Source organism: Cryptomeria japonica, chromosome 3 (assembly GCF_030272615.1).
Source record: "Cryptomeria japonica chromosome 3, Sugi_1.0, whole genome shotgun sequence".
Taxonomy (NCBI): Eukaryota; Viridiplantae; Streptophyta; class Pinopsida; order Cupressales; family Cupressaceae; genus Cryptomeria; species Cryptomeria japonica.
In genome coordinates, this window is record NC_081407.1 from 64706418 (window position 1) to 64994775 (window position 288358).

Here is a 288358-nt window from a genome sequence, read left to right on the forward strand (position 1 = left end):
TTTAATTGTGGTTGTCTACAAAAAGATGATAATTGAAGTGAGTTGTTGACTTGCACATGAACTACAAAGTATATACCTTAAGCTTCATGCAAAAGATTGAAGCTACAACAAATTGAGATGTTTTTTTTTAAAGAAATCAAAATTTTTGTCCTTTTTTTAAATTCATACCAAAAAATCTTATTTATAATTAAAATAGAAACTATTGTAAAAATTCATATTAAAACATTTAAAAAATTAAAAAATAATTATATCTTATTATTTCACTTATGACAAGTTTTTAAATATATAACAAATCTTCTTAAAATATTTTAAGAAATGAATTAACTAGATTTCTAAATTCATATAAAAAAATAGATTTTATTCTAAAAAATTTATATTAAAATATTATAAAATTAAAAATATTTATATTTTTCTTTCAAAATATTTTAAATAAATTTATATTTTTTTATAATAAACACTGTAAAATATTATGTACTGATAATATTATATAATATATATTAGCTACTCTAATTTTTTACACTTTATTAATAGTTTTTAATGATTTGAATAATTTATTAAACATATATGGTCTAAAATGAAAAAACGGTCTATAGTCAAATTCCAGGCCGGCCTCCACCAAAACAAAACGTCTACTCAAAAAAGAGGCCTTTCACCACCAATAAAAGCATTCCCCAACAAACAAAACATCGCTCCCATGGAGAAAACAACAAATATCGCACGCATGCCACAAAACAAGTAAATCTCGCTATTTGAAGCAACCTCCATGAAATATATCTTTCCTTTTCATTGGACACAATGCTGAGCAAAACCGCAATCACTGATTTCCTATGTGCTTCCATACTCTTATGCAGGTCCCTACCATGATCACGACTTTCTAGCAAAGTTGAGATGGACTCACCTTTTTTACATGACCATTATCTCAAATCGTCATTCCCATCGATAAATTTGACGAACTCACCACGGTCTCTCATTCACAAACCCATAATTTGTTTTCGTTTTCTATCTGGGAATAGGCCTAGCAATGTCAACCTCTTTGAGTTATACACTGGCCTTGGTTATAGCCTTATATTGTTTTCAGTATACACTACTAGTAGCAGCAGCTGAAAGTTCTGTCATAGCCGAAGATGACAATGTTATTGTTTTTCTAACAAGAGCAGAAGACGTAATTGGGGATGAATATGAAAGGCCTGTGATTGGTATAGTTTCCCATCCTGGAGATGGTGCAAGTGGGAGGCTTAGTAATGCTACCAATGTTTCTTACATTGCAGCCTCTTATGTTAAATTTGTGGAATCTGGAGGTGCTCGTGTTATTCCCCTAATATTCAATGAGCCAGAAGATATCCTGGAACAGGTATGCCCTTTTCTTTTGGTTAGTTTTCTTCACAAATTGAGATGTATTTGGTTCTGAATTGTAATTCTAGGGTACAGAAAAAATTAATATGATTTTGGCTCCACGTTAAAATTCATCAAGTTCACGTCATCACAAAAAAAACATATCCAATTGTTCTTGATTTTGAGTCGTCATCATATAGGAAGAAAGAACAGATACACAGATAGAAACTAATTATATTAATCAAACTAAACTATTACAACATTATCATTTGAGCTTCTGCTTAGACAAAGACAAACAAAGCTACAACTTACAATTTACAGCTATGTGGAGCTGTGTAATGTCCCATTCTCAGTGACGTGCATTCAGTGGTCCATTGGCCTATTACGGAAACCCGTAGGCTATTTGGAAAGGAGAATTAGGGTTTCCAACTTTTGTAGAGTTCTGCACGAGCTTTCTAGGGTTTGTCAGAGGGAATTCTTTAGTTCTGCTTATGATTTCCTTCTGGGTTTTCCATGAACCCCAGGGTGGCATAACATCCATTTGATTCTTTGGTGAAATAAGAACTTACTATTTTTAGTAAGTTGGGGTTTGGCTGTTTGGACGATGCAGTTCTATTGAGCTTTCCAAGCTTTTTCTTTGGGTGCGAAGATCATGTTTTTCGGAGCAGTATTTCTTGACTTACTATTTTTGGTAAGTCTGTGTTGAACATTTCTATTTTTAGGAGTCTCGGACAAGGTCCTGATTCACACAGTTCAGTGGTCTTCATCGCACAGCTTCATCCTTGATTTTTGATGATAATCAGGAATGGATTTATAAGTTATTGAATTAAATATTATTTCCTTATCCTAAGGTTTAATGTTTAATTATTTTATTACTGATTAATTGTATTGTGGGCGACTTAGGGAAAAATATCTATTTGCCATCAATATTGTTATTTTTCTAAGTCAGTGGTGTTGAAGATGATAGGACATTTCATGTTTATATTATTTTTTGTTGCAAGTTATCACCTAGGAAAAAGTTCGAACTTTGCCTAGGGAGTTGAAGAAATTGGACACCATGTCTAGTGGAGGTTATGACATGAAATGAAATTGAATTTCAATGTATTGTGGGCGCCATTTGAATTTGAATTTGGAAAAGGAGAGTGTTATAAATAAGAGCCTTGGGCTCTCATTTTGGTATCTTATGAAATTGCATCGTTATGTTGCCGGTTTGGCTACTAAAATCTGAGCTTTGAAGTGTGGCTTCCTAGCTAAGTCTCAGTTTTGTACTTGGGAGATAGTACCTAGTTGTGTTTCTTGTATTTCCAATGCTACTGGAGAGTGTTTTGCTGAGTGTGGAGTGTTTGGTGTGGATTTTGAAGTGTTTCCTTGCTGCTGGTCGCGGAGTTGCTGAAACCTTATTTTGTTCGTACCTCTTGACCAAGTGATTCCTTCATTCTGGGTTTGGCTCTATCAAAACGTGGCATGGAGGCGATATAGTCTGCAGTTTTATAGCCGCTGATTTAGAGAATTGGATTTTGTGGCAAATCGTACCTTTCAGCTGGGTCGTACCATTCCAGGGGTGCATTGGGATGCATGCTGCTGTTTTGCGGCGATTGGACTGCAGGTTTTGTGTTCATGTTTCATTGTCCAGGTTATATCTTTCATTCGCATTTGATTTGGTGTGTTTCCGACTTCATTTGAGTGAGTTATGATCATTTTGGTGTTGCCGGTTGAGACTATTCATGCCTGTTTGACTTCAGATTTTTTGGTACAGCAGTAGTAGCATGATTTAAGTTAATTTGTTAGTTATTTCTTGCTATAATCTGCATTGGATATCGTCTCTAATCTTCTCTTTCTAAATTGTAAGGTTAAGTAGTAGTACTACTAACCATTTCTGGAGTATTGCTTGCTCACTGCATAAGTGGAAGAGGCTGGCTTAGCCGCCTTCTTGTTCTGTAATTCAATTATGAAGTTCAGTCCTCCCACTGAGTAAGTGGTCGAGTGATTTTATGTTTGTAATGGTCCTCTTGCTGAATAAGCGACCGAGTTGAGCTTGATGTGATTCAGTCCTCCTGCTGAAACATTGCGGTTGAGTGATGTGTGTCTTGGTGTGTTGTTCTCTTGGCTGGTTTACCGCCAAGTTTCTTGTTTACCTGCTAGATAAGCGGAAGGGGTTGGCTTGCCGCCCATTATTGTATTTTAGCTTTCAGTTGGTTTATGGTGCTAACGATCCCCGGAACACCGTATGCTCTCACCCTCCCAGATTGGGCTCTCAGTGAACAAAGGCGGAAGGGTTCCTTCCAGTTATTTTGGATTAATTCTCTAACCTGGGTTACTGTGTTTGTTCTATTAATCTTATTGTTAAAAACAAAAATAAATTTATCGGGGATACTACAAGTTGGACTCATTAAGGAGTGCAGTTCAATTACAAACTCACTCATTATATAGAAAACTGAGTGACATAGTAGGGAGAGAGAATATTTATTGTCCTCCAGATAAGATAATGGCCAAGCCAAAAGAGTAGGTGCAAAATCAATTCAAATCTTTTGATGAGATCTCCTTTTAATGCTTCTCTTAAATGATTGTGTAAATGCTGTTGACTGGAGGATAAAGAGATGACAAGATCAGCTGTCACAATTCATATAGTGGTTGTGATTACTATCTCCATCACTCCCCTTTGATCACAACTATGCATTCTGATTGTTTTTCATAGTTTCATTCACTCATGCTTCAGCATCTAGAATCTTCAAATACTAGTGATCGAACCTAGGAAATCCAATGCTGCTGTTGGGATGCTCTTACCATACACTCTGGCCCTTTTGGTTACCAGTCCATGACTCCATTGTCAGTTCAGGTGCGAGACACATATATTTCCTCTACCCCTCCTGTAGAGTCACACTACGGGTGCTCGGGGATCCTAGCGTTAGTGGGCTCTATTGGCCTCATACATTGCTTTCATACAGAAACAAAATGCTGCGACACTCAATCATTTTTTTAATCAATTGATAGCTTCATATCCTCATTTCATCTTCTGATCTACAAACTTTATGTATGGCCTCTAACTCTAAAGAGGCTTCTCTTCTGCACCTTTTTTACTCTCTTCTAGACAATTACTCATACAACTTCCTAAAACTTCTTAGTTCTTATGATAGGTTAACTACAATAAAGGGCCTTTTTGTCACCCAAAATAAATTTCATTTTCAAACAAAGAACCCTCTAAACTTCAAGTTCTACAACTCACATGACAGCAGACATTAAAACACAGACCTTTCTTCACAAATGTAATCTTCCCTTTAACTGCGATCTCCTTTTCCTTGGCAATGACTCCACCTCTTTCAAGCCTCTAAACCTACAGATGGCAGTTTTGACTGCAACAAACATATGCGACGAACTCAAAGCTCTAACTACTAGCTTCTTCAACAGCAGCGTCAGCTTCTTTTCAGAGGTTTTATCCTGCCAAAAGCAGCTTCCTTCTTCTAGCAGCATAAGCTTTGACTGGTAGCTGCGGTTCTCTGCATACTCTAAAGCTCTTAACAGAAGCCTTAGCTGCGTACTACATCTCTTAATGGTTCTTTGATTTGGTGCGGCAGATTCAAAATAGCTCCTTAAAGCGTTGATTCCTTGCAGACTGGTGGCTTCTCTATTTGGCATTTTCTTCAACAACTTCTACATACTTTCTGCGATTTTCTTCTATCTCTGACTGGCTGCTTCTTCAACAATTCTGAACAGCTTTGAATGATTCCATTCAGCAGCGGTTTCCACAATGGACAGTGGCGCCTTTAGTACAATATACGCCAATCTTTTATTCTTGGTAGCAATTTAAGGATCGGCTTCCTTCTGCACCAAACAGCTTCAGAAGTGGTCAACTTCTCCTTTCTATTGTGGAAACAATATTGGGTGAACTGCTAACAACAATTTCTTCTTCTTGTCTTCTCACAGCTGCAAACACGTGTGGAATGGCTTCAGCCTTAGATCTCCAAACCTTTTGGCAAACTGAGAAACCTTTTGGCTCTCCAAGATCTCTCGGAGCATCAACCATCGGCTCTGATACCAATTGTAGGAAGAAAGAACAGATATACAGATATAAATTATTTATTATTAATCAAACTAAACTATTACAACATTATCATCAGACAAAGACAAATAAAGCTACAACTTACAATTTACAGCTCTGTGGAGCTGGACTTACAAACTCACTCATTATATAGAAAACTGAGTGACATGGTATGGAGAGAGAACATTTATTGTCTTGCAGATAAGATAATAGCCAGGTCAAAAGATTAGGAGCAAAATCAATTCAAATCTTTTGATGAGATCTCCTTTTAATTCTTCTCTTAAATGATTGTGTAAATGCTGCTGACTAGAGGATAAAGAGATGACAAGATCAGCTGTCACAATTAATGTAGTGGTTGTGATTACCATCTCCAACACTCCCCTTTAATCACAACTATGCATTTTGATTGTTTTTCATAGTTTCATTCACTGATGCTTCGGCATTTAGAATCCTCAAATACTGGTGATCAATCCTAGGAAATCCCATGCTGCTGTTGGGATGCTCTTACCACGAGCTCTGGCCCTTTTGGTTACCAGTCCATTGTCAGTTCAGGTGCAAGACACATGTATTTCCTCTACACCTCCCGTTAGTGGGCTCTAGTGGCCTCATACATTGCTTTCATACAGTAACAGAATGCTGCGGCATTCAATCATTTTTTTTGATCAATTGACATTTTTATATCCTCGTTTCATCTTCTGATCTACAAACTTTATGTATGGCCTCTAAAGAGGCTTCTCTTATGCACCTTTTTTAACTCTCTCCTAGACAATTACTCATACAACTTCCTAAAACTTCTTATGATAGATTAACTACAGTCAAGGGCCTTTTTGTCACCCAAAATAAATTTCATTCTCAAACAAAGAACCCTCTAAACTTCAAGTTCTACAACTCACATGACAGTAGACATTAAAACACAGATCTTTCTTCACAAATGTAATCTCCCTTTAATCGCGATCTCCTTTTCTTTGGCAATGACTCCACTTCTTTCAAGCCTCTAAACCTGCAGATGGCAGCTTTGACTGCAACAAACATATATGATGAACTCAAAGCTCTAACAACTAGCTTCTTCAACATCGACATCAACTTCTTTTCAGTGGTTTCCAAAATGGATAGTGGCACCTTTAATACAATATATGCCAATCTTTTATTCTTGTTAGCAATCTAAGGGTCGGCTTCCTTCTATGCCAAACAGCTTCAAGAGCGGTCAACTTCTCCTTTCTATGGTGGCAACAATATTGGGCGAACTGCTAACATCGATTTCTTCTTCTTGTCTTCTCACAGTTGTAAACTCGTGTGGAATGGCTTCAGCCTTAGATCTCCAAACCTTTTGGCAAACTTAGAAACCTTTTCGCAAACTTAGAAACCTTTTCGCTCTCCAAGATCTCTCGAAGCATCAACCATCGGCTCTGATACCAATTGTATTAATCAATTTAAACTATTACAACATTATCATTTGAGCTTCTGCTCAGACAAAGACAAACAAAGGTACAACTTACAATTTACAGCTCTGTGGAGCTGGACTCGTTAAGGAGTGCAGATCAATTACAAACTCACTTATTAAATAGAAAACTGAGTGACATGGTAGGGAGAGGGAACATTTATTGTCCTGCAGATAAGATAATGGCCAGGTCAAAAGAGTAGGTACAAAATCAATTCAAATCTTTTGATGAGATCTCCTTTTAATGCTCTCTTAAATGATTGTCTAAATGCTGTTGACTGGAGGATAAAGAGATGACAAGATCAGCTGTCACAATTAATGCAGTGGTTTTGATTACTATCTCCAACACATATCAATTCGAGATCAATCTACTAGACAATGGCTTCGCCTTACCACTAGACCATGTTTGGTTAGATTGTCGATATTGGGGGTTTACAAATTGAGACAAATTTAGTATAAGGGCCACACAATGGCTTGGTTGGCTTATCCCTAGATGTCATTACAAGCCTACATACTTTTTCTTGATTGAAACTTTTGTGCAAAGCGATGATTTTTGGATTTCTTGATGTCTAACATCTCTTGACGAATCTCATAGGCCTTAGACTCTGGCCTTAGAATTGCAGATAAAACCATTTATACCACTTGATAATCGACTAAAAGTTAAGTTCCTTTATCATTGTTGGTAGTGTTTGTTGAGACATGGACCAGCTAGGACTCGAACCTAGGACCTTCCATACACTGCTGGAGTGCTCCACCATTGAGCTATTGGCCCCTCTTGGACCAGTCCATCATCGGTCTGGGTGTGGTTTATTTCCAACACCAACACCCCCCCTCAAGCCACACCTCTCGTGTGCTTGGGGCTCCTAGCCTGGACCTGTCTTTGATACCATGTTGAGACATGGACCAGCTAGGACTCGAACCTCCCAACTCCCAAATCCTATTTACCCGCTCTACCAATGGACCACAGAAGGAGCATTTTCACATTGCGACCATGTTTTTGGGGTGTCCCAATGTTTAACACCTCTTGGTGTTTCTCACAAACCTTCGAGTTTGGCCTTCTAGGGATGTTTAAGGATTTGGCATATGATTGCCACCTATCCACAAACTTAATATCACTTTGTAAGATAATAATTTATGTTGCAAACATTGCAAATATGCTTAGTTAGAAATGCACGAGCCTTTAAGTCCCACCTTACTATTGCTGCATAATTTTTACTTTTGGTGAAGCTTTGTAAATTGTATATGTTTTACCAGTATTCAGATTTCCATCGCTTGTTAGCAAGTTAACACTGAGGTTCTTTGGGCTTTTTAGCATCAAAGGTTCTTTGAAAATTGCCCGAATCAACGATCTTCATAGTCTTCCAATGTTGAGGTTCTTTCTGGTTTCATACACAATTCTACTTTTAATTTTGAGGTTTATCTACGCAGAAGTATTTTATGTTTTCCAATATTGTGTCTATTGTATCAGATAGCTCTGGGTCCAAGTCTCTCTCAATTGTAAGACTACGAGGAGTTCTCAGATGTGTTGACTTTAAGTTTTGATGAAGGATTTTGTCAAGTTGTGCAGCTGCTTTTTGTAAGGTTTATTTATATATTACTAGGAAGGACTGCTGGTTAGGACTGAGTAGGTCAGAGTCCCAGTTACCTAGTCCAATCCCCACGAGAACAATTGTTAATGTCAAGAGTAACACAATCTCTAATAGATTTATTAGTGGTTATATTATGCATTGTTTCTGGTGGATTTGATAGAAACTTCTCATGCACGGATTTAACTTATGTCTAGCTATCAATGTTGAAATCCATAATTATCTTAATTAATTTTTCACATATTTATATTACAATGCTGAGTGCAGGTTAGAGATGGAATAATTTGCAACAAATTCCAACCTAAACAACTTACATAGAGTTCACCCCTTACACACTGTTTGACCCACCCCCTCCTCTCATTAACTAAAATAAACATACGCCATTTTGGCTTTAAAGTGGTTTTGACAGTTTTCTATTAATAAGAATCGTTACAGACTACATAGATATTGTTACAACTTCTAGTCAAATATGTTGGGTTCAATGCACTAGATTGGTTGTATAGATGTTGATAGATTTTGATAAAAAATGTACCCTTGTTTTTCCATGTCTTTAACTAATACATTTAAAATGCCTTTTTATCTTCAGAAATTCAAACTTATTAATGGTCTTCTTTTTACGGGAGGATGGTGTAAAACTGGTCTATATTATCAAATTGTTGAAAAGCTCTTCAAGGTAAGTTGTGTGATTTGTGCTTAATTTTGTCATCCACTTCATCATCAGTAAGAGACTTTGAAGTTTTCTCAAATTATATAAGGAATTGTACAAAATCTACCTTAGCCAATCGATATTGACATGTAAGATTGCTTTCTTTTGAATTTATGTGAAATTATAATTGTTAATAAAATTGAATAGCACAATTGATATGATTGGTCATTTAAATTTACAATTTTTTTTAATGGAAAGATCATATATTAAAATAAATGTATTAAATTATACATTCAAATCCTAAAAAATGGGTGGCATGGGATCATGTTCCCAAGTTCAATGGTCAGTTGTGGAATAAAATAAACAGTCACATTGAAATCATGGAAATCAATGGATAAAGAAATGATGGAAATCAAAAACTACTTGGCGGTATAACCAACCAATTACAAATCCCAAAAGACTGAAATTAAACAAGACAATCACTCAACCACTTATTCAGTGGGAGGACTGGAAATATACAGCTATCGCTTATCCCACTTATTTAATAGGAGGACTAGAAATAATAAACTATCACTCAACCACTTATTCAGCGGGAGGACAGGAGTACAAAATAGAATAGAGAGAGGCGGCAAGCCAGCCTCTTCCACTTGTGCACTGGGCGATACAAGAAGTATAGTGCAGCAATAAAATGGACTATTTCAATACTACTGAATACAACCTTACAATGGCAACTCTACAAAATACTTGTTAGTACATCAATCTCCAATCTCTAAGAAATACAAGAAAATATTCCAAGAAGCTACAAACATAAATACTGAAGAATACAAGCCAAAAAGGTCACTTTACCAAATCTGAAAATAACACACTGACAACACCAAAACCTGACCAACAACACTGAGAAGTCGGTATCTCCTTCAAAACACCTCTAGAAAGCTCCAAATCAGAGGCAAATGAGAGCTAGGAAGGGGATGCCCAAGTCACAATCAACAAACTAATCCAAACGCATCCCAAGGTCACTTCTAGCATGGTATGGCCTGCCTAGAGAGGGGCAATCTGCCTTAAAAATCCAACTCTTCGCAATAACTCATGAAACTTAGCAAAAAGGGACACCTAGCAGAGAGGATTCCAATGAGCCAATACCCAGAATGATCAGACAATCAAGCAAGGAGATATGATCGAACAATTGCTTCAGCCATGTACCAACCAACAACATATAAAAACACACTAACACTCAGAAAACTGAAAATATCATAGTAAATCAATCTCAATGAAGCTCTTCTATTCCTTTGGATGAGAAATAGGCTCTTCAATAGCTAGGTGCTATCTCTCAAGCACGAAACTGACACAAGCTAGGAAGCTCTCAACTTTGAAGCACAAGACTGGCACCAATTCGGTAGCACTTCATTGCAAATACCCCCGGATACCAAAAACAAGAGCCCAACACCCTTATTTATAGACTTTGTGTCTCCAAATTCAAATTCACATTCCCTCCAGATGGACGCCAAACCCAAATGCACATTTACTTCACATTATTTTGAAATTACATTTCATTTCTCCTTTCTCCATGTCTACCTTCTCATACAAGCAAATATACTTTATAAAAATGACAATAAAATCATAATGTGGCATCCAAGGTAGATAATTGAAATATATTATAAAAATAACTTATTTCTCCATAAGGCGTCCATCTTGCCTTATTAATATTTCACTTTATAAAGTATTTTTCCTCAGCAATAAATCGCCCAAACCTTATGACATAAAATAATACTTTATTACCTCAAGTCGTCCCCTTAAGTCATAATCGAAAATATATAAGTCATATGCCTAGGCCAAGGGGCATTAAAAAAATATAAAAAATACTTTTCCCATGCGTTGAACCTGAAATATACCCCTTAATTTTTTTTGATTTTTTACACAAGAAGATTCACCTGTTAAGGTTAGGATAATCAAACTTGCGTAGAAACGAAATTCTGAAAGTAACCCTTTCACTTTCTGATCACCGAGAGCCCTGTAAGGGAGGGTGAGAGCATACGGTGTCAAGGGGATTGTTAGCTCAATAATTGTTGGAAATGAAATCTCAAATACAATACTGGGCGGCAAGCCAACCCCTTCCACTTATCCAGCGGGTGTAAGAACTTCTATTGCAGTATGGCGGTGCAACCAGCCAATTAGAAGATTACAAAAACTGAAGGTAACAACAATCACATCTAGTGGGAGGACTAAAAATGAAATTACAATCAACTCAACCGCTTATTCATTGGGAGGATAGTGTTACAATAGATAAGAAGGCGGCAAGCCAACCTCTTCCACTTATGTAGTGGGACTAAGAGCAACAATCCAAAATAGATAGCTGTTAGTACTACTAATCAGCTTTACAATGCACAATATGGATTTCAGAATTACTAGAATCAATGTCCAAAACTAGGTGGCAAAGCCAGCCTCTTCCACTTATGTAGTGGGACTAAGAGAGATCAAGAGACATTGCTGTTAGTACCACTAACCAGCATTACAGAGTATATAAAAATGATAATCCAATGCTAATAACAAACCCAACAACTGCAACAATAATAGATATCCACTCTCAAACCAGCAAAGACCAGTCACATTAAGAATGCACTCCACACTAATCACTTTGAATTCTGAAGATGCTAAACACACACTGGGAACACGCAGACCAGCAAGCTAAGAACTCACTAATTCACTCATAACTCTTTCCACACTCGACAAAATCACCCCCAGACAGATGCAAATGAGAGATACAATGAAGGCGATAAGGATAGAAATGCTAAACCTCAACTAACAATGCCCAAACCCGTGGCACGCAACCCAAAGCACTCCTAGCATAAGGCGTTTACAGCAGAAAAATTTGACTTGCATAATAAAATTCAATACTCCAAGAAAACCAACGAAAACTTACAAGATGAATCGCCCATGACATAGGAAATGAATAAGCAAATATCCAGAATGAGCTAGCGCACACACAAGGAGCTACAAACAAAAACACGCTTCAGCCACACCAAGCCAGCAACCTGGAGATACACACTACAACACTCCAAAATCAGAACACCACAAAAATCTTCATCTTCAATGAGCTCCAATTTGCTCCTTTGGATGAGAAACAGTCACAGATTCAACTAGGCACTATCTCTCAAGCACGAAACTGAAAGCACTAGGAGGTAGGCATCCCTTGAATGGATGATCCAAATGAGAGCCCAAGGCCTCTATTTGTAACTTTTTGCCAACAAAATTCAAATTCAAATAACACTCAAATGGCGCCCAAATTCCTTTACATTTCATTTCACCCCTTGGGCATTGCATTTCATAATATCCCCTTAGCATATGGCGTCAAAATATGACCCCCCCTCAAGTTGAATTTTTAGTGATAACTTAAAGTGCATAAAATAATAATAATGCATCGTACTTTGGCATCCAACAAGGGGGTAAAATAATTCACCCAAGTAGACTTAGGATAAAATTATTATTTTCTTCCTTCCTAAGTCATCCATCCATAAAATAATCAAATATTAAAACCTTATGCCTAAGGTATTAATATCTAAAAAAATACTTTCTCAAATACTGATTTTTGCCACTTTGAGCCGGAGACTGAAGTACTGAAAATCACCAAAACTAAACTGGGTTGAAGCACTGAGCTGGACTGCTAAAAATAGTACTGTCGGAAATAGTACTTACTAAAAATGGTAAGTCTTGAAAACATCACCAAAAAGATTGCTCTTCGAACTTTGTGGCTGAACTCAAAAAACCCAGAAATCTTGACGGCTGCCACCAACTTACTAAAAATAGTAAGTTCGGAGAACTTCTCTGAATTGAATGCATGTCACACCCCTGCGAAGCTCTTGGAAAACTCAGAAAGAATCCACAATCTGAATTGTAGAACTCCAACTCGTCAATCATCAAACAACTCCTGCAAACCTCCTCAAAAATTGGAAACCCTAATTTTTGCTTCCAATTAGCCTATAGGTCTCCGAAATAGGCTAATGGCCAATTGAACTTCTCACCATTGAGAAGGGGACATTACAGTCCGCCCTCTCCAAGATTGCTTGTCCTCAAGCAACCGCAAGTCTGAATGCTGCAGAATCTCCTCACTCTCCCAAGTGGCATCCTCCACTTGCAAATTCTTCCACTTCACCAAATACTCTTTGATTGTCATTCTCCTCAAAGAGCATTCTCGTGAATCAATGATTTCCTCTGGAATCAATACCAATTGTCCTTCCTCATCCAAGGGAGGTAAATCTAAAGAGACCACAACATTGTGTCCAAGCACCTTCTTGAGGCGTGACATGTGGAAGACATTGTGCACCTTGCTACTCGCTGGTAGCTCCAACTCGTAAGCCACTGCACCAACTCTCTTGATGACTCTGAATGGCCCATAGAAACGTAGCTTGAGCTTCTCTGCTCCACTCTTCTTGAGTGTAGACTGTCTGAAAGGCTGAAGTCTAAGATAGACCATGTCTCCAACCTCGAATGAATGCTCTACATGTTGCTGATCAGCGCACCACTTCTGCTGATTCTGCGCAATCTGGAGGTTGTTTTTCAAAGCCTTCAAAATATCTTGACACTATTGCACCATGTCCCTAGCTTGAGGGGCCTTGTTATCACCAAACATCAAATCAACAAAGCTGAGAGCCTCGTAACCATACAGTGCCATGAAAGGAGACATCCCGATGGACATGTGATAAGAGGAGTTGTAGAAATATTCCCCCAAATGTAGCCGTCTCACCCATGCTTTCTGCTGCCTTGAGACAGTTTCTGAGATAGCCTTTCAATCATTTACTCACAATCTTCGTTTGCCCATCAGTCTGTGGGTGATAACTTGTACTTGGAGTAAGCACTATGCCACACAATCTGAAAACTTATTGCCGAAAAGTGCTTAGGAACTTTCTGTCCCTATCACTTACAATGTTTTTGGGCAGCCCATGCAATCTAAACACCTCATGAAAGAAAACATCAGCAACTTTAGCTGCTGTAAATGAGTTGGTAATGGTGAAATGAGCAAACTTAGTCAATTTGTACACCAGCACATAGATACAATCCTTGCCATTAGCTCTCGGCAACCCGTGATGAAATCCATCGAGATACTTTCCCATTTTTTAGTGGGAATAGGTAGAGGTTGCAACAAACCAACTGGGTGAGTGTGCTCATTTTTTTTTCATCTGGCAAGTGTGACACTCCTTGATGTAGTTCACCACTTCAAGTTTCAAATCCTTCTAGGAGAACCTCTCACGAATTTGCTTATAGGTTTTGAAATATCCTTGATGACCAGCAAAAGGAATGTCATGGAAAGTCTGTAGAATCTTCTTTTTGAGTTGAGATTCAAATAACAAAAAGATTCTACCCTTGTAAATTATCAACCCATCAACCACCTTGTACCTTTCATCATGAAAAGTACCCTCAATAATGCTGGTTGCAAACTGATTTTTGGCATAACCAGCAAGCAACAAGTCCCTGCAATCAGTGGTAAGCTTGCACAGTGAACTCAAATGGGGTCTCCTTGATAGTGCATCAGCTACTATATTGTTCTTTCCTTTGACATACTCAATGTCAAAGTCGTAAGCCTGTAGCTTACTTACCCATTTTTGTTGTCTTTCATTTAGGTCCTTCTGATGCATAAAGTGTTTGAGTCTGTTATGATCCGTCTTGACAACAAATTTGCTCCCCACAAATTATTGCCTGAACTTGGCCAATGCATGCATGATTGCAAGCATTTCTTTGTCATAGATGGAGTATGTCTTCTCAACTTCTCTCAATTTTCTGCTCTCAAATACAATCGGATGCTTGTCTTGCATCAATTTAGCACCAACTCCTCCCGATGCATCACATGGAAGCTCAAAAGACCTGGAGAAATCAGGTAGAGCCAAAACAGGGCACGTGCTCATGATTTCTTTGAACTTGTCAAAAACTCCTTGTGCCTTTTCTGACCATAGAAAAGTTCCTTTCTTAGTGAGGTCCGTGAGGGGGGCAGCCAACTGAGAATAACCTTTCACAAACCTTTTGTAAAAACCACATAGACCCAAGAACCCCTTCAAATGTGTCAAGTTCTCAGGTGGAGGCCAATCAACAATTGCCTTGATCTTCTCAGGATCAACTTTAACTCCTGCACTTATGATGTGGCCAAGGTAAAGCAACTCCTTCATCCCAAAATTGCACTTAGACTCCTTAGCAAACAATGACTCAGACTCTAGAATACTGAGTACTTCATCCAAGTGCTGCAAATACTCCTTCCAGAACTTACTAAAAATGAGGATGTCATCAAAGAAGATTAACACAAACTTCCTCAACTGCTTCTGAAAGATCCTGTTCATGCAGGATTGGAAGGTAGTAGGTGCATTAGTCAAGCCAAAGGGCATGACTAAAAACTCAAAATGCCCAAAGTGGCATCTGAAGGCTATCTTCTCAATGTCAGATTCCCTCATCCTAATCTGGTGATAGTTGGATCTAAGATCAATCTTTGAAAAGTAGATAGCACCATGTAGCTCATCAATGAGTTCATCAATCCTAGGAATAGGATACTGATTCTTGATTGTCTTCTGATTGAGAGCTCGGTAATCCACGCACATGCGCATGGTCCCATCCTTCTTCTTTACTAACACCATTGCTGAAGCAAAGGGGCTCTTACTCGGCCTAATGTATCCCATATCCAGAAGCTCCTTTATTGCTTTCTCTATCTCATCCTTCTGCTTCTTTGGGTATCGGTATGGAGTAGTGATGACCGACTTAGCTCCTTCTTCTAACTCAATGATATGCTCGGTCCCTCTCTCAGGAGGTCTCCCAGGGGGCGGATTTTCAAAGACCTTGCTCCTTTTGGTGATCAATGCTTGAATGTCAGCATGATAGTTTCTCTTTTCATCAAGTGGATTGGATGGCATGATCAAGCATTCTGCTGCCCACTCCACTTGGTCATGACGAATCAGCCGCTCCATCCTCTTCAATGATACAATTCGAGGGCCTCCATTAGACATCCCTCTTAACACCACTCTCTTCCCTTCGGACATAAACTTCAGCTCCATTGTTTGCAGATTGAGAGTGATCTTACCAAGAGATCACAACCATTGAATGTCAAGAATTGCATCATCAGTACCTTTGATATATTATGTAAACACATAATTGGTAAAAAATGATTGTTGTATTTACGAATGATCATGAAGATCATTATAAAGAATTACAAAGAATCTCAAAATAGAAAGATTCTAATAAGAAACTAAAATTACAATATCTTACAATATATTACATTATTGAGCATTAATAACTTAGGAAAATATAATATTAATACCCTCCTTAAGGCTTAATCTATCAACTACACCAATAGACCCCCTGAATTTTACAAACTTATTTGGACTGAGGGGCTTGGTGAAAATATCGGCTTGCTGCTCCGCTGTAGGAACATACAGCAACTGGAAGGATCCGTCTTCAACTAACTGTCGAATGTAATGACAATGAAGCTCTACATGTTTGGTTCTTTCATGGAAGACTAGATTCTTGGCAAGTTTGAGAACTCCTTGATTGTCAGAGAACAAGGGAGTCGGACCTGCTTGAGATATTTGCATATCCGCAAGCATCCGACGAAGCCAAACTGCCTCACAAGCTGCCTTAACTGCTCCCTGATATTCTGCTTCTGTCGAGGAGAAAGCCACTGCTTGCTGCTTCTTACTAGTCCAAGTGACGACACCGGATCCCAAATCGAACACATATCCAGAGGTTGATTTCCTGTCATCAACTGAGCCTGCCCAATCTGAATCTGTGAACCCACTGAGTCTAGGATCATGACTCCTAGTGTAAAGAAGTCCATAATCAGAGGTGCCTTTCACATAACATAGCACACGCTTCGCTGCTACCCAATGATCAGCTTTGGGGGCTGTCATGAAGCATGAAATGTAGCTCATTGCAAAACTGAGATCAGGTCTAGTAGCAGTAAGATAGATGAGACTGCCCACTAGTTGCCTGAATTGTGTTTCATCTACAGGAGGAGAATCAGACTTGGCTGACAACTTCAAGCCAGTCTCCATAGGTGTGGAAGCAGGTTTGCAATCCTGCATTCGAAACCTGTCAAGCAAGTTCCTGGCATACTTAGACTGAGAAATAAAAAAGCTACCATTAGTATGCCAAACCTCAACACCTACACAATAATGGAGAAGCCCCAAATCTATCATATCAAAATCCTTGCACAGATCCTATTTGATTTCTGCAATCAAATGTACTGAACTGCCAGTAATGATTAAGTCATCCACATAGACAACAAGAAAGAGAATATCATCACTAGAGTGTTTGATATACAGATTACTGTCTGAAGGGCAATGCTGAAAACCATGACCAACCAAGTACTGATCAATATTAATGTACCACGCTCGAGGTGCCTGTTTAAGTCCATAGAGTGCTTTAACGAGTCTACATACTTGATGTTCTTTGCCGGCAACCTTGAAACCGGGAGGTTGCGTCATGTAGACTTCTTCCTGCAATTCACCGTTGAGGAAGACACTCTTAACATCCATCTGATGGACTTTCCATCGAAACTGAGCTGCAATAACGAGAAGAAGACGAATGGTACTCATCTTGGTAGTAGGAGCAAATGTCTCCTCATAATCAATGCCCTCCCGCTGTGTGAATCCTCGAGCAACTAATCTGGCCTTGTATTTATCTAAGGTACCATTTGCATGATACTTGACCTTATAGACCCATTTGCAGGTAATGGGTTTCTCTCCTGGAGGAAGATCAGAGAGAACCAAGGTGTTGTTCTTCAGAAGGCTTTGGTATTCAACATCCATTGCCTGTTCCCACTCTAGAATCCCTTTTGCTCTAGTATAAGTCTGAGGCTCATAAATACTATGAATGTTGGCCATGAGAGAAAGTTAACTGTATTTTGCTACTTGCCCTTATTTTTGGAAGATCTACCCTCAATGAGCTCATCAAGACGAAGATCATTGATTGTCTTAGCCCACCACTTAGACCGGAGAGTAGATGTGCCAACATCTGATGGAGGAGGAATAACTGGAACTAGAGGTGGAAGAGGATCTGCAACTGGTGGAAGATTAGCATCATCCGGAGGAAATTTAGGTAGTGCATCATCAAATACAGAATCTGCATCATCCCTCCCATCAGGTGAACCGAATGGAAGACGGACACCTAAATCAAAAGCCTTCAAAGGCTGATCCTTAGAAGTCTGCTCAGACGAGGAAAGCTGAAATGGTCCTCGATCTTCTTCAAAGACAACATCGCGACTGAAGATGAGACGATCAGTGTCTATATCAATCAGTCGGCAGGCCTTATGGTTGTCACTGTAACCTGTAAACACGAGCTTCTGACTCTTGGAATCCAACTTAGAGCGCTTGGCATCTGGAATCCAAACATATGCAAGAGAGCCAAAAACTTTCAAATGGCTGATCCTGGGTTTGCGACCAGTCCGGGCTTCCTCAGGAGTCTTCCCTTTAACAACATGAGTGGGAGACCTATTAAGGAGATAGACTGTAGTAAACATTGCTTCTGCCCAATACTTCTTAGGAACATTTTTGTGTTCCAACATAGACCTAGCCATTTCTGTAATGGTGCGGTTACGACGTTCTGTTGAGGGCTGTATGGTGTGGTTAACTGACGTTTTATGCCATGTGTATCACAAAAAGTGGATAAAGCAGTAGAACAAAACTCCCCCCCATTATCAGACCTAAGAGTAATAATAGAACAACCAGACTCTTTTTCTACCAAGGCCTTAAATTTCTGAAATACAGGAAACACATCTGATTTCTGTCTAAGAAAGTACATCCACATCTTACGACTGTAATCTGTAATTTTTGTGCCCTAGATCAGTAATCAGATTTATGTCCTTTAATTATGCCCTAGTTTGTTAATCAGATTTGTAACATTTTAGTAAATCATAATTCTGTAAACTCAGAAATGAAGGAAGTAAACAAGAGACAAACACAAATACCCTGGGAAAACCTCCAAGGAGGAAAAACCCAGCATTAAAGACCCACAGGTGAGATTATATATTCTCCCTTAATATCACAAATACAATACTTAGCTTCCTTTTCAGATCTGATCCCTTTTGTATGACAGATCTGCACTTCTAAGCTCTTCAAGTCTGCACCAAAACGACCTATGTCCTCTTGGACAAGTTCACACAAGCCTAGACAAGTTCGCACCCTCCTTGTGTAAATTCCCACCTTTTACATGCAGAGCTGATTCGTTGAATGCTTGAATGAGTGAATTGTATTTGCAAAGATGTCTTTATTTGTATATGTCTTTAGCCTTTATTAATTCAAGTCGGCCTCCTCCTTTTTGGCGCCAATATATTTATTGTGGCGTGGAGTATTTAGGGTGGCGTGCAAGTATAGGGCTGGGCTCAATCTTGGGGGCACATTACCCTTTAGGATAGGGCCCAGTCCTAAATGGGTTCGGATGTTGCCTTAAGGCAATCCGAACCCATATTGACCTAGTTACAAACAACACTCCCTCTTAACTAGGGAAGAAGAGAATACATAATCTGAACCTTTAGAGTTCCATCTAGCACACAAGCATAGAATTACATCTTCCACCTAGCACACAAACATAGGATGGTTCTAGCACACAAGCATAGAAAGTGTAATACACAAGTGGGTCTTTACATAATTGCAATTATCCATCTAGCACACAAGCATAGATTGGACACAATTCATTCTTGCACACAAGCAAAGAATGATCAAAGTGCCGCAGATAGAGTCACTGAGATTGGAGCTCCCTCTCAATCAGGGTTCCGTTTTCCACAATACCAAGTCTGTCTCTGAAGTATTCAAACTTCACTCTGGATAAGGGTTTGGTAAGGATGTTCGCAACCTGTTCATCCGTGCTAATGTACTTTAGTTGAATGGCGCCTCTTTGCACCATATCCCGAATGAAGTGATAGCGAGTTTCCACATGTTTGGACCGGTCATGGAATACAGGATTTACTGACATCTTTATACAACTTTGATTATCACAATGAATGGTGGTAGGACCACTAGTTTGACCAAATAATCCAACGAGGAGTTTGCGAAGCCACACTGCTTCTTTGGATGCAACAGAAGCTGCAATGTACTCAGCTTCTACAGTGCTCAATGCTACGGAAGATTGCTTTCTACATGCCCAAGAGATCACTGCAGAACCCAAGTTGAAGCAGATACCCGAAGTACTTTTCCTGTCCTTGACACTTCCTACCCAATCTGAATCTGAATAGCCTTCCAAGAAGATTGAAGTGTTAAGCGAATACTTCAGCCCATAACCAATAGTACCACGCAGGTATCTTAGGATGTGCTTGGCAGCCACTAGGTGAACAAGTTTAGGCAAGCTCATGAACTGACTGAGGGCATTCACAGCATAACAGATATCTGGCCTTGTATTGACTAGATACATTAATGATCCAATCAGCTGCTTGTACTCAGATGGATCTGCAAAATCAGAGTTAGCTGCTGAAACACTTAACTTCTTTAAGTTAGATTCCATAGGAGTATGCATGGGTTTACAATCTATCATTCTAAATCTTTACAGAATATCAATAGTATATTTTCCTTGACTTAGAAAAATTTCATTGGATTTTTGCCATACTTCTAACCCTAGGAAGTAATGCATTAGACCTAAATCCTTCATTTCAAATTCTGAGGCTAATTCTTTCTTACATCTTATGATTAATTTATTTTCACCAGTGAGAAATAAATCATCCACATACAAAACCAAAATAAGCATATCATCATTATAAACCTTTAGGTAAATGTTAGCATCAGCATCATTCTTACGAAACCCTAAGCTTAGTAAGTACTTATCAATTCTTTCATACCAAGCCCAAGGAGCCTGTTTGAGCCCATATAAGGCTTTCTTCAACCTGCAAACGTGATGATCTCTTTTATGGATTACATAACCTTCTGGTTGCTCAATATAGACTTCCTCCTCAATAACACCATTGAGGAAGGCTGTCTTAACGTCCATTTGATGCAGTTCCCAACCTTTGGCTGCAACAATAGCTATTATAGATCTAATAGAAGTATATCTAGCAACAGGAGCAAAAGTTTCTTAATAATCTATTCCTTCCTTTTGAGAAAAACCATGAGCTACAAACCTAGCTTTGTATTTTTCAATACTACCATCAGCATTATGCTTAATTTTAAACAACCATTTAGAGGAAACAATAGACTTACCTTTGGGTCTAGGTACAATGTCCCAGACATGATTCTTGATGATAGACCCATACTCTTCATCCATGGCTGATTTCCAAGCATGATGGGAAATAGCTTCTTCGACATTGTGAGGTTCAAACTCAATGATATTACACATCACAGAAATGTAGTTGGCGTGATTTTGGAATCTCTTGCTATCTCTAAAGGTTCCTCTGGGAGCAGCAAATCCTTCAGCATCTTGAATCGTGTTTCTAACCCAAAGTGGTCTCTTCTTGCAGACCACAATATCTTGAGGTATATCGGTAGAGTGCATGGGTTCTGTTGGGTCATTCTGAACTTCCTGATCCGGAAGGTCAGTAGACTCCTCCTGTATCTCAAGGTTAGCATCAACTATTGAATCTTGATTTTCAATCACCATATCATTATTGTTAGATATTCTTTAGGCACATGAACATACACCGGGCTCTCGAATATTTTTAGATGGCCGATGTCAGGTTTGATTCCTGTAAAGGCTTCTTTAGGAGTCACATCCTTTAGGGCACGATGAGGACATCTATTCTGAATATAAACTGCTATTTTGGATGCTTCCGCCCATAGAAAAGGTTGCAGGTCTTGACCATGGATCATGGCTCTTGCAGCTTCAACAATGGTCCTATTCTTTCTTTCAACAACTCTATTTTGCTGAGGATTGTAGGGAACACATAACTCCCTCTTAATTTCTGCTTTAACACAAAAGTCATAGAAACTACCTAAGGTGTATTCACCTCCATTGTTAGACCTTAAACATTTAATTCGATTTCCTGTAGTGTTTTCAACTAAGGCTTTTAATTCTTTAAATCTGTTTAGGACTTCTTCAAACTCTTTAGATTTAAGAAAGTAGATCCATGTTTTCCTAGAGAAATCATCTATGAAGATACATAATACAAGAAACCGCTAGGAGATGCTACAGACATAGTACCACATAAATCTGAATGAATAAGTTCTAACTTTTCTTTAGCCCTACTATTGCTTTTATGAAAATGATTCTTTACATTCTTACCCATTGCACAACCTTTACAAGCATCATCATGAGATAAACTAAGTTTAGGCATACCTTTAACCATTTTACTGAGAGTGAGAAGAGCTTGAAAGTGTAGATGTCCAAGTCTTCTATGCCATAGCTCGCATGATTCAGGGGCCTCATGAATGAGAGCTTGAATTGGATTAGCTGCAAGCTTATATAAACTATCACATCTATATCCAATAACACGAGCAATTTTGAAATTAGATTTCTTAGACCAAGCGAGTACTTTCCCTTCAGAAAATGCTATTTGCAAACCCTTATCTTCTAAGGTAGAAATGGAAATAAGATTTCTTTTAATACCAAGTACAAAGAGAATATCATAGAGTTGTAAGGAAATACCAGAATCTAGTTTTAAAGAGGTAGTACCAGAACCTTTTACCGAGTATCGAGCATCATCACCGATTACCACATGAAGGTTGGTGTCCTTTTTAATCAGATCATATTACTGTCCGTAGGAACATTGCTGGATAGAGCAGAGATAAGAAGATAATCCTCACTTTGTTTGGCAACTTCATTTAAATTGATTTCCCTTTCCTTTGGATCATTCTGACAATCTCTGGCATAGTGACCATACTTATCACATTTGAAGCAACGAATGTGAGAGGAATCTCTTGACTTCTTCCTTGGATCATAGGAGGAGGATCTAAAATCTTTGCTTCTCTTTTCTTTCTTCCAATGTCCACCTTTCCTAGATTTAGCTAAGAGAACATGATTATCTTTGTGAGAGTTCTTGAGTTTTCCTCTTACCTCAATTCGAGATTCCTCTTCGATGCAATCAGATTGAAGACGCTCAAAGTTGGGACGATCGGCTCTTCCACCAATGCTACAAATGAATGGTTCCCATTCATTAGGTAGACCATTTAATGCAATCATAACAAGATCTTTATCCGAGATTTGGCAATCAAGAGTACTTAGCTTGTCCTTTAGTTCATTGATCTTCATGAAGTAGGCTATGATTGAGTCTTCTTTCATTTTCATGTGAAGAAGCCGCTGTCTTAGAGCAAGAGCCCTACTGAGGTTGTTGACTTCATACATCCCTTCCAAGTGTTTGATCATTTCCCTTGCAGACGCAAACTTTGATATGACAGTGACAAGATGATTCTTGATGGATTCAATTATGATCTTCCCAGCCTTGAGGGAGTCTTTCTTGAACTGTTTCAGCTCTTCAGCATCTTCTGGAGGGGACAACCTTTCTTCTTCTACGAATTTCAGCAGATCATTCTCTTCAAGGATCAATAGAATACGGACTTTCCAAGCAGCAAAATCAAGGGCTCCATCAAGTCTATCTTCAGCCCTCAAACCTGACATTTTAATCTGAAAACAAACAACAGCTATATGCAACAAATGATTTACTAAAATCTGAAGTTAGGGACACCTTAGCTCTGATACCATGTAATTTTTGTGCCCTAGATCAGTAATCAGATTTATGTCCTTTAATTATGCCCTAGTTTGTTAATCAGATTTGTAACATTTTAGTAAACCATAATTCAGTAAACTCAGAAATGAAGGAAGTAAACAAGAGACAAACACAAATACCCTGGGAAAACCTCCAAGGAGGAAAAACCCAGCATTAAAGACCCACAGGTGAGATTATATATTCTCCCTTAATATCACAAATACAATACTTAGCTTCCTTTTCAGATTTGATCCCTTTTGTATGACAGATCTGCACTTCTAAGCTCTTCAAGTCTGCACCAAAACGGCCTATGTCCTCTTGGACAAGTTCACACAAGCCTAGACAAGTTCGCACCCTCCTTGTGTAAATTCGCACCTTTTACATGCAGAGCTGATTCACTGAATGCTCGAATGAGTGAATTGTATTTGCAAAGATGTCTTTATTTATATGTGTCTTTAGCCTTTATTAATTCAAGTCGGCCTCCTTCTTTTTGGCGCTGTACCTTAGATGCTCGCCATGAGTCACCATCCTTCAACGGTGTCCTGTGCTGCTTCCCAGCCTAACAAGCATCACAAACTCGTTGATTCTGAGTTTGAATTTTTAGGTAGGCCATGTACTAAATCTTTCCGAACAAGCTGAGCAAGATAATGAATGTTCAGGTGCACGTATCGCTGATGCCATAGACGGGAGATAGAGGAGGATTTTGCTGCGAAGGCATGCTCAAGAGAATCACCTGTATCCACAAGTCTAGAAAGACCATGATCCTCAATACCAACAACAACTGTAGTGCGGGTCGCATGATCAACAATAGAACACTTATGTGCATTGAAGATGACATCAAGCTGAGGAGAATTCTGCATAATCTGACTCACAGAGAGAAGGTTCAGTTCCATGCCAGGAACGTAGTACACATTGAGGAATATGAGAATCCTTCCACCAGACTGTATCTTAATGTTGCCCTTGCCGACAACTGTATACTCCTGTAATACCTCGGATAATTTTCTTTTTGCTTTTAAGAGCAATATGAATTACCGACCAACACATAACCCGTTAAGGTTAGAAAACATAAACTCAAAGCTTGCTGAAAATATAACCCTTCCATTTTCTGATCACCAAGTGCCCAATGTAATAGAATATTAAAATAATGTTAATTTTAGTATTAATGCTCAATAGTGTATATTCTATTTTAGTTAGATCGTCTTCGATCTTCTTAGCAGTTTCTTATTAGAAACTTGCTATTCTTGTAAATATCCTTGTATTATTTATGAGCGTCTTGCTCATTCTGATAATCGAATCAATTCTTTGAAATCCATTGCGTGTCTCGCATTGTTTTATGGTATCAGAGCTACAGGAGAAATTTTTTCGAAATTTTTTTTAATCCTAATTTCCAATTAGTGGAAATTTTCGAAATTATTTTCTGAAAAAAATTCATCGAAATTTTTTGCCTAGCTTCTAGGGTTGGATCGTCGCGGTTCTTTCCCGCGACCTGTGTTCGCGCGACCTGCAGGGTAGTCGCGGTTTTTCTCGCGACCTGTGTTCTCGATCTGCAGGGCCGTCGCGTTTTGTCGCGACTTGTGTTCGCGCGACCTGCAGTGTCGTCGCCTCCCGTCGTTTCGACCTGCACCCTTCCCTCGGCGCCTGCAACCTCCTGCACTGTTCCGCGACCTGCACTCTTCCCTCGGCGTCGCGACTTCAACCCTCGGCGTCTCTGTCTCCGGTGGTGACCGTGGCTCGTTTTTTGTGTTCCGCGTGAGGCCATCTTTACTGGTGGCGCGATTGTGTCTTCCTCCCCGAGCCACGTCTTCTTCGGCCTGCAGACTTTTTGTGAAATCCATGGCTCCCACGAACTTCAAAATTTTTTTCGATTAAGGTGTTTACCTTCTGTTTTTCATCGAAAATAATTTTTTCTTGCAGAATCTTGCTGGTTTTTTCGAAACCTAATCTGGGTAGTTGTCCGTTTTTTCTGGGTTCCTCGATTTTCGTGCCTCGATTTTCGAGCCCGCGGATTCAGATTCTGATAGCAGATTCCTTCTGGGTATTTCGCACAAATTTGTGGGTTGTCTTTGGATTTTTCTGGGTCAGCCGGAATTTTTTTTTAGGAAACGTGCAAATGGCTTCTCTCACCAATCTGATGTTAGAAGGCAGTCAACGCTTTAATGGTCACAATTACAACATCTGGAAACAGTGTATGTTGACCATTTTTGAATATAGGCGTCTTGACCAGCTTGTGTTGGGAAAAGAGCTCAGTCCTGGTACACCTGGTGCAGATCAAGATAAGTTTGATGAACGCAATCGAGAGGCAGTTATGCTTCTCAAACTCTCAGTGACTGATGATCAGTTACCGCAGATTCCTTCCGGCAAGACAGCTTCCGACATCTGGAAGCATCTGAAGGAATTGCATGAGACATCCGACAAGTGCCGAGCATTCTTTCTAAAGAATCAACTGTTCTCCATTATGATGGACGAACATATGTCCTTACAGGAACACCTCACGAGGATTAAGGACATTCGAGATCAGCTCGAAGCTATTGGTCGGACTATGGAGGAAGAAGACATGGTAGTAATCACTCTGAAAAGTCTTCCGAAATCGTATGAACACTTCATTGAGACCCTCAATATTACTTCCACTAATGTTGATCTGAAGTTTTCAGAATTGTGCACCAAACTTCTACAGCAGGATCGCTGGAAACAACAGTTTGGTAGCGGTACTACATCAGCCTCCTCGGAAAATGCCTTCATAGCTCAATCCTTTCAGAAGGATAAAGGCAAATTTCAGTCCTCTCAGTCTTCTCAGCAGAAAGGCTCTTCTCAGACACAGGATGGAGCTAAGAAGAAGAATGTGCAGTGCAATTACTGTCACAAGTACGGCCATATGAAGAAAGATTGCCGTTAGAGGCTCGCTTCTGAACAAAAGAAGCAGGGAGGGTCACACCAGAAGGCGCATGTTGCTGAACATTCCGAGCAGAAGGAGTCTGCCTTTTATGCCTTTATGGCTAAGAGGTCTTCAGATCATGCCAGGTGTTCTGCTTGGTACATCGACTCTGGTGCATCACGTCACTTTTCTCATCGGCGTGACTGGTTTACAGACTTCTCCCCTTTCAGTGATTCCGTTGTATTTGGCGGAGATGAGGAGTATACAGTTGTTGGCAGAGGCACTGTTTAGATACAGTCTGGTGGCAGGACTCTCCTTTTTCTGAATGTGTATTATGTTCCTGGAATGGAACTTAATCTGCTCTCTGTCAGCCAGATTATGAGGAATTCTCCTCAACTAGATGTGGTGTTCAGTGCTCACAAGTGCTCCATCATTGATCGGGAGACTCGTCTTACTGTTGCTGTTGGTCTAGAGGATCATGGCCTATATAGGCTTCTTGACACTGGTGATTCTCGTGAAGTGGCTCTGGCAGCTCGTGTTTCTCCTCTTAGCACTTTGTGGCATCAGAGATATGGACATCTCAACATTCAGTATCTCTCTTAGCTATCTCGGGAGGGACTTGTTTCAGGGTTACCTGATATTCAGACTCAGCATCTTGGAGTATGTGGCGCCTGTCAAGCTGGCAAACAGCATCGGACTTCATTCACCCATGGAAAGTCTTGGTGCGCATCTAAGGTACTTCAATTACTTCATGCTGATATTTGTGGTCCTATGAATACATCTTCTGTTACTGGTTGCAAATACTTTTTGCTTATTGTAGATGATTTTAGTAGAAAGATGTGGGTGTACTTTCTTAAACATAAATCAGATGTATTTAGTATCTTTCAGAAGTTTAAGTCCTTTGTTGAAAAAGAATCTGGACATAGTATCATTACTCTTAGGACAGATAACGGGGGGGAATTTTGTTCTTCTGCATTCTCCAACTTCTGTGATACCCATGGCATCAAACGCCAGTTGACTACACCCTACACTCCTCAGCAAAACAGTGTTGTAGAGCGTCGCAATCGTACGGTTGTTGAGATGGCTCGCTCTATGTTACAACACAGGAGTGTTCCGAATAAGTATTGGGCTGAAGCAGTATTTACTGCTGTCTACCTTCTTAACCGCTCTCCTACTCAGGCTGTTAAGGGGAAGACTCCAGAAGAGGTTTGGTTTGGTCGGAAGCCTCAGATCAGCCACCTGAAGGTTTTTGGCTCTGTTGCCTATGTTTGGATTCCAGATGCTAAGCGCTCCAAGTTGGATTCCAAAAGTCAGAAACTCATGATGACAGGATACAGTGATCACCATAAGGCCTACAGACTGATAGATATAGACACTGAACGTCTTATCTTCAGTCGTGATGTTGTATTTGATGAAGACAGAGGATTCTTTCAGTCCTCTTCTTCTGAGCAGAGTTCTGAGGATCAGCCTCACAGTGTTCTTATTCCATTAGGTTCGCCTAATGGGAGGGATGATGCAGAATCTATTTTCGATGATGCATTACCTGAGTTCCCTCCAGAAAATAATCCTCCCCTTGCTGCTCCTGTTCCTGTTCCTGATCCTGAGCCTCTTCTAGCTCCTCCAGATGTTCGCACTTCTACTCTCTGGCCTAAATGGTGGGCCAAGACCATTGGTGATCTTAGGGATACTGAGCTCATTGAGGGTAGAACCTCCCGTAATAAGAGCAAACAGCAGCATACAGTCAATTTTGCTCTCATGGCTAACATACACAGTGTTTTTGAGCCTCAGACATACTCAGAGGCTAAAGGTATACCTGAGTGGGAATAGGCTATGGAAGCCGAGTTCCAGAGTCTTCAGAAGAATCACACTTGGGCCCTTTCTGATCTTCCTTCAGGGAAGAAGCCCATTAGCGGCAAATGGGTGTACAAAGTAAAATACAAAGCTAATGGAACCCTAGACAAGTATAAGGCTCGTCTTGTTGCTCGTGGGTTCTCACAGAAAGAAGGCATTGACTACGAGGAGACTTTTGCTCCTACAGCCAAAATAAGTACCATACGGCTCGTTCTTGCCTTGGCAGCCCAGTTCAGTTGGAAAGTCCATCAGATGGACGTCAAGAGTGCTTTTTTGAATGGTGACTTACAGGAAGAAGTCTACATGACGCAACCCCCAGGCTTCAAGGTTGCTGGTCAAGAACAGAAGGTTTGTAGACTAGTCAAAGCACTCTATGGTCTGAAACAAGCTCCTTGGGCTTGGTACATGAAAATTGATAAGTACCTGACAGATCATGGTTTTCAGCGGAGTCCATCTGATGCAAACTTGTATATCAAGCATTCTAGTAATGATATTCTGTTTGTAGTTGTCTATGTGGATGACTTAATCATTACTGGCAGTTCAACACATTTGATCACTGGGATCAAACAGGATTTGTGCCGCACCTTTGATATGACAGATTTGGGACTTCTACATTACTGCTTAGGAGTTGAAGTCTGGCAGACTGAGCACAGTATCTTTCTCTCTCAGTCCAAGTATGCTAGAAGTCTTGTGGACAGGTTCAGAATGTAGGATTGCAAACCTGCCTCTACTCCTATGGAACCCGGGCTCAAACTTTCAGCTCAGTCATCCTCACCAGTTGTGGATGAATCTCTGTTCAGGCAACTAGTGGGCAGCCTCATCTATCTTACTGCCACTAGACCTGACATCAGTTTTGCAGTGAGCTACATTTCACGCTTCATGACAGCTCCCAAGGCTGATCATTGGATAGCAGCGAAGCGTGTGCTGCGTTATGTGAGTGGCACTTTTGATTATGGACTTCTGTACACTCGGAGTTCTGATCCTATACTCAGTGGTTACACAGATTCTGACTGGGCATGTTCGGTTGATGACCGTAAGTCTACAGCAGGGTATGTGTTTAGTTTGGGATCTGGTGCTGTCACATGGACTAGTAAGAAGCAGCAGGCAGTGGCTCTCTCCTCGACAGAAGCAGAGTATCGGGGAGCAGTTAAGGCATCTTGTGAGGCGGTTTGGCTTCGACGAATGCTTGCGGATATGCATGTCTCCCAGGCAGGTCCTACTCCCTTGTTCTGTGATAATCAGGGAGTGCTCAAACTCGCCAAGAATCCAGTCTTCCATGAAAGAACCAAGCATGTGGAAACACATTGTCACTATATTCGACAGCTGGTTGAAGACGGATCCATCCAGTTGCTGTATGTTCCTACCTCAGAGCAGCCAACAGACATCTTCACCAAGCCCCTTGGTCCTGATAAATTTGTAAAATTCAGGGGGTCTATAGGTGTAGTTAATAGATTGAGCATTAAGGGAGGGTAATAGAATATTAAAATAATGTTAATTTTAGTATTAATGCTCAATAGTGTATATTCTATTTTAGTCAGATCGTCTTTGATCTTCTTAGCAGTTTCTTATTAGAAACTTGCTATTCTTGTAAATATCCTTGTATTATTTATGAGCATCTTGCTCATTCTGATAATCGAATCAATTCTTTGAAATCCATTGCGTGTCTCGCATTGTTTTACAATGTGGGAAGGTGAGAACATACGATGATAAGGGGTTCGTTAGCTCACAAATCTACTGGAAATGATAAAGCAAATACAATACTAGGCGGCAAGCCAACCCCTTCCGCTTATCCAGCGGGAAAGCAAGAAACTTGGTGGTGAAGCAGCCAAGGGAACAATACTGCAGACACAAATCACTCTACCGCAATATTTCAGCAGGAGGACTGAATTACAAATTACTCAACTCAACCGCTTATGCAGCAGCAGGACCTGTTACCTATTTTTCGCTTCTAGCTGAAAAATAGGTTAAGTTGTGCTTGTTTTTACAAACTGGAAACAAAGTACATATTACTTCTGCTATATTGCATTCCAACTACACTAAGGAAGAATGAACTAAAGATTACATTTCAATACTTCTAGTTCGTAACAACAAAAAGAGAGAGACATCTCATCTAAAAAAGGAAGTATTTTTATTGATATTTAAGCATGTGTCCCACACAAAGAGCCGTGAGACTAGCTACATGTATCAGGTGCAAGAAGGAAATACATAGGCATGTATGCATGAGTACAAAATAAAAGAGAGCATGTTGAGAGTGGAACTAGTCATTGCCTGAATGACTGGTACAGTTGGAGTAGCCTTGATGTTGCCTTTGTCTTGCTGCTTCGTCTTTGTCTGCATCTGCCTTCCTTTTGGTCTCTACAAAAGAGTTAAATATGCAATGAGTTAGAACATTTTGTTCTAAGCAATGGCTGATTACATTCCTAACATGTATACTAATGCATGCATGTATATATAGTCCCTACATGCATCAGGTGCATATAGTCAGCATCGTGGAAGATCTCAGGAAAAACAAATATCAGATTGAAAGAAAATCACCATACATATGCATATTATTGCTAACATGTTTGCTTCATGAGCAGGATTAGGAAAAGGACAACTTGCTGGTCATAAACTTCACAAATGAGTGGGGGTAAATGAGGCTCCCATGAGGGTTGAGCCCAACTCATATAAATTCAACAAAGGCACGCAGTCATATCTCAGAAAATGATGCAAACAAGAATCAAAATAGGTATGAGCAGCAATATGAGTGGTTTTGTATTTAAAGACTAGAAGCATTATGGCAGTTGACAGCAGTAAGGGGAGTTTCACGATTGTAATAACTCCTACATATGACGGGCTCTTCAAACATCAAGACAAATGGATGCCTTTGTTAAGAGATTAAGGCAATCATAAAAAATGCAGTGTCCACATAGAGGACAAAGTAGCAGTTAATATAGTTGCCAACACAATTAAAAGAAAGGTGGGAAAATAACAATGATACATGCAGTTCAGTCCATGCAATTGTTGGCCTCTAAGCCAAGGTAAAAGAGCAAATAGTGTGCACCATTGTCATGAGCAGCAATGACGTCCAATTCCAATGTCTAGACCTAACCCCAATCGGGTTCAACATTCACAAGCAAAAGCAACAAGATAGCTTAGCCCAAGTATGATGAATAGAGTATTTATAGTATAGAAGTGCAGTACCACGTCCAATACACAGTTATGAAGCCACTGTGAGCAGCCTGGACAGTCATATGCACAGGGAGATAAAGATGTGCAGCATATAGTGTCTAATGATCTATGGTGGTTAATGGTAGTAGTTGCAATCATCTCTTTCTTAGCTTGGAGCAACAGTAGGAACTTCTGTTACCATGTGTCTTTTGATACCAATCAGCAATCACCAAGGTTAAGAAACAAAGCTACTCAACGGTCATAGTGTTGCATCATTAAAAAAGCAATTTTCCAGCTCTTCAATGTCAGATTTAGAGGGATAGTATAAGACACTATACAGTCATGAACCAAGCCACCATTGACATTCGCCAAGCATTTATCAAATAGAGCAGTGAGTTTCAAAATCAAGAGGGTTCATTAACAATCTCAACATCGAAAGGCACAAACTTTACAATGAAGATACAGTCATAGTTGCGGCATGGTGACTGCATACATATCAGCTGAGGGTTTTTGAATTTTGAGAGCTGCAATCATCTTTATCATAGTATTATTGGGAAAAGTTCAAAGTCTTAGGAGTGGTATTTGTAATTTTCAGAATTACTTTTAAGTGAAGGATTAGGTTTACATTTTTCAGAGTAAGTAATAAGGCAGCCCTAATCAGTATTTTTGTTATGATAAGAGCATGTAAAGAAGCAGCTACAGGAGACAAAAAGACAGTTCATTGCAATCATAAGTTAGTACACTCAGAATCAACCAAAAAAGAATGCAGCAGTGAAGTTAGCAGACTTCAACGCAAGTTTCAGAATAGTAAATTTGCAACAACATTCAAATCAAGATATGCAATTTTACGCAGTCCAAGCCATTAAAGAGCAGATTTAATGGCGAAATGGAGGAAAATCAACTTTTTATGGAAAACCCTTTCAAAAGATCAATTTTTTAAAGGAGCTATGCCCAGAAAATTGTCTTTTTTTTTTATAGAGCTAAAGGAAGAGAATCGACTTTCAGAATTAAGGGGAAATATGCACCTGGAAATCTGTAAATTGTTTCCAGAATTTCGAAAAGCCTCAGAATGTGGCATAACTCTCATGGTGGCACCCAACACAACAGCAAAATGGCGCCCAGTTTTCACTAAGTGCAAAGAATGTGCAGAAAATCAGACATGGCAGCGCCCAGCAGAGCAAAGTCAAAGGAAGAAATCACATCCAACACACAGAAAAATATCAGCAAATCTGCTCTTCAAAGATGTCAACGTCTGCATTTTTTCCCAAAAACAAGGTGCTCAAACCGAAGAATGCTCTCATGGCGGCACCTGTGCAGCCTCTACAATCAAAATTTGCCTTGCATTTTCTGCGTTTTCTTCCAGAAATGGCTCAAATTCGTCCAAACCCTAGCATGGCGGCAACAAGAAGAGAAAAAATATCGAATGATGAAGAATGAGATGGAATAGAGTTTCATCTTTCCTAAAGTATGCACCGATAGTCTAAGACTTTGTTATCTTTGATTTTTATTTGTTCTCCTCAATCTTCAAAAGCCCCGTGAATATTTGCTAAGGAGGTCTTTTTATCCCTCAAATATCTATGCATATACTTATTAAGTGATTTGCAAAAATATCACTTAATAATGTGTCATGTATTAATATTTATTAAGTGATATTTTACAAATCACTTAATAAGTATAGGTTAGCATTTTTATTTTTAATATATTAAATAATTAAAATATTTAATAAAGAAGATATTCGATTAATCGTTTTATTAAATATTTTATTTATTATTGATATATTATGTGGCCTTATTTTAATAAATCAAATAATTAAAATATTTATTAAAGTGGTTAATCGAATATCATCTTTATTAAATATTTTAACTATTTACATTTATTAAAAATTATTGACTTAAAATGTAAAAGATGAAAATAATGTAAAAGCTTATTAAAGTGATGTTTTATAAATCACTTTATGAGATTTTTTATTTTTATTTGCATTTTTAGAGGTCAAAGAGATATTTTTGCATTAATGAAGGCTTGCAGGCCTGTCAGGCGATATTTTAGGATCATTTATGGTGCTTTTTAAGGGCTTTTATGGTTGCAATATGGAGGGGCTTGACTTTTGGCCCAAGTGAGTTCCCTTTCAGACCCATTTCAGGTCTTTTAAAGTGGGTTTTTTGGTTTTGCTCCCCCAAGAGGAGGTGGATTATTTTATTCATTATCTGCTTTTTGGAAAGCATATATACTGCAGGACTTCATTATTTCAAGGGTTCTCACCTTTTGCTTCTGGCAGATTGTAATTTTTTGAGTTCTCTCTGCAGAAAGGAAGGACTTTGTAACTAGTTTTCAGAATAGTTTTGATAAGCTTTGTAACACCTTTTGATAGTAATACATATTTTGCCTTCTCAGATTTCTTGTTTTTTGTGTGCTTAGTCCTAATGCAGATTCAAGTGATATCTTTTATCCTTGTGATTGTGTTGCTGTTAGCACCTTTACGCAGGAGTTTTTCTAATCAGTTGCAGGTCATAGGTTGTGCCAGTTGTAAGGGTAACCTTAGTTTGTGAGAAAACATCTTTTCTCCTGCTGAGATTATAATTTTTACAGCCTTCTTATGAAGTGTTGATGCAGAGGTTATGAACTTTCTGATTTGTGCAGGGTTTCCTTTTATAACTGGTTATTTCGTGTGTTAAATAGTAGTTTCATTTTTATATTTTCCTTCTCTTTTCTCAGCAAAATCGTTAGGTTTAGGTGAATGCCAGTTAGAAAGAACCAGCTTGCTCTGGAGTTCCACTTCAGTTTTAGGTTACCCACAACCTAGGAGTGTTCCCATGTTTCAATAGGCAGCTGAAGTTCACAACTTTAGCAAGGGTGCAGGCTTCATTGATAACAGGACCATTACAACCAACATCACTCGACCGCTTATGCAGCGGGAGGACTGAATGATAATTTATTAGATGTGGGCGGCAAGCCAGCCTCTTCCACTTTTCAACGAGATAAGAGATTGCAATCCAGAATGGGTTGGTAGTACTACTACTTAACCTTACAATAAACAAGAAAGTGAGAGTAGAAGAATAATGCTGAACATAACAGATAATTATCATGAAACTCCTCCAACATCCAAAACAGCAGGCTGGAAATGCATAACCAACAACCTATAAACCCACTAAATTATTCATATCTCGCTCAATACTCACTCATTTCACCCCAAATCATTTCCAAACCGACACTAGACCAGCAACGACTAAGAGAAACCAGAAGTAAGCTACCAAAACACCCCAAATTACTTGGCACACATCCCAATGCACCCTCTAAAACCCACGCCTAGCTAGGTATTTTCGATTTGCATTATTAAATTCAATACTCAATGAAAAGTGCCACAAACTTAATCGCCAGCAGCAAGAAGGATGATTGAACCAGTACCCAAAACGACCAAACTCTCAGGCAGAGAGGTGTGATAAAAAATGTGCTTCAGCCACAGGGAAACTAGCAACTCCAGAAATCACTCCAAACTCCAAAACACTGAAATATGCAATGAAAGTATCATAGATTACAGCACGCAGCTAGGTACTATATCTCAAGTACGAAACTGGAAAGCACTAGGAAGCCGCAATCCGAAGCTTCAAAGTTCTGATGCCAATCCGGCAACATAACAATGTAAATTTTCAAGATAACCAAAATGAGAGCCCAAGGCTCATATTTATAACTCCACGCCTTCCCAAATGCAAATGACGCCAAACTCCATTCAAATTCACTTTCATTTCGCCCTATGTCTCCCCACCAACATGGCGCCTACTTACCTTTCCTAGGTAAGTTCAAACTTTCCTTATGGTGGCATCATTTTGCAATATTAAACATTAAACCAAAGATGTTTAATCCTCCTAAATGGCCACCAACAAATTCGCCCTTTGACTTAGGAAATAATCATATGAATATTAATTAATTATTTTTCCCTAAGTCATCCTCAACAAATAATCAGTAACTGCAAATATTTAAATATTAAACCTTTGACAAGGAAATAATATTTAATTAAATTACTTATGACTCCCATACTGATCATTAACATAAACCAGGATGAAGCGGAGTAAAGAAGACCAAAGAATTGCTGTAAGACCAGGAACCTGTCCACTGCCAAAAATAGAAATACTCCATACTGCCACTTACTAAAAATAGTAAGTCATGACTGCTCCGAAAAGCATGATCTTCGCACCCAGTGACAGAGCATGGAAAGCTCATTAGGACAACATCATCCAAACAACCAACCCCTAACTTACTAAAAATAGTAAGTTCTCGCCTCACCAACATTTGAAACCCTAATTCTTCATTCCACATAGCCTACGGGTCTCAGGAATAGGCCAATGGACCACTGAAAGCACATCATCGAGAAGGGGACATTATAGTCCGCCCTCCCCAAAATTGCTTGTCCTCAAGCAACTGTAAGGCTGGAGGCAGTAAAATCTCCTCATTTTCCCATGAAGCATCCTCTGCTGGCAAATTTTTCCATTTGATCAAGTATTCCTTGATCACCCTTCTCCTCAAGGAACGTTCCCTGAAATCAAGGATAGCTTTAGGAACCAAAACTAGCTCTCCCTCCTCATCAAGTGGGGGTAACTCAGCTGAAGCAACAACATTGTGTCCCAGAGCCTTCTTGAGGCGAGATACATGAAATACATTATGAATCCTACTGCTTGTCGGTAATTCCAGCTCATACACCACTTCTTCAATTCTCTTGTTGATTCTGAAAGGCCCATAGAATCGTGGCTTCAATTTCTTAACTCCACTCTTCTTGAGAGTAGACTATTTGTAGGGTTGGAGCCTCAAGTAAACCATGTCGCCCACCTCAAAGGTGCGCTCTATTCCCTGCTGATCAACATACAACTTCTGCTGATTTTGTGCATACTGGAGATTGTCTCTCAGAATCCTCAGAATATCTTGACTCTGTTGCATCATATCCTTCGCCTGAGGGGTTCTGCTATCTCCAAATACTAAGTCAGCGAAGCTAGGAGCTTCATAACCATATAGTGCCATGAATGGTGACATCCAGATGGACATGTGATAGGAGGAATTGTAGCAATACTCTCTTAGGTGAAGCCATCTCACCCATGCATTCTGCTGCTCCGAGACATAGTTTCTAAGATATCCTTCCAACCACTTATTCACTTTCGGTTTGCCCATCAGTTTGTGGGTGATAACTTGTGCTTGGAGTGAGCACAATACCACATAATCTGAAAATCTCCTGCCAAAAAGCACTTAGGAACTTGCTTTCCCTATCACTCACAATGTTCTTTGTTAACCCATGTAATCTGAACACCTCCTGAAAGAACACTTCAGCAACTTGAGCTGCTGTAAAAGAGCTGGTGATGGCGAAAAAATGAGCAAACTTAGTTAGTATGTCCACCACCACATAAATACTATCCTTCCCTTGAGCCCGTGGCAACCCAATCATGAAGTCCATGGATATACTTTTCCATTTTTGACCGGGAATAGGCAAGTGTTGTAACAAACCAGCTAGCAGAGTGTGTTCATCTTTGTTTCTCTGGCATGTGTGACACTCCTTGATGTACTTCAAGACATCATTTTTAAGTCCCTTCCAAGAAAATCTCTCTCGGATCTGCTTGTATGTTTTGAAATAACCTTGGTGACCAGCAAGGGGAATATCATGGAAAGTCTTCAAAATCTTCTCCTTTAGCTTAGATTCAGCCACAATGAAGATCCTCCCTTTGTATAGAATCAACCCCTCAACCAATTTGTACCTTTCATCATGAAAAGTACTTTCTATAATGTTGGTTATGAACTGATTTTTGGCATAATCAGCAAGCAACAACTCCCTCCAATCAGTAGTAAGCTCTCACAGTGAGCTTAAATGGGGCCTTCTGGACAAGGCATCGGTCACAATATTTTTCTTTCCCTTAACATACTCAATATCGAAGTTGTAAGCCTGTAGCTTACTCACCCACTTCTGTTGCCTTTCATTCAAATCCTTCTGATGCATGAAGTGTTTAAGACTATTATGATCAGTCTTAACAATGAACTTACTCCCCACAAGGTACTGCCCAAACTTTGTAAGGGCATGCATTATGCCAAGCATTTCCTTGTCATATATCGAATATAGCCTTTCAGGCCTGTTGTGACGTATTCACACATCGCCCCATTGCAAATGGGGACCCCTGCTTTTTGCTTTCTAGGGTTTGTTTTCTAGGTCTTTTAGGGTTTTGTCTGTTAGCCTTTTAGCTTTCGAGTGTCGCCAAGGGGATCCCCTGGATATCAGGTTCTGCTTAAGTTAGGTCAAGTTGGTGAGTGATGAAGTCTGGAATGTCCTGATCCTGAAATTTGGCTAAGTCTGGAATGTCCTGATCCTGAAATTTGACTAAGTCTGGAAAACTGAAAATCCTCCAAAAACTAGATTTTGCAATATAACTCCTGGAGGTCTGAAACCACTCTCAAACATCCTGAAAGTATATATGGAATATAACTTAAAGTATAAGTCACTTATACTTAAATGTTATATTCCATAAAATGATCCTGACGGAGAGTTCAAAAAGTCAAATTTCGCTCCTAACCCTTCCAGAGGGTCCAAAGCGAATTTTGCTCCTGCCCCTTCCAGAGGGTCCAGAGCGAAAATCGACCTAGGACTCATTTCTTGCCTTATTTGACCAAATTTTGACTTGCAAGGCATTTTGAAGGGAAAATTGGAGATGTTTGAAAACCTTGAAAAAATGATGGATTCTAGCCTAGAAGAGGAATTTCGCTCCTGATCCTTCCAGAGGGTCCAGAGCGAAATTCCTCATAACCACATTTTTGGCCTTCCTTGGACATGAGACTTTATTCCTAGCATGATGAAAGATGAAAACCTACCTTGCAAAGAAGTTTCAAGTTGGAAAAATGATGATTTTTGGTCAAGAATGAAAATTTCGCTCCTGACCCTTCCAAAGGGTCCAGAGTGAATTTTCTCAAAATCACTCTTTGCTATCAAGTTTTGCTAAGGCAAGTATGGGACAAAGTGAAAATAGAAGGAATTGAGCCCAAATGAGAAAATTCGCTCCTGACCCTTCCAGAGGGTCCAGGGCGAAAATTCTTCAAACACCTATTTGCTCTTGCGAAATCAAGTGAATCTTGGGTTGAACGTGAAAAGAGAAGTGTTTTTTAGCCTTGAAGGTGAATTGAAGTTGAAAGGATGGAGGAGCATGCTCAAAACTTGAAAGTCGCTCCTGACCCTTCCAGAGGGTCCAGGGCGAAAATTCTAAAACCCACCTTTTCCTCCAAAGTTTGAGCAAAGCTAAGCCTAGGCACGAGTTTAAAATGACATTTGGATTGCCTTGGAGTTTGGTTGGATTGCTAAAGATGCAAGTTTTGATGCCAAGAGGAAAAAATCGCTCCTGACCCTTCCAGAGGGTCTAGGGCGAAATTTCCAAATCCTCCTATTTTCCTTGCATTTCAAGATGAGATTTTGGTTTTTATGACTAGAAGGGGAGTAAGGCAAGATGTTTTATACCATGGAAGTGATTTGAAGATGAAAGGATTGGAAAATTGGCCTAAAACCTAAAAATCGCTCCTGACCCTTCCAGAGGGTCCAGGGCGAAAATTTGAAAATCCCCTATTTTGCCTTACAAAAACAAATCAAACTTGGATTGGGTGAATGAAGAAGACCATTTCCTAGCTTTGTAAAGTGGATTGAAGTTGAGATGATGAAAGATTAAGCCTAAGGAGGAAAAGTCGCTCCTGACCCTTCCAGAGGGTCCAGGGCGAAAAAACCTAAATCCACCTTTTTCCTCCTAGGTTGAATGAAGCTAAGTCTGGAACGCAATGAAAAAGCCTATTTGGGATGCCTTGAAGGGGTTGTGAACTTTAGAAAATGAAAATTTTGAGCCCAATTATGAATTTCGCTCCTGACCCTTCTAGAGGGTCCAGAGCGAAATTCCCAAAAATGCAATGTTTTCTTCAAAGTTTTGATGAGCTAGCCCAGTGATGGAGGTGAATGAACCCTGGAGATCGCCTTGAAGGAGTTCAATGATCAAGCTAAGGTGAATTTTGGCCTAAATTGAAAAAATCGCTCCTGACCCTTCCAGAGGGTCTAGGGCGAAATCATGAAGAAGCTTCATTAAGCCTCAATCAAACATTGATATTTCCCAATTTGCGCTAAATTCCCTAAATTAAAACATTTGGAAAGATTGGATTAAATGCGCATTAATTAAGGTATTTTTAATTTAATAAATTAATTTTTAGGCCTTGAAATAATTAAAATTTTTTTACCTTGGAGGCACTAAAATTAATTTTTAAAATTAAAAAAATACAAATGAGCACTTAGAAAACATTATTTTGCCTTTATAGACAAGTCGGCCACCTTTTCAAGGAAATTTTATTTATTTTACCCCTTATTTGCCAAGTCGGCCTTGAAGGGAGTAGGGTGAGCGCTCTATATAATGGGGGATTATTGCTTCAAGTTTCAAATCATTCATTCATCCTTTCTAAGTGCGAAATTGAGGAGCAATTTGAGGAGCGAAATCCAGCAGATTGGAGGCGAAATTTTGCTAAGTGTTGGAGGCTGAAGAAGGAGAAGCTCTTTTGGAGGCTAATGGAGGCATAATTCATCCAAAGGAAGACCACAATTCAACCCTTGTCCAGCAAAATCTGGTCTTCTTTCATCATTTTCCAAGGTTTTATAGTTAGGCTTTCAAAGGAGAAGGTATGAAGAATCATTTTGAAATTCTTATTCAAGATTTATTTTGATTTCATTGCCATTAATTTGAAAAATTAGAATTCTGGATTTATCATGTCATTTTCAAATTAATGTTTTGAACTATTCCCTTTGAAAGGTCTTGAATTCTATGCTTTAAGGTTTGATGCTCAAAGACTAACTTTAATCTTTTGTGTAGGCATCAAATGGCGACCTTGGAGAGAGAAAATCAAGACAAGGACGACCTCCTCCCGTCTAGATCGACAAGGACGGCCTTCTTCGGTCAAGCATCATTAGGAATAACCTCTTCCAATCCAGCGTTCCAAGGCGAGGTACATCGTCATCCTACACATCAAAGACAAAATAAGTCAGAGCAAGGGTTCGTTGAAGAAGTAGATAGTTTCAGATGAATTAATTAAAGCTAGCTTCTCAGCATCATTGAATTGGATATCTACCAAGTTGCAAGTATCATTAAAGGTGGCATCCTAGTCATCACTCCTCCAGTCGGGTTGGTCCACCTCAGCGTGTCCAGATTCAATGTACCTGACTCATTAAAGGTGGCACAAACTTCGATGTACCTACCCCAGCTATCCATTGGTCGAATATTCCAGAGAAGACATGTGTCCAATTAATACAATTATTTCATTGGTCAGCATTGAGTTTGTTGTAACAAACCCTAATTAGGGTTTTCATTGTAGAATCTTGGCCATTGATCTCAAATTGATCTTAGCCATTGAATTGTATTAAGGGCACTATATAAGCCCCGACTCTTCATTTGTAAAGGCTAATAGAGAATAGTTAGTGAATAGTGAGTCAATAGTTGATAGTAGGTGAATAGTCATTTGATAGAATAGCAATTAGAGTAGAATAGAGAGAGAAGGCAAAGATTGTTGCCAAGATGTTGTTGTAAAAGACTTGTAAAACTTCATTGAAGAAATGGTGAAATTTATGGGTCGATTCCACAATTTGCATGGTCTCTATACTTCTCATATTTGATTTCATGTTATTAGATGAGTGGAAGAAATGTGTTTGATTGATGGTGAAATTCGTATATCCACACTACTAGCAGTTTGTTGATTGCAGACTTGCCTTGTGTAGTCAACTGGAATCATTCAGCTTAAGCTCAACTTCAATTGTCGCTTCTTCATTGATATGCATCAGCCCGATGGTGTCTATGCTTGTAGCGATGATCTGAACATCATAAAGCTTTCCTCCGAAGATCGCACTAACCTTGTGGAGATGGTCCTGGGATGTCAAAACAAGACTTACTTAGAATTTCATCGAAAATCATTCATTGCTCCTACATTCTTAGTGTCAGAATTAGATCCTTTCCTCGCCCTCATCCTTTTTTCTTTTTTTTCAAAAAGTCTAGGCTAGTGAAATCCTATGTTCCAGCAATATTCAAAGCGAATCAGACGTTTAGGTCGTCAAGTGTAAGTCCCCTTGTGATTCCAGCAAAATCACATCATACCATAGAGAGCTTATCCACACGTAGAGATCCTACAGAAAAGAACCTTGAAGTCATCCCGATTGATCCTTTTCGCGACATCTTCAACATTCGGAGACTTTATTCAAGAGAGGATAAGGTACCCTTTAGGTATTTTATTCTGTGTTTGGTCGTGTACAAAATACACATCAACAAGGCCCTATTAGCTTTCTACTCTCGAAAACTATAGGATGCTTATCCTGCATGAGGACTGCACCAACACCTTCTCCAGATGCATCATACTGCAGTTCAAAAGGTTTGGTGAAATCAGGTAAAGCCAAAACGGGGCAGGAACTCATGATCCCCTTAAACTGATCAAAAACTGTCTGTGCCCTTTCAGACCATTCAAAATCTCCTTTCCTTGTAAGATCTGTGAGGGGGGCAGCCAACTGAAAGTATCCCTTCACAAACCTCCGATAAAAGCCACACAGACCCAAGAATCCCTTCAAGTGTGTTATGTTTTTCAGGAGGAGGCAAATCAATGATGGCTCTAATCTCTTCAGGGTCTACCTTCACACCACTTGCACTGATAATGTGACCAAGGTAGAGCAATTCTTCCATTCCAAATTCACATTTGGCCTCCTTGGCAAACAGGGATTCAGATTCCAATATGCTTAGCACTTCATCCAAGTGTTGTAAATGCTCCTGCCAAGATTTGTTGAATATGAGTATGTCATCAAATAATATCAGTACGAACTTCCTCAACTGTTTTTGGAAGATTTTTTTCATGCATGACTGAAATGTGGTAGGTGCATTCGTTAAGCCAAAGGGCATGACTAGGAACTTAAAATGCCCAAAGTGGCATCTGAAAGCGATCTTCTCCACATTTGAAGCTCTCATCCTAATCTGATGATTCCCTGACTTGAGGTCAATCTTAGAGAAGAACACTGCACCATGTAGCTCATCAATTCTTGGGATAGGATACCGATTCTTAATAGTTTTCTAATTCAGGGCCTTGTAATCCACGCACATGTGCATGGTCCCATCCTTCTTTCTCACCAAAACAATAGCCGAAGCAAAAGGGCTTTTGCTTGGCCGTATGTAACCCATGTCAAGCAATTCCTGGATTGCTCTCAATCTCATCCTTCTGCTTCTTAGGATACCGATAAGGAGTAGTCATAACCGACTTAGCTCCTTCTTCAAGCTCAATGATGTGTTCTGCACCTCTCTCAGAGGGTCTACCAGGAGGTGGGTTCTCAAACACCTTACTCCTCTTGGTTAACAAGGCCTGAATATCTTCAAGATAGCTCCGATTCCTTTTTAGTGGTTCTGAGGGCATAACCATGATCTTACTTCTGTCTGTGATCAATGCTTGAATGTCTGTGGAATAGCTGCCCTTGTCTACCAATGGATTTGATGGCATTATCAAACACTCTGCTGCCCACTCCACCTGGTTATGGCGGATCAGCCTCTCCATCATTTTCAAAGATACAACTCTAAGTCCACCATGCAACATTCCTCTCAATACTACATTCTTCCTTTCAGACATGAATTTCAGCTCCATGGTTTGCAAGTTTAATGTAATCTCACCAAGAGATCTCAGCCATTGAATCCCGAGGACTGCATCATCAGTCCCACTAATGCTAACCACAAATAAATCATCTCTGATTTCATGATTTCCCAACTTCAGAGACATGTTGGAAATTATCCGGTTGCAGGATATAGTGGAGCCATCTGCTACCATGACTTTGAAGCCCTCTACTTCCTCTGCCACTAGCCCCCTCTTTGCAACAATCCTCTCATCAATGAAATTATGAGTCACTCCCGTGTCAATGAGAGCAATGACACGATGCTCTCCAATCACACCCCGAACTCTAAAGGACTCATTCTTGTGAATGTTCGAGAGTTGAGCAACCACTCCTTTGTCTTCTGACCCAATTTCAGGCCCTTCAGGAGCCTCTTCATACTCGCTGTCCGCAACTTCAGTTTGCTGTTCTGAAATTTCAGAATCTGACCCATCCGCAGAGTAGCACTCCATATGATGCAAATTGCCCTTTCTATGACACTTATGTCCTGGGGCCCAAGGTTCTTTGCAAGAGTAACAAAGATTCTTCCTTCGAAGCTCTTGACGAAGCTCATCCTCCATTCGCGAAGAAAACCTCTTGGTCTGATTTGTAAATTTCTTCTTATCCTTTCGGAAAGGAAAAGGCTTGGATTGAATTTTGTACCTTGGGGCAGCCAACTCCATGCTTCGAGATTTCTTAATAGCTTCTGCCAAGGTGGGCGGATCGAATGCTTTAACCCAACCTCTCAAAGGTTCCTCAAGTCCTTTAGTGAAAAGGACAACTAACCGCTTCTCAGAGATGCTGCTTACAATAACTAATAGATTTTGGAATTCAGTTACGTAAGTGTCCAACGAACCTTGCTGTTTGAGTTGAGCAAGTTCTCTAAATTTCACCTCTGGATCCTTGGTGTCAAATCTCTCAATCAACTTGTTGGTGAAATCAGCATAGGTGGTGATCAAGTTATGACCAAGGGTGACCAACCCATGGTACCACCATTCGTGGGCCACTCCATCCAAGTGCAAGGTAGCGAACTTGATGGCGTCTTCTTCCGGCATAGGCCTCAAGGACAAGTAATTGTCCAACTTCTGCACCCATTCTCTAGCTGTGCTCCTAGTGCTCCCATCAAAATGTGCCAAAGTCACTCTTCCAAGAGCTTGTTGATAATCTCTTGGGGCAGCAAATCTGTTGTCATTCCTCCTTCCTCGCTTCATTTTCTGATTCATAAATTGATCCAAAGTGAGGATATCTCGGATCTCTCTAGGGAGAGAAGCATACTCCATATAGCTGTTCCTTATTTCATCAGCTGTAGGTATCTTCATTTCAGCTTGCTATGCTTCTCTTGGCAGGAATACAAGTGTAGCGTCCTAAAATTGCGACACTTGCAATTTCGACTGCATTTGGGTCTTCACGATGGCGATGCAACACGGACCCTGAATGGAGACCCCGAAACTTGTTCATGACACCAAAAACTGCATTTTTCCAGCACCCTGGCCTGATCCTCCTTGCACCCTGCTGTCCCGAGAGGTGGGACCAGAGCGCCCAGCGCCCTGGTCCCCCAGGACCATGGCACTGGCGCCCTGGTCCTTGGCCCTATTTTGGGCCCGGTCTCCTATGGGACTTCGGGCCTTTTTGTTTGCAAATTGGAAAATAACATTTCCTGGTCGGCCTAAGGTCGGGAAAATCAGTCTTTTAACCCTAATTGGCAAGTATATAAATTACTTTTTCCTCTCTCAAAGAGGGAGGAAGGAGATATGTGTACAAGGTGTGGAAACGATATTCAAACATTCAAGCATTCAAGCATTCCTTCAAGCAATTGATCATTCTAAGTCTCCATTCAAGGCTAGGTGTTGCATTCAAGACAAGGATTCAACCATTGAAGAGGAGATCACATGCTACAACATACAACATACAACAAACAACAACATCTATACCTTCGCATATAAGGATACAAACATCCTTACAACAAGGTATTAGTACTTGTTTTACATTACATTTACAACATTTCTCATTTCTTGGTTAATTCCAAAACCGGGGTTTGACCTAAGGGCAAACCCCTAATCCCTAACCCCCCAATCGTCTTCGCTTTTCTGTTTGTAGGTTGCAGGTACGCGACTGAAATTGAAGATCTGGAATCCTTGTGCAGAGACGAACAGATCCCCCTTCATTTCGCGGATTTTTCGGAGGACCGTGTGCACGCCGGGTGCCATCGTCCCGTCAACTTTTGCTCAAATTTGCAGGACAGCGCCGTCTCGACATTTTACTGCTAATTCCAGGTCCGCAGCTTCATATCATATCCCTATCTCTATTTATAAGTGAATCTTTCTTGCTTCTACATGCATTCCTAGTTCAATCTTTCTATCTACATTCTTTACAAAAGAGGGTATCCTTGCTATCACAACCCTTGAAACTCATATAGAATCCAATCTTGCATTGCGTGGGATTGGATCTTGTGGGTTTCAACCCCTCTTTTGAATGTAAAGTCCCTCCTAAGTGAAAACCATCAACCCTAGTGACTCTCCCTTCTCTCTCCTTGGAATTGGGGAGGGGAGAACGACTAGGGTTCGATTTTTCCGCTTTATATTTTGGTGAACCCGACGTGAACATCCTTTCTGATTATTCATAGTTAGATCTGAAAATTGGATTCCTTGATTACATTTCCATGTTTGATCTTTTGCAAATTTTAGAGGCTAATTGCATAAAAACCCTAAAATTTTCTTTTTAAGTAATTAAACTTGTGAAATGTTTAATTGTTAATGCTTGTTTCAGATCTGCCCTTCTATTGCAAATTATCAATTCATATTTGTGCTTTAATTCTGAAAATTAAGTGGTTAAGTGTCAAAACCCTAATTTTTGAAACCCTCTTGATTCAACCTTTGTCCGACAATTTCACTGATCAAAACATTTCCAAATCGGCTGTAACTTTGGATTCCGCAATAAAATCACAATATCTTTCATCCCTGAAAATTTGGAAAAAGTTGCGAGGACCGTGTGCACCCCGAGCGCCATCGTCCCCGACATTTTTTCCGAAATTTTGGGAGCTAGATCTTACTGTGTTTTTCTGCTAAAATCCAGAATTTTGGCTGATTTTATCAATATTAACACCTTCAAAATTACAGTCAAAGTTGGTCTAGCGATTGCTTGGATTGAGGCTTCTAATCATTCAAAAATTGTTGAAATTGAAATTTGTGTCAAAATTGTGTTTCTTACAGTCCTAAATCTGAAAAGTGTGTTATCATTCATTCGAAATTTCAGTGATTTATTCAAATTTTTGCAATTTGTGACTTTTGAAATTAAGTGCTTAATTACAACAACTTTGATTTCCGCTTTCAAAATTGAATTTTGCGTGAAATTGAGTCAACTTTCAAATTTCAAAACTTGCATTTCTTTTGGTATTCCCTCTAAAATCATAAAATTCAAAATTTCAGTTTCCCTCTCTTTTTCAAAATTCAAATTTTGCATTTTTCGACAATCTTGGTAGGGTTCAATTTTGAGATTGCAACTTTAATTTGGCCTATCTACAGATCGTAAAATCACTCAATTTTTTCAGGTTAGCTGTAAAATCATCATAACTTTCATCCCTGCAAATTTCGAAAAAAGTTGCGAGGACCGTGTGCACCCCGAGCGCCACGGTCCCGGACATTTTTTCCGAAATTTCGGGAGATTGTCCTGATTGTATTTAACAGCTTAAATCTAGAAGATTGGCTGGTTTTACTGAAATTTGCTACCTCTAAAATTCAAAATCTTCTCTCTCTCCTTAGTGCATGAGTTTTACAACAATAAGCCCTACTTACACTATTCCCGTTAGACGAAGCCTTAGAATTAAGTCCTTCCAAGGTTTAATTACTGAGGAGATGGAACCTAATTTGAATGGTTTTTTTAACGAGGACATGGGTAATTCCTCTAATCCTCTTAATGATGAAGAAGCTCTCCATGAGGTTTCTGTAGAACAACTTTCGAAATTGGATAACCAATTTGACGATTTTCGACAGTGGATGTCTCAAGAATACCCTGATAGTCAAGCTCTTCCTTTAATTGAGGGTCTAAAACGTATGCTTCAAAGTGATAAGAATGGAATTGATATTTTGCGTGGTATTGCACACATTGTGGATTCAAATGTGATGCCTATGAAGAGTTGTGCTGAAACTTTGGGTTATACACAACCTCCTACTCAAGACAATCATTCTATTCCTTTGATGACTTCTATTGCTAGTATACCTATTTTTACATCAAACATAATGACTACTTCAATACAAGACATTCCTCCTATGATCACTAATCATGGGGGCAACCCTTCTTCTTCAATCAACCCTCTTCCTTCATTCAATCCAACTTCTTCATTCATTCCTTTAGTGAGTGTTCCTCTTATATCTCCACAAATGAACATGACACAAGGGGGCAATTCGTTTTCCATTCCTCCTTGTAGTGTTCCTCCTGTCCAATCATCTCCTATGACTAACTATCATAGTGTCCCACCACCTTACTCTCTACCTTCTTTCAATAACATAACACCTCCATCACAATCTAACACGTCTAATATGAACTCTTCGACTGAAGCGACCATTAACAATCTTGCACAAACTGTCTCTTCTTTACAGCAACAAATTGCCTCTATGAATCAATCTAAGTTTAGTGTGCCCACATTTGATGTTGCGAGCCCACTTTCTCTTGATATTGTTCGAGCTATTCCCCCTAAACATGTTGAAATTCCGCATTTGGAGCTTTATAATGGTAAGGGTGATCCTCTAACACATGTTAAGACCTTTCAAACAATATGTACTGATTTTGCTTATGACCAAAGGTTGCTTGCAAAATTGTTTACTAGAACATTAAGAGACAAAGCCCTACAATGGTATTGCTCGTTGCCTTCCTATTCTATTACTTCTTTCGAACAACTTGCAAATGCTTTCATTCAACAATTTCAAAACAATATAAGTCCTAAAGTTACTTTGATTGATTTAATGCATTGTAAACAAGGTCTTAAAGAAAAAGTGACTGATTTCATTGGTAGATATAAGCATTTGTATGCTCAAATTTCTTTTCCAGTGCCTGACAATGATATTCAAAGAATCTTTATTTCTAATTTACAAAAAGACATTAGAGAAAAACTCCTGTTTTCTGAGTTTACTTCTTTCCAACAGTTGTGCGCAACTCTTCACAATTATCAACTGACTGTGAGTCAAATGGAACAATCACATCCTATGGCTCCGAGTGATAAGGGTGATAGTAGTCAACAACCATTTGGGAAGTTTAAACCGAACAGAGAGTCCATTAAATTCAATGAAAACATCATCAACAACAATGTGAATGCAGCATCAGGTGCGCCTCCTATTTCTAAGTTTTTCAAGAAAGAAAGAAAGTTTACTCCTTTGAATGAATCATTGCATAGTATTATGAATAAGTTATTGGAACAAAATGTGCTTACTCTTCCTCCTATAAGGCAAATAGATCCTGCAAAGATTAATTCACCCTATTTTGATAACAAATCTTTTTGTCAATTTCATCGTCATCCTGGGCATGATACTGAAAAATGTTTTGCTTTAAAGGGTAAAATTCAAGATTTGATTGATAATAATACTATCTCTGTTTCTGGTGTGAATGATAAAGGCAACACATCTGTAGCTCCTCCTAACCAAAATCTTCAGATTTTTACTGATCCATTACCTTCTCATACCTCTAATGCGATTGATACTACTGATTCCTCTGTCTCACCTGATGATCTTGTGTCTATGACTCCGAATGTGATTAACTTTGTAGAGCAGCAGAAAATCCCTAAAGAACTTTCCATCACATTTGATTCTAGTGAAACTATCAGGGCACCTGATGGTCCTTTATACATAGTTGCAAAAGTCAAGAACACATCTTGCCGTGGAGTGCTTATTGATCCTTCGTGCATGGTTAATGTTATTACTGAAGAATTTCTTTTTACTTTGCAATTGAATCAAGTGATCTATGACAAAACAGATGTGGTTGTGAAATTATTTGATGCATTTTCTTCTCCTGCAATTGGTTCTATTACATTACCTATTGAAGTCCATAACAAATCCCTTGATGTGGACTTTGCTATTATTCCATCATCCGAACAATTTCGTGTGAAGCTAGGCTATCCTTGGCTATCTTCCATGAAAGCTATTGCTTCTCCTATTCACAAGTGTTTGAAATTTCCCCATAATGGTGAAGTTGTTACTGTCAATCATAGTCTCTCTAAACTAGCTGAAAGAACTTCTAGTGTTCCTATTGATTATTTTTGGCCTAAACAATTCCAATCTCTTCCTCCGCGAAGTGATCATCTTTTCAAATCTTATCAAAAGTGGAAAAAAGACATGATCCTATCTCTAAGCGAACCTAGAACACCCAAACTTGACATTCCTATCATTCTTGAGAAGGAAGTTCTTCCTTTGAAAGATAAAACTAATGTCTTTCCTCAAGAAGATTCCCAACCCATTCCTATGGATGTGACTATGCCTATATCTAATAAACTTCATAAAAGTAGACCTATACCTCCTCGTCATGATGGACTTGGTCTCCTTCCTAAACCAAATATTCCTCCCTTATATGGAGCAGTTCCTCCTCCTTCCTCTTATGGAGAGAAGAGACTTTCCTCTTCTCCTATTGTTCAACCTAAGAGACCACAACCTAAACACCCAAGTGATAAGGATGAGAACATTCCTCCTCCTCAATCTTCGCAACTTCCTACTAAGACTAGACGAAATCGTTCTGCACGTGAACGCCGACGAAAGCGTCATCTTAGAGCTCAGGTAGCTGCTTCTCAAACTTTGCAATCCCCAAAAACACCTTCAGCTAGTATTATTCCATTTTCTCCTCAGCCGACGATTGAGCCGAAATCTCCTAAACATAAGATGTATGATGGTCTTGATCCTGTGCAAGTTAAAGATCCTATTTTCATAAATCTTGATGATGATATAGATGAAAATGTTATTCATGATGAAAATGTTACTCCTGTTCATTCTGATAGTGAATATGAATATGTTGATGTTGATAACCATTTATCTAACGCATTTTCTAAAGCACTTATCCTAGCTCCTAGACAAGAACACCGCGGCTTGGGATATGAACATAGCCCTTGTTTGGATCTTGTGATAGCTCCATCTGCTGTGTTGGATGTTCCTCCTCTAGCGTGTTCCCTACCTTCCCGAAACATTGATCAGCAAGATCGGGGGGTAGATGACGTGCTAGACTAGTTTCATTAGCATAGCAGATTCTCTCCTCTATTTCTTTTGTTACTTCTTCTATATGTTATTCTCATTCTTCTATTTGTTGTCCTTAGTGTTGTCTACTTGAGGACGATGCAAAACATTGAGATCTCTTTTGGTCTCTCTCATGTTGATTCAAAAGACACATGTGTTCCCTTCTTCTAGGTGACCTTCCTTGATTGGGGAATGAAGAACAATTATGCATACATACATATGATATACATGAATTATCATACAGCATACTGACCCCGAGGAAAGCGAAGTTACCTTGTGCTTTGTGTTTTGTGTTTATTATCCTTGGGCTTATCTCACACTTGGGGGCTAAATCCTTGTGATAACGTGCTCCTTTCCTTTCTCATTCTTATATGTATCACTACCTTAAAGCAATCACCCCCGGTGAGGCGTGTGCGATCGCTTTAACGTAGGGGGGCATACATCCCGTCCATATCTTTTCAAGATACTTGAAAATTTCTTGACAAATTTAGCTTTGCCTTGAAAGTTTTTGATATCTTTCTTGCATGACTCATAGTGAGGGAACCTTACTACTGACAGTCATGGTTCTCCCTCGTGATCTTCCCTTTTACTTTGTCAATCGAAGTCGTAAGATCCTTAGTCCACTGGGGGCTTGGTGTATCTTGCCTCCTTGACGTGGTGAAAGTTTTTCAATGTTGTTTCCTTGTACTTTACCGGAAGTATTGGCGTATGCTTATACTCCCGCTAAAGTGGGGGCTAAATGTAGCGTCCTAAAATTGCGACACTTGCAATTTCGACTGCATTTGGGTCTTCACGATGGCGATGCAACACGGAACCTGAATGGAGACCCCGAAACTTGTTCATGACACCAAAAACTGCATTTTTCCAGCACCCTGGCCTGATCCTCCTTGCACCCTGCTGTCCCGAGAGGTGGGACCAGAGCGCCCAGCGCCTTGGTCCCTGGCCCTATTTTGGGTCCGGTCTCCTATGGGACTTCGGGCCTTTTTGTTTGCAAATTGGAAAATAACATTTCCTGGTCGGCCTAAGGTCGGGAAAATTAGTCTTTTAACCCTAATTGGCAAGTATATAAATTACTTTTTCCTCTCTCAAAGAGGGAGGAAGGAGATATGTGTACAAGGCGTGGAAACGATATTCAAACATTCAAGCATTCAAGCATTCAAGCATTCCTTCAAGCAATTGATCATTCTAAGTCTCCATTTAAGGCTAGGTGTTGCATTCAAGACAAGGATTCAACCATTGAAGAGGAGATCACATGCTACAACATACAACATACAACAAACAACAACATCTATACCTTCGCATATAAGGATACAAACATCCTTACAACAAGGTATTAGTACTTGTTTTACATTACATTTACAACATTTCTCATTTCTTGGTTAATTCCAAAACCGGGGTTTGACCTAAGGGCAAACCCCTAATCCCTAACCCCCCAATTGTCTTCGCTTTTCTGTGTGTAGGTTGCAGGTACGCGGCTGAAATTGAAGATCTGGAATCCTTGTGCAGAGACGAACAGATCCCCCTTCGTTTCGCGGATTTTTCGGAGGACCGTGTGCACGCCGGGCGCCATCGTCCCGTCAACTTTTGCTCAAATTTGCAGGACAGCGCCGTCTCGACATTTTACTGCTAATTCTAGGTCCGCAGCTTCATATCATATCCCTATCTCTATTTATAAGTGAATCTTTCTTGCTTCTACATGCATTCCTAGTTCAATCTTTCTATCTACATTCTTTACAAAAGAGGGTATCCTTGCTATCACAACCCTTGAAACTCATATAGAATCCAATCTTGCATTGCATGGGATTGGATCTTGTGGGTTTCAACCCCTCTTTTGAATGTAAAGTCCCTCCTAAGTGAAAACCATCAACCCTAGTGACTCTCCCTTCTCTCTCCTCGGAGTTGGGGAGGGGAGAACGACTAGGGTTCGATTTTTCCGCTTTACAAAGGCAAATCTGGAAATCACCATTAAAACTCAAAGAGAACCTTCAAAATGCAGGAGAGACGGGTAGCGAGAGAGGGCAGAAAATAGCCAGAAAACCGTAGTAGTTGCAGCCAAAACGAACTGCCAAAGTAGCAATTTCGAATAAACAAAGAAATTTTTCAAAAAAAACTGTTAAAAATTCATGACGAATTTTTAATTGAAAAATTATTTCGAAAATAACCAAGGCTCTGATACCATAATACAGATGCAAAAGCATATGGATTTCAAAGAATCGATGTTGTTCAATTAATCAAGGAGACAAAGCTCCTTTAAATAGAGTTACAAAGACGATGTTTCTAAAAGAAACAATCGTTAACTAGAGGCGAAATTAGAAACAACTTAAATGACCATTAATAACACAAAGAGAAAGATATTATTCTAATAGTTACTCCCATTTCCATTTCCTACAGGAGCATTAGAAGTGCTGGCTTCCGGTCCATTGTTGGGCTGGTTAGGGGTCCCAACAACATTCTAGTTAAGTTTGGCCAGCAATAGAGACATCATGTCCATCATGGCATTGAATTGTCTCTCAGCCTTCTTATCAGGTGCCTCATTCTGTTCTGTAGCCTTGTCTGCCATTGAATCCACTGAATCTGTAGAATCCAAATCCTTCCCTTTGTTTCTCAATACCTCTGAAAATGTATCCTCTTCTGGCACTACCAGAATCTGAAACTGCTGTCTCTTCTGTTCTTTGTTGTAGTATCGGACGTCTCTGTCACTCATGGAGAAATCTGACTTCTCTGAAACTCATAGGCTGACAGGTAAACCAGCTCCGATACCACTGTAATATCCCGGATAATTTTTTTTTTGTTTTTAAGAGCAATATGAATTACCAACCAACACATAACCTGTTAAGGTTAGAAAACATAAACTCAAAGCTTGCTGAAAATGCAACCCTTCCACTTTCTGATCACCAATTGCCCAATGTGGGAAGGTGAGAGCGTACGGTGACAAGGGGTTCGTTAGCTCACAAATCTGCTGGAAATGATAAAGCAAGTACAATACTAGGCAGCAAGCCAACCCCTTCCGCTTATCCAGCGGGAAAACAAGAAACTTGGCGGTGAACCGGCAAAGGGAACAATTCTGCAGACACAAATCACTCTACCGCAATATTTCAGCGGGAGAACTGAATTACAAATTACTCAACTCAACCGCTTATGCAGCGGGAGGACCATTACAACCAACATCACTCGACCGCTTATGCAGCGGGAGGACTGAATGACAATTTATCAGATGTAGGCGGAAAGCCAACCTCTTCCACTTTTCAGCGGGATAAGAGATTACAATCCAGAATGGGTTAGTAGTACTACTACTTAACCTTGCAATAAATAGGAAAGTGAGAGTAGAAGAATAATGCTGAACATAAAAGATAATTATCATGAAACTCCTCCAACATCCAAACCAGCAGGCTGGAAATGCATAACCAACAACCTATAAACCCACTAAATTATTCATATCTCTCTCAATACTCACTCATTTCACCCCAAATCACTCCCAAACCGACACTAGACCAGCAACGACTAAGACAAACTAGAAGTAATCTACCAAAACACCCCAAATTACTCGGCACACATCCCAATGCACCCTTTAAAACCCACGCCTAGCTAGGTATTTTCGATTTGCATTATTAAATTCAATACTCAATGAAAAGTGCCACAAACTTAAAATATGAATCGCCAACAGCAAGAAGGATGATTGAACTAGTACCCAAAACGACCAGACTCTCAAGCAGAGAGGTGTGATAAAAAACGTGCTTCAGCCACAAGGTAACCAGCAACTCCAGAAATCACCCCAAACTCCAAAAACACTTAAATATGCAATGAAAGTATCATAGATTACAGCACACAGCTAGGTACTATATCTCAAGTACGAAACTGGAAAGCACTAGGGAGCTGCACTTCGAAGCTTCAAAGTTCTAACGCCAATCCGATAGCATAACAATGCAAATTTTCAAGATAACCAAAACGAGAGTCGAAGGCTCATATTTATAACTCCATGCCTTCCCAAATGCAAACGTTATGACTACCATATCCTCTTCCTCCATTTTTCGACCAATAGCATCGAGTTGATCTCGAACTTCCTTAATCTTCGTGAGATGCTCCTGTTAGGACATGCGTTCATCCATCATGATGGAGAACAACGGGTTCTTCAAGAAGAACGCTCGGCTTTTTCAGATGTCTTATGCAACTCCTTCAGATGCTTCCAAATTTCTGAGGCTGATTGACCAGAATGAATCTGAGGTAGTTGGTAATCTGTGATAGAGAGCTTGAGAAGCATGACAGCTTCCCTATTGAGGTCATCAAATTTGTCTTGATCGGCTCCGACTGCAAAAGGACGAGATTCTTTTCCCAAGACAAGATCATCTAGACGACGATATTCGAAGATTGTCAGCATGCGTTGCTTCCAGGGGTTATATTTTTTGTCGTTAATCGCTGACTGCCTTCCAACATCAAGTTGGTCAATGATGCCATCTTGCACGTTTCCCAATGCACGAAAAACGAAAATCAAAGAAGAGGCGATAGCACAGAATACAAATCTCAATGCAGAAAACAGATGAAGTACAGCTGACACGGACTCCGAAAAAATTTCCGGCTGACCAAAAAAAAATCCGAAGAGAACCCAAAAATCCTTGCAAAAAACCCAAAAAGAATCTGAAATCTGAATGTAGATCCGATGGTTGAAAAATTGAGGCACGAAAAACAATGCACCCAGAAAAAACGAACAATAACCCAGTAAATTTCTTGAAAAACCCAGAAGGAATCTGTGATTAAAAAACTAATTTCGGTAAGAATTTGAGGGTTGGTTGCAAAAACCCTAGCCGAAATACACAATCCCTAGTTTGCACAAAAAAATTCTTGTTGCAAAATAATTTGGAGAGACGCACTTAGGGAAGAAATCCTTCTGAAAAAAAAACTTCGCGGAAAAAATCACCAAATCCGTTGCTCCAAAGGCACGATTTTTAGAAGACCCAAGCAAAAATCCATCGCGCGATACAGAATAAGCCAGAGGTGCAAAAAATCGTGCTAATTTGCATTGCACACAAGCCGAAGAGAGCAGAAAAGAGGCGAAAAATCGTGTCGGATCTAGAAAAAACGTGAAAAAATAATCGCACAGGCGCGCAAAAAAGAAGTCACACGGATTTAGCAGAGGCTTAGGGCTCCACCACGGCAAAAATGCAGAAACGGGAGGTTGCAGACGACGCGGAAGGAGCAAGGGTTTATCTCGGGTTAGCTACTGAAAAACGACTCCCTGAAAACTTTAAAGAAAACTTAAAATTTTCAAAAAAACAGAGAAATTTTCCTTCGAATTTTTTTTTGAAAAGTTTTCCTCGAATTTTTTTTTTTAATTGATCCCAAGCTCTGATACCATATTATGTAAACACATAATTGGTAAAAAATGATTTTTGTATTTACGAATGATCATGAAGATCATTATAAAGGATTAAAAAGAATCTCAAAATAGAAAGATTCTAATAAGAAACTAAAATTACAATATATTACATTATTGAGCATTAATAACTTAGGAAAATATAATATTAATATGATACTCACCACAAAGAAGTCATCCTTGACTTCATAGTTTCCCAACTTTAGAGACATGTTCGAAACCATTTGGTTGCAAGAGATAGTTGAACCATTAGCTACCATAACTTTGAATCCATCAACCTCCTCAGTTATCAAGCCTCTCTTTGCAACAATCTTTTCATCAATAAAATTGTGAGTTGCTCCAGTATCAATAAGAGCAATAACTCGGTGCTCTCCAAGTACTCCCCGAACTCTGAATGACTCATTTTTATGAATGCTAGATAGTTGAGCAACTACACCCCTATCTTCTTGATCACTTTCAGGCCCTTCTGGAACCTCTTCAAACTCACTTTCCTCCATGTCAGTCTGCTGTTCTGAATTTTCATAATTTGATCCATCAATAGAATAAGCAACCATATGACGTACATTGCCCTTTCCATGACACCTATGACCCAGGGCCCAAGGTTCCCTGCAAGAGTAACATAAATTCTTCCTTTGGAGCTCTTGGCGAAGCTCATCATCCATTCGAGAAGGGAACTTCTTGGTCTGATTTGTAAATTTCTTTTTATCCTTTTGATAGGAGAAAGGCTTGGACTGAAACTTAGACTTAGGGGCAGCCAACTCCATACACCTTGACTTTTTGACAACTTCATTAAGCGTGGGAGGATCAAATTCTTTCACCCACCCCTTCAATGGCTCTTCCAATCCTTCAGTAAAGAGGACCACAAGTCTCTTCTCTGTAATGTTTGGCACCAGCACAACTAATCTCTCGAAATCAGCAATGTAGGTGTCTATTCACCCTTGTTGTTTCAGCTGTGCAAGCTCACGGAACTTCACCTCTGGGTCCCTAGTATCGAACCTTTCAATGATCTTATTGGTGAACTCATTGTAGGTGACAATCGAGCTATGGCCAAGGGTGACCAACCCATGATACCACCACTCGTGAGCAGCTCCATCTAAGTGCAAGGTAGCGAACTTGATGGCATCTTCCTCTAGCATCGGTCTCATTGACAAGTAATTATCCACCTTCTGCATTCAAGCTCTAGAGGAACACTTATCACTTCCATCAAAATGAGCTAGAGTCACCTTCCCAAGAGCTTGTTGATAGTCTCTTGGAGCTTGAGGACGGTTGTCATATCTTCTACCTCTCTTCATGTTTTGATTCATAAATTGGTCAAGAGTAAGGATATTACGGATCTCAGCTGGAAGGGAAGCATACTCCATGTAATTATGTAATGTCCCTTTTTGGGATTTACCTAATTTGGTCTTGGGATAACAATTCTAACTTAATGTGAGAGTTATAAATATCAATAAATATAATTTTATCAAAACTGAGTGCTATTCATTATAATATTAAACTTAAGATTCTAAGACTAGTTTGGAAGACAGAACCTATCTTGATAACTTCCCTTGATTTTAATTCTTGACATACATGTCTCAATGTTATAATTCTCACTACATATGATCTTCTTATAGGTTAGTCTTCAGTCTGGTGTATAGATTATATATATATATATATTATCTGATTTATTCCACTGTCTTCATATAATTCTCTTTCTTATATCATATTCAGTTCTATTATATAAATTATTAAAACCTTATTGCCTAAAGGTATAAATTATTTTTAATGGTTGTAAGGGCAGACTGATCTGACATGCATCAGATCTGGTCTGCCACTACATATGATATTAGGAATGACTGTCATACATATTGCAGTCTATAGTAATATTAAATTCTGCATAAAAAATATTATCAGACTTCGTATATTAAGCATAGACATTAAGCCATCATCAAGAGCAAGGTTTTTTACTGCCTGTCCTAACTGTTCTTCGTTCGAATGCCTGGAACACTATCCTTTATGATGAACATGATGGCCTAAGCTGGAACGTACTATTTTAACTTCCAATATTTTCCTTAGTGTCTATGTGATTATTATATTTGCTATTCTAATCGAATCTTTATACTCAGGCTATATGGTTATTTAATCAAAGTGGACCCTGTTTCCTTAGGTCTACAAAGTATATATAAGCGATCTGACTCTTGTCTTTTGGACAAAGCTCTACTATGATTATCCAATAGAGATCAGAATGAAGGAAAATAAAACTACCCCCTCTATATCCCTTCATTGAATAGTTTTCAACTCCTTATGTACCTTGCAATATCGAAGGGATTGCACCCCTTGAATATTGAAGAGACATATCTCTTACAGATCGGGTCTCTTTTAAGCATAGTGAATCGGTATTGTTGTAGAAATGATAATAATTAGTCTACTTGTATAAACGCTAGCATCAATCTTCATCATTGTTACCAATAGGTTGCTGTCTTATTAATAGTTATGACTAATTATTTAATTCGTTGACTTGTACCTCAAGTCAATTTTTTTTGCTGAGTAGCGATACTTTGATAGTAATTAGATATGTTCCTTTAACGATGGCCTAATTCTCATATATAAATTGTGTTTACAAATATGAAAATTATATTTATAATATATAAAAATTATGTTTATCATATAACATTAATTTATTTCTTTATTTGAATCTTTCAACTTTCAAGAATATTAGTAATAAATATTTATTAAACAATATTTAATTCAAATCATCATTTGTTGTTAATTATTAATTAATAATAATTGTTTCATATATATATATATATATATATATATATATATAACGATCAAGGAGGGGACATGACAAATTATTCCTTATCTCATCAGCCGTTGGAATCTCAAGTTCAGCTTGTGGCACTTCCCTAGGTAGGAAGATGGGTTGTAAGGGTCTTGAAACTAAACCCCCATTATTGCTCCCATTGTTACTCCCGTTTCCATTTCCTCCAGGGTTGTTGGAAGTGCTAGCTTCATGGCCGTTAGTGGGTTGATTAGGAGTTCCCACAATATTTTGGTTAAGCTTAGCCAAGAGTTGTGACATGGCATTAAACTGTCTTTCCGCTCTGACATCAGGAGCCTCATTATATTCCGCTGTCCTCTTTGCCATAGTATTAAATGAATCAACTCTTTCTCTCTGTTTCTCAAAACCTCTGAAAAAGTCCCTTCAACTGGGACAAACGAAATTTGATATTGTTGTCTTCTTTGCTCTTTGTTGTAATAACGGATGTCTATGTCACTCATGGAGAACTTTGATCAACTGAACTCATAGGCTAGTAGGAAAACCAGCTCTGATACCACTAAAATATACCCCTTAATTTTTTTGATATTAAACACAACAATATTCCCCTGTTAAGGTTAGGATAATCAAACTTGCACAGAAAGGAAATTCCGAAAGTAACCCTTACACTTTCTGATCACCGAGAGCTTAGTATGGGAGGGTGAGAGCATACTGTTGTTGGGTAATTAAGCATTAAGGTAAATTGTGTTAGCTCTCAACGTCCATCGCCCTATTATAGGCGTCGTCATATGACGTCGGGGGTACAATTTTCATCTTCTTCCGTAGGGAGGATTTCAACCCTTCAACGAACCATCGTTTCTTCAACCCATATGTGGGTTGGCTTTCCATTTTACCCAGCAATTCTTTCAGCCTCCGGCTGTATGCCCATACTGTCTCCTTGGGACCTTGTTTGGTACTGTATATCTCAGCTACGATTTCATTGTCATCACGGAGCAACCGAAACTCAATAACTGCTGGAAATGAAATCTCAAATACAATACTGGGCGGCAAGCTAGCCCCTTTCGCTTATCCAGTGGGTGTAAGAATGAAAGATCCCCAATCCAATTTTCACCCAATTTAATCCAAATTAGGAGGTTTGGTGCAATGTTTGTTTGCTGATAAGTCTTTGGCCAGCATATGTTTGGATGGGGTTTGACTGGTTTTTGTTTTCATTTTGATTGGTTTTGACGTTTAAGCAAGATTCTTGAATATTACATAAAAGAGATTGTTGATTTAACATAACAAAATGCATAACACAGAAGGAAGATAATCAAGAACTTTCATTTTTGCTTAAAAGTACAATGAACATACCATTCACATGTGCTCATAGGTCTGATGTAAAATTCCAGCCCTTAAAATTATAGAAATCAGCTCCCAATTATGGTAAAACCCTAAATATACTCTAGGGTTTGAAACCATTCATCTCAAAATGTAGTGGCTGACTAAAATCTCTGGAAATAGATAGTAATGACCTCTAGATGGTCTGCCCTGTAACCGATTGTAGAAAATTTGCCCTCAAACTGATAGATCTGCTCATAAATCCTCAAAGAAGGCTGCACACTGAAGTTGTATTCTGATGGAAAATGATACCCAGAGAGAGGGGTTTTCGTCCAAATCCCCCAAATCTTCTAGAAGTTGGCGTTCCTGGAAGCCCTAAGATGCTGAAACCCTCATGCAAGCTGCTGATCTGAAAATGGAGAGGTAAGAATGAGCCCAATTACTTTTTATAACTCTCCAAGAAGTTCGATCCATGAGAGGGGTTCTTTTTGGCCTTAAAAACTTAAAATTGAGCTTGAGGGTCTATTTTCTCATTGACAAAATGGCCCCCTTTTAAAAACAACTTGAGTTACTAACTTTGATTCACTCTTTTGAAATTATCTCGTCTTGATCACTTGCATTTTGGAGCTTCTATCTGGCCATACTGACAATGATTCTTGGATTTCCGAAGGAAATTCAAGATTGTGAAAATTTCCATCTTGAGTGCTTGACGTTGACGCTTAGCTTTTGATGTTGTATTTGATATAGACCTTGTCTTGCCTATGCTTGATTCTCATCGTGCCTTGAAGTGCATTGATCCTACTTGATGAGAGCTTGCCTTGCTCCAGCCATCTTTCACCTATAAGAAATGCTTAAGTTGGTTTCATTAAATGACATTTACTTGCAACATTGAATTGATCAATTAGGCTAGGAATCCTAAAAGGCTTGGAACCCTAAGTTGCATCTCTAATCCTTAATCAAACATGATCATCCTCACTTAATGATAACTGCTTACAAAAGCTTCTAAGATGATCAAAATATAACAAAGAAAGCTTTTACAATCAAAATCTCATAAAACAGATTGGAGAATAAGCTGGATCAGTTTCAAACATAATCTGATTTTATAAGATATCACCAAATAAGCTTCACCTTCTACTCTGCGATTTGTCTTACTACAAAGTACAAACTGAAACTCAAATTTGATGATTCCCTTGATCCAATATAATATCCCTTGAATGAATATATCACTGATTAATCACTGAATTCCGTCTCCATAAGGTAATTCGCTGTGAAGGTGTATGACAATCGCTTCGATTCACTAATGTCAAATTCACAAACTTATCATCGAAAGCCGCCTTAGTCTCTTTGTCAATTTCGTTGCATGTGGAGATGAATTCAATGGGCAAATTCGATAATCAAAATGATCCTTGCTTGAAACAAATCGCCACCTTATAGGATAATTCGCTGATCTCAGAGATTCATTTGCTGTCAGAAAGCTTGAATTTGCCACCTTTGAAAGATGAATATACTGGCTGTGCTAGAGGTATTCGCTGGTAATAAAGTGATTCACCTGATGAAATATAGGCAGATTTGATGACAATAACCAGGTTCGGTGCCCTCAAGGTGACCTCCAATCGCTCTCAAATGTGAATCGCTCTGTCCAGGATCAGATCACTGTGTATGGAGATGAACTCGCTGCAAAGTATTGATGCCAAAATCGCTAGACACTGAGGAAACATCATAATCGCTGCTTTGGTGATTGCTACGCCTTAATAAGCAATTCGTTGATGTTAATGATCAAATTTGAAACCTTAGAAGTCTTTTCTAAAAATCGCCTTCAATCAGACTTAAATTCGTTGCAGATGTAGAGAATCCATGCCCTGTAAATGAACACTTATTGAAGTCACCACCCTGAGTGGTGAATTCGCTGCACTTGGGAATCGATTTGTTGCTGAATAATGATCATAAATCACTGCGCCTCAACTCAGAATCACCTTCTCTTAATCAAAATCGCACAGATCCCATATTACATGAATCACACTTACTAATCACATTTGATGGAGTTGAATTGCTGATAGTAATTGAATTGCAGACACAAAGGCAATATCGATCTTAAATTGATCAAATGAAATGATCAATTTCAGACTTATAGGCATTTCAAGGAGATCAATACCTCATCATGACTATTTGGCAATTTCATTTAATGCTTTGATATGGATTGCAAATGATAATTGCAAATTGTGGCGCATAGGGGATTCAAACTCATCGATTCTCCAAAGGCAAGACATCATTCATTAAATGTTTTTCATTATCAAAGCTTCGAAATTTGCCCTCTAGAATCTCAATCGACTTGCAATCAATTCATAAAGGTGGATGCCTTCTATTAAATGTGATATAATGATGCATATGCAAGGCTTCAAGTTTTGCAACTCAAGCCACTTTAGTGCAATTAACCTTGCATCATTGAATGCTTGTGCTTTGCATGGATCTTTGTTCTTTGTTCATCGCATTTACCAAATGACTTGCTTCATGTGGAGTTTAAGGCATTGGTACCCTTCATTCTATATCAAACTTGACTTACTCAAATCTTTGTTTTCCTTCGTACTCCATTGCAATGATTGACAAAGGGGGTGCCGATGAAATTGGAAGGGGGTGCTGATGAAACTGGAAGTGGGGTGCCCTTGCAACTGGAAGGAGGGTGCGAGAATAATGGAAGGGGGCTGCGAAAGCAATGGAAGGGGGGTGCAAAAGCACTGGAAGCCTAGACCTTTTTAATGCCTTGGCCAATTTTTTTATTTTCAACTTTGCACTTCCTCCAAATAAAAGCTAATAGCTACATGACTCTAAAACTATCGTAGAAAGCAAAAAATAGTGGGGGTCCCATTTGAATGGAGCGATGTGTGAAAACATGACAACAAGCCCCAAGTGACTTATTTGGTGTTTCAAATTATGATTTACTAGATTCTATTAACCATTATACATTTTTTTGAGAAGGATCCAACTTAATCAGCCTTAGGACATAGAGCTCCCCCTAGCTTATTCATCAAATAGTTTCAGTGAAAGAGCATAGTGGATTCTGAAAAGGAAACAAACATATCAGATTTTAAATTTATACTAGAACTATGGTAGGTAATATGTAGTTCTTCCCCACCTACATAGCTTTTACATAAAACAACCAATTCTCTGTAAAGTTATTTCAATTTCAATTAAAGAACAAGTTATGAACTATGTATGCTATAAATGTATATGAGGAATTATGTTGATGTCTAATAATTCTGATTTTATCTGCAGGTCTGAAAGAGAGAGATCATTTTATGTTTTCTATGTCATCTCCAAATGAATTCAATTGATATATATATCATTTAGGCAACCGGTCAATTGGTGTATTGACCGGTCATGCCTTTTAGGCATGACCGATCAATGCACCCATTGATCGGTGCCTTTGTAATTATACCATTAACACAAGGCTGTTTATCGGTTCAAAACCTTGATAGCATATTGTAATATAATATAATGATTGATCAAGATAATGAATCGGTTCATGTAAACACCGATGATTCAAAATGCACGATGTATGTAATCCAACCGGTGCAGTTGTTAACCACTGTTAATTCCAAATGAAGCGGTGTATGTATTAAGCCCGATAACAAATATGCCCGATGATTAAGCCCGATAACAGATGTGGATCGGTGCCAATAGTTATGCACCCGATAGCAAGTATGTATCGGCTAATAACCCGATAACTTATAGCATTTAATATGCTAAGCAATGTTTGTAAAATCCAATAATCATATGCAATATAAGTTTAGACATGAAGCATGTAAATAACAGAACAAGGAAGGTTAGAAATATCTTATCTTGCATAAGCTACCATGCATTAACATTCTCATGTATCAGTCCTATGATTATGTAGTATCTTCTTATGCTATAGTCTATAATGTTTAACATGTGGGATTAAGAATTTTTTTATGGAATTCTTATTTGTCTATTTGTTGGTTGTTAGATGCAGCCCTGAAAGAGCATGTTGGTGTTTCCCCTAATATACTGTATATTGGCATCACTATTATGTGTAGTTGTTGCTACTATTAAGAATTCTAACTTGCTTGAAATTTCAAATTGCAGTTTACTTTTGATTTTTTGTTAAATAACTGTCAACCATTTTTCAATGTTTCAGCTAGCACTAGAGGAGAATGACAATGGAGATTACTTTCCTGTATTTGGAGTTTGTTTGGGCTTTGAGCTTATTAGCATGATCCTTAGCAAGGTAAAAGTCTTCTGTCTAGCTTGTATTTGCAAAATGATTTGCATGTTTTTTCTAGCAAAGGAAATATGATATATGAAATTTCAACATGGAGTATTTCACACCATATTTCAAGTATGCCAATACTAGGAGACTGTAGTGAGACTATATTTCACTATATGATATATGTTTTTTGACTCGAACTTGGCTAGTTGAAAAACTATGAAATATCATTTTTTTAAAGGACTTAGAGCTTTTACTATGTAACTTTTTTAACATTTTCAAACTTAATACCATAAGCATATCAGTTGCACAATATCAATAACATAGAATGCAACAATTACGCAACACAAAAATCCACACACATAAGAGGTAGAGAAATTTATTTGGAAACCCTTACAGAAGAAAACCACGGCAAAATATTGCTTGTACAAAATCTTCTTACAAATTTCGTAGGCACCAATCCAAAAGAGACACCAATCCCCTCTTGATGATTTGTAGGCACCAACCCAATGGAGACACCAATCTACTTGAATTTGAGAGGCACTAACCTCTCATAACAGAATCCTAGATATCTTGAAATAAATCTCCCCAAAACTGCCTTAAAACCTTTTTGTATCTGCTGTAAATCTGTCCTTTCAGATCTGCTCTTAATTCTGTATATAGGTCTGCTATAATTCATCTTTTAGATCTGCTCATATATCTTCTCAAAATCTGTTCATATATCTTCTTAAGATCTGCTTATTCACTTCCTTAAAGTTTGCTTATAAAATCTGGTTTTAATAACTTCAGATTTGTTTATAAGTCTGCTAATGAATGGAAAGATATTGCATTAAACACTTGCCTTTCATATCTTACTTTAACCTTGTTTTATACCCAACCATACCCCTTTGCCCAAAGGACGTGACTCTTCACAAGGGGTCGGCCACACTTGGAATAAAACAATTTAGTTTATTTTAATTCTTCAAGGAGGGTCAGCACAAACAAAATACTATTTATTTTAATTTTATCTCACCAAATACGGTGCTTAAACATGAGGTCAACCCTTAGCAAAGATGTATCTTATTTAATTTTGTTCTATATGCAATTCCACCAGCATAGATTTATATATGCCCCGTGCGTCAATGTAAATGGAGGCTGGCTAGCATTTTGAGCAGCAAACAGCAAGGAATCAATGACTTCAATCAGTTCAATTAACAAGGATCTGATTTCTTTATCAACAATATATTCTTCTCTCTCAATGACATCAATGACAACAATATAAAGACAGCGGCAAAATATTTTGACATCAATGACAATATTGCCAACACGTAAAGGATGGTTGATGTTATGCTAAATCGATGTTATATTAAACAACAATAGAGACGAAAGCTTTATATAAAGAATTTATAAGAGACGATTGTTTCTTTTTAGAAACAATCGTTAACAGAATGTAGAAAAGGAAACTTTCCTAAACTAACTAAGACAACTAGATGACCATTAAAGAAATAACATTATGCTAACACCCTCCCTTAATGGTCATCGTTCTAACTAGCAAGAGAAAAATAGAGAAGGCTGCCCCCTTCTTCTTAGAACACTCTGTGACAAGAGCCTGCCATTGAGCCTCCTAGAATTTGCAAAATTTCTGGATATCACCACAAATCATCACAAACCATCCCAACCTAATGTTGGGTAACAAAGCTGTCCCTCCCTGTAGCCAGAGACATCGAGAACAGCCGCATAAACCAAAACCATGATTTTGAGGAAAAATAGGCAAACCCTCGATTGCTTTAGAAAAACAGCCACAAACTTTTGCAGATGAGCATGATGCCCCAAAACAAACTGCAAGAAGCGACGACTTTTGAGGAAAAAATCGCCAAACTCAGAAATTGAAGATTATATAGCATCGTTTTTTCGGAAAAAAATGGTAAAAACCCTAAGACAGGAACACTTGTACCCATGATTTTTGAGGATAAAATCAGGCAAAACCCAGAATCCCACGTGAACATCGCAAATTACAGATGACCAGACATGATTTGAGGAGAAAAAATCGATCAAAACTCGGCACGATTTTTGAGGTGAAAAATCAATCAAAACCCAAGACACAAAATCCGAGACATAGATCAAAATACAAAACTTCGTTTTTGAGGAAAAACAGTAAAACCCTTTTACAAAATGATTTTTAAGGCAAAAAATCGCACAAAACCCACAATAATTTTTTTGGACAAAAATTATAAAACCCTCCCAAAAAAAATTTAAGGAAAAAATGATTAAAACCCATCCAAAAATTTTTAAGGAGAAAAAATTATTAAAAATCCATGAATAATTTTGGTGGAAAAAATTATTAAAACACATCAAATAATTTTTGAGGTGAAATTATTAAACCCACCAAATAATAATTTTTTTTATGGGAAAAAATTTAAAAACCCTTTCCAACTTGAACTGCATCCACAAACCCTAGCTGTCAAACCGTCGCTTATACAAGTTGCACGGGCTACAGAAATCACGAAAAAGCAAAAGATGAGCCAAAACAACAAACGAACAGAAACAACGGTCACAGAAGCAAATATAGAGATCGCAACACAGAGAAAACTGACCTCTAGAAATCGTGGGAAAAAAAAACACACGGGATACAACCACACCATGGAAAGAGTAATTGCTGTCCAAAACCGTTGCATGTAGGAGATTGCTCAAAAAATCATGGACCAAATGCAGCCAAAAACGGTTGCCGCGCAGGACACAGACGCGCGAAAAAGTTGCGTAGTTGCAGAAGCTCGACACACAAAAACGCAGCCAAAAGACAAACAAAAATCACAACGAAGAGAAGAAAAACGATGCTTCAAAAATCAAACGCCAAAGGAGGAAAAGCCCTTGTGTACGCCCTAAATTCAAAATCCGTCGCAACAAAAGAAGTCCCTTGTGGGATCTTGCAAAGGCAGAAAACCCTTTGCAAAATGCAGAAGAAAACGCAGGTCACAAAAAAACACGACAAAAAACAGCCCCTCAAAAAAACTTTCAATCAGAGGCCGTCTTCACACATGGCCTTCACAGAAAACTCATGAAAACAAACCTAGAACCACCACACAAACAAAAACCTTGGAAAGTTCTGCCGGATTTTTTTTCGTAAAAAAAACCCTCTTAAAAGAAAATTTGGAAATTATTTCCAGGTAGAGGCTTATGAATTTTTATTAAAAAATTTGTCAAATCCTAGAAAACCCCATCAACCCGCTTTGATACCATGTTATGGTAAATCAATGTTATATTAAACAACAATAGAGACGAAGGCTCTATATAAAGAAGCTACAAGAGACGATGTTTCTAAAAGAAACAATCGTTAACAGATTGCAGAAAAGGAAACTTTCCTAAACTAAGTAAGACAACTAGACGACCATTAAAGAAACAATACATTATGCTAACACTTGAGGGGTCATTTTGCCAATTTTCTTTACACTTAGTTTCATTACCTCGATGACTTTTCCACTTGAGTTGATGACTTCTTTTCTTCACGTTCAACTTAACAAAACAATCAATTGCATTCTTAGGATGATGGACTTCACTTATGGCATGCAAAAGTGACGAAGGTATGGTTTGCAGTGTCTAGGTTATCTAATTAGAAAACCCTAACGAGATTTGCCTATTATCCATCTCCGTAGGCAAATCCAATGGATATGAGATGTTACTCCAGGCAGGGAAGGACTTACACTCTACTTTTTGACAGTTGGTTGTCTTCATCCTTGAGCAAATAATGTTATTTATGGCTAAGTCACCCTTTTACTAAAAATAGAAAGCCATCCATGGGTAAAACAGGTAATTTTATATTATGGTAGCTATTTACAGAAATAATTAAAAGCCACAATAAAGTAACTTTATAATTTTATATTATAAAGTTAAAATAAAATATTAATGAGAGACCCTATGGCATGCCTCCCTAGGTGTTATAACATTTTAAAAGGTGGGATTTTTATTAATGGTGAATAAGACCCTCAAGGTGGCTGTACCACTTAAGGGAGAAATATTTTATAAAATACACTTATTAAAATGAAGAAGAAACCCAAAAGAGGTCGATTAGGGTTTGGGGTTAATAAAGAATATTTTGGGGTCTCATTTGTGCATTCAATTGTTTATTTTTAGATCAGCATTTGGAGAATTGAAGTTTGAGGATGAATTTCAACAGCCTTTCAAACTTCTGGGAATGAAGACTCCTTGGAGATTTGTGAGTTGGATGGAAACCCAAATCGCAGTTGTGGGAAATCAACACAGGAATTCCATTCATGCTTAATTGGAGTGTTTTATAGGCAGATTTACAGGTTAATTTCCAGCAAATAAGCATGAAGGGTTTGATGCAATCAGATCAGCAAAATTCAATAAAACCAATTGTTGCCAAGAGAATTATTTTACTCAGTGAAATTGCTTGAAAGAATAATAATAAAATTGTTTGCAGCAGAAATAAGGAGGAAACGTGGCAGATTTGTAGGAATTTGTGGTTCCTCAGGCCAGTTGTACATTCTTCTAAGTTGGCTGTACCATTCCATTGCTGGCCGTACCATTTAGCAAGCTCCATGTTGCAAGTATTGGCCATACCAACTCAGATAAAGGTTGAAACTTGTATGATCTTCATTGTTGGCATCTTCTTACAGAGAATTGATGATTTCAGCAGGCTTCAAGGGGTGATTTTAATCCAGATTTTTGTTTTTGTCAGTAAATTTAATAATCCTGCCTGGGAGCTAGGCGTGGAACTTAGTAGATTTCCAATATTTGTTTTTGGTATTTATGGTAGGAGCAAATAAAACTATTTAGGGCCACCTTCAGCAGTTGGGAGCTCATAGATTGTGTTCTTTTCATATTATTCAATAAAAACCCCTTCTTGGCTAGGCGTTGGACTCCTGGTATGCAAGCTGTGGCCTTGGTGAATTAGATTTCTTAAATCTGAAAATTATTTTATTGTTCTTCCAAAATCAGAATTCTGAAACTAATTATCAGTCAATTTTATTTCTGCATTCTAAGTTCAAATGTTGTGGTTCATTGGCACTGTTTATGATTAAACCCTATACAATCCATTGGCTTCAAGATCTCAAGCACAAAACTCAATAAACAACCTTAAAACCTTCAATCAGCAGCTTAAAAATCAGAAAAATTTCAGTACAACTTGGCTGGGGATCTTTTAGGGTATTTAAATATTGTAATGTTTCTTTAATGGTCATCTTAGTTAATTTAGGAAGTTTCCTTGTTTGTCTTCAGTTCACGATTGTTTCATTTAGAAACATCATCTTTGTAAATCTATTTAAGGAGCCTTCGCCTCCTTTGTTTAATACATCGATTTACCATAACATTTACCACTTCTCCAACACTTAACACCAATTTCATTCTCTTGGACAAATCTTCATTGTTAGACAACATCTTGTATGATGACTTATTTTACTTGTTTTCAAACGATGACTTAAATAGATAGAGCAGTACAAGCTTAAGAATGACACCTTTCCACAAGGCAGGGACAAACATCAAGGGTATAGTCATTGCATAGCGCTTAACTGCTTCAAATTGACAGATGAACACAATGAAACGTCCAAGAAAGATTTCAACTTAAATGTTTTGCAGCAACTCAACAAAAAAATTGTGCACTAGGATATATTCACCATAATGATTTTTTTTAGTTTGGTTTTTCTTGATTCCTCTAGAGTTATGCTAGTTGGAAAAGAGAAGTGTTATGTAACATTTTTTTTTGTTTGTGTTGCTGACAAGACAATCCAAATGCAGGATCAAAATATTCTTGAAAGGTTTAATGCAACAAAGATGCCATCAACTGTACAATTTGTTGGGAATCCAACAAAGGAAAGCGATATGTTCAAGCGGTATATTTATTGAACTTGTAGTAATCGTATCTTCATATTTCAGTTATGTGTACAATGAATTGTTCCTAAACAATGTTGTTAATAATCAATAATAAGAATCATTGCATATAGACGAGATTTTTTTTAGATAAAGGTATCTAGTTAGGTTTAATGTTTTGTTATTATTCTTATAATGGCAAATAAAGTTGATCTATTCATCCCATAGCCATTGTTATTTTATATTTTTTAAAAACCTAAATCCCATAAAAAGAGACTTAAACTTTGGACTAACACCATTTTCTATATCACTTAGACTAGGAGATATAGAAAAATACTGTTTTTCATTTCAACTATATTATCTTTCACACATTTGTTTGACGTGAATAAAATCTCTGTTCAATAAGAGCAATCACTAAGGGCTTATGGGCTACTTTGTTTGCTGACCCAAATCCTGGTATAAACATCATAAGCTCCTTTTGTTTAAACTTGATTTTTCTATATGCTAGAGCATCAGATAAGCTTTAGATTACTTTAATAGTTTTAGATAACTAAAAGCGATCACTATGTGTCATAGTTCCAGGACTCGCCAAGACTCTCCAAGTCCTAGCGAGTCCCGAGCCGAGTCTCAGGGATTCAGGACTCTCCAGGAACTCGCTCTAGGCAAGACTCAGTAGAAACTGTTTTTTTGCCGAGTCTTGCCGAGTCCAGCAGAAACCTGCCGAGTCCCGATTTGGGTCAACCTTGCCAAGTCTGAGTCTCGTTTCTATGCTATGTGTATATCAACACAATAATGTTGAACTCAATTTTACCCTCAATGAGTCACTGAATTCATCTGAAAATATGTCACGATGAATTGATCTTAACAAATTGGAAAGTGTTACCTTCCATTAAACTCTACCCAATTCAAATTAAATTTAATTAGCTCTACATGTATATGTTACAAAAACAGTTATCTCATTTGAGGCACGAAAACGTAAACCATGATTCTTATTATGTTAGCAACCAAAAAATGGGTCAGCTTATTTGAAATTCAACCAAAGACTATAGTCTTCTTCTTTTCAACAATCAATGATGAAGATAAACGGCAAGAATACAAGCTTGAAGAGCTCTATGCACTCCATTTGAGTAAGTTGGTACCAAAGGCCAAAAGTACTAAACATTTGGGAGTTAGAAAAGTGGCATGTTTCCACTTGAGGTCAGGAAGAATATTTCGTAGTGAAAGGATACTTCAAAATTTTGGAGGAAGCTGTCTCTTGACTGGACACTTGAGTTGCTTAATTATGCCACAAACCACAAGACTGCTAATGTTATTTACAAACTAATAGGTCAGTCTCTATTGGCAGAGCAGATCCACATTTGTTGTTATTATAGTGATGATGAGATTAAAAGACATTTTTGCTGCAGATAGGGTTGAGTGAATTGTTTAGCCTCATTGTATCAACTGTTTTTGAATGTTACTTATTTATCTTGATAAGCAATTTGATGTACTATATAATGTTGCTCTCATGGTACTTTAAAAAAGAGACTTTCAAAGATCCTTCTACACAGTAATATGAATCAGAACCTATTTCATAAGGTCAATTCAAGTTCCCTTGAAATCCTAGCAAATTGTCTAGGTCCTACATGATCAATTTTTTGTTTAGCCTCCACTCATCCTTGCACTCACCTTTATTGATTTTGCCTTTTACAAAAATATTTAGTGTATTTGCAATTTATTTAATCTTCTTTTCTATTTTCTCTATCTGCTATAGAGGAAATTTTCTTGCTACAATGACGATTGACCCAAGATGACATTAGACCTTAGAGATTTTATTTTGTTTATGTAATGTCCCAATTTTTAATAAAGTGATTTGTGTACAATTAGCCTAGTTTCCAAGCTCTTCTAAAGGCTAATTGGTGTGTTGTGGGAACTCCAAAGTTCTTGGAGGACACAGGTTCGGTATTATAGGTTTTCTATTTATAGCAATGACACTTTCAAAAGTGTTTTCGGGCATCTGATGTGCTTCCAAACTTCTTACAGCAGCTGTCAATTTTTAGTAAGTCACCCGGTTGGCTCCAATCATCATCCCAAGTCTTTAGAGTTACATTGGTATGATCAAAGTTTGATTCCAATACAGTTTCAGTACTTTCCACAACTTGGGTGAGTTATTGAGTTATTAATTAATATTTCACTGATGTTGTCTAATATTGGGAAATATTAAAGACAACTTAATGTAATAGCTCGTTGAAAAGGTGATTAAGTGTTTTAGAAATTGGATTCTTAGATTAATGGGCTTTTGCACATTAAATATTGTTATTATTTGAAAAGGTATTTGGTAGGGAAATAAAGGGAATTATTATATTTTTAAATTGCAAAGTTCCTTCAAAAAACTATAAAAGGACGTGTTGGGGCTCATTGTTGGATATGATGTTGAATGATATTGTTATGTTGTTGGAATGAACTTGGGTTATTCCACAATCTTTTGAGGAGAGAAACCCTCTTAAGCTTTCTAGTTTTGGATTTGAAAATTAATCCATAGCTAGATTGCTGTGGTTTCATTCAAAGGCTACCACTGTATTTCAAATCGGAGTTGTAGTTTTAGGTGTTGCAGAGATGAGAAACTTAAATGTATTTTGATGAAGTTTGATTTGTGAATCTATTTGGTGGGCTTCTTCTAATATTTCAGTGAAGTATTGCAGATTTGTGAGCAGGTGATACTACTCTATAGGCAGGTTGTACTACTCACATTCCTGGCTGTATATTGGAACTACAGATTATGAAGAGTTTTGAAATAATTTTATGCCCTTAATTTGGTCGTATAAGTCTGATTGCAGTGTGTACAATTGAAATTTATGACTTTTTCTAAACAAAGGGCCATACTTCTCCCTTATAGGTCGTACCATGGCATTGAGGATGGCATGAGGGTATGCTAGGCAAAATGCTAAGTTATTGGGGCTATTTACTTTTTATGCAGAGGTGTTAAAGCCACTCCAAAGCTTTGGGAACTATACTTTGGTGTTTTAAGGAAGATATTATGATGTTTTTAAGGGTCGTACCTGCTGTATCAGCACCCAGATCAGACCTGCATAAGAGTAAAACTTGTTATTTGTTTTCATAATCATCTACAACAAGCTATGATGGAGATTGAGGATGTTCCTAGGAAATTGTTTCAGATCTAGTTCATTATGGGTGTGTTGGACAAGCATTGGTAAAGGTTTTCAGAGTGTTGCTTGCTGCTCTAGACTTGTAGCAGTGTTCTTTCAATACTTTTCAGACCTGTACTTGTTTGAATGTGGCTATTAGACTGATGTCTTCTTGTTTCTGAGTGAACGGGTGGAGTTTGAGTGCGGTTGAGTTCATGTTATTGATGTAAGTTCGTTGTTGGCTTGTTGGGTGAGAGTTGATTAGAATTTCTAGGGAGTTTTCCTTGTTGGGTTGACTGCTGTAGCATGTTATCAGAATTTTCTAGACCTGTACCAGTGAAATATCCATCAGTCATTAAGGTATATTGTTGTTGTTTTCAAGATGGATTGTTTATTCATGATTTGGGGTAACTTTGGGAGTGTTTCAGCAGTTTTACTTTATCAGTATTTTATGACAGTAGATGTATCGTTTGTTTGGCTTGTTTATGTTTGAGTTAACATTGTAACATTCAATGGTAGTACCGCTAGTGATTTGCTCTAGTTGTTTGTGTAAAAACCCTTGCTAAGTTTTCTCAAAAATATTGTCTTGCTTTGCCAAACAGTTAAGGTTCTACTGTGTGACTTGCAGGTAATGTCTTTCACATTTGTAGGGTTTCTCACATTTTAAAATGTATAGCATATGCGATAAATCATAAAGAAATACTCACTGAATCATAATAGTGTCTACTAGCAGAAGATAGCATTAATCATCAAGTGTCATACAATATTCAAAAATTCAGAGATGGTGGAAGTTATTTTCTAACCTGTAACGCTGATATTGATTTCCTACATATTGTTGCTCAGCTAAGTTACTGGTTCAGGTTCGGATTTGGGTACGGATTCGCGGATTCGGCAAATTTTTTTTTTTGGGGTACGGGTACGGGTTCGTCCATACATATATATATATATATATGTTTTTTAGTTTTTTTAATATATATATATGTTCAAACTTCAAACATCAAAATTATATATGTTCACAGTTCAAACATACAAATATGAAACATACAATGTAACTTTCCCATACAATGATACATAAATGATAACAGATAAATCATAAATCATAAATCCATAATTGCCAATGCCAATAAATATTCTGATATTGATATATCGTAAATCATAAATGTAATATCATATTCATAATTTGCAAAAAAGATAATATTCAAGTTTCAAGTTTCAACTGATTCAAGTTTCAAAATGTTAAAATAAGATTAAAAATTTTGTTTTTAATTGTTTTTCTTTGTTTTCTAACCCGTGAGCCCCGTTTTTGGGAACCCACGGGCTTGGGTTCACCCGGGTCCCCCTTGGTTCGACATGGGTCCCACCCGGGTCCTTCCCAGGCGGTTGGGAAGGACCCGGGTGGGACCCAGGTCGAACCAGGCTCGAACCAGGACCGGGCATGAACCAGGACCACGACCCGGCCATTTTTGGCAAGAACCGGTAATTGAGTTGCTCAGTTGTACACAGGATCGGCACTAAAGTTTGATTCTAGCTATTACAGATTTTCAAAAATATATTTGTGTGATACAGTGACCAACAAATATAATAAGGATGCCCTTATTCTCCTCAATCATTGACCAAGGTATAGTAACTAGCTTCCTGTTCCTAGCATCCAGAAGACAAGGTGTTGCTGTGCGTATGTACTGTTGATGTGTGTTTTATGCACATAACATTTCAAAATAAAATACCAAGGTAATTTATCCTCTCTTGAACAAAATCACCTCAGATGCTAAGGATAAGATCAACTAAAATGATTCCAAGGTTTCTAAATGTCAGGTCTTGATGAGTGGGTAACTCAATGGTCGATGTGAATTGCTGTGTTCACTTGGGGACTTACGCAAATGTTAGGATTATCTTCTTCGATCATGAAAATGTGGAATAGGTGTGCTGACAACTTAGGATTTAACAATGAAGCTCCGGACTTAATTCTTACTAAAAAAATGGGCAAAAGGAATAGGGTTCAGGAAATCTATTATAGGCCTAAAAATGTACGAAATGATGAACAAATCTAGTGGAATCAAACTAGGCAAGGTCTCACAAATAGGTATTGACACAAGCTTAGTGCAATCGTCTAAGGTATACTTAAGGATTTTTAGACTATTACCATCACACATTGACACCATCCAAGTTGATGCTTGTCAAAGGTTGCATAATAATTGAAGTTAAGCTTACTCAAATTTCCAGCGGCAATAGGCTAGTGGTATGGATTAAGGATTCCTCACAAATATATTCAACAAATCTTTCACTCAATCTAACATACATGAAAATAAATTCTAATCTAACTTGGAGGAATTGAGAACCATGAATGCAAAGACAACATTTGAAGAGCAAAATCACCAACAATTGAACAATTATTATGATTCAAATAACTGCAGCATATACCAACAATTCTACAAAAACTCTCCCTTACAAATGAGAGACAAGGAGGTATATATAGAGTCTCTTACAAAATGGATGGCCAAGATTGATACAAGATCAACGACCAAGATCATGCCAACAAAACCCTAGAATTGCCCTAATTATGGTTTACATAAAAAATGGTGCCACCAACATATGGCCCAGTAAAAAGATACCTAGTCATCAAATAGGGAATCTTCTAGAAGATTCCTCCCTGCATCCCTCTCTCTCCTAGCATACTCCAAGAATCTAGCCAATACAGAATCTAACTCCTCCATGGAAATGCTAGGCAAGGTATCTTGTTGCAAATCAATCACGTCTAGTAAATCCGAGCAAGCGTCCAAAGTATTCTCCCAATCTGGCATGGGCTTCTGCGAACTATGAACATGAATCAACAAAGAGACCAAGTTATCTATCTGACTCTTCTTCAAAGAGTCCAACTGACAAAAATACATAAATTTCATCTTGTCTCTTAATTCGGCTAAGTGTAAACCACTAGCATCACTAACATCAACACCCAATAATTCCTCAATTGAGGCAAGGATCTTTATCTGAATGTCCTGAATCAATCCTTCCATCTCCATACAACTCAATTGGGCATTCTCATAAGTTCACGGCCAATGAACAATACCAGCCATGGAAATCGTATCTGTCTCCACTGTGCACAATGTTCTCGTTGACCAAGGTGGAATTAGGAATCTTCTTCAAAGCCTTGAGGCGTGGAATAGTCTTCTCCCGAATAGGCCAGAATTCTTCCCAAACTCCCTCCAAATACTCGATTCTAAACACGAGCCTTGTTGTCCTATCATATGCCTGGACAAACTAAGTAAGGAAATCATCCGCCTGTTTTCTTGCACTCTCAATCCACTTTTCCATCTCTGAGAGTGTATCTCTCGCTGCCTCATAGTGTGAATGTAGTCCATGATCAAATGCAATAGGGGAAATAAGGGTGGGATTCTCACGCCTTATCCCCGCAATATACTCTCTAAGTCTGATATTCTCTTCTCTATACTTCTTCTCTTCAATTTCTCTGTCTAACTTGGCGTTGATCGCCTTGAGATTATCACCAACTTCCTGAAACTCTTTCTCTCTTGATGTACGACCAAGGGCAATTGAAGTAATCTGGAAATCCATAGGAGTAGCAATGTCTGTTGTCACGCTTGCAATAGGAACAACAACCTGCGCGATCCGCATTTCTGTCTCATCTCTAACTATGTGCGACAAAATCTCAACTCTCTTGGGTTCCTTCTCCTTAGCACTCCTAGCTAGGTAATCATCAATGTTATCAATAGGCTGTACCTCTACCATTTTCTTACTTTTCTCCATACTTCTCATCAGCCAATCAGGAATAGCAGCCATCTCCATACCATCATCGAGATAGATCTCTCGATCAAGCCCCCTTAATGCCGAGATAACATCATCATCATCATCAAGATTATTCCTGGTCAAATCGTATACCTCATTTCCCAAACTAATTTCCAAAAGGACAGTAGGGGATCTCGACTGATCATCATTCTCATTTGGTGGAGCAGATGTCGCTGTGGCATGTAACTCCTGGATATTTTTTGGCAGTATCATTGTGTTAGAACATTGCTGGGTTTCCTTATTCTGCTCTGTTATTTCAATTACCTTAATTGATGAGACACTGAGAGGTGGTGAAGGAATGATAGTCTTTTGTTTCTTCTTCTTCACCTCCTCAATCTTCTTCCCTCTGGCCTTGACTCCTCCTGGCGTGTTTTTCCTTCTCTTGGGAGCTTGACTTTCTTCGTCTGCATTAATCTTGACATCACTGATAGTCCTCTGATCATCTTCAGAAGTAGACTGTTCCGGCTTCATCTTTTCATAAGTGAAGGGAACACCCATATCAACTAACTTATTCATCTGAATATCTACCTATGCATGGGAGAAACTCAAGACCTCTCTCATCAATACATTCAGATCATTCTCCTCTGATTCTAACCAACTAGGCAATAGGATTGCCTTCTTCATTTCAATCTCATATTGTGGATGCGTATGATCCCTGCCATCTAATACTTGATTAGGAATGAGGAAAAGTCCACACTTCCTCATGAAATCCACAGACATTCTGGACCACATTCGTCTCTTCATTGCTTGCTTGTCCATTAGGTCAGTCCAATAATATTCTATGTCTACTTTATGGATGAACTTCTCTCCCCTGATCCTTCCAACTTTCTTATCGGGATCAAATCTTTCTCTTTTCTTGAAGGTTGCAAATCGATAGAATGCAAACTCCTCCCTCACAGTGCTGGCGGCTAAGGCAGATTGGCAAACCTCCGATGTCTTCCCAACTGAAATAAGGAATGTCATGCATGTCCTATGCCTCTCTCTTTGAATGGAATCAAACTCTAGAAGCTGTTTAACCACTTCCAACAAGATCATTCTGTCGGATAGATACCTAGGAAGCCTGTAGGGTTCGGATTGAAACCCATGAATCCTAAGGTACGTGAAAGTGGGAAACTGAATATGCCACGATCCATATTTCTCTATTAGCTTTGTTGCCTCCTTGGACAATCTTCTGTGGATTTCGCCTTGCAGCATCCGCATGATGTACATGGTGAATACATCATTCACTCTCTTATAATCTTCAATTCTATACATGTTCAGCTGGGGATAGCACTCATGACTCCTAAATTGTCCTTGCCCATTCCCGACTTCACCTCTACATATCAATCCTTTGTATGAAACGAACCGTGCAAGCAGGTATACCAAGTAGAAAGTCATGGCGAATGACTTGGACCGCTCTACATTCCTCTGTTGAAAGTCCAGATTGTCACTTATGATTCTAGACCAATTTACCAATGTCCCTCTAAGACAATCCTGGATGAAATAGAACATCCATCCATCGAATATTACACCTTGCGGCAATACTAAGTCACCATATTCCTCTTTAAAGTCTGTGTACATGAATGTCTTGGGAGCCTTGGAATGATGAAGCCTAGGCTCAATCATTCACTCTTTGTTTATCATACTCTTACATGCATCCATCTTCTTCGTGTACCGCTCTTTATATTCATCCTTAGTTGCATCCTTCATATTTGTTCCACGTGGAATTCCGAACACCTCAGCAATCGCATCCTCAGCAAGGTAGGCAATAACAACGCCCTTAGGAGTTTTGATCATTCGCGAGCGAGGATCGTAACATCATGCACACTCCAGGATAAGCTCACTGCATTGTATGGACTATGGAAATCCAACAGCATGAAAAATACCACTCTTCATAATGTTTACATATGCTGGGGAAGGAATTTGATTTCCGACTCTGAACATCCGTTGTCGCATTAGGTTCAGGTTCAGGAAATGCATGTTTGTATCCGCAATCTCCTTCCATCTGGATGACATCTTGGATTTTGGATAGAATCCAGTCTCCAGTATCTTCTGTTGTTCTTTTCTTTCCTTAAATCCAGACTTCGACGTTGCACTTGTACGAAGCTTGAAGTTAGAACTTACGAAAAATACAATATTCTTAATAGAATTCCCGACTTCCTAATGATTTTAGGCTAAAGTAAAGCATGAAGTCAAGAAAATAGTCCACACTCTTGGTAGATCTTAAGAATTAGATTCGAAATGTGACAACGTTAGGGTATGAAACCCTAATGAAATTCATTAACACCTCCTTATGCTTTGAAATTGTGTAAACTAAAGTGCAAAGGAGTATACCGGATCAACGGTGACTAAGGAAAGGTGTGAAAGGTTTTGTTTTCACACAAAGTATGTCTGAGGACACCTTCCGCAGTCAACAATGGAGGTCAACAAAATCTGAAGACAACCTGAAATTAAATCTTTAAAACATGATGCAATCACCTTGATATGCACAAATTTGATGGGAATCAACCTTCCAAGGCAAACACAAGAAAATTTGAGCATGTATGTAGAGCTGGAAATGAAAACTTAGTGTGAAGACAAATGTGGAAATGAAGTTTTCAGACTTACCAGCACCCTTGGGAATGATAAAATACTCAGAAATAAACTCCGGAATGAAGCAAGAATTCTTCCCAAGTGAAATCGCAAGGTAGGTAGGTGGCTGGAAAAATTTGTTTTCTGAGGACAACCCCCTACAATGGACTTTTAGACCTGCAACAATGGAAGATAACTCTGAAAATTGATTGAGAATGCCTCCAATCAGCCCTTCGGATAAAATCGCCCTAGGCACAAATTAGCTGGGAACAAAATATAAGTCTGAAAATTGATTTTCCAGCCAGCTATGGAGGTCGAACCAGCTGCAACAATGGAGGATAAGCTCAGATCTGCAACACATCAGCAAGTAGGGAATGATGGAGGAGACCAAATATGCATAGAATCCACCCAAACAATGGCATAAACACTTGCTAAATCAAAATCGTATTTTCCAGCTATGGCGCCATCTTTGGAAAATCTGAAAATGTCTTCAATCAAACTCCAATCTGCATACAATCTGCAATTAAGGTCTGGGAACAACAAGCAATAATGGTGGAGACAAGGAAAATCGCCAAAGTTCTTCAATCACCAAAAATCGCCAAACTCAAAAATAGCACCAAACTTGGAAAATCATGGCACTAAGCCATTAATGGCAGCCACCAAAAGGTTGCTAAGCTGGAAAAAATGGAGAAAAGAATCCTCAATCAATTGCTTTGCCAAAACACTTCGCCAAAATTCACCAATAAGAGAGAAAAATCGCCTTGCATGGAGACACCTAGCAAATTTAACAATAAAATAATGCTGGAGACTCCTCTCTTATACTTGCTTTTGCCTCACTTTTACCACACAAGCAATGTGGGATAAAAAACTTATTCTTATACTTTCTTGGCAAAACTAACTTGCTTCTAGAAGGGTAAAAACATTAAATGCTCATTGCAAATTACTTAATTTTGTTTTCAAATTTTAAAAAATCGTCAATCATCATTTAAAAATAATTAAAATAGGGCTCATTTATTAAAATATTTCAATTCAAGTAAAAAATTGAGCCATAAGAGAAAATCGATTCAAGTAGGGATTAAAAAATCCCATTAAAATCATTTAAAATCTCAAAATCTTCCCCACAAGGGAAGATCGATTCAAGTAGGGATTAAAAAATCCCATTAAAATCATTTAAAATGTCAAAATCTTCCCCACAAGGGAAAATCGATTTCAGTGTGGACAAAAAATCCTCATCAAAATTCACATAAAATGGACCAAGGGAAAATCGACTTGGGTATGGATAAAGAATCCAGACTCAAAATTCACTTCATTCACAAAAAAAACTCCTTGGTGGAAAAACGACCTCAGTCTGGATGAAAATCCGGACTCAAAATTATGAAATGCACTCTCAGTGGAAAATTGCTATGAGTCTGGATAAAAATCCGAACAAAATCCTCAAAAAACTTGTCACAAATTCTTGGTGGAAAATCGACCCAGGTGTGGAATGAATGCAAACATCATCAGCAACCTATCCATACCTCCCTGGTGGAAAAACGTGGGTAGTCAAGATAAATCCTGACACCTAGTCAAATTTTAATGCTTCCAGGGGAAAAACGACCCTAGTATGAATTATCAGTGGTGGAAAAATGAGGCTAGTATGGATTTCAGGGGAAATCCATGTCTAGTCTGGATTTTGAGTGGGGAAAACCATGGGTAGCTAGGAATATGAGGGGAAAAGCACCTCTAGCATGGATTTTTGACCTTTGAACCCTTAGAATATGGATTTTACTCCGGAAAATGATGATTTTTCCACTCAGAATCACTCAGGAACTTTGAAACTTAATAAAACTCAACTGGACTTAGGCAAATTCATCAAAAAATGGAGCATAACGCAAGGAAAACTATCGGGATAAAGTGTGAAATCAACTTGAATAATTCTCTAGGAGTGAGAAAACAACTCCAAAAGGGGTCTACACTTAGACAAAACTAGGGTCATTTAGAAATCTCAATTTTTGTACGCTTTATCCTATAACCTCAAAAACCCTAAACGACACTAGGCATGATCAAAACTCCGAGACTCGGGCACGAGAAACACAAAATTGCCCACTAAGCAACCAAAATTCTAACCTAACAACGCAAAAACCCAGAAAAGAGGGGGGTCCCTGTTAGCAATGGGGTGATGTGTGAAAAGGTCACAATACGTACCCAATCTTGGCACGAAATGAGCCTTATATGAGATGCTATGTTTATTTCCAATCCCAAACACCCTGCAAACCTTTAGTTTTTGCTCTGTGTATAAGCTCTAATATCATTCCAAATGCCCAACACTCACTCTGTGTTCCATGTTTTTGTTGGAGAAATCTGCCACGGCTAGCATAGATGGTTGTCATATGTCCAGAAACTCACGCCTGAGGAAATGTCAACAACTTCACTTATGAGGGCTTTCACAATGCATTCCCGTTGCTAATGATATTATAACTCCAATGACCAACATTGCTATAAATGCCTATCCAAGGGCCTCCAAAGTTATTAAATCATAGCCTTTTCATTCAAATAAGAAATTCGATTTCCATTTGTGGTGTTCAATTCTCCAACCAAACTTCCAACATATAGCTCTAAAATTTGTCTCTACAAGGGACTTCACAAATTTTAAAAACTTCAATCGTTTGATTCACTGTGATAAATCTAGAGGAAATCTCCAACAACTGGCTCAAAATCCAATCAGAAAAAGTGAGCTCTAATTACGTTCTTCTATAACAACCCTTGGAAGCCCTAGAAGAACTTTTTGAATTCCTGCTCTTTTAATATTTCATTAAATCCGGGAAATAAAGTGACTTTATTAATCTCCCTTAAATATTTCACTTAAGTCACTTTATAATACTTTATAAAATTAATTAAATAATATTACCCATAAAATGTACTTTTTAAATTAATATTAAATAATTAAATTAAATTATTCCCTTTTATCTGACTTTAGCCTACAGAAATTAATTAGGCTAATTAGTTGCTCTGGACTATTCCTCGAAAGGGGACATTACAATCCTCCCCTCCCAAAATTGCTTGCCATCAAGGAATTGCAGATTAGGATGCCGAAGAATTTGTTCTCTCCCAAGTGGAATCCTTCATGGGCAAGTCTCTCCATCTGATAAGATACTCCTTGATTATTCTGCTCCTCAATTTCCTCTCTCTGACATCCAGAATCTCATTTGAAACCAAAACTAATCTGCCCTCCTCAACTAAAGGTGGACGCTTTGGTGAAGATGTAATATGCTACCCAAGTGCCTTTTTGGGGCACAACACATGAAACACATTATGGATTCCTCTATTCTCTAGCAGTTCAAGCTCATATGCTAATTCTCCCACTCTTCGAACAATCTTGTAAGGGCCATAAAAGCAAGGTTTTAACTTTTCTGCACCATTTTTCTTCAAGGAAGATTGCCTGTAGCCTGTAGGGCTATAGGTGCAAGAAAACCAAGTCTCCCTCCTCAAAGATTTTCTCTACTTTGTGCTTGTCTGCATATGTTTTTTGCTAATTCTGGGCACTGTGAATCCCATTCTTATCTCTGACTCAATTTTCAATTCTGCAACATAGGGAGTTAGAGATGTAATTATAATACCTCTCTTTTCCCAAACGTTAGTTTATCAAAGCAAGTTTAGTATATGAATCTGGTTGTTTATGAAGTATCTGTTGTATTTGAATGTTAGGCTTGGGTGTCATATCTCTCAGTCTCTGTCCAAACATTCAAATTCTATTACAAAATCAATGCAAACATGAATCCTTAAACAGCAGAATAGAGAGCTTACCCATGATCAGAAATAAATAGTACGTGTTAAACTGAGTTCAAACAGCAGGACAGAGAATTAGATTTAAGAGCAGCAAGTTGGAAAAATTTGAAAATTTATAAGGGGAATAATACATTTACATCAAATTGATGATTCTGCCCTCGTCTCTGACACTTTTTCTTTAGTATTTGCATTGAGATCTTGGTGAAGTGAAGATGCAAAATGATAGTCAAATAAGGCATCTTGTTGACCTATAAATAGGGCTAAATGCATATAAAACAAGGTGATAACAATTCAAGCTGAATGGCAGGCAAATCAACTATTCAATTTGTGGAATACAGGTTGAAATTGTAAATGAGGCTGGTGTTTTAGTCCATCCGCTTCTTCATTAATTTTCTTTAAAGCTGTGAAGAGTCCACAACATCTTGGGGATGGTTTTATACATTTGGCAGTTGGTAGTGAGATGCTTGTTTTTACTCTTAGAAACATTTTATCTCTATTTCAAATCATTGCCGCGTTTTGGCTCCATCCATTCCTCTACATTTTTTATTGCCTATGCATCTCATGCAACATTTTGTTTATTGAGTGCCATGTTCCCTTTTCCTTTATACCCTAACAAAACAACTTAATCCATCCTACTTGGATGTCTCAATAGAACATTTTTCACTCTTCAAATCCTAAAAACATCTCTTGATCTTTTTCTTCAAAATCTTTACCAGATGCCATTTTCCTCTGTGCATTGACATCCTAACAAATTGTCTACAGCCTCTAGTTAATGCTCCTACTCTGTCATAGCTAGATTCAACAAAATGACAAGTGGATTATTTGTAAGTTTTCACTATACAAATTTCAGAAATATACTAGAGGTTGAACAATGATGACTTGTGTGGTTAGAAGATAAAAAAAACCTAAAGTATGATCAATTTACTTGACATTTACCGAGAAAATGTTTGACTTCCATTCAAACATGGTTGGAATTTTAGTGAACATTATCAGCTATATTGAATGCCAAGGTATCACAAAGATCTATTTTAGGCCATTGGCTCAAAAAAAAAGAACAAAATTTGCTTTGATTATACGTTTCTATGCCAAAAGTCTCGGCTTTTTCAATGCCTTGAACATTCATATATTAAATCAACACTTCGGAAAAAATGACAAGTATATTTTATATATGTTAAGGTGAGGAAATGAAAGAAGCAACTTATTTCTTTGCTTTGTATCTATTACTTGGTTAGTGGTAAGTTTTATGTAACTCTACTGGTTTAACTTCATGGAAAATTTTCATGGTGTCTGCAGGTTTTCTCCAAAATTGCTTAACAAGCTAACAACAAAAAGGCTTATTATGCAAAATCACATGGTAAGAAAGGGCAATTATAATATGGTAACTGGTGTCTACATACAAATAAACCAGCAGCGTCACTAACTATAGGGTATTTGTATTTTTATCATTCTGATTTTGTAACATCAGTCTTATGGAACATTTAAAGCTTAACAATCAAGCATAGAGAACAGAAGCAATTTTAGTGAACAAAAAATTGCATGAACAAATATAATAGTTTATTATTTGTTCTGTAAATGAAAATAATAATTTATATTATATTAGCATTGGTTAAAGTTAGCAATAAAAACTACAGAAATATAATTGTTCAATCTTGGGAATGTACCTCATAATTACACCCCTGATAAAATAAAATAAAGTGGGAAATCTACATTGATAGCACCATAAGCAAGTGGTCATTCGCAAGCAGGTTTTATAGGGCAGATGTTTCCCATTCAGCAACCAAGAAGATGATTTGTTTACCATCAACCCCATTAGTTGTCCAGAAACTTATAGGAACAATGCATGCAAAATATGTCCCATCAACATAAATATATTTAAACTATGTTTGCATAACACAATATAGCGATCTGTTAGAAGAAGAAGAGTGTCAATTATTATCAGTAATTACTATCTTAAGAGCAGGGATGGAATTAATAGTTAATACTGGTAAATTAGGACAGCAATGATTATAAACAGATGCAAATATTAACATGTCTTAATATTTTGAAATATGATTCAGATTAAAGAGTGACCAACGTGGTGAAGCACCAAAGAGAATTACTAAGTGATCAGAGTAGAAACAGAAATAAACAATACAAATGTCCTACAGCAAATCAGAAAAAGACAAAAGCAAATAAGACAAAAAAACAGAAAAAGACAAAAGAAAAAAGTGCACCTATTGCATTTGGATAAGAAGCAATGACTAAGATAAATTGATTGCATTTGGATAAGAAGCAATGACAAGATAAAAAAAAGGACAGCAAATGTTTTTGAAAACTGTAAAATTCCTTACTAAGCTGGCTTCATATAAAAGTTTTTATCCAGATTATGCAGAAGAATATTTATAATTTGACCAATTGAACATTACATAGCCTATGAATTCCATTAATGTAATTCGTGCAGTTCCAAGTTAATTTTCATAACATTGATTATGCAGTCTACATACACATTCTTTATGATTGGATTAAATTTTTCATAGTGCACCTGAAACTTGCAGTGTTGTCAGCGTCACTGTTGCTGTTGCAACCCTCCGGAATCATCCTCGCATGTACTCGGGTTGATGGCGTGAAGAGCCTAAGCCATGTCTCAATCCTACGGTTTCCTCTTGATCCTGAACTCTGCGGGTTGACTATTCAATACCGGCCTGCATCCCGACGCTGTTATTATGTACTATTTGTGAGACTTTCCGCGATATACACTGCCTGCGGGGACTTCCGTTGATCATCCCCAGACCTTCTGTGAGTGTTTATCGTCCGGTATGAGATACCATGAATATGTCAATCCTTGTGTCATGGCATAAGTGTGTAAAGTGCGTTTGAAGACTTCTCCATTTCTGCTACGTTTGTTACTTACATCAATGCAGCACCTTTCCGTCTGCACCAACCCGACTCCTCTCTATACTTTGCGCAACCTCTACCACGACTCGCAAGGAACGGCAGCATACAAATGATCGTGTGTACTGCAAATAGGTTCCTGCAAATACCCAATCTTCTGCTTTTATATTACTTCCCGATCCTTAATGTCAATTCCAGTAGGCCAGTAATCGCTGGCGAAAGGAATGCTTCATCACAAGTTGATATCACGTGGATATCCAAACTCTACTTCCAAGTCTTCCCTTTATTCAAACTCGTCCCCCCTTCTTTATGTGCCAGGCATTATTTAAAGAACCAAGGTGGTAGAATTACTGTAGGGAAATCCGTAGGAAAACCAACTCCCGCAATAGCTAAACAAAGCAACTAATATTTAATGCTTAATTAAGCTTTATTGAAATAAGCAAATAACTATTATTATAATATATTAGTCAATTTCAGAACTAATATAAGATAAGAAAAGTTAATTTTATTCATAATTAATACCAAATAGTATTAATTTAACGGGAACATCACAGTCTCCCCTGCCTCGTGTTGCTTGCCCTCAAGCAACTCTAGAACTCTTTCATTCTCCCAGGTGGCATCATCCTGAGGTAGATTTTTCCATTTGATGAGATATTCCCGAATAGTTATGTTCCGTAGTTGCCTGTCCTGTGTGTCCAGAATAACTTCTTGAATCATTTCAAGCTTTCCTTCATCATTTAAAGGAGGTAAATCTTCGGATACGGATACCTGCTGCCCCAAAGCTTTCTTGAGACAAGATACATGAAAGACATTATGTATCTTGCTATCCACTGGTAAGTCAAGTTCATAGGCTACTGCACCAACCTTCCGAACTACCTGATAAGTGTTAATTTTAGCACTTTCAGATTAATCTAAACTCAGAAAATCAGAATTTAATTACTAACTAAAATGATTAAATGAAGGGTTTGTAGTTTTCCAGATTTAAACATAACAAAGAAAGGAACAAAATAAGAACAAGACATGGTTACCCTGGGAAAACCTCCTAGGAGGAAAAACCCAGCCAGAAAAGATCCTTAGATCTGATTATGAATTATGTTCATATGACGGTTACAACACTTATCTCAAGTACTTGGAGGTGATTGTACTTAGGACTAATAATGTCTTCCACAAGACTGCACTTTCACAAGCATCAAGTAGTCACATATGCACCTTTAACCCTTCCAACAGCAATCAGATCCAAACCCTAGGTCTGTAATGTATGAAGTCTTCTCTTTGATGAACTGCAACTTCAATTTGCTCTCCTCCAACCTCAGTTCGCTCTTCTCATGAATGCATTTCACATTTTTACTGGCAGAAGTAGTTCGCTGATATAACTGAGGTATTTCGCTGTAATGGCAGATATAATCTTCCTCCTTTAACTCGCAATGGCAGACACATATATATTTCGCATGGAATAAAATGAAGGATCAAAATGTGTTTGATTGAGGTGAGAAGTATCTTTATTTATATGGTGCATTGTCCATATATGTCGGCTTATACTTGTGTCGGCTTATCCTTTAATTTACATTATTTTCTCTTTAATCCGAAATGCATTGTTTATAGGGTTGAACCTTTGCATGTGGCGTGGTGTAGCGTGGGGGTTCTTAAAGATGTGTCGTGAGGTATAGGGCCCAAGCTACATGCTAGAAGAGGGACCAGACCCTTAGGCGGATTCTAATGTTGCCTAAGGCAATTGGAATCCACCATCCCTAATTACAAACAACACTCCCTCTTAATTAGGGAGGAGAATCATAATCATAATCTTCCATCTTGCACACAAGCAAAGAATGGAACTACATAATATAATCTTTCAGCTCGCACACAAGCATAGACTGGATCCACCTTACATTGTCCGCAGAGGGTGGAGAGGATCTTTTCTACCATCTTACATTGCCCGCAGAGGATGGTTAACAATTACACTTCTCCTTGAGAAGATTACAATACCATCTGATATTGCCCGCAGAGGAAGGTTAACAATTACACTTCTCCCTGAGAAGATTACAATACCATCTTACATTCCCTGTAGAGGATGGTTAACAATTACACTTCTCCCCGAGAAGATTACAATACCACTTTACATTGCCCGCAGAGGGTGGTTTGATACAACACAATGTATCACTGAGGTTGAGACTCCCTCTCAATCAAGGTTTCATTTTCCACAACACCGAGTCTGTCCCTGAAGTACACAAACTTCACTTTGGACAGAGGCTTGGTAAGAATATCTGCAACCTGCTCATCAGTGTTGACATATTTTAGCTGAATGGCGCCTCTTTGCACCATATCCCGAATGAAATGATAATGAGTTTCCACATGTTTTATCATGAAACACTGGATTGATAGACATTTTGATACAACTCTGATTATCACAATGAATAATTGTAGGATCCCAAGGCTAACCAAACAGCCAAGCAAGAAGCTTACGAAGCCATACTGCTTCCCTAGAAGCTACACTTGTTGCAATATACTCAGCTTCAGCAGTACTTAGTGCCACTGAGGATTGTTTTTTGCAAGCCCAAGAGATCACTGCGGATCCTAAGCTAAAGCAAATGTTGGAAGTGCTTTTCCTGTCTTTGACGCTTCCAGCCCAATCTGCATCTGAATAACCTTCCAAGGTTATTGAAGTGTTAAGTGGATACTTAAGCCCATAACCAACTGTACCTTGCAAGTATCTTAGGATATGCTTGGCTGCAATAAGATGAACATGTTTGGGCATGCTCATGAACTGGCTGAGAGCATTCACTGCAAAGCATATGTCTGGTCTAGTGTTAACTAGATACATTAGCGATCCAATCAACTGCCTGTACTCTGATGGATCTGCAAAATCCGAGTTAGCTGCAAAAACACTTAACTTCTTTAAGTTAGATTCCATAGGAGTAGACATAGGTTTACAATCCATCATTCTAAATTTCGTTAGATCTTTGCCATACTTCTAGACCTAGAAAATAATGCATTAGTCTTTCATTTCAAATTCTGAGGCTAGTTCTTTCTTACATCTAATGATAAGTTCATCTTTACCAGTAAGAAATAAATCATCCACATATAGAACTAGAATTAGCATTTCATTATTGGATAACTTAAAGTAGATGTTATAGTCAGGATCATTTTTACAAAAACCTAAACTCAACAAGTATTTATCAATTATTTCATACCAAGCACGAGGAGATTGTTTGAGGCCATACAGAGCTTTCTTCAACCTACACACATGAGTTATTCTATCCCGAATCTCATAACCCTCAGGTTGTTCAATATAGACCTCTTCCTCAATGACACCATTAAGGAAGACAGTCTTAACATCCATCTGATGTAGCTTCCAACCTCTAGTAGCAACAATAGCTATTATAGTTCTAATAGAAGTATATCTAGCAACAGGAGCAAATGTTTCTTCATAGTCTATGCCTTCCTTTTGAGAAAAACCACGAGCTACAAATCTAGCCTTATATTTTTCAATACTACCATCAACATTATGTTTAATTTTAAATAACCATTTAGAGGAAACAACAAATTTACCTTTGGGTCCGGGCACAATATCCCAAACATCATTCTTGATGATTGACTGATACTCTTCATCCATAGCAAGCTTCCAGGCATGATGGTTCAAGGCTTCTTCAACATTGCAAGGTTCAGATTCAATGAGATTGCACATCAATGCAACGTAGTTGGAGAATACTTGAGGTCTCTCGGTTTCACGGGAGGTGCCACTGGGAGCAGCAAATCTTTCGGCTTCTTGAATGGTGTTTCTTACCCAAAGTGGCCTCTTTTTGGTAACAACAATGTCACTAGGAATGTCAGTGGGATTCATGGGCTCTGGTGGATCATTATGTTCTTCTTGAGGTGGAGGTTCAACAGGCTTCCTCTGAATCTCAGGGTTAGTATCCACATTCATATCTTGATTGTCATTAGCTTCATTAATAACAGAAGAACCTTTTGATTTCTTAAAAGCAATATCTTCTTCAAAAGTAACATCCCTACTTACCTCAACATACCTTTGACCAGGGATATAGATCCTGAAGGCCTTGGAGGATTCACTGTATCCAACTAGCATGCCTTTCTTCCCGGAAGGTTCCAACTTGGTTCGCTTTTCCTTGGGCACATGAACATAAATAGGACTTTCAAAAATTTTGAGGTGACTGATGTCTAGTTTGGATCCTGTGAAGGCTTCTTCAGGGGTCATGTTCTTTAGAACATGATGTGGACATCTATTCTGGATATATACGGCTGTTCTAGAAGCTTCAGCCCATAGAAAGGTCTGCAAATCTTGATCATGAATCATAGCCTTTGCAGCCTCAACAATAGTCCTAATCTTTCTTTCAGCAACTCCATTTTGCTGAGGATTGTATGGAACACAAAACTCCCTCTTAATTCCTGACTCAACACAAAAATCATAAAAGCTACCGGAGGTGTACTCACCTCCATTGTCAAATCTTAAACATTTAATTCTTTTACCAGAGGAGTTTTCAGTTAATGCCTTAAACTCTTTAAATTTACTTAAGACTTCATCAGATTCTTTAGATTTCAAGAAGTAGATCCAAGTTTTCCTAGAGAAGTCATCTATGAAGATTACGTAATAAAGAAACCCACTAGGAGATGCTATAGACATAGGACCACATAAATCAGAGTGAATAAGTTCTAATTTATCTTTAGCTCTATTTTCACTTTTATGAAAAGGACTTTTAACATTTTTACCTATAGCACAACCTTTGCAAGTATTATCATGAATTTGACTGAGTTTAGGCATACCTTTGACTAACTTTTCAAGAGAGGGAAGATCTTGATGGTGTAAATGTCCAAGTCTTCTATGCCATAGCTCACAGGATTCAGGAGCCTCATTAATGAGGGCTTGAACAGGGTTAGTAGAGAGCTTATAAAGACTATCATATCTATTACCGATTACACGAGCAGATTTAAAACTAGATTTCTTAGGCTAAGCAAGAACTTTTCCCTCAGAAAATGCAATTTGATAACCTTTATCTTCTAGAGCAGAAATGGAAATTAAGTTTCTTTTAATTTCAGGAACAAACAAGATGTCACTAAGGTGCAGTGAAATACCAGAGTCTAAATTTAAAGTAGTGCCAGATCCTCTTACCAAATATCGAACATCATCACCAATTACCACGTGGAAGTTGGAATCCTTTTCTACTCAGTCTGAAAGGTGATCACGGTAGCCTGTGATGTGTTTGGAAGCACCACTGTCAATCAACCACGTATTACAGTCTGTAGGTATGCTGCTTGACAAGGCAGAGATGAATAAGAACTCATCATTTTGTTCTGAGACTTCATTTAGGTTGGCTTCTCTTTGAGTAGGATCATTTCGACATTCTTTAGCATAGTGACCAAATTTGTCACATCTGAAACATCGAACATGAGATATATCTCTTGGTTTCTTCCAAGGGTGCTGAAAGCTAGATGGTCTGAATTCCCTATTTCTCTTTGGATAATGCTTCTTCCAATTTCCTCCTTTCTTGCATTGGGCAGCAAGCATGTGTTGGTCATCTACATGAGGACTTTTGGTTTGCTCTCTTGTGATCAGGCGAGACTCTTCTTGAATGCAATCATTCTTAAGGCGATCAAGGGTAGGTAGCTCAGTTCTACCACTTATGGTTTGAATAAAGGACTCCCATGAGTGAGGTAAACCATTTAGAGCAATCATGACAAGGTCTTTGTCTTCCATGTTATGTCCAATTAAACCTAGCTGATTCTTTAGTTCTGAAATTCTCATAAAGTAGGAAATAACAAAATCTTCTTTTGCCATTTTGATATTAAGTAGTTGCCGTCTTAAGGTAATTGCCCTACTGAGATTGTTAATTTTATATGTACCTTGAAGATGGCTGAACATTTCCCTTGCAGTAGTGAATGAGGCAATAGAGGTGACTAGGTGGTCTTTAACTGAATCAATGAGAATCTTTCTGGCCTTGACAGCATCCTTTTTGAATTGTTTTAGCTCAGCTGCATCTGTAGGTTCAGTTAGCTCTTTCGCTTCTATGAATTGAAGAAGATCTTCTTCCTCTAGAGCCAACCTGATTCAAACCTTCCATGCAGTAAAATTGAGATTCCCATCAAGCCTATCTTCAACTTTCAGCCCCATTGACCTGACTTGTGAATAGACAACAATCTGAAAATAAAAGAGTACTAAATTCTGAAAACAAAAATTAGATCTAGTCTATAGCTCTGATACCATGTTAATTTTAGCACTTTCAGATTAATCTAAACTCAGAAAATCAGAATTTAATTACTAACTAAATTGATTAAATGAAGGGTTTGTAGTTTTCCAGATTTAAACATAACAAAGAAAGGAACAAAATAAGAACAAGACACGGTTACCATGGGAAAACCTCCTAGGAGGAAAAACCCAGCCAGAAAAGACCCTCATATCTGATTATGAATTATGTTCATATGAAGGTTACAACACTTATCTCAAGTACTTGGAGGTGATTGTACTTAGGACTGATAATGTCTTCCACAAGACTGCACTTTCACAAGCATCAAGTAGTCACATCTGCACCTTTAACCCTTCCAACAACAATCAGGTCCAAACCCTAGGCCTGTAATGTATGAAGTCTGCTCTTTGATGGACTGCAACTTCAATTTGCTCTCCTCCAACCTCAGTTCGCTCTTCTCATGAATGAATTTCACACTTTTATTGGCAGAAGTTGTTCGCTGATATAACTGAGGTATTTCGCTGTAATGGCAGATATAATCTTCCTCCTTTAACTCGCAATGGCAGACACATATATATTTCGCATGGAATAAAATGAAGGATCAAAATGTGTTTGATTGAGGTGAGAAGTATCTTTATTTATATGGTGCATTGTCCATATATGTCGGCTTATACTTGTGTCGGCTTATCCTTTAATTTACATTATTTTCTCTTTAATCCGAAATGCATTGTTTATAGGGTTGGACCTTTGCATGTGGCGTGGTGTAGCATGGGGGTTCTTAAAGATGTGCCGTGAGGTATAGGGCCCAGCCCTACATGCTAGAAGAGGGACCAAACCCTTAGGCGGATTCCAATGTTGTCTAAGGCAATTGGAATCCGCTATCCCTAATTACAAACAACAATAAGGGCCATAAAATCGAGGTTTTAACTTTTCCGATCCACTACGGTTGAGAGAAGATTGCCGATAAGGTTGTAATCTGAGAAATACCAAATCTCCCACTTCGAAATGGTGTTCAACTCGCTTTTTATCTGCATAGATTTTCTGTTGATTCTGAGCACATTGCAAATTCTCCTTAAGAGCTGACAAAATGTCTTGACTTTCTTGAAGCCAATCACAAGTTCTAGGTACATTGCTCTGTTCAAAAGCAAGGTCAAGAAAGGAGAGTACATCATAGCCATATAATGCTTTGAAAGGAGACATACCAATTGACATATGAAAGGTAGTATTATAACAATATTCACCCAAATATAACCAACGAACCCAAGCCTTCGGATGACCGACTACATAGTTACGAAGATAACCTTCAATCCACTTGTTCACTATTTCCGTTTGCCCATCGGTTTGCAGATGATAACTGGTGCTATGATTCAACTCTGTACCTGTCAATCTGAAAAGCTCCCCCCAAAATATGCTCAACAATCTGCTATCTCTATCACTGATTAGAGTCTTTGGTAAACCATGTAATCAGAAAACCTCTCTGAAGAATAACTCTGCAATCTGAACTACTGTAAATTCTGTAGTGATAGAAAAGAAGTGTGCAAATTTAGTTAATCTATCAACCACAACAAATATACAATCTTTACCTTGGGATTTCGGTAAACCTGTGATGAAATCCATGGATATACTTTCCGATTTCTGATCTGGTATTGGTAGTGGCTGTAATAAACCGGCAGGATACGTTTGTTCTGCTTTATTTTGCTGGCAGGTGGTGCATTCCTTGACATAGCGTAGGACATCGTTTCTTAAGCCTTTCCAAGTAAACCTTTCTCTTACCTGACGATACGTTTTGAAGTATCCAGGATGCCCTTCTAGAGGAATATCATGCATAGATTGGAGAATATTTTCTTTTAACTTTGATCCTGGAGTTAAATAAATCCTGTCCTTGTAATAAATAACATCATTAACAACTTTATATTTATCATCCTGTATATTACCATCTAGCAAATCACATGCAAAAGAATCCTTTGAATACTTGACCAGCAATAAAGATTTCCAATCAGCTATTACGACAGAGAACGCATTGATTTCAGGCCTTCTAGATAAAACATCAACAACAACATTATTTTTACCTTTTACATATTCAATCTCAAAGTCATAAGCTTGAATTTTACTGATCCACTTTTGTTGCCTGTCATTTAAATCTTTTTGTCCCAAGAAATATCTCAGACTGTTATGGTCAGTTTTCACCACAAATCTGCTACCAACCAAATACTGTCTAAATTTTGTCAATGCATGCATGATTGCCAACATTTCTTTATCATAGATAGAATATCATTTCTCAAGTTTATTTAGTTTCCTGCTTTCATAAACTATAGGATGTTTGTTTTGCATTAAAACTGCCCCTACTCCATCACCAGAAGCATCACATTCCAACACAAAAGGCTGATTAAAATCTGGAAGAGCAAGTACTGGACAAGAACTCATTACCTCTTTAAGTTTCTCAAATACCTGTTGAACTTCCTCAGTCCATTTGAATGCCCCCTTTTTGGTAAGAGCTGTCAAGGGTGCCCCAAGCTATGAAAAACCTTTGACAAACCTCCTATAATAACTGCATAAACCAAAGAATCCCCTTAATTTTGTAAGGTTCCATGGTGGTGGCCAATCCAAAATGGCTCTTATCTTTTCTTGATGAACCTGTACCCCTGTTGCACTGATCATATGCCCTAAATACAAAATTTCAGACATTCTGAATTCACATTTAGATGCCTTTGCATACAGTGATTGTGATTCCATAATACCAAGAACTATATCAATATGTTTCAAATGCTCTTCCCAAGTTTTGCTATAAATCAATATATCATCAAAGAATACTAGCAAAAATTTCCTTAACTCTTTGTTAAAAATATGATTCATACAGGACTGAAATGTTGCCGGAGCATTTGTTAGACCAAATGGCATAACCAAGAATTCATAATGACCATAATGACAGCGGAAAGCAGTTTTATGAATATCTTCTCTTAATTTAATTTGATGATACCTTGATCTCAAATCAATTTTAGAAAAATAAACAGCACCATGCAATTCATCTAACAGTTCATCAATTCGAGGAATTGGATACCTGTTTTGATTGTTTTCTTGTTAAGAGCTCTGTAATCAATACACATACGAAGAGTTCCATCCTTCTTTTTGACCAACACTATAGATGAAGCAAAAGGACTAGAACTAGGTCTGATGTGCCCCATATCCAATAGTTCCTTAATTGCTTTTTCTATTTCATCCCGGAATGTTTTAGGGTGTCTATAAGGAGTAGTGATAACTAGTTTAGCACCCTCTTCTAATTCAATAGTATGTTCAAATCCTCTATCAGGTGGGACTCTTGGAGGGATATCACTAAAAACCACATGATGTGAATTTAATACTGTTAACAAGTCATTTTGATAAGATTTAGATTCAAAGCCTGATACCTTGTTGGAGATTAAACATTGTGCTGACCATGCCACATCTCCATGTCTGAAAATAGCTTCCATTCTTTTAGCACTGATGATCCTGGGGCCACTGTTTGACATACCACGAAGGACTACCTTCTTATCATCAATTTTAAAGGAGAATTCCATTCTTTTAAAACTGTGTGTATATTCATCTAATGTCTCCATCCACTGTATGCCCAAGACAACATTAGTGTCAGCCAAATGAATCACATAAAAATCATCAGTAACAGTGTAATTGCCAAGAGTAATATTCAATTTAGGAACTTTATGAGTGCTAGATAAATTAGTTCCTCCTACTACTCTAACATCAAATCCATCATGTTTTTCAGTTTGCAAGCCACGTCTTTCGACAAGTGCTGCATCTATAAAATTATGTGTTGAGCCACTATCCAACATAACAATCACATGCTGTCCATTCAAAACTCCTCTAACTCTGAAAATATTATAGTGGGGAGTACCTGTCATGGACGCTATTACTCCTCCTTGTTTGGTTCCTGTTTCTGACTCTGTGTTCTGTGGTGCTCGTTCTATGTTAGGATCTATATTCTCTTCATCCTCATTGTCAGACATAACCTCAATATAATGAATCTTTCCCTTCCCTAAACATCTCTGTCCAGGCTGCCATGCTTCCCTACAACTGAAGCATAGTTTTTTCCTTCTGAGCTCTTCCCTTTCCTCCTTATCTAACCTGTTTTTAGGGAAATTACCTTTGTTGGAAGGTTGTTTGTCTTTTTCTGGTTTAGGAGGTGGTCCTTTATTAAAAAAAATTCCTTTTGAAGATGGTTCTAACTCTCTTGCTCTTTTGACAGCGGTTTGTAAGGTCAGAGGGTTTAAGGACTTAACCCACCCTTTGAGGGAATCAAACAATCCATCTATAAATATTACAATCTTGTGTCTTTCTGAAATTTCAGTAACTAAGACAACCAATTTTTCAAATTTAGAAATATACTGTTCAACAGTTCCAGTTTGCTTAAGCTGAGTCAAATCTTTAAGATGTAATTCAGGATCTTTATAATCAAACCTATCAATAAGTTTCTCAGTGAACTCAACATAAGTGCCTATCAAATTATGACCCAAATTTATTTGCCCATGATGTCACCACTCATGTGCTACACCGTCAAGATGTAATGCAACATATTTAATTGCCTCCTCTTCCAACATAGGGTTTAGTTGGAAGTATGTGTCTAATTTTTGCACCCATGCCCGAGCAGTTGTTTTACCTGAACCATCAAAATAAGGAATGGACATTTTTCCAATTTTCCTTTGCAATTCACTATTGTTTCCTCGCTGTCCTCTTGGCCTATGTTTCATTCTGACATCTAAATATTCCCTAAATGCCATTGTTGACCTGAATTCTTCTCCTAAACCTAACCAATCCTGATGTATTTCTTCCTGTATTTCTCTTATTGTGGGTTCATGTTCAAGTGGCTGATTTCTAACAGTAAATGTGGGCATAAATGGTCTGGCTGTTCTTGTTCTTTCTGGCTGATTGTTGACTGACTGTTCATCTCTACCCCCATTGTTTCCCCCATTATTTTGATGTTGATTATTCTGTCTTCCATTATTTTGGTGCTGATTTATATTATTAGCCATAAACTGGGTCATCAAGTTGGTCAGTCTATTAACATTATCTTGCATATCTTGCTGACTTATGATCAATGCAGCCAACAGGTCCCTATTGTTATCTGGGTCTCCCATGTTGGTTTCAAAAATAAATTCCTCGTCAGTTTCTATGTGGCTATCCTCGATTTCAAACGGAATAGATGAACTACTCTGTGCTAAAGGAGAGTTTGGAAATCTGTTTTGACGGGCCCTAGTACTTCGGAAATTATAGTTTCCCTGGTGCATACTCAACTGTGCATTAAGTTTTCATAAGGTTTCAATACCCTACAGGCTGGCAAGATTCAGAGCTCTGATACCACTGTAAAATTCCTTACTAAGCTGGCTTCATATAAAAGTTTTTATCCAGATTATGCAGAAGAATATTTATAATTTGACCAATTGAACATTACATAGCCTATGAATTCCATTAATGTAACTTGTGCAGTTCCAAGTAAATTTTCATAACATTGATTATGCAGTCTACATACACATTCTTTATGATTGGATTAAATGTTTCATAGTGCACCTGAAACTTGCAATGTTGTCAGCGTCACTGTTGCTGTCGCAACCCTCCGGAATCATCCTCGCATGTACTCGGGTTGATGGTGTGAAGAGCCCAAGCCATGTCTCAATCCTACGGTTTCCTCTTGATCCTGAACTCTGCGGGTTGACTATTCAATACTGGCCTGCATCCCGACGCTGTTATTATGTATTGTTTGTGAGACTTTCCGCAATATACACTGCCTGCGGGGATTTCCGTTGATCATCCACAGACCTTCCGTGAGTGTTTATCGTCCGGTATGAGATACCGTGAATATGTCAATCCCTGTGTCACGGCATAAGTGTGTAAAGTGTGTTTGAAGACTTCTCCGTTTCTGCTACGTTTGTTACTTACGTCAATGCAACACCTTTCCGTTTGCACCAACCCGACTCCTCTCTATACTTTGCGCAGCCTCTACCACGACTCGCAAGGGACGGCAGCATACAAATGATCGTGTGTACTGCAAACAGGTTCTTGCAAATCCCCATTCTTCTGCTTTTATATTACTTCCCGATCCTTCATGTCAATTCCAGTAGGCCAGTAATTGCTGGCAAAAGGAACGCTTCATCACAAGTTGATATCACGTGGATATCCAAACTCTACTTCCAGGTCTTCCCTTTATTCAAACTCGTCCCCCCTTCTTTATGTGTCAGGCATTATTTAAAGAACCAAGGTGGTAGAATTCCCATAGGGAAATCCGTAGGAAAACCAATTCCCGCAATAGCTAAACAAAGCAACTAATATTTAACGCTTAATTAAGCTTTATTGAAATAAGCAAATAACTATAATTATAATATATTAGTCAATTTCAGAACTAATATAAGATAAGAAAAGTTAATTTTATTCATAATTAATACCAAATAGTATTAATTTGACGGGGACATCACAAAAAGCCATATAAAACAAAAATAGACGTGGCATGAAGTGAACAGTCAGTAAATGACAAAAACAATACTTAAATGGCAACGTTTACACAATGAAAAGTCAGCGATTAATACTTGCTAAAAGGAATTATTGTTGAAATGGTGCGATGCAATTTATTTGGTGCATTCACTTAATAATAACATAATACAAGTAGTGACTGCATTTTTGGAGAGGTGCGATTAAGAAATTAAGGGTGCAAACATAAATTGAAGATTAATTCAAAGAAACAGCAATAAAAGAAAAGGTACGAGTCAAAAGTTAAAGTCAACATATGGTTTATCATTAATTCATGAGAAGGTGCGATTTCTATAAGAAAAGAGATGCATTCGATCTAATTAATGTTTATGAAAAGGTTAATATAAAAGTTGTGACTATATATGAAGAAACTTGTCTTTCGTGAAAGATATGAATGGAGACTTAAATGTGGTGTGTGATGCGTGTGGAGATGGATGTGAATAAGTGAACCAAAGAAGAATATCATTGTACACCAGTATCAATTTGGTGCAGATTTGATGAATAATATATGAAAAGAGAAAAGTAATGATTGTGATAGAGAGTTGTATGTTGCAAAGATAATATCTCAGATTTGTGAAGAGCAATTATTGGAGGAGACCTATGAAGCATATTGGAGAAATCTTCTGAGGGGTTTATGAGCAGATTCAAAAGAGAGTAAGAGAAGATAAATGGCATATTTTTTAACAAGATTTGATAGCAAGAATACATGAAGATTTGTGAAAGATCATAGAATATTTATGCAGCATATTGAAGAAATAATAAAGATATTGTGATCAGCTTTTGGTGGCAGATTTATGACCAAGTTATAGCAGATTTGAGGGGGAGATTATGACAGTTTGAAGAAGTGATCTATAGCAAACTTGTGAAAAATAGGATCATCCATCATCCATTAAAAGGTGGAATTTGAATGAGGGGTTGGTGCCTCTAGTGGGAAAGTCTCACAAACAAAATGAGGGGTTGATACCTATGAATTTGTAAAAGAAGTTTTCTATATATAAGGAAGCTAATTTACTATGGTTTTCTCCTGTAAGGGTTTCCACGTATATATCTTGTGTTCTATTTGTGTTACATGGTAGTTAAATTTCATGCGAATGTTTGTATGAAATGAATAGGCTTTGGGATTAAGTTATGTTCTTTTGTTATTAAGTTGAAAAAGAAAGACTTTGACGTTATACTGATTCACCCCCTCCATCCCCTCAAGATAACCATGTTCTCAAAAAGTCTTTTTTTTAACTTCACTATTTTCTTTGTTTTCCTATGTTGGAGTCTCCTTTAGGATTTAGAGGTTGATAATCTTCATGATGAACATCTTGCATACTTTTTTTAGTGAATACCTAAAGACTTGACTATTTGATAGGAAAGATACATGGTTGACATTGATGTGATAAGAATGACTTGACATTTGGTTGCATGTATGATTGATCTTGAAGATTTTAAGAGTAAGTAATTTCAGGTAACAACAGAACTTTTACTTAATGTTATATATTTTTTAAAAAATTTGTTCATAGATTTGTGGTGGGAGATTTATGGTGTTGGCACACCAAATCTTCAAATGTTGGGTTTATGTGTTTTTTTCTAGCCTTGTAGTGCTTATAGGTGTGAATGCAATTGGAGCCAATTTTTTTAGCATTCACACCAAGAAGAGAAACATGTTGATGTATAAGTGAAAGAGACCATATCCCCATATGCCAAGAGATACTTTATCAATTTGCAAAGAGCATTCGAAACAGTTCCCAGAACAAGTCTGTGAATTAAACCAGAACATGTATTGACAATAAAGTGAAAACTGAAATCTCCTTCACATACAGAAAACCACATTCATAGTTCTGGGCATTGCAGACAGAATAATATCCTCTGATTATATTGACAGGAAGAATAGGAGACTTTGAATTACAAAACAAATTGAATGAGGTACCCGTTAGTTTTTGCACCTTAGAGACAGCATTCCTTATTCGGTTGCTTATTGGTGGGTGTCGATAGACACACTGGCAATAAGAGTAATTGTTTTAATACCCGTCTGAATGCAGTAAGACACCTGTTGGGTAGTCCTAGTCATGGAAAAAGGACTCCTTTTGTAATGTTGTATGGAACATACGCCTCAACTCCGCCTAGACCTTTGTGAGTGTGCTCCAGACCACTGGAAAGTCACAAATTTGAAACAATGGGCACCTTGGCAGTGGCGCTATTGGCAGCTCGTCCCTTTCCCAAGCTCTTCACAGTCACCACAAACTTATACCTCTTCAATTCGCCAGCTCATGAATCTGTTATGCTGCTGAGTTCCTCCTCACGCTAATGATACCTTCGCTCCAAGGTCAATATGAAATATTCATCAATAGTCGGCACTTAGGCATTCTCAATAATAGGATACTTGCTCTTATTCGCTTATGCAAACTCTCAAAGAAAACAAATGATGTATCGGGTCCCACAAACAAATATTAATTGGCAGCCTTAGTGTTCCTCCGCCCACTTCATCAAGCCACGATTTTAGGTAATAATATTCAAACATTAATCTGCCAGGCCTTTATGAATTCGACTTGCCCATTCTCCTTAATATAGCTCCACTCCAATATCAAATTTCTTACTCATGCCACCGCTAATATCAAAATCAGTTAATCAAACTCACAAGAAATGCAAATATTGAATGCGGCAGATAATATTAATGAAACGACAGATCAATAATGAATTTATAATATATAAAAGTGTCCAATACATCACCAAACATTATTGATCATTAGTATTTGTAAATATTTCTATTTTTAAATAAACACTGTGTAAATGTTATTGCAATTTCCAATTTAATAAACAAGTTATATGTCTGACGGTGTATTTCAATTTTGGTATTATGACTATGACAATAATATTTTTCTTTTGTTTGCTGCAGGTATAGAGGATGAACATGTATCGATTTCAATGTCATCTCCTTTCTTTTGAATGATGTATATATAGTAAGGTTGTCACGATCAAGTGGCACCTTGATCGGACATGTCTTTTAGACATGTCCGACCAAGATGTCACTTGGTCGTGACTCTTACCAATATCAACCAATCCATTCAATGATAACTAATTGGTGCTAGTGTAAATGATAACAAATCTGTAAACATACCCGATAATGAATCGGTATCATTGCAAATAATAACAGTTCGATAATCACACCCGATAGTGAATCGGTGTCATTGTAAATGATAACAGATTGGTAAACACACCCGATAGTAAATCGGTGTCATTGTAGATGATAACAGATTGGTAAACACACCCGATAGTAAATCGGTGTCAAAGTAAATAAGTCTGATAACTAATTGCATTTCATATGCTATCGGATTAATACCCCGATAGTATATTAATGCCGATTCATAAATGAATCAACATTAATATGCTATCGGGTTACTAGTCCGATAGCATTTAGATCGACGCTTAACTATGTTAAGCAAGTCGTCGATCTAATCTATCTTTATCCAATTGTCAATATCATAATTATGATCAATGTTATATAAAGCATGAATCAGATAATCTAATAGCATAGATGAATAAGCCAATAACAGAATAGAGGAGATTAATGAGTTAGGAGAGTCTTATCTTGCAGAAGCTACTAATGCATTAACACTCCCTCTTAGCTTTGGAAGATAGATAAAGTAACCTGCATCACATTTCTTTTCCATAATGTCAGTCTCCAAGAATATATATCATCTATACATATGATATGAAGTACCATCAGGACATAAGATACAAATATAAAACATCACTCTAAGTATGTGACATTGAGTATCACCTAACCATGTGATATAAAAGATTCATCATTTTATTATGACAAGATATCACCTGAACACGTGATATCAGTATTGCCTAAACATGCAATACTAAGGATAAACATATGAGGATGGTTGAATCCTCATCTTATCTAGGTTGTGATATGTGCACAAACATTTTATTCAAATGTTTTATCACAACACCATCATGGCACATCCATGACATACCAGAGATCCAACATGATAACTGGTTTGAGAATCATAAGATCGTCACCTTATGATGTCTGCATACAAGTGTTCATAATCTGAGAGATCGTCACCTATTAGATATGAACACAGGGGGTAAAACCCAGAATGTCTCAACATGACAAAAGAAGTTTACACATTAAACATCTTAAAGCAGATTACCTTTCTATCATACTGTTGATGTGTTTTTTATGCACATAACAATACAGAATAAATTACCAAAGTAATTTACCCTCTCTTGAACAAAATCACCTCAGATGCTAAGGATGAGATCAACTAATGTGATTCCAAGGTTTCTACATGTCAGGTCTTGATGAGTGGGTAAGTTCAGTGGTTGATGTGAATAGCTGTGTTTCACTTTGGGGACTTACGCAAATGTTTGGATTATCATGAATGATGCAGAATAGGTGTGTTGACAACTTAAGATTTATCAATAAGGCTCTGGATTTACTTCTTACTAAAAAAGGGGGAAAAGAATAGGGTTCAGGAAATCTATTCTAATCCTAGGAATGTAGGAAATGGTGAATGGATTTAGTGGAATCAAACCAAGCAAGGTCTCACAATCAGGTATTGACACAAGCTTAGTGCAATCATCTAAGGTATACTTAATGATTTTCAAACTATTACCATCAAACGAAGACACCATCCAAGTTGATGCTTGTCAACGGACGCGTAATAGTTGAAGTTATGCTTACTCAAACTCCAGTTGACCACACAAGGCGCACTTACCAGCGGAAAGAGGCTAGTGGTATGGATTAAGGATTCCACACAAATATACTCAACAAATCTTCCATTCAATCTAACATACATGAAAATAAATTCTAATCTAAATTCTAATCTAACTTGGAGGAATTGAGAACCATGAATGCAAATACAACACTTGAAGAGCAAAATCACCAACAATTGAACAATGATTAGGATTCAAATAGCTGTAGCATATACCAACAATTCTACAAAAACTCTCTCTTACAAATGAGAGACAAAGGGGCATATATAGAGTCTCTTACAAAATGGATGGCCCAGATTGATCTAAGATCAACGGCCGAGATCATGCCAACAAAACCCTAGAATTGCCCTAATTAGGGTTACATCAAAAATGGTGCCACCAACATATGGCCCAATAGAAAGATACCTAGCCATCATATAGAGAATCTTCTAGAAGATTCCTCCCTGCATCTCTCTCTCTCTTAGCATACTCCAAGAATCTAGCCAAAACTGAATCTAACTCCATGGAAATGCTAGGCAAGGTATCCTGCTGTAAATCAATCACATCCAATGAATCCGAGCAAGCATTCAAAGTGTTCTCCCATTCAGGTATGAGCTTCTGCGAATTATGAACATGAATCAACAAAGAGACCAAGTCATCTATCTGACTCTTCTGCAAAGGGTCCAACTGGCAAAAATACATAAATTTTATCTTGTCTCTTAATTCGGCTAAGTGTAAACCACTAGCATCACTAACATCAACACCCAATAATTCCTCAATCGAGGCAAGGATTTTCATCTGAATGTCCTGAATTAATCCTTCCATCTCCATACAACTCGATTGGGCGTTCTCATAAGCTGATTTCTTCAAAGCTAGTGCACAATACCAGCCATGGAAATTATATATGTCTCCACTGTGCACAATGTTCTCGCTGACCAAAATGGAATTAGGAACCTTCTTCAATGCCAGGAGGCGTGGAATAGTCTTCTCTTGGATAGGCCGGAATTCTTCCCAAACTCCCTCCAAATACTGGATTCTGAATACAAGCATTGTTGTCTTATCATATGCTTGGACAAACTGAGTAAGGAAATCATCTGCCTGCCTTCTTGTGCTTTCAATCCACTTTTCCACCTCGGAGTGTGTACCTCTCGTTACCTCGTAGTGTGAATGTATTCCATGGTCAACTGCAATAGGGGAAATAAGGGTGGGATCCCCACGCCTTGTCCCTGCAATATACTCTCTGAGTCTAATATTTTCTTCTTTGTACCTTTCATTCTCCGCAATCGCTGTGTCTAACTTGGCATTGATTGCTTGGAGGTTGTCACCAATCTCCTGAAATTCCTGCCCTGCAGATGGACGACCAAGGGCAACTGAAGTGATCTGGAAATCCATGGGAGTAGCAGTGTCCACTGTCACGCCTGCTCTAGGAACAGCAATCTGCGCAATCCGCATTCCGGTCTCATCTCTAGCTATGTGCGACAAAATCTCCGCTCTCTTGGGCTCTTTCTTCTTAGCACTCCTAGCTAGGTAGTCATCAATATCCTCAATAGGCTGTACTTCTATCATTTGTTTACTTTTTTCCATACTCTTCCTCAACCATTCAGGAATAGCGGTCATCTCCATACCATCATCAAGACATATTTCTTGATCAAGGTCCTTCAGTGCCGAGATAACTTCATCATTATCATCAGGATTATTCCTAGTCCAATCATATACATCATTTCCCAAACTAACTTCCAAAAGGATAGTAGGGGATCCCGGCTGGTCATCATTCTCATCAGGAGGTGCAGATGTTGCTGTGGCATGAAATTCCTGAGTATTCTCTGGTAGTATCACTGTGTTGGAACACTACTGAGTCTCCTTATCCTGTTCTGTTACTTCAATCACTTCGATTGATGAGACACTAGGAGGGGGTGAAGGAATGATAGTCTTCTGTTTCTTCTTCATATCCTCAATCTTCTTCTCTCTAGCCTTGACTTCTCCATGCATGTTCTTCCTTCTTTTGGGAGCTTGACTCTCTTCGTCTGCATGAATCCTGACATCACTGACAGTCCTCTGATTATCCTCGGAAGTAGACTCTTCTGTCTTCATCCTCTCATAAGTGAAGGGGACACCCATGTCAACTAATCTGTTCATCTGCATATCTACCCATGTGCGGGAGAAATTCAAGACTTCTCTCATCAATATATTCAGATCAGTCTCCTCTGACTCTGACCAATTTGGCAATAGGATTGCCTTCTTCATTTCATTCTCATAATGTGGGTGTGTATGATCTCTATCATCTAATACCTGATCAAGGATGAGGAAAAGTCCACACTTCCTCATGAAATCCACTGACATTCTGGACCGCATTCTTCTCTTTACTGCTTGTTCATCCATTAAGTTAGCCCAATAATCCTCTATGTCAACCTTGTGAGTGAACTTCTCTCCTCTGATCCTTCCGACCTTCTTGTCTGGATCAAATCTTTCTCTTTTCTTGTAGGTAGCAAATCTGTAGAATGCAATCTCCTCACCTGCAGTGCTGGCAGCTATGGCGGATTGGCAGACCTCTGACGTCTTCCCAACTGAAATAGGGAATGTCATTCTTGTCCTGTGCTTCTCTCTCTGGATAACATCGAACTCTAGAAGCTATCTTACCACTTCCAACAATATCATTCTGTCAGTAGGATACCTAGGAAGCCTGTAGGGTTCAGATTGAAACCCATGAATCCTGAGGTATGTGAAAGTGGGAAACTATATATACCATGATCCATATTTCTCTATTAACTCTGTTGCCTCCTTGGACAATCTTCTGTGGATTCCGCCCTACAGCATCCGTGTGATGTACATAGTGAATGCATCATTCACTCTTTTATAGTCTTCAATTCTGTGCATACTCAACTGGGGGTAGCATTCATAACTCTTAAACTGTCCTTGCCCATTCCCGACTTCACCTTTGCATATTAATCCTTTGTATGAAACAAACCGTGCAAGCAGGTACACCAGGTAAGAAGTCATGGCGAATGACTTGGACCTCTCTACATTCCTCAACTGAAAATCCAGATTGTCGCTTATGATCTTAGACCAATTCACTAGTGTCCCTTTAAGACAATCCTGGATGAAGTAGAACATCCATCCATGAAATATTGCTCCCTGCGGCATTCCCATCACTCTGTTGAGTAGGAATATCAAATCACTATATTCCTCCTTAAAATCTACGCACATAAGTGTCTTGGGAGCCTTGGAATGATGATTTCTAGGTTCAATCATCCATTCTTTATTAATTAAACTCTTGCATACACCCATCTTCTTCGTGTATCTGTCTGCATAATCTTCCTTGGTCACATCCTTCATGTCTGTACTGCGTGGAATTCCGAATACCTCAGCAATGGCATCCTCAGCAAGGTAGGCGATGACAACACCCTTCGGACTCTTGATCATTCTTGTGAGCGGATCGTAACATCGTGCACACTCTAGGATCAACTCACTGCATTGTATGGATTATGGAAACCCAGCGGCATGGAAAATGCCACTCTTCATAATATTCGCATATGCTGGAGAAGGAACTTGATCTCTGGATCCGAACATCCAACGCTGCATCTGGTCGAAGTCCAGGAAATGCATGTTGGTATCAGTGATCTCCCTCCATCTGGATGAAATCTTGAACTCTGGATAAAATCCAATCTCCAACGTCTTCAGCAGCTCTTTCCTTTCCTTGTATCCTGACTTCGACATCGCACCGGATTGATGATGACTTAGGAAAGGTGTGAAAGGTTGTGTTTTCACACAATGAATGTCTGAAGACACCTTCCGCAGTCAACAATGGAGGTCAAAATTTTGAAGACAACCAGCACCTTGCAAAGTGGTTTAAATCTCTGAAAATGATGAAAAATGGCTTAGGAAACAGCCCCAAGCAAATTCGCCAAAATTGGTTAGGTGGCTGGAAATGAAATTTCTGAGGACAACCGCCTAACAATGGAGTTTCAGACCTGCAACAGCGATAAAATGGTCTAAAAAGTGCACAGAAAACTCCACAAAATGTCTCCAAATGCTAAATATTTAAGTTAGAATTGGCTGGGCAATAAAAACTTAAATCTGAAAATTAATGGCAGCCATTAATGGAGGTCAAAATCTGAAGCAAACCTCAGATCTGAAGCGAATCAGCAGGCTGGAAATGATGACAGCCAACAAACATGCATGAAAAATCCACCAAAATGTGGCCTCCAAGCAAAATCGAAATTTTCCCAAGTCTAGCGCTAAAATGGAAATCTGAAAATTGATGCCAATGGCAGCAATCTGCAGAAATGAAGGTCTGAACAGCAAGCAACAATGGTGGAGGAAAAATCGCCCAAGGTCTCCAAACACAAATTCGCAAAACTTTCACCAAAAATTGCTAAATTTGGAAAAAATCACCAAACTTAGCAAAATCGAAAATCTGAAACTGGTCTTTAATGGCAGCCAAGAGGAATAAATCAGCAAGCTGGAAAAAAATGGAGGAAAATAAATCCTCAATCCCACACTTCACAAAAATGCCTTGCTAAAAAAAATTCACCCAAAAAAAATCGCTCTCATGGAGACACCTGGCAGAAATAATAATAAAATAATGCTGAAGTTCCTCTCATATACTTGCTTTCAGCTCCAACTTTCACCACACAAGCAATGTGGGATAAAAAAACACTTGTATAAATACTTGCTTGGTGAAACCCTAACTTGCTTCTAGAAGATTCAAACATTTAATAATTATTAGATCTATCATGGAACACTGGATTCATTGAAAGTTTTATGTAGCTTTGATTGTCGCAATGGATGATAGTAGGTTTCATAGGTTCACCAAACAATCCCACAAGTAACTTTCTAAGCCACATTGCTTCTCGGGCAGCCATGGAGGCTGCAATGTATTCGGCCTCGGTGGAACTTTGCGCTACAGAAGACTGCTTTCTGCTGATCCAGGATATCATGGTTGATCCCAAACTGAAGCAGCACCCGAAGGTGCTTTTCTGGTCAGTTACACTTCCAGCCCAATCTGAATCTGTGAATCCGTATAGATTAAGATTAACTTTCTCATACTTGAGACCAAGATTTAAGGTGCCTTGTAAATATCTCATAATGTGTTTTACTGTAACCAGGTGTATCTCCTTTGGCTCACACATAAACTGACTCAAAGCATTTACTGCATAGCAGATATTTGGCCTTGTATTTACCAGATACATAAGAGACCCAATCATTTGCCTGTATAGAGTGGGGTTAGTAGAACGTGATTCTGCTGCTACTTCGTTAAGTTTATGAAGATTGGTTTCCATTGGAGCGGTCAGGGTCTGCAGTTCAGCATTCCAAATCTCTTCAGGATGTCCAAGGTATACTTGCCTTGGTTTAGAACAATGTTATCAGAATTCTACCATACTTCCAACCCTAGGAAATAGTGAAGGAATCTCAAGTCCTTCATATCAAATTCTTTGGATAGCTCTTTCTTGCATTGATCTATAAGGTGATCTTCTCCTGTGATTAATAAGTCATCAACATATAAAATCAATATTAGCATATCACCTTTATTCTGTTTGTAGTAGAGATTAGGATCTGCATCATTTTTAGAGAAGCCTAGTTTTGATAGATATGTGTCAATTCTTTCATACCAGGCCCTGGGAGCCTGTTTAAGCCCATATAGAGCTTTCTTGAGTCTACACACATGAGACTCTGCATGATGAATCTCAAACCCTTCAGGTTGCTCTAGGTATACTTCTTCAGATATCTCTCCATTGAGAAAAGTTGTCTTTACATCCATTTGATGTACCTTCTATCCCTTTGTTCTTGCTATGGCTAGCATAGTCCTTACTGAGGTATATCTGGATACAGGAGAAAATGTTTCTTCATAGTCTATTCCTTCCTTTTGAGAGAACCCTCTGGCTACAAATCTTGCCTTATGTTTTTCAATACTGCCATCTGCTGCATGTTTGATCTTAAAAAGCCATTTACAAGAAACAACAGATTTCTTAGTTGGCCTAGGAACAATCTCCCATACATCATTTTTCATTATGGATTGATACTCTTCAGACATAGCATCCTTCCATACTTGATGTTTAAGGGCATCTGTTACATTGTCAGGTTCGTTTTTAGATAGATCATTCATAAGAGCAACATAGCTAGTAAATTTATTAGGCCTTTTGCTTTCTCTGAAGGTCCCTGAAGGAGCAGCAAACCCCTGAGCTTCTTCTACTGTTTTGGTGGCCCATAGTGGTCTTTTCTTGAGATTTCTAGGTGAGTGTTCATTTTCATTTTCAGTTTCATCTAGGTTCTCCCTCTGAAACTCAGGAGCAGGATTTTCATCTAAGTTAGAGGTAGGGATTTCAGGTTCTATGAAGCTCTGAGCTCTTTTGAAGGCTAGGTCCTCCTCAAAGATTACATCCCTACTTAGTTCAATATTTCTTTGACCAGGTACATAGATTCTGTAGGCTTTGGAGGTTTCACTATATCCTACAAGCAATCCTCTTTTTCCAGAAGGCTCTAGTTTTAGTCTTTTTTCTTTAGGTACATGGATATAGACAAGACATCCAAATATCCTAAGGTGGCTAATATCTGGCTTAATTTTAGTGAATACTTCCTCAGGAGTTTTGTCTTCAAGATGGGAGTGAGGGCATCTGTTCTGTATATATACAGCGGTGCTGGATGCTTCTGCCCAAAGATTTGTGTTAAGGTTTTGATCTAGAATCATGGCCTTGGCAGCTTCAACTATAGTCCTATTTTTCCTTTCAGCTACCCCATTTTGTTGGGGGTTATAAGGTATAGTGAGCTCCCTCTTAATCCCATTATCTCTACAAAATTCTTTAAACGAATCTAATGTGTATTCTCCCCCATTGTTGGTTCTTAGGGTTTTAACTTTGTTTCCTGAGTGGTTTTCAGTTAGTGATTTAAATTCTTTAAACCTAGAGAGGATCTCTTCTGATTCTTTATTTTTCAAAAAGTAGATCCAAGTCTTCCTAGAGTAGTCATCAACAAATATTACATAATACAAGAATCCCCCTAGAGAGGATACAAACATAGGTCCGCATACATCAGAATGAACTAACTCTAGAATTTTACTAGTTTTCCTAGTACTATTTTGGAATGTACCTTTGGTATTTTTACCTAGGGCACATCCTTTGCATGCCCCTGAATGATCTTGCTTTAACTTGGGTAGACCTGTGACAAGGTTTCCCATTGAAGATAAAGCCCTAAAATTCAGATGGCCTAATCTTCTATGCCAAACTTCATTTGCATTAGTGGCTTCATGGATTAGGGCTAGGTTGGGTTCTGTGCACAGCTCATACAAATAGCCTCGTCTCTATCTAATGGTCTTTGCCTTCTTGATTGAAGAGTTCTTTGGCCAAGCCAATACTCTGTTGTCCATGAATGTCACTCTGTATCCGTTATCTTCCAGTGCTGATATGGAGACTAGATTTCTTTTGATGCCAGGGACATATAGTACTCCTTCGAGCCGCAAGGATATGCCTATCTTCAATTTGATGGTGTAGGTTCCTATTCCTCTGACTAGATGTGTGGAGTCATCTCCAATGGTTACGTCCTCATCACTCTCCTCTGTCATGGAGTCAAGTACTTCTCTGAACCCTGTGATGTGCCTGGATGAATCACTGTCAATCACCCATGGGTTGATCTTGTTAGAAGCTTGGCTTGTGAGTGCTGAGTAGAATACATATTTTCCGGAGCCATCTTCCCCTTTAGTCTTTCCTATTTTGGCAAATGTAGCATGTTTCTTGGTTCTTTCCGGGCACTTTGCAACATAGTGTTCGAACTGATCACATCTGTAACATTGAATGTGAAATAAGTCCTTCTTTGAAGTATTCTTGCCTTGACGACCTTTTCTCTTTCTAAACTGCCTTTTCTTGTTTTGCTTGGTGGAGTTAGTGTTTAGGACTTGTAGGTCTTCATCTATATTCTTATGTTTCATTCCCATCTTGTTCAATCTTGATTCTTAAATTTGTTTCACGAAATTGAATAGCCTCAAGTTTGATCAACTTGGCTCTGATACCATGTAAATGTTATTGCAATTTCCAATTTAATAAACAAGTTATATGTTTGACGGTGTATTTCAATTTTGGTATTATGACTATGTGTTGATGTGTATTTTGTACACGACCAAACACAGAATAAAATACCCAAAGGTACCTTATCCTCTCTTGATTAAAGTCTCCGAATGCTGAAGATGTCGCGAAAAGGATCAATCGGGATGACTTCAAGGTTCTTTTTTTGTAGGATCTCTACGTGTGGATAAGCACCAGTGGTCGTTGTGTATGCTGTTTCTTCAAGGGGCCTTACGTACTTTCAGAGAAAGCTTGTCCGTGTTACTCTCTTTCCAAACGAAGGAACATGATTTTTCTAACACTAACAGATTTTCAAAAAAAGTCAAAAGATAAGGGTTTCGGGGAATAGAGACTTAAACTGGTCCTAAGAATGACTAAAAATGTAGGAGCAATGAATGACCTTTGATGAAATTCTAACTAAGTCTTGTTTTGACATCCTAGGACCATCTCCACAAGGTTAGTGCGATCTTCAAAGGAAAGCTTTATGATGTTCAGACCATCGCTACAGGCATAGACACCATCAGGCTGATGCATGTCAATGAAGAAGCGACAATTGAAGTTAAGCTTAAGCTGAATGATTCCAGTTGACTACACAAGGCAAGTTTGCAATCAACAAACTGCTAGTAGTATGGATATACGAATTTCACCATCAATCAAACACATTTCTTCCACTCATCTAATAACATGAAATCAAATATGAGAAGTATAGAGACCATGCAAATTGTTGAATTGACCCATAGATTTCACCATTTCTTCAATTAAGTTTTACAAGTCTTTTACAACAACATCTTGGCAACAATCTTTGCCTTCTCTTTCTATTCTACTCTAATTGCTATTCTATTTGTTATCAATCATTAGCTATTCTAACCTCTATCAACTAATTATTCACCTTCTAACCCCTGACTAACCATTATTTATTCTCTGACTACTAACCTTTACAAATGAAGAGCCAGGGCTTTATATAGAGAGCCCTTTACATTTCAATGGCTTAGATTGATTTAGGATGAATGGCTAGGATTACAAGATGAAAACCCTAATTAGGGTTTGTTACAACAAAAACTTTTAGCCAATGAGAAAATTACATTCAATGCATTAGAACCAATAGGAAACAGGGGTAGGTGCCTCGAAGTTTGTGTTATCACTAATGAGTCAGGTACATTGAATCTGGACATGCTGATGTGGACCTATCTGACTGGAGGAAAAGTGACTAGGATGCCACCTTGTCTGGTACTTCCTCTGTGATAACTTTTATCGATCCTCCATCGTCCTTGATATACTTGATGAACGATGTACCCTTCCTTGGCTCTCTTGTGTTTGCCTATGAGATCCTCTTGAAGAGGTCTTCCTTTGACCTTGATGTTGAAATATTCTTCTTGAGATCCTCGTTCCGATCTTCCTCCAACCTGGTCTTTCTGATTTCTTTCTTTTCCTGCTGCAAAACAAACAAATGAACATTAAACACATGATATATAGCTTATACAATCTCTGATTTTATGTGATTTGCAGGTCTGATAGGTGATGGTTTAGGGGAGATTGTCCTTTTCTTGAGCAAATTTTCTCTTGCTGTGATGAATTCAGTCCTTCCTTTATTGAATTTTGCTGTAGTTAGGATGTACTCTGCGCCTTAAAGTGACTGATCTCTATAAGACCTGAAATTTGCCTCCTCAATCACCAATCTGTCTAATGAAATCTGCTTTTGAAATTTGCCTTGATGAATTCAGTTGCTCCTCAAATTCTCTCTTGTCGAATTCGGCTTGTGAAGATTGTTGACAAATCTGGAATTTGCTTCTTAACTGCTGAAGGATTTCGCTCTTTGAAGAAGAATGTTTGAAATGAATGATGAATAATTTAAGAATCAACCTCCCTTATATAGGCTCTTTTATGGGAGAATGCACTTCTTTGATGAAAGCCGACTTTGTTTGGATGAATAAATCAATTGTATTTCCCTTTAGCTGGCCGACTTCTCTTTAAAAAATTCGAATTTGCTTTTGCCGCCAAAGTGAGATTGGTTTATTAATGCATCAAATGTTTCTAGGTTGACTTGCACTTAGTCTTCTCTTGATCTTTTCGGTTTTTTACCATAATGCAATTGCCTTTAATAGAATTTCGCCTTGGTACCTTAGAGAGGGGCATGAGCGAGCTAGGATATAAGTCAAATTTTCATCAATATTTGATGAAGGCAAGCTTAGTTCTCACGATCTGCATGAAGTTTAGGATGCTTGAACACTTGAAACCACCATGAAGAAGACTTACAACACACCATCATTAGCATATTACTCATCCTCAATGCATTTCGCTCCTGTACCTTTGGAAGTTACCTGAGCGAACTAAGGGCTGATCTTAGTTTTCTCACTCACATACTCAATTTTCATTATCATTAGAAGGCTCATGCTGCAACAAAGGCTTAAATTACCTTCAAGAAGGCTTGTCTTGATATCTTGATTAACTAAACATTCTTCTTCAAGAGATTTCGCTCCTGTACCTTTGGAAGGTACATGAGCGAATTTCTTCCTCTTGACTCAATTCACACTTCATTCCTATCACTTTGCCTTAGACTTGATTTTTTGAAATTCTCTTCTCATCGTGCTCAAGTCAATCTGCTCCCAACTTTGCTTAAAACAAGATCTTCTTAGTGTTTTAGGTGAGATAGGAGGTCCTTCCAAGAGATTTCGCTCTGGACCCTTAGAGAGGGACATGAGCGAAATTCTTCTTTTGATTCAATTCCTTCACCATTCCTCAATACTTCACCTTGAACTTAGCTTTTGAATCCTTCTTCCATCATGATCAAGTTGGTTTGTTCCCTAATAAGATCCGTTCAATTGCTTGAGTGAGAAATTAGGACCTTCACCTTGAACTTAGCTTTTGAATCCTTCTTCCATCATGATCAAGTTGGTTTGTTCCCTAATAAGATCCGTTCAATTGCTTGAGTGAGAAATTAGGACCTTTGGAAGGGTCAGGAGCGAAATATGCTTCTTGGCTCAGATTCCTCATGTTTTGCTATTCAAACTTGTTTCAATTCAATTTCAAGGCATGCATATATCATTTCCTCTTCAATCACGCCATAGGAGCAAGGATTTTGGTCCAACTTAGAAGCAATGGAGGGCTCTAAGAAAAATTCGCTCCTGTACCTTTGGAAGGGTCAGGAGCGAAATTGACAATATTGTTCAAATTCTCCAGACTTCATCATTCAACTTGGTTTGAATTCACTCTTAAAGGCACACATAACTCAAGCTTCTTTCAATCAAGCCTCGAAGGCATGAGTTTGGATCCAAGTAAGGAGCAAGAAGGTGTTTTTAAGAAAATTTGCTCCTGTACCTTTGGAAGGGTCGGGAGCGAATTTTATGCTTGTGCTCAAATTCTTAGCTGCTTCTCCAAATTTCTAAGTTCAAGCTTGTTTAAATTCGTCCCCAGAGGTAAGTTCAATTTGATTCCTCTCCAATCAACACTCTAAAGTGAGATTTCCATCCAAATTAGAAGCACAAAGAGAGCCTAAGAAGAATTCGCTCCTGTACCTTTGGAAGGTACATGAGCAAAATTTGATAATCTAGCCCAGGGTCTCCAATTTTCTCCAATTTTACACGCTCAAGTCTCAGGAAAACCGGTGATTTTGTCCTCATTTGCCCAAGCAGTTGTGCTTAATGAAATTGTCCTAGATTGTGTTGAATTCACTTCTTCCTTGTAAAATTCAGGTTTCCTTTTCCCATAAATCTGTCACTTTCAGATTGATGAAATTCAACCTGAATCTAATATGGACCAGGTCTGTAGAAATACCCCCAATCTGCTCTTCGTTATTCAAATTAAGATCCTTCTGCCTCAACCTTGAATTAAGCACAGAACTAGGCTTCAAACAAGTTGCTTTTGCTTCATCTCGAGCAGAAATTGACCTCAAATCAGGTCTGATTGTAAATTTAGTGATGGCTTGCATCTAATTAGGTCTGCTCCTTTTGAATCCTGCTTCCTGAATTGATTTAGGTCTGGTCTGCTCTGATTTTCCTGAGTTTTTTATTTTTTCACCTGAAAGTAAAAAAAAAAGAAGACAATTTCAATTAAGAAGAATCAAACAAAACTTAACAACATTATTAGCTTTATCAATCTGGAAATGAATTATCTCTCGGTACTACTGTCTTGAAATCTAATATTCTTCACCTTCCACCAGATTGGACCCTGAAAGATGACACTTGGTGAAATTCGCATCAACATGATTGAGATTACCTTCAAAATAAGTCTGATTCACCTTTCCCCCATGCAGGAAGTTAACTACCTTTATCTCTGCCTTGTTCAAATTGAGAGTTTTATGCTCTTCTGCTGTAGATCATATTCGAGCCTGCCCTGGTCTTCTTATGATTTGATTTTGAATTTAAATCCCCCCCAATGTTTTGTTTATGTGACACATTTCCACTTCAAAGGCCAGCTTGTTTATTTCCTAAGTGCCACACCTTACATTGTGTTTCATCGTGGCATGTGTTGGGAATATTAGGAGCCAAATAAAATGATGAGGTGGCTGCTTTCCTTTTAAACAAATAAAAAATAAAAAATGTCTCAAAAACTTTTTCCTTTACCTTAGAGTTTGGTGGGGCCCAATCAAGGCTACGGTGGTAAAGGAAGTCAAAGAAAATACTATGCCTTAAAACAAGCTTTTAAAATCTCCATTTAAGATTTGTGGGGCCCAAGCAATATGTGGCATGGTAATTAAAAACACTTAAAATCCCCAGGCTAAAGCTCGGTGGGTCCCAACAAGAATTTTTAATAAAAAGTTAATTCAATTCTCCATTTTGAGTTTAAAGTGGGGCCCAAAAAGGTGATGAGAGGAATGTGAGGGAAGTGGTAAGGGAAGCTGCTACGTGGAGAAAGAGGGGAAATGGGATGTTGGAGGAAAGGGGGACATAAGGGATATAAATGATGGAAGTAGGAGAGGCGTCGGTTTAGGAGGTATAAGAGGTAGTGGATGGAGTTAGGGAAGGTTAGGGAGTAAAATGTAATGGGAGGTATGAGGGGGTAATGAAAGGGTAGAGGGGTTTAGGTTATAATGGGATGAGGTTTAGACTAGGGGAAGGAAAGGTGGGATAGATGGGTAAGAAGGTTAGGGGTAGGGGTAGAGGTAGAGGTAAGCTTAGGGAAATAAAGGAAGTGAGACTTATGGGATGTGGGTTAGAATAGGTGATTTTAGGGGAATAAAGGGGGAAAGGAAGTTAGTGTGGATGGTAGGCTAAAGGGAGTGTGAGATAGAAGGTATGAGGGGAAGAGAGATGTTAGGATAGAATAGGGATAGGGGTAAGGTGGAAAGGAAGTTAGTGAAGGGAGGTGAGGGTGTAAGATGGAAGGGTAGGTTTAAGTTAAGTGAAGGGAGGTGAGGGTGTAGTGGTAGGACTAAATGTAGGTGAAGGGTAGTAGATGAGTATGTTAGGTGAAGGTGATAAAAGATAAAGAGAGGTAGAAGGTAAGGGATATGGAAGTGGAAAGGGTAGGGTGAAATGGTGATGGTAGGAAAGGGGAAGTGGAAAGCCATTAAGATGGAGGGTTATGGAATGAAGAGAAAGACGAAAGGATGAAAGCGTGGAATGGTGATGGCGAAGGCGAGGAATGGAAATGAGAGTGATCGGGCCTGGGCACCCACGGGCAGTGTTGGGAGAAGTGGAAGTGATAAAATCTTGGCTAGGTAAAGGAAGTGTCGAACCTCGGTTCATCTTAAAGAGACAAACTTGATCAACCTCTGACCTCTTGACCCACTATACCTCTTCAATGCAAAGGTTCATAGCGAAAGACTCAACACTAACCTAGAACTAAGCTAAGAGGACTAATCCTAGAAAGCGAAAAGCAGGGGTCCCCATTCGCAATGGGGCGATGTGTGAATACGTCACAACACTATGACAATAATATTTTTCTTTTGTTTGCTGCAGGTATGGAGGATGAACATGTATCGATTTCAATGTCATCTCCTTTCTTTTGAATGATGTATATATAGTACGGTTGTCACGATCAAGTGGCACCTTGATCGGACATGTCTTTTAGACATGTCCGACCAAGATGTCACTTGGTCGTGACTCTTACCAATATCAACCGATCCATTCAATGATAACTAATCGGTGCTAGTGTAAATGATAACAAATCTGTAAACATACCCGATAATGAATCGGTATCATTGCAAATAATAACAGTTCGATAATCACACCCGATAGTGAATCGGTGTCATTGTAAATGATAACAGATTGGTAAACACACCCGATAGTAAATCGGTGTCATTGTAGATGATAACAGACTGGTAAACACACCCGATAGTAAATCGGTGTCAAAGTAAATAAGTCTGATAACTAATTGCATTTCATATGCTATCGGATTAATACCCCGATAGTATATTAATGTCGATTCATAAATGAATCGACATTAATATGCTATCGGGTTACTAGTCCGATAGCATTTAGATCGACGCTTAACTATGTTAAGCAAGTCGTCGATCTAATCTATCTTTATCCAATTGTCAATATCATAATTATGATCAATGTTATATAAAGCATGAATCAGATAATCTAATAGCATAGATGAATAAGCCAATAACAGAATAGAGGAGATTAATGAGTTAGGAGAGTCTTATCTTGCAGAAGCTACTAATGCATTAACACACTGAACCTTACAAATTTGTTTCTAATGGAGACTTCACAAATTTGGTTCAGTTGTGAACTCCATCGTGAATCCATCCCTTTGAAGAACCAGGTTTATGTCTAGCTCCTATCAACTCCTGAAGGTTTTTGTCTTCAGAAATCATAAACTGTTCATCAAATTCAAGCATACTTTACTTCTCCCAGCCAGCATCCTTACAAATACCTTGGGAACTTTCTACAAGATAAGGCCAACTTGAAACTTTATTTAATAAAGTGATATTATAATATTTTATTATTTAAGTAAATCAATTAATATTGAATATTTTATTTATTTTTTGATAACTTAATAAAAATCAATTTAATTAATTGTCACTGAAGACATTACAATGAGTGCCTCGAGGACCTTGTTCTTGTCTAGTACAATTGTTGCCTTTGAACCAAAAAGGTGAGGGTCATTCTAATGATGTCATCGACCTGGATGACATCAATCCATTTGTTAATCAAGCTGCCAAAGAAGTGGATATCTTGTTCGCAAATGAAGAACTTATTGAATTGGATAGTGAAGCAACAACATGAGAGGCATTGGAGGCATTGGAGGAAGACATATTTGAGGAATCTTTCACTCCCAATGATGATTCTGATTTACCTTATAGTTTGACACTCAAAATTAATAGTAGGTGGGGAAGGAGATGATGTAGATTGTATTTGGTTGTTTATGACACATTAACAATTAACAAAATATTATTAATAATTTCAATGCTGATGACTTTGAAATTTCAAATTTCGAACATTTGAGATTCATAAGACATGTAATCTTTGAATTATGAAAAATTTATACTCAAAATAGACTTATTTATTCTCTAAATGCATTAGTTTCTACTCAACGAGCACCTTTGGTTGCTAGAGTAGTTGCCTAGAAGAATGAAGAAACGAGTGAGTATGTTTGATGATTGATCCCTGAATGTGGGTCATCCCAAAATCAAAATAAAAAACATTTGAATCCCAATTCAAAGTTGTAATGGTTTAGTGATCATTCTTGGTGGAGAATAGCCTATTCAGGAGGCTCGGAGGCTATTTTTGGCAAAACTAGGGTTTCCATCTTCCGAGAGGATTTTGAGTGGGAAGCAATTGGAATCTGGAGTTTCTGATTGTGGAGTTTTTCTGGGTTTTCAGAGAGCTTCGCAGTGATGATACATGCATCGCATTCAGTTGAGGTTCGCATACTTACTATTTTAGTAAGTTAGGGTCTAGCTGATTGGATGGTACAGTTTTACCGAGCTTTCCAAGCTCTTTCTCTGGGTGTGAAGATCATGCTTTTCAGAGCAGTATTTCATGACTTACTATTTTTAGTAAGTAGCAGTTTGAGCATTGCTATTTTTGGCAGTCTTGGACAGGGTCTTGATCCAATTCAGTTCAGTGGTTTTCATTGCTTAGCTTCATCCTTTATTTTGATGATAATCAGTATTGGAGTTATAAGTTATTTAATTAAATATTATTTCCTTATCCTAAGGTTTAATATTTAATTATTTTATTACTGATTAATTTTATTGAGAATTGTGCATAACTTTGTTTTCCTAAGTCTGTAGGGCGAAATATTTATGTTATGAAGGGGGACGCAAAAGAGTGAATGTGGAGACATTATTTTATTTAACAAAGTGTATTTACATGCCAAAAAATCATGGTCTTTTCCCTCTAGGTGTAATTATGACTTGAGTGGGACGCCATACTTGGGTTCACCTTGGGGAAATGAAATGCAAATTGAGGGGGGCAAATTTGGCGATAATTTGGATTTGAATTTCAGACTGGGAAATCTATAAATACAGGTGCTTGGCCTCTCATTTGGTCATCTAGAGAACTTACACTGTTATGCTGTCGAAATGATTCCAGACTTCTTCAAGGGTGAAAACCTCCCAAAGTATCCTTTGCAGTTTCGAGTGTGAGACATTACTCCTAGCTGTGGTTCGATTTTGTTGGATTGCTTGGTTGTTTCCTATGGATTGCGTTATGTGTGGATTTGGAGAGTTTTGTTTGCTGCTGTAATTTTTGGTGTTGTTGGATGTGGTGGCTAAAGTATTACTTCGTTCATATCTCCCTGCCTGATGATCATCACATTCTGGGTATTGGCTCTATCCAACCATACTCCCTGGGCGATATAAATCACCAATTTGCAGATGGGGACGTGGTGATTCTGATTTTTAGCTGCAAATCGAAATCTACAGTAGGCCTGTACCATTTGGGAGGTGCCCAGGTTGCATGCATCACTCCTGAAGCTTCCACGTTGCTGGTTTGAGGTTTGGGAATTGGTCGCCTATGTTATTTCTCTCATTTGTTTCAGATTTGGTGTGATTTAGTGTAGAATTGAGTGAGTTGTGAGTTTTTGGTGTTGCCTAGTGTGGCTGGTTTTGCATGTCATTGCTTTTCAGTTTCAGAACAGCAAGTAGTGTTTATGCTGTGTGATTTTGGATAGCTTGAGATCTGCACTTAACTTCTTATATATGCTCATATCTCTATTTGTAAGATGTTTCAGTAGTACTGATCAATCATTCTTATTGCTTCTTATTTGCAATTCCTGTTGTGCAAGTGGAAGAGGATGGCATAGCCGCCTTCTTGTTTGTAATTCAGTTTGTAACTTTGTCCTCCCACTGAGTAAGTGGTTGAGTGATATTGTCCTCCCGCTGAAATATGCGATGGAGTGATAGTTTCTATGTATTGTCCTCCCGCAGAAATATGTGGTGATTGTGTTGAAAATCCTTGTTGATTTCTTTGGTTGGTTCACCGCCAAGTAGTTTAGTTTCTATCCTGCTAGATAAGCAAAAGGAGCTAGCTTGCCGCCCGTGCATTGTAATAGCAGTTTAGTTTATGGTGCTAATGATCCCTGGAACGCCATATGCTCTCACCCTCCCAGCTTGGGCTCTCGGTGAACAAAAGGCGGAAGGGTTCCCTTTCGGTTGTTTTGGCTTATTTCTCTAACCTTAACGGGTTATTGTGTTTGTTTTGTAATCTTATTGAGAAAATAAAAAAGAAAATTAAGGGGAATATTTCATAGTGTGAAATGACATTAAATGTTCATGGGTATGAAGGTTGTCACAACTCAACTAATTTACTCGCTATAAATTTGATGGTTGTAGGTTTGTGTGTTTTGCGATTCATATGAAATGCCATACTGATGAAGAGATCTTGTTAGTTACATTTGAATTCAACTGTTAATTGCTTGCTACATTCCTCCTTTGCTTAATCTCAAAATATAGTAATACTCTACATGAACTTTAAACAACATGAAGCTATAAGTTGCATTTGGCCTTCATTAGATAATATATATTTTTATAACTTTGTATATAGTAGAAGAGTGCATCCCCACCTTTGCACTCAGTATCCCCATCCCCCTACCATCCTTGGGAAAGCGAGGTGGTATAGGATATCTCTTCGCAGTCCTTAGTCAATAGGGAAATTGGGGACACATCCTTGAAATGATGTCTAAGATATCCCCCCATCATCTTGGAGACATTTCAGACATCCCTCGATCATCTAAAAGAGGTTTCAGCATCGTTGGATGGATAAGGATGTTTGAGATACCTCCTAGCATCCTTAGGATGGTTAGATGTCTCCCACTTTTTAGTCAAAAAGTTACTAGCTCGGATAGGAACTTCTGCACAGGTTTAGTGTGAATGTGTAGAAGTGATGTGAGTTATTCAATTTTGCGTTTCACTTTTAGTAAAAAGTGAGTCTTTTATTTAGCTAATTAAGTCTAATAAAATGTAGATATACATTAATGATCTAGGCTTATCTTTGAACTCATCTCTTACAAGAGATAAGGAGATTTTTTCTAAATAGCATAAAGATAGGTGCAAGATAGAAGTAGAGCATACAGTGATAAATTTTGTGCAGCTGTTTAATAACATTTTGTAGAGGTTTCCTTGTAAGTTTTTTCTGAAGGAATGATAAGCTGATTTGAAGGTGTAGTTATGTGTATTTGTTTTATGTTTTCATAATTGAAGTTTCAGTTGTTGTGTGATTGATGCAATGTTAAAACTTAAAATATAGTTTTCAGTTATAGAACAATACGACTTTAGTTGCCTTGTTTGAAAATCTTCACCACAAGCTCTCCCAATTGTTATGAAACTCTAATCATCCCTAGACGTAGTCCATTGCCCACTAGCATTTGCCTTACCACAAACTTTTTTGAATCAAAAGCATTAAAATTATGAAAATTGGCATGCACCATGAAGATCCACTTGGCCTTGCAAGGCCTTGGTTTGGGCTTGGTGATGAGGTTTTTACTCCTTGGTGATAGGGGCACTACCTCTCAACTCTCTAGGGGCTACAGTTCGAAAGTGAAAAAATAAAAATAAATGTCTTGGGCTGTGCTGGATGGAGAAACAGCATTTCTGTCCTGCCTTTTTCCCAAATAAATCCCTTAGTAATTGAAATCTATTTATACTTCAATTTTCTAAGCCAACCCCGATCCAAGTAATGCTACTATGTCATGAACCATTTTGGCTTTATCTTTAACATTTATAATTCAACAATTGACATTGCATTGTCAACTATTTTCTCAACTTTGTATTCAGTTTTGTACATTTTGATTCTTAACAATAGGGATTGGTGGGGTCTCATTGGATGAGTCACAACCTAATATTAATAGACAGTTTCTCGGAGTCAAAGGCCAATTTGATATTGATATCCCAAATGAAGCATGATTGTACTTAATAATATATTTGTTATTTATTCTTTCTCTAGTCTTACTACTATGCCTATTGTTGGGCATTCTATCATTGTGACTTTTGTCATATGAAACTAATGAATTTTCTAGTTTTTATTGGTGCTATAATTGAACCAATAAACATCGAATATCAAATTTAATACATTATATGAATGTTTAAAGTTGAGTTTCTATCTATTTATACATATAGCGAAAGAGCAAGAGAGAGATCCCATATATACTACCATCCCCCAAAATTGGCCCCTTGGACCGCCATCCCCAAAACACATCCCATTGTTCCCTGTCATTCCCATCCTTGGAATGTTATGGCACATAGCAAGCTTTTCTCGATATGTATTTGAGAATCAGATACTTGTAAAATATTTAGTTTGTAACTAAATCTTGACATGTATTGGAATATCAGATATTTTTTTTGTAATTGTAATAATGATGGTTAGTAGAATTATTAGATCACAGTTATTGTCTGACATGGTGATTATTTGACAGTTTGGATTGTCACCCGAGCGAATTCAAGGAAACACTGAACTAGCAAGGTTCTTCAAAATACTTACAACCAGCACAGATGAAAGTGGCAAGGTGCAAACCATGAAAAAAATGTTTTCATCATTTTTTTTGGTTTTAAGAACTTGATATTTAAATTTGAATCATTGTTAGGAAAGTTGTGATTGAAAGAAAAGAATACTAACAGTAATGCTTTTGGATGTTTAAGTATGTAGGAAATGTAATTGCTTAGCTTCGAAATAGTTTGGTGATATTTATGAATTGAATAATCTCGCAGACCTATGTCTCAACAGTGCAAGGCTACAACTATCCTGTTACAGGATTCCAATGGCACCCAGAGGTATGCAATTCTAGATGCATGGTAAGATTATATGCAGAATCAACTCGTTTGTTTTCCCATACTCCATATAATTTTATTTTGTAAGATAGCCTAAAGCAAGTAAATTTTTAGATGTAATATTTAATAAAAAACCTAAGTACAAGTACAGAAAAATAAACAAGTGAACTATTACGACTCGTGGCCCTCTCTAATGGCACCCAGAGGTACACAATTGTAGTCATATGCTAAGCTTATATGCACTTTCAATTCATTTGTTTATACTTCTATATTTGTTCTTGTAGAAGAATATCTAAAGATTTTTTATTTTTTTTAAATATATTGTTTTATAAAATAGAACATATAAGCATGATTATAAAAAAATAAGATGGGTACCCATTATGATTTGTGTTCATTTACTTAAGGATAGGATAGAGAAACTGAATTATTAAAACGTTGTGCTCCTATTTAACCCCATGAAGAGAATATTGGGAAACCATTAACTATTAAGACTTGTTGTTCCATTTTCTTACGACAAGGTTTGTGGCTCCCTTAAAACTTGCTTTTTACAGAACACTTGCAACCCAATTGTTGAAATGTTTCAAGATAGGAAGGCTGTTGTAGAGTTAGTCGGAGATATTAATTAGCAAGCTTGATTTCCAACTAGATGACACTAATGAATGTGAAATGACATCTATCATGGATGGTCCATGATAGTTTTGGTGACTGCCATACTCCAATTCTTGCCCTAAGGTTTTCGTAGGTTACTTATTCATTGTTTCTTAATGGTGCTTGAGTAAGATGGCACTACATGCTAAGAATATAAATAATACACTATTGTTTCTATGTATATATGTAGGTACAATGAACATAATTTCTATTACAAAAATACTATCAAATGATGCTTTTATTCTAAAGAAAGAGCGTGTAATGTCCCCTTTTCTAGGTGACATGAGATGAGCAGGGGTTGACCTACCATTTGAGTTCCCGTAGGTCAATGACATGGTTAGGGGACTCATTTTGAGGGTCATGGAGCTTTGCAGGGGCTCTGTGAGCCATTTTGGACCGTCAGACGACAGTTCCTATTTTTTAGGGAGAACTGGTAGTTGACTGAATGACCACCTGGGGGACCAAGGAGTAGAGCAGGATCCTTTTGAACAGTTACAAGTGTTTGGAGAGAGGTTCCTACTTTTTAGGGCAATTCCCTACTTTTTAGGAGGTTGTGGCAGTTTCCATATTTGAGGTTCCACAAGACCATACCATGGTTTCAGTTTCAAAAGATTTGGGTATGTTTCCTAGTTTCTAGGAGCATCCCTAGATTTTAGGGATAAGACTGCCAGTGGATCCATGATTTCCGACTTCAGTCACAGACAGATAGGTGGCAGGTTCCGTTTCAGGCTTTTGGAGTCATTTGAGCCTTCTGCAGCTATTTGGGTTATATTTTTAATATATTTAAATATAACCTAAGTTAGCGTTTAATTAATTAAATAAGGCTATGTTTATAGCCATTTTGGAGTAATAAGGGGTTTTTGGCTTCATCTGGATGCATATGCCCATGTGTTATAGCTCGTTGGAAAGGTCTTGAACTTTTCTAAATGTTTCCCATTTGTCAGGGACCCTTTTGATGAACGGAATTCTTTTATATTAAAAAAGTGGCATTTTCTCTATACTTGGAGACTAAAAAATGAGAAATAAGACTTTATAAGCCTAAGCGCACTTTTCATACACTTTTAGGGTTCGAGCTAGAGGGAAGGAGTTATAAGGAGATGGTAACCTAATTATCAAGCATCTTTTACACATTTTCATCTTTGATTTGGAGAATTTGCTCTGGAGAGCGATTCAGCATCTGGGACGAAAACCCCAGGGTCTTGCCTGTCTGGGATGTAGCCCCCAGCACAGTGGTTATTTGGTTCTTGCATTCAGTTTTCAGTGCCTTAGAGTTGGTACGACATCTTTTCTGGAGGATTCAGTGGACAGAGTTAGGGTTCAGCGTGGAGATTGGGGTTTCCAGCTTGGCATCACCTTACAGCCGTACGGCTATACTTTGCAGCCATTTCTCTTCCCACGTGGAGCTATGTAAGAGCTTTGGACGTTTGCGGCAGCCTCCTTCTTTATTACAGTATTCACTCTTCATCCAGGTTGGACTCATTGCTTATTGTAATCTTCCTGGAATTGTTTGGAATCACTATCTGGATAATTATTTGATTTAAATAATCAGAAATCTGCTTGGTACGATTCTGATTTGGCTGTGTATGAACAATTATTTCCAGTACTCTTTTCATGTACTTGTTCTTCAATTATTACTTGCTGAAAAACTATCAAAACATAAAAAGAATTCAACCTTCTGCAACTTCTGTCTATTTCTGGAAGATTATAGTAATAAACAGGAAATTCAGTTAAAAATAATTAAAAGACTTACAGCAGATCAGCGAAGGGATCCATCAGGGATCTTTCAGAGCGTCAACCCCTTTAGTATTGAGCTATATTGTCACTATAGTAGAAATACAAATGGGATACTTGGGAGGTAGGCATGCCAGTGGATACATAGAATCTTTGAGTTGAGCAGGAAGAATAATTTTGAATTCAGCATGAATATTCTTGTGATTCCCTCCATAAAACAAAACACTTGACCAAAGCTAAAGGGTTTTGCAACCAAAACAAGACAACTGAAAAGAAAAACCTTTACACCTCCCTCAAATAATATAGTTCAACATCTTTTTAAAGTTTGTAAAAACTTGACTCGCCCAGCTCTGGATTCCTTTACAATGACTTCAGTCCTTATGTGTAGTCCTATTTTCATATCAGATTGCACTGCAAATCATGCCTAGCACAATTACCCACGATATATTCCACATTTCCAGCAATAATTCTTATAGTCATGAATGGTTATTTTTTGTCATTTACAGTCTGGGAAACACCCCAAATATGAACAATATGGCTTGCCTGAAGATTGTCACACCTAACTGGAGCAAAATCATGCCGTTTAATGCACAGTATGAAGTCTGAGCTAGCCAACCTAAGTGATGACGGCTTCAAAGTTGAGATATATTATTTCTTCAATCGCCAATCACAAGAATACACGGGTTCTGCCTTAACCAGCAATTTAAGACATGCAACTGGCATTTGTTTTTGCTTCCCACAACCCCTTTTATCTGATATACATTATATTTCTCCCATGACTTAGAGTAGAAAATCCATAACCAGCATATAGCTCCCCAAGACCACATCTTCCCTATCTTGGTATCACCTAGGATAAAGATTCAGATTTAAACCCCCATTACACCCAACAAACAAGAAGATAAAATCGTGCAAAATGATCATATCATCTACTCCTTCAAGGTGTCTAGACCGTGCCTGAATTTTCCAAAATACATCTACAGAATTTTGTCTTCATGGAAGACTTCACAAAAAAAATTTCAATTAACAACCTGCAGAAAGTATTCTTTGAAGATCCAAACCTTTCAAAATTGATCAAATAAGCCTAATTGTGAATTCTAAGGTGAATCCATCCAATGGATGCAATTGAGTTTCCATCCAATCCACCTAGAACCCAAGGATTTTCGTCTTCGGCCCTGCTGAACCTGCAAATACAATCTCTGCAAAAAACTCTCAAAACATAACAAGTCAAGAATGGATGCCAAATGACTTGTCAACATCTCTTTTTAAAGGCCCAGCTGAATCTTCTAGAATAATCTAATTCAACTTTCTGAAAGCTTCTAAAAGATGCAGAAAGGCTATAGTTTGATATTGTATTCTTATTCTTCCTTGGCAGTCTTTTCTTGGACTGTTATTTATTTTCCTTGTAATCATTTTGCTTTGATCAATTCAAAAAAAAAAAAGCTACATTATACTTAATAAAGTGATTTTATAATTTTATTTTATTTTATCTGAATTACTTTAATTAAACTGATTAAAAATAAAGTTATCCTTAAGATTTATTTCAATGGGACAACTTTCTAAATAATTAATTTTATTTTATTCCCTTATAAGTAATAATCTATCATCATAACCTATGGGAATAAAAATAGGCTAGATAATGGTGCTGGATGATCGCTCAGAAAAAGGGGACATTGCATGTTACTTATATTATTGCTGATTATTTATTTAAATTTATGTTATTATTAATTTGGTAAATAATTTTTGTTGTTTGAAAAATATTAATTTGGTAAATGATTTTTTATAGGGTTTATTTATGATCGTTTTGGTAGCCATAAAGTACTGGCTTTATTTTCAATTCTTATTATCAGAAAATGCAAAGAAATAAAAAATTCCAATAATCAAAATAAAGGACATTACAAAAACCCACTTTAAATGTGGGAAGCTATAATAATTCCTACTAAAAAAAAATAGCAGTATGAAATGTGACAGAGTACACATGCAGACTAAGCATAAAACTCTAACAGAGCTTCCAACACACCCTCCCTCCCTTTTTTTTAAAACACATATTTTGTTGTATGTTTTAATTTTTTTTATGTTCCACTGTATTTTTTCCATATTTGAAATCATTCGTATCGAACTCATTGCGAAAGTTGCTGCATTCATAATAATTTATCTAGGTTAGATACTTTATCTGGATGCAATGCTGTACTTGACATTCCTGCCAGTAGCATTGATATGGTCTCAACTACCTCTCTTTCAACCACCAAATTTGAGTACCACTTTCCTCCATCCAACATGTTTGGCAGTACTGATCAGCCTCAATTCTGTGGGCTGCACAGAAAGGACAAAAGACACAAGAAGCCTTTGAATAGTCATCTCTCTAGGACAGACCAGAATTTTAATATGACTGATAGCCATATGGCAGGGGACGCTTGTCATCAAGAAAATCTGAAAATCAAATGACGTCTAACATTATTCTAATAGTTATCAGCAAACTGGAGAACAGCATCCTTCATTTGACTGGAAAGTTCGGAAATCATGAGAACCAGATTCCTCTGTTGGGGAAATGCATTAAGTTATTAACCTATTGACCACTTGTATCAAAAAAATATAGAGTAGTGCTCTCTGCAGGTGATAAAAAACAACTATCAACAACTGCACCTTCAAAATCTTGAGAAGATTTTGCTAAATGATCTCATAAAGTACTCGATTCTTGTTAAGCAGAAACGATTGTTTGTGCAAGTTAGTTTTAGTAATTAGTCTCTGTGTAGTCTTTTGTCTGGTTGATACCCAAAAGGGTATTTGGAGGTGTTGGTTGGAGTACAGTGTGTAGTGTCAGTTTGTTGTAGCTTGATTTCTACAGTGCAGCTGCAAATTCTTCAGAAGCAGCAGATATAGCTAGTTCTAGTTTGAACCGGGTCAAATTGGCTGATTGGAATCTACAAATTCATTGACTGGTCCCTCAGATGTCAAGTGGCCCCACGGAATCAGATGAACGTGATCCTTAACAGAAGGACCAATCTCTCATTAGCATTGTTTGACAAACTACTCAGCTACTCTCATTTTTTGTAAATTAGCTGTCACATCTCGTTGTGGATGTTAAATTTTGTTCAATGTTGACACAAAGCCTTTGATCTTTTTCAAAACAATTATAACCTCTCTCTAAACATGCTCGACACTTTGTATAAGTGATGGATAATTTTGCTATTCCTGAAGGTTAGTTGTAGTCTTTTCCTCTATAACCACACTTCAACACCGGATGGCATTATTATGTCATTTGATGCTCAACGTAAATACCTTCTACAGCCCATGTCCTCGAGTCAATTGTAGCCTCTCAACATGTTTGGATTTCCATATTAACATCCAACCGATCCTTCAGAACTTGAAATACTAAAATGTCAAAATAGGTACTTTGGTTATAAATGATAGGTTTTTTAATGGTCCGTTTCACTTTTGTTAATGTCATTTCATTTCATGGTTTTGAGATATAGCTTCCCATACGTTTTCTTTCCTTCTCAACACCCAGTGGAACTTTCTCATGCAATTTTGCTTTGATGTTTTGATGTACTGTCATAATTGCAGAAGAATGCGTTTGAGTGGGGAATGGCGACAATCCCACACTCTGAAGATGCTGTTCGAGTAACTCAAAATGTCGCAAGCTTTTTTATCAGGTGTCTTGTAAAATCTTGATACAGTGGATCTTAGCCATTTATCATAACTGGCATTCCTTGTACGACATTTTATTTGAAATTTTTATACTTTTCTGCAGTGAGGCTCGAAAGTCAAGCCGAAGGCGAAGCGAAAAAGAAGTACTAGCTGAACTTATTTACAATTATAGCCCCACCTATTGTGGATATGCAGGGTGAGATACTCTCCTGTTTTGTTTATCTTCTTGGTTAATTCTCGAAGTGGGAAATATAAAAATGCTTTTGGTTTTGTTAAAATTCTTATTGCAGGAAGGGATATGATGAAGTCTACCTCTTCTTGGAACCTTCAGGTTTACCTTAATAAAGTCATCTTAGTAACTTGTTTATTGTTGTTATAAACTAACTAGTTATCTTCTTATAAGATAACAATTCAGGAATTTATATTTTAAAGACTATAAAAGTGATAATGTAATACATTTTTGAACGAACTCAATAATATAACTAGCACTTGCACCAAATAAAGGTGCAATGGTTATGCGGATAGAAAGGTATAGTTTGGTTGATATATCGGAACAAGAGAAGTTTGAATGAAAATGGAAAGCCAAAATGGAACCTTTGGAGTAATTATATATGATAAAAGTCAATTGATCTTGAAATGTGAAAAGAATGAAATCTAAACACATGCAACTTTAAGAAGATTAACTTAAAAGATCAATTACATACAATACATTTGCTGTTAATATAAATAGTTATGAGCATATACAACTTAATATACATTTTTTTATAACACAAAAATGATTATTACATACAATACATTTTTTTTTGTTGGTTGTTCAAATATTTTCTATACAATCTGGTAAATTTATTTTAAAATGTAAAATTTTGTGTGCTTCAGGTGGAGATCATGTGTACCTATTTATTATTCGTAACATGTGTACAATAGGAGACCACATTTGTGTAATAGTGTGACCTAAAAAGTAGATTAATTTTATATTAATTCCTGTGTGTTGTCTTTGACTGTTTCATCACACCAATATGTCTATGTATCAATTCCAATTTTAAGTATGTTGGCTAGCAAGCTACGTTGTTTGATCACCTCGTGACATGATATGTTAGAGTTTAGGAACGTTGGTACATCTTGATTTTGGACACTTGTGATTACTATCTTAATTGTTGATTTCAGCAAGATTCATTTTTTTCCATAATTCATATAATGTTAAAATAGTAAAACAATAAATTTAAAATATTTTCTAGAATAATTTATGCTACACATTTATATGAAAATGAGTTACATTTAATTAAAAAAATTCACAACCAAATTTTTTATTCACTTCATGAGATTCAAGAAACCATATCTTCAACAACTAACTAATTAAATGCCTTAAAGTATATATATATATATATGATTAAAAAAACTAAATATGAATAGATGGAACTTATAATTTGAATAGGCAAGATATGCATTTACATTGAGTAGATTTTTTGCTAGTAGTAATTGAAACCTAATCTTAACACCATCTCTAATTGTAGTTTAAATCTTAGGAACACCAACTCCAATCTTACTTGTACCCTAATGCTAACCCTAAACCTAATTTAATTGTAACCCTAACCCAAGCTTTATCATAGAATGAGAGTCCATGTACTTGAATCCTAAAATTAACTCTAACCCTAATACTAACCCTAACCTAAGCTTTATCTTACAATGAATAACTAACCCTTAACCTTAACTACAATTAAAAGATGGTGCATATTATTTAACTTTGTTATATATTTACTAATTTACATTAGATTGGGGAATGGAAACCTTAATTTAATCCAACCCTAACCTTCAAATGTGTAATTTTGGTATATATATTATTTAAGATTAACATTAGGTTGACATAATTCAATTTATAGAAGATAGTAATCTAGATATTGTAAAAATAAATTTATACATTTTCTAATCAATTTTTATTTTAAATATAATTTTTAAAACAGTAAAGTTTTTAATATTTTTTAAGATTGTTTATATATATATATATATATATATATATATATATATATATATATATATATATATATATATATATATATATATATATATATATATATATTTGTGTGTGTGTGTGTGTGAATATTTTAATTGAATTAAACTTAAATAACTCTAACTCTAATTCTAGTTGATCTCTAAAACTAACCCTAACCCTAACTTAAATAAATAAGGTAGCAAAAAAAAATAAAGGAGAGAAAGATAGAGAAAGGTTGGAATATAAATTAAAATAAAATAACAAATTTTAATTTTTTTGTAGAAATAATTTTTTTAATAAAATAAAATAATTATTAATTTTATCAGTTTTGTAGCTTTTAATTTTTTGGACTTTCATATAAACATATTAAAATAGTTGTCATATACAAAGTTTTAAATTAACATTTTAAATCGTATTTCAAGACATAAAAATATTGACTTAGGATGAACACACAATTAAGTGACTCTTACTTATATATATATGTGTGTGTGTGTGTGTGTGTGTGTTTTCATTTATTTAATTAAGTTAAAAAAATAATCTGTTCAATATTTATATGAAAACTTTAAATTTATTAGAGATTTAACTTTATTAGAAATTTAAAAAATAATTTATTAGAGATATACGAGAGAAAAGGTCACCTAATTGTAATAATATACATTGAAAATTAAATTACAGCAATATGGAAAGATCAAAAACTTCAGAAAAAGTCGGTGGCAGTCACTAAGATACAAAAGCACCGGATAAATAAATTGGAAATCTCGTCTTCTACTAGTACAACTTCTAGACACTTGTGATGACCGAAAACAATAAGCAGGCCTAGAGAAACCGAATGCGTGGGCGAGAGAATGAAATACGATGAATTCATGAATCTGTAGAATTCAGAATATAAATCTTGAAAGACCTCGCTTTGTTTGACTGATTTGATTTTCGCATCGCTTCCCAAGGCTCAAATGTCTCATCGACCACAGATAAACTTATAGCTCACACATTCGCCTCGAAACAAACATTTCGATTTCTGGGAAATTGATATGACATCATTTATTATACACAAATGGTGAGATAAGACCACAAAATATCTAAAGGAGCGTCGGCCAAATTTATATGACACCAATAATAAGGCGAATTCCGATGGGGTTCTCCCACAAATAAACCTATCGCCTGATAAGGCAATTTCATTAATGCGACAAACAAACCAAATTGCTTTTGGAAATTTTTTTGGCAATGCTTTTTTTGCCGACGTCTGATAGTAGACAAATCCGATGGCTTTGCCACCATATATAGCCTATCGTCTAATTATTATTATTTTGAGTGTTTTCCTCTACAAATATAAATGTGATGCTCTGCAAAATGGAAGGATTAGTTAGGATAACCAAACACAAACAACAAAACAAGAAACCAATTGTTAGTGTTAGAAATCACAAGCAAAACACTTTCCTAAAGCATATCAAGCAAGACACTACAAAATAGATAGAAAGCTTAATAAATCTAAGAAATGCTACTAAACACCTCCAAATGCTCTCTACCATGTTGGTAGTTTCTCCTTCCTTGTTCCTCTCCTCTCCAAGTTCCAAATAAGTGTAGCTCTCAGCAACTTTTTGCACTATGGATGTCTTATGGAGGTTCAAGATTGAATATGAGTAATCTATGCTATGCAAATGTTAACAAAAGCTAAAATGAGATGTTATTTAATTAGCTAGTATTGATTTTAAGCCAAAAGAGTGAATGTAAATGATTTATGCTAAATGCTCTCTATCTAAAAATGACTATACGGTAAATGCATACAAGTTTTCAAGATTTGGATTATGAAGAAATGAACTCTATTTATAAGAAAAATGGAGCAATGGATGGTTGAGATTGAGTAATCTCAACAAGGATCAGTATTGAATGGTTTATGATCCATGTGAAGACTTTCAACCCAATCCCAGTATGACAAGTGTCAACATGAGATGGTTTGAGAGGAGAGGGAAGAAGCATTAAATGCTTGACATGACCTGAGGGTTAACTTGGGAGATAAGGTTAAGGTTGAGTTGAGTGAATAAATTCATTATCCAAAGAATAATGCTTTTATCCAATGGATAAACTCTTGTGCAAGAGTTAGTGAGGATAACCATGGTCAAAGCAATAAATGATTGAGGAGACACATGGGTTACATGAAGGTTGAGTTAGGGGTCAAAGCCTCTAACCATGTGGGTGAGTTGAGTTAACCATTAATGGTCATGTAAGAGCCATAAGTGGTTTGAAAGACTTTAGAGGTTAGCTTGTTGGACACATAAAACATTAAATGTTTTTCAAAGACTTTAGAGTCTTTGAGAAGTGACTCCAAGTTGCTTAGGAATGTGAGAATATTTAGGGTTTGGTGGGTGAGGAAAAATAGGATTTTTATTAAAATAAAATTCATTTATTTCAACAAATAGGTGCAACTGGCATTTTTAGGAGAATGCAAGTAGGGGGGATTTAGTGATTTAAATAAATGTTTTTTTAAATTTATTTAAAAGAGGAAAGGGGGTTAAATGAAATAAATAGGATTTATTCATTTAATTGATTGTGAATTTAGTTTAATGAATGAATTAAAATAAATTGAATAATTTATTTAATTAATAGGAGAATGTTTGAAGATAAATTAATTAAATGTTAATTTAATTAATTGATGGCTAGTGGATTTTTAATCAAATAAATAGCAAATATTCATTTAATTAAAATGGACAGATTTATGTGACTACATTTGCCCCTCTTTGAGACGGTGCGGTTTATCGCGTCGTTTCAAAGAAAGAAAAATAGGTGTGAAGAAATATGCCCCATAAAATGTTAATTTAATGGGTGGTATGCTCCCTCGAGAGTTGGGCCGAAAATTTTGAAAAATCGGGCGATCTCTTGAAAAAGAATGAAAATTGGCCGAGAGATAGAAGAGAAGAATTTAGCAATACTGGTGAAAGAATGGAAGAAATCAGAGATAAAACAGAGAAATGGGAGGCGCTGGAAGTTTACAGGGATCACAGCGGTGAGCGGGGTAAAATTAGGGTTAGGGCGAAGGGGTACAAACAGGGTCATTTGCGGGGTACAAACAGGGTCATTTGCATTCATCTCCATAGTGATTTCAGAGCTCTGATAGGGACCTTTTTGAAAGAGTGAGCAACAGTCAGGATGTCGGTACTGATAGCAGATCATCGGCTAGAGCGAGTTCGTCGATTCCAGCAGCCAGATGACTACGGACCAGCGGTATGTAAATTTGAAATTTTGTTTTTCATGCATTTTTTATGCCTCTTTTGCCTTGTCCAAGTTGAGTCAAAACAATAGCGCTAAAACTATGTTTTGGCGCTGTTGTCAATTAAACCAGCGCTATTGTGTCGCTATAGCGCCATTGCATAGTGGTTTTAGTGCATTTGCATAGTTGTTTTAGCGCTAATGAAGTTTGAGTGCTATTGTGTCCTTCTTGTAGCGCTATTGGTTTGAAATGGCGCTATTGTTTGGTTGGTCTAGTGCTATTGTTTGTTTAACGCTAATGTGTAGTTGTTCTAACGTGACTGTCAACATAGTAGCGCTATTGTTTAGCAGAGTAGCACTTTTGTTAGGAAAAATAGATGCCTCAGTGTTTAGAAAAAAGAATCTCCTGATGCCAATGATGGATGGATGGAGAGGTTAGTTGTTTTGAACCATAGCAGCCCTGTTGAGACTTAGGTCATTAGGATAAATTTCTGTTGTAGTCTAGGTGTGTCATGATTGCTTACCTGTTGAGACCCGAAGATACTTGATCAAAGTATCTATTGATAGTCTAGGTTTAAAATTAAGAAAGTTTGAAACAAAACAACTGATGATGATGGTTGATGTGCGTGTGTAGGAGGAGCTTCACGTCTTACAGATGCGAGAGAGGCATCCAGCCACACAGGTGTTGCGAGATCGATTGACAGAGGTCGAGGTTGATTGCATTGCAATGACAGGTATGTACGATGTGATGTATATGCCCGTGATTCAGACGAATCGCGGTTTGATGACAACATTGGCAGAGCGGTGGCACAATGAGATGTGTATGTTTCACCTAGCACAAAGGGGGATGACTGTGACACTAGAGAATGTGTGGCATATCTTGCACATTCCTATTCGAGGAGAGCTGGTGACATATGACCGAGCTTGGGGGACAACAACAATGCAACGATTTTTCGATGAGGATGTGTTTATTCATGATGGATCGATAGCATGGGAGGATATAGCCACCTTATATGAGCCACTACCTGTTTTTTTATCGAGTATTGTTGGGGGCATGCTATGCCCAGATCGACGATCTCATGGACTGGCCGCGGGTTGGGGCTAGGTGATAGAGAAGATGATGACTGAGGGGACCCACTTTGCATGGAGACCGTGCATTCTGTCACACTTATATCGGGAGCTGCATGAGGTAGTATACCGAGAGGTGAGCTCACTGGGAGTGGGGATCACTCTGCTACATATCTAGGCGTGGGAGCACCTACCTATGACCCGACTGGTGAGTCTGAGATTTTAGGGCAGTGGATCAGCGCTATGTATATATGTATGGCTGTATGAAGAGTCAGCCCCACCTGGGGAAGTTAGAGTGGTGGCGGCAGGCGCTCGACGATTTGGATACAGTGATCTGGAGGCCATATATTGAGTGCGAACCCTGGGAGGATGATGTAGAGGCCTTGTCGTACGTATTTATGACATGGTATTTGATTGGTAGGACAACCTACAATGTGGAGAGACAGGTACCTGGTAGAGTGTTGAGACAGTTTGGACGGAGGCAGGGGTTGTCGAGTGGGTCTGGAGAGTATGCACGGGTGGTACAAGAGAGGTTCCTGTGGGGGCCAGTATTACCCTATGATCAGGCTTTGGCAGAGTTTCAGACTCTACATGCGAGACCATGGCAGATGAGGTCGGGGGTAGTAGATGCACGTGTTACTGATGAGTATACGCAATATATTGCGACACATCCAATTCCTCGCATATCAAATCTAGCAGAGCCAATTCCATCCTTTTAGGAGGAGAGGAGACAAAGACAGAGGAGGAGAGGAGGTCGCAAAGTGGTAGTAGAAGGACGAGGAGGAGGGGATGGAGGAGGAGGTGATGGATGGAGGAGGAGGAGGTGGGGGTGGTGGTTTTGGAGGGGGTGGTGGATTTGGAGGTGGAGGTGGTGGAGGTGGACAATTACAGTGGAGAGGGAGAGGCGGGCAGCCATTGCGACTGTCACAGGGGCCTTTTATGCAGGGAGGAGTGAGATTAGGTGGCAGGGATATGGGGGAGGGAGAGGCACCTATGGATACGGGAGAGGGAGCTATAGGTGGAGAGGGAGCTACAGGTGGAGGAGATCTGTGGGATCATATGATATTAGTTTTGTAGAGTCGGTCGGAGGATATGGAGGCGGAGGTTGCAGTGAGAGATGTTCAGCTATTTGAACGAGAGTCAGAGTTGACTGTGGTGCTACAGGAGAGATATGATGCAGTGGAGAGATTGACGGAGCTGCAAGAGAGTACGGGTTGGGGTAAGAGCACAAGGTCCTACTAGGGAGGTGATGAGGGAGATTCGGCAAGTGTAGGTGAAGATAGAGTATTGGCGAGGTTTATATGAGTGGGTGGTGCCATCCAGTCAGTGAGTACTGAGCTATTCACAGATGCGTCGGGCGAGATCAGAGCGGTCTCAGAGGATGCAGAGCAGTGGTGGTGTGATGGGTCCTCCACATCAAGGTAGTGCAAGTGGTGCAGGGGGTAGTGGGGGAGCAGGTGGTGATGGTGGTGATGGTGGTGAAACATCTGGCCAGAGTGGCATTTGAGAGAGCATTTATGTATGTTATTTACATTGTCATTTTGGACTGTCTTGGATGGCTCTTGGTAGCCGATTTTTTGGATATCATTATACTCTGATATATGTATGTTTTTGCGAGATGATATGATGTGATATATGAAGAGATCCCATATTTTGTGATGATATGCATGTTGATGATATGTATGGATTTATGCAGGATGATGATCTATGATTTATGCTTAGATGGATATTTGTACTTTCTATATGTAGGTGTTGATGAGATGATTCCTATATGCATGTTATGTTTGATTTATATGATGTCTATATGCATGTTTATGAATGTGATACTAACATGTGGATGCAGGTTTATATGTGCATGATGTGTTGGTGTAATGCTTTATGTATGTATGAAATACCATGATGATGATGATGTATGCATAATGAAATGATACTAACGATGATATAGATAGTACTTGTGTTTTATGTTTGATGAGATGATGATATGCAGCGATGTTTGATATGTTGAAATGCAATGAATGAAATGATTTATGTAAATGCATCTAGATGGTTAAAATGAATACAAAATGGATAAACAAATGCAAAGTACAAATGTTTATGTGATGATATTTTTAAATGAATGTGTGTGTAAAATGTATAAACCAATGTTTGAGACAAATGGTTTTTGTTATGATCTAAATGTTGATAAAATATGATTAAGTGAAATGATAATGTAATGATAATGCAACTCATGGGTAATGAACAACTGCACCTTAAAGCAATTTAAAAGGATAATGAATGCATTTTAATGAATCCTAAATGAAATCTTTGTAAGATGAAATGAATAAGAATATACTAGATGGATATATGAATGTACTTAACTAATGGATAGATAAATAAATGTATGCAACTAAGGAAATCTAAACAAATGCATGATAATCAAATGTAAATGATGGTGAATGATAATGTTAAATGAATGTACAGTAATGGCTAATAAATGGTAGTAAATGCAATGATGAGAAATTTATACCAATGAATCTAAATGTCATGATTTTAGAATGATGAAATGATACTAATGCAAGTAAATGATAATGAGCTATATGTATTCAAATGAAACTAAATGATATTAAATGCCCTGTAATGAACATCTAAAAATGAAGTTAATAAACCTATATGCACGTACATGATAATGAACTTAGGTTTATTTAAATGCAACTAAATGTAATGAAATGATGATGTGTTCATGATAGATGAATGCAAGGTTGTTTAGACTTTTCATGATGCACTGATGATGTATCAGAGAACTCTGTCGTGATTGTATCCAAAATAATGTCTCATTTTAAAAACTTGTTCACACTTGCATATAAAACCATACATATGAATAATGGATGATTAAATGGATGGGTGATATGCAACAGAATGCAATATAAACAGATGAGATGAAATGACGATCCATAGTGCTTTATTTTCATCATTGAGCAAGGGTAGTATCAATCTTGGACGAGGCAGTAGGAACCAAGGATGGAGCATTGTACCTGCAAACAAGCAGCATAAATAAAGAATAAAGAATATGGACCCTCCATAATGGTTCATGCTCATATAGTCGAGGTATACGCTGGTCAACAAGCCATAGTGATTCATGACTGTATTTTGCATAAGATCAAGTAGCTTAGTGAACTTCCCACGTAGACACCATTAGTACATGCCCTAGAACTTCATTGAAATAATTCACAGAAAATACACAAACAATGCTTAGGAACCATCCCGGCCACTCTAATCACTTATGGATATCCCGAAGTAACGTAGGAACCTGATATAAATAAATAATCTACAAATTAACCAAGTATTTGATAGCTTAAACAGACTTTTCTTGTCAAAGAAAATGTCATCATGTCTTTGTTTTGGTAAAGAAGGGTGCATCCTTGTTAAGACAGTTGTGTCCTTGTTGATTGTTTGGTCGATGTGATAAGTGATCATTGTTTTGAGTATTTTCAGAATGTTTGCTTGGTATCTACTTGGATGCGTATGTACAAAAGCGTTGCCATGTTTTTGATTGATTTTTGATGTTTTCCGATGTTTTTGGATTTTGTGAGTGTTTTTTAATGTTTTTGGTATTTTGTGAGATATATTTTGAATGTTTTTGGTATTTTTGCAAGACAGTTTTGAATGAAGAACTCAATGAATCACAAGTAATGCAAAATCCACTTCCATCAAATAGGTTAAGGGCATTGCCCCCAGTTTAGACATGACTATGAAAAAGCGGGATGCAGGACGCATGAAGTATTATCCTTGATTGCAGATCAATAAGAAAACCATGGTTTGACTGATGGATGAATGGATGCAATGAATGTGATCGCAACAAGCCTGAAAAAAAATGGAGCCATAGCCTTTACGAGTGGTGCCTGTTTGCCAGTTTTTCACTATTGCACTTACCCAAGGTGCCACCAGAGTGGTTGTTCACCGTTTGGATGCATGATTTTTCTTTACTATTTTGATTTTTTTGTATTTTCTTCAGGACATTTATCTGAATGTTTTTGGTGTTTTTCTGATATGTATGGGAGCCTGATGCTCTATACAACTTATGTATTAAATCGTTTGAGGTGCATGTTGTTGATCGGATCTGCTAGTGGTTCTCCTTCTGAAGTATCCAACTGATATATCCCAGACCCAAATCCAGCAGTGATAACATATGGACCCAGCCAGTTTAATTCAAACTTTCCCTGATGTTCTCTGTTTGGTTGGTTACGAGGATTCTCTCGAAGAACAAGATCACCTACCTCAAATGTATGAGGTCTAACTCAATGATTATAGCTTCTTCTCATGCGCTGTTGATAGGCCTTGAGGTGGTTGTATGTAGCTTGTCGCCTTTCATCAAGTAGTTCCAAGTCTTGGAGACGGGAGACTTGGTATGCTTCATCATCTATCATATTATGCAAAGAAACCCGTAGAGATGGTATCTCGACCTCAATAGGAAGGATGGCTTCTGCATCATAGACCAGTGAGTAGGGAGTTCCGCCTATAGGGGTTCGAATGCTAGTTTGATATGCCCATAGTGCTGGATTTAATTGAACGTGCCAATCACGACCGACATCATTGACTGTCTTCTTTAGAATTCTCAATATGTTTTTATTTGATGCTTCGGCCTAACCATTTCCTCGTGGGTAATAGGGAGTGGAAAAGCGGTGTTGGATGTGAAACTTCTCATAGAGCTCATGGACATCCTAATTTTTGAAAGGAAGCCTGTTATCTATGATGACGGACATGGGTACACCATACCGGCAGATGATGTAATTAAGGATGACTGAGGCGATCTGCTTGTCGGTGACTTGGGTAAGTGGAATAGCTTCGATCCACTTTGTGAAATATTCAGTAGCGGTAATGATGATTTTATGGTCGTTGGATGAAGATGGATGGATCTTACCTACAAGGCCAAGTCCCCATTAACAAAAAGGCCATGGTGTTGTGATTGGCTGCAATTATTATGTAGGTGCATGTATCAGGTCTCCATGAACTTGGCATTTCTTGCATTTTCTGACAAAATAGTAGGAGTCTTTTTTCATAGACGGCCAATAGTATCCAACTCGTATGATCTTCTTTGCTAAGGGCGAACTGCTTGCGTGAGTCCCACAACTTCCTTCATGTACCTCTTCCAAGGCTTTTGTTATCTCATCCTATTCCAAACATCGAAGGAGAGTACCATCAAGACTGTGTCGATATAGGGTTTCAATAATAATGGTATATCGAGCAGTTTGGCGAATGAAGGTTTTGCGTTGGTTATTTGATTGGTTAGGAGGAAGTGTATGATCGCGTAGGTAGGTGTATAGCTCATCGTACCATAGGGATTCAGAACCAACAAGGCGACATATCATCTCGGATTCGGGGATATCATATGCGGGAATCCAAAGTTGTTCTACCAAGAACTCATAACGTGTTGAATTATGTGGAAGATCTAGGAGAGTTGCAATTGTAGCCATGGCGTCAATAGCTTGATTCTAATCTCTGGGTATCTGCTCAAAGGTGATAGTCATAAATGATGCTTTTAAACTGTCCACCATTTGCTTGTATGGCATGAGTTTATCATCCTTGGTCTGATATTCATCTGTGACTTGTCGGATGACCAGTTGGGAGTCACCATTTATCTGTAGCTCTTTCAGTTTCCATTGTATGGCTAGTCTTAGTCCTGTGATCAAGGCCTTATATTCTTCTATGTTATTTGTACATGGAAAAGTTAGCCTGTAAGACTTTGGGATGTTGTCACCTTGAGGTGTGATAAATAGAATGCCTACCCCCGAGCCATGCGTAGTATATGAACTGTCAAAGTATAGTTTCCATGGTTGTGCTGCTGTGATCATAAATATCTCTTCATCTGAAAAATTGGAAATGAGAGGATGATCGCTTATGAGGGGTGCATCGGCCAACTGATCTACAATAACTTGGCCCTTGATAGCCTTACGGTCCACATACTCGATGTCAATCACCCATTTAGCCAAGCGACCTGTCAATGCTTCTTTGTTGAGTAAGTACTTTAGTGGATCGATCTTGGCAATGAGTTGTACTTTATGTGTTAACAGGTAGTGCCTCAGTTTAGTGGTTGCCAAGATCAATCTTGCTCAATAGGGGTGTAATTGAGTTCATAGACAACCAGTGTGCGAGAAATGTAGTATACAACACACTCTTTCCCTTCTGCATTATGTTGTGCCAGTAGTACACCCAATGTTGTATTTGTTACTAAAATATAGAGCAATAGAGGTCTACTTGGATCTGGTGGGATCAACAATGGTGTTTTCATGAGATAATCTTTAAGCATCTGGAATGCTTGTTGGCATCTCGCATCCCATTGAAAGCGGATGTTTTTGTGTAACAGGTGTGTAAAAGGGCGACACTTATCTGCCAATTGTGCAATGAATCTTCGGATGGATTGTAGCTCCCTTGGAGTGTCCTTAACTGACTGAAATTCTTTAGAGGTGGCATGTCCATGATTGCTTTGACCTTTGCAGGATCGACCTCAATACCTTTGCTTGAGACAATGTATCCTAGAAGTTTCCCTAATGTTACTCCAAAGACACATTTCTTTAGGTTGAGTCAAACATGATATTGTTATAGTCTATCAAAGATTTTATCTAATATTTCTAGATGACCTTCTCGAGTTAAGGATTTTGCCAATAAGTCATCGACATAATCATCCATTATGGTATGCATCATATCATGAAAGATGGTGGTCATTGCTCTTTGATAGGTTACCCCTGCATTCTTTAGACCAAAAGGCATTACATTCCAACAGTATGTTCCCCATGGACATGTGAAGGTCATCTTATGTTGATCCTCTGGTGCAATCTTTATCTGGTTGTACCCTGAAAAGCCATCCATGAGAGAAAGCATGGCATGCCCTACTGTTAGGTCTATGATTATGTCGATGTTTGGTAGGGGAAAGTCATCTTTAGGACATGCCTTGTTTAGATCTCTGAAGTCAGTACAAATACGGATGCCCCCATTCGGTTTGCCAACAGACACAATGTTGGATATCCAATCTGCATAATCAATTGGTCTAATAAAACCAACATCCAGGAGTTTCTTAAGTTCTGCTTTGACTAGTACTGCAATCTAGGGGTGCATCTTGCGAAGCTTCTGCTTGACAAGTTTGGCTCCTTCTGCTACGGTGAGGTGTTGTGTGACTAAATCAGGATCAAGACTAGGCATGTCTACATATGACCATGCAAAATTGATCTGACGCTTTTGGAATAATTTGACAAACTTAGGTTGTTCCTCTGGAGTTAAAAGAGATGCCAGATGTATGTGGTGAGGAGTTTCAGGAGTCCCCACGTTGTATTATTTTGTCTCTTCAATAAGGATTGTTGATTGTTCCTATTGTGTAGTAGAGGGGAGAATGTCAAACCTTTCATCCTCAGGTGCCTCAGAGAGGTTTTCACCGTTGGATACACTCTTTCTTTTTACTTTTGTGGGATCAAACAGTGCCACGGTGTGGTTTTCACTGGAAAATCCATGTTTTATTGCTATATTTTTGCAGCTGAAAGGTTTGGCATCTTCCCCAAAGTATGTTGTGCTATTAAGTTCAATGGTGAATCCAGCTTTGTGATCCCCGCTTGGTATGTTATCCCGTAGTTCCAAAAAGTCAATGATTGCCTCATCATTTTGGAAGTGGTCAAGGCATGGGGGATTAGATTGGTTCCAATCAATGAGTTCGGGATGGATAATGGGCATTACCTCATCGATTAAGTTAAGTTCATAAGATGTATCAGTGAGGGTTAAGACGTTGTGGTGAAAGTCATTGATGGTACTCTCCATGTCAGAATCAGGCGTAGGATGTGACGTAGGGTCTATGGAAGATGTTTCCAGTTTAGGAACCCAAGAGGTTTTAATCTGCGCTTCTCCATAAACAGGGATTTCTTTGTGAGGTGGAGGGGGTGATGCATCTTCCTCATCTAAAGTATTGAGATGTACTAAATCAAATTCCCACTCATGTGAGTCAGTCTCCGAGTCGCTTTCCAGTATCCGATTACTATACCATACTGGGATATCCTTTGAGTTAAATATTGTAGGTGTGATCGATTGATGTACCATTGTAGAGAAAATGATTGGTACTGCGGGAAGGATTATGGGGATCAGTGAATCCGATACAGGTAGCATCGGCGTTGTTGAATCTATTGCTTCTGATGGAATTGTCAGTGTTGTCGATACTGTTGTGGGTTCTAATACTACTAATGGTGCTATTGATGCAGTTGTTGTTGTTGATGGAGTTGTTGGTTTGATTGGTGGGATGATTGGTGTTGTGGATGTTATTGCTGGTATTTTCAACTGTATTGGGGCAATTGGTGTGGTTGTTGGTGCTGCTGATATAATCAAGGGTGACCTCTTTAGAGTATTAGGCTGATATAGAGGTTTGTTGGGTTTCCCTTTGAATTTGAGCTTAGGAAGAATCTCCTTTTGAAAGCCTAATCCAGTGTTATCTTTCGGCTTTAATTCCAGCTGCAGTGGTTCATGTTGGTCTTGCTTGCAAGGTCCCAAAGCACTCTAACCATCATAGCCCATTCTTTGCATAATGAGAAGGCCCTTTCCATATTGGTCAGTGGGAAGCTTAGCTTGTGGGATTTCTGTGGTGATAGGATCTTTATAGATCCATTCTGCTAAGTCCTCAGCTCTGGTCTCTTCTTCTTGACTCTTTCCAAGGATAAAAGGTGCCAAAGTGCATGTTGGCTTGACCAGTGGTGCTTGAAGTAACCGTTGAGGTTTACCATCAGTCCTAGGAGAATTTGGTAGTTGCCCAACACAAAAGAGTTGGCTAAGATTGTACTCCCCAGGACCTTCCTCTAGCATTTTCATTTTTAGCTTCTCTTGCTTGGGTATAGTGGTGTTTGAACTAGAAAGAGAGGCTAGACTAACATATGATGTGGATGAGATAGCTTCTTTGTTGTTGGGAATGGTAATCTCTGGTTGATGGTTGATATTGTGACAATAGGCAAATGGATTTGCATCACCCGGGATTGTAATTTCTACACCGTTATGAGGAAACTTGATACACTGGTGGTAGGTGGATGGAACGGCTTGCATGGCGTGTATCCAAGGTCTTCCTAACAATAAATTATATGGCAAAGGAAGGTCCAGAACTTGACATATGATGTGCTTCACCACTGGGCCCACTCAGGTTGGTAACACAACTGCTCCTTTGGATGAATGCTCTGCATCATCATAGGCTTTTATAGTTATCTTTTTGCGGGGATCCACTGATTCAACTGCATATCCCAATGTTGTGACCAACTGTAATGTACAGATATTTAGGCCCGCTCCATTGTCGATCAAGACTCACTTGATTCTGTGTTGGTTGATAAATCCTTCAATGTGGAGTGAGGCGTTATGAGGTTGCTAGAAGGATGTATTGTCACTTTCCAAGAAAGTGAGACATGGTGATGACCTCATATTTCCAACCATAGCTTGGAATTGATCTGTAGTTAGATTTGCAGGGACTGACGCCTCTTGGAGAGCTTGATCCAAGATTGTTTTATGAGATGGGGATAGGCGCAAAAGCTCTAAGAAGGAGATAAGTGCGGGCATCTTATCTAATTGTTCCACAAGGTTGTACTGCTTTGGGATGGAATTTGTGCCTTGTGGAGCTTCTTTAATGGTGATCTTGCTGCGAAGCGTAACAACATTGTAAATAGAGCTTGGATTTTTTATGGTAATGGTTGCAATTTGTTCATTAGCATCATATAGGTGATTCACAGTGTAATTATAGGCGGCTCGCGTATAATCGGTTGTATCGGTGTTTCGCTCTAAAGTGGAATAACCCCTTTGATCTTGTGATGGAAGTGGATTCTTATAAATAAGATGATCATTATTTGTAGTTTTTGGGTCGCGTCCTTCAATTTCAATCTCGCCTCGGTCAATAAGATCCTGAACAAGATCTTTCAATCTGTGACAATTGCTTGTTTTATGCCCTTTCCCTTGATGGAATTCGCAGTGTTCATTATCCCTCCACCATGAAGGTTTGACCTGAGGTTCGTAATTGGACGTCTTTGGTAAAGTCACCAAATTTGAAGAGACCAACTGACGTAACACTGTTTCAATAGGTTCCCCTAAGGGAGTGTATGTACGTTTAGGTTTATAATTTTGCTGGCGTTGTCTTGGTTCTTCTTGCAGTATATTGCATCCTTGATTTGTGGGAGAAACCGTGTTATTTTTGGGTGGGGGGCTTTGTCCTGCAAATCGGACCACAAATTGTGCACTCTTGATAGTCCTTGCATCTACAACCCCGTCATTAATGACGTTTTTGTTTTTATTCCGGAAGTTAGGTTTATCACTATTGAAGCACTGGCGAGGGGCATCTTTTGGTTCATTGTATATTTTGATAAGCCCCTTTTTTATGAGGGCCTGTTCGCATTTTAAACCCTGGGTGACCATGTCATTAAAGGACTCTGTTCTTTTCATGTCTAAATGAAATTCCATTTCTTCATTCAAGTTGGAAATAAATATTTCCACTAGCTCTCTTTCAGGTAGCTAGAGGGAACATCTGCTAGACATTTATCACCTTCGTTGCAAGAAAGCTGAAAATAGCTCCCCTAGTTTTTGCTTGGTGTTACACAGGTATGCCATGGTGACATCACGCTCTATGTTATGGGAATAATGTGTAATGAATTTCTAGACCAATTCTTCGAATGTCCTAGTGCCGCCTGCTAGTTGAGAAAACCAGGTTGTGGTTGTCCCTCTCAAACTTTGAGGAAAGAGTTGCATTAGGTATGTGTCTTCATATGCCACTTCTAGGAAAGTTGAATGAAATTCTCTAACATGATCTCGAGGGTCTCCTTTTCCTTGATACTTTTTGAACTTAGGTGTTTCAAACCCTCGTGGAAAAGGTGGCATATGTAGGTTCCTATCAAAGGGATAGGGACAAATATCATTAAGTGAAAACCGGTTTGTTTTCACACCACTGTGGAGTGGTTGGTCTAAATTCTCGATTTGTTGCCTCAACATGTCAATGTCATTTGGAGGAGGAGGAGGTGGTGGATGTCCTTGAGGAATGTTGTATCTGATGTGATCTCAACCTCTTCCATCCTCATTACGACTCTGGTGTTCTGATGCTTGCCTTAGTTGTGCAGTATCAAAATCAGAGGGTAGTTTGGCTCCCTCTTGGGCAAGTCTTACAAAGTGAGCATCAGCGTTGTTCCTGAGGATTTCGTCAAAAAGTTGATTGAAGAGAGGGTTGTGTTGCGCCCTTTCTATTGTTGCAGGAGTAGGAGTACTTGGATTTTCATCATTTTTGTTTCCTCTAAGGGCTTCTTGGAATTCATTGAGATTTTCCTCCTCTTCCTCTTCAATTTCTAGCTGTCTAGACCTTGATCTGGTTTGAGCCATTTTGTTTACAAGTTTTTGTTGAAGTTTGGTGAAAATGATGATGAGTTGGTGATGGAATGAGAGATATATGTTTGGTGAAGTGTTTTGCATATGGATCTCTAACACTAAAGGTAGATGTTACCAAAGTTCTTCTATGAATTGCTTGTTGTATTTGTTGACAATGTTTGATATGATAAGGTTTAGAGAGGCCTGAGATGTGTTACAGACCCAACTACCTAGTAATGAGAGGATGCACTCATAGACTAGTTTTAACCTGCGTAGAAATGTCTCTTAGGATGATTTTACCCTAGATGTAGAGACACTCTAAAAAGTGATGTGTTGTATTTGATTCAAGCAATATCGAAAAAAAGGAACTTAGGACAAGACCTCTTTATGTTTTGAGAGTTGGAACGGATTGATGATGTGTGTGAATGTGAAAATGGATGGAATGTTAACTTCAATAGAAACTCTATGTCACAAATGGGACAAATTCTTCCTCTTCTCTTTCAGGGGTTGGTGGTTCTTCCCTAGTTGAGTTATATGTGATGCAAATGTCTGGAAAGAAGGCAGGATTGATTTTGCCTTATGATAACTCAAAGCTCTATATTGAGTAAAAGTTCTGCGGTTTAAAGACTCTTGATCAAACTCGTTGGATTTTCCTTGAACATATAGACGCATGTGACGTAAGAAGGTTCTATGTGAGACAAAGATGTGTCTATTAAGATAGAAGAATTTCCTTCTTTTGATGAAAGCCTTTGAGCTCAATGGTCTTTTATTCAAGTTGATATGTTGATGAAGATTCTTCCTTCTCAAAATGTGAAGAATGGTCATATAATTTGATACTTTATTTTTTTTACACTTTGTTTTTTATCTTTGGCAAATGTTGGTGTTCTAAAAATTCTGTGTTGGATGAATACTTGTTTTGGAATTTGGTTTTTTTGTTTTATTTTTGACAAGAAAACAAAGCAAGCACACAAACACAAGAATGTGGCCTCAAAAGGCACAAATAAGTGTGGGTCTAAATCAACCCAATCTTTGCACTTTTTATGACCCTTTCTTTCCAAATGTTTTTGAGTATGTTTTTGCAAAAAAGCCTGAAGTCGGCTTAGTTTATCACTTGTCTTGACACAAAATGAAGATACTTCAAACACACTTTATCCCTAAGGTCAAATGGCCAGTTGCGATAATTTCAGCCCACATCTTGATATTTCTTCAACTTTGCTACTACATACCTTATGAATCCTGTCATGGTAGGTAAGGATGTGATAGACTAAGTCTTGCACGAGCATAACAAATAGATGATCCCTATGATGGGGGAGTCACCACCTTTATCAAGCTACAAGTAGCCTTTCAAAAAGCTATGTTTCTACTCAAGGAAATATGTATGGTGAGTATCTTGGGAGAAAAACCATCTATTCTCTTGCACTCAACTTCTCACAAATATCCTCAATCAATAGAACGGGTGGGCTACTACATAAAAGTGTTTAGTAATTTTGGATGTCTTTGGACATAAGTTCATTCTGCAGTGACTCACTTAAGAGCCTTGTAACTTGTGGTGGGGCTCATTTGTCCTTTCAGCAAGTTACACTGTAGGAACAACTATTCCCAAGGCTACAGCTTTTGTTCACCCCTGATTTCTATAGAGGCTCGAAGGATTTACCGCGTGAGGTCATTCCCAAGAGTGATGTGTCTCCTGGCAGGCCTCTCTTAAAAAGATAAACTTTGAGTGTTACTAACACTTTTCTCTTGCACCTAGGACCATGAAAGCCAAGGAAGAGGATAGTGTATGTTAGAAGTAGGACCACTCGACAACCTATTTACACAAGTGTGCCAATCACAAAAATCACTTATTCTTTTTAACCTTTTTTCATCGCAATGTGATCTAACTATTTAGAGATGTTGCTCCAACAATCATGGTGTTCTTTTTAACTTTCAAAGGCAAAATGTTGAGTAAACTAAGAAATTGAAATCCTGGTCAACTGAATTTAAAACACATATGCTTGAAGTAAATCACTTTGAAACATGAAAACCTTTGACAAGTTTATTGTTCTTTTTACTTGCACAAAAATTGAAGTGTTGATTGTGAATTGCCTTAAGTTTGATGCAAGAAATGAAGTTTGTTTGTTGATTTTAAGCACCAAAATAAGTGAATCCTAACTTGGAATGAAAGCAAATTTGTTGGATTTTGAGTTTGTTGTTCTTTTTAACTTGGACAAATGAAGTTTGTTTTAAGCCCAAATAAAAGTGGTGTTTCTTTTTAAGAACCCAAAATGAAGTGTGAGTTTAATCTTTAAGCCGAAAAGAAAATGAATTCATTTTATCCAACTTTGAAAAACAACAAAGTTTAAAGAAATAAATTCAAATGCTTTCTACTCTAAACTCCTTCACCCTGCACAAACAATCAAACAGTAAAAAAAAAAGATGAAATGAAGTATAGGTGGGCTTCCACAAGCCTAAGTTTTGATTTTTGGTTACAAGGTATAAAATTTACAACTCTCTGTTACAATAGCGTCACTCTGTGTAAACACAGAAGCGCCATTTAACACGAAAGCGCTAAATAACTTACAGATGTGCTAAACTAATTACAGACATGCTAAACTAAGGTTAATAGCGCTAAACTTATTACAAATGAGCTAAAAGATTTTGTCGGACAGAAATAAATTTTGTCAAACAGGGAATGCAAACACGCTAAACTAAGAACAAAGGCACTACTCTATAAGCAAAAGTGCAAAACTATGGGCAATAGCGCTATTCTGGTGAACAAAAGCACTAAAGCACAAACTTTCGTAATCGCTAAAGCGTGTTCAAAAGCGCCAAAGCGCAACCTGTGTGGCAATTAAAATCAGAAAAATGTTAGTAGTTTTTAAAACTTTTGGTGTTGGATTCACGTCGGGTTCACCAAATGATGCTCTACAAAATGGAAGGATTAGTTAGAATAACCAAACACAAACAATAAAACAAGAAACCAATTGTTAGTGTTAGAAATCACAAGCAAAACACTTTCCTAAGTAAGCATATCAAGAAAGACACTACAAAATAGATAGAAAGTTTAATAAATCTAAGAAATGCTACTAAACACCTCCAAATGCTCTCTACCATGTTAGTAGCTTCTCCTTCCTTGTTCCTCTCCTCTCCAAGTTCCAAATAAGTGTAGCTCTCAGCATCTTTTTGCACTATGGATGTCTTATGGAGGTTCAAGATTGAATGTGATTAATCTATGCTATGCAAATGTTAACAAAAGCTAAAATGAGATGTTATTTAATTAGCTAGTGTTGATTTTAAGCCAAAAGAGTGAATGTAAATGATTTATGCTAAATGCTCTCTATCTAAAAATGACTATAAGGTAAATGCATACAAGTTTTCAGGATCTGGATTATGAAGAAATGAGTTCTATTTATAGGGAAAATGGAGCAATGGATGGTTGAGATTGAGTAATCTCAACAAGGGTCAGGATTGAATGGTTTACGGTCCATGTGAAGACTTTCAACCCAATCCCAGGATGACAAGTGTCAACATGAGATGGGTTGAGAGGAGAGGGAAGAAGCATTAAATGCTTGACATGACCTGAGGGTTAACTTGGGAGGTAAGGTTAAGGTTGAGTTGAGTGAATAAATTCATTATCCAAAAAATAATTCTTTTATCCAATGGATAAACTCTTGTGCAAGAGTTAGTGAGGATACCCATGGTCAAAGCAATAAATGCTTGAGGAGACACATGGGTTACATGAGGGTTGAGTTAGGGTTCAAAGTCTCTAACCATGTGGGTGAGTTGAGTTAACCATTAATGGTCATGTAAGAGCCATAAGTGGTTTGAAAGACTTTAGAAGTTAGCTTGTTGGACACATAAAGCATTAAATGATTTTCAAAGACTTTGGAGTCTTTGAGAAGTGACTCCAAGTTGTTTAGGAATGTGACAATATTTAGGGGATGGATTAGGCTAATTAGGAAGGGGTTAGAAGAATCTAGAAGGGGGTTTAGGTTTGCAAGTGGGTTTGGTGGGTGAGGAAAAATAGGATTTTTATTAAAATAAAATTCATTTATTTCAACAAATAGGTGCAACTTGCATTTTTAGGAGAATGCAAGTGGGGGGGATTTAGTGATTTAAATAAATGTTTTATTTAATTTATTTTAAAAGAGGAAAGGGGGTTAAATGAAATAAATAGGATTTATTCATTCAATTGATTGTGAATTTAGTTTAATGAATTAATTAAAATAAATTGAATAATTTATTTAATTAATAGGAGAATGTTTGAAGATGAATTAATTAGATTTTAATTTAATTAACTGATGGCTGGTGGATTTTTAAATAGCAAATATTCATTTAATTAAAATAGATAGATTTATGTGACTACAAAATGTTCGTCCATTTTTCAATATGATATCAGAGCATGATTGTTTTCGTTCTTATGAAACTCCATGAAAGCAAAGAGAGCCATGAGAATTGAGAGGAGAGTCACTCCATTTGCTGCAAAGGAGAAAATTCTTCGCAAAGATTGAACACAAAAGAAAGAGTTATTTATGTGTTGTTGTATGAATAAAAGGCATTGTATCCAAATTAGGTATTCAACAAACTCTGTAGGGGAAACGTGGAGGGCATAAAGTGATGTGATCTCTGCAGCATAATTGCTTGTAGTTCAAATAAGGAATTTTTTGCAAATGTTTTTGGAGAAGTACTGCATGTTCCAAATTGCTTTCAATCCAAATATTCCCCATTTGAGTGCTTGAAGTGGCTGCGATAAGGATAAGTTACTGAAATAAAACATGGAGGAAGTAATCAGAGGTATAGGTAGATAGGGTATATTGGTGAACTTCCACGTTGTAGATTGTTCAGATGATTTTCTCGTGCTGCAACTACTAAAAGTTATTTTGTTTTGGGAAAAGTAGTAATTGGATGGAATAGATACGAGGAATTCGCTCTACAACTCCGACTAGACCTAGGGTTTGGACTCTGGGTTGCTGGCTCATAGGCTATGACGTGGGGATGTGCACGGGCCTTCCACGTAGGTAAGCATTTAACTTGATTTGTGTGCAGGCTTCTCTCCCAGCGTCCTCTTCGCCGTCGCTTTACCTTGCCTTCCCTTGTGCGAGTGTTTAATGCCATTTAATGGAGGGCTCTTTTGGAGGCTCCAGAAAACTCAACAATGATGCTCCATTTAAAGCTAAGACATTCAAGGATGCGGTTACCTTTTTTTCTCCCTCTGTCGACGAAGGTGCGAGGTTTGTTACAAACTCTAATGGTAGCCCCTGTGGAGAAGGTAAGGACCCTCACTCTGCCCGGGAATCTATCTCCATTTCTCCTAATGACTTAATGTGTAAAGAAATTGATATGGAAAAAATAGACTTAGAGATACTGCAAATTTTTTTGCTACTGTAGATGTGGATAAGTGTCCTGCACATAAATTCATTGATGATTGGATTAGGAATGTATGGAACATTAAATTAGGTTATTTGGATTCATTCTGTAGACTCATTCAAAAATGATTGTTTGTTATCTTCTTTAAAGATCATAAAATGCAAAAAGAAGTTCTTAGTAAACAATATTGGTCTGTCAGAAAATGCACATTTCGTGCCCTAGAATGGTCGCTAGAAGCGGTCAATGAGGAAATACTTGCACTCTCGTACCCTAGATGGGTTTTAATTCGAGAAGTGCCTCCACTGTTGTGGAGATTCATACCCCAAATCGTGGAACCGATAGGAAAGGCTATTCGGGTGGATAATTCACCCTCACTTATTCCGCATCTGGATGCTAGGGTTTTGATCTCAATTAACTCTGGTTGTGATTTCCCCAAAATGGTTAATATTAACCTTGAATCCGAAGTCGTTATATGCCATGTTGAAATCCTTCGCGGGGTGAATGTGTGCTTTCTCTGCATGAAAGAGGGGCATATTCGCAAGAATTGCCCAATTATAAATAAATTTAAGGGCTTGGATAAACCTTGTAATCAATCCAATAACCCGCCACCTGTTCATGCAAAACACATCCCGAACATGGAAAACCTTAATACCATTAGTAAAAAAAACAACAATCTCCTAAATGGAGAAAACTCTAAACCCCAGGAACCTGAAAAAATTTTCAATTCAGGTAGCTCTGGAGTTGCCCCCACCCCTCACTCTATGATCTCAAATGCTCTCAAGCAGATAAATGAGAATTCGCAGGATGAGTTTCAGATTGTGGGGAAAAACCCTAAGAAAAGGAGGAAAAATGCTCAACAATTAGCCTTGGATAAAATTAGGGAAACTGGTCCTAATAATTCAACATATGCATCTAATAAGATAAATATGGATAGCAATTTAATATTGCCTATGGAGGATGATGTTCATGAGATCCCCCCAAAGATGAAATTCTCTAGCCTAGCTTCTAGTGATAATAACCCTGGAGCTCGGAACCCTAAGGATAGAGATGGTGTGAGTAGTGAGCTGAGTTTCGGAGGGAGCCGGTCTGGGGTGATGAATAAAGCTTCCCACAGAAATTCGACAGACATGGATGTGTCATTTGAGATGGATTCATCAAAAGATTCTACATATATCACCGAGGCTGGGGATTTTGAGGTCTCAGTACAAGGGTCAAATGTCTTCAAGTCTATCTGGAAGGCCTCGATTAGTATTAAGCCCTTCATCAGCAATAATAGAGTCAGCAACAATGAGTTTATCCATGGAGGTAGATCCATTTGGTGGAATCTCTTGCACTCCTCCAAACCATTGGCTCTTACGCAGGGGTGCTCTGCCAAAGCATGGGTGGAAAAAGGCATCTGCTTCTTTAAAGATATTATTAAGGATTATAGGTTGCTGGACTGGGATACCCTTAGAGAGAGATTTAACCTTCAAAGCTCCCAAAAATGAACCTATAATATGTTAGAAAAAACTTGCGAAAAACTTTACTTGCCCAAAAATGCAAGAATGATATAGACTATTGTAAGGAACTTTCGTGGAATAATACCATCTTTGTTTTTAATATTAAAGCTAGCATTATATATAAGCCTTTAACATATGATGAAGCAATAATTTCCCATGTTAATAAACTGTGGTTTGCAGATTTTTCAGTTAAACAATGGCAGAAGGTTTTTACAGGGCTTTGGAGTAGCCCTGTCGCTCCCAAAGAGAAATGTTTTAAATGGCTTATGATTATTAACAGGATGCCACTCAGAAAAGATCATAACAGCTGTGACATTTGTAATATTTGCAGGGTTCCTGAATCAGTTAAACATTTTTTTTTAATGTAGCATTGCTAAAGAAATTTGGTTATTGTTTGGTATTGCTATTCCTAATCAATTTATTGTACTTGATGTTATAATCGGGTATATTAAGGGTCTTAAAAAAGACACTAACCTCTTTTGGTATTTTCTTACTTCTGAGATTTTATGGTATATTTGGAAAATAAGAAATGAAGATAAGTTTCAAGGCTTAGGTAGGGCCCTTACTGATTCTTTTCGTGGACTCACCCTTCACCGAATTCTCTTGCAGGTATCAGTGAAGATGATTGTAGAAAAGAACAAATTCTTTAGGTTCATAAAAGATAGAAACACGAGGATGTTCCTTCACGAGTTGGAAAACGGATACAAATGGAGGAAGGCAATCAGAGGAAAGCAAGATGTAGACCTGGCTCTGGAGACCCTAGGAGCAGAGGGTGCCAGAGCGCGAGACCATGTTAAAGACTAGATACAGATGCTCACAGAACTTCTAGACGGAAAACAAGCCGCCTGGATGAAGGGCCCCAGGGGATGGACTACGTGGATAGATGCACCGAAAGAACAAATTCTCCAAGGATAATCGCCTGGCAACTTTGATGATACTGGTTTTGTTTTGTTTTGTATAAAATATTATAGTCTATTGATCTAGAAGAAATTACTCCTCCATGTATATATCGCAGTAGTTAATCTAATAGACACTCCAGACAATCTTTTTGTAACAGCGTTATTCTCATATATGCAATATAAAAAAAAAAGTTATTTTATTTTGGGGAAAATGGTTAATGAAAGAAGATATCATATAATTAATTGTTATCAATTTTCTTTGTAGCGATAAGGTTGGTATTAGTCTGGTTTTTTTTAAATGGAGATCTTATTAGTTCCTGCCACAGCAGGATTTTTTTTTTTTTAGCTGACCAATCAGATTTAAGAATTTTAAACAAGTTTATAGTTCATATTTAGTTTATATTATATATAATTATAAAAATATCATTTTTCTTCATTCTCATCAGATCATATTGAAAATAGTAGGTAGAAAAAATATTGTTTCTTCAAAATAATAGAAAAAAAATCTACTTTATTAATTACTCTAACAGATTATTATTATTACAAATAAAATACCATTTATTACTCTTGTACCTCACTTATACATCCTCATTGTTCATAAAGACAGATAACACATTTCACTGTGCATTTTCTGCTGATGTCATCATCCGTATCCGACTAGTATTTTGAAGGCTAACATTTTACTCTTATACTATACTTCTTTTCTAATTAATTAACTATCTTCTCCATTTTTATCTCCCTTAAATCTTGTTGATTTAAATCTATGGTGGTCGTCTATTAAACTTGGTCAATATCAATACGATTTCAAATATAATTTGAATAATATGATAAAAAACGAATTACTGCTCACATTAATATAGTTGCATATTTCCAGAGACATGCCTAATTTGCATTGGCTCTCATCGCGTGTTTTTCCTGCATATTAATTAATGATACTATGTTAAGGGTTTGTTTTGGAAACCGTTTTATCATATTACTCTTAAAGACTTTTTTTAATCTTTTCAGTTTCTTCTACAGTTTAATGTATTACTAATGCCAGTTTTCTTTTTTGGGGTTGATTATCAATTTCTTAAGTTTTAAAATCTGGTTATATATAGAATTATTAAATAAAATTTATTCATAATTTTTTATAAAAGAAAAATATTAATTAAAAAATAAATATATTATTATATAAAAAAAATTAAAATTTGCAGTTTATGGTATTACTAATGCTAGTTCCCTTTTTTGGGGTTAATTATCAATTTCTTAAGTTTTTAAATCTGTTTATATATAGAATTATTAAATAAAATTTATTTTTAACTTTTTATAAAAGAAAAATATTAATTAAAAATTAAATAAATGATTATATAAAAAATTAGAAAAAAATTAAATAAATTAAAGATATAATAATCAATTTCTTATGCTCATAGTAACCCTAACCCTTATTCTAACCCTCACCTTAAGTTAGTTTTAGAATTAGACTAATGTATAAAGTTAGAGTTACAAATAATGTTAATATGTGATTTAGAATATATATCTTTATTTTTTATTTTATTTTTATTTTATTTTAACAGTCAATTGTATTAGATTGTATTGAAGATATATTATGATAGAATATAAAATGAATTAATAACAAGTGCCACATAGTGGCGAGTACTTGCCTCTTGATTTGTAGTTGAAATAGTAATTTTTGCTATAGTTATTAAATTTTTTTATTAATTATATAACTAATATAGTGTTGGACTATGATAAATTACAATTTTTTTGGTAGATAACCTTCTTGCTATGCGAGGATCAAATATTTGGTTGTTCGATGTCATTTTGTTAGGGAGTAGGTATATATTAGTGATTATTTTACAAATCGTAGAAGTCCTATAGCGTTTATATGGTGCAAACATCCAATAGTTTTACTATTAGATACATGAGTTGTATTTTTTATGTCTATTATAAACTCTATCATAGTACATGCAAAGTTTGGGTCACTTTAGATCATTGTTGTGTGACATGAGGGCTTCTCTTAGTGCAACATTAATGTGGCTATAATTATAAAATATTTGGTGAATAGCACATTAACAACTATATTTGAATTGTGCTATGTGGAGGTTGTACACTATAGTGTATAGATGAAGACTTTATGATCTTTGGTGTCCAAATGTCGTATACTAATTAACATTTCAGCAAATGCAACAACAAAGTGACTTATATTTGTTTATATAAATTTATATATATATATATATATATATATATATATATATATATATATATATATGTATGTATATATATATGTATACATATGTATGTATATATATATGTATACATATGTATGTATATATATATGTATACATATGTATGTATATATATATGTATACATATGTATGTATATATATATATGTATACATATGTATGTATATATATATGTATACATATGTATGTATATATATATGTATACATATGTATGTATATATATATGTATACATATGTATGTATACATATGTATAGATATATAGATATGTATATGTATACATATGTATACATATATATATATGTATACATATATATATATATACATTTATATATATATATACATATATATATATACATATATATATATATATATATATATATATATATATATATACACATATAGGTATTTCTAAAGCCAGGAAGTTGAGTTACTATCTGGTCACCTGTCATATGTGGAAACGGTCCATTGCCAAATCCGGTGGATTCTGAATATATCGAAACAACCCCCGTAGAAAACGGATACAATTCGGAACGTTTTAAGCATTTGTGGTTTTTGTGCAAGAATTGTGAGACCCTTATATATAAGAAATCTTTACTAGAACAAAAAGGTGTTTGTGCAGAATGTGGAGCAACTCTGCAAATGACTAGTTTAGAGCGAATTGAACTATTAATTGATAATGGCACTTGGCGTTCTATAAACACGAAGTTATCTAGTATAGATGTTTTAGAGAAAAAACATACGACGTTTGACATCAAAATGGTTCGAAAGGTCTCAATTTTATTGTACAAAGTAATTTCTGGCAAATATTTTTACAAACAATTTTTTTAAAATAAATATTACAATAAAGCATTGAGAATATTAGTAGCATACAACAATACTCTTGTTAATATCCTTAAGGTTGCACTAGGATCGAAATTCATAAAATATTTGAATTTAGATTCAAAAGAAACTATTAAGATACTACAAGATATTATTGATACAGGGTTAAAAACAGCTCAATTTGCACTATTTGAAATACGTCAAAAAATAAAAAATGAATTATATAGGTTTGCGCTTTTAAATAAAGCATTTGAAAATAAGCAAATTTCTAGCTTGCTTGCTCAAAATTTGGAAGATAGGAGGGATGACGAGTTTGAAATCATTTCTATAGAATTTGATAGAATGGCATTTAGACTTCAAAAATTCCTCATTTTAGAATCACTATTGAAATTAAATACACAATTAGCCGATGTGATAGAACAATTACTATCACAAGATAAGTTCTTGATAGTAGTGGCGACAAGCTTAGTGAAAAAAGAACTTTATTTTCCGGAAGACAAAAGAAAAACAAGGAAAATAAAAAAAATATTTCCTTTTTATCCAGGAACTGACCCAGAGACATATTACTTTTTATCGTTGCGAACACATATGGCAATCTCTTTGATGGAAAGATATCTGGTCTTGAAACAATTTAAATATTGGTTTAGAAATCGTTATTGTGGTTTACTGGAAGAAGAAGAATTTCCTCGTTTTGGTTCTGATATTCTAATAGAATACGTTAAAAAACAAGATCGCTATGAATGTTATAATATGATAGATCATATCATGCAAGATGATCTACACACTAGTACAAATAGTGTTGAGTTATTTCAACAAATAAATCTCTTGTTCCATCACAAGAACAATGAAAAAGATTGTGACAATAATTTTTTGTCGTATACTGAAAATACTAAGGGAATTTATTTCTATTTACTAGAGATAATGAAACAGTTTTCTACATTAACACTAGATTCCAAAGATAAATTTCCTAAGAAAAAAGGAAGAGATACTAAAGATACTGAAGATATTGAAGATATTGATGAGGAGGATATTGAAGAAGAATATCCTTTAACTTATGACTCTTTAACTAAAGAAGAAAAAGAATATGTCGACGCTAACATAGAACTAATTAAGAGTACATTTAATCTAGGAAAGGAAGAATTTATAGAAACAGAAGAACAGTCTTATCAAGATTATAACACTTCCTATAAAAAAGAAACATGTTTACCCGACGCTATTCAAACAGGCGTAGGTGAAATAAATGGTATTTCTGTTTATATATATATATATATATATATATATATATATATATATATAGAGAGAGAGAGAGAGAGAGAGAGAGAGAGAGAGAGAGACACACACACACACACACACACACACACACACACACTAAATGTCATATTTGACTATTAATAATTTAATTCCTACATGAATCTCACTTAAACTAATTCCTCATAAGTCTGCTGCAGAGATACGATACCAAGTAATGGTAGGAGGGACAATCAAACTAAAGCATTTGATCCTCGTCCTCTTAGACAAATTATGAAGTAAGGGAACCTTGATTATAGGATCATTGGTTTAATGGGTGAAAAGCCTTGAATGGGAGCACAAAATACCCTATTTCATTTGTTGTTTAGGTCTACAGTAAAAATACTCTTACGAGCTTGGTCAAGAGAAAAGAGGAAGTTAAAGATCAAGTTAAAATTCTATGGTAAGTTCATTCTCAATTTATGAGGATTATGTTACATCTAACCCTTGGTTTCTACAGTGTACCGGGTTAATCCTTAGAAAATTGAAAGTTAGATATAATGAAAAGATTGAGAACATTCATGTGATCAATATAACATGGGTATGAAAAATAACTACTTACTTATCATTGAAAAAATAAGACAAGCTAATTATAATGTAAATAGAAAGTGGATGAGAAAAGGATCCACTAATCTATTTTGGATTTTATTATCATAGATAGTAGACAAATAGTTATAACACTTGATATATTTGAAGGGAAAAGTGTTTACAAAGATAATACTAGTATGAAGATATTAATCAAAAGGAAGTATAGATGGGTTGGGATGAAGGAGAAATTAAATGTTTTAATGAGGCAATGTTGTGGGCTGTTTAGAAAGTTTGTTTAATATCATATTAAATTTGATAAATTATTGTGTTTAAATTAAATAAGAAATACAAATTAAAAATAATTATTTTTTATGTAATTAAATAATGAAAAGCTATAGATAAAAAAATATTAATACTATTAAATTTGTTTTAAAATATTAATTTTTAAAAAAATTAATTGTTAGAAAAGTCCATAATATTTATCCTTCTTCTATTTGTTTACTTTCATATTAAATTTAATAAATTATTATGTTTAAATTAAATAAAAGATTAAATTAATATGGATATTTATCTTTTTTGCCAAAAAAATATTATTGAAATTTAGTTTATTTTTATTATAAATTAAAGAACATTTTAAATATAATACATATTTTTAAAATATATATATTTTTAAAATATATATATTTTTTAATCGTGTTCATAGGTTAACTTAAAAGAACTACCTATTACAACAAATAATGAAGTTAAAATTTAAGCACTTATTTTAGAAACTCAAATTAAAGAAGGTAAATAATTTTAAAACGCGTGGTGATTCCGAGAAACCCGCCTATAAGAGGCAAAATGATATTAGCCAATCGTTTGCAACAAAAATAATTTTTGTAAATTATAATGTTAACAAATGTGCATCTATACTATAAAATAAATTAAAAAAATTTAAAGAAAGAAAAATAATTACTTTTGATTGGTCTAAATAATTTTTTTTAATAACTATATAAGCACAACAAATGAATTTTCATAAGAATTTGCAAGAACATGGGTGTGGAGCGACAAGGAGCGGGAATCCCAAATTTCAAATCTAGGAATGGCGGACTTCCTGGGGAAGGCAATTTTTCTGGGGTCAGAACTGGCAATCAGGCAAGAGGACAGACGTCTCAAGCTACAGAAGAGGACAAGGAAACAGTCAAATCGATGGAGGATAAAGATTCCAAAATTGGGGACCCACATGATAGAGGTAAAGGTAAAAAATGGTCTTCGCTCTTTGGAGTGAAGCTGCTAGCTAAATCAGGGCTCCCGGAAGTTACAAATATCTCTAATTTAGTTTCAGGGTTGGTTGTTATTTATGTTCCAGATAAACTGGTAGATTTGACTGTCGTTGGTTTAACCATGACTTTAGTTGGACGATTTATTGGCTTTAGGCCTAACATTGATGTTGTCAGGAATTTCAAAAGGAGGAAATGGGTTTTAAAAGGTCAAGTGGATGTGGCAGCACTGCCTAGGGGTTTTTTTCTTTTTCTTTTAACTCTGAAGAAGATATGAATAAGGCTCTATGTGAAGGTCCATGGATGTTCAGCAAGTCAACTTTGGCTCTTCAGAAATGGGTCCCGAACCTCTCCCTTGATGAATCCTTCTTTGTATCGGTGCCAATCTGGACACACCTCCCGGGTCTCTCGCTAGAATTCCGGAATGAGGAAGTCTTTAAGGGTATTGTGAATTCTTTTGGAGAACTTCTTTCGATTGATCCAATGACGGCGGCTAAATCAAGGTTAGTCTTTTCTCGCATCTGTGTAAAGGTTAATCAAATGACGGATATGCCCCAATCTATAGAGATTATTTCTAAACTAGGGAAATGGACCCAAGCTATTGAATATGAATCACTCTCGTTTTCCTGTTTCCATTGCAAGAAATCGGGGCATTGGGCAAAATCATGTCCGCTTAAGAAGAGTAAGGAAAGCAAGACTGATAGCAATGTTAAGTATAAAAAGATTTGGCAAACGATTGATAAAAAAGGAGACTCATCAACTGAGTGTGATCAAAATAAGGAAGTAATGGAACTAGTAAATGAGGTTAAGAAGGGTGAGAACAATAATAATGAAAAATAGGATTGTGTCTGCTCTAATAACCAAACAGAGAGTACTAAAGAGGGGGAGAAAGGTAGAGAGTTGAACAACAAAAATAACCCAGAGGACTAGGAGGTTGGATCTGTCAGTTAGGAGAAGGAAGAGGTAAGTCCCAATGAAGTTGTGCATGTTTCTTCTTTCTCAAAATCAATTGAGGAAAACTTTAATGAAGCTCAAGAGTTTAACCCTTCTGATATTGAGCCCTTATTGCTTTTAACTAATGGAAGCTCAAAGCCTCCTAAATGTAAAACCCCATCACAATGTGTGGTAATGGATATCCTAGAAGGAAATCTCATGATTCTTGGTTCGAAAGAGGGAAAATTGAATAAGAAGGAACTCAATGGAGGTATCTCAACTAGAAGCAGGAATAAGAAAAAGGCAGATGTTGGAAGCCAGAACAAAAAGCAGGGGAGGCCATCTCTAAAACATCAAAGGGAATAGGAAAGTTGGAAGAACTGTGTTGATGGAACACAGTGTTCCATCGAGTCGGCCCTATCTCTGGTTAAAGTATGAAGATAATCTCCTGGAATATCATAGGGTTGAATGCCCCTCATAAGCATGATGTTTTATGAAACATCATAAGAGATTATAAACCAGATGTGGTCCTTGTTCAAGAAACCAAGATGTCTAAGGATAAAGTGGAAAAGATTAGAATTTTTAAAAATAATGGTGTCATGGGATCTAGCTTGGAGGGAGCTTCTGGAGGAACTGCGATTTTTTGGAACCAAAAAACCATTAAAGGTAAGGAAATCATCTATGCTTTTAATAGGAACTCTGTGCAGCTTGAGCATATCAAGGATAACTTTGTATGGGTGTTAACTAATGTCTATGCGCCTAATACCAAAACTAGGAGAGTTAAATATTGGAGAAGCCTTGCTGATGACAGACTTAAGTTTGCTGATCAAAGCTGGATAATAATGGGAGATTTAAATACTCCGCTAAAAGAGGAAGAGAAGATGGGAGCTCTCCCCTTGCAGCTTGATGGGAAACAAGACCTTATGGAGTTCATTAATGATCAAGCTCTTATGGATGTGGATCTTCAAGGGATTAACTATACCTGGACTAATAGAAGAACCAGAGCTGACTTGATTCAAGTGAAGTTAGATAGAACTTTAATTTCTCCTGAGTGGTTAGCCAAGTATAGTTGTTCTCTTGCTTCTGTTATCAAGATTGGGTCAGACCATTATCCTATCTCTTTTACTGCCAACTCTTTTTCGGCTAAGAGAAACTTCCCTTTTAGATTTGAAAAAGTGTGGTTATCCCATCCTTCCTTGGAAGCTTATGTTGTTGATTGGTGGAATTCTAAGGTTGAGGGTACAGCTCTCTTTAGAATAGCTAAAAAGCTCAATATTATAAAGGCTAAAATTAAAATCTGGAATAAAGAGATTTTTGGGGACATCTTCAAGAGTAAAATTCAAATTAAAACTAAAATAAAAGAAGTTTAGGATAGAATCCAAGAGAATGGGTTGTCTGATGAACTGAGGGTGGTGGAAAATGTTCTTTTATCTAAATACCACATCATTATTTCTAATGAAGAGACGTTCTGGAGACAAAGATCTAGAGCCTTGTTCTTGAAGGAAGGTGATAAAAATACTCAGTTTTTTTACTTAACCGCTCTTAAGCATAGGGTGGCTAACAGGATATCCAGATTATCTTGTAATAAAGGGATTTTAACGAAGCATAATGATATTAGAAAGGAAGCTCTAGAGTATTTTGGCACCCTGTTGGGAGAAGTGGATAACCTGGATATCAGTAATCAAAACATCCTGTTGCAAGCTATTGGAAGACAATAACTATTTATACTGTATTCCCTCTAATCAAGAAATCAAAAAGGCAGTGTTTTCATTTCAGGGAGATAAATCTCCTGGCCCAGATGGTTTTCCAATGTTTTTCTTCCAATATTTTTGGCATATTGTGGAGACTGACATCTGCAAAGGTGTTAAAGAATTCTTTGGCTCTAGAAGGCTTCTAAAACAATTGAATGCTACCTTCATTGTCCTAATTCCAAAGATCCCAGAAGTTGATTCTCTCAATAAGTTTAGACCCATTAGTCTATGTAACTCTGTTTACAAGATTTTATCCAAGGTTCTGACTTCCAGGCTACTGGAAATTCTTCCAAGAATTATCTCTGTCCAGCAGAATGGTTTTGTCCGTAGTAGACAGATTCTGGACTCCATTATATTTGTTCATGAAAATATCCATTCCCTGAAAGTGGCTAATAATCAGGGTTTCTTTCTGAAGTTAGATACCGCTAAAGCTTATGATAGAGTGAACTGACAGTTTCTCCAAAGGATTTTGAGAGCATTTGGTTTTGGTGAAAAATTTATTCAGCTTTGCTCTCAACTTATGGAAACTTCCTCTTATGTTGTTATTGTCAATGGATCCCCGTCAAGTTTCTTCAAAAGTTCTAGAGGTCTTAGACAGGGGGACCCCATATCCCCTATCTTGTTTACTATTTTAACTGAAAGTCTGGGTAGATTTATTTTTAAAAATGTGGAAGAAGGCAATCTTAGAGGACTGAAACCATCTTCATCCAATTTCACTTGTACTCATGAACAATTTGTTGATGATTCTATCACTATGGGGGAAGCTACCATTACGGAAGCTAAAAATATGAAGAATGTGTTGAATATTTATGAATCTGCCTCTGGTCAAAAAATTAATTGGGATAAGAATTCTTTGTTCTTCATCAATACCCCTGTTCAAAGGCAATTAAGGATTGAAAGAATTCTTGGTTGTAAAATAACTGAGCTTCCCTCTTCTTATCTGGGGCTTCCTCTGTGTATTAAGCCTGAGGATATTTTTTGGAATAAGTTGGTGGATAGATTTAATTCAAAACTGGCTGGTTGGAAAGGGGCGGTCCTAAGTCAAGCGGGCAAAGTTACTCTACTCAAAGCCACTATCCAAAACTTGTCTGTTTATGCTCTCAGTTTGTTCAAAATCCCCAGAAAGTTTGTGAAAGCAATTGAAAGAATCAAAAAAAAAGTTTCTTTGGTCGGGGGTGGAAGTCAAAAATAGAATTCCCCTTATTGTCTGGAATAAAATATGTTCTCCTAAGGCCTCAGGGGGTTGGGTTTAAGGAATATTAGTTCTATGAATAAGGCTTTATTAGCTAAACAAATTTGGAGAATGGAAGGGGAGGAAAGAGAATGGAATTTAATCTGGAAAAACAAATATCTTTATATGCAACCTTGTGAGGAAGAATTTTTAGATGAATATTTTATTATTGAAGGTTCTACTATATGGAATGTAGTCCAATCGGCTAAAAGTTGGGTTGTTGCTGGTCGAATTTGGAATCTTGGGGATGGTAGGAGAATAAGATTTTGGGAAGATAGGTGGATATTGGATAAACCTCCAGAGGAAGTTCCAATCCTTAATGAATGGAAAGACTGGTTCAAAAGAAGGTTTGGGGAGCTGGTCAGAGACTACTGGAGAAATAGGAAATGGGTTGATTTTAGCCAGTAGTGTCTGGGGCTTAAGTTCCTTCAGATTGCTCTCTACTAAAGTTCCTAGAGACAACAAAGATGACAGATTGATATGGAGGGAAACCCCGGATGGTAAATATTCTGTGTCCTCAGTTGTGGCTATCCATAATGAATCCGTGGAAGAAATTCCTATTTGGGCTAAAGTTTGGAACAAGAAGTTAGTTCCCAAGGTTAATATCTTTTTTTGGATATTCATCCAAAACAAGGTTTTAACTCTGTACAGCCTTCAAAAGAGAGGTTTTATTTTTCCTAATAGGTGTTCTCTTTGTTTCAAGGAAGAAGAGACTGTTTGCCATATTCTTAATCAGTGTACTTTTAGTCAGGAAATCTAGAAAATCATCTTAAGCAGGTGGAATCTGAGTTGGGTTTTTCCGAACTCCCTAGGGGAATCTTGGCAGCAATGGCACTGCCCTAATTCTAATCCAAAGATTGTGGAGACTTGGAAACTTACTCTCCCGAATGTTATCTGGAATATATGGAAAGAGAGCAATAATAGGATTTTTAGGGATAAAAGTGCCATTCCTGAAGTGGTGGTGGATAAAATTTACAGGAGCATAGTTGAATGTATCTATGGTACTGATAATGGACCAGCTGCTAAAGAAGACTTGAATGACAGGTGGAACCTCTCTACTACTACAACTAGTAAGGAGAAGGGAAGAGAAGGTCTAGTTTGGTGCTTTCCTCCTCAGGGGTGGATTAAGGCTAACTTTGATGGGGCCTCTAAGGGGAATCCGGGTAAAGATGGATATGGGGGCATTGTCAGGAATTTTGCTGGAAGTTGCTTAGTGGCAGTGGCTGGTCCTTTGGGGAGTCAAACTAGTCATTTTGTCGAAGCCTCAGCTGCCCTGAATACCCTAATTATAGCTAAGAATCTTAATCATGATAAATTATGGCTCGAGGGAGATTCACTTAATATTATTAAGTGTTTGAAGGGGGAGTCAGAGCCATCATGGTCAATTGAAAACATTATCCTTAAAGCTAGGGAAATCATCGCTAGTTTTAAAAAAATAATTATTCAACATGCCTTTATAGAGAAAAATATGGTGGCGGACTGTCTGGCGAACCTAGGAGTTAATTCTGATTCTCAAATGATTTGGCATGGGGAAGATATTAATATGAACATTAAAGAGCTCCTTAGAAAGGACCGATTTATGGGGAGGGAAGGACCGCATAATCATGATAGGGTATATGAATAATTTATGCTCTGATGGAAAGGTAATGATTACTTGGCAAAGCGGTAGAACCCCAACCATTTTTAATATTACGTCGCACACTTTGTGGGTCATCCTTTTCAAAATCCCGAGTAACTACGAGAAAGAAGTGTTCAGTTTGCAGAGGAACAGAGCTGAAAATCCGAATTCAAATATGGGAGGAGATTTAAGGAGGGAGGAACCAGACAATACGTCAAGATGGAAGGCGATGTCAAAAGTGTGGGCGAAGCTAGAAAAAGGGTCCCACACAAGCTTTATGGAGAAGCTGGTGGATTATGACAAAGGTAGGGTAAATCTCACTGTTTCCAAAATTTTTGAAAATTGGTGTAATGGGTCCTTTAAAATCTATGGGGTTAAGTTCAAATTGGACGTGGGACTCATAGCTACTATGACTGGTATGCCCCATTTAGGGCTTAATTTTTTTAGAGACCTTAAAGTCTCCAATAACGTGGTAAATTTGTTCCCACGTAAGGAAAAAGAGAGGGCTAAAATTGGCAAAGCCACTGGGGGTTACTATGAAGCTTCCAATATCAAGAAAATTTGGGGCTTGGCTTTGAATGCCATAATGGAATATATCACTGTTGAGGGCCGATTTTCCAGGGCCCACACTTACCACTTTGTTCTTTTAAACCATTTCAGACATGACAAAAGGGTCTCCCTACCCTACTACCTTTTCAGGTCCCTTTCAAGGTCCCTCAATAAGCACAGTAAGAATCCCTCAAATCCGGTTCTCCATTGTGGGCTTTTGTTGCTCATTTATGAGCACTGTAAAACCCTCACCATGCTGGAAAACAAGAGGTTATCCGCCTCTCCAGGGAAAGGCAAGAGAAAGTTGGAGGGAGGCGATTCCAGCAAGGAGAAGGTGACCTCTAGCAAAAAAAGTAAGAGTGCCTCTGGGATGGAAACCCATGAAGAAAAGATCGAAATAGAGGAAACTAGAAAAGAAGGCAGGGAAATGGATACGGATGATTCTAATGGTGAAGACAGCTAGAAAGATGAGGAGGTGGGTGTTGAGGAAGAAGGTGGTGATAATGAGTCCGACAATGAAAGCCCTATCCACAGTGATTACCCTGGCAATGACAACAACCACCCTATGGAGGATGTGGAATACAAGGATAATGAGGAAAAAGATGTGAATTCTGAGAGGGAGGAGAACAAGGAACCTGAGAAGGATATGACTAAGGACAATTTAAGTGAGGATAAGGAAAGTGCGGGTAAAGGGTTATTCCTGGATAACCTTAAAAAACTCACTGAGGCGAGACTAGATTATGACAGATGGACCTATGAAATTTTGAAGAACCTGGAAAAAAATGGGAAACAGACAGACGAGAAGAGGAAGGATGATGACAGGGATCAAATAAAATGGAAGCAGGATATGGAGGAGAAGGTTAAATCACTGGAAGAAGGGAATGTGGCGATGAAAAATTTGTTGGGCATTATCTTGAATATCCTGTCAGTTGTCACTAAAAACTTGGAGGATATTGCTAAGGTCTTTGATAATTCCAGTTCTCCTAAACTGGTGGTGGACCTTGACATGGATGAAGATACTATCGAGATTGGCAGTTGTGAAGCTACTCCAGCTGGTGTTGCAAAGAGGACCAGGGCAAGTGTCAAGAAAGTTGTGGCTGCTTCTGCTAAGGATATCCCTAATCTTAGGGAAAATATCAAAGAACTATATGGGATTAGCAATACCCTAGCTAATGCCCTTAAAAAAATCAATTAATTCCTTCTCTCGGGTCTGGCTGGTTTTGTTGGCTTTGTGGGCCTTTAGCCGGTTCTCTATGGTTTTTTGTTGTCTTTTCGTTGGTTTGTTCCTTTTTGTCTCTTATTGCTATATCTATTAAGTTCCGTTTGTATAGGGTTTCGGGGCCCCTTCAAAACCTGTTTTTACCTTAATCAAAAACAAATGAATTTTGATTACAATAGTATTGCCTAACGGCAAGTACTAATAACACTTTCATTTAACTTCTTGTTGTATAAATATTTTAAGTATTATATTGATTTCACCATAAAAAATATATGCAAGAAATTTTTTCTAGTAATTTGTATTTTTTTAAATTAGAAACATGCATTTATATTAATAGTAATTTGCAATTGAGGTTTTGTTTTTAATGTAGTTAGATGCCACAATCTAAATCTTTAGAGAATCATCAAATATTTGCACTTAAGTTTTAAAAAACAAAATATTTGAAAGTAATTTTTTAAAAAGCTAATTTAATTAATATAATAAAAATATATTTTAATGTATGAATTATTATATCTCTTAATAAACAAATCAATTTTTTAAAGGATATTTAATTAATATTGATTTTTTTATGAAAATATTTTGAAGAGAATTTTTTAAAGATAATTATTTAAAAATGAATAATTACAAAGTAAGAATTTGTAATTTTAGATAAGATTTCAAATTTTTTAACTTAACTTCATTTTATAATTTTTTTTTAAACAATTGAAAGATTAAATTTATAAATTAGTTTAATCTATATATCTTTTTTACAATTGTTAGAGATTAGAAAGATATATTTTTTGTTATATGTATATTATATTTTTTTAATATGGTAATTAATAAAATTTTGTTAGTTATTAAAATTAGATTCTTTTAAAATGGTAAATATTTTTTTAATTAATTTAATTTAAAATTATTATATTGTAGAATTTTTTATTGGTGATAATTTTGTTTCTAAAGTGATTGGTTCAAACACACGAACCTTAGGAAAAAAATTTACTAGCATAGTTTTAGGTTTTCCACCTAATTTTTTTATCCATTTACAAAGCTTCCAATGTATATAGTGACATGATAACTCAATTAACATATTATATAAATTTTGTAATAAATTTTTAATTTTAGTTGAATTATGGATAAAATTTTCAAACATTACTATTTATATTCTACTAACTGATAACTCAATGATGAACAATAAGTACCAAACCGGTACTGAGAGGGGGGGTGAATTAGTACAGTCACAAAAACTTTTCCCAAACCAGTTTGACTATAAACGCTGCAAATGTCTGATAGACAGTAACAATGGTCTGAAACAGAGTGCAACCGGTAAAGCTAAGAATGACTGTGACAAGCATTAGTCGGTTAATCACTTTGCTTTCCACTCAACTTAATACTACACTTCTATTTCACCCTTATGCATGAATAGGTAATCTATCATCAAAAATATAGCTAACTCGGCATGATTTACCTTCAGACACAAATCACTTAAATCATCACATGAAAAATACTACACATGATAGATTTTTCACGTGGAAACCCAACTGGGAAAAACCACGGTGGGGATGAATACCCACAAGCTGCTTTTGAACTCTTTAGAAGTCCGCTCTGTTAGGAGCCTAGTCCGGTTAAAGACTGTTACAACAGGTTCTGCTAAGAATCGATCCTATTAGAGATCACCCAGTTAAGGGATGGCTAAATACTCGATTAAGGGTTAAACCCTATTAGAGGTTACCTTGTTAGAGGATTTCAAGCACTCAATGAGTTTGAGTCACCCTGTTAAAGGATTTACAGCAATTTGGTTAAAGCTACCCGATTAAGGGATTTTCCAACTGTTGAAGTGGTTAAAGATCAACAGGTATTACAATGATCTGATAACAACACTCAATGCCTAATGCAAATCCGCTTAAGTTCCTTCCTTCTGCACACACACTATGCAGGAATCAATCCTCTTATCTCATCTAGTCTGGCAAGAATCACGTATCTCTGCACTTAGATACACACACACCATTTGCCAGCAACCTCAGTATGAAACACAACATCGACTTTATAGGAAATAGATAGGTCGATAGCATAAACCCTAAACCCTAAACATTTAGGTTAAGCAATTTAGGTGGTTCAATCCTGGCCATTGAACACTTTGCATTTGAATACAACGGTCTTGAACAGATCTCAAGATATTCTCCATCATTTCTTCTTCACCATTTCATGGAGGCAATAACCCATCACGAGTTCTCCACCATTTACAGGGACTTCGCACATTTCTGAGGCAGATAGGATCAATCTCCTTTTATGCAAGATCCTTCATGCACACAAGGCTAACATGGCAACACAATCTAATCTTGATTACAATGCTAGCTCATCACACAATGTCATCGGTTGAATCACACAGGCTTGGAACACTTCAATCGGAAACCCTTAAGCTAAGACTACCAACCGGTAGTCATACCATATTAAGCCTTACTAGAAAATTTTCCATATGTCGGTTCACATTCTATCATATCGGTTCACTTGGACAAACATACCGCTTCACCTATTGCTCATATACTGGTTTATACCGCTATACCGGTTCTATTTGCCAACTGCTTAGCTTCAATATACCTGTTAACTTCTTTGCACATATACCGGTTCACCACATTATACCGGTTCACTTTTCAGCATATTGCGGGTTCACTCTCCTATATATTGACATCAATGACAACATAATATCATCATGTCAACATACTCTGCAAAAATGCCAACAATCTCCCCCTTTGGCATTGATGGAAATATACAAAGATATTACCTAGCATCACATCTTCTGCTACAGATATCTTCTCTACTTCACATCTTCTCCCCCTTTGACAACAATGCCAAAGTGGAGGCACAAGTTTTCCTGTTCCACTATGCTGCTCCCTGAGGAGTAGCATCCTTCAACACATCAATCCTGAAAAATATTGGACACTGCAATACCTGACTGATGTGGAGTACATACTTTCAGTTCACCTCTTGAAGGGGCAGCACCCCTAATTCACCTCTCAAATAGGAAAATATAGCCTTTGGTAGAGGCTTGGTGAATATGTCTGCTAACTGCTCCTTACTAGAAACATGTTCCAACACAACCTCCTTGTTCTGAACCTTCTCCCTCAAGAAATGATACTTGAGCTCAAAGTGCTTGGTTCTAGCATGCAAAATCGGATTCTTGGAAATGTTAATTGCACTTGTATTGTCACAAAATATGCTTACCGGTTCAGATATAGGAACTTTGAAGCCATTTAATACATGTTTCATCCAAATAGTCTGGGTGCAGTTCATAAAGGCTACAACATACTCTGCTTCTGCTGTAGACTGAGAGATACAACTCTGCTTTTTACTCATCCATGAGACCAGTCTACCACCAAGGAAGAATGCACCACCGGTTGTGCTCTTCCGGTCATCTACATTACCGGCCCAATCAGCATCTGTGAACACTTTCAGGTTGAAATCATTATTGTATGGATACCATAACCCATAGTCAATTGTTCCCTTCAGATATCTAAGAATCCGCTTGGCTGCTACCAAGTGGGACTCTCTTGGGCTTTGTTGAAACCGAGTGGTAATACCCACTGCATGTGCAATGTCTAGTCTGCTATGCACTACATAATGCAACTTACCAATCATTGATCGGTAATCCTTCTCATTTACCAATGCCGAGTCATCCTCTTTTGATAATTTACAACTGGTCACCATTGGTGTACCAACCGGTTTACTGTCTTCCATGCCAAAGGTCTTCAACACCTCTTTGACAAACTTGGACTGAGTAATAAAGATTCCTTCTTTCATTTGTTGAATCTACAATCCAACAAAGAACTTAATTTCCCCTATGAGTGACATCTCAAACTCCTTTTTCATCTCATCTGCAAAATCATGACTCGTCTTGTCATCTCCTCCAAAGATGATGTCATCAACAAATACTTCACAGATTAGAATCTGATCTCCTTCTGATTTCAAATAGATATTGTCATCTTCACTTGTTCTTTCAAATCCAATCTTCACAAGATGGGAGTGCAAGCATTCATACCATGCTCTAGGTGCCTGCTTTAGTCCATACAAGGCTTTATGTAGCCTACACACTATGTCACTGTCTTCTGATAGGGCAAACCCATCTGGTTGTTCTATGTACACCTCATCTTCAAGTATTCCATTTAGGAATGAAGATTTTACATCCATTTGATATACCTTGAATCATTTAAAAGCTGCATATGCAAGAAGCATACGCACTCCTTCCGATCTTGCTACTGGAGAAAAGGTTTCTCCATAGTCTTCTCCTTCTTCTTGGGCATATCCTTTACACACTAGTCTGGCTTTGTTCCTTACCACTGTGTCATCCTCATTTAGCTTGTTTCTGAAAACCCATTTGGTTCCAATGACATTTTTATGCTTTGGTCTGGGTACCAAAAACCATGTACCATTCTTCTCTATCTAGTCAAGTTCCTCCTCCACTGTCTTGATCTAGTCTTCATCTTTATGTGCCTCTTTGAATGATTTAGGCTCAAATTCAGAGATCATACATGAGCTTTCTCTGACCTTTCTTCTAGTAAGAATTCCTGCATCTTTGTCTCCTATGATTTTCTTTGGATCATGATTGAGTTTGACATACTTAGGTATGTTCTTAACAGAATCTTCTTGCTTTTCTTCTTCATCCTCATCTTCATCAGCATCAGCATCCACCGGTGTAGGAACACAATTACTGGTACTCGGCTGATTTGCAACCGGTTCCCAGAAGGTTACTATCGGTTCATCTCCTACTTGCTCACTGCCGGTTTCCTCAGGTTTCCCAGAGTTTTCATCAACCCTAACATTGATGCTTTCAACAATTCTCTGAGTCCTATTGTTGAAACATTTGAGAGCTTTACTCTTGGTGGAATATCCTAGGAATATTCCTTCATCACATTTTGCATCGAACTTGATCTGATGTTCACTCCTCTTGATATAACATTTGCTACCAAACATTCTAAAGTAGCTTACCATTTGTGTCTTAACGGTCCAGTACTTATAAGGAATCTTATCCTTTCCCTTTTTGATGAGTACCCAGTTCATTATGTAGACCGCAGTGCTCACCGCTTCTCTCCAAAAGGTGTGAGCAACTTTTCCTTGGATCAACATAGTTCTAGCCGCTTCAACCACAGTCTGGTTGTTTCTCTCTACTAAGACATTCTGTTGTAGAGTCCGGGGGGCAGAGAGTTGCCTCTTGATGCCATTCTCTTCACAATATTTGTTGAATTCACCGGAAGTGAATTCCCCTCCTTGATCAGTTCTAAGGCATTTGATTCTTCTATCACTTTCCTTTTCTACCAATGCTCTGAAAGCTTTGAACTTTCCAAAGGCTTCAGACTTGTCCTTCAAGAATGTAACCCACATCATTCTTGAGCAATCATCAGTAAGAATCATAAAATACCTATCTCCCTAGACACTCCTAGTTTTCATAGGACCACACAAACTAGTATGCACAAGATCAAGTAAGTTGTCAGTTGTGAAAGATTTACCTTTGAAGGTTGAGGAAGACATTTTCCCCAGTTGACATTCTCTGCACAAAGGATTTTTCGGTTTGCTCAACATCGGCAGTCCTCTAACTGCCTTGATCTTACCGGCCTTCACAATGTTATCAAAGTTTACATGGCAGAGTTTCCTATGCCATATCTAGCTATCATCAAACTTAGCCATAAGACATGTACTTATATTTGCATTTAGCTCAAATAAGTTACCTTTGGTCTGCATACCGGTGGCCATCAAATCACCATTCTTTCCTTTGATTTTGCACACTCCATTTTTGAATTCTAGAGTGAGTCCACTGTCATTCAGCTGGGCAACACTCAATAGATTGTTTCTGAGACCTTCCACCCAATACACATTGTCAGCACTACTCTTTCCATTCAGAGAGATGGACCCTCTTCCTCTGACCATACATGGTGCATCATTACCAAAGCGAACCACACCACCATCATATTCTTCCAAAGATAGAAACTTGCTCCAGTCACCAGTCATATGATGAGAACAGCCACTATCAATAATCCACTCATTGGAATTATCAAAGCAGGAGACAAGAGCCTTCTTTTCTGACACATCTTCCTTTACTGCAACAAACGCAATATCTTCATTCTCTTCATCTTCTGATTCCTCATCTGTGACACCTTCATCAACTGCAACAAAACAGTTTCTCCAGTTTCCTCCTTTGAATTTCTTGAGCCTCTCTGGTTTGTCCTTGTTGTCACCATTAGGATAGTTTATAGCAATATGTCCTATCCAGTTACAAGAAAATCATTTCAAAGGGAGCTTACCTCGGTATTTACCGGTTCCTTTAGGAAGTTTCCTAGCAAGAAGAGCTTCAAATTCCATCAGGATCTCCTCATCATCCATTTCTTTGCTATGTCTTGGTTCACCACTGGTGCTTGCTTCTTTTCCTTTTCTAGATGGTACAGTAGAAGCTCTAAAAGTTGATTCAGTCTTTTGAACACTACCATCAAAACTATTTAGCTCATAGGTTGTCAACTTTGCAATGATGGAGTCTAGGGATACCTTAGTCTTGTCTATTGATCTCAACTCCTGAATAGAAGCAACCCTTATTGCATAGACCAATAATAAGGATCTCAGAACTTTGCTTACCACAGTGGAATCTTCCATTTTACCACCTACGCTCTTGATATCTCCAACAACAGTTTTGATTCTTATTCCATACTGTTGAATGGTCTCACCTTCAACCATCCGCATGTCTTCAAACTTCCCTCTAAGGCTTTCTTCTTTAGCTTGTTTTACATGCTCATCACCATCATAGATATTCTCAAGAGTGTCCCATACTTCTTTGGGATTATCTTTATCCTGGACATCAATAAACTCAATGTCAGATAAGCTGCTGATTAGGGCTTCCATGACTTGCCCATTCTCCTATATGTCCCTCTTTTGATCATCAGTGAGAGTGTCAGTAGGAATAACAAAAGCATTCTCAACATAGCTCCAGTGTTGAGCACCCATGCTTCTGATGTAAATCTTCATTCTGTCCTTCCATATTTTGAAGTTATCTCTGTTGAACTTTGGACCTTCCCTCTTCATCATTAAAATAGCATCTTTCCCTCAAGCGGTTAAGCTTACAACATAGAGGACCTGGAGGATGCTCTGATACCAATTGAAAACTCAATGATGAACAATAAGTACCAAACTGTTACTGAGAGGGGGGGTGAATCAGTACAGTCACAAAAAATTTTCCTGAACCGATTTGACTGCAAACACTACAAATGTTTGACAGACAGTAACACCGGTCTGAAACAGAGTGCAACCGGTAAAGCTAAGAATGATTGTGACAAGCATTAACTGGTTAATCACTTAGCTTTCCACTCAACTTAATACTACACTTCTATTTCACCCTTATGCATGAATAGGTAATCTATCATAAAAAATATAACTAACTCAGCATGATTTACCTTCAAACACAAATCACTTAAATCATCACATGAAAAATACTACACATGACACACAGATTTTTCACGTGGAAACCCAACTAGGAAAAACCACGGTGGGGATGAATACCCACAAGCTACTTTTGAACTCTTTAGAAGTTCGCTCTGTTAGGAGACTAGTCCGGTTAAAGACTGTTACAACAGGTTCTGCTAGGAACCGATCCTGTTAGAGATCATTCGGTTTAAGGATGGCTAAATACCCATTTAAGGGTTAAATCCTGTTAGAGGCTACCTTGTTAGAGGATTTCAAGAACTCAATGAGTTTGAGTCACCTTGTTAAAGGATTTACAACAAGCTGGTTAAAGCTACCCGATTAATGGATTTTCCAACTGTTGAAGTGGTTAAAGATCAACAGGTATTACAATGGTCTGATAATAGCACTCAATGCCTAATGCAGATTCACTTAATTTCCTTCCTTCTGCACACACACTATGCAGGAATCAATCCTCTTATCTCATCTGGTCTAGCAAGAATCACGTATCTCTGCACTTAGATACACACACACCATTTGCCAACAACCTCAATATGAAACACAACATCGACCTTATAGGAAACAGATAGGTCGGTAGCATAAACCCTAAACCCTAAACATTTAGGTTAAGCAATTTAGGCGGTTCAATCCTAGCCATTGAACACTTTGCATTTTAATACAACAGTATTGAACAGATCTCAATATATTCTCCATCGTTCGTTCTTCACCGTTTCATGGAGGTGATAACCCATCACGCGTTCTCCACCGTTTACAGGGACTTCGCACATTCTCGAGGCAGATAGGATCAATCTCCTTTATGCAAGATCCTTCACGCGCACAAGGCTGACGTGGCAACACAATCTAATCTTGATTACAATGCTAGCTCATCACACAATGTCATCAGTTGAATCGCATAGGCTTGGAACACTTCAACCGGAAACCCTTAAGCTAAGACTACCAACTGGTAGTCATACCATATTAAGCCTTACTAGAAAACTTTTCATATGCCAGTTCACATTCCATCATACCAGTTCACTTGGACAAATATAACGCTTCACCTATTGCTCATATAACGGTTTATACAGCTATACCGGTTCTCTTTGCCAACTGCTTAGCTTCAATATACTTGTTCACTTCTTTGCACATATACCGGTTCACCATATTATACTGGTTCACTTTTCAGCATATTGTCAGTTCACTCTCCTGTATATTGACATCAATGACAACATAATATCATCATGTCAACATACTCTACACAAATGCCAACACTAACACTCATTTTCAATAATTAGAAATAGATCTTTTCAACCATAAGAATATTTTAACTAAAATTTGGTAATATTCATTTTCAAATATTAAAAAGGAATTTAAATTCAATTTCACTACTTAATTAAAATTTGATAACAATGACTTCTCTCCTCTCCCCCTCTCCTCTCTCTCTACCTATCTCTCTTTGGCTCTCGTTGACTCCCTTTCTCTATTTTTTATAACCCTATCTTTGTATCCTTCTATCATAGTGCCACATGTAGCTTTATTTCTCCATCAATATGTAGCTATATCTTCCTTTGTATCTCTTCCTCTTTATCTCTACCTCTCCCTATACACTTATCTATCTTTTTATCTCTTTCTCTCTATATATCTCTACTTTTATCTATCCCTATACCTCTTACCTCTACCTCTACCTCTACCTCTACCTCTACCTCTACCTCTACCTCTACCTCTACCTCTACCTCTTTCTATCTCTTTATCTCTATCCATTACTCTCATTCTTCTAATGGCAGGAACCTGACGCTTTGCGTCCTTGTTAGATAATTATTCTTGCTTCAATTTTTTATGTTTAGGAAAATAAAAATTGAATTATAATTAATGAATAAAAACCTATGGGAAATAGTAAATAGGAATGAACCTGTTACTATTTACTAAGTTGCCATTAGTTTTATATCCAAAGTCATTCTATATACTTTAGTTAGTTACTACTACCAAAATATTCAGTCGATAAGCACAGAGCAGTCGGTTGTAGAAGAAAGTAGTCACAGAGCTTAGTATACACTGAGTTGTCTACCGAGTAACACTCTATGTCTACCGAGCAGCAAAAATGATATACCAAGTTGATATACACCGAGTGAAATGTGTGACCAGATTCATTGAACCTAGACACATGTGTGGAAACGTGTTACAAGATCGAGGAACAAAGAACCGTGATCTCATTGGAAATTGCACTTAAAGATTTTGTATGATTTTGAGATCATCTATCCAATTAAATATTTTGTATGGTTATTCATTCGATGAATCATGTTTGTAAAATCGAAGCATGAACAGATCACCGACATAAGAGATCTATTTATACAACATGAGTTAGGATCAGTTAACAAACAGATGTGTATGAAACAAGACATGTGTAATAGATAAGGAAGCACTGAGTATTGTGACTGTTAGAGACACAGAGGTCACCAAGAAGGATTTCAGAGAACAGTCAAGGAATAGAGTAAACAGAAGGGTTTACCGAGTTAATCTATGGATTACCGAGGTATGCTATAAGCAAGGTAATCTCATTTTGATCACATAGAATTTGCTATAACATTTCAGATGTAAAGTCGCAGATATTTGTAAAGATTTTATTGTAATATTTTGAGTTGTAAGAGAAACCTTTAACAGGGTAAAAGACTCTAACAAAGTCTATAAATTGTAAAGCCTTTAACCAGGTGCAGAATTTAGAATAAGTGTTGTAAAATCCTTTAGCAAGGTAGATCTAACGATCTTGATACTCCTAACAAGGTAAGCTATCAGAAATAGCTAAACATGTAGCTCTAACCGAGCAACCCTTATTATTGCAGTAGTGAAGTTGTGGGTGCCATCCCCACTGCAGTTTTTCTCTCTAACCAAGAGTTTCTACGTAACGAAAATATATGTGTTATGGAGTGAATCATGTATGATTGTTATTTATTTGTTTTAGCTTTATGTTATGTTACAACAGTTTTTGGTTTAAGCATAACAGTAAAGTTATTGTTAAAGAAAAGATTTGAAGTACTGATTCACCCCTCCCCTCTTAGTACATTAGCTTTCCATATTGGGCCTAACAATTGGTATCAGAGCTTCAATCTTGGAAAAGGGTTTAACAACCTAAAGAGAAAGATCTTATCAATGGAAGGCTATAAACAATCTCAGAGAATTGTGTATCTGCAAGAAGAGTTGGATCATGTTAATCAAGTGATTGCAGACATGCAAAGACAAATGCAAAAATCATTGAAAGTTAGAAGAAGATTGTCTAATGATTTGCAGGACTCTCAAGAGCTAGTGGAACAAATTGAGACATCATCTGAGAACAGTATATCTGAAGAGACTGAAGAAATGATTGGAGAACTGAAAGAAAAGAACAAAGCACTGACTGATTAGCTAAATGCAATGAAAAGAGGACATGAACATTTCAGCACACAGATGACTGAAAATCTTGATGCATTGAGGACAGCCGAGGATAAAGTAAGAGATCTAGAAAGAGAAAAACAACAGCTTGAAGCATTAGTATCTAAAAAGAATGATGAAATAACAAGGTTGACTAGGATTCAACAAAATCTGTCAGATCAATTGACTCATGCACATCATGAAGCAAATCTGAAAGATGATGAGAATCAAGCATTAAAACTTGAACTATCAAGATTGACTGATGAACTTGAAACAGAGAAGAAATCCAAAGAAACACTAAAGAAGAGTTATGAAGCATCAAAGATGTTGGATAAGAAACTTAATACAAAAAGACCCAACAAAGTTGCAGGACTCGGTTACAAAGGAAAAGACTCTACCGAGAAGGGAATCCACATTACCAAGAGAGGAGAATCATCAAAGCAAGCTGGAAACAAAAAGAACTTCAAAGGAAAGAAGCATATTTGCAACTACTATGGAAAACAAGGACATACTGCTAATATGTGCCAAATCAAAAAAGGTAAGCAACCGAATGTCACTAGGTCTAATGGTTATTATCACAATTGCAATAAATATGGTCACACATCTAACCAATATAGGACAAAGTCTGCTAGCAATTATCAGAAGGCAAAATTCAAAGGATTTTGTAAAAACTGCAATAGATATGGACATAGCACCGAGAAGTGTTGGTTTAAGAAAAAGAACTATATGTGGTTTGCACACCGAGTAAATACTAGAGGCTACCGAACTCACACAGATCCTAATCGACAATATTCTATAGTACCATGGGATTACAATACAAGGATATGGTGTGAATGTTGTGGAAGATATGGACACATAAGTGCCAACTGCTTTATAAGGTTTGGAATGAACAACCAAAGATCATGGAAAAATCCTGGTATGGCATGTTTTCATTGTCACAAAGTTGGACACTTGGCTAGAGATTGCAGAGATCAACCTAGAGGAGACACTGAGGAAATAAGAAGCAAATTACAGATGATTTGGAAAAAGAAGGAATTTGTGTCAAATGAAGAAAGCACCTTATCTACCGAGTTAGGTGCACCTATTCCAAATTAATTGGTAAAGGTATGAAGGGACTGCATTCTTTCAAAGGTTAAATCTTAACAGTTCCTATTTTATCATGTACTTAATTCAAAATCTGCATAACTAAAGATGCATTAGGAAATTTGAAATTTTATCTAGTCTTCCAGAAGCTGGTCAAGTCGGTAAATACAGGAAGCCTGTCAAGTCGGTAAATACAGGAAGCCTGTCTAGTCGGTAAATACAGGAAGCCTGGCTACTCGGTAAAAGCATAAAAAGGAAGTGGTGTCGAGTGCATTTAATGTTTTCTGACCTAACTGCACGAAGCCCAATAAGGTATATTGTGTACTTAAAGCTTTTGCACAGTCATTTCACACTTACCAAGTTTTCAGAGAGCAGAGCAAAGCGATTCAAAGGCAATCAAACCTCCTACAAAGCGAAATTCAAGGTATTTACACATTAATCTCAAGCATTTCTAAGAGCTAGCTACCAGGAAATATCAGTGTGATTATCTGTTTTATATTTTCTAAGTGGAAAGCGTCTGTCGTTTAAAAGTCTTCAAACCCTAAGAATCTTTTGTTAGTATTTATCTAAAATTTGCAATGGCACCTAAGATCCAGAAGCCCGTTGTTGTTGAAAACATTGAAAAGCCCTCACTAAAATACTCTCTAACTCCCAAAGTAGCATCTGAACCAGATGATAAAACTACATTTTCACTCATTCCAAATAAGGGTTTTATTAGTTGAGGATGTCAGATTCTTCACTAAGTGTCGTGTTGAGGAACTAGGTCAAGTTGAAATCAAGGACACCTATGATGAATTATGTACCAATGGGAAATTGGATAGCAAGTATGAACACATCAAAATCAAGGGATTGACCGAAGCCCTAACCTATCCCCGTGTCTTCAAACCCCAATGGGTCAAGTTTGTTCTGAGCAGAGTTCATGATGATTTTATGTGGTTAGAGGAGAAACCATTTTAAATCACCAAGGAAATCATTCATTTGATCACCAGTTACCCTATTTTTGATCATGCCCGAGCTTAGAAAATGATATCACAAAAGAAATTGATCACTTTAACCGGAGTTGAATCTAATTGTAGAGGACTAAAATTGAACAATGTGACAGATGTATAGCTGAAGTTTGCCATTAGATTCATAGGTTATTGTTTCTTCCAATTGGCAAGGGAAAACAGTGTACCATGTGTAGTAGTCGATTTAGCATATAAAATTTTGAAGAAAGGAATGAAAATTGATCTTTGTGAAGTATTGTTGAAAAACTTGTTTGAGAATCTAAACACCATAAGGAAGCCGAAGAAGAACAACTTGGTTAACACACTAAAGTTTGGATCACTTTTGGTATGCATGCTTTTCTATTTTGAGAAATTCTTTCCATCAGTCGGTAATGTAGTTTGGGAGCTACACCAACCAATCACCCATCAAATCAATGACTTCATCAAATGGCTAGGTGATAACTTTAATGATATTATGAATGATTACTTTAGCAAGTTTCAAGAAAAGATGCATAATAGGTATAGAATTCCACCCAAGCTAGTAGAGAAATACAAGGATGACATATGCTTTGAAGTAGACACTGACTACTACTATGTTAATGTTGTGGAACCGAGAACTCAATCTTTGCCACCTATGGGTTATGAGATTGATTTTGACATCACACAACAGCAGATAAATGTTTTTCTTACATTACCAAGGCATGCTACTAAGGTGAGATACGGTACATATGAAGAAGTTAAAGAGAAAGTTAAGATGAGCATTGTAGTACCCAAGGCTACAAGGAAAGCAACAAAAATGATCAAGGCATTATCGGAGAAATTTGGAGAAGGTTCTTCCTCCACACCTGTCAAGGGTACTCTAGTCATCATCAAGGAGGAAACTGAAGCCCAAGAGGCAGCTATTACATTGAGCACCAAGTTGCCTAAAGGGAAAGTTTTGAAAAGGAAGAAACAAGATACATCAAAGGTATCACCGACTCCTTCAGTAAAGCGCCCAAACACAAGGTCATTTGTAGCATCACTGAGTAAGAAACCAAAGAATTTTGCTGCACCGAAGGTAACAAAAACTTATAAGAAATCTACTCAGAGACTCATTTTGACTAAAGAGTCCAGTGACACCAAATTTGAAGACAAAAACAAATTTTAGATTGTCAAGAGTAAAAAGGTAGATGTACACAGTGTTGATAATTTTTGTGCTAATCTGAAGCAATATGGTGGATTTGGAGCATTCAGATATGTTAAGTATGAATCCAGATTTGATGATGAAAAGAGACAAATAGAAGAAGTTGTCATCTGCATACTTCTGAAATTCCGATTGGTCCCATTGGAAGTAACTATTTCTCTTCCAAAAGAATTGTATTTACATATTGATAATAGGTGGAAGTATGCCATGGACTTAGAGAAACAGATGAGAGAAAGAAGTCTGGTACATCTCTTTCCAGACATGTCGGTAGATGAGATCAATGAACATCTGAAAAACTGCCACACAAACTTCCTAGTCAAGCAAAGAGCCTTGAAATTGATGAATGGCCTTTACTTGGATGTAGAGAATGAGACCAAGGAAAAGTGGCAGGAAATATTTTGAATCAAGAATGCTGGTGAGCAAGTTGAAGTTGAAATAGTTGATGTCACCAAGAAAGATCCTGATATCACCGAGCAAGACCCTGCTGACACTATACAAATTGATGAGGATATCATGGACACAGAGGCACAAGAACAAGAAATGATAGAAGGGAATGCATATGCCAAACTAGTATCCAGTGAGTCCATTTTGGAACAAGTTCAACCCTATCCTCCAGTCACTCAACCTGTTTCAACTGAGGCCCCTCAAGATACTGAACAAGGAACAGAGGATCACAAGTCTATAGAAGGAGAAGCTACTTCTCAGGCCACCGAGGAACAGACTTCTCAAGCACCTGTAAACACAGAAACTATTGCCATCGAGACCCCAAGCACAGAAGCACCAAAAAACACAACAATGGCTACAGAAACCGACAAAAGTGTTGCCTCTACCGAGCAACCTACCGAGGGTCAACAAGCCTCCCAAGCCATTGTGTTAGTTCAACTAGTGAAAACTAAAGAAAAGAAGATGAAAAAGCATAGTTTCAAATTAGATTTGTCAAAACCAATAGTGTTGCCAAATATAGACATATCCAAATTAAAAGGGCAAGCACTCATTGAATTTAGTGAACTATGCAAAGCCAAAGCTAAACAAGAAAAACAAATGGCTATTCAAAAGAAAAATAAAGTACTTCAGAAGGTGAAAGCACTATTAACAGATATGCTACCTGAAGCTACATTGACAAGAGATGCAGCCATCCATATTCAACTGGATGAACTCCTAACTAAAATAGAGACATTTGGAGTAGATGCATCTGAATATTTGAGCAAATTGAAGGACAAAGAGCTCACTGCTAAAATGATTGAAGAGGTACAAAAAGCCATTGCTATTGGCAAAGTAAAACTAGTCAAATTTATTGTTGAGTTGTCCCCTCAACTCAAGCATATTCTTTATTTATTTTAGAAACTCTGTACATTCTCTTTATTCATTAAAGATATCAAAAATAAAACAGAAGTGATTGAGAAAGAGATCACCGATCTCTCAAATAAGTTGACCACTGAGCCACATTCTATTCAACATTTCTATACAAAGTTACAAAAGTTCATGGCTCAACAATTGGAACTTAGGAATGAAGAGCACAAGATCAGGATGGATATAATGACTCTTCAGACATTATTCATTCCTCATCTTTCATCCGTCCAAGAGAAGATCAACAAGGCTACCTCCCTATCCACTCAACAAGAGGGAAGCACTTTGGATGGACTAATTTCACTGTTAGCTGACATTACAGCTCAAAATTCACTCATGGATAGTGTCAAGGATGCCCTCTCTGCCGCTCTCACCGATGCAAGGAAAAAGTACAAATCCATTTTTAACTAGTTGCCTCCACCGAATGGTAACTAAGTTTTGATGTTTGTCAAAAAGGGGGAGTAAGTAAAGTATCAAAGTATCAAAAGGGGGAGTGTAGTATATAGGGGGAGTACATCGAGCAGAACAGAGTATCCAATGCACAGTTAATTTTGGCAGTGAACCGAGCAGTGACAACCGAGCGATTAATACAGAACATTGATCACCGAGCATGCAAAATCAAAGTTATGTACAATATATTGATAAGGGGAGTATATCTGAATATACTATTTCATTGACAAATGTATATACTGTCAGTTTAGTCAAATTTTGTAAGTATATAGATTTTTGAGTTATGACTTTGAAAGTAGTTTTGTCAAACATCTCAACTAATGTCAAAAGGGGAGATTGTTACTACTTACTAAGTTGCCATTAGTTTTATATCCAAAGTCATTCTATATACTTTAGTCGGTTACTACTACCGAAATATTCAATCGGTAAGCACAAAGCAGTCGGTTATAGAAGAAAGTAGTTACAGAGCTTAGCATACACCGAGTTGTCTACCGAGTAACACTCTATGTCTACCAAGCAGCAAAAATGATATACCGAGTTGATATACACTGAGTGAAACGTGTTACTAGATTCATTGAACCTAGACACATGTGTGGAAACGTGTTACAAGATCGAGGAACAAAGAACCATTATCTCATTGGAAACGGCACTTAAAGATTTTGTATGATTTTGAGGTCATCTATCCAATGAAATATTTTGTATGGTTATTCATTCGATGAATCATGTTTGTAAAATCGAAGCATGAACAGATCACCGACATAAGAGATCTATTTATACAGCATGAGTTAGGATCAGTTAACAGACAGATGTGTATGAAACAAGACATGTGTAATAGATAAGGAAGCACTGAGTATTGTGACTGTCAGAGACACAGAGGTCACCAAGAAGGATTTCAGAGAACAATCAAGGAACAAAGTAAACAGAAGGGTTTACCGAGTTAATCTATGGATTACCGAGGTATGCTATAAGCAAGGTAATCTCATTTTGTTCACATAGAATCTGCTATAACATTTCAGATGTAAAGTTGCAGATATTTGTAAAGATTTTATTGTAATATTTTGAGTTGTAAGAGAAACCTTTAACAGGGTAAAAGACTCTAACAAAGTCTATAAATTGTAAAGCCTTTAACCAGGTGCAGCATTTAGAATAAGTGTTGTAAAATCCTTTAGCAAGGTAGATCTAACGATCTTGATACTCCTAACAGGGTAAGCTATTAGAAATAGCTAAACATGTAGCTCTAACTGAGCAACCTTTATTATTGCAGTAGTGAAGTTGTGTGTGCCATCCCCACTGCAGTTTTTCTCTCTAACCAAGAGTTTCTGCGTAACCAAAATATATGTGTTATGGAGTGAATCATGTATGATTGTTATTTATTTGTTTTAGCTTTATGTTATGTTACAGCAGTTTTTGGTTTAAGCATAATAGTAAAGTTATGGTTAAAGAAAAGATTTGAAGTACCGATTCACCCCTCCCCTCTCAGTACATTAGCTTTCCATATTGGGCCTAACAGAATCATCATCTATACAAATAAATTATTGAAATGACATAAAAGAGATGGTAAAACCAAATTTATTATTAATCTTGTCTTTTTGAACACTAATAACATTATATAGATTTAGGTAAATCATGATTAGAAATTTAGAATAATTTGAATAAAATGTTTGTAGCAAAATCAGTCAATGCAAAGCTTTTCTTAAAACTTCAACTATTTGGATTCAAAATAGAAGATAGAATCATTATGTCAATGCTCGAGTAGATGATGAAGATGCTAAGGCTATTTTACAAAATAATTTACCTTCATAATACAATAATGTTATTTTTACACTAGAAAATATAATTTCAATCTTTTAAGCACAAGAAAAATAAAAAATGTAGAAGATTCAAAAATTGATCCTAGCATGAGAATGCATTACACTCACAAGGAACTAATAAGAAAAGGAAACTGAATATTATTATTGTAAGAAAGGGTCACACAACTTGGACTTGTAGAACTTGGGTCATTGATGCTTTTAAGGGAAAACTCAAAGAAAAATCAATTGATTTTAACCTAGCTTATGTTGAAAGCTATGTTGAGGATGAGGACCTCTCATATGGTGCTTTTAATGCAAATTATTGTTTTACAAATATTAGGGATGGATGCTTATTTTGAGCCTTCACCATAGAAGGTTGGAGGATTGTCATCATCCATAATTAAATTTTCACTCAAAGATGGTGCTTTGTATAAGCACATGTTATTTTTACATTCTTTTTTTTTATGTTGACATAACTGAAGACTGTATATATTGGGAAGTTCATTTTTTGAAAATAGAGATCCAATGAACTCAATATTGATTGTTGTTGAGATAGTTTAGGATTGTGAGTTGGGGAATTATATCTTTCTAAAGGTCACTGGACAACTTGATGGAAGAATGGTGTAATGTTGTAAATTGCAGCTCGTGCAATTACACGCTACATTGTTGGCATTTGTATGAAGATTGCATTAATGATATGTTATGTTGTCATTGGTGTCAATTAAACCGATAATGATATTACTGATATTGTTGTTATTGTTGATATTGTCTTATAACCGGTAGGAAGAACTTTGTGAAGGTTATTGCAAACCGGTATGCAAGTTTGTGAGTTGAACCGGTAATCAAAGTAAAAGGTTAAACCCTTTCTATGTTATGTAACTGGTAAACCCTACAGGTTATTTTTGTTAAACCCTAACCGATTAAGGTTGTTGAATTGGTTATGTTGGTTTATGATCTGATGTTGAGCAGTAATGATGGTAACACGTAAGGTCATTGTATGAAGACAAGTTCAAAATGTTTTGGCGTGATTATTTTTCTAGGGAATGAACAAAGTGTATTGCATCTAATGCAAAGCGTGTGATGAGTTACTGAGCTCGATGAAGCGGTAATCAAGGAGTGATTGAGGTTTTCTTGATTGATGTGTAGAGATTGCTTTGAAATCTAACGGTCATGCTTGTACTGACTTGTTTGTAATCTCGATGAGAGGATTAGATTTTTGTTGTGTTACCGACCTAATTGATTTGTATTTAAGGTCGATGAAGTTGTTTAGTGTTGGCAAGAGCTGGCAGAAATCAATTGAGTATATGGTTGCCGAACTGGAGAATGAGTATGCAGTTTGAGTAAAGGCAGATAGAAGCTTATATGGATATGATCAAGCAAATGTAGTGTTATTCAGACAGATCAAGAAACTCCTGTTGTTCTCTAACAATTACAACAGAATTGAAATCCCCTAACTGGGTAAGCTCTAACAAGCTTGGTTACTTATTAAATCCTCTAACAAGGTGGTCCATTAGATTGGATTTTCAAATCTTCTACTGAGGTTACTCCTTACAAGGTATTTTCTTCTCACAAGGCATTTGTTGTCAATCCCTTAACCGGGTGATTCTTAACAGGATCAGTTCTTAACAAGACTTTTCTAAAAGCTTTAACAGACTTGGCTCCTAACAGGGTGAACTTCGGAAGAGTTCAGATATTATCTTGTGAGTCTCATCTCACCGTGGTTTTTACCTATTTGGGTTTTCCACGTATAAATACTTGTGTCATGTGGTGAATGTTTTTGTGGTTATGATCTTATTCTTGATTTGATTAACTATTTCTGATAAGGCATGATAACCAGAAGCATTGTGAAATGAAGTATTGGCATATTATAAAGCATTTGGATGTTTACAAGTTAAATATTGTTTGTTGTTAAGTTGTTGTAATAGTCAACTAGTATTCTTATGAGTATTGATCTTGACAGTGGTATTTCATTGATAAGATTACTTTGTATGTTTGAATTTGAGTTTGGGAAGTTTGTATTAGTTTTCTATTTACTAATTCACCCCCCTCTCACTAATCTACTGGATACTTATTCTTTCATCATAACATCAATTGGTATCAGAGCTATACAGGTCCTCTAAGGTCTAAGCCTAACAACTTGAGGAAAAGATCTGCTAGATCATGATGAAGAAGAAAGGTCTAAAGTTCAACACAGAAAACTATAGGATATGGAGCGACAGAATGAAGATTTACATCAAGAGTCTGGGAAGTCAGTATTGGGATCATATAGATACTAAGTATATTACACCTACTAGAATTCTGACTGATGATCAAAAGAAAGAACAACAAGAAAATCATCAAGCATTGGAGGCTATAATCAGTTCCATGTCTGATGTTGAATATGTAGATGTTCATGGTCTTGAAATTGCATATGAAGTATGGAAAAAACTTTAAGAGATTTATAGTTGTGATGAACATGTTAAGATTGCTAAAGAAGAGAGTCTAAGAGGAAAGTTTGATGGCATGAGGATGTTTGAAGGTGAGAATATCTCGTAGCATGGTCAAAGGATAAAAGAGATAGTCGGTGAAATTAAGAGTGCAGGAGGGAAAGTGGGAGATGCCACAATAATCAGCAAGGTATTGAGAACCCTACTACTGGTCTATGCTATTCAAGTTGCAGCTATTCAGGAGCTAAAGTCAATTGACAAAACTAAGGTAACTTTTGACTCCATCACTGGCAAGCTTACTGTTTTTGAATTAAATGGTTGTGATGGTAGTGTACAGAAATCTGAGTCTACATTTAGAGCTTTTGTTTCTAACCCATTTGTGAGAAAAAGGTAGAGATACTAGTCATGGTTATGAATCTAGATCCAATAGAGATTTCGATGATGAAGATAGTTTAGTGGAGCTTGAAGAATTATTGGCAAAACGGTTGCCTAGAGGCACTGGTAAATACAGAGGTAAATTACCTTTAAATATTTTGCATGCAACAAGATTGGTCACATAGTGGCTAATTGTCCTAATGGTGAAAATGAACGTGTAAGAGAGATAAATTCAAGAAGTATAAGGGTAAAGGCAAAAGAGATTGTCTTATTGCTATTGATAGTTGTATCACTGATGAAGAATCTGATGGTGATGCTAGTGAAGATATTGTGTTTGTAGCTATTAAGGAAGAGATATTAGACTAGAAGGCATTAGTATCCAGGATGGATAAATCTGATGATTGGATCATTGATAGTGGTTGTTCACATCATATGACCGGTGATCGGAGCAAATTTATTTCCTTGAAAAAATTTGATGGCGGTCTTGTTGGATTTGGCAATGACTCACCCTGCATGGTTAAAGGTAAAGGAGTTATTTCTCTTAATGGGAAGAGCAGTGCAGATGATGTCTACTGGGTTGAAGGACTAAATCACAATCTTTTGAGTGTGGCACAACTCAATGACAAAGGATACCCAATGGAGTTTAAAAATGGTATGTGCAAAATCTTTGACAACAAAGGTGAATTGATTGCAACCGGGAAACAAACTAAAGGTAACCTGTTTCATCTTAATTATAAAGTTAGCAACTATTTTATTGCTAAAATAGATGATAGCTGGCTTTGGCATAGGAGATTTTCTCATATAAACTTTGATAACATTGTTAAAGTGAGTAAGTCCGAGACAATGAGAGGTTTGCCTCAGTTAGACAAACCGGTTAATGCTCTTTGCAAAGAATGTCAGTTAGGAAAGATGACTTCTTCAACTTTCAAAGGCAAATCCTTTTCAGCAGAGCACTTGTTAGATTTGGTTCATACAGATCTTTGTGGACCAATAAGAACAAAAAGCATTCAAGGTGATAGATATTTTATGATTCTCACTTATGATTGCTCAAGGATGATGTAGGTCACATTCTTGAAGGATAAGACTGAAGCTTTTGGTAAGTTCAAGGCATTCAGGGCCTTAGTTGAGAAATAGAGCGATAAGAAGATAAAATGTATGAGGACAGATCAAGGCACTGAATTTACTTCTAAGGAATTCACTAGGTAGTGTGAAGAGAATGGTATCAAACAACAACTTTCTGCATCGAGGATACCATAGCAGAATGGTATCGCAGAAAGGAACAATCGATCAGTTGTTGAAGCTGCTAGGACAATGTTGACTCAAGGAGGTGTAGCAAAAACCTTTTGGACAAAAGCTGTCAGCACAGCTATCTATACAATGAACTGGGTTCTAGTAAAGAGAGGTAAGGAAAAGACTCCTTATGAATATTGGAATGGAAGATCACCTGATGTTAGCGATTTTAAGATATTTGGAAGCAAATGTTTTATTAAAAGAGGTGATTACATTAACAAATTTGAGGCTAAGAGTGATGAAGGCATATTTCTTGGCTATTCCACCAAGAGTAAGGCCTACAAATGTTTTAACAACCAGACATAGAGAATTTTTGAGTGTTGATGTTCGTGTGGATGAATTTCCTAAAGTCTCAGAAGGAACCAGATTAGAGAAAAAGGATGAAAATCCTTGCATTTTGTTTTTGGAACCAGAAACTGTGAAATCTGAAACTGGTAAAGCAAATTTTGATGCACTAGTCCAACTAGAATAGATAAATTCAGAAGAAGATGATGACAACAAAGAAGTTGAACCTGAAGATAATGATCATGTTATTCCTAGATATGTGAGACTGAATCACAATCCTGAGCATATTATTGGAGATAAGGATGCTGGAGTGCTAACAAGAAGAAGAATTAGAGAGAATTCTTGCATGATCTCCACCATTGAACCAAGAACTGCTAAGGAGGCATTTGGTGATGATTATTGGGTTAAAGCTATGGAGGAGGAATTGGATCAAATTGAGAAGAACAACACTTGGACCCTAGTACCCCGACTGGTAAATAAGAATGTTATAGGTACTAAATGGGTATACAGGAACAAGTTGAATGAAGATGGTGGTGTAGTTCGCAACAAAGCAAGATTAGTCTGCAAGGGTTATGCGCAAGAAGAAGGAGAAGATTATGGTGAAACTTTTGCACTAGTAGCAAGACTAGAAGGTGTCAGAACTTTACTTGCATTTGTAGCCCATAAAAAGTTCAAGGTATATCAGATGGATTCTATGTCTGCATTTTTGAATGGGATATTGGAAGAAGAGGTATACATAGAGCAGCTAGATGGTTATGCTTTGACTGATGATAAAGACATGGTATGCAGATTGCATAAGGCTTTATATGGATTAAAGAAGGCACCCAGAGCATGGTATGAAAGGATTCATACACATCTAATGAAGATAGGCTTTCTAAGAACCATTGATGATAGTAACATATATCTCAAGTCTAAAGGAGATGAAATACTGGTCAGTGAAGTATTTGTTCATGATATTATATTTGGAGGTAATGATGTCATGAGCAACAATTTTGCAAATGAAATGAAAAATGAGTTTGAAATGTCTTTAGTAGGGGAAATAAAAAATTTCATAGGCTTGCAGATACAGCAAATGAAGAATGGTATTTTCATTACACAGTCTAAGTATGTGAAAGAGGTTTTGAAGACATTTGGAATGAGTGACTATAAACCAGTTGGGACACCAATGGTTATAGGTTGTAAGTTGTCCAAGGAAGATGAATCTAAGTATGTTGATGAGAAGGAATACAGGTCAATGATTGGCAAATTTCACTATGTTGTTCACGACAGACCGAATATAGCCCATGCAGTTGGCATAGTTGCTAGATTCCAGAAGAATCCTAAGGAGACACACCTGATAGAAACCAAGAGAATTTTTAGATACCTGAAAGGTACTGTTGACTATGGATTATGGTATCCATATGGAGGAAACTTTGATTTGAAGGCATACACAGATGCTGATTGGACAGGAAATGTTGATGACCAAAAAATCACAACCGTTGGAGCATTTTATCTTGGAGGAAGGCTTGTTTCATGGAGTAGTAAAAAGCAGAGTTGTACTTCACAATATACTATTGAAGCTAAGTATGTTTTGTCTTATATGAATTGCACATAGGCTATTTGGATGAGGCGCATTTTGGAAGGTTTTAAGATGAAGATTTCAGAACCTATAAAGATTTTATGTGATAACACAAGTGCCATAAATATTTCCAAGAATCTTGTTTTGCACACAGGAACCAAGCACATTGAATTGAAGTATCATTTCTTGAGGGAAAAAGTTCAGAGCAAAGATGTTACCTTAGAGCATATTTCTACCAAGGAGCATCTTGTAGATATTTTTACCAAACCTTTGCCTAAGACTACTTTTGGGTATCTTAGAAGTCAGTTAGGGGTTGTCCCTCTTCATGAAGTTAGCTAAACATGATGGTGATTGCATCAGTCCCTAAATCACTTACAAAATTTTACAAGGGTTGATGTAGAAGTGGATGTATTCCACATGGGGAGCATCAAGTTGCAATATGTTGTTGATACACAGTGAAAATTTAACATTACAAGTTTTACTTTCAATTTGGCATTGTTGTCAAAGGGGGAGAAGAATTATGTGATTATATGAAGGAAAACTAGTGATATACTAAAGACAGAGAGAGCATGTGAATACTTGCTAATGTAAACCAGGATTCCTATTCACAGTCACAGCAGCAAAGCAATGGTGTTGATATTTTGTATTGCCATCAATGCCAAAGGGAGAGATTGTTGGCATTTGCATGAAGATTGCATTAATGATATGTTATGTTATCATTGATGTCAATTAAACTGGTAATGATATTGTTAATATTGTTGTTATTGTTGATATTGTCTTATAACCGGCAGGAAGAACTTTGTGAAGGCTATTGCAAACCGGTATGCAAGTTTGTGAGGTGAACCGGTAATCAAAGTAAAAGGTTAAACCCTTTCTATGTTATGTAACCAGTAAACCCTACCAGTTAATTTTGTTAAAACCTAACCGATTAAGGTTGTTGAATTGGTTATGTTGGTTTATGATTTGATGTTGAGTGGTAATGATGGTGACACGTAAGGTCATTGTATGAAGACAAGTTCAAAATGTTTTGGCATGATTGTTTGTCTAGGGAATGAACAAAGTGTATTACATCTAATGCAAAGCGTGTGATGAGTTATTGAGCTTGATGAAGTGGTAATCAAGGACTGGTTGAGGTTTAGTTGATTGATGTGTAGAGATTTCTATGAAATCCAACAGTCATGCTTGTACCGACTTGTTTGTAATCTCGATGAGAGGATTAGATTTTTGTTGTGTTATCAACCTAATTGATTTGTATTTAAGGTCGATGAAGTTGTTTTGTTTAGTATTGGCAAGAATTGGTAGAAATCAGTTGAGTGTGTGGTTGCCGAACCAAAGAATAAGTTTGAAATTTGAGTAAAGGTTGGTAGAAGCTTAAATGGATCTGATCAAGCAAATGTAGTGTTATTCAGACAGATCAAGAAACTCTTGTTGTTCTCCAACAATTACAGCAGAATTGAAATCCCCTAATCAGGTAAGCTCTAACAAGGTTGGTTACTTATTAAATCCTCTAACAAGGTGGTCCATTAGATTGGATTTTCAAATCCTCTACTGAGGTTACTTCATACAGGGTATTTGCTTTTAACAATGCCTTTGTAGTCAATCCCTTAACCGGGTGATTTCTAACATGATCAGTTCTTAATAGGACTTTTGTAAAATCTTTAATAGGCTTGGCTCCTAACAGGGTGAACTTCAGAAGAGTTCAAATATTATCTTATGAATCTCATCTCACCGTGGTTTTTACCTATTTGGGTTTTCCATGTATAAATACTTGTGTCATGTGGTGAATTTTTTTGTGGTTATGATCTTATTGTTGATTTGATTAACTATTTCTGATAAGGCATGATAACCGAAAGCATTGTGAAATGAAGTATTGGCATATGATAAAGCATTTGGATTTTTACAAGTTAAATGTTGTTTACTATTAAGTTGTTGTTACAGTCAACTGGTATTCTTATGAGTTTGGGAAGTTTGTATCAGTTTTTCTATTTACTGATTCACCCCCCCCCCCCTCTCAATAATCTACCAAATACTTATTCCTTCATCATACCATCATACATAAGTGCCTCTACTTTAAGCTAATTGGAGAATCGCTTTATCTTTTTTTCACTCACCCACTTGGCTTGCTTTGCCTTGTCAATCTCCACTTTTTTCCTTTTTTTGACCTTGTTGACTGTCTGACTCGTGAACACCTGCATGTTGTGGAGAAGTTCATGCATCGTGCTAGTGTCCTGCGAAAATGTAGTTCAAAGGTGGTGATTTGTTATTTTCAATAGTTGTAATGCCTCATGTAGTGTGCACTGGTGTTGGTTTTCCTTCCTAGTTTCATATGTTGCCTTTCTAGGCTTCATTTTGTTGTCTAATGAATCTCTCAAGCTTTGTCATCGATCGTTTTCTCTCTTATTCTAAAAACTCTCTTGGCTCTCCTCCATCTTTGGTTTTACTTCGTGCTTGAGACTCCACCACTGGTTCAACTATATTTTTATCACCATATCTTCTTACTTCAAAGGGTTTCAAGCTTCTTTGCTTCAACAATCTCCCTAGTTTTTGGATGTGAAAGGGGAGTTTCTCCCCTCTTGTTGTCACATTTTTATCATTTTAATTCCATAGCATATCAATTATTTTGTTTCTTGGAATCTTGTTTATCATATTATCTCTATTGGTTGTTTGTGGAGGTACAAACACCTAAACAATGGTCTTACTGTGGTAGACCTCTAAAACATAGTCCCAACTTTTTTGTATTTTTGTCTTGCGTGCAGATTATTGAAGAGGATTCACATTTGTTGGACCCGTTGTAAACATCTTCTTCCTTCCCCTTGTCATTTCACTATTTATTTACAGTTGGTTTAGTTTCTATTATTTATTTATTGCACTTAAAAGTATAAAAACTCGTGTCTTGTCACATCTGTATTTTCTGGTATGGTCTTTGTACTCTATCCATATAGGAGACCAGCGCGCCATGCTATTGTCTGTGACTTGCGTGTGCATCCTAGACAAAGAGTTAACAAAGGTTACTAGAAGATCTCTATGACTTGTACTCTCATATTTTGCAGTTAAAATACTATTATCTACTGGCAGTTGACAATTTTCAAACTTTGTGCTTATCCTGAGTGGATAAGTAGTTAAAGAGAGTCCCCGAGAGGTCACCAAATGCCTTTCATAGTTGTTTACTTTTTCCCTCTTGAAATTTTAGTGAACTTGATGTGAAAGCTTGTCTTTTATTTGTTTGGTTTATTGTAAAATTCTTTAAACACTTTTCTTAGACAATCATTTCAATATGTGTGCCAGGTTCCTTTGTTACAAAATTTAAAAGTTGTTGAAGTGTTGTAGAGCTCATTTATGAGCTTTACGACCCAAACTGCCTCTGGGGTTGTTGTGAGGAGAACTTCTAGATCAAGTATCTTGCCTCATTCATCAAATTTTATTTCTACATCATCACACCCTGCATTGAGTGGTGGCCCTTATGTTAGCATGGTCACTATCACTTCAATCTCACCCTCTAGTCAAAGGACAAAGTCTAATGACATATCTTTTACACCTTTAGATGCACCTTATAGTGGGGAGCTTTCTCCTCTATACACCTTAGCTAAGATAAATGGTCACAATGTTACAGGTGTGATGGTTGATCCTACATGTTGAGTCGATGTCATTATTGATGGAGGAGGCTTTATTCAATAATGATTTACATAAAGCAATACATGACGAGTGTCATACCTTTGTTCGTATTCATGATGGGTTATTTGTTCCTCCTTTGGATAGCACTACTTTGATGGTCTTTATGGGACCCAAGGCAATGTCGATTGCTTTCGTTGCCATTCCCAAGTCAAACCCATTTCGAGTTAAATTGGGTATTTCCTGGCTAATCACCATGGAAGAAGTCCCCTTGGTTATTCATAGGTGCCTGAAGTTCCCTCATGAAGGCACAGTGCATGTTGTCCAGGACACTAGATACTAGCCATTGGTTGCCCATGGGGGATTTTTATTAGATCATTTTTGGTCTTCTCTAATTAGGCCTATGATTCCCCATGGAGACATCTATATAAGGCCTAGTGTAAGACGAGGGTGTTGGCACCTAAGTCAATTCAATCTATAATTTCTTTACCTCCTCTTGCATCAGTCTTTGCTCCTTCCCTCTCTGCTCCTTTACTGTAGCATTTATATTTTGCCCTTTTTTCATAGAGGGTTAAGGATAGACCTATTCCTCAAAGCAGACCTCCTCGCCTTCCTAGGACTACACAGCCCTTGACGATGTCTTTTGTTCCTACATCTACACCTAGTGCAAAAAAAGGAAAGGCACATGTGATGTCGATGTCTATAGTCCACCTCCCTTTGAGCTTTTGATATTGCAAGTATCCCTCATTCTATTTGGTACAGTAAGGATAGGCATTCACCCTGAGCTCGCTAGTCACCTCTAGCTCGTACATCACAGCCTTCAAGGGTACTTTGGTTGCTCTTAGAGAAAAATGAGGAAGGGTGTTTGCAGTTGCACCTATAGAACCTATTTCAGCAGCACCTCTTGCCTCATCGATTGGGCCTTCTCCTCTGCCAAGAATGGCTCAAGTGGCCTCTCCCATAAAGTAGGATGCTATTGGGCTTTCTCAGACATATGTTCCTAGTACCCATTTACACCAGAACTAGCCTCCACACAAGCATAAGCATCATTGGTGAGCAATAGCATAGGAGCATGATGCCATCTTGAGGGCTAAAGGTGAGTCGTCGATGTTTGCTCCTACTCCTTCTATCTCTATGACTGCTCCTGCTACATTTTCATTTGCTTTGTCTTCCCTATTGCTACCTACTAGGTCATTTTGAGGGGTCTTATGACATAATAGGACCTATTATGACTTAATAGGTCGTATTATGTCATAATAGGACCTATTATGACTTAATAGGTCGTATTATGTCATAATAGGACCTATTATGACTTAATAGGTCGTATTATGTCATAATAGGACCTATTATGACACATTATGACCTATTATGTCACAATAGGACCTATTATGTCACAATGGGACCTATTATGACATAATAGGTTGTATTATGACATTATAGGTCCTATTACGTCACAATTTATAAGATCTTTTAAAATCTAGAATCTGTATTATAACTCCTAGAGATCTAAAACCACTCTCAAACATCCTGCCAATATATACATGAAATATAACTTAAAGTATAAGAAAGGAAAAAGACAAAGGGAAATGTGACTTAAAATTAAATGTTATATTTCATGTATATATAGTGTGTTTAAAAAATTAAAATTAAAAAAAAAGGGAAACGGGATCTTGTTTGCTAAATGTGTTTTTAATTATTTTAAAAAATGAAACGGGATCCCGTTTCTAAAAATTTCAAACTTTGGTTCGGTTGTAGCTTCAGTTTTGGCTTGGGAAATGGCTTGGAGAGCCGACCCTTTGGCTTGGACCTAGTTTGACCTGCAACTTGAAGGCCAAATCAATCTTCATATAAAATAATGACTTCAAAAATATATCTGAACACCAAATTTTCAGATTTTTTTTAAACAATGAAAACCCATTATAGTAGAGACTACCTAGATTCAAAATATGTAATTATTATAAAAAATAGATCAATATTTTTATTTTTAAAACAATTACTAATGAAAGAGGTCCATAAGCTTGAAATAACATGGTTTTTTAGTTTTTTAATAACTTTTTTGTCTCTAAGTTTTTTGAAAAAAAAATTATATGGCATCAAACTAGAGACAATTCTATACAGTTTAAAAAAAAAACCCAAAAAATGTTAAGTTTAGGTCAAATTATGCTTGTCGTACATAATAATTTTTCAAAACAATGATTATGCCCAATAAAAAATTAACAAAAAAAAAATATGCAGAAAAAAATTACAAAAAAAAATTCTCATCAAAGGTGAGTGAGGTATAGATCTTTTCCCAAAAGGATTTATAAAAATTATTTCATTTAGATCAAATTATGCTTGTCATACACGAGCATGGTATGGTCCTGAAAAGTGACTTTTAAACTATAGGTTTTAGTAATATCTATTCAAACTTCATTTTTAAGATCTGGGTATTAAAATAAATTACATATTTGAAAAGTAGACTTCGAGCACTACATTTTCTATTACTGAATTTTTCCAAGATTCATTCTTTAAGTGCCTCAAATCTTTAGGTCAAACAGGATGAAAATGAAAAAAAATGGGAAAAAACTTCCACTTTTTGGCCAAAAAGTGGACAACTTCTTGCAGGTACCCCTTAATCTCATGCTCATCTTCTTTTGAAACTCTATAAAATATATGTTCATGGCAACAAGAAATGTGTTCTTCATAGCCTTAATGCTATTCTTTATTTGGGTTGTAACCGGTATGTCCTTTGACCATTGAATGTCACCAATTCCTAGTATAAAATTTTGAAAGTAGAAGAATAGACCAATCAACAGTTGACCATATTTTAACTTTTGACTATTGTCCTACTTAATTGATTTTAAGTTCAACATCAATTGACTTCTCATTGCCTCGCATAAATCATAATCTGCATTCTCTACCATCATTTTGTAGGCATCATGCACAGCAGCAAATGGTACATTGTTCATCCTGCTAGAATGGATATTTGATAGCCAATAACCATTGTTGCAAATCTGACTCCTGGATCTACAATGTTGTTGACTGATATAGCACGACCGTCAGCAGTGGTCTTATTCAGTGCAATCACAGTCTCTTTTGAAATTATCCTCAATTTTGGTACTTCACCGGTTTGGCAGAAACCAGTCAATGTATGAATAGCTTCCTTAGTGATGGTGTGGGATCTATCAAGATACATGTTCCCACCATGTACATGACTAAGGATAATCCTAACATGCTCTTCCTCAAAATTTGCAAGAAAATATGTTGCATTATGAAAATCCTTTTCATAAACCCTAATATATTCGGGTTTGATTTTCTTTCTCTTAACACACAGATATTTGAGTTGTGAATGGATTGTCAGTGATCCAAGATCCTCAATTTTACAGTCTATATAACTAGTCATATCACCTTTGATCAAAAAACCTTGCGAAACTTGAGACAATGCATTATAAGATTCTATTTTATCTAATTTCATTGACTCCATAGCTTCAGCAGTAATCATAACACTCTCTGCTGGTGTAGACGGCGATGCCATAATCTTGATCCAATAGAGATTAACAAAAAATACCTTATTCCCTTCGTGTTGGTAGGGTTTCCGGTTGATCTCTCATATGCACACCCATTTTTCCTTTCCTTACCTTTGAATCCAATTCAACTTTTGACCTGTAGCCCAAATTCGTTCACAATCAGCTAGCAATACTTTGTTTTTCTCTGCAAGTACTCAAAACTTTTCTTCGAATGCAATTAGGGTAAAAATAACTTAGGAAAAGTTCCTTTTATTAACTTACCCACTGCATTAATTACACAACCAATAGGGTAAAAAACCGTAATTACTGCTTAACAAACTCGTTTATACCGATGGTATATAACCAATTGGTAATCCTTAGAAAACCGATAGGTAATAATATCAAAAATTCTCATATTACAGCTTGAAATGCAAAACTCTCTTACCATACACTCTTCAAGGGGTCTGGAAGTAGATTTACCGCTATGCTCCCCTTAAGCTTGTTGAAAAACTTAATTCATCGATGCAGGATTCTCCACACTAGGTGAAGGGTTTGATTCTTCTGCTGGCTTGTCCTCACTTTTCTTCTTCCAAATTATGTTCATCTCCGCTCTGGTTTCTTCAACATCAACCTTCTTCTTTCCTTTCTGATATTCAGAGTGGTTTACCAGTTTTTTCTTCTTGGTTCTACAGAACTTAGCCATGTGTCCCAATTTGTGACAATGATATCAAGCCATCCCAGATGCTCTCCATGATCCTGCATTACCTCTTCCAATTCTCCTTCTACAGTTCATAGCCAAATGTCCATAGTTTTTGCAAATTGTGCAAATCACATTTGTTACCTTCTCCATCTCATAGGGACTGAACTGGTTGACATAGGGTTTTTGCCAGTTCATGTTTCTCTGGTTGTCATAGGTCCTTCTCCAATCACCAATAGGTCTTGGATTTATGTGAGGTGTTGGATTGTTCACTCCATATCTGCATTCAACTGATCTATGTCCATACATATTGCATGTGTAACAATGACCTTCAAATTGGCGGAGCGAAAAGGAGCGGGAATCCCAAATTTCAAATTGAGAAATGGCAGAATTCCTGGGGAACGCGGATTTCTTGGAAACTGTTGTTCCTCTAGGGTCAGATCTGGCAAGTAGGCAAGAGGTCAGACATCTCAAGGGTCAGAAGAGGACAAGGAAAAAGCAAAACTGGGAGAAGAAAAAGATTTGATCCCCGGGGTCGCACACAACAGAGGAAAATGGAAAAAATGGTCTTTGGAGTGAAGCCGCTGGTTAAATCTGGGCTTCCGAAAGTAACGAACATTTTAGACCCCGCCTCTGGTCTTGTCGCTATTTCTGTTCCAAACAAAGTGGTCGATATGACTATAGCTGGCCTATCTATGACATTAGTGGGATGATTCTCTGGCTTTAGGCCTAACATTGATGATGTTAGGAATTTCATAAGGAGAAAATGGATTGTTAAAGGACAAGTGGAAGTGGCGGCACTGCCTAAAGGGTTTTTTACCTTCGCTTTCAACTCTAAAGAAGACATGAACAAAGCTCTTTGCGAAGGCCCCTGGATATTTGGCAAGTCTTCCCTAGCTCTCCAGAAATGGGCCCCGAATCTCATCCTGGATGAATCCTTCTTCATTTCTGCGCCAGTCTAGACACGCCTCTCGGGTCTTTCGCTCGAATACTGGAACGAGGAAGTTTTCAAGGGCATTGTGAAATCCTTTGGAGAACACTTGTCGATTGACCCGATGACTACGACTAAATCAAGGTTATTCTTTGCTCGCATTTGCGTAAATGTTAACCAAATGATAGATATGCCTCAATCCATAGATATCATATCTAAACTAGGAAAATGGTCCCAAGCTATTGAATATGAATCTCTACCATTTGCCTGTTTCCACTGCAAAAAATTGGGGCATTGGGCAAAATCTTGTCTGCTCAAGAAAGGCAAGGAACTCAATACGGATAGTAACACTAAGAACAAAAAGATCTGGCAAATGACAAACAAAAAATCAGATTCATCAACATCTGAGTGTAACCAAAAAAAGGATGCAACGGAACTTATGAATGAAGTCAAGAGGACTGGGAGTAGCAGCAATGATAAACAAGATTGTGTTTGCTCCAACGACCCACCAGAGAGCTCTAAAGAAGCACAGCCAGGAACAGAGTTGATCAATAAAGAAAACCTAGAATCTCAGGAGAATGAAACTGTTAGTCAGGAGAAGGAAGAAACCATTCTGGACCAGGAGGACGGATTAGCTAGCCAAGAGAAGGAAGAATCCTATCCAGCTTCTTCACTCTCTAAATGGGCCGAGGTAAACTTTAATGAAGCCCAAGACCCTTCTGATACTGATCCCTTACTGCTTTTAACTAATGGAAGCCCAAAGCTCTCTCCTCTGTAAAACCCCTACCCAAAGTGTGCATTTGCTGGATGAGATTCTCCGGATACCCGGGTCGAGAGAAGGAAAATCGAATAAGGAGGAACTCAAAGAGGAATCTCAACTAGAAGCAAGATTAAGAAAAAGGCAGATGTTGGAAGTCAAAATAAAAAGCAGGGAAGGCCAGCCCTAAAACATCAAAGGGAATAGGAAAGCTGGAAGAACCGTGCTAATGGAACACAGTGTTCCATTGAGTCAGCCCTATCCCCAGTTAAAGCATGAAGATTATATCCTGGAATATCAGAGGGCCAAACACCCCCCACAAGCAAGATGTGTTACAAAATGTCATCAGAGATCATAAACCGCATGTGGTCCTTGTTCAGGAAACCAAGATTTCTAAAGAAAAAGTTGAAAGGATCAGAATTTTCAAAAAAAACGGAGTCATAGGAACTAACTCGGAGGGTGCTTCTGGAGGAACTGCGATTTTTTGGAACAAAAACACTATAATAGGAAAGGAAATCATCTCCGCTTTTAATAGGAACTCATTTTTGCTTGAGCATATTAAGGACAACTTTGTTTGGGTGTTATCTAATGTCTACGCTCCTAATACCAAATTCAAGAGAGCTAAATACTGGAAAAGCCTTGCCGCTGACAGACTCCAGTTTGCTGATCAAAGATGGATTATTATGGGAGACTTCAATACCCCGCTCAAAGATGAAGAAAAGATGGGAGGTATCCCTTTACATCTTGATGGAAAATAAGACCTTATGGATTTCATTAATGACCAATCTCTCATTGATGTTGATCTCCAGGGCATCAATTACACCTGGACCAATAGAAGAACCGGAGCTGATTTGATTCAAGTTAGGCTTGATAGATCTTTAATTTCTACTGACTGGGTTTCCAGGTATAGCTACTCTCTTGGTTCTGTTATTAAAATCAGTTCAGACCATTTCCCCATCTCCTTTTCTGCCAACTCTTTTTCAGCAAAGAGAAACTTCCCTTTTAGATTTGAAAAAGCCTAGCTCTCCCATCCTTCTCTGGAAGCCTGCATTGTTGAATGGTGGAACTCTGAAGTGGAGGGTAAGGCTCTTTTTAGAATCACTAAAAAGCTCAACATCATAAAAGCCAAAATTAAAACCTAGAACAAAGATATTTTTGGGGACATATTCAAGAACAAAACTCAAGTCAAAGCTGAATTAAAGTATGTTCAGGATAGAATTCAAGAGGTGGGGTTAACCGAAGATCTTAGGATGGCTGAAAATGATTTTTTATCTAAATACCACTCTATCATTTCCAATGAAGAGACTTTCTGGAGACAAAGATCTAGAGCCTTGTTTCTGAAGGAAGGAGATAAAAACACCGGCTTCTTTCACTTAACCGCTCTTAAGCACAAGGCAGCCAATAGAATTTCCAGACTAACTTGCAATAAAGGCGTCCTAACAGAGGATTGCGACATCGGGAAGGAAGCTCTCGAGCATTTCAGTACCTTGTTGGGTGAAGTGGATAACCTGGATTTTAGTAAGCAAAATACCCTTTTACAAGCTATCCCTTCTATCCTGTCTATCCCATATTCCTTCTAATCCTGAAATCAGAAAGGTGGTGTTCTCCTTTTAGGGTGATAAATCCCCTGGCTCGGACGGCTTCCCCATGTTTTTCTTCCAAAAATTCTGGCATATTGTGGAGGCTAACATTTGCAATGGTGTTAAGGAATTCTTTGGCTCCATAAGACTTCTTAAGGAACTGAATGCCACTTTCATTGTCCTTATCCCAAAGATCCCCAGAGTTGATTCTCTTAATAAGTTTAGACCCATCAGCTTGTGTAACTCTGTCTACAAGATCCTTTCCAAGGTTTTGACCTCCAGGATGCTTGATGTTCTCCCAAGGATTATCTTTGTCCAACAGAATGGCTTTGTTCCCAGAAGATAGATTTTGGACTCTATTATCTCTGTTCATGAAAATATCCACTCCCTGAAAGTGGCGAGTAAACAGGGATTCTTCCTTAAGTTAGACATGGCTAAAGCTTTTGATAGAGTGAACTGGCAGTTTCTCCTCAGGATCATGAAATCGTTTGGTTTTGGCGACAAAATTATCCAGCTCTGTTCTCAACTCATGGAAACTTCCTCCTATGTCGTTATTGTTAATGGCTCCCCGTCTAGTTTCTTCAAAAGCTCCATAGGTCTCAGACAGGGAGATCCCATCTCCCCCATCCTGTTTACCATTCTTGCTGAATGCCTGGGTAGATTCATCCTTAAAAATGTGGAAGAAGGCAATCTTAAGGGTCTGAAACCTTCTTCATCCAATGTTGTTTGCTCCCATGAACAATTCATTGATGACTCTATCACCATGGGGGAAGCCAAAAACATGAAAATCATTCTGAATACCTATGAATCTGCCTCTGGTCAAAAAATCAACTGGGATAAAAGCTCTTTATTTTTCATCAACACCCCGGCCCAAAGGCAAAATAGGATTGGTAGGATTCTTGGTTGTAACATATCTGAGTTTCCTTCTACCTATTTGGGGCTTCCTCTTTGTCTCAAGCCTGAGGATTCCTTCTGGAATAAGTTAATTGACAGACTCAACTTGAAACTTGCTGGTTGGAAAGGGGTTGTTCTTAGTCAAGCTGGTAAAGTCACTCTGCTTAAAGCCACTCTCCAAAATCTTCCTGTGTATGCTCTTAGCTTGTTCAAAATCCCTTCAAAGTTTGCAGAAGCTATTGAAAGAATACAAAAAAAGTTCTTTTGGTCAGGTGTGGAAGTTAAAAACAGAATCCCCCTTATTGCCTGGAATAACATTTGTTCCCCTAAGGCCTCAGGTGGGCTGGGCTTAAGGAACATTAGTTCTATGAATAAAGCTTTATTAGCCAAGCAAATTTGGAGATTCAAAGGGGAGGAAAGAGAATGGAACTCTATTTAGAAAAACAAATATCTCTATATGCAACCTTCTAAGGAAGAATTCTTTGACAACTCTTTCTCTGTTGATGGATCTGCCATTTGGAATGCAGTGCAATCTGCTAAATGTTGGGTTGCTGCTGGCAGAACATGGAACCTTGGGGATGGAAGGAAAATAAGATTTTGGGAAGGTAGATGGATCCTGGATAAACCTCTGGAGGAAATCCCTATCCTCAAAGATTGGAAAGATAGTTTCAAATGCAGGTACGGTAAAATGGTAAGAGATTACTGGAGAAATGGGGACTGGATTGACTTTAGCCAGCAGTGCCCGGATCTCAAGTTCCTTCTGATTGCTCTTTCTACTAAAATCCCTAGAGACAAAAAAGATTACATTCTGATATGGGGGAGAACTCTGGATGGGAAATACTCGGTTTCCTCTGCTGTGGCAATTCACAATGTCTTGGTGGAAGCTACTCCCATCTGAGCTAAAGTCTGGAATAAGAACCTAGTTCCCAAAGTCAACATCTTCTTTTGGATTTTCATACAAAATAAGATACTAACCCTGGATAATCTTCATAAAAGAGGTTTTATTTTTCCTAATAGGTGTTCTCTTTGTTGTAGGGAAGAAGAGACAGCTTGCCATATTCTCAATCAATGCTCTTTTAGCCAGGACATCTGGAAAATCATCCATTCCAGGTGGAACCTGAGCTAGGTCTTCCCGAACTCTCTTGGTGACACTTGGCTTCAATGGCATTGTCCTAACTCTATTCCTAAAATTGTGGAGACTTGGAGACTTACTCTGCTGATTGTTATCTGGAATATATGGAAAGAGTGCAACAACAGGATTTTCAAAGATAAAAGGGCTACTCTTGAAGTGGTTACTGATAAAATCTTTAGGAGTATTTTTTAATGCCTCTATGGTACTGATTAGGGACTTGCTGCTATAGATGATTTCAAAGACAGATGGAATATTTCTGTTACCACTACTAGCAAGGAGAAAGACAGAGAAGGTCTTCTCTGGTGTTTCCCCCTGTAGGGATGGATTAAGGCTAACTTCGATGGGGCTTCTAAAGGAAATCCAAGTAAAGCTGGATATGGGGGCATTATCAGGAATTTTGTTGGAAGTTGTCTTAAGGCGGTGGCTAGTCCTCTGGGGAATCAAGCTAGCCATTTTGTTGAAGCCTCCGCTGCCTTGCATACTTTAATTATAGCCAAAAATCTCAATTATGATAAAATATGGCTTGAGGGGGATTCACTTAATATTATTAAGTGCCTAAAGGGGGAATCAGAGCCTTCTTGGTCTATTGAGAATATCATCATGAAAGCTAGAGAGATCATCGCCAGTTTCAAAGAAATTATTATACAACATGCCTTCAGAGAGCAAAATAGTGTTGCTGACTGTTTAGCGAATACTGGAGTTAACTTTGACGCTCAAATGATTTGGCATGAGGATGATCTCAATTTAAATATTAAAGAGATACTCAGAAAGGACCGTTATACGGGGAGAGAAGGACAATTAAATCATGACAAGTAAAAAGCATCATTTACGCCTTGCTGGAAAGCCCATCATTACCTGGCACTACGGCAGATCTACCACTATATCCAATAAATCTCCGCACGCTTTGTGGGTTACTCAGTGTGAAAATTTGAGTAGCATTGGGAAAGAAGGTCTCAATTTGCAGAGAAACAGAGCAGATAGCTTGCATTCGAAAATGGGAGGAGATCTAAGATGCAAAGAACCTGACAACACATCGACCTGGAAAGCAATACCTAAAGTCTAGGCGAAGCTATAGAAGGGCTCTCTCACCAGCTTCATGGAAAAGCTCGAGGACTATGACAAAGGTAGGGTTAACCTAGCTATTTCCAAGATTTCTGAAAACTAGTCTGATGGCTCTTTTAAACTTTACGGAGTTAAATTTAAGTTGGACGCTAGGCTTATTTCAACTGTGACTAGTATGCCCCACACCAGGCTTAACTTCTTTCGAGTTCTCAAGGTCTCCAACAATGCGGTTACCTTGTTTCCGTGGAAAGAGAAAGAGTGGGCCAAAATTGGCAAGGCTACCGGGGGCTACTACGATGCTGCAAACATCAAGAAGTTGTCGAGCTGGGTCCTGAATGCAATCATGGAGTATATTACAGTTGAAAGCCATTTCTCTAGGGCCCACACCTACCACTTTGTGCTCTTAAACCATTTCAGACATGACAAAAAAGTGTCTCTGCCCTACTACCTTTTTCGATCCCTCTCCAGGTCCCTGAACAAACACAGTACTAACCCTTCCAGCCCGATTCTCCACTGCAGGCTCCTACTGCTCATTTATGAGCATTGCAAAACCCTTGCTTTGTAGGAAAATAAGCAGATTTCTGCTTCCCTGGGTAAAAGGAGGATGGAAGAGGGAGATACTAGCAAGGAGAAGGCGTCATCCAGCAAGAAAAGGAAAAGTGCCCCCAGGTTGGAAACTGAGGACATTGTCAAGGAAAGCAGTGGTATGGAGACGGATGACTCTAACGGTGAAGACAGCTGGAAAGAAGAGGAGCTGGGCAACGAGGAAGAAAGTGGAGATTTCAAGCCTGGTCAAGATAGCCCTATTCTAAGTGATCACCCTAGTAAGGACAATAACCATCTAATGGAAGAAACGGCTCCCAAGGATAATGAGGAAATCAAAGTCAATTCTAAGAAGGAAACAAACAAAGGCTCTGAGAAGAACCTGACTGAGGAAAGGGATAGCAAGGACAAGCAAAGTGCTAGCGAGGGGCTTATCCTGGATAATCTCAAGAAGCTCTCGGAGGCCAGAATGGATTTCGACAGATGGACCTACGAAACCCTGAAAAACCTAGAGAAGAAAGGGATAAACTCGGATAAAAAGAGGGAGGATGAAAACAGAGAGCATATTAATTGGAAGCAGGAAATGGAGAACAAGGTAAAGTCGCTGGAAGAGGGAAAAGAAGCGATGAAAAATATGATGGGAGTTATCCCAAGTATCCTCTCTGATGTCACCAAAAACCTGGAGGACATTGCCAAGGTCTTTGACCATACTCCTAAACTAGTTGTGGATCTTGACCTGGACGAGGAGACCATCCAGACTAGAAGTGGTGATGCTACCCCGGCGGGCGGGACTGCAAATAGAACCAGGGCCAGTATCAAGAAAGTTGTGGCTGCTACTGCTAAGGACCCACCCAACTTCAAAGGCAACATCAAAGAGCCGCAAGAAATTAGCAGTACCCTGGCTAAAGCCCTAGAAAAAATCTAATTCCTGGATGGCCTGCTGGCTTTTCGAGGCTTTTGTGGGTTTCCTTCGATTTTTCGTTGGTTTTCTCTTTTTAGTTATGTTCCTCTCTGTTTCTCGTGGCTTTGTTGTTTAAGTCTTGCTTGTAGAGGGTTTCGGGGCCCCTTCAAAACCTATTTTTTCATTAATCAAAAACAATGACCTTCAAATCTTCTAGACACATATCTATTATTAGCATTATAGCATGTGTTCTCATTAGATCTGCCTCTACACACATTAGTAGTATGTACAGGTTTATGACAGATAAAGAAAACAAATTTGAAAGTTTTCTTACCGGTAGGCTTCTTAGCCTTAGGAGCAGTTTTACCTTTATGCATGTTTCTCTTGGTACCAGAAGATTCTCCTTTCTCATATGTATTGAATCCTAGTCCAGATGTGTCACCTTTCATCCTCTGAGATTGGATCTGCTCATCCAGCATAGAGGAACTCTTGTTAAATTTTTCAAGTTTCCCATTAGCCTCGATAAGCTCTTTGGTAAGATGTTCATTATGCTTTGTAAGAGTCTTTCTAAGAGACATTGCGATTTCAAAATCTAACTGTAAAGCTTCATTCTCTTCCTTATCCTCATGCCAATTTTCATGCAAAGCTATTGTGTGGGAGAAAAAGTGACACTAAGAAAACACGCCCTAATCTCACTTTCAACCACACACTTGTGGAATACGAAAGAGCCTAGAGGTATCACACAATTGGCTACTTCTTTTTGTGGAAGAGAGAGCCACGGGCTACCTATTAGGATTTCTATTCCTTTGTTGTAATTGAAAGATAAAATAATGCAAGTTCAATCCCTAACCCCAAAGTGCAAGTATGAACTAATGACAAGATTGCAGAATTGAACTTAAACAATGGAAGGCTGAAAACACAAGGACAAGACAAGAATGCAAATGCATACCCGGAGTTAAAATCTGACTGAAAATGTTCGAGACGGGGGCGCGGGCGCCACTGTCCTGATTCTGCCCCTGAAACTGCTCCGGAAACTATTGTTTTTGCACTTTGGAAAAGCTGTCAAAAATGTTGAAAATGCTATCTGTCAGGAGGACCAGGGCGCCCAGCGCCCCTATCCTGGCAGGACCAGGGTGCCCCACGCCCCTATCCTGGTCTTTTGCTCTGAAATTTGGTGTGTTGTTCTGTCTCAGTCTGCTTCTTTCGGATCTGCAACTTCGTCCGAGTCCTGAAACCTACACTTATATCTGAAAAGGTGTTTGGGCGGCTATATAGGGTTTTGCCTTAGTCAAACCCCCGCTTCGGTGATTTCCACCTCCACGAATAGCCAAGTTGTATTGTAAAATGTATTGTGTGTGCAGACCTAGTGTGTGTGCAAGGTCCTTAAATGCAAGAAAGCAAACTAGAGCAACCTAGAAAGTAAACCCTAATTGCTTGTAAATGATAATGTAAATGCTCTAAATCAAGATGCAAAGTGATCTAAAGCATGAATAAAGGATATATTGAAGCTTATGCAAAGACATGAAAACAACATGAAATCATACCCAACCCTCAAGGGAGGAGTACAAGCCAATCTTCAGTCGGTAATCTCCTATTGTTCTTCAATGTCTTCCAAGCCCTAAATGGATGAATAAAATTAATAAATGCTTGATAGAAGGATATTGAATGTTGTTGAAGTCTTCAAAGATCTGCTCTTTCGCTACATAGAAGGTCCTCGAAAGCCAAAATTCGGATCCTTTCTAATGAAGAAAGAGAACTCTTATGTATGAAACCCTAGGTCTTAATTTCGACTTTTGGCCGACCTAGAGATTGAATATCCCGCCAATTTCTTGGGGTTAAGCTTTATTTTATGATTGGATCACGCTCCTAAAATTTCAGGAAAAATGTCTGGGACCATGTTGCACTCCGGGCGCCATGGTCCCGACAACTTTTCACCAAATTTTCAGGGCCGTCAGATATGATGATTTTAGAGAGAATGCCGAAGTTACAGCTAATTCCGAGATGTTTTGACCCCCGAAATCAAGCCCCCAAGTTCAAAATAGGACCTAATCAGGGTTTTTGATTAAATGATGTATTAGAAGAATAAAATGAAAGGGGCACACTTTAATGAAAGGGCCCAACTTTATGATGTGGGAGATGATAAAATAGAACCTTAGACCTAATTAATTTAATTAATTAAGTGCCAAAGGGGAAATGTGATGCAAAATGCAAAATGCGCCAAGGCGGGTGCTAAACTAGGTGTGAAATTGTACCACCCTAGCAAGTGCGTACAATTTACGACGCTACAGCTATATTCTCCTTCTTGATCTTAAAAATCTCATGATCTCTCTCTTTGATCAGGTCTTCAGCTGCCATCCTTGCTTCAAGTTCTTGACTCATACGGATTGTTAGGGCTTCAAGTTCTCTTCTCGGATTTAGCTTTTCACCATTCAAGTTCTCTCCTCAGATTTAGCTTTTCACCATTTAGTTTCTCCATTTCTTCAGTCAGTGCATCAATGTTGGCCTCATCTGAAGAACTGTTGTCAGAGATCTCCAATAGTTGCTCAGTTAGCTCTCTCCTTTTAACTTGTGAAGCTTTGAATCTACCTCTTAGAGTTTCAAGCTCTTCCCTGGTTGCATCAAGCACTCTAGCCATCTCTCTATAACTCATATCCCCCATAATGGATTTAGGATTTCCTTCCAAGCGATTAAGCCTTAAGGAAGTTAGGCTCTGATACCAATTGATAGACTTATAAAGCACTGAGAGGGGGGGTGAATCAGTGATAGAAAAAACAATAGCACTTTAAACCCAGACCAGTAAAAACAATTAACCAGTTTACTTAAGACTTTGCATGCAATCCAAAGTGTTATAAAATCATCCACAACAAGTAAAACATTCACCATAACACAAGTGTTTATACGTGGAAAACCCAACTGGGAAAAACCACGGTGAGATGGGACTCACAAGTTAACTATCTGCATAAATAGGTAACAGACCAATTAAGGTCTACAAAGTGCTCTACTAGGAGCGAATCATGTTAAAGATCTCAAAGCCCTGATAGGAGCTATACCTGGTTAAAGGTAATACCCCATTAGGAGTAACCTCGGTAGAGGATTTCAAATCCAAACTAATGGATCGCCTGGTTAGAGGATTTGTACAATGAATCTTATTATATCTTACCCGGTTAAGGGATTTAACTGTTGTAGTGATTAGAAAACAACAGGTGTTATGATCTAGAAATAGCACATCTTGCTTGTATAGATCCTCTTCTTCTCACTCAATACTGCATCACCGACATACTCTACAATTCGCATCAACTCTAACTCTTAACATCACTTATATCTTGCATATCAAAATAACTCATCACAATGTCTTTTTATAGACATTAGATTTAATGTTGACTCAAGAACCTCATCACAATGTCTTTTAATAGACATTAGATTTAATGTCAACTCAAGAACCTCATCACAATTTCCTAGATTTAGTGTATCTGGACAATCTTTCATCACAAATCACAGATTATGGCCAAAAATGTTGGTTAGAGATAACTCGTCACGATCGGTGATAACTCATCCCATCATTAGTAAAATCGGTTCGAACACCGATATCAGTTGAGTGTTAACCGCTTCCAACTCATAGACCAATTGTCCTCCATTCACCTCCTTGTTGTTCTCTGTTGTATCTCCAAACTGGTGTCGGTGGAATCGACCAAAACCAATTGTCATTCTTGCATATACTGGTTGTTTACATATATCAGTTTAGATACCTTCATACTGGTTAGACTTCTCTATACAAATGATACTGGTTTGCAATACAAAGACTTAGGAGTGATGATATGATGAATCAATAAGGATCCGGTCAACTACTAAGAGGGGGGGTGAATCAGTAGATAGAAAACTGACATAAACTTTTCACCAAACTCAAAATCAACCTCTCAAAGCAAACTCTAAACTGACTAGTTTAAACACTGAACTTCAAATGCAATATTACTGACAAGTTAAACCGGTTAGCAGTTATAACAAACTAACAGTAAAACATCTTTGAAACTCTCAAAACTTTTTGACTAAATCATTCAAATACTTTACTGACAGTAGTTAAAACATATTTCAAATTGTTGTCAGTTAACATAACATATCAAAGTGGATTTAGTAGTTAAGCAATTTAACCATAGTAAACATAACCACAAAAGCATTCACCACTTGACACAATATTTTTGACATGGAAACCCAAATAGGAAAAACCACGGTGGGGATGAATACCCACAAGTATTTTGAACTCTTTCAAAGTTCTCCCTATGAGGAACCAATCATGTTAAATCTTTACAATAAGTCCTATTAAGTACAGATCCTGTTAGAGACCACTCGGTTAAGGGATTGACTATAATGACCTATTAGAAGAAATACCCTATTAGGAGTAACCTCGGTAGAGGAATTAAAATCCAAGCTAATGGACCACCTATTTAGAGGATTTAGATAACACTAAGCTTGTTAGAGCTTACCCGATTAAGGGATTTGACTGTTGTAATTATTAGAAAAAAATAGGGGTTTGTTGATCTATTGGAATAGCACTACACTTGCTTGTTCAGATCCTTTTCATGCTCTTATCTGCCTTTACACATACTACAGATGTTGGCTTATGGACACTCCAATGAGAAATTGTATGTGATTGAAGGTTTTGTCATTGATGGCAACCTTGCAATCCTATGGCACCGGCAAGACATCATACCAGCAAAGCATTACACAGGCAAGACAGTGCACTGGCATCAATAGATCACTCTACACCGGCACCGGCACAGAAGAAAATATGTATACCGGCACAGAGGCCGACAAGATTTTTGTTATGTAATATTTTGTTTATTATTGCAAGCCAACTTGGCAAATTGTAAAATGACTCTTGTATATAAAGGAGATCATTATAGACATTTAAAAAGTGAGATAGGTGATAAGAAAGGTCATAAAGAAAATTATTAGGCAGACCTAATGTGCAAATTATAGGTCAAGGGTATATGTAAAGAACAGAGCAAGAACCGATATTGAATCTAGCATTGGAGATGCTATTGTAAAGCAATACAAGTCATTGGATTAGTATAATCCTTATTGTAAGTCAGTGTGACTTCACATTGAGCAGTGAGCTCTAGGCAGTTGGCCTTCCTGCATGTCCAGGCCCCTATTGTAAGTAATATTCTCTTATTGGCTAGTGAGTGAATATTGTGGGTCACAAATCCCACCGAGGTTTTTCCCACACCGGGTTTCCTCGTTAAACATCTTGTGTTATGGTGTACTTTTCATGTGGATATTCTTGATTTTGTTTATTGCATTATTTCTTGCATACCGGTACACTGTTAGTTTATGTTCTGCATGTTTTAACATAAGAAATTCTTATTACCAGTTAGATACTGATTCATCCCCCCCTCTCAATATCTGTGGGACCCCTAAAAATTGGTATTAGAGCTTGGTCCTCTATTTTCAGAAGCCTAATAGCTTGAGGAAGATCTTGACACCGGTAAAGATGGAAAATCTGATGAAGCAGCTTGAAGGAGCTCTTACAGACTATGATGCAGAAAAATTGAAAAATATCAAATTAGAAGTTGATTTGAAAGCAGCTCAGGATATCATTCAGGAACTTCAAGAAAATTTTACTGTTGCAAGAAATAAGAGAAGAGAACTCTGTGAAAAATTGCAAAATGAGAATGATGAAAAGGAATCACTTAATGATATGATAAGCAACTTGAAACAAGAGATCATGACAACAAAAAATGAAATGCAGGATATGACTATGAGATTTTGCAAAGAGATTGAGGATAGAAAGAAGAATGAAGAAAAATTGACTAGAAGACTAAATGATGCAGCAAATGAGAACACAAGACTTAGCTATGAAAATGACATGTTGAAGACAGATCTGATGCATACTCAGAATGACTCAAATGAATTGATGAGACAAAAGGAAATCTTGGAAAGGGAACTGGAAACTGCAAATCAACACAAAGAAAAATTCAAGAAAAGCTCAGAGGAACTTGGTACCTTGCTGAAGAATCAAAAACCTAAAGGTGACACTTCTAGAATTGGCTTTGAAGTTGGTGAAAGCTCCGGTACTGCAAATACTCAGGATCATAGCAAACCGGTAAGATAACCTAATGCTTATAAATTCAATGGAAAATGCTTTAACTGTAATAAGTATGGTCATAGAGCGAATGAATGTAGATCTAAGAATTATCAGAACATCAATACACCCACCGGTCAATGTTCAAAATGCAACAAAGTTGGTCATAACTCTGAAAACTGCAGAATGAATGTGAGATGTTATGTTTGTGGAAGATTTGGACATTTATCAAATCAATGTAGAACACAAACTGGCATAGGTTATGGGAAAGCTATTTAGAATAATAATGCAACTTGTTATGCATGTAACAAGATTGGGCATATTGCTAAATTTTGTAAAAGTAAAGGTACACCGGTAAACAACAAAAGTGCTAGCTTGAAAGGTAAAGAAAAAGTTGAAGAGGTCAAGCAAGAATTCTCAAAGTAATGGATTAGAAAAGCAGATCTAAATATTGGGAATACTTCTCCACCGGTAGAACCAATCAATGCTCCACCGGTAGGACAAAGTGATGCTTCACCAGCAGGACAGAGCAGTGCTCCACCGGTAGGAAGTTCTTCATCTAATTGAAGAAAATTTCCTTGAGGGTTTGGCAATCAAATGACACAAGTGCTAATTATTCCCTCGGTTAGAGATAAGAAGTTGAAAACTACTTATTACCGGCAGACAATGTTAAGTGAATACTTAACCGGCATGTAATTAATGTGGTAGATGGCGAAAAGACATTATAAAATTAAGGTTTTGGCTCCATTTCATTTCACCGTGATTTCAAATTTTCAAAGAGCGTGAAGATTTTGAGCTAAGGCATTTCGAGCAAGAAGCAAGCACACTCCAAGCAATCATCCATCCAAGGCAGAAAAAGGTATTTAATCATGGCATCCACCTCTACAATTGAATACATAGCAAACCCTACTATTGTTGAAGTAATAAAAAGACCTAGGCCCGTATTTCAGTTAGTCCTCGAGATAGCAAAGAAGGATGATACCTTAGGTGCTTTTTCTCAAATCCCTAAAGGTGTTGTATATGCTGAAGACCCTAGAATGTACGTCCACTGCAACATTGAAGAGTTAGGAGATGAGGAAATCAAAACCATGTATAAAACCGTAATATGTGATTATATCGGCAATGTTAAAGCTGAACACAAGGTTATTGAAACCCTAGGATTCACAGAAATCCTTAGCATTCCTGAATTTCAGAAGGATGTGATTAGGATAGTGTTAAGTAGAGTTCATGGAGAATTTTTCTTGCTAGATGCAATCCATAAGATCACCAAGGAAGCTGTGAAAGTTGTCACAGGGTTACCGACCACCGGTAAGAGACCAGACAAAACCAAGAAGGTTCCAAATGACCTAGTTACAAAACTAACAGGTGCAAAATTTGATAAGAGATCACTAAGGGTTAATGATGTAAAAGACATCAATGTGAGATTCATAAGTATGATATTAGGTTACAAAGCCACTCATGCTAACAGACTTAACTCGGTTTCAAGTTTATGCATTAAGAGTGCTTATGACATGGTAACAGACAATGAAAAAATTGACATCTGTGAATGGTTAAAAGATGAACTAATAGACAACCTTGGAAAGATTAATAAGGACAAGAAAGGAACTTTCAGATTTGGAAATCTGTTGGTATGTCTAATGCTACACATAACAAAATAGGTTCCCGATATAGGTTATAAAGAACTTGGATATGATATACCAGTAGGAAAGCAATTGACAGAACTATATAATACCATGGGTGAAAACAAGGAGAACAATATTCATGACTTTTTTCAAGCATTGAAAACCAAAATGAAGCAAAGAATAAGGTTATCCCAGAAAATAGTAGACAAATACAAAGATGATATATGCTTTGTTATTAAGAAAGATGAAATCTGGATGGAAGTGGTCATCCCAAGGATAATTTGGGTAACCAAAATGGGCTATGAGACAGATGATCACATAGTTGAAACTTATGCTAAAGCACTTCTGGAAGCCCCCAATGAACCTAAGGAAGAAGTATTTGGTAGTGTTGAGACCATAGAAAGCCAAATACAATCCAAGAAAAGAGTAAAGAAGGTTGAGGCATTTGTGAGGAAAGGATCCAGGCAAGCAAAGGCCATTAAGGAAGATGTACTAAAGAAAACCGGCATAACAAAGGATGAGTTGGCAGCTCCACAACCTAAAGCTCATCTATCACCGGCAGGTACTTCTTCGGAAGGTGACAGCCCAGCAACTTTTAAAAGAGTTGTTAGAAAAAGAGATCCCTCATCGGCAACCACTCCTTCACCTAGAAGGACAAGGCAAAAGCAACAAGCAGTGAGATCTCCAGTTAGAAAGGTCACACCCAAGAAGAAGCTAACACCAAAGAAAAAGAAAAGGACAAACAGTGACTTGGCACCTCTAGATATATTGTTAAATGAAATCACAGAGGAAGGAAAACTTAAAAACATAGAGAAAATTTATGACACTCTATCTGTTGATGAGAAAGAACAAGTTGAGGAAGGTGTGATACTGCATATGGACATGTACAAGAAATTTTTTATGGAAGTAGAAAATGAAATTCCTGATGATTTGTACAAAAGACTTGAGGCCAGAAGGCAAGCAGTGATTGAATTAGATAAGAAAATAAAAATAGAGAAACTACTTGTTGTATATCCAGTAAACTCTCCCAAGGAAATTGATGATTTGATTGCTCAAGTAAACCGGTCAGTATTCTCTACTGCACACTGGCACATTTCACTGATGGTAGGAAGAGTTACCGAAGTAACAGAGGAAACAGAAGATGGTTGGGACATATTCCTAGTTGACAAGGAAAAACAAGAGGAATACAAGAAACCTAAGCCTATAAAAGTATATCAGAAGGATAGAGACAAGGGGAAAGGAAAAATTGGTGGACCACCAAGCATAAAGGTTAAAGACAACCTACCCCCACCGGTAAAAATTATAACTACTGAAGATCAACTGACAGTAGAAAGTATGGATGCAGAAGATAGCAATCCTAATACTGAAGTTCTGTATACTGTAAATGTTGATACCTGAAAGATCAACATAATAGTGGATAAAGATACAACTGACAAGTCAGATATGGCTAATGAGCCTCCGGTAGCAGGGGAAATAGAGAAACCGGCACAGGATACAGAGAAAAAGGTAGAATCTGAGGCACAGACTGAGACAACACAATATTCAGAGAAACCATCAGAGCTAAAGGCTCTGGAATAGGTTCACAAGGAAACAGTGCCACCGGTAAGTAGTGAAATGGGAAAACCAGTGCTAAAAGAAATGCAGACACAAACTGACCTACCAGAGATCAATACAAGCATGGTTACTTCCACTTGTACTCAGATTGTTGGATCATCATCAACATTCAAGTCAACAAATGTGACTGAGGTATTATTAGACTCCATTAAGAAAATAACTGATTGTAGTTCACAGGCTTATAAAGCAACAGATGATTCAATACCAATTTTGAAGGCAATAGCTCCAAACTATAATATTGATAATAAAGATTCTTTAGGACAATTGGACACATTGTGTAAATATATTTCTAAAAACATTGAGAAAATAAAGGAAGAATCAGTAAAGGACAAGGTAGAAAAAGAGAAACAGAAATTCTTTGATGAGGAAATAAAGAAGTATAACATAAATTTTGACACACTTCTACCGGAACTATGTAGTTTGTTGAAAGAATACAAAAATCTATATAAAGATACATGTAAAACAAACTTTTTGACTGTAGATATTGACAAGAAAATAAGCAAGACAAAGGATGAGATAAATAAGCTTGCAGACAATTTTGTCAACTCACCGGACTCATTATCAGTTTTTGAAGAGAAGATAGCAAATTTTGAGGAAGAATTGCTCAAACTGGAAAGAGAAAAAGAGAGAATAATAAACAAAGCAAAACATCTGAGGTCTAAACTGAGTCCAAGATTGGACTATTTAGCATCTTTGCAGAAGGAAATTTTAGAGGCACTAACACAAGGCAGCAAAACATCGGCAGAGCATTTGCAGCATCTCACTGGTACAGTAAAGAGGACTGAAACAGCAATAAAAGATAGTTAAAAGTTTATGGATAGTATAAACTTAATTTTGGGAGATCTTTTTCAGATAATAACTACCTAGCTATAGGGTTGAGGATAGATGAACCTACAAACTCTACTGACATCTTGACAACCTTTGTCATTGATGCCAAAGGGGGAGTAGTGGAATGAGAAAGTTCAAAATACAGGAATCATATGCTTAGGGGGAGCTCTCATATTTTTGGTAAACATTTTTTTGCACTACACATTTTGGATACCTTTTGAAATTTCCCATGAGTGTTGCCATCAATGCCAAAGGGGGAGATTGTTGGCATATGGACACTCCAATGAGACATTGTATGTGATTGAAGGTTTTGTCATTGATGGCAACCTTGCAATCCTATGGCACTGGCAAGACATCATACTAGCAAATAATTACACAGGCAAGACAGTGCACCGGCATCAACAGATCACTCTACACCGGCACCAGCACAGAAGAAAATATGTATACCGGCACAGAGGCCGACAGGATTTTTGTTATGTAATATTTTGTTTATTATTGTAAGCCGACTTGGCAAATTGTAAAATGACTCTTGTATATAAAGGAGATCATTATAGACATTTAAAAAGTGAGATAGGTGATAAGAAAGGGCATAAAGAAAATTATTAGGTAGACCTAATGTGCGAATTATAGGTCAAGGGTATATGTAAAGAATAGAGCAAGAACCAGTATTGAATCTAGCATTGGAGATGCTATTGTAAAGTAGTACAAGTCATTGGATTAGTATAATCCTTATTGTAAGTTAGTGTGACTTCCCATTGAGCAGTGAGCTCTAGGCAGTTGGCCTTCCTGCATGTGCAGGCCCCTATTGTAAGTAATATTCTCTTATTGGCCAGTGAGTGAATATTGTGGGTCACAAATCCCACCGAGATTTTTCCCACACCGGGTTTCCTCGTTAAACATCTTGTGTTATGGTGTACTTTTCATGTGGATATTCTTGATTATGTTTATTGCATTATTTCTTGCATACCGATACACTGTTAGTTTATGCTCTGCATGTTTTAACATAAGAAATTCTTATTACCGGTTAGATATCGATTCACCCCCCCTCTTAGTATCTGTGGGACCCCTAACAATAGATACATCTCATGGTTCGACAACCACACTCTCTTACTCTCAACCACAAATTCCCAACACTACAACAAAACAACTCATCAACCTTATAAACAAAACAATAGGTTGATAACACATCACAAACCTAAATATCTCATAGAGATTATAAACAAATCAGTTCAAGTCTAACCGTTGGATTACATAACAATCACGGCACATCATTCAAGACAACCTCAACTGCTCCTTGATCACCGCTTCATTGAACACTATAACTCATCACGCGGTTTCCATTACATGCAATAAACTTGCTCATTCCCAAGACAAAACCCATTATCTCTACACACCAAAAACCTTTTGAAACTCTTCTCATACAACATGCATACGTGTCATAATCATTGCCGCTCACCATTAGATCATAAACCAATACAACCGATTCATCAAGCTCCATCAGTTAGGGTTTAGCATATCAACAAGTAGGGTTTACCGGTTGATCTCACTTCTTCTCTAGTAATACCGATTTCCTTCACAAGCTCACTTACCGGTTACAATTCCCTTCACTAGTTCTTCCTACCGGTTACAAAAGAACATTATTGCAACATCATTACCAATTATAATTGACATCAATGACAATATATAAGTTCATCAATGCAATCTTCATGCAAATGCCAACAAGCTCCCCCTTTGGCATTGATGGAAATACAAGTATCAATACCCTTGATTTCTATGATTGTGAATAGGAATCTTGGTTTACATTTTACCATGTACTCTCCTTCAACTAAGTCTCCATGTCTTCAGTTGGTAACTGGCTATATATCTTCCCTCTGTCAATAATATAGATCATCTCCCCAATCATATAGTTCTTCTCCCCCTTTGACAACAATGCCAAAGTGAAAGTAAACCATGCAATGTCAAACTTCATTGTTCAACATCATCAACCTACAACTTGATGCTCCCCCTATGGAATAACTCCACTCTATACCAATCCTACTTCAATATTTTCCAATTTGCTCTGGGATTGATGTACTCCACATCATGCCTAGTTGACCTCATGTAGGGCCACAACCCCTAGCTGACCTCTAAGATACTCAAAAGCAGTCATAGGCAGAGCTTTTGTAAAGATATCTGCTAGTTGCTCCTTGGTAGATACATGCTCTAATAATACATCTTTACTCTGCACTTTTTCTCTCAAGAAATGGTATTTCAGCTCAATATTCTTGGTTCTAGCATACAAAATAGGGTTCTTTGAAATATTAATTGCATTGGTGTTATCACATAAAATCCTTACTGGATCTGTAATCTTCATCTTGAATCCTTCCAAAATGTGTTTCATCCAAATTGCCTAGGTACAATTCATATATGCTGCAACATACTCAGCTTCAGCAGTGGACTATGATATATAGCTTTGCTTCTTGTTGCTCCATGAAACAAGTCTTCCTCCAAGAAATAATGCACCATCGGTCGTGCTCTTCCTATCATCAACATTACCTGCCCAGTCTGCATCTGTATAAACCTTTGAATCAAAGTTACCTGCATATGGATACCATAATCCATAGTCAATAGTACCTTTCAAATATTTGAATATCCTCTTGGTTGCTATTAAATGTATCTCCTTTGGATTCTTCTGAAATCTGGCAACTAGACAAACTGCATGAGCTATATTTGGTCTGTTCTGAACTACATAGTGCAATTTCCCTATCATTGACCTGTACTCCTTTTCATCAACAGATGTGGCTTCATCCTCCTTAGACAATTTACAACCTGTAACCATTGGTGTCCCAACTGGTTTACAGTCACTCATTCCAAATGTCTTTAACACCTCTTTCACATACTTAGACTGTGTGATTAAAAAAAACACTCTTCATTTGCTAAATTTGCAAACCTATGAAGAATTTTATCTCTCCCACTAGAAACATTTCAAATTTATTTTTCATTTCATTTTCAAAGTCATCACTCATGTCATCATTGACTCCAAATATGATATCATCCACAAACACTTCACTAACCAGTATTTTATCTCCTTCAGATTTGAGATATATATTGTTGTCTTCACTGGTTCTCTGAAAACCTATCTTCATCAGGTGTGAATGTAACCTTTCATACCATGCTCTTGGTGTTTTCTTCAAACCATATAGTGCCTTGTGCAATTTACATACCATATATTTTTCACCAGTTAAAGCATAACCATCTGGTTGCTCAATGTATACTTCTTCTTCTAGTATTCCATTTAGAAATGTTGACTTCACATCCATCTAATATACTTTGAATCCCTTATATGCTGCAAAAGCAAGTAAAGTCCTAACACCTTCCATTCTAGCCACTGGTGAAAAAGTTTCACCATAGTCTTCTCCTTCGTCCTATGTATAACCTTTGCAAACCAATCTAGCTTTGTTTCAGACTACTACTCCATCTTCATTCAATTTGTTCTTGAATACCCATTTAGTACCTATCACATTTTTATTCACCGGTATGGGTACTAGGGTCCATGTGTTGTTCTTCTCAATTTGATCAAGCTCCTCTTCCATATATTTGATCCTGTGATCATCTCCAGATGCTTCCTTAATAGTTCTAGGCTCAATGGTGGAGATCATGCAAGAATTGTCTCTAATTCTTCTTCTGGTTAACACTTCAGCATCCTTATCTCCAATAATCTGGTTAGGATTATGATTGAGTCTCACATACCTTGGAATAATATGATCATTATCTTTAGGTTCTTCTTCTTCATTATCATCATCTTCTGAATCTACCTGTTACAGTTGAACTGGTACAACAACATTCTCTTTACCAGTTTCAAGTTTCACTAGTTCTGGTTCCAAAAATAGAATGCAAGGATCTTCTTCCTTTTTCTCCACACTGGTTTCCCCTGAGACTTCAGGATACTCATCCACTCAAACATCAGCACGTTCAATGATTTTCTGTGTTCGGTTGTTGTAATATTTATAGGCCTTACTCTTGGTGGAGTAACCAAGAAATATGCCTTCATCACTTTTAGCCTTAAACTTGCTAACATAGTCACCTCTCTTAATAAAAACATTTGTTGCCAAATATCTTAAAATAATTGGCATTAGGTGATCTACCATACCAGTACTCATAAGGAGTTTTATCCTTGCCTCTTTTTACCAATATCGGTTCATAGTGTAGATAGTTGTGCTGACAACTTCTCTCCAAAAAAAAATTGCTACACCTCCTTGTATCAACATCGTTCTAGCAGCTTCAACAACTGACCCGTTGTTCCTCTCTGCAATACCATTCTATTGTGGTGTCCTTGGTGTAGAAAGCTGCCTTTTGATACCATTTTCTTCACAATATCTAGTGAATTCCACTAAACTAAATTCACCACCTTGATCAGTCCTCAGACACTTTATCTTCTTGCCACTTTCCTTTTCAGCTAAGGCCCTGAATGCCTTGTACTTACCAAAATATTTTATTTTATCCTTCAGGAATGTGACCCATATCATTCTTGAGAAATCATCAGTGAAGATCATAAAATATCTGTCACCTTGAATACTTTTAGTCCTCATGGGTCCACAAAGATCTGTATGAACCAGATCTAATAAATGTTCTGTCGAAAAAGATTTGCTCTTAAAAGTTGAGGATGTTAGTAAGATGAGAGGGGGGGTGAATCATAAAAACTCAATAACCAATGTATTCATTAGATTCAACCTCGGTAGCCTTTACTGATATGCAACTATGACTATAAATCATTCAAACTCATAAATAGATACACTTAAAACATCATTACACATTTAACACCAGATTTAACGTGGAAACCCAAATAGGGAAAAACCACTGTGGGATTTCGGACCCACTAAGAAATATAGCCTTCTAGAGTATGCTCGGTTAAAAGCCAATCCTGTTACAGATTACATAAACACATTGCTAGATGTGACCCAGTTAAGGGATTTCCCTCGGACTTGTTAGAATCTTGCACTTTGTTAGAAGTGACCTTGTCAAAGGATTTCAAACACTCATTCAGAATGTTACCTTGCTAGAGGATTTACAAATAAGACTGTTAGGTCCACTCAGCTAAGAGATTTCCTGTCACTTACAAAATAAATAACAGTATAAAATATATCTGCAACTTCACATTTGAAATGCTAAAGAAGACTCTATGTGCTCAAAATAATCTTGTCATAAGACTTATCTTGCTCCTTGCTGGGCTTCTCAATCTGTTCTTTAATTAGATATTCAATCTTCTGTGCTCGGTGATCACTACTGTAGTATCAATGTTCTTCTATTTGCCCACATGTATTGTTCATCAATAATTTCTTATTTATAAACAATTCCTAACTGCTTAATCTCCTTGATCACATTTCCCATGATCAATCTTAGCCGTCAGATCTTCAAACTTGACTAGGTTCATTGTATCCTTCGATCTGAAAATGTTTTATCTCACCTTGGAACTTGTATTCCTTCCTTGGAACTTGTGCTAGGTTATGACAGTTCAATCTGCATTGTAGATCTAACTCCTATATTTTCATTGTCATAGATCTTCAACAAACCTCTTTCATGACATACCAATCATCTATACATCTCCAGCTCATTGGAATCCTTCATTTAATAATGCTTTTATCCATCCAATGCATTATGTTATTACTCGGTTGTTACTCGATAAATACTAAACCTTTACTCGGTAGATATTCTGCCTTCTTTAACCGATATTGATAACCTTAGTGTTTACCGACTAGCTTCATGCTCGGTAACATAGAACAATATCAAACCTTAACTCATCTAATGAATGAAATCTTTTCTCATTCTTAGAATACTCATATATATAGGATATCAAAATAATCAAAACAGCAAAATCTCATCATTGTCTAACTCGGTAATAGTTGCCCATTGAATAACTTATTACTCCCCTTCATTTTCATTCTTTCTATGTCACTTGCCGACATCTTTATACTTATCAAAACATACTCATTAAGATATGGCAACATCATACTGAATCAGAAAATCAATTGCTTGACATCAATGACAAAATAATATTATTAAGACAGTAATCATCCTTTCTCAGTTATATTCACAATCTTCAACAACCTTCTCAATATCCTCATACCAACAAACTTACTGGAATACCAACAATCTCCCTTTGTGAAATGCTAACAATCTCCCCCTTTGGCATTGATGGCAAAACCAACTTTTAATGGCAATACCAACTTGATTTTATTTCAATCGATTCAGATTCGGATTGCTGTTAATCTTCTCTTGTTATCCTTGAATTCTCCCCCAGTCATTAGTCTTCTCCCATCTTCACCTATTAATCTTCACTAATTAGTCTTCTCCCCCTTTGACAATAATGCCAAAAAATAAAACTAATTCATGATTTCTTCCGCTGTGAAAGTAATTTGCTTGATGAAAATACAAATATATCATCTCAGTCTCGGTCAAAGCAACTTGTCTTCAATCATTATTTCTTGCACAACTTTAGGTAACCTCCTAAAGTGTGTAAATCAACATCAACTCATAAATAGTTATTATGTAGATTCATAGAATTGATGCTTTCACCGAACTCTGTCGATGAGTACTAGATAGGCGTAGGACCTCTAACTTACTTCTGAAATACTCAAAAGTGTCCTTTGGCAGTGGCTTTGTGAAAATGTCTGCTATATGTTCCTTTGAACTAATATATTCCAGCGCAACTTTCTTCTCTTGAACTTCTTCTCTGAGATAATGATACTTTATAGAGATATGCTTTGTCTTAGAATGCATTACCGGATTCTTTGAAATGTTAATGGCACTAGTATTATCACAGAATATAGTTACTAGCTCGGTAACTTTCTCATTCATTCCTTCCAACAGTTGTTTGATCCATGCTATATTGGTACAATTCAATGTTGCAGCGACATATTCAGCTTTAGCTATTGACTGTGAAATGCATCCTTGTTTCTTGCTAAGCCAACTTACTAGTCTGTCTCCCAGAAAGAAAACTCCACCGCTTGTGCTTTTCCTATCATCAGTTTCCTACCCAATCAGCATTAGTGTAGACTTTTAAGTTAAAATCATTCCTCTTTTTATACACTAAACCATAATCTTCAGTGCCTCTTAAGTATCTGAAAATTCTCTTGATTACTGTCATATGGGTTTCTTTGGGATCTGCAGAAAATCTTGCAACTATACCTAATGCATGTGTTATATCCGACCAGCTGTGAACCACATATTGCAACTTTCCAATCATAGATCAGTAAAGTGTCTCATCAACAAATGCAGATTCATCACTCTTTGATAGTTTACAATTGGTAGTCATAGGAGTACTTACAGGTTTAGAATCCTCCATTCCAAATTTCTTCAAGATTTCCTTTATATATTTGGATTGAGTAATGAAAATCTCATTTTTCATTTGCAGTATCTGTAAACCTATAAAATACATTATTTCTCTGATTAATGACATCTCAAATTCTTTGCATATTTCATTTCCAAAGTTCTTGCATAAAGAGTCATTTCCACAAAAAATAATATCATCAACAAATATGGTTGAAAGCAGTATTCCATTGTCTTCATCATTCTTCATATACATGTTGTTGTTTTCACTTGTCCTTATAAATCCAATCTTGATTAAGTAAGAGTGCAGTCTTTCATACCATGCTCTAGGTGCTTGCTTTAGACCATATAAAGCTTTGTTCAACTTACATACCTGATCTTTATTCGAGTCTTCAATAAATCCTTCAAGTTGTTCAATATAAACTTCTTCTTCTAGTATACCATTTAAAAATGCAGATTTAACATCCATTTGATATACCTTGAAATTTTTGTAAGAAGCATATGCCAACAATGTTCTCACTCCTTCAAGTCTTGCCACAGGTGCAAAAGTCTCACCATAATCTATTCCTTCTTCTTGAGCATAACCTTTGCAAACTAGTCTTGATTTATTCTGAATGACCTCTCCTTTTTCATTTAGCTTGTTTCTGAAATCCACTTTGTACCAATCACATTTTTCTCTTTTGGTCTTGGGACCAGTGTCCATGTTTCATTCTTCTTGATTTGTTCAATCTCTTCTATCATGGCATTTACCCAATCTTCATTACTAAATGCCTCTTTTACTATTCTCAGTTCAAATTCAGATATCAGACATGTGTTTTGTCTCAGTTTGTTCCTTGTCATCACTTGATCATCCTTATCTCCTATAATTTGAATTGATGCATGATTTCTTCTAACATGCTTGGCTAATATATGCTCGGTAGGCTCTCTATGATCTTCTTCATCACTCGGTAACTGGGTATTTTCTTCATTTTATTCATCAATTTTCTCGGTAGGACTTCTCAGTTGAACATATACAAACTCTTCATAATCTTCTAGTTCTTTGGAATTTCCTTCATCATTTCTTTCTACAAATTCATCAATTTTCACATTTGCACTTTCCACTATTTTGTTAGATGATTTGATCAGACATTTAAATGCTTTACTTCTAGAAGAATAACCAAGAAATGTTCCTTCCTCGCTTTTCTTATCAAACTTTCCTTTTCTTTCATCTTTGTGAGCATAACATCTACTTCCAAATATTTTAAAGTAACTTACATTAGGTTTCTTGTCATACCAGATTTCATACGGTGTCTTCAAAGTTTCTTTCTTCAGTTGTACTGGGTTTAGGGTGTAAACTGCAGTGCTGATCGCTTCTCTCCAAAATGTTTGAGGTACCCTCTTTTCTATCATCAAGGTTCTGGCACAATCTACAATTGATCTATTTCTTCTTTCAGCTATCCCATTTTGTTGAGGTGTTCTCGGTGTAGACACTTGTCTCTTTATACCATGATCATTGCAAAATAGGTTAAATTCATCATAAATGAATTCTCCTCCTCTATCAAATCTTAGACATTTCAACTGTCTTCCTGTTTCTTTTTCAACTCTAGCCTTGTACCATTTGAACATTTGAAAGGCTTCTAATTTCTCTTTTAAAAACATAACTGACATCATCCTTGAGTAATCATCCACAAATAATATAAAGTATTTATCGCCATAATAACTTTGAACTTTCATAGGACCACAGAGATCAGTGTGCACAAGATCTAAAATTCCTTTAGAAGTTTAGGACTTACTTGTAAAGCTTGACTTTGTCATCTTACCCATCTGCCATCCTCGGCATATTGCATTCTCAGGTTTTTCCAAGCTCGGTAGACCTCTTACTTGGTGCTTCTTACTTATTTTGATCAGGTTATCAAAATTTACATGATAAAACCTTTTATGTCGTAACCAGGTATCTTCTATTTTAGCATACAGACAATTGTTATGAGTTGAGTCAAGATGAAATGTATTACCTTTTGTTTGTGTCCCGGTAGCAGCCAGCTTTCCATGTTTGTCATGAACTTTGACACTTCCTTTCTGAAATTCTATTCGGTATCCTATATTGTTTAGCTATGCTACACTCATCAAATTGTATTTCAAACCTTCAACCCAATATACATCATCACATTTAGCATTGTCAAGAAGTGTGATAGAACCTTTACCTTTCACTAGACATGGTGCATCATTACCAAATCTTGCATAACCTCCAGCATAGTCTTCTAATTTAACAAACTTGTGTTTATCACCTATCATGTGATGTGAGCATCCACTATCTATGATCCAAGAATCATTTTTATTTATGTGAGATATCAAGGATTTTTCCTCATACCTTTCTTCATCTGATCCATCTTTGTTAGCCACATATACAACTTCCTATGTCTCAGTCCCATCAGATTTGTCATCGTTGGATTCCTCATCAGCTACTAGGCATGTCTTTCTATCTCTCCTTCTAAAGTCTCGGTGTCCTCTGTATTGGTTGTCTTTCTATCTGTCATCTCAGTATTCTCTCTTTTCACTAGATTCTTTGTCAGGACAGTTAGAAGCCATATGTCCTATTCTATCACAGTTAAAACATTTTAAAGGTAACTTTCCTTTATACTTACCTTTGCCTCTTAGTAACCTTCTGGCTAATAATGCTTCAAACTCTTCTTGCTTTCTGATTTACTCATATAGTTTGTGTACCTCTTCCATGTTTTTGCAAAATATCTCACTTGCTCCACTGTGATTTCCTTCAGTATACTTATACATTCTATCATTGTAATCATCAGATTCACCAAGATGAAAAGAACTGAATGCAGTTTCAACTTTATTTAGGAAAGACCCACTGTTATCAAAATTACTTAACTCAAATGCATGTAGCTTACTGATAGTAGCATCCAAAGAGACTGGCATGTTTGGTACAGACCTTAATTCATTGATCGTAGAGACTCGAATGGCATAAGCAGGTAGAAGTGTTCTGAGCAACTTACTTGTTACATCCTTTTCTTCAATAGTTCCTCCTGCTCCTTTGATTTGATTGACAGTTTCCTTTAACCTTGTACTGTATTAGGTTATGTTCTCACCTTCATTCATTCTCATGGATTCAAGTTGACCTCTTAGACTGTCTACTTTTTCTCTCTAAACATGTTCATCACCACCATACACAGATATAAGCTTGTTCCACATTGCTTTGGCATCAGTGCAGCCTTCTAGATCATTAAACTCTAAGTCGGATAATGTTGATGTTATTTCAATCATTTCTTGAATATGATCTTGCTTTGCCTTTATTTCTTCCATTGTCATCGGGTAGGTGCTAGGTGCACTATAATCATTCTCCAGATAATATGTTTCATATTCTCCAATTCATGATAAGTGTAGCTTCATCCTTTTCTACCATGTGGAGAAACTAGACTTGTTCAGCTTTGGTGCATCCCTTTTATACATCTTCGGATCTTGCCTCAAGTACCTTTAAAATTTTCTTCTAGAGTCCAAAGCTCTAATACCAATTGTTAGTAAGATGAGAGGGGGGGTGAATCATAAAAACTCAATAATCAATGTATTCATCAGATTCAACCTCGGTAGCCTTTACTGATATGCAACTATGACTATAAATCATTCAAACTCATAAATAAATACACTTAAAACATCATAACACATTTAACACCAGATTTAATGTGGAAACCCAAATAGGGAAAAACCACTGTGGGATTTCGGACCCACTAAGAAATATACCCTTCTAGAGTATGCTTGGTTAAAATCCAATCCTGTTACAGATTACATAAACACATTTCTAGATGTGACCTGGTTAAGGGATTTCTCTCAGACTTGTTAGAATCTTTCACTTTGTTAGAAGTGACCTTGTCAAAGGATTTCAAACACTCATTCAGAATGTTACCTTGCTAGAGGATTTACAAATAAGACTGTTAGGTCCACTCGGTTAAGAGATTTCCTGTCACTTACAAAATAAATAACAGTATAAAATATATATGTAACTTCACATCTGAAATGCTAAAGCAGACTCTATGTGCTCAAAATAATCTTGTCATAAGACTTATCTTGCTCCTTGCTAGGCTTCTCAATCTGTTCTTTAATCAGATATTCAATCTTTTGTGCTCGATGATGACTATTGTAGTATCATTGTTCTTCTATTTTCCTGCATGTATTTTTCATCAACAATTTCTTATTTATAAACAATTCCTAACCGCTTAATCTCCTTGATCACATTTCCCATGACCAATCTTAGCCATCAGATCTTCAAACTTGACTAGGTTCATTGTATCCTTTGATCTTGTTGGCTAACGGATTGGATTTCTCAAAATTTATAAATAAATACTCCTATTGCCCAATAGAAAACCAATGAGAACCAATAGTTGGGTAAATAATTATTATTTTACCCTCTGAATAAAGGTACAGCTTCCTATATGATATTCAATGAATTTTGAATAAATTTTATCATGTGATTCACTTTTAACCAGAAAGCAAACAAAAAGGCTTCAACATTCACCTGTCAACACAACGTGAACGCTTAATGATAGATAATGAAATTCATAGTAAGACATTAGGTTTCGAATGAAGATTAACTCGTAGGATAATCAAAAATATTTGAACTCTGATTGATACTCACTCATGACTCACAGGACAAGGGGAATTAGAATATTCAAATGCTTTCAGCTAATTTCATTTATCAAATTGATTCATAGACTTCAAATGAAAAATCAGAGAAAGGAATCAGATACATGAACACATAATCATTCCACCAGAAATTTTTACACATTCAAAACACACAAGTTTTCTAAAGCTGTATCATATATTCCATTCCATTCAAAGATGGTTGTTTCACTGAAATTACAAGTAAGACCAGTCTGTTTCTTCAAATTTTTACAAAATTTTCTATATCCCGCGCCAAAACATCCATTACTAATATATATAGCCGCCAAGCTAAATTGTCTTTTTAACAAATGAAAGTAAAATTCAAGAAACAATCGTCTATAACTGAATTTAACTAAACGGCCACAAGCCGTAAATAGAGCTATAACGATAAGAACAAAAAACGTCTTAAATTGTCTCTGCGGTGTGCGTGGTGCCACGTATATTTTACCACTCCATATGAGCCGCGGAGAAGTTATGAACAACCTGGTAATGTGGGAGCCCAATGTGCAGGATGCGTTGCTTCCAAACTTCTTTGTCCATACCCACTTGCGTAACTTTAATTTTGTGCACTTCTAAGTGATCTGAACAGACAACTAACATAGATTCAATTCGAGCTACCCTGGTGAAGTCATCTCTAATAGAAGACTTTGATTCTTTAACCGAGTTTATTTTTCCTTTGAAACTTTGCACCATATCTACTGCCTACTCGATAGTCTGTCCATCTTCCTTAAGAAGTTGTACATCAATGCACTTTAAGTCTTTCTGCATCACGGCAATGAGTTCTTTCAATTCTTTCAACAGCTTAATGGACTCTTCGTGACCTTGCTTTATGATTGAATTTCTCCATTCAATGTTTTCCTTGGCCACATGCAGTACCTTGTCATCCAAATCATTTACTGCCTTTTCTATGAGGAAGTTCATGACACCGTATTTCTAGACATCTTTCATCTAAACCAATACTGCAGCCCATTTTTTCCTTTCCTTCTCCCACGCTAACACCTCTGTTTCAAGCTCTTGAGTTACAGTTACACCATCCTCGTACACCCTAACCAAATTAGCAATATACTCTGTTCCTTGTTGAATTATTGATTCAAGCCACTCCTCAAAGGTTTCCGCCAACACATGATTTCTCTGAACCTTATCCAACAAATTCTGGTTCATAGGTGATTTAGGATCAAAACTCTGAGAAACTTGTGACAAGGGCTATGGACTGGGATGATGTATGGCATTGATGTACTCTGCCATCTGCTTAACAATCTGTTTTAACTCCCATTTGTCCTTCTCATCCTTCCATGTTCTAGACAACATTCTTTTAGCAGAGGACTCTAGGTGTTTTGCATCAGCAGCCCTTGAAGCAGTTCCTAAATCAATCTTTTCAACAGCAAAGTCCTGCTCAGTAGCATTTTCTGGGTCTTTGTCTGAAATCGGCCTAGCCACTTCAGCTACCCAATGCCCTGTATTCTCATCTACCTCCAGCATAGCTTCTTCTTTTAGCTTCTTAGACTTAGGTTTTTTCCCGAGGCATTTACTCACCATATCCTCCATGGGTACACTGATAGGGACTACATTACGTTTCTCACTAATTGACACTCCCAACCACCTTGAAATATTTGGGGATATTTTTGCTAGCGGCGTCTGATATTCAGATGAATCCATGGTAGCCAAAGTAGTCACTTGATTGGGGCTTTCCTCAGGTTGCTCCTTTTCTTTACCTACATCTTGAGCTGCAGGGATGTTTGCTCCCGATTCACCCATAATTACTTGCGCCTCTTCACTATCAAGAACTATGATAGTTTCTTTCCCTGAAATTTCTGCACCTTTCCTCTTACTTCTGGAACGGGTGACTCGAACTGTTGAGGGACCAAATAGTGGTTCTTTAAACCTTCTGGTTTGAACCTTCTCACCTTGAGTATCAGTGACACCTACAATATCAACAATAATGTTAGAAGAAGAAATTGGTACAGCAGCATGAGATTGCTCAACTGATTTCTTGGCTAAGGTAGTGGTCAGTCTTATTCCAGATCTACGGTCTCTTAACCATTTTTTTGTTCTCCTTATAACATTAAAGGTTTTAGATTGAATATTTTCTTCTTCTCTCCTATCCCAGTCAATTTCAGGAATAGGTTGCTCATGAACTCTTTTATTGAACTTCGGGTCCAATACATCTTCACCTTCCTCTTCTTGTATTTATGTTGTGTTCATCGGCAATTTCAAAGTAATGATTTGCCGTAAAGTGAACCTTGACCATAATCTTCTCCGGACTTCAAATTCATCACAGCAATCCTCCCAGTAGTCTTCTAACTGGGGTATATGTGAAAAGTTCACATCAACATTCAGGTGCTTCATTGCATATTCTTTACTATCAAACCCCTGCCAAGCAGCATAAGGCGGCAAATTCATCTTCTTGAGTTCCACTTCTAAGTTCAATGCATCAGAAACAATTTTGCAACTATAATATCCGAGTTCAACTCGGAAAATTGTTTCAGACTCACTCTTCATCCCTAATTTCTTATCAACATGAGCTAATTGTCTACAAACTTCTAAAAGTACATAACTATCAAGAGCATATCTGGGCAATTTGAAAGGTTCATCTTCAAAGCCACCAATTCTAATATAAGTAAATCTAGGAAATTGAATAAAACAACTCCCATATGTGCTGACCAACTTTAATGCCTCAGGTGACATTCTATTATTCAAATTTCCCTGCAGTTCAAAAGTTAAACTTCCCACAAAGACATCATTCCATCTCAAGAATTTTTCTGTGTACCTCTGTATCTACAAATGTGGATAGCACTCATAGACCTTCATTCCATTAACCCAAGGTTCTTGATATAATCTTGGCCATTCTCTGATACAGGCTAAAATATAAAATAGGTATGAAGTCATATGAAAATTAGTTGTTCCAATAAAATTACTCAAACCTTCGTGCAATCTCTCAGCAATTACTTGCGCCCAATCAAGGTATTTTTCACCAGCTAAGAATACCTGAATGTAAAAATACATCCAGTCCTCCCAATAAAAGGCATGTGAATTCCCCTTAAGCCTATTCAAAAGAATCACAATATCCCTAACTTTTGTAATGAAATGCTCTCTTGTCAAGGGTTTAGGCAACCTAGAACCTCCCTTCTGTATTTTAAGGAGCCAGTTTCTAGCAATGATGTTCTGATAAACACTTTTCTTCTCAGAGAAAAATGCGTATGAGGTTCCTATGGACCAATCTTCATACGGCTCTTTGTGAGGAATTCCAATTGCGACCATTATTGTTTCTCTGTCAATCCGCACTAGCATGTCTCCATTATTGGCTCTAATACACCTATTACGAGCATCATATCTGTTCATGCATGCATATACTAATTCTAGGCAAGGAGCAGCAATTGGGAATGCGGCGGCCTCAACAAGACCACTGTGTACTATCTTTTCCATCATAGAATTGGCTGTTGGGTTCTTAGCCCTCTCTAGAAAATTATCTAACTCATCTTGGATGAAGGTTGTATCATCTAACTCTGGGAGGGTACTAATCAAGCATGATGTTCGACCCAATTTTGGAAGAGTCAGTCTCATTTTTGCTTAAAATTGCGTGAATCAGATGGCATTCAACTCCGAGGCAAAGAATTACACTTTTCCAATTTCAGAACTAAAATAGAGCAGGGGAAAATAAGCAATTGAACTCACCTGTCTTCAACATCAAACTGTGAAACCCTCAAAAAAACTAAGCTAAATTACCTTCCGCATCTCCACTCTTTGCTAACGGCAACAATAATTGTCTTACCTGAGAAGCATCATATTTATGGACAGAAAATACTGAAAAGAACCAACACATGTTTCGTCCCAGCTCATTCATCCGTGTAAAACCACTTGTGATTTGATATAGTTCTTACATGCTTATTAATTAGAAATCAACTCCACACAGTCGACATGCCTTCTCATGATTGTTTCCATAATTATGATTTGAAAGCACGAAAATCAAGGAAAATTATGTTTCGATCGTGCCACCTTTTCTTCCTAAACACCATCAGGCTAATTTGAAAACAGCGCTTTGAACCTTGAACTATTTTAAAAGCAGTTCATTGGTTCAAAGTTCAATGACAAAAGAGTAACATTTGCGAACAGACAGAAAGAAACAAAAAGAACATTCAATGACATGGGAATGAACCTTGAACCTTGAACCATTTCAAAAAAAAGGTTCAATGGTTCAAGTTCAAAGTGACCACAAGACTAGTACTAAAGAGACAGCCGCAATACACAAGACAAAAGACCGATTGAACCTTGAACCTTGAACCGAAAAGGTTCAAAGTTCAAGTTCAACGACTATGCTGATGAAGACTTAGAACTAAATGGATCATATTTCCTTTGAACCCAAATTTTGAACTTTATAAAAGGTTCAACAGATGAGTACGAAACTCGATTGATGAAGATTTAAACACTACAAAAATGATGACCCTTATTTTTGATGGACTATAAGCAGAAAAATAAAAGGGGGTAATAGATCTAAAAACATTTTATCTTGCCTTGGAACTTGTATTCCTTCCTTGGAACTTGTGCTAGGTTATGATCGTTCAATCTGCGTTGTAGATCTAACTCCTGTATTTTCGTTGTCGTAGATCTTCAACAAACTTCTTTCATGACATACCAATCATCTATACATCTCCAGCTCATTGGAATCCTTCATTTAATAATGCTTTTATCCATCCAATGCATTTTGTTATTACTTGGTTGTTACTCGGTAAATACTAAACCTTTACTCGGTAGATATTATGCCTTCTTTAACTGATATCGATAACCTTAGTGTTTACCGACTAGCTTCATGCTCAGTAACATAAAACAATATCAAACCTTAACTCATCTAATGAATGAAATCTTTTCTCATTCTTAGAATACTCATATATATAGGATATCAAAATAATCAAAACAACAAAATCTCATCATTGTCTAACTCGGTAATAGTTGCCCATTGAATAACTTATTACTCCCCTTCATTTTCATTCTTTCTATGTCACTTACTAACATCTTTATACTTATCAAAACATACTCATTAAGATATGGCGACATCATACTAAATCAGAAAATCAATTACTTGACATCAATGACAAAATAATATTATTAAGACAGTAATCATCCTTTCTTAGTTATATCCACAATCTTCAACAACCTTCTCAATATCCTCATACCAACAAACTTATTGGAATACCAACAATCTCCCTTTGTGAAACGCTAACACTTACCAAAATATTTTGTTTTATCCTTCAAGAATGTGACCCACATCATTCTTGAGAAATCATCAGTGAAGATCATAAAATATCTATCACCTTGGATACTTTTAGTCCTCATGGGTCCATAAAGATCTGTATGAACCAGATCTAATAAATGTTCTGCTGACAGAAACCGGTTTGTCCAACTGAGGCAAACCTCTCACTGACTTGGACTTACTCACTTTGACAATGTTATCAAAATTTATATGACAAAATCTCCTATGACAAAGCCAACTATCATCTATTTTATCAATTAAACAGTTGTTGACTTTAGGATTCAGGTGAAACAGGTTACCTTTTGTCTGCTTTCCTGTTGCAATTAGTTCACCTTTGCTCCCATAGATTTTGTACATTCCATTCTTGAATTCCAATGGATAACCTTTGTCATTGAGTTGATCAAAACTCAAAATATTGTGCTTTAATGCTTCAACCCAATAGACATCACCTACACTGCTCTTTCCATTAAGAGAAATGGTTCCCTTACCTTTTACCATGCAGGGTGAGTCATTTCCAAATCTCACAACTCCCCCGTCAAATTCCTTCAAAGTAAGAAATTTAATCTAGTCATCGGTCATGTGGTGTGAACAACCACTATCAATGATCCAATCATTAGAATTATCCATGCGACAAACTAATGCCTTCTGATCATATGTCTCCTCTTTAATGGCTGCAAAAATAATGTCTTCATTAGCATCTCCCTCAGATTCCTCATCAGTGATACCACCATCAACTACAATGAGACAATCTCTTTTGCCTTTTCCCTTGTACTTCTTATACTTCTTGTACTTCTCACGCTTATTCTCATTGTCACCATTAGGACAGTTAGCTGCAATGTGTCCAATATTGTTGCATGCAAATCATTTCAAAGGTAATTTACCTTTGTACTTACAAGTACATCTTGGAAATCGCTTGGCCAACAATGCTTCAAGATCAACCAGACCGTCTTCATCATCAACTTCTCTACTAGATCTAGATTCATAATTGTGGATGACATCTCTACTTTTCCACATAGGAGGGTTAGAAACTGAAGCTCTAAATGTAGATTTAGATTTTTGAACACTACCATCATAACCATTTAATTTAAATGTAGTAATCTTACCAATGATGGAGTCAAGAGTTACCTTAGTTTTATCAATAGATTTTAGCTCCTAAATGGCTGCAACTCGGATAGTGTAGACCAGTAGAAGGGTTCCCAACACCTTCCTAACCATTGTGGCATCTTCCACTTTACCACTAGCACTCTTGATCTCACCAACTATCTCTTTGATCCTCTGATCATACTGTTGTATATTCTCACCTTTGGCCATCTGCATGTCATCAAATTTTCCTCTCAGACTCTCTTCTTTGGAAATCTTCACATGCTCATCATGGCTATAGATCTATTCAAGTTTCTTCCATACCTCATAAGCAATCTCCAGACATGAACATCTACATACACTCCATCTGACAAAGAATTGATAATAGCCTCCAATGCTTGATTATTTTCTTGTTTCTCTTTCTTCTAATCATCAGTCATAATCCCACTAGGTGCAACATATTGAGTACCAACATGTTCCCAGTATTGTCTTCCTAGACTCTTGATATATATTTCCATTTTATCACCCCATATTCTGTAGTTATCTCTATTAAACTTCGGATCTTCTTTCTTCATCATGTTCTTCAAGATCTTTACCTCGAGTTGTTGGGCTTAGACCTTAGAGGACATGTAATGCTCTGATACAATTGATGGTATGATGAATCAATAAGGATCTAGTCAACTACTGAGAGGGGGGGTGAATCAGTAGATAGAAAACTAACATAAAATTTTCACCAAACTCAAAATCAACCTCTGAAAGAAAACTCTAAACTGACTGGTTCAAACACTGAACTTCAAATGTAATATTATTGACAAGTTAAACCGGTTGACTGTTATAACAGACTAACAGTAAAACATCTTTGAAACTCTCAAAATCTTTTGACTAAATCATTCAAATACTTTACTGACAGTAGTTAAAAAATATTTCAAATTGTTACTGGTTAACATAACATATCAAAGTGGATTTAGTAGTTAAGCAATTTAACCATAGTAAACATAACCACAAAAGCATTCACCACTTGACACAATATTTTTGATGTGGAAACCCAAATGGGAAAAACCATGGTGGGGATGAATACCCACGAGTATTCTGAACTCTTTTGAAGTTCGCCCTGTTAGGAGCCAAGCCTGTTAAAGCTTTACAATAAGTCTTGTTAATAACAGATCTTGTTAGGGACCACCTGATCAAGGGATTGATTATAATTCCCTATTAGAAGCAATACCCTGTTAGAAGTAACCTCGGTAGAGGATTTTAAATTCAATCTAATGGACCACCTGGTTAAAGGATTTAGATAACACTAAGCTTGTTATAGCTTACCCAGTTAAAGGATTTGACTATTGTAATTGTTAGAAAACAACAGGGGTTTGTTGATCTGTTGGAATAGCACTACACTTGCTTGTTTAGATCCTTTTCATTCTCCTATCTTCCTTTAAACATACTATAGATACATCTCCTTGTTTGGCAACCACACTCTCTTACTCTCAACCACAAATTTCCAACACTACAACAAAACAACTCATTGACCTTATAAACAAAACAATAGGTCGGTAACACATCACAAACCTAAACATCTCATATAGATTACAAACAAATCGGTTCAAGTATGACCATTGGATTACATAACAATCACTGCACATCATTCAAGACAACCTTGACTGCTCCTTGATCACCGATTCATTGAACACTGTAACTCATCATGCGGTTTCCATTGCATGCAATGAACTTGCTCATTCCCAAGACAAAAACTGTTATCTCTACGTGCCAAAAACCTTTTGAAACTCTTCTCATACAACATGCATATGTGTCATAATCATTACTGCTCACCATTAGATCATAAACCAATACAATTGATTCACCAAGCTCCATCAGTTAGGGTTTAGCATATCAACAGGCAAGGTTTACCGGTTGATCTCACTTCTTCTCTAGTAATATCGGTTTCCTTCACAAGCTCGCTTACTGGTTACAATTCCCTTCACTAGTTCTTCCTACCGGTTATAAAACAACATTATTACAACATCATTACCAGTTATAATTGACATCAATGACAACATAGAAGTTCATCAATGCAATCTTCATGTAAATGCCAACAAGGAGTAGTATCGGTTTGTCTTAACTAAGATGACTATGACAATATGAACATATGTGTGTGTGTATATGTGCCATCAATGACAACACATAAAGTCATCCATTACAAAAATCATCATCAAGCCAACAACTGACTACTATTAGGGTGATAAGTGCAAAGGGCCCCGCATGACTGACAATAGTGAGATGGAACTTGAGGCCTATAAAATGCATCTACATCAACATCTACTAGAGGCTCGAAATACTATATGAGGGTCTGAGTCAATGAGATAATGGACTCTAAGGTATCCACCTTGACATTTTCCTTCATGATGGAAGGAACAGTCACATGCTCCACCATAGGTCTACCCAAGGGTCTCAGTGCTAGGTTTGGGTCATGTTGTGCCCCTGCTCTATCATGTTACGATCCCCCACCCCTACCTTGAAAATGTAGGTAGTCAAAATAGTTAGGTATCTCATTGAGGACAAACACACAATAGAGATTCCTCAAAAAGTATTGAGGCACCTCATTATTATTACATGGTGGCTAATCAAAAACCATCCACCACCTATCCCTAAAGTTATTTCTTATCCCTTCATGGTGGCACCAATGGATAGGGAACCTCCTACATCTAAGCTGTAAGGGTTGATTGGTTCTAGGGTCCGTGAAAAGTGCACATAGGTCAACTTTGTTTATTTTCTTTTTCTTTACTATAGCATATGATAGCTTGTTTGCATAAAATTGTTTTTGTTTTTCTCTTTTGTTGGACCACATATTGATATGACCACTCACTGGACCTACATGGGCTACAATATATTGCAGTGACTCCACAAAGCTTGTCCTATGAGAGGTTGTGGAATTAGGATCTTTCAACCTATTTATCAACTCCTCAAGTTGTTTTTTGTTGTTTTCAATTTGCCCTAATATATTTTCTTGTGTTCCTAGGGGATGTCTAGGAATTGGGGGAGGGGTTGGTTGTGCCTCTTCTTCAAAAGGCTCTTCATGAGGAGGAGGTGGTGGGTTTCAACATTTTTCAGATGGATTTTGATTTCTTGAAATTTAAAACAACTTTCAATTTAAATACCTAATTTAATCCATATTTTAAACAAAATTAGAGAGTAAAAAAATAGAAATACTTACCTCTTCAATCCCCTCTATGTCGTGGTGCCATTTTGATGAAGATCTCACACTACTGGAAGCCAAAACTATGTCTCTATTTGGTGTGTGTGGTATGGAAGGCGAGAAATGCAACTCCAAACACGGGTTTAGCAAAAATTCATTTGAAAAATGTGATTTTTATCTTTTAAATATGTGCTTTGATATTTGGCGTGCGCCAAATAGGGTGCACGCCTTATTTGGCGTGTGCCAAATGGCCTTTTGGAGACCAAAAAGATTTTCGACATCTTTTTGGTCCCCCATCTTGGTGCATTCGCCCTATTACTTATGTGGAAGTCCATTTTATTGTTGTAACAAAAATCCCTTGTAGGTCAAGATGCTTTTATTACTCTCTTACACTTACTAATATGGATGAAATTGTTTCTTGTTGAACCTTGGCTTCAAATTTAATGATTAAAATGTTGACTAAACAATGGAGCTTATTTTGAGAAACTTATTATGATCAAAAAAATGTTCTTATTGTTGAGTTATGCCAAGAAATGTTTAATATTTGATGAAATTAATTGGTAGTTATGCAATTTGTTGATGTGAACAATAGACTTCTATTGAATTGGTGTTGAGAATTTTATTGTTGAGAAAATAAATTTCTTGTAAAAAAATTTAAAACTTGATTTTAGTATTGAATTCGATTAGTTATGAGATTAAAACTTTATCTTTATTATTCATGTATTGAGTTTTTTTCAACAAGTCTTAAATCACTAGGAGTTCATAAGTTTGAGGTCTCTTTTAATTGCAATGTAAAGGTCAAGTGTTGTGAGTTTTAGTTGATGGCTCAATTTTTTTGTTTATTTGAGATGTTTTGGTAAATATTATTCATTGGGAAGACCTTTTTGCTAGTGATACTTTTTTTTGTTTTTGTTAGGATTCCCTGTGTACAAGTATTTTGTTGAATATTTTAGTCTTAAATATTTCTATTGGCAAAGAATTGATGTTTTATTCTCGTTTGATTTCAATCCATAAGGGTGTATTTTTTGGATTATTTTAGAGATTACTCAAGTGAGTAATCTACATTCAAGTGATAAGAGTAAATAATGTCCAAGCTAACATTATTTCTAGGACGAAGGATGCAATAGCCTTCAATTTTAGTCTTTGTGCTATCCAACTCGGATGATATGATTTTGGATATGCATTCATCTTTGTGGTATTAGATGCAAGTGATTATTCTAATGCATTGTGTTTAATAAGGGGTCACAATACAAATGGACAATAATATTAATTGCTTTCTTGCATCATGCTTGATTAGAATATGATATTTTTATTTAACTAATAAATGATATTAAGATTTTGTGATGAGGTCCTATGTCATTGCCAAGTATAAGTACAAGGAAAGAAGAAACTAGATTTGTCCTACATGATACAAATGTTTGGGTACCAAATGATTTTATAATTAATCAAAGATAATTTAATAAAAAATCCTAAATAAATATTAAGAGTGTTTTTTATTTATGTGTTTGAAATCAATTTAATTAGTTACCCACTTAAGACAATTGTTATGTTCTAGACATCTTATTTTAGAAAAAAAAAAAAAAAAAAATAGTTATTTTATTTAAATGTCAAGAATTGAATTGTTTTTTATTTTAATTGAATATTAAAATTAAATAGTTATATTTGGTTCATAATCAAAAAACAAGTTATTTTTTTTATTTTGGAAGTTGAAGGCAAGGAAATTGAAGATTAAATGGATTTGGAAGCTAGAAAAGTGGAGAGGAAAGAAAGGGTTGTGTAGTGGTGTAAAAGTGACCCTGCAAAGGGAAGAACTATGTTCCCTTGAGAGCCAATTCCACAACATACATTCAGTGAAACTGGTAAAGATATCTAATTACAGAAATGGAAAGAGCAAACGACAGAGAGTCTTCGGTCTGAATCTAAGCGTCTCGGTCAAGTATCCAATGCGGTGTGCAGACGTTTGCGCAGTGCACTAAAGTCTAATATGGACCACAAATAGAAAACTTAGAAAATAGAGAAAACCCAACTCTATGTTTCAGAGAAACTTCAAAACCCAAAATCAAAAATATACCAACAAATACTATACAATAGATATACAAAGAAGTACAATAAAGATTTAAATAAAAGAAATGAATAACAAATATATACAACAAACCTCTATGCGGTTGAATACCTTCGCAAAACCTACACATAGGAAGAAGAGGAAAAATGTTGGGTCTGTATAGGGGTTTGCCTCAATCAAACCCTTGCTTTGGTGTTTCTACCTCTATGGACAACCAGATAGATAGATCAAAAGATAAATAGATAGAATGATAAATGATCAAATAGATAGGGGATGTGATAAATCCCAAGATGATCAAAGATGAGATAGATAGATAGATAGATAAATAGATAGATAGTGTTTATGGGGAAAATGGATAACAATAATAACAAAATTGAAAGGCTAAAATGAATCCAACCACTAAACCCTAGCCTAACAATGAACAAAGATCCACCATAACATATGAAGATTACCTAAGACAATGCAAATAACTCAAAATCACAAAGATTATACCATCACATGTCCAATAGGGTTTTGATCTCCATTCTTCCTATCTCCATTGATCTTGCTTGATATATTTGCTCTCAGATTTTTATATGCACAAGAGCTCAACAAAGAACGGAATGTGGTTGCAAGTAGGATCGTAATGTAGCCAAGTACTCCAAAATCAGTTATTAACATGTGTCATTAGTCATTAGGGTTTGACAATGAAGAAAGCATCTCCTTAAATAGAAGACACAATAAGAAATGGAGGGTTAAGATTGAGAGGTGTAAAAAGAGAGGTCGGCTAAGATTAGAGGGTAGGTAAAAGAAATACCAAAATAATGAAAGAGGTAGGTAGTGTATGAATTAGGAGATGAATGACATGTGTCATGGGTAGAAAAAGCTAATGAATTAATTAAATAAATAAAGATTTATTTAATTAATAGAAGAAGTAGGACAATTAAATAAATAAAATATTTATTTAATTTAGGAAAGGGATAATTTAAATAAATAAATGTATTTATTTAAATGAGAAATAAGGCTAGAAGAGGATAAATGAATTAATTAAATAAATAAAGATTTATTTAATTAATAGAAGAATTAGGCTTAGATAATTAAATAAATAAAATATTTATTTAATTAGACATGACAATTTTGAGTGTCTACATTTTGCCCCTCTTTGAGACAATGCGGCTTGTCGCGTTGTTTCAAAGAAGATAAGATGAACTGATACAGAGTTGCCCCAAGATGGGAATTATATGCCCCCTCGAGAGATTGGATGAAAATGTCTGAAAATATTGCAGACAATCTCTCGATAAGAAAGAAAGGCTAGAATGGACTGATCGAATGAAGTGACAAAGTCACAGGATGAAGAATACTGACTCGGGAAATGAGGGCAAAGGCTAGGCTAGGCTATAAGATAGATGACGGGAAAAAGACATCCTCATTGTCATCTACACCCTTACAAGATCACAGTGCAGAGCGAGAAAAGAGCAGCAGCAGTCAGCAGCGATGGCCTTCGTTCATAGATTCGACCGCGTTCGCCGATTCCAAAGGCCAGCAGAGGCAGGAGAGCCAGTAAGTACCACAAAACCTCCTCGTACTTTGATGCATTTATTGTTGTCATTAATGCATGCTAGGTAATGTAATAAATGCACGTTTATGTCAGGAAAGCGCGTTTGCATTTGAAAAGTATGAATTTACATCTTCTAGGTCAAATCGGCAGTTCTGTGATGAACATATGCTGTCAATTGGATAAGCTGCTGAGAGGATACACTCAAGCAGGTCCTCTAGGAAGACTAGGATAGATCAAGGCACTTTGTGATGAACAGTGAGTACCAAGATAAAGTACTTTGTGATGAACAGGGAGTACTGAAATATGAGCAGCACTTTGTGATGAACAGGGAGTGCAAATGTGAGTAACACTTTGTGATGAACAGTGAGTGTCACACACGTAGTACTTTGTGATGAACAGGGAGTACCACTAGGATAAATAGCAACACTTTGTGATGAACAGTGAGTGTCACTAGGGTAGATAGCCATATGCATTTAGATAGCGAGTAGCATTTTGTGATAAACAGTGAATGCCACTATAACTGACATGATTGAGTTGTTTGACTACAGGAGTATTTGCTGATGCTAGAGTCACGGGAGAGATTCTCGTCGACTCAGAGGTTGCGACCTGAGTTGTCACTTGAGGACAGAGCTGCCATCGAAGAGATGGGTTTGAGACATGTATTATATGTGCCTGAGTTTCAGGCAAACATGGGTTTGCTGACTGTGCTAGCTGAGAGATGGCACTCCGAGACTTGCACGTTTCACTTGCCTATGGGGGAGATGATAGTGACCCTCAAGGATGTGTACAGGATACTGCATATACCGATCTATGGAGAGCTGATTTCATATGATCGAGATGGAGACAGGGAGGCACTGAGACGAGTATTCCAGGATCCCAGTTTGGAGATGAGAGCAGGGCACGTGGCATGGGATACCATGACCGCGACAGGGTTAGCGCTGCCAGCTGTTATTGGAGGAGCCATCAGTGGTTTCTTATGTCCTGACAGGGCTACCCGGGGATTGGCAGTGGGCTGGGGAGGAGCACTGGAGACACTGGTGACTGAGCACACCAAATATGCCTGGGGGCCATGTGTCCTGGCACATTTGTACTATGAGCTGCATCAGTTTGTCTATCACGGATCAGTGGGCTTGGGCTGCGGAGTGACACTGCTACAGGTGTGGGCATATGAGCACCTTCCTATCACACGGCCTATCCACTTCAGAGGCAGAGGACATGGATGGAGTTTTGTACACCTGTACGATATGATTATGTCACAGCCTCGGATTGGCCGGCTGGAACACTGGAGGCGGGTCATAGATGACATTGATATGGTTATCTGGAGGCCGTACCTGGGGTGCGAGGAGTGGGAGGACGATGCCGTGGAGCTGCCATACACATTTAGGAGCAGATATCTGATTGGGCGTACGCCCTACATACTGGAGAGGCAGCTGGTTGACAGGGTTGGGAGACAGTTCGGCAGGATCCAAAGGATGTCGCGAGGCTCGGGCATGTATGCCCGCACAGTCAGGGATCAGGCACAGTTCGGGCCATTGTTATCGTATGATCAGGCCGTCACACAGCTAGCTGAGATGATGCCACTACCTTGGGATATGTGGCTAGAGGTGGAGGATGCAGGGATGGACGCAGAGTATGCTGCATATTGGGCAGAGCATCCGTTTCCGAGGTTGACAGATCCTGGAGAGCTGCTGGAGGGAGAGGTTGGAGGGGATGATGATGATGATGGTGGAGGGGATGGAGGTAGGGGCCGATGGAGGCGGAGGGGAGTAGTGGGGGAGAGGCGGGTAGCACCTCAGAGACAGGGAGGACAGGAGGGAGCAGCCCAGGTGGTGAGGGGTCGAGGTGGATTGCCCCTACAGGTACCAGCAGCACAGGGACCTAGACAGGGACAGGCATATGTACAGAGACAGGTACAGGTTCCCCAGCATGTACAGAGACAGGCTCCAGTTCAGGCACCTAGACAGGTACAGGGGGAGGCACAGGCAAAGGCTGAGGGTGGAGATCCTGAGGAGGATGAGCTGCTAGAGCTGAGAGAGATCTACCAAGGCCAGGCAGACGAGATCGCGGAGTTGGAGCGGGAGAGGGATCGTCTCAGGATCAGGCTCCGAGATACAGAGCGAGAGAGGGACCAGGCCATCCAGCGATATACTGAGGCCGAGACAGCTCTGAGGGCAGGGAGGCAGGCGGCAGAGGATGCAGGGGCAGGCTACGCATATGTGCTACGAGCCGGAGAGGAGATTGGGTATTGGAGGGACCTGTACTATGGTGTCGTGCCAGCGGATCAGCGGGCGAGGAGCTTCCATAGATCATCGCGTACAGCGACGGCTACGGGAGGGAGTCGTAGGAGGCAGGCATCCAGTGGTGGGGTCATGGGTCCTCCACCACCACCAGACAGGCAGGGTGATCCCGGAGCGGGTCCATCCAGAGCTCAGACTCCGTCGAGGCCAAGCGGCTCCGAGGGAGGGAGTTCATCATAGCCATAGAGGGCTCCCCTTTGTATCAGTATATGTATCATTTTTGTATTGTAGACACCTGCGGGTGATTTTGTAGCCATATGATTCTTTTGACATCATTGTATCATGACACTTTTGATTATATATGAGAGATGATCCATCTTTGTGGCAGTTATATGCATGTGTACCTTATGTGATGAAATGTTCTTATGTGATACATGTTTTATGATATGGATGCTTATATGATGCAATGCAATATATTTTTGTTCTTTTATGTTGTATATGCGATGCACGATGCAAATGTGAATGTATGTAATGCAAATGAATATGATAATGCAAATGATTATTTACATGATGAAAATGTGAGATGTGCTAACATGTGTTGTATGCAGGATGTGATGCAATTGTGATATCTATATGTATGTATGAAATGCTTATATGTGGTGATGTAGGTGTAACTATATGAAATGCAAATGTTTTTGGTGTGTCATTATACTCAGTCATGTGATAGCGGGCTATGCGGACTCGAGAAGGACAATGGAAGTCAATGAAGAAAGGGGGATGGAAGACAGAAGATATGAACGTGAAAGAGCTTCTTGTGCGTTATCATCATTGAGCTTTATTATGGAAGAATAGGTTATGACAATCGAGGCATTTGTTCGGCCCAGAAAGTCATTGTACCTGTTTGCATGGAGATAAGACAGTCACAAACAAGGAATGCCCCAGTTCATACTAGACTCACAGTGTCCTCATATCCTTGGACAAGTCATAGCATTACTAAAAGACAATCGACAGACAGCAAATGCAAATAGGTGACGATACCCCATCCTCGCCTTTCTAGTCAAAGACATCCTGGAGATAGAATCTCTAGTCAAAGACATCCTAGAAAAGCTAAAAGGCATGTCACCAAAAAGATAAAATCAAAAGAAAACCAAGACTTGACACCAACATCCACTGTAGTCCTCAAGTTTAGTGTCTCTTGTCACTTGTATAAGTCTTATTCGATTATGGTCACAATGTTCAGTTTCACAAAAAGGATAGATAGCACTGAACCATATGTTGTCTGAGTCTGTTGAAAGATTTGATTTGTTGAAGCCCATTGTTGCTGCTATGTCTCATCTGAAATTGACTGAATCCATGAAACTGATACTTTATTGCGGAGAAGATGAAACTTTATTGCGGATCTGTGATGCAAATGTTGCTTTATTACGGATTGTGCGTGGATAGACTGAAGAAAGCTGGAAGAAACTGTACTCCTCGAAACATGTGATGTTCTCAGTTCCACACCCATTACTAGATGCAGGATTTTGCCTTAGCCACAGATAGGATCTGATTTATTATGGATGGAAAGGGATTTGAAAAGGGAGGTTTATTATGAATGGCTAACCAATCTTGGGTAGATCAATAACAAGCCATGATGGGAATGGGTAAGTTTATTATGGATGGATAGGTTGTGAGTGTGTGCAAAGTGAAGGATGAAAGAGAATCCTGAAAGAGGGAGGAGCAAAGTCTCTATGCATGGCGCTGGTGACCCAGTTTTCACCATGGTACTTGCCCAGGGCGCCACCGAAGTGGTTTTCACCGTTGGACGAAATTATTTCTCTTTACTTTTTTTGATTTTTTCAATGTTTTTGTGTCACAAGGCGCCTGTTTGCCAGGTTTTCACCAAGTAACGATTTTTTTTTGTTTTATAAATTTATTTTTTTTGTATTTTTGAATTTTTGATTTTTTTGTATTTTTGAATTTTTGATATTCCAACGAGCTATGTGTAGAACCTGCGAAGGTGCATGTTGTTGATAGGATCCTCCAAAGATTCACCTTCTATAGTTGAAAGCTGATATGCCCCAGATCCATACACCGCTGTGATGATGTAAGGACCAAGCCAATTTGGTTCGAACTTGCCTTTCTTATCTCTGTCTTGCTGATTCTTGGGGTTCTCTCTGAGGACTAAGTCACCTACCTCAAATATGCGAGGCTTGACTTTGTGATTGTAGCTGCGACTCATTCTTTGTTGGTAAGCCTTGAGATGATTGAAAGCAGTGTGTCTTCGTTCCTCCAGCAGTTCTAGTTCTTGTAAGCGAGAGACCCTGTAGTCTTCATCGTTGATTATGTTTCTCAAGGAGACCCGTAGAGAAGGCAACTCGACCTCAATAGGCAAGATGGCTTCAGCATCGTAGACAAGTGAGTAGGGTGTAGCTCCTGTAGTTGTGCGATAGGCCCAAAGTGCAGGATTAAGTTGGATATGCCAGTTACGGCCAGCATCGTCGACTGTCTTTTTAAGGATTTTAAGAATCGTTTTGTTAGACGCCTCAGCTTGGCCATTACCTTGAGGGTAATATGGTGTGGAGAAACGATGAGAGATATGGAAGCGCTCACAGAGTTCACGAACATCCTGATTTTTGAAAGGACGCCCGTTATCAGTGATAATGGAAGTAGGAATCCCATATCGGCAAATGATGTAGTTCAAAATGAAGGTAGCGATTTGTTTCCCTGTAACTTGTGTGAGAGGCACGGCTTCAATCCACTTTGTGAAATACTCTGTGGCTGTGATAATGAATTTATGACCGTTGGAAGAAGGAGGGTGAATCTTGCCTATGAGATCGAGTCCCCACTGACAAAAGGGCCAAGGAGATGCAAGTGGTTGTAGTTCCTGTGCTGGTGCATGTATGAGGTCTCCATGAATTTGACACTGCTTACATTTCTTGACAAACTGATATGCATCTTTTTCTATAGTAGGCCAGTAATATCCAGTCCTGATGAGTTTCTTGGCCAAGGTAGGACCACTAGTATGCGGGCCACATATCACTTCATGCACTTCTCGTAACGCAATCTGAGCTTCGTCACTCTCTAAACATCTAAGAAGGGTGCCATCTAGACCTTGTTGGTATAGGATATCAGCTAAAATGACGTATCGGGAGGATTGGCGAATGAAAGTGCGGCGTTGATTATTCGATAGATCGGGAGGTAAGATATTGTTGCGAAGGTATGTAAATATGGAACCATATAACTGGGATTCAGGACCAACAACACATATCATTTCTGTAGGAGTGATCTCATATGAGGGAACCAACAGGTTGTCTACCAGGAACTCATAGCAGGTCTCATTTTGTGGTAGATCAATGAGCGAAGCAATTGTAGCCATGGCATCTGCAGCATGATTTTGTTCTCTTGGTATCTGTTCAAACTCAATCTTTGCGAAGTGCTGTTTCAGATCATCTACCAGTTGTTTGTAAGGCATTATTTTTTCATCTTTTGTTTGGTAATCATCAGTTGCTTGACGGATAACCAATTGAGAATCCCCAAAAACACGAAGTTCTTGGATCTTCCATTGAACTGCAATTCGTAATCCTGTTGTTAATGCCTCATATTCCGCTATATTGTTGGTGCAAGGAAATGATAAGCGGTATGATTTTTGTATAGAATCGCCTTGAGGAGTTATAAAGAGTATACCCGTTCCTGCCCCATGCTGTGTGTAAGAGCCGTCAAAGTATAATTGCCATGGCTTTGCAGGTGATATTGTTAGAATGGACTCATCTGGAAATTCTGACTGTAGAGGAACATCATCTATCATGGGAGCATCTGCCAATTGATCTGCAATTGCTTGTCCTTTGATTGCTTTCCTGTCCACGTACTCGATGTCAAATTCACTCAAAATCATTACCCACTTGGCCAGCCGCCCAGTAAGTGTAGCTTTGTTGAGAAGATATTTTAGTGGATCGATTCTGGCAATCAACTTAGTCTTGTGAGTGAGCATATAATGTCGTAACTTCTGTGAAGCAAAGACCATAGCGAGACATGCACGCTTGATTGGTGTGTAGTTTAGCTCATATCCCACCAATGTGCGACTGATATAATAGACTACCTTTTCCTTGCTGTCAGGTATTTGTTGTGCTAGGAGTGCCCCCAGTGCCGTTGGAGTAGCTGATATGTAAAGTAGCAACGGTTGATCTGGAATGGGTGGCATTAAGACTGGTGGGTTCAAAAGATAGTCTTTGAGCGCCTGAAAAGCCTGTTGACAGTTCTCATCCCATTTGAACTTGATGTTTTTGTGTAGCAGGTGCTGGAAAGGATTACACTTATCTGCAAGTTGTGCTATGAATCTTCGTATGGATTGGAGTCTCCCTTGTAAAGACCGAAGTTGACTGATATTCTTGGGTGGCGGCATGTCTAAGATAGCCTTGACCTTTGTTGGATCGGCTTCGATTCCTCTTTTAGACACAATGAATCCTAGGAGCTTCCCGGAGGTTACTCCAAAGACACATTTCTTTGGATTTAGTCTCACCTTGTATTTTTCCAGCCGATCAAAGACAACTGAAAGTATGTCCAAGTGTGTATCTCTGTCTATTGACTTTCCCAAAAGATCGTCAACATAATCTTCCACGGTTATGTGCATGAGATCATGAAAGATAGTAGTCATCGGTCTTTGATACGTGGCGCCTGCATTTTTCAGCCCAAAGGGCATGACGTTCCAACAGAAGGTTCCCCATGGACAAGTGAATGATGTTTTATGTTGATCTTCAGGTGCAATCCTGATTTGATTATATCCAGAAAATCCGTCCATTAAGGATAACATTTCATGACCTGTTGTGAGATCAACGATCAAGTCTATGTTTGGTAATGGGAAATCGTCCTTTGGACAAGCCTTGTTGATATCTCTGAAGTCTGTACATATTCGGATACTGCGATCTGGTTTGCTAACAGGTACTAGATTGGAGATCCATTCGGGATAATCAATTGGGCGTATGAATCCGACATCCAGTAATTTCTCCAGCTCTGCTTTGACTAGTAATGCCACTTGTGGGTGCATTTTCCTTAATTTCTGTTTTACCGGCTTTGCCCCCGGTTTGACTATCAAATGATGCATTACCAAATCCAGATCCAGTCCAGGCATATCAGCGTATGACCATGCAAAGTTGACTTGTCGTTCCTTGAAGAAGCTTATGAATTTTGCCCTTTCGGCCTCTGTCAATGATTGCGCCAAGAATATGTTGTGTGGAACCTCTTCTGTACCAATATTTGTCTTTATAGTCTCCTCTACCAACATGGATGATTTTTCCTCATATGATGCTGGGAGAATGTCGAGCCTTCCATCTTCGGGTGCCTCAGAGAGGTTTTCGCCCTCAGATACGTCCTTTCTTTTTACTTTTTTGGGGTCAGACAGCGCCACAGTGTGGTTTTCGCCATAAGACCCTTGTTTTGTTTTTATTTTCACATTTTTGCGACTGGAAGGTCCGACACCCTCACCGAAGTATGCCATGTTGTTGAGTTCTATGGCGTATCCTGCTTTATGGTCTCCAGGGGGAAGATCATCTCGAATGCCAAGATAGTCGACAATAGCTTCGTCATTTTGAAATGTATCAAATTGTGCTGGTCCTTCATGATCCCATTCAATGAGTTGGGGATGAACAAGGGGAAGGTCCTTAGTGTTTTCAGAATTTGCTGGACTAATAGTGAAGATGTGGTTATATTCAGGTATGTCAAGGCAATCATCGAGGTCATCGATGGCACTCTCCTCATCAGTTTCGATCGTGAGCGAATCCAAATTGTCATCACTAGTAGCGCCTTCTGGGACAGGTGTCCTCATCCTATGTGATTTCAACCTAGGGCCTTGAAACGAAGAATGTGCGGGATCCTTATGGGTTGGTTCTTGACCAACTCTGAACTTTTTGTAAAATTCCTCTTCCTCTGTGGGTTCATCTGGCTCTCTGAATGTTTCGGCGAGCTCATAATCACTGGAGGATTTGTCTGAACCCCATTCCCACTCATTAGAATCTGTGGAAGGATAATCCTCTTGTTGAACGTCGGCAACTTTGATTCGCCATACCTCTTTTGTTCTTTTATTGTGAATCTTGGAATTCAGAAAACCAAGTCCCTTGGAGCGTTCTCTTCTTGTAGTTAGCTCAGGTTGTAAGGGCTCCATGACACCTTCTTTGCGTAACCCGAGAGGGCTTTTTCCATCATACCCAAATTTTTGTAGAATTTTAAAGCCTTTGCCATAGTTCTCATAGGGTATAATAGTCTGATCATGTGCGTCCTCTTCAATATCTTTATAAAGCATTTTGTATAAATTTTCTTCTTCTAGCTCGCCCCACCTTCGAAAGATGGTAGGATCCCATTTGAGTATCATGATGGAGATTTGCTTGTTAGGATGTGGCCTCCCATATTCTTTTGGAGAGCTCAGGACTTGTCGTAAAAACATTGTCTGATTCAGAGTGTATTCTCCCATGCCTTTGTCTTGAAACTTGCCTCTAAGTTCACCTTGTTTGGATGTCGAGGGTTTTAATGACTCAGGATCAATGTATGCCGAAGAAGGAGTAGCCTCACGATTACTGGGAATGATAGTTTTAGTATGTGACCTCAAGTTATTGCAATATATGAATGGATTTGGATCACCATTGACTGTTATCTCGACTCCATTATGAGGAAACTTAATGCATTGATGGTATGTTGATGGGACTGCCCTCATTTCATGAATCCACGGACGTCCTAGCAATATGTTATACGTGAGATCTAGATCTAGGACTTGACAAACCACATCCTTTGTGACTGGCCCTATTCTTAGCAGTAAGGTGACTGTGCCCTTGGACGAGCGCTCTTCATCATCATATGCCTTGATGGTGATTTGATTTGTAGAATTCACAGCTTTATCAGAATATCCCAATTGTCTAATAGTGCTCAAAGTACAAATGTTTAGACCTGCTCCTCCATCTATCAGGACTCGTTTGATTCTATGTTTGTGTATGAAGGCTTCAATGTGTAAAGGTGCATTATGAGGCTGACTTATAGAGGCGTCATCGGCTTCTGTGAATGTGAGGGAGTGGGGAATGGATAGGTATCCCACCATGGCTTGAAACTGGTCCACGTTCAGATCAGTAGGGACAGTAGTGTCTCTCAAGATTTTGTCAAGGATGGCTTTATGTGCAGGGGATATACGTAAGAGCTCAAGAATGGAGATGAGTGCGGGCGTCTTCCCTAATTGTTCTACAAGGTCGTACTCAGGCTTGGTAGATGAAGGATTGGTATTCTTAGTGGAGGTACCTGGCAATGTAATCTTACCTCGACAAGTTGTAACATGACATTCAGAGGTATGCTCAGAAGAAGATCCAACACCCTTTAGGACAATCTTGGGTCTCTGAGGAGGATTCTCAGGATTTTTGTTCTTGATAGTAATAGTAGAGATATGATTGTCCATCGAGATGTGATTGATAGTAGAATCATAATTGTAAGGTGCTCTAGTGTAATTGGCTTGATCATCTGTGACTTTGCCTTTTCCTTTGTCATGTTTTGGGAATGGTTCCTTAAACATCTCATGTTCTTGATTAGACGAATGTCCCTCAATCTCAATGTCACCTCTATCAATGAGATCTTGCACAATGTTTTTCAATCGATGGCAATTACCTGTCTTGTGACCCTTACTCTTATGAAATTCGCAAAACTCATCATCATTCCACCAATTTGGTTTGACCTTTGGTTCATATGGAGGAAAATTTGGAACTGTGATCACTTTGTTTGCCACAAGCTTTTTGAATACTGATTCAAGTGGTTCTCCCAATGGAGTGTACTTCCTTCGTGATCTAGAAGTTGTTTGAGTATTCACTTGATTGTTTGTAGAACTTGATCCTGAAAAGATGAATTTGGGTCGCACTATGTTGGCATCAACAACACCATCATTGACTGTATTCTTGTTCTTGTTCCAAAATTTTGGTTTGTCCTTTCCTTTAAAGTCCTCTTTGTTTTCTTTGAATAGCTTGATACCTCCTTGTTCAATTAAGACTCTTTCTGTTGCTAGGCCCTTTTCAATAACATCCTTGAATGTAGACAAACAAGCTTTCCTGAGATCATATCCAATAGCCTTGTTAACATTTTGAGTGAACATTTCTACCATTTGTTTCTGCGGGATTTCGCAAGAGCATCTGCTAGCTAGGTTTCTCCATCTTTGTAAAAATGTTGCGAAAGATTCTCCTTCCTTGTGTTTCGTATTGCATAAGGTAGTAACTGAGACATATGTTTCTATATTGTAAGAGAAATGCTGAATGAATGCCTCTGCTAAGTCGCCCCATGACTTAATACCAGGAGGTAGTTGAGAAAACCATTCCATAGCTTGATCGCCTAAGCTCTGCGGAAACAACCTCATCAAGTATGTCTCTTCTGCCGCTACCTCAATGCAAGCTGTGAAGAATTGTCTTATATGTGCCTTGGGGTCTCCTCTCCCTCTATATTTGTCAAATTTTGGTGTCACAAAGTGTGGAGGAAATGGAGGCATTGGAATGCTCTTATCAAAGGGATAAGGACATATATCTCTCATAGTGTATGTAGGTTTTGATGTACTCATGTCCTCCATTTTCTTTTGTAGATCCCTAATTTGTTGCTCCAAATTATTCTTGGGAGGAGATTGATTTCTTGTAGCATACCCCATGTTTGAAATGCCCATTTGAGGAGGAGCTTGTTGCATGTATGGATGATACTGATCGTAGACATGTCCATATGGAGGTCTATATTGTTGCGACATGTATGGAGCACTTGGCATAACTTCATGTTGAGGGACCCCATATCTGTTTTGTGTGTATAAACCATATTCAATAGGCCTTTCATTTTCCATTGTGTTGCCCCCAATTTTGACATGAGGTCTCTTTGTGTCAACATTTTGAGGATGTCCTTGAGTATCCACTTGTCTTGATTGATCCATACCTTGAGCATGTGTTTGAGCATAAGGCCTCCATGATGGTCTTTGAGTGTAAGTATCATATGTTTGAGCTTGTGTATGTGGGATTGCTGGTTTTTGAAACAAAACTGATGGTGACTCAGGCATCATATTCGGTCCTCTATTTCCTCCACTATTTGGTCTCCTTTGATCCATGTTGAGTTGAGTTTGCTGTGAGGGTCGACTTTCCATAAGTTGAGATAAGTCAAAATCATGCGGTATTTTAGCTCCACTATGTGCCATCATGTTTAAAAAGTACTGTCGATCTCTCCTCATTATCTCTTCAACCAATCTATTGAATTGAGGATTCATTATGGATTCTTCTATGTCTGCTGATAGTATTGAAGAATTGTCAACATTGTCATTGTGCGTAGCATTGTTGTTTATAGTGTTTGCGCTTTCCACATTTGGATTGTGTCTATAAACATTCATGTCTGGTAATGTAGTGTGCTCAAGATTGTAGAATAGATCATTGTCATACTCATAAGAACTCATGTTTACGGATTCTTGAGCTTCTTTAGCTATTCTCCTAGATTTTTGAAGGCGGGTTTCAACCATGAACTAGGTGTTAGACCAAGATGTGAAAGACTAGATGAAAAGTGAAAAGAGTATGGAAGACCAAGAGTTGTATGGAGTGTAAGTGAATCTTGAGGTGTACTTGCAATGTCCAAAGTGTAAGACCAAGTATGTAAGTAGTAGAGTAGGTGTGACTTCCAAAGAGAGGATCGTTTCTCTTGATGAGGTAAGCTGACCTTGACTCTAAGTAAGACCAAATGAGACCCAAAGGTAAGAAACCTTGATGAGGGACCACTTAGCAAAGTGTAGTTGTATGTAGTGTGTTGAAAGAGTATAGTGAGGACAAGCAAGTGACCTTTTTGACTCAAGTTTAGACAAGTATGAATGTAAAGTGAAATGTGAAGCAATGATGGACTGTGTGAAACCTTAGAACAAGCTGAATGCTAGATGAAACCTGAAGAGACAACCTAGGAAGCTCAAGTATGCCGAAACTGATTTTCTCTGTTTGCTGGACTGTTAAAGTTTTCAATTCCTGACACAGACGCCTTTGTATACTTCACAGACGCGATTCCCAGACACAGACGCTTCTCTGTTTGACACAGACGCTGATAAAAACACAGACGCTATTCTGTCCTTCACAGACGTGCTTATATGATGCGGACGCGGTTAAAACAGACACAGACGCGTTTCTGTAAACTTAGTGCAATTTTTCCGATCTGTGAAATTGTTTTGTTGTGACCAAATCCGACTGTTTGACTGTTTTTCGTGACAAGAGGACACAATGTTGATGACTCAATGTTTGCAAACTGTCTAGACTCCAAAAGTGTGTTGTTTGATGTAAAAAGTTTTGCATACACTTGAAGACACAAAAGACACAATGTTTTGTTGTTTTGTCTTGAATGTTTGAGTGTTTAGCATAAGACAAGCACAAATCTTAGGGCTGGCCAAGACAATAGTTGTTGATCCCACATAGGGTTTTACCCCCGAGGCTACGCTATTCAGAGTGGATACTTAGATGCTTGACCTCACTGGCTCCACCCTCGGCACTCACTTCTCGAGTCAGCCAAGCATCAGTCCCCATGAAAACTCCCCATGGCGAACTTTGTATCTCTACTAAGAACCGTATGTGTGTGGGCCGCTACCAGAGGTCCGACCTCCTGCCTCAACAACTAGAAGGATTTGGGCTTCTAAAACAAAAAGTGCTAGTAAGGGCATCCGCTCGTGTGGCCATACATGCGGCACTTTCAGCTCTGTAAATACAGAAGGCTCCCAGCCGGTAGGGGTTACGCCCTACAAATGATCAAATAAATTTGATCAAACGGGTTTATGGGGAGACATAGTGTCGGTATGAACTAATCAGCACACGTTATCCATAGTTTTCACCATGAATACATTTGATTATAGTGGTTCGGAAGAGGTGGGTTTTCCTCGCTACCACTTGGGTCATTCTCTTCTCACTAGTAGTCCTATTGACCACACGGGAAGACAGGCCCTCTAAAGATTAAACAAAAAGAGCCTATTGCTCAAGACACAAAAGACAATGATTCAATTTTAGTGCACCAATGGAAGTGTTTGCTAAGCTATGAAAACAAGGCACACAACAAAATTACAAAACCCTAGCCAAGGATCTGCAACAAAGATTTATTAGTAGTTTGGATTGTTTCAAATGATAACCCCTTCCTGCAAGCACACAAGTTAGGTAAATTTTAGAAAACCCAAAAGACTTTGTGAAAAGGGGCCTTCAACAAAAATGTTTTTGCCTCCAAAGCAAGCTGCACAAACCAGGTTAGCTAGATCTGCAAGGGTTAGCCAAAAATAAACCAGATCCGAAACCCTAAGTATGAAATCCGAAAACCCGAATCAAAGAAAAATTAAAAATTGCAAAACAGAAAGCACAGACGCTTCTATACCAGACGTTGTTCTGTGATGCACAGACGCGATCAGAGGTCACAGACGCTGTTAAGTGATGCAGACGCGATCTGATTCAGTGCAGACGCGGTTTGGAATCACAGACGCAGCTTTCGGAAACCTGCAAAACAAAAATTGGCAAAAACACAGACGCGATTCCAGAGTATACAGACGCTTTTGAAACACAAAAACGCGATCCGAACGCTCGCAGACGCGGAAAAAACCTAAAATGTCGTCGAAAATAGTCCGATCTGCAACTTCAAAAATGCCAAATCTGCAATAAAAATGTTAAATGCAAAGGGACAAGAGTCCCACCGGGCGTGCCAAAATGTTTATGGTGAAAATGGATAACAATAATAACAAAATTGAAAGGCTAAATGAATTCAACCACTAAACCCTAGCCTAACAATGAACAAAGATCCACCATAACATATGAAGATTACCTAAGACAATGCAAATAACTCAAAATCACAAAGATTATACCATCACATGTCCAATAGGGTTTTGATCTCCATTCTTCCTATCTCCATTGATCTTGCTTGATATATTTGCTCTCAGATTTTTATATGCACAAGAGCTCAACAAAGAACGGAATGTGGTTGCAAGTAGGATCGTAATGTAGCCAAGTACTCCAAAATCAGTTATTAACATGTGTCATTAGTCATTAGGGTTTGACAATGAAGAAAGCATCTCCTTAAATAGAAGACACAATAAGAAATGGAGGGTTAAGATTGAGAGGTGTAAAAAGAGAGGTCGGCTAAGATTAGAGGGTAGGTAAAAGAAATACCAAAATAATGAAAGAGGTAGGTAGTGTATGAATTAAGAGATGAATGACATGTGTCATGGGTAGAAAAAGCTAATGAATTAATTAAATAAATAAAGATTTATTTAATTAATAGAAGAAGTAGGACAATTAAATAAATAAAATATTTATTTAATTTAGGAAAGGGATAATTTAAATAAATAAATGTATTTATTTAAATGAGAAATAAGGCTAGAAGAGGATAAATGAATTAATTAAATAAATAAAGATTTATTTAATTAATAGAAGAATTAGGCTTAGATAATTAAATAAATAAAATATTTATTTAATTAGACATGACAATTTTGAGTGTCTACAGATAGATACTACCAAAGAGGCTTGAGGAAGCCAAGAGTGTTATGCAAGTTTGTTATAGCAAGTGAGAGAGAGAGAGAGAGAGAGAAAGAGAAAGCTATGAGAATACCTAAGAGATTGCATGGAGGAACTAGAGATATTGTGTCAAGAATCTAGAGAGATTGAATGGAGAGAAAAGATGGATTTAAAAGAGAGAAGAGGAGGGGAAAAGAGGGTTGTCGATTCATTTTAAAAGATTCTAAGTCATTTCCATCGACCTGGGCAGGTGACAAGTGTTGAAACACCTAGAACCAACATTTGAACATTAATATGTCGCTGGAAAAATGCACAGTGCGCAAATGTCCATGGGGCATCCTAGTGTCTAGATGAATCGTGCTCAAAAATGACGAATGGAAAGAGAAACATGCGGCTAATGCAAAACAGAAGTTGAAGGATAGTTGTTGAAAAGGTGTCTTGAGCATCTTAAGAGGGAAAATACTAATGCAAGGGCTAAAATGAGTCTATTCAGATGCTAGGAAAATGGACACTAAAATGGATACAAAATTGCAGGTGAACTTGCAAAGGGATATGCAAGTTTCGACTCTACATTTTTCCCCCACTTTAGCGGGCTTATGAATCAACATGAATATGCACACTAAAGGAAATCAACTGAACATAAATAACATCATGATGCTAAAAGGATACTATAGAGGAAATAGACAAATCTTCAAGCCAAGGTAGCATGCCTTCAAGTCGAAAACCTACAAAACAAATGCATTAGAAAGAAAAATCTGCACAAGACAACAAGGTTAGAACATGAGAGCTACAAAGTAGCGGGGTAAGAACATGGTGATCATATTGATATATAGACAATAACATGGATAACACACACATGAAAGCACATAAAAAACAAACTAAAATATTTGATTCAACAAAGTGAAAGATACCTCGATGTAAAGGGTTGTGTCGGTACTATGCATCATCCCCAAAATAACAAGAAACAACACATAGAATAATTCTAAAAAGGAGCGAAGAATGTAAGAATTGTTTGCTTCAAGGAATAATGCACCCAAAATTCAGGGAAGCAACCAATGTCAAAGAGATAGCATATGACCCAGACACTAGCTTGCTCTATAACTAGCAGTCATGTAGATGGTAATGATTAAAAAGATAGATCATAGCTTAGAAAGATGTGTTGTGCTAGGTGATCAAAGATTAGTAGCACCAACCTCGCTATGAAGGAATGCCACTACCAAAAGATAAGTAGAACCAACCTTGCTATGAAGTAAAGCCACTATCAAAAGATAAGTAGAACCAACCTTGCTATGAAGGAAAGCCACTACCAAAAGATAAGTAGACCCAACCTTGCTATGAAGGCAAGCCACTACCAAAAGATAACTAGAACCAACCTTAATATGAAGGAAACCCACTACTGATAGAGATAGAAATAGGCTAAATAGGACCAACATTGATGCCATAGAGGAAAGTCGCTACATATAAGATAGATTTTGATAAGCGCCACAAAGGGAAAACATAGATACTCACCACATCGAGCGATAAAAGGATGGTCACCATGCCAGGCAAGAGATAGATATGCACCATTGAGGGTGAAGAAGAGATAGGTACTACCATGGGTGGAGAATAAGTGTAGAAAGAATGCACAAATGAGTGGAATATGTAAAAGAACAATATAGAGATAAACCTAGATATCACTTGTGAAAAGAAGAAGATGAAGGTGCATTAATATATAAATAATTAATGTCACAAAATTGATGAAGTTGTTGTATCTTATCTCTCAAGTCCTTACATTTACTAGTGGAATGACCAAGAAATTGATGGTATGCACAGAAAGAAAGCTTTGCTTTATCATTGTTCTGAAATTTCTTATGTGTAGGAGGAGGAAGAGTAATCAAGAGGGCTTTAAGAAGCCTCAACAAAATAAGCTCTTGATTAGATAAAGGATAAGGAGAAAGAAGCAACCCTTTCTCTTTTGGAGAAAAGCTTGGTAGCTCACAAGAAGAAGTCATAGAAACATTAAACAATGGAGGACAGGATGAAGACAAAGGAGAAGCTTTGCAACCTAAACCCATTGTAAAAGAGCATAATTTTGATTTCAAAGGGACCTTAACTCCTTGACCCATGCACCCAAGACCATTTCCTTTGTATCCATACTTGGAATAAATATTAAATCTTGGACCATAACATGATTGCAACTCCTCCAAAGGGGGAGGATCACCTTTAATGGTATAGCCAATGGTGTTCACATGATTCCACGATACAATTTACTAATCATCTTTGATAGAAAGCATGAATGATACTTTTAGAATGTTAAGGTGGATAGGGTTGACTTTATATTCTCCAATGAAGGAGCTTATAAAGTCTAATGAACCCCAATAATCACCAAGAAATACATTTGATTGAGAAGAAGATGAATTTGAAGAAGGAGACGGAGTAGGAGTAGACTTTTCTCATGGGTTTCTTCTTTAGGAGGGATCATAGGAATAGTTGTTGACATATTAAAAGATAAAGATGCAATATAATTTTGAAATGTACGTGTAACTGAGGCATGACCAACCATTTCCATTTGATATAAGTGCATAGCGTCAGGATCAGCCTTGATTGTAACTACTTGATTGTTACCAATAAAAATTAATAGAACAATGAAGGGTAGAAGTGACCACTCCTAAAGCATGAATCCAAGGTCTACCCAAGAGAAGGTTGTATGGTAAAGGCCCTAGCATAACATACACCAAGGTTGGTATAGTAATTGGCCCAATCTTTATAGGCAAAATAATAGTGCCCAAAGTGGTTTTACCAGTATTATCAAAACCACGGGTGAACAAAATAGATGTAACAAGAGAATTCGAATCCACTTTGATTTTGGGCAATAGATCTTAGACTACAAACATTGAGTGTTGAGACAATATCAATGAAATTTTGTCAATGATAAGATTGTTAACATAAACAATTATCATTAATGGATCTGTTTGATTCCTTACTTTTGTAGGTGGAAGTTCATGTGGATAAAATGTAATATTTAGTGAATCCACACAACTCTGATCCATCAATGCATTTACATTTGAATGCCTTTTAGAAGAAGGCAACAAGAGCATCTGAAGAGCTTCCTAAAGGATACCTTGATAAATTGAAGCAGTTTGAAGCAAATCCCAAAGTGAAATCTTAGCGGGAGTCTAATATCCCCAACAATTTTTTTTGTTTTTTAAACAGTTTAACAACAAACCAATCACCCGTTAAGGTTAGAAAAATGAAATCCAAACCAACTGAAAGGAACCCTTCCACCTTTTGATCACCGAGAGCCCAAGCTGGGAGAGTGAGAGCATACAGTGACAGGGGATCATTAGATGCAAAATTTGAGATGTTGAATACAATACTAGGTAGCAAGCCAGCCCCTTCCACTTTTCAGCGGGATGGAAACAAGAAACTTGGCAATAAACCAACCAAGGAAACAAGAACACAATCAAGCACAAATCACTCTACAGCGATATTTCAACGGGAGGACAATTACAAACAGAAATCACTCAACCACTTATGCAGTGGGAGGACAAATACAAACAAGGATCACTCGACCACTTATGAAGTGGGGGGACTGAACTACAAACTAAATTACAAATACTGAAGGCGGCCAAGCCAACCTCTTCCACTTGTGCAGTGGGAATTACAATGAGTACTTCAAATACAATAGAAGTTAGTACTACTAACCAACAATTATAATGATGAATATAATGAAGTATTAAAGATCACAACACTGAAATTCAAAGAAATACAAGCTAAAACACAACTAACCAAATCTGATATAAATACCATCAGATTCCAACACTGAAAGACTCACAACTTTCCCAAAATGGCTCCAAATCACACACGAACACAGGCAAATGGACAATATGATAAAGGCAGCCAAGATAGAAAGAAAAACCAACACTAGAAGTACCAATAATGAGCAGCATGCAACCCAAGGTACCTCCAACAAACGTACGACCAGTAAGGGAGTATGATTTGATACTAAAAAATAAAATACACACCAAAATAGAAGAATGTTCGCCCTCCAAATAGACTTCCAATGAGCTAATACCCAGAATGATCGATTGCATAGACAAGGAGATATGAACCAATCTTCACTTCAACCACACCAAAACCAGCAACACAGGTAAACACTCCACACTCTAAAACACACACTAAAAACTGAAGCACACTCACAAATGACTCCAAAAACACACTGAAATCAACTAGGTATTGTATTTCAAGTATGAAACTAAGCAAGCTAGGAAGCCACAACTTCAAAGCTCAAGTTGAATCACCATTTTGGAAGCATAACGATATAATTTCTCCAAGATATCCAAATGAGGTGCCCAACCCTGTATTTATAGATTTCTAAATCTGAAATTCAAATGCAAATGACGTAAAACTCACTTGAAATTCATTTCATTTCATTACATGTCCCCCTCAAGACATGGTCTCCCTTTTCATGCTTCCCTAGTCAAACTTTAACAAGGTACACAAGTTCAAACTTGAGCAAATATTATAAAGTGTAAAATGACTTCATTTGGGTGCCCACCTGACTTAGGAAATAAAATGTGACTTAGGATAAATGATATAATTTTTCCTTCCTAAGTCATACCTCCAAAAATAATCAGTGAAATAATTAAATATCAAATTTAAGGATAAAGTAATAATATTTAATTAGCAATTATAAATCAACCAGTGATTGCTACCAAATCAACAATGTGAACTGAAGTGCAGAAAACACTAATCTAAACTAGATTGGAGCTTTGCTCAAGACTCCCAAAAATAGCACTGCCTGAACTGACACTTACTAAAAATAGTAAGTCATGAAAACAACTCCAAAAAACATGCTTGTCGAACCCTGAGAATTAGCTCGGAAAACCCAGAAAAGCCTCAAAATCTAGTCATCTAACATCAACTTACTAAAAATAGTAAGTTCTGCAAAGTCCCCTGAACTGATTGCATGTCATACCACTGCGAAGCTTACAGAAAACCCAGAAGGAAACCTCAATTATTTCTGCCAAACTACAACCAGAACATCCCTAAAAACTGTGAGGAATCCTCCTAGAAAATAGAAAACCCTAATTCCTCATTCTAGTCAGCCTACGGGTTTCTAGAATAGGTTAATGGACCATTGATTATCTCCTACTGAGAAGGGGACATTACAGTCTGCCCTCCCTAATATTTCTTGCCCTCAAGCAATCGCAAGCCTAGATATTGAAAAATCTCCTCGTTCTCCCAAGTGGCATCCTCAACTGGTAAGTTCTTCCATTTGATCAAATACTCCTTGATCACCCTTCTTCTCAAAGAACGCTCCCTAAAGTCAATGATAGCTTCAGGAATCAATACCCAACTCTCCCTCCTCATCTAGTGGAGGCAACTCTATTGAAGCTACTACATTATGTCCAAGAACCTTCGTAAGGCGAGACACATGAAATACATTATGAATTTTGTCACTCGCCGGAAGTTCCAACTCATACGCCACTTCCCCAACTCTCCTATTAACTCTAAAAGGCTCGTAGAAACATGGCTTCAGTTTCTCAGCTCCACTCTTCTTGAGAGTATATTGTCTATAAGGTTGGAGCCTCAAGTAGACCATGTCACCCACCCCAAAGGTACGCTCAATCCACTACTGATTAGCATACAACTTCTATTAATTTTATGCATGTTGGAGATTGTTCCTCAAGGATCTCAAAATATCCTGACTTTGTTGCATCATGTCCTTCGCTTGAAGGGTTTTTCTATCACCAAATATCAAATCAACAAAGCTAGAAGCTTCATAACCATATAGCACCATGAATGGTGACATTATGATAGACATGTGATAGGAGGAGTTGTAACAATACTCCCCTATGTGAATCCATCTCACCCATGCGTTTTGCTACTCTAAGACATAGTTTCTGAGATAGCCTTCCAACCACTTATTCATAATCTCAGTCTTCCCATCAAATTGTGGGTGATAACTTGTGCTTGGAGTAAGCACAGTACCACATAATCTGAAGATCTCCTGCCAAAAGGTACTTAGTAACTTGTTGTCCCTATCACTTACAATGTTCTTCGGCAATCCATGCAATCTGAACACCTCTCTAAAGAACAAATCAAAAACTTAAGCTACTATAAATGAGCTGGTGGTGGCAAAAAAATGAGCAAATTTAGTCAATCTATCAACCACAACATATATACAATCCTTCCCCATGGTCTGTGGAAATCCAGTGATGAAATCTACAAATATGCTTTCCCATTTCTGACTAGGAATGGGCAAAGGTTGTAACAAACCAGCCGGTAAAGTATTCTCATCTTTGTTCTTTAGCAAGTATGACACTCCTTGATGTAGCTCAAGACATATTTTTTCAATCATTTCCAAGAAAATCTTTCTCGGATCTGTCTATTTGTCTTGAAATAACCTTGGTGACCAGCAAGAGGAATGACATGGAAGGTCTACAAAATCTTCTCTTTGAGCTTAGATTTGGGTACAATGAAGATCCTTCCCTTGTATAAAATCAACTCATCAACCAATTTGTGCTTTTCATCATGGAAAGTACCTTCAATAATGTTGGTTGCAAACTGATTTTTGGCATAATCATCAAGAAACAAGTCCCTCCAATATGCAGTAAGCTCACACAAAGAGCTCAAGTGGGGTCTTCTAGACAAAGCATCAGCCACAATTTTGTTTTTGCCCTTGACATACTCAAAGTCAAAATTGTAAGCTTGTATCTTAATCGCCCATTTATGTTGTCTTTCATTCAAATATTTCTAATGCATAAACTGTTTGAGGCTATTGTGGTCCGCTTTCACTAAAAACATGCTTCCCACCAAGTACTGCCTGACCTTGGCCAAGGTTTTCATAATCGCAAGCATCTCCTTATCATAGATAGAATATGTTCTCTCAGCTCCTCTCAATTTTATGATTTCAAACACAATCAAATGCTTGTCTTGCATCAACGCAGCTCCAACACCTTCTCCTGATGCATTACACTGAAGCTCAAAAGGCTTGGAGAAATCAAGTACCGCCAAAATAGGGCATGTGCTCATAAGGTCTTTAAACTTGTCAAAAACTCCTTGTGCCTTTTCTGTCCACACAAAAGCTCCCTTCTTAGTGAGATTCATGAGGGGGGCAGCCATCTGAGAATAACCCTCCACAAACCTCTAGTAGAAGCCACATGCCCCCAAGAACCCCTTCAAGAGTGTCAATTTCTCCGGTGGAGGCCAATCAACTATTTCTTTGATCTTTTCTAGATCAACCTTCACTCCTTCTACACTTATGATATGCTCCAAGTAAAGCAAGTCCTTCATTCCAAAGTCACACTTAGATTCTTTTGCAAACAATGATTTAGACTCCAGAATACTGAGAATTTCATCTAAGTGTTGCAAGTTCTTCTTCCATGACTTACCGAAAATAAGGATGTCATCAAAGAAGATAAGAACAAACTTCCTCAACCCTCAAGTTCTTCTAAAAAATATTTTTCATGCACAATTGGAAGGTAGCAAGTGCATTAGTCAAGCCAAAGGGCATGAATAAAAACTCAAAATGCCCAAAGTGCAATCTAAAGGTTGTCTTCTCAATGTTAGCTTCCCTCATCCTAATCTGATGATAGCCAGATCTAAGATCAATTTTTGAAAAGTAGACAACACCATGTATGGTGCAGGAGCACCCTTCTAAGGTCTTCCTCCTTTTGGTTTTTGTTGGTGTTTTGCTTCTTTAAGAAGCCATTGTAAATGTAATAAGAGCCATGAGCTCATTAGTCTTAATTAGGTCCTAGTTTAGGTCCTAGGTTCTCATTTCTTGTGGAGGAGAGGTTATGTGTGTCATTGATGAGTTTGGGGTCCTTTTAGCATGGTGGTGTCCATAGGATAGCCCAATGTAGGCCTAGGATTCAAGAAAAGCAACTTTGCAAAAGTTGCTCAAAAGTTGCATGACAACTTTTCAAAGTTGTCAAGCAACTTTTCCACCTAATAGGTCAAAAACCTTAGTTTAGCATGGAGAACCCTAATTTTGGCACACAGGTCAAGGAAAGGATACTATATATAGTTACAAACCCTAAAATGATGGGTTGGATGTTAGTTTTGTACGGCCCAAGAAAAGAGACCTCGACTGTGACTGTAATTTTGGTTGCCAGTCGGCACAAATGGAGCATCAGAGAGTGATAATGGATTGTTTTGCAGACTAAACTATGTTGAGAGATTTGTGTTGTGTTTACTCTTCTATTTTGAGCAATTAGTTTTAGTGTGTTGTGCAGGTTTTGAGTCCTTTGTAAATATTTTGTAAAACACTCTTTCACTGTCCAGTTTTGGACTGTTTTGTGTCAATGGGTTGACAACTCCTATCCCCATTGTGGAATCACCATGAAACCATGGGGAATAGGAGTAAAGACCCTTTACATTACCTCAGATAAATTAGGGCCCTTGAAGATGCAAGGAAGCCATCCAAAGACCCACTCCTAGGCGAGACTGGACAGTGTCCGGCTAGGAACGGTTAAGGTTGCAGAGGTCCATGAGAGCAAGGAAGGTCAGAGGAGGATGCACCCTTTGGAGGATTTATAGAGGGGTGTGTGGAGAACCATTGGTGAGAAGGAGGATCTTCCACCAATCTAGACAAGGTGGTAAAAACACTAAACCTTCACTGTGACCCTGGCAGGCCTAAAAACCCTCTTTAAAACCCTTAAAAACCCCAAAATTCACCTAAGGCAGTGTACAGACACTTGGAGGCCCAAAACCTAGAAAATATTTGAGCTTTTTCCAATTCAACATCAGTCCTTTTCGGGAGTTTCACAATTTGGGTCTTTCTTTGCAAGAGAGATCCCTAAAAGTCTGGACTGGAGGCCTAATTGGGCTCATTCCTTGTAGCCCTATTTTGCAGGAAAGAGGCAAAATTGTGAGATCGGTAACAAATAGGAAGGCCTAAACCTCTTGGGGGAACATGAATGGATGGAAAACCATGTCTAAAACCTATCCTATCCTTGCTAGGACCTAAGAAGGTTTAGGACAAGCCAAACCCTTATGAGCCTAAATAAGGGTTCTTTTGAATCTCATGAGTAGGTGAGACCTTAGGAGAAGTATTACAAGTTGTTGGTGGGTGGATTGGGAAAGGTCAGGGGATTCCACAAGCAAGGGAAGTCCTAGAGACCCTAGGGTGTGGTTAGAACACCTGGGGATCCAAGGAAAGGATCAAAGAGCATAGACTAGACTAGTCTATCCCATACCCATTCCCACCAATGTAGCTCATTAATGAGCTCATAAATCTTAGGAATAGGATACCAATTTTTGATGGTCTTCTAATTGAGAACCCAGTAATCCATGCACATGTGCATGGTCCCATCCTTCTTCTTCACTAACACCACTTCTAAAGCAAACGGACTCTTACTCGGCCTAATGTACCCCATATCCAGAAGCTCCTTTATTTATTTCTCTATTTCATCCTTCTACTTCTTTGGATACCGGTAAGTAGTAGTAATGACCGGCTTAGCACCTTCTTCTAACTTAATGATATTCTGGGTCCCTCTTTCAGGAGCTCTTCCAAGGGGTGGATTTTCAAAGACCTTACTCCTTTTGGTGATCAATGCTTGAATGTCTGGAGGATAATTCCTTCTCTCATCTATGGGGTTGGATGGCATGATCATGCACTCCGCTACCTACTCCACTTGATCATATCGGATCAGCTGCTCTATCCTCTTCAAAGAAACAATTCGAAGGCCTCCATTGGACGTCCCTCTTACCACCACTCTTTTTCCTTCGGACATAAACTTAAGCTCCATTGTTTGCAGATTTAGAGCGATCTCACCAAGAGTTTGCAACCACTAAATGCCAAGAACTGCATCATCAATTCCTCCAATGCTTACCACAAAGAAGTCATCCTTAACTTCATAGTTTCCCAACTTCAGATACATGTCGGAAACCATTCAGTTGCAGAAGATTGTTGAACCATCATCTACCATAACTTTGAATCCATCAACCTCTTCATTTATCAAGCCTATTTTTTCTACAATCCTTTCATCAATGAAATTGTGAGTCACTCCAGTATGTATGAGGGCAATAACTCGGTGCTCTATAAGCACTCCACAAACTCTAAGTGACTCACTTTTATAAATGCTAGAGAGTTGAGAAACTACTCCCCTATCATATTGATCATTTTCAGGCACTTCTGGATCCTCTTTGTACTCACTCTCCTCCAAATCAGTCTACTGATCTGAAGTTTTAGAATCTGATCCATCAGCTAAATATGCCTCCATTTGATAAACATTACTCTTCCCATGGCATTTATATCCCATGGCCCAAGGTTCTCTACAAGAATAACACAAATTCTTCCTCTAGAGCTCTTGACAGAGCTCGTCATCCATATGGGAAGGAAACTTCTTATGTTGATTAGAAAATTTCTTCTTGTCCTTATGAAATGAAGAAGACTTTAATTGAAATTTGGACTTAGGGGCAGCCAACTCCATGCTCCTAGATTTCTTGATAGCTTCATCTAAGTGGGTGGATCAAAAGACTTAACCCAACCTTTCAAGGGCTCTTCAAGTCCTTCAGTGAATAAGACCACTAGTCTTTTCTCAGAAATACGGTTCACCATAACTAAAAGATTCTAGAATTGAGCTATGTAGTTGTCCAAGGAGCCTTGTTGTTTGAGTTGGGAAAGCTCTCTAAATTTAACCTCTGGGTCCTTAGAATCGAACCTTTCAATCAACTTGTCAGTGAACTTAGCATATGCAGTTATCAAATTATGACCAAGGGTGACCAACCCATGTTACCACCATTCATGAGCAACACCATCCAAATGAAAGGTAGCAAACTTGATGGCATCTTCCTCCGGTATCGGTCTCAAGGACAAATAATTGTCCAACTTTTGAACCCAAGCTCTAGTTGTACTCTTATTGCTCCCATCAAAATGTGATAGAATGACCTTCCCAAGAGCTTGTTGATAGTCCCTTGGAGTGAAGTATCGGTTATCAAACCTTTCTTCCCTTCTCTTCTTCTGAGTCATGAACTGATCAAGGGACAAAATGTCTTGGATCTCCATTACCTCCTCAATTGTTAGAGGTGTTGGCATTGTGTCCACTGGTGTCTTAATTTTGACTTCGACCGCCACCAACATTCTGATTCAATGTGGCCAGCAACTGGGTCATCATGTCCATAATAGTATTGAACTTTTTCTCAACTCTCTCTGCAGCCCCATTGGCATTATTATGATCGGGTTTTTTCTAATCCACTAAATTGGCTGAATCAACCTCTTTCGCTCTATTTCTCAAGACCTCAAAAAAGGTCTCTTCCACTGGCACTAACAATATCTAAAATTGTTTCCTTCTCTACTGTAGTATATTTTATCTCTATCACTCATGGAGAACCCCTAACACACAGGCTGGCAGGAAGACTGGCTCCGATACCACTGTAATATCCCCAACAAATTTTTTTTGTTTTTTAAACAGTTTAACAACAAACCAATCACCTATTAAGGTTATAAAAATGCAATCCAAACCAACTGAAAGGAACCCTTCCACCTTTTGATCACCGAGAGCCCGAGCTGGGAGGATAAGAGCATATAGTGACAGGGGATCGTTAGATGCAAAATCTGAGATGTTGAATACAATACTGGGTGGAGAGCTTGCCCCTTCCACTTTTCAGTGGGATGGAAACAAGAAACTTGGCAGTAAACCAGCCAAGGAAACAAGAACACAATCAAGCACAAATCACTCTACCGCGATATTTTAGCGGGAGGACAATTACAAACAGAAATCACTCAATCGCTTATGCAATGGGAGGACAAATACAAACCAAGATTACTCGACCGCTTATGTAGCGGGAGGACTGAACTACAAACTGAATTACAAACACTGAAGGCAGCCAAGCCAGCCTCTTCCACTTGTGCAGTGGGAATTACAATGAGTACTTTAAATACAATAGAGGTTAGTACTACTAACCAATGATTACAATGATGAATACAATGAAGTACTAAAGATCACAACACTGAAAGACTCACAACTTTCCAAAAATAGCTCTAAATCACACATGAACACAGGCAAATGGATGATATGATAAAGGCAACCAATATAGAAACAAAAACCAATACCAGAAGCACCAAGAATGAGCAGCACGCAACTCAAGGTACCTCTAGGAAAGGTATGACCAACAAGGAAGTACAATTTACTACTAAAAAATAGAATGCACACTAAAAGCCACACCAAAATATAAGAATGATCACCCTCCAAATACGCTTCCAATGAGCTAATACCTAAAATGATTGATTACATAGGCAAGGAGATATGAACCAATCTTCACTTCAGGCGCACCAAAACCAACAACACAGGAAAACACTCCACACTCTGAAAAAAATCTAAAAAACACACTGAAAACTGAAGCACACTCACAAATGACTCCAACAACACACTAAAATCAGCTAGGTATTGTATTTCAAGTACGAAACTGAGTAAGCTAGGAAGCCACAACTTCGAAGTTCAAGTTGAATCATCATTTTGGTAGCATAATGATATAATTTCTCTAAGATATCCAAATGAGGCACCCAGCCCTGTATTTATAGATTTTTGAATCTGAAATTCAAATGCAAATGGCCTAATACTCACTTGAAATTCATTTCATTTCATTACATGTCCCCCTCAAGACATGGTGTCCCTTTTCAGGCTTCCCTAGTCAAAATTTACCAAGGTACACAAGTTTGAATTTTAGAAAATATTATAAAGTGTAAAATGACTTCATTTGGGCGTCCACCTAACTTAGGAAATAAAATGTCACTTAGGATAAATCATATAATTTTTCCTTACTAAGTCATACCTCCAAAAATAATCAGTGAAATAATTAAATATCAAACTTAAGGATAAAGTAATAATATTTAATTAGCAATTATAAATCAACCACTGATTGTTGTCAAATCAACAATGTGAACTAAAGTGTAGAAAACACTAATTTGAACTGGATTGGAGCTCTGCTCAAGATTGCCAAAAATAGCACTGCCTGAATTGACACTTACTAAAAATAGTAAGTCATGAAAACAACTCCAAAAAACATGCTCGTTGAACCCTAAGAATGAGCTCGAAAACCCCAAAAAAGCCTCAAAATCTAGTCATCTGACATCAACTTACTAAAAATAGTAAGTTCTGCAAACTCCCTTGAACTGATTGCATGTCATACCATTGCGAAGCTTACAGAAAATCCAGAAGGAAACCTCAATTCTTTCTGCCAAAATTCAGCCAGAATGTCCCTGAAAACTACGAGGAATCCTCCTAGAAAATAGGAAACCCTAATTCCTCATCCTAGTCAACCTATATGTTTCCAGAATAGGCTAATGGACCACTGATTACCTCCTACTGAGAAGGGGACATTACAGGGAGTAACACGAAGTTTCTCAATAAGATCATAATCACTGGGTTGCCTAACTGAAGGCTTAACTGCTTGAGGAAGATATGGTTGAGAAGATGGTAAAGAAGTATTAAATTGATTGACATTTTTCTTATTTCTACAAGTGTTATAAGTATAGGCTACTATTTTATAAGAAGAATCCTTGGATTGTGTGTATCCCGTAAAAAGATCCAATGATTCATTTTTAAAAGGAACACCATGAATAGAAATTACCTTCTTTGGAGAAGGACTAGATGCAATCACATAAATGATTGGTCTATTAGGCTTTTTAGGGGCGATAGAGATAACAATGAGATTCAAGAAATCATTACAACTTGAAGAAGAATCAATTGAAGGAACTTACTTGACATCAACCTATGGGAGATCAAATGTAACACAAGATTCATATTCCATTAATGCATCAACTTTAGAAGAGAGTTCACTGGAATGAAGAGAAGGTAGAGCAATATTGAGAAAAGTATAAATGATTGCATCCTCTTGCAACAAAATATCCTTTGAGATGGAAGAATTTTTACAAGAAGGATCAAAGACATAGAGTGGCATAGGCAAAGCCAAGTCACCATCACATGCATGAAAAGGAATATCATTAGTATTTTGAAGAGAACTAGAAATAGAATTAATAAAAGAAGATAACAAGTGCATTTTTAAAGTAGTAAACTCAAATAAATAAATAATGCATAAAGAAGTCAATCAAAGGCCGACATATCATTTAAAAATTTACGACATGGAATGGGGTTCGGTTTGTGCCGCGAAATTTTTGTTAGAAGAAGGGGAAAGATTAGAATTATCCTTTTTATTTAAGGGAGATATTGAATGACTGAAGGAATGATAAATAATTCTCTAAATATAATACAGAAGAAGTCACGTTGGGTTCACCAAAATGGAGTGGTGTAAAAGTGACCCTGCAAAGGGAAGAACTATGTTCCCTTGAGAGCCAAATCCACAACATACATTTAGGTATCTCCAACTAGTGAAATTGATAAAGATATCTAATTATAGAAATGAAAAGAGAAAATGATAGAGAGCCTTCGATCTGAATCTAAGCATCGTGGTCAAGTATGCAAACACGATGCATTGTAGTCTTATACGGCCCGCAAATAGAAAACCCAAAAAATAGAGAAAACCCAACTCTATGTTTCAGAGAACCTGTAAGCCAAAATAAAAAATATACCAACAAGTAATATACAATAGATATACAAAGAAGTATAATAAAGATTTAAATAAAAGAAATGAATAACAAATATATACAACAAACCTTTGTGCATTTGAATGCCTTCACAAAACCTACACACTGGAAGAAGAGGAAAAATGTTGGGGCTGTATAGGGGTTTGCCTCAATCAAACCCTTGCTTTGGTGTTTCCACCTCCACAAACAGCCAGACAGATAGAAAGATCAAAAGATAAATAGATAGAATAATAAATGATCAAATAGATAGGGGATGTGATAACTCCTAAGATGCTTAAAGATGAGGTGGATTGATAGAGAGATACTACCAAAGAGGCTTGAGGAAGCCAAGAGTATTAGGTGAAGTTGTTCTAGCAAGGAGAGAAAGAGAAAGTTGTGAGAATACCCAAGAGATTGCATGGAGGAACTAGAGATATTGTGTCAAGAATATAGAGAGAATGAATGGAGAGAAAAGATGGATTTAAAAGAGAGAAGAGGAGGGGAAAAAAGAGGGTTGTCAAGTCATTTTGGAAGATTCTGAACCATTTCCACCAGCCTAGGCATATGAAAAGTCTTGAAATACTCATAACCAACATTTGAACGTTAAGATGACACAAGATGAATGTGTGGTACGTGGATGTCAGCGCAGTGTGCTAGTGTCCAAACAAATCATGTTCAAAAATGATGAATGGAAAGATAAACATGTGGCTAATGCAAAATGAAAGCTGAAGGATAGTTGTTGAAAAGGTGTCTTGAGCATCTTGAGAGGGAAAAAATTGATACAAGGGCTGAAATGAGCTTACTCGGATGCTAGGAGAATGGACACTAAAGTGGATACAAAATTGTAGGTGAACTTGCAAAGGGATATGCAATTTTTGACTCTACAAGTTGTAAATGGAAGGATGGTGATTTGTAGGTATTCTTGTAGAATTCAACGAACATTTGGTCATATTTGGGTTTGCAACTTCATTAAATCTTCATTTAATTATAAGAATTTAAAGTAGAAATTTTTATCTTAAAAAAGATTTTAGAAGACACTTGAATTTACTATAAATAGACAAACTTTGGTGTGATGATACTTGACTTTATGATAAATGGATAAATCTTTCTTTGTGACTTTATTTTATTCAAACAAGTAAAATTCAAATAGTTTCCTTAGGTGTTGGCCACTGTTATTGTGAAACTATTGATATACCCTATTGTCAGTTGAATATTACCAATGGGAAATGGCTTGCAATTTATTACATTCAAAGGTTTTTCTTGTTTCAGGATTATTAATAATTATTGTTATCAATCATAACCATGCAACCCAAGTCTTGTCAACAAGGTTTGTATAGATCGATCTCAATGTAAAAAATAAAGAAAACAAATACATTTTTAGGTGAGTAAAGCAAGCAAATCATCTCTCTTTCCATAGTCTAATTCTCTTAGTTTTCAACCCCTCTATCAAGCATTTATTTCTTTAGCTCAAAATAACTAAAGAATATAAAAAAATTTAAGCCCATGTGTCGTTCACAAGCTCTCTAGAATTTCATCAAAGTTGTAAAGTTGTGTCCACTATCAAAATTGTTTGTGTATTTTCTTTTAACATAGGGTAACATTAAACTTACAATTTTTAGTTAGTTTCATGTGGCTCTTGATCCGTGGAAGGTGTACTTGCATGCTTAAGGACATGTAGGGAAATAATTTTTAATATATGTATGAAAAATTATAATTGCATTCATAGAGGAAGATCTAGTCACTGGTGGTAATTACAAATTGCAAATACATAATATTTTACCTAGGCATTCATTTTGGAGATGGGTTCGCTTTCACTTGCATGTTGTTGCATATTATTTACATGTTATCTTGAGTGGGGTGCAAGTTGTGCATGTCAACCATCGGTAAAAATTGAGCACTATTTTCCTATTGGGTATAGGCTAGGTACCCATGTGATCATTTATGATTTTTTATGATTTTCAAGTTGTCCAATAATGGGTACATATGGTTTTTGCAAGTGATTTATGCCTCTTGTTTTGAGATACCACAATGGTGTTCTCACCTTAGCTCTTCTATAAATTGGTACTTTTAGTTAGTAAAATGTAAGGTTGTCTTGAAGGTTGTAGAAGTAGCAAAGTGCTATAGAAATTCAAAGAGAATTTGTATTGATATAAAATCATTTGAAGATTTGGATTCATTTGAGTGTGGATTTTTTCCCACAAGGGTTTCTCCATGTAAACATTATCTCTCTTGTGGCTTGGTTATTTTTTCATATTATTGTTGAATGTGCAATCACTTAATCTTTGTGGGAAATCTTGAATAAGTAATCTAGTTTTAATTTTTTATAACTTTGTGAAGCTTTATTGCAGTACCTTGATTTTTCCAACATTTGGTATTAAAGATAATGGCTCTATTAAGAAAGGGGTGTCCTTCTTTGAAGTGTTGAATATTTTTTGGCTGCAGTGGGAGCTTTTGCATTGTGTGGTTCATAGATTTGTGAAAAGATTGTATATCGTGTAATGGACCTCGTGGAAGATCTCCCTGAAAAGGAGATTAGTGGCTGCTAGTTTCCAATGAAATGAATCCATCTCGAGTGTTTGGTGAAGATTGGTGGGTACCTTCAATTGAATGCATCTCTTTCATATTTTATATGTTTCACAGTGAAAATCTTGTATGGAAAGAATTTTTGAATGAAGGTGGTACTCGTAGGGCCTTTTAATTCGATTTGAGAGTGGAATGTTAATTCACAACTCAAGGATGATTTTCCTAACTGAATAATCCATCATGGCTTAAAAGACTTCATGTATTCTATCAACCAAAAGACATGAAACTTAAAATGATGCAGCACTGTATGTGCACTACAAGTCTACCTATAGTTGTTATCCTATAGAAATTCCAAGAAATAACAATGAAGTAAAATACTAGAAAAATAACAAATAGAGAATATTATAACAAAAATGAAATGCTAAACAATGAACCTTTGCAAGGGAATACTAAACATTATACTACATAATCCAAATGTGTTTGATTGTTAATTATGGGTAGCTTGGACAGTTGTTCGTCCTAACCCAGAAATAGCAGCATTAGATATGGGTAGTTTGGACAGTTGTTCTTCCTGACCCAGAAATTAGAAAATGGTTGTTTTTGTCAGATCCTATTGTTAGGATAATAACAATTGTTATTTAATAGTGGCTCTTTTTAGGTGACACCTCATAGCCAAAATTAGTTATTGGTTATTGAGTTGTCTTAATCTCAGTCATTGGTTTGAATTAATCTCAGTCGTTGGTTTTCCAACAGAGTAGTATAAAAAGGGGTCATGGGTCATTTAGAAAAGATGAAGTTTGTGAATTATTTGCAGAGTTAGCAAATAGTCTTGCGGTGTTAGCAAGGGGCGCAATGATAGCGTTGGGGATAGCAATGGAGGAATATCAGTGGGAGAAATTGGGAGATTGTCAGAGTTCTACCAGTGAGAGGCAAGGAATTTTGTATCTCTTAATTTGTTGAAGTTAATATATTTCTCATCTGCAGTACTGGTTTTCCCTTCGGGGTTTTTCCAGGGACAATTGTCCGGAAATATCATGTCATTGTGTTACATATTTCTTTCCGCCTATTTTTATTTGTGAAGTTGTAGTTGTGTTATTTTCCAATATTTGTTGATCAAATAATCTATTAAAGATAGGAGGTTAATAATCAGTAACTGCAATAGGATTTTCACATGGTATCAGAGCTAAGTTGAGGGTAGAAAAGGCTTATCCTAGGCAAGGAAAGAAATTGAAGGGTTATAAAATCTAGATTGACTTCTTTAGAATTATTATTTCTTTTATCCCTTGAGATGGCCTCAGTAGGTTTAAGAGATCAGGACAGATTAGATGGAGCCTCAAATTTTGGTGTCTGGAAAGCCAGAATTTCTTTATTGCTAGAAGAGAATGGTATCAAGGAATATGTTACCACTGTTGTGACTGTACCTATAGATGCAACACTTCTTGTAGCATATAAGAAGGATGATGCCAAAGTGAGGAGGATAATCCTTGACGGTGTTAAGGATCACATAGTTCCTCATATCTTAGATTTGGATAAAGGGAAAGCAATATGGGACGCCATCCTGAATCTGTACCAGAATGCAACCACCAACTGGAAGTTGATTCTTAGAGAAAAGTTGAGGAATACTGGGATGAACAAGGGAGAAGATGTTACATGTTACCTCACCAGGCTTAGACTTGTCAAGGATGAGTTAGCAGTTGTTGGAGATAAACCAGATGATGACGAGCTAGTAAGAATAGCCCTAAACGGGTTTTCTAAGCAGTGGGATGTCTTTGTTCAAGTTATTAATGGACGAGACACCTTACCAAGTTGGGATCAACTTTGGAGTGATTTCACTCAAGAGGAGCTTAGACTAAGCCTTGTTAATGCAGCCAACAATAAGAGTCAAAAAAGTGAGGTGGAATAGGAAAACATTGCCTTAGCGGGTAAAGGGAAAGCAAAGAAGGGATCTGGTAAAAGATCAAATCCACAAGGTGAGAAGAAGAAGAAGGATCTGTCTAAGATCAAATGCTTTGGATGTCATGAGTTTGGCCACTATGTCAGTGATTGCCCACAAAGGAAGAAAGATAAGAAGGGCAAGAACCAAGTGGCAGCTTCAGCAAGTGTAGAGGAGCTCTCTAGTAGATTGGAGGATGAGTTTGCACTCATAGCTTGTATGATTAGCTCAACCTCACAGAGTGTCTGGTATATAGATAGTGGGACATCATTTCATATGACAGGAGTTAGAGAGTACTTCTCTAGCTACAAGGAGGAGAACACCAGAATCCAAATCTCTATGGGGAACTTGTCCAAACTAAACCCAGTTGGGAAAGGAACTGTTCAGTTTCAGAGGGAGAATGGTAAGATGATTCCTCTTCATGATGTGTTGCATGTTCCAGGCTTAGGGATGAATTTGATTTCTGTATCTGTCCTTTAGGACAAAGGGTACAATGTACTCTTTAGAGGATCACATGTATTGATTAAGCATAAGGATTGGAAATCACCCATAGCTATTGGAGTTAGGAGTGGTCGACTTTATAGGTTGCAGTTTGATACTCCTAAGGCACTCATGAGCAGCAGTAATCCTAGAGATCTTGGAGAGCTATGGCATAAGAGAATGGGCCATATACATCATGGAGCACTTAAATTGCTTCGTGAGACTGTGATAGGTGTTCCAGAGGTGAGCACAGAGCATGATGATATATGTAAGGGATGTGTGTTGGACAAGTTTGCGAAAGCATCTTTTCCAAGAAGTGACACAAGATCTGAGGGTGTTCTTGATCTAGTACATTCAGATGTATGTGGACCTATGTTGACGAAGTCTCTCAGAGGGTATGAGTACTTTGTTACTTTTATTGATGATTTCTCCAGGAAGACCTAGATATACTTCTTGAAGACCAAGGATGAGGTTTTCAGTTGCTTCTAAGAGTTCAAAGCTCTTGTGGAGAATTCGACAGGAAAGAAGATAAAGGTTCTTCGGTCAGACAATGGAGGCGAGTACAAAGGAAATGAGTTCCAGGAGTTCTGCACCAAGCAAGGAATCAAGAGAGAGTGGATTGTTCCTTACAATCCACAACAGAATGGAGTTTTAGAGAGGAAGAATCAGTCTATATCGGAGGCTGCAAGAGCTATGTTGCATGACCAGGATATGCCTCGTTATCTGTGGGCAGAGGCATGCAGTACAGCAATATACATACAAAATAGAGTTCCACATAAGGTACTAGAGAAGATGACACCAGAGGAAGCATTCACTGGGAAGAAGCCAGATGTCATTCACTTCAATATCTTTGGGAGTTTGGCATATTGCCACATTCCTAAGGATACATGTACCAAGTTAGATCAGACTGCAGAAAAGGGGTACTTTGTGGGGTACAGTGAAACCTCAAAGGCATGTCGGATATTTATTCCAGGGACCAGGAGGATTATAGTCAGGCGTGATGTCAAGTTCATGGAGGACAAGGCATTTAGAAGGTCCAGAGATTTTCCAGTAGATGATCAGAGTGAGCAACCGATAGCAGCTCCAAGGATAGCTCAATCAAGTCAAGGGCAGCAAAGCTCAAGTATAGTTACTAGTACAAGCATAGGCTCAGGTAGTGAGAGTTCAGAGAGTATGGAGCAACTGGTACAGTAGGAGATGCATCAAGAAGACATGGAGGTTGATGTTTCATCCTCTACAGTTGGCAGTAGGAATCATGAGGTTCAGCCGACACAAAAGATTACTCAGGAGTTAGTGGGTACTCCTAGGAGGAGTAGTAGACAACGGAAACAACCAGCCAGGTATGATGACTATGTAGCATTAGTTGGTCAGCTGGTAGATAGTAAACCTTCTAGCTATCAAGAGGTTGTACAACATCAGGTGTGGCAAGATGCAATGGTTGAGGAGTATACCTCAATAATGCAGAACGATGTGTGGGAAGTAGTTCCTAGACCATCAGATAGGGTTGTGGTTGGATCACGTTGGATCTATAAGATCAAGCACGGTGCAGATGGTAGCATCAAGAAATACAAGGCAAGGTTTGTGGAAAAAGGGTTCTCTCAGAAGGAGGGAATAGACTATGAGGAGACATTTGCTCCAGTTGCTAGGTATACTTCTATATGAGCTATAATCTCAATTTCAGCACAAATGGGATGGCATATCCATCAGATGGATCTCAAGATAGCGTTCCTGAATGGTGAGTTGAAAGAGGAGGTATACATAGAACAACCAGAGGGCTTTGTAGCACACAGTAAAGAGACCCACGTGTGTAGATTAAAGAAATCTTTGTACAGACTCAAGCAGGCTCCCAGAGCGTGGTATGAGCGCATTGATAGTTACTTGCAGGAAATGGGCTTTGTGAAGAGTGAGGCAGATGCTAACCTCTACTACTTGGTGGTTGGGGGTGAGATTCTTATTCTTGTCCTATATGTGGATGACTTATTTCTAACTAGTTCACTAGGGCTCATAGAGGAGTGCAAGAGGGACCTTGCAGCGGAGTTCAAGATGAAAGATTTGGGACTTATGCACTACTTTCTAGGCATGGAGGTATGGCAGACAGATGGAGATATTTTCCTTGGGCAAGGGAAATATTGCATCAAAATCTTGAAGAGGTTCGAGATGGAAGATTGCAAAGCCATGTCTACACCTATGATCACAAATTGGAGGAAGGTAGACACATCCAGAGAGAAGGATGTAGATCCCACCTTATACAGGCAGTTGATTGGTTCTCTCATGTATTTGGTCAATACCAGGCCAGATATAGCATTTGTAGCTAACTCTCTTAGTCAGTTCATGGTTGAGCCAAAGGGAGTACATTGGACAGCGGCAAAGCATGTGTTGTGTTATTTGTGAGGTACAATCGAGTATGGGATTAGATATGCTCAAGGTGAAGGAATCAAGTTGATGGGCTATACTGATGCAGATTGGGCAGGCAGTACAACAGACAAGAAGAGCACTTCAGGGTGTTGTTTCAGTCTAGGATCAGGAGTTGTCTCTTGGTTCAGTAGGAAGCAGAAGTCTGTGGCTCTGAGTTCTGCAGAGTCAGAATACATAGCAGCTAGCATGGTGACATGTGAAGCTATATGGCTTCGGAAGTTGCTAGTAGCCTTGTTTGGTCAGAAGGTGGAGACTACAGTAATACACTGCGACAATCAAAGTTGCATTAAGTTGACTGAGAATTCGGTGTTTCATGATAGGTCGAAACATATAGACATCAAGTGTCACTTCATCAGAGATTGTGTACAGCGTGGAGTTGTTCAGCTACAGTTTATACCTACAGATCAGCAGGTAGCTGACATTCTGACAAAGGCATTGGGGAAGGCAAAATTCATCTTCTTCATACAGAAGTTGGGTGTCATGCAGAACAGCTTCCTTGCTAAGAGGAAGTGTTAATTATGGGTAGCTTGGACAGTTGTTCGTCCTGACCCAGAAATAGCCGCATTAGATATTGGTAGTTTGGACAGTTGTTCGTCCTAACCTAGAAATTAGAAAATGGTTGTTTTTGTTAGATCCTATTGTTAGGATAATAACAATTGTTATTTAATAGTGGCTCTTTTTAGGTGACACCTCATAGCCAAAATTAGTTATTGGTTATTGAGTTGTCTTAATCTCAGTCGTTGGTTTGAATTAATCTCGATCATTGGTTTTCCAACAGAGTAGTATAAAAAGAGGTCATGGGTCATTTAGAAAAGATGAAGTTTGTGAATTATTTGCAGAGTTAGCAAATAGTCTTGTGGTGTTAGCAAGGGGCACAGTGATAGCATTAGGGATAGCAGTGCAGGAATATCAGTGGGAGAAATTGGGAGATTGTCGGAGTTCTTCCAGTGAGAGGCAAGGAATTTTGTATCTCTTAATTTGTTGAAGTTAATATATTTCTCATCTGCAGTACTGGTTTTCCCTTCGGGGTTTTTCCAGGGACAATTGTCTGGAAATATCATGTCATTGTGTTACATATTTCTTTCCACCTATTTTTATTTGTGAAGTTGTAGTTGTGTTATTTTCCAATATTTGTTGATCAAATAATCTATTAAAGATAGGAGGTTAATAATCAGTAACTACAATAGAATTTTCACATTGATAACATGAATTCAATCAGCTGATGTTCAACTAAGATGTTGCGGGAAAGTAAAGAATAACAAATGAACTTAACCCGATTTAGAAAACTTATTCTAAGAAATGAAACTTAATCCTTAGCTAAATTCATAATGAAATATTTCCACGCATAAGTTCTCTTTCTAAACAGTCAAATCTTTTCAAACTGCCATTTGACCAAATCAACACTATTTTGTAATGGTTACAGGAATTGGAACAATGAACAACTACAGGAACAATCAACTAAAGTCCAAAGGAATGGCTGTGAAATTAGTTAGCACATACAACATCAAATAATCATAGCAACAAATTGTTTTAATCACATCATGCACATATTTCATAAACACATATATTATATTATAATTATCATCACAACACATAAAAGAGTACTCAAAAAAAGTCTTAACATAACCACAGACCAAACTATGACTAACGTCTATGGAAATTGGTGCAGTAAAAGTTTATACTAAACTAATTAAAAGACTAATTAAAATAGACATTCTAGAGCCTTATCGGTACTTTTATCCTTCATTCAAATGCCTTTTTGATACCATCCTCCCTCTACTCGCCTAGTTTTTAGAGAAAATATTTGTTTCAAAGAAAATCTTGGACTATCAAATAAAATCACCATGACATGAGATTTTGTAGGAAAATAACTTTTAGAATAAGATTTATAAAAAGTATAATATATTTGATTTAATTATTATATTTATATAATATTTTCTAGCGAATATATTTTTCACTAAACATAAAGGTCTTTGTTTGATGCAAATAAAAAAATACATGTGCATTATATATTTAGGATCTTGTTTTAACAAAATAATTATGATTTTTTGTATATGCAAAAAAATATGCATTATGAAATAACATTACTCTATTATCTAATGCTTTTGTAGTTTGATATGGTAGTTATAGCCAATCTCGCTCGTGCCCCTATTGTACCCCATGCATCCCTTGTTCCTGCAATTGATTGTTCTCCTAGTCCACAACTTGTGGCATTGTTGGCTCTCATTGGCATTCTCCACTATAGTTGCCCCCTAACCCTCTTTTTTGGCCCTAATTTCCTCTTGTGTTTCCCTTCCTTTTGAAGTGACTCCCTCAGCCTCTTCTCTCATTGCTAGATCTTCCTGAGCTCTGCAAAGTGATTTGGTTACTATTCCTAGGAATGTTGGTCATGTTCCTATGCAATGAGTCTTTGTTGTGGTTCACCCTAAGGTTGGTGTCAAGGAAATCTAAGTTGGCTCTATCCCTCCTTTAGCATCCAGATCTTCTATTGGGACACAACTTTTCTCAAACCATGAAGTCTAGTCTTGCTCGCCCCAGCGAATGCTTGGCCTCTTCCTTACACCAAGACTTCACCCATGATTATTTGCGATGTGAAGGTAGATGAAAGTGAGGACTTTTATCAAAGATGAGGCTTGGTTTGTCATTTGTCCAATGTTTGGCCTTCTCTTTCGGATCTACGCAACTAAGTCCTTTTTTCCTGAAAGCCTATTGTGTCAAGTAAGATTGAGCTTTTCCCTTGCGTAAAAGGTTTCTTCATTGCATTTTTTATTTCTTCTAAGGATTGTGATTTGGTGTTGGGACAACAATTGGCCTGGGGAGACCACTCCCTCTCCGTTAAACTTTGGTCTTCTTCTTTCAATCCCCTCACTAAACCACTTCATGTGCATCTAATTTGGGTCTGACTTACAAATCTTCCCCTCTAATTTTGTGAGGAGTCTTGCTATGAAGCCATTGGTAACTCAATTGGGTATTTGTTGAAAATTGATGATTTCACTTCTCACATGGGTCATTCCACCTTTTCTCACATTTTGGTTGACATTGACACCTCTAAACCCCTCCTTAGGGATGTGGTTCTAATGGTTGGGGTAAACCTTGGATGCAACTATTGGATTATGAGGGGCTCCCCTTCTGATGTAATCACTATTTTGCTACTGGTCACTTAGCTTCGAATTCCTCTCTTTTGTGTTTAAAAGGAACCACTACTTGGTGGAAGAACGCTAAGGAAGAACTCTTGACCATCAAGGTTCCTTCATCTTCTAAGGATGTCTCTTCTCAGGATCTTGGTTATTGTCTTGCTCTAGACTAGACTTTGTTGTTCTTGGGAGTTCTGAATGTTGTTCCTCCTATTTTGTGCCCATCTCATCTTGTTTTGGGTGCTTCTTCATCCTCCTATGGTCAATGACTGCCTTTCACCCCCTCAGTTGTTGGTGATCCCCTAGTGGGGGGATCACCTCTTTTCTCCAATTGTAATGGGGTCATGGATGATAGTATTGCTTAGATTGTAGTTTGTCAAAGGAGGAAAAATCCTTCTCCTTCTCCCCTTACTCTTTTGGGTGTGGTGAAAGAGAATTATGTTGTTTAGGATCTGGACCCTTGTCTCCCACTGCTTCCCAGCTCCAGTGAAAAGCTTAATCTGTCTTCTTTTCCCAATCTCACCTCTCATGAGATTCTCTCTTTTTGCCTTGATGGCTAACATGTAATGGGTTTGATCCCTTCCCATTCTTATTTAATCAAAACATTACTTTGTATTATAATTAAATTAAATTAAAATAAAATATTACTCCCCATTCATGGGGTTGTTAGGGTTTTTCCTACTCAAGAGGCTAGATTAACTACTACATGGAGACCATAGAAAATCCATTGCATGGAAATGTCAAGCTTGCTGTGGACATCCACTCATAAAAATCCTAATCTCTCATCTCACCACCATTTGCTCGACTGTAGTTTTGATAAGCTTCCACATTTTCTCCAAGACCCATCACTATATTCTCTATGACGGAATTAAATCCCACTCACCATTTGAGCCTTATGAGAGTCTTTGACACCTTATTCTTAGTAGCTTTCTCTTACCCAAGATCTAATATTAGTGTCACAAATTGAGAAGAATTGATTGTATTGACTCTATATCATACCTCATCCTTTTGAAAGGCTTGGCTAAGAACCATTCTTATGGCTTTCAAAACTATTATGAAACTATTTTTAAATATTTTCTTCAACCTCAAGTCTTTTATTTACCCATTAAATGATATATGGCACATTTTAGCATGGAGACAAACCGTCGACTTCATCTCTCCTATAACCAAACAATACCTTCACCTTTGAATTTTTTATGTTCAAGAGTTACTATTGAAGGGCACACAATATAATAGGGGTGAATCAATATATCCAATTTCAACTCATATTAAACATTCATTACCATTAGTAGCATCTCCAAATGCAAGCCTTTTTTTTTGTCATCATTATTACAGTAGTATGTTGATTATAGTGAGAAAGGCGATTTTTCGGGAGTACCTAATATAGTTGTTCATTTGAATCTTAGTAGTAGATTATGGTGGATGAGAAGCTCTATTCACTTTTAGTGGAGTTTTGGTAATGATATTTTTCATTATGTTATGTATAGCTCAATATCACTTTTAGTGGAAGCTTTATGCAGTTACATAATGTGTTCTATCTTCTTTGTTTCAAGATTTTGGTTATAAATTGTTGTTGTTGCAATATTTAATGATCCATGGATAATCTTTGATTAGAAGATGGATGTTATTTTGTAATAGTTGTTGGTGTCATGTGGAGCTTTTGGATTCTTCCTTCATAGTGCATTGAGATTTTGACATCTTTGGTTCTATTGACAAGGGATGTGCAGATTTTAATCTTCTTGGTTTGGAGATTAAGGTTTGACTCTTCCCTATGAGATCTCTTAGTGTTGAGTTATTTGATCATGTAGGGGACATGAAGTACCTTCAATTAGGAGATGGTTATCACAATGCTTGGAGAGATTGGTTACACATATCAGTGGCAATTTTGGCAGTGGCATGGATTAATCACTTGATGATGGATGGTTATCTTCGTGTGATTGGAGATGTTGACATATTGGTTTGCGACAAAGAAATTCTAAGTCTTTGGTGAGGAGTCAGTTATGATACGTTATTTGGTGGATACTATCTCCTTCTAGAGGAGAAGTGCGATCTTGATGTCACTATTTGTTTTTGTTCTTATTGTTGGAACTTTGGCAAAGGTCTTCTTAGTTCTCTTTGATTTTAAGTATTAATCATTTGTTTGGAGCCGCATATTTTTCTAGGGCTGCATCTAAAGTTAGCATAATTGGTGATGCTCATGGAGATTAGAAAGAAACAGGTAAGACTATAAGATCTCATTTTTTTTAGATCATGTGTTGAGATGGTTACTTTTTAATGAGGATTTCAACATAAAGACCAAGGAACCTACACATGGTTATGGTTGTGAATCCATTGTGGACCTGAAGAGAAGGTTGTCATTTATTGTAATCTTTTATAGCTTGGTGTTGTGTGCACATGAGAATTTTGTTTCCCACTCTTGTTCTACTCAGAAAGTGAATGATTTGAGAGGTATGTCCACCTAACTATCAAATGCATTATTTATTTTGTAAGATACATGGTTTTATGGACTTTTGTCGTTTTCCTTGTTGTTGGCCTTGAGATATGATTCTATTTTTGAGGACTTATTTAGAGAGGTGCAGGAAATGGTTTGTGAATTTGCCAATATTCAATTTTTTGTGGGAATGACTGGTTTATTTGATCCCCCTTTGTTGTGAGAGGTGTACATCTATTTTTGTCATATTTCATTTAATTTGAATGTTAGATATTGGTATCCTTTCAATTTGGGATTTGGTGAAAGAGATCTTACATTATATAGCTTGGTACATGTTGGTATGGAACAAATATATGGTTTGATTTGCAAGTTCTCTCTTTGGTAATGTTCTTTTTGGATGTTTGTATTCACATGGTTGGGTGTGAAAAACTTGGGAGAGCTATGAAGATTGGTGATGAGAGAGCTATTGCAAAATATTTGTTTGCAAGATGTGCATATCATTGTATATTTGTTTGACACTATGTAACAGAGGAGTTAGCCACATCCTATATGTAAAAGCAATATAGATAGACTTGGTATGCTTTGATCTATTTTCAGATTTGACATTACTCGTGCAATTAAAGTTTCTAGATATATGTCTAGTTATCATCTTTGATATCGTGGTTTGTTGTTTTATTGATATGATGGTGAGGTTGCATATTGTATACACATAAAAATGGCTATGAGCAATTAAATAAATATTTTATATTTATTTAATAATTATTCTTCTATTAAATAGTTAATTTGAAAAGATTAATTTATTTAATTCATTTCATGTCCTTCTATTAATTAATTTAATTGAAATATTTTATTAATTTATTTATTTATCTTTTTCTTTTAATCAATTAATTAAATATCTAATATTTAATTATTCCTCTAATCAATTTATTAAATATCTAATTTTTAATTATTCTTCTAATCAATTAAATATCTAATATTTAATGGTTATTTTTCTATCCTATAGTCTCATTAATTAAATAATTTCTATATTATTTAAATCCCTTTTCCAACTCATCTTCCATCTCCACTTCACTTTCCTTTGCCAACTCATCCATCATGTGGCTAGATTAATTCAAAAATATTAAAATAAATAAAACATTTATTAGCCACTTATCTCCAACTTCCAAAATAAATGAAATATTGTGTACGTACACATATTTCCTAAGCTTCTTCTATATTCTCTCCAACATCCCTATATCTTAGGAGGACTTGAGTCCACTTGTCCTCTCATTCCTACATATTCTCCAACTATCCTATATTCTCTCAAGTCTTCCCCTCAGTCAAGGTGAGATGAGTGACACTTGTCTTCTCCTTCCCCCTTTATCTCAACCTTCACCTTCTTTCTCATAGCCATCCAATCTGCAAGATTTGATCGTGACCATTGATCTCTACCACCTAAGCTCATGCACTCAAAAATCTATAAAAAAAAGATGTCTCCTAAGCCATTTTGAAACTAATAGAAAAAATAGACTAATAGCTAATCATATAGTCATCTAGGAGCCTTCATCTTGCATCCGTGAGTTTGAGTTTGAAGCAAATAGCATTTTAAAGTTTTTGAGCATAAATCATTTTCATAGAATTTTAGCTTAATATCATTTGCATATCATAGTATCAGTTAACTATCAGTCCATTCTTCATATGCCATCTTGGAAGCTACCAATTCTTGTCTGAGAGAAAATCATCTGCAACCAGGAACAGTGGAGTTAGGACACAATGAGACTTAAATCATGAAGGTAATAATGTGTTTATTTTATATTCATTTCATGTAGTTTCATTGGTTGAGTTTGGATTTCCTATAGTATTTCCTTTGTATTTGGTGAAACTAATATGTTGCGGGTAGTATTTTGAAAATGAAATTCAAGTCGACACATTTTGGCGCCCACCATGGGGCTGGAGCCTTGCATATATCTTTCTAATATCCTATCTAGTTCTCGTACACATAAGTTTAACTCATTTGTAATCCAGATTCACGCCTGTGTGAATTCTGACAGTGCATTCATTTAATAGATTAGTGCTTTTATCTCACAGGATAACACATTTGACATTTAGGTTGGTGCTTTTGTCTGCAAATCAACGCATTTAATCCTTAGATTAGCACTTTCGTCTCGCAGGTTAACACATGTGGCATTTAGGTTAGCTCTTTTGTCTGTGAATTCATGCATTTAGTCTGTAGAGCGGCGCTTTCGTATCGCAGGTTCACGCATTTGTCACCTAGGTCAGTGCTTTTGAGGTGGAAGACAGTACATTTGCTAAGATAGAGATTTTATTCTCAACTAATAAACTTTTCTGCAGGTCCGAAAGTCCAAGAACTGAAAATTTCAAACTACTAACATATCTATGTGCAGGGTTATTTAAAGAAAATTTCGTGTATTTTCTCACATAGTTAATTAGGAGTTTTATTTTGGAGAGTAATACATCATATCTTGCTCATTTAGCTTAACTAGGGGGACAATCGACAACATGCAACTTGCATTTTGAGTGACTTCTTTAGAGTAGTTGCACATAGATTGTAGAAGGCTAAAAGTAAACTTGTTTATTATGTGCTTGATAAAGTAGTCGGTAAGTATGCTCTCACCCTCATACGGTGATCATAAAACCAGACCTACTCTCTTTTATATGTAATCTTTAGAGGGCCCACCTTCCCGAGCTTCCTTGAGGGGGACAATGATAGGGGAACGAACCAAGTGGAAACAGACTAATACCAAGTCCTTCCGATCCACTCTAAATAAACCGTGTTTGTGACGAAAGTCATAAACAACATGTGTTGATAAGTTCATACCAACACTATGTTTCCCCATAAACCCTATGGAGCGTAACCTCTATAGGTTGGGAACCTTCTATATTTACAGAGATGAAAGTGTCGCATGTATGACCACATGACCGGAAGCCTTTACTAAAAACCACTTGTACTAGTTGCCAAAATCCTTCTAATTGTTAGCGCAAGAGGTCAGACCTCTGAAGCGGCTCACACACATACGGTTCTTAGTAGAGATATAAAGTTTTCCATGGGGATTTTTCATGGAACTGGTGCTTGGCTGCCCCAGAGAAGTGAGTGTCGAGGGTGGAGCCAATGCGGTCAAGCATCTAAATATCTGCTCTGAATAGCATAGCCTCGGGGGAAACCCCATGTCAGATTCAACAATTATTGTCTCGGCCTACCAAAGGATTTGTGCTTGCTTGTGCATTTTGTTTTTCAAACATTGTGTCTTCTATGTCTATAACATGCTCAGAATGGTCAAAATTTGAAAAAAAAAATATCATCTAAAAATGAGAAAAAATCTAACAACTTGCTGGAAAAATTGAAAAATCCTTGTAACGCAGTCAGAACAGCACTTTTGAGGTGCAGAACCACGCATTTATTATGCAAAACAGCGAATTTGAACAACAATAGAGTGCTTTTATGTCATATGTTTACGCATTTGATCAGTGGATTAGCGCTTTTAAACATAAAACTGCTCTTTTATAACACAATTTTTCACTTTTAGTGTCACAGAGCAGCGCT

General features: G+C 37.5%; 1 protein-coding gene across 2 annotated transcripts; it reads left to right on the forward strand.

Moving 5' to 3' along the window:
- Nucleotides 1-704: 704 nt before the first annotated feature.
- On the forward strand, nucleotides 705-130191 carry LOC131032584 (gamma-glutamyl hydrolase 2). Of its 2 annotated transcripts, XM_057963599.2 has the most exons (10): nucleotides 707-1351; nucleotides 8979-9065; nucleotides 63947-64036; nucleotides 69746-69840; nucleotides 84349-84409; nucleotides 123179-123268; nucleotides 123471-123533; nucleotides 129471-129559; nucleotides 129658-129750; nucleotides 129845-130191. In XM_057963599.2, the coding sequence occupies exons 1-10, from the start codon at nucleotides 1022-1024 to the stop codon at nucleotides 129894-129896; spliced, it is 1050 nt and encodes a 349-aa protein (XP_057819582.2). In that variant the 5' UTR covers nucleotides 707-1021; the 3' UTR covers nucleotides 129897-130191. The 2 variants fall into 2 exon arrangements, with proteins under 2 accessions (XP_057819590.2, XP_057819582.2); XM_057963607.2 differs by lacking the exon at nucleotides 63947-64036 and having other exon boundaries at nucleotides 705-1351.
- The last annotated feature ends 158167 nt before the right edge of the window (nucleotides 130192-288358 follow it).

Bases quoted from the DNA above. Each gene is read 5' to 3' on its own strand.
- LOC131032584 (XM_057963599.2), top strand. From the start codon at position 1,022: ATGTCAACCTCTTTGAGTTATACACTGGCCTTGGTTATAGCCTTATAT. The intron at 1,352-8,978 runs GTATGCCCTTTT...TTTTATCTTCAG, and splicing joins CAGAAGATATCCTGGAACAG to AAATTCAAACTTATTAATGG. The intron at 129,751-129,844 runs GTGAGATACTCT...TTCTTATTGCAG, and splicing joins ACCTATTGTGGATATGCAGG to GAAGGGATATGATGAAGTCT.